Source organism: Pelmatolapia mariae, linkage group LG1 (genome assembly GCF_036321145.2).
Source record: "Pelmatolapia mariae isolate MD_Pm_ZW linkage group LG1, Pm_UMD_F_2, whole genome shotgun sequence".
In the NCBI taxonomy this organism is placed as follows: Eukaryota; Metazoa; Chordata; class Actinopteri; order Cichliformes; family Cichlidae; genus Pelmatolapia; species Pelmatolapia mariae.
The window spans coordinates 22,004,755-22,293,112 of NC_086227.1; the positions used below are offsets into that span (position 1 = coordinate 22,004,755).

Below are 288,358 nucleotides of genomic sequence, written 5' to 3' on the forward strand. Positions count from 1 at the left end.
GTAAAGCATGCTCTGTCAACACTGCGATGCCTGACACCAGTCTTGTGGCTACGCCCTGTCTAGTTGGTGCTGTTTTGCGCTCCAGAGTAAAGCTACATCAATAGACAGCCAGCTTTAATGATTTATTGACTGGTAAATATAGCATGTAATGAATCTGAACAAAAGAACAACAATTTATAGCTACAGTGACATAATAACAGTCACATTCTGCTACACCTACACAGTTTTGAAAAACACTTATGACACTGATAATTCCTATGCAGGATTTTGTTATCTGCAAAACATATTTATCATTCAAGTGTTAAATTAAGTTACAAAAAAAGAAAGAAAATGACTGCTGCTCTTTTGATAATGAAATGGAAAATTGTCACAAATGCTCCAACTGTGAAAGGTATTTGCTTTGCAAAGCATCTCTAAAGGGGTGGACAAGCATACTGACAATTGGTAAAACTTAAACAACACGGCAAACTTGTTGGTTTGATTCTGCCTTAATGACAGGCTTAATCTAACACATTAAGCATTGCACATGGATAGTTTCTGGCAGTATTCACTCTGAAATGTCAGCCTTACATAAAGTGAAAGAAACCTCACAATACAAAGCTAAACTCCCCCTTAATATACAGATGAGGATAAAATTATTAGCTTTCCTATAAGATGTAAGTTTTTGTTTAAGTGCTTTTTTAATAGAGCAAGTAACAGAGCATTTCTAAACATACCAGTTTTCTTAAGAAAACATAAGTTATTTCAATTTGCACAAAATAACAATTCCCTTAAAAAATATATATAAGACCAGCGTCAATATTATTAGCTCCCTAAAAAAACAACCTTTTTTGAAGCCACAGCACAAATCACTGCTGTGCAAGGATGTGCTTTAACTTTGTAATGATCAAAGCTTGTAAAATAAAGTTAAAATTTAGGGTTATCTTCCAATTTGCACACAGTGTTAAAACCTCAGGAAGGTTTTGAGCTATCACTTAAGAAAACATCAGGCCAAAAAAACAGATATCAGTTTATACTTTTTTGGATGCTCACAAAGCAGGAGATGGGCATACAAAGTTAGCACAGCATTCCCAAGTGTCCAGAACTGGAGAGAGAAACATCATCAGGAAATTCAAAGAGAGCCACACAGTATAGAACAAGCCTGGTAGAGGTAGGAAGAGAAAGATCTCAACGACTCTGGACAAGAGAAATCTGGTGAGAGATGTGTCTAAAGCCCCCAAAATGACTGCCAATACACTAGTGAATGACTAAGTTAGGGACTGTACTCTCAACAAAAACATTCACTAGTACCCTTTACAGGAATGGACTGCAAAAACTTCACTTCTTCAGAAAAGACACCTTGTCAAACAGAAGTATGCTATTAACAACCTGGAGAAAGGTTATGCATACTGGAAGCACGTCCTCTGGTCAGATGAGATGAAACTAGAGCTCTTTGGCAATAAAGACGCTGATTATGTTTGGAGAAAGAAGGGAGAGTTGGATAACCCAAAACACACCGTCCACACTGTAAAACATGGTGCTGGGAATATTATGCTGTGGGGATGCTTCAGTGTATCTGTGAAAGGGGAATCTCGTCAATGTGGAAGCAATTATGAAGAAGAAGGATATGTGAAGATTTTCAAAGAAATCCTCAAGCAGCCAGCAGCAAAACTGGGTCGACCCAAAATATATTCCGTTCCTGATGAAGAACTACCTCCAGAAGACCACAGTGAAAGTTACTGACTGGCCTGCACAAAGTCATGAGTTGAATTCCATCAAAAATATGTGTGGTGAACTGACCAAGACCAAGGTCCATGCCAGAATATCCTAAAATCTGGAGAAGCTTGAGAGATTCACCAAAGAAGAATGAGCTAGGACTGCTCAGGAGACGTTTGTGAGACTTGTTGAAAACTACAACAAATGACTTCAGGCTGTTATCCAGCATGAAGGATACACAATTGACTATTAGCATCACAGTGGCTAATAATTTTGATCCCTAGTAGTTTTTGGTTTTGTGAAATAATTTTGTTTCTGTGCACAAAGTGAAATAATGTTAACATCCAAAATAAATGAAATAACATAAAAATGCATTACTTAATTAAAATATATTTCCTAAATGCTGTTAAACTATTTTTTTCATAAGGGGGCTAATAACTCTGTCCTGATCTAAAGTGGCTATCTTTGTGTCTGCAATGTAGGTTAGTACATATTAGGCTCTCAAGCAGAGACACAATGACCACTTCTATTTTTAAGTAGTCTTGCCATCAATTGAGCTAGTAAGTGGCAGTGAGGACAAAGAGAGAGTGACACATGCAGAAGCATGTTAGCTTTTTAAATATTCTAAAAACCTCCAATCCAGCTGTAAACAACTTGACCAGGCAAATCTTCAATCCAAGCCAAAAATACTAAAAAACAATCATATAGTCCTCATATAATCCTATAATCTAATGCCTATTACTAGCCAGTCAACTAGATCCACAACAGTGGGTTTCTACACCGACACACAGTTCCATCAATTCTACATTGATGATGAATTTTTATTCTTGCTCTTTTCTCAATGCATCCATTTCAGATGAGATGAAAAAGTAATATTCCAGCAATAAAGCTTGATTTACATCCCCTTCACTGTTCTCCCTCTTCCTTTTTTATTTGATCATTTAGCCAGGATCATATAACTGTATATCAGACACAAATGAAATCAGGTCTCATGCACATTAAGGCCATGTCTTTCTGCAGCTAACATCCCCTCCAACCCAACTCCCCAGCTCCACAGCAAGGCAGGGGCAGAGTTCCATTCATTTTCAGGCCCATTTCCTCCTATGATTAGGCGATCAATCAATCTCAGCATTCAATCTCATCAGGCAGACGGGATTATCTGCCCATCTTCCCCTCTGCCTCTTTCAACTTACTCCATCCCACACACACAGCAGCACATTAACATCAGATCAAGTATCAAACAACACAAGCAGTCTACCACATCCTCTGACCACAAACAGACAGCTTCTCATCTTAGCCGTCTCTGGCTGTCCTCAAAACATGTGCCAAAAAATGAATTTAAAAAACAGAACAACAAACATAATGTTGAGCAAAGCTTTCGTTTTGGGATCAAATGTAATTACAGATTAAATTGCTTAATTTGATGATTACTTAAGTCTACCAATTTATGACATTATTTGTTTGTAAACAATCACAAGCGATCAGACTATCTTTACTCTCTCTCCCTCTGTACATTTATATATGAAGAAGTAATAATGAATAAAATGAAAACATAAATTTAAATTATTTTTTTTGCCATCACTAATATTTCACGTTTCTATTTTCCCCCCCCCGATAAGCACTTGGTAAAATGGACGTTTTCCTCACAGCTGAAAATATTTAATGAATTTTCCCTAATGGCAAAAAGCTTTTTGATGTAGCAATGCTTATTCGTAAAACAACACTGATGAAACTGTCATGCTTTCAAGAGACACTACCTTTTAGTAACCACGTGCTAGATTAATATATTTGAAAGGCAGCACTTTCTTCCATGCTCGTGCCCCTGTTTCTGGAGGCAGAATAACCCTCAAACCCAATTCAAAGCTACCATAGTAATACTGGCCAAAAAATAAATAAAAGTCTGCAACAACCACAGTGTCACACTGACTTTGAGCAGCACTGTGGACAAGCACAGCATCCCAAACAAAACAGAAAGTACACATAGCTCCGTTGCAGCCTCAATTTCGTCACCTCAGCTTTATCTATGCACTGCATTATTTAGCAGAAATCGCAGTGAATGGCAGCATCTTCCTCTGCCTTTACTTGTTTATTTTGACAAAAGAACATTACGCAATTGTATTTTGCCCACTTTTTATGAAATCTACCATCATTATTTCATTAATCTTGCAAAAAAATGTCAACTTTCATTGTTATGTTTTTTGTTAAAGCGCTACCATTTTACATTCTTATGCCAATCTTTGTTGCACAGGGCTTTTTTAAGTTTTTTTTTCTTCTTCTTTTGCTGTTAGCACACACAACAACAAACCCAGCTGAGCCATTAAGGTTTCATCACCGTTGTAATAGGAATTTGTGTTAAAGCACGGAGCACTGAAAGTCTGGGTTTATGCTTTTCCAAATGAAAGCTGAGCTCAAATCTATATTGCTCTCAATCAATCATGTGTAAAGTCTTTCTGTATTCCTGTGTGAGATTAACTGTGAAGTATCTACGTGGTTATTATGGTCAACATGCCAAAAACCATCCTCCACAAGATGTTGCTTTTTTTGATGGGGGGCTACTAAAATAGTGTTAGGATATCAGTGATGTTTACTGAATTAAAAAGAAATGTTTCCATTAACATCTCACACATGTGAGCATTAATATTTTAAAATGCGAAACATATTTTTGTCAATAGCAGTCCTTACAGAGGCGTGAAAATGCTTAGGAATCTTTCTCTGGGACTCTCAACTGTCCCAAGAAGCTGAATCTGTTGCAATAAATGGCCTTAATAACACACTTTCGCCTCAGCCATTATTCTACATGCCATTGTTTTTAATTACATGCCGAGACCTTCTATGAGCCACCCACACTCAAACTCACTTGGCATCCTCTTTACTGGCAACAATTAATCTAAGGTGTGGCACAGCTTTCCTGAAAACATCATAAACCAAACCACCAAACCTACAGTCTGAAAATCTGACAATTTATTCAGGTCTGCTTACATTCTTTTAAAAGTGTCCATGTAACATCCACATTTCTACTAGCTTCTGGTTTAGACAAAGAAATCATTGTCATGAGCACATCTTAAATCAGGAAATGTGAAAGAAATGCAAAAGAAATGAATACACTAAAATCACATCCAAGTTATCCATGTAGAGCTTCCCAGTTTCTTATTGGTAGGTTTTAAAAGTTCAGTAGTGACATTGGTTAAAGTTCAAATTATCTGAATGTTTAGTATTGTGGTGACATAAGGGACATCTGAGTAGTGTTCAAGTGAAAGAATCACTGAATTAAAAAGCAAAGGCTCATCACCCACTATCATTATAAAGCTGCAGATGGAGATGCAGACAGCACAGTCTGATGTTGTTATTGTCTTCGGTGTGGGTGAGTGATAATAACCCAGGCTGGGGGTAAAGAAGAGGCTATATGGGGAAAAAATCAGTTTGACTGCATCATATCCTCTTGCAGAGTAGCCTTGACCTACTGCCTGATTCTGATAGAGCTGCTGTCTATTTAATTCATATGGATACACTAACTTCCCCCAGAATGCCTTATCTCAGTGAGGACCAAGTAATATATTTGGGATTGGATTAGAGTGATCCCACTGAGGGAGGGTGAGAGAGGAAGGTACTCACAGGTGACAAGGTGTGCAGACCAACAGAATTGATGCAAACAACAACACATCAGCACCTAACCTTGGAAAATTTCGGATGATTATAAGGAAGCATTAACTTTAGAAAACTAACTTTGCAATTCTATAAACTAACATGCCTGAAGTTACAAACTTCAATCAAAGACTGCATCTTTACAAATATGCCTACATCTGGAAACTGCCCTTTGAAATAGTAACAGGAAGAGCACAGGCTTCCAGGGACACTTACTTATAAGTATTTGGTAGCTTTATAGTGAAGAGATGTTAATGTATTAGAGGTAAAATTTAATCAGGTATGGAGTTTACATTTGCAGACTTCAGACAAACTAGTTTCAGGTGGCCCCATCACCTAACAAAATGTCTCAAGTAAAGTTTAATCCATTAAAAATCGCTTGATAAAAAAAAAAAAAAAATCAAAACACATGGCAATAATAAAGTTTCTCATAAAACCTTTGATTAACCTGCAAAATACCTTCTTTGTATTACAAGGTCAGTTGAAGAACAACTGCAAGCAGCCTAATAATATTGTTCACACACACCACATGCTATCTCTGAGATAGACTTTTTTAAGCATGTTTTTTTTACTCCCATACTTAACATGTTTTGTCACTTTACAAATTTCAGATGATTTCCTTGGCGACTGACTGGACCACCCTTCTGATTTCAACTACTCCCTCCATTTCAATCTTTATCTACGTTTATCACCTTTGCTCCTGGCAGCTTTACTGTTGCCTCCATTTCATTCACACATGCATTGTCTTTCTTCTACTTACTGTCATTCCTCTTCTCTCCACAGCATTCCTCCACTTCTCCAGGATATCTTCCACTAGCTTCCCACTCTCAATACAGATCAGTATATCGTTTGAAAACATCATAGTCCATGGAGACTCCTGTCTGGCCTCATTGGTCAACCTGTCCATCCTTAAAAGGGGTTTTCATTTGGATTGAAGTAGCAGGGTAAATACCAACAACTGCATTCAAAAAAAATATTTTGTGCAGTTATTAGTTCATACACATTTGGATTACTTTTCCGCTGATCTCAATCATGTGCAAGATTAAATGTAGCTAGGTGTCTTTAGCTAGCTCATTCGTTACCAATAGCTAATAAAGGTTTGCTAGCCCTACACTAGAGACAGAAAAAGCTACAGGCTACCACTTCCCCGTTTTCTTAAATCTAAAAGCCCGCTCTGTCCACTCCCGCAGTGTTGTTTAGCTATATTTACAAATAAATTTGAGCACTGGGAGAAACAATTTGGCTAAAGAGAGAAAGACAAAAAAACATACAAAACTTAGCTCAACTTACCCTGCACATGTTAGCCACACAATTGCAATTGCCTTTGATTTAAATTAAAACTGTGATTGGGAGATGATGGGTGAATAAGCAAATATAAAAATAGATGCAATATTTTTACCTGCTATTTGGTTAATGCTTGTATGAGCCAACAGCGGAGAAAGTCGCTTTAGAGACAAGTTATCGCTAGCTTACAGATACCCTTAAGTGATTGGTTGACACTTGTGGAGGTGGGCAGATGGATCCGAATATCGATAGTATCCATAACAACACTGGTATCAGTATCGGATCCATACTAATGCAATTGGCTCAATACTTTATTTATGTCAATATACAAGAAAAGTTGAAAGATTTTTATTTTTATTTATTTATTTTTACTGTGTTAGCTAGTTATTGTAGATAGTGAAAGAGTCAACACTGTCTGGTTGGTGTTCATTAAAATGTATCGTACAGCACTATCCCTTAGTGATTCCCTAACCCTCCAATGGCTCCAGCAGCAGAAATAATCTTTCATATATACAATACATGAAATTGTCATTACTTTGATTTACTTTTTTCTGACGATTTTGCCACACGAAATTTGATTTTAAAAAATTATAAATTTAAAGATATTGTGTAGGTATAAAGAAGTTGGGTTAAAATGCTAATAATTACTGTCTGCCATGGATTCAATTTGGAAAAAACTCAAACAGCACTCCTTTTGTTGGGGAAAAATGACAGGCCTTGTTAAGGAGTCCCTGAAGTTCTTCGTATTCTAATATTAAAGAAGTTTTGGGCAACTTTCATCAGTAAAATTTGTTCTCTATTTTAATTGAAAAGTTAGAATAATATATTTTATGTATTCAAGAATAGGTCAGCCACACAATGGTGCATTTTCAAGAAATACCATGTTAATCATCAATACAGTTTAAAATTGCCAGAAAAGTGGATTTTGCTGATGCTATTCCTTATATTTACACAGAATGACACAGTGTTTTATTTTATACAAAATCAGCTTTTAATGGAAAGTATTTATTTAAAACATTATGACAGTCTGTGAAAACTATTTTAATAAGTCACTGGAATGCACCAGACATCACTTATTTTATTATGTTTCATTTAGATCATGTGAAACATTTCTTGAGTTGTTCAAGGCTGAGTGATTATGTAGCATTTATTTAAAAATATGAATCTTTATTAACAAGAGATGGAATGTGGAATGCGGACTATTTTTGTGGGGTTTTGTGGCAAAAGATTGAGAGAGTGACTGTAATCATCACTCAGAGGACAATTTTCTGGAACAGATGGCTCTTTATTTGTGTTGGTTTCGCAGCAGTCCTTCTTTTCTTGGCCTTTTCTTTGCCCTGGCACCATGCAATTTTCAATAGTGCAAATTATGTCCAAAGGGCGGTTGCTAATCTCATCTTTTAGAAATGTGCAGCAGATCTGGTTTGTTGACAGGGTAATGGTTTAATACACATAAATACATCTACGCAAACGTTGGCAATGTTAACATCACAGTCTACATCTGTGAGGATCCATAATTAAATCAAAGATCACATCTTTGGCAGTTATCATCAGATGTAAGTTAGCCAGTCCACTGGCACACAGAGACTAAAATTTAAGAATCCAACATTTTTTTGAGTATCTCTCATGATTTAAAGAATTATTTCATAAATGTAATACTATATCTTGTATAAAATCTACATTGTATCAGTGCAAGAACTATCTAAACATAGTATTTGTCTGAGTTTTAGTTTGAGTATGAAGCTTCTGAAGTTCTAAAACATTTGTTTGTAGAAGTAAGGAGACAAACTAGAGTAGGATATAATGATGTTAAGAACAGTTTTATTTGTTGATGTTAATTAATACTGATGAGTGAACTAAAATCATCAGTTTAGTCATACATCTTGTAGAAAAGACTGAACTCCTCGGGGCTGGTGTGAATTATCTGTCCAGAGAAAGTGGCTAAGCAATTCTCATAATACGAATGTGACTTGGTAACATCTTTGTTACAAAATAAGATTATTAAAAATATGTCCCTTGGCAACTCATTATACCATCAACTCAGGCCATTTTCTCCTTAAGCCTTTAATTAAATTTGAATTATTACAAAAGTACAGAACAGTCAACAGCTACATGACTTTGAGCTAGAACTGTGTTGTGCCAGCAGGCAGATGACTTATTGTCGGTTCTATATTTTTTTTCTAAGCTCTCCTTGGCATGCTTCCTGGACTTTATAATGTTGACATTTACTTCTGTGTGTATTCAAGTTATTCTTTATGTGCCTCAGTTTCTCTATGCCTTTCAGATGCATTTATAAGTCAGATTCTCCAAAAAGTGTTTTGTGAAATTTATGAAGACGGAAGTCTTTTAAAAGATATAACATAGATATTTGTAGATTCATAACTCTGGACTATTTTTTACAATGCAACAGAACTAGGCCTGCTCATTGCATGCAGTTATGTTGATTTATTAACATGTAAAAGTTAACTGTAAGTCCAATTAGGAAAGAAGTCAGTGTGTCAGCTGCACTGCCATAATAAGGAAAAGAATGTCACAAAAGACAAGGTTGGAGGTTGTTCTTCCCACTGAATTCCTGTTAATAGTTCCTGCAGTGAAAACAATAACAACAACAAAAACCCTCTAATTATAGTATTAGTTAATTAGGTAGGGATTTTAACACTTTTTGTTAATGAGAGCTGGGAATTAAAGGAAAAGGGTGCAAACATCAGTGCATGTGTCGTTCAGTCTCATAATGCCTATTTTATATGAACAATGAGTCACACAGGAACACATTCAGGCTTCATAAGATTATCCACAATAACAAAGTTCTGGAGGTTATTTTTATTTAGAAAAATCAGAACACCTAGATTGATCATATTTATGAAACAAAAAGAACCAGAACTGATTATTTTCCAGTCTTGTTCATTACATTTTTAAACTTTTTATTTTATATTTTTGCTTGTTCAACTACAACTGTGCAGTGGCATAATGCAAAGAGGTAGATATTTTTCTTCTTCTTCTACTGGGATCATTGGAACAGTGTGTATAAGACAATGGTCATCTGCTCCATCTAATATGCAAAAATAGTGAACATACCTCACTGGTCTTTGGGTAGTAAACAGGATTTACTCTTTAAACAAATCTGAAGCAGTGGATGAGTTTCTCAGCAATTACAATCCTGTACTATAAATTTAGATTAAGGTCCTCTTTCCTCTGTATTGCACATCTTGTAACTGTATTGCAAACTGCATAACATATGTCATTTATATCTCGCAAATATAGTTTAATCATATAGTTTATTTTCATTTCACTGACATATTGTGTATGTGGACCCTGAGCTTTGTAATGTCATCTCTCTATATGCTTGTATGTGCCTAAGATGATAAAAACCTCTTAAATTCCTCATTCTGCCCATAAATGAATAGAACATAGGGTTCTACAGACCTCTGTACAATAAAGAAAGACATTTGTTCCCTCGGGCCATTGCAATCATGGACAGTTAAGAGAATTAACAGTTGATACTGTTTTAAGTGGGCTATTATTCCTGTGAAATTACCACATTAAGGAGTATCTGTACTCAGATCAAGCAAAATCTTACATTTGTGTCATTAATGAGGAGGTAAACTGTTTTGCTCTGTCGATGGTCAAAAAGTGCGATACAAGTAGAAAGCAGGTGACTTTGGGTCATGCTCAATTATGAGATGCACTCAGCTGTAGTTTTGTGCCCACCTTGTTCACACAGCTTCCTACGCCACAGTCAGTATCTGCCCTCTGTTGGTACCCTCTGTTGAAGCACTGTTTTTCCACCACTACCTTTTGTTTACATGGTGATTTATTGGTTTGAAAATTGGTTTGAACAATTCTCTTCAGTCCACACTACTTTTAAAATACAGTTGTCTCCCAGCTTCCTCCCTGATTTCTGCGGAGGGAGGTAATGTAAAGTGAAAAAAGAGAAGGTACATATACACACAGGCATGTAGCAGCATTGTTGAGGTTCAAGTTTGTGATAGAGTGGAGTGCCACAAAACGATTATAGCAATCCCTGACAGGGCCCAGAAATTAGCTTGGGAATTTAAATATATGGGAAAAAGGATGAGGCTGTGTAACAGAGTACGCATTTTGGAAGGAGTGCCCTGCTATAGTGACACCACCTATAATGCTGTTGTAATGTTTAAAAAATTACGTGGTCATGACTACATGCTCAATAACTGTAGTCGTTTAAATGAGCCATATTTTGGAAGCAGGGATAGATCATAAGTTGAGATATACTACAGCTGAGAGAGAGAGAAACCCTGCAAATCCTCTAAACAGACTCCAAAATAAATCTTTGTCTAAATCGTTCCATTAGTAAGATGGAAAACAAATTTAAACGCCATCACTGCAAGATTTCTTCATGTTCTTGATAAGGAGAAAAGTTTTTAGGTTGCTCTCCTAGACTTCAATATAGTCACTGTTTTGAGAGTAAGCATCCGGCTGCCAATGGGGAAACGGCATCTGTGGGCACTTTGGCAGCCCTCAGCTGTGGTGGTTGCTGCTTGTCAGCTATAACAAACAAACCTCTGGCTGCTTATAAGAGAGATCGGGCTGTGGTGAGCAGAGAGGAGCATGACATGAGTCACAGCTGAAGGGTGCAACATAAGCAGCAGCTGTGTTAGATGTGGCTTCAGTTGTCACAGTTGGGAATGTGGTTGCAGCTGCCATTATCAAGAATCTGACATTTCATGATTGGAAAGTCCAATTTGTAGGAAGTTTGGTTTTGTCTCTTTATTTTGTTTTTTGGCCTTTTTCCTTCAGAATGTTTGATTTTAAGTGAAATAATAAAGTCCTCGCTTCAGTGAGAGAAAGAAAAAGCTGTGAGAGAGCAAGTAGACTGTAACTCAAGTCAAATTAAATTCAGATGACTGACTTGGTCATTCAAGAAGATGTCTTCTATTCAGCTCTTAAAACCTCTGGTCATGTGTTGTCCACCTTAGTCATAAAAGGTTGTGTAAAAGATTTCGATGGATTGGGCTGAGTCTGAGAGTTTATCTCTGCATTCATCATATCACCTTGGACAAATATTAGAACATTAATGTGCCACTTCTTTTTGCGTGCAGGGCTTCCCACAGCGAGTCTTCTGAGATTCTCATCACGAAGTTCATGAAGTTTATATATGTACACCTTTATCCTGAAAGGTTTTCCTAACTTGCTGCTGTGGGAGGAAAAAGATGCTACCCATGTCAAGACACAAAACTTCATACATTGCACAGAGGGTTCTTCCAAAAGTCAGCACACAAATATTTGATTAACAATAAAATTGGTGATGAGGGGGACATTAGAGGGGCATTATGGAATATCACAACCCCATTATGCTTTGTAAATTAGGAGATTAGATGAAGTGGCTGATGTTGAGAAATCCTACCAGTGGCTAAAGGCCAGAGATTCTGATGATAGAAGTGGAGTAACAAGTCTTAAGCGAAGATCCAGAGGAAAAGGGATCTAACCCAGGGAGAAAGTAATCAAGGTGCCTGCTATGCAAAGTTTCTCAGGGCCAGCACATAGATGGTATGGCTAGAAGTCACCACCAAAACTATCTCTAAAATCCTGTGGGACTTTAAGTTTCAGAACGCCAAGTCTTGACTTACAAACTCAATAAAGCATTGGCTGGACTGACAGTTGTGATAGCTGTAGCAGTCTTAGCAAAGAGTAACAGAAAAAGAAGCAAGAGAAGATCAAGGAGCTGAAGGAACATCCGGAACAGATGTGGAGAGTAAAGCCCGAAGCAGTCCCAGTGGTGATGTTAGTATACAGGCTGTGTTCCTCAAACTGGAAGAGTGACCTCAGATTGCACCAGAGGTCTCTGTTCAGAGGAGAGAGGTCCCAGAAACAGTGAGGATGCTGCAGGTATCCTTCTGTTTCGTGTTCGTCTGATAGAGGACATGAGTTTGACCAAGACACATCACCAGTAACACACACATGCACACACATTTGGGAGTTATAGGGAAAATGTCCTACTTGGTGAACCCTGAGTGCTACTCATCCTGTGTTCACACGTATACGTTAATTAGATGCTACATCGGATTAGGGCAAGGCAAACATTTTTTTTTCAAAGTTGTATTGACTGTCCTTTCAGCCTGCTTATGCTTAGAGCAAATTTACATATTGTAGGATGATATGTTCGTGTGTGTGCGTGCCTGTGTGTGTGATAGAGAGGTAGATTATCAATCTGCTTTATATTTGAAAGTAATTAGAATTCTTCATTTTTGAAGCCCTGCAGAAAGACACAGGGTGGTGGTGGTGGGGGTGACAGGTTAATTGAGGAATAATACCCTTCAGAATGATGGATTTTGGTGACTTGAGATGTCAGAATCCATTATAGGAAATTTAAATTTGCAATTAAAGTGGGAGGCTGGGTGCAGAATTCTTTCATTTTAATTCCCTCTTGCCTTCTCCCCTGTTATTATTAATGTTCTGCATTGAATGTCCAGGCTCTCTCCTTCGGCACTCACCCACTATCTAACACAGTTTGCCAAAATGAGGCTTAATTAATGAACTCAAACATACAGTAAATCAAATAGGGTTTTTTTGTCTTTGTAGAAATGCTGGACGAGCTGGATATTTCATGCAGGACTAGATGGCTATTTCATGCGATCGCTGAAACGTCTCATTGTGTTGAGAAAAAAATATTAAAAAGCATTCTGGCTTGAATATAACTGGCCTCAGATGTGTGATCGTTGATGAATTTACTTTTTATTATTTCTTGTCTTGAAACTTGTTTTTTAAAGAAGGCTGAATTGAGTGGTGAAGGGCAGTCACTGTAAGTTAATGCCAATAAGCGAGTTGCAGCTGGAAATATTGTTTATTTACTTCACCTGTTTGAATAGCTCATGTCCAAGAAATATGAAACTTTAGATGGCATATGTCGACACTTGTGTCAATAAAGTGAAACCTCCCCCCCCGCTATAGATTAAATAGTTTGCAGGTGTAATATTGCACATTACATTCTTGCTTATACAATGGTTTATTTTAGATGCAACTGAGAAATAAAGCAAGATTTGCTAAATTAAATGTTTCAGTATTTCAGATAAAGCTGTTTTCTTTGTGTCCATCTAAATGGTGACACGCCTCCGATTACATTAATTCAAAGAAAGAAAGCAACAAAGAAAGAGAAATGACTTCATGACTGCATTAAACCTGTGCTTTGAAATGTTCGATAATATGATGATAGCATAAACTTGCGAAAATTATTTTATATATTTTTTCCTCCAACATATACCACAGGATTGAAAAAAAAAAGAACAATATTTGGCATCCACTGACAAAAAACGAGGTGATGGGTAAATAAATTCAGAATCTCTTTTCCCCTGTGAGGACTATCTGCTGCAGCAGCACATTAATGCCACTATCAGCTACTATATCACCAGTCAAAGTGACAAATGGTAGACAAGTGCCTCTCAAATATTCAGCCAGGGTGGAGTAGTGCAGGGGTGGTAATGGGATATAGTGTTTTCCTCCATTTGGGGAAAGGACATGGTGTAAAATGTGTTTAGAGAAATGGTTGGAGTAAAAGTTGGAGAAAAAAAGAAGAAGCAGTGTTCAGAATCTGTATGTTTGCATGTCTACATAACCGTGTTTTAGCCCACAGAACGAAGGATTGTCTTATTGTCCTTTATCTGCAGCCCCCCCGCCCCCCAACCACACACCTCCTCATCTCCCACATCATTCGGACAGCTGGAAACAGAATTCATCCGATTCGTTCTGCTGCTTTTCTCTCTCCCAACTGCCCCATTCCCCCCCACCATTCCCCCGTCCCCCTCGCTGTCGTAATAGGATCTGCAGGAATCATTCAAAGGCTAGATATAATTTACTGCTTGCCGTGCACAATGCCCCCTCCCACTCTCACCCCCTTTCTCAATCGCACAAGGTGCCCTGCGGATGAACTAATCATACTTGAAATATTATTTCTGCTTCTTATTCCACCATTTTATGAACAGCTCCTTTTTATGGTGCAATGGATTTAACCCCTGCCTGGTCACACTCACGCCAGCCTGTGCATGCAGAAGGAGGGTGGGTGAGAGGTGTGGGTGGAAAGAGAGACAGAAAAGCTTTTGTTTTTGTGTTTGTTGTTTGTATTCGTACATTTGTGTTTTACCCTAACTTGATTTCCCAGTCTTCCAAAAACTAAAATAAAGAGGGATTACTAAGGGAAAATGTGTGCAACGTAGCAATGAACCTCACCAAGAAAATCATAAAAATGAGATCAAACAAAACATACAAACATATCAAAATGCATTCCATATTTCTCTTTTACCATATCCATTTCCATGCCCATTTCATTCATATACACCACAGTAAATGTCTCTGTGCTGATACAGCAGATGTGCTGTGGTCTGCTTTAAAAACTAGATGATGAAAATACTAAAAAAGCAAATAAAAACTGTTGCCAGGAATTCTATTCGTTTGACCACCTTTATTCTTCAAAACAGACTTAACTCTTTTAGACAAGCGTCTTCTTTACGTAGCCTTCAGTAATATTTCTCCAGGAGCTTTGAAGAGCTTTGAATTCTCCATTCAAAGCTCTTCTCTGAATTTTGGTTGTCTGTAAAGATGATCCCACACTGCTTTGATTACACTGAGGTCCAGCCTCTGGGATTCCAGTCTATGACTGATAAAGTCCTGTTTTGTGTTTTTCTATCCAATTCTACTTTTACTGCATTGGCAGTGTGTTTGGGATCACTGTCCTACTGAAAAATGAAGCTGTTGCCAATCAGATGTTTCCAGATGATCTAAATCTGACAGTATTTTTCTGCATTCATTATTCCATCAATTCCACTGACTGAAACTGAGCTCCAAACCATGACAGAGCCTCCACCATGTTTTACAGATGGCTTCCGACACTCAATGTTGTGCATCTTGTTTAAGTATGTAACGTTGATAGCAGCTCTTCCACAAACCATTTCAGATGAGGCTTCAGTGAACAGTAGATGGATCAAGTGAAGAGTCTTATGACAGTTCTCTGCTGTTCTTTAATCTATATGTGTTTCTCAAGAACATGACTTTCACACACTGTTTAACTGTTGTAGATATATTTATTTAGGCCTGCCACTTCTTCTTTTCTTCTTCTGTAATAAACGAAATTAAACTAGAACTTAGTTCCGTTTAAACTAAAACTTGTTTCATTCATTTTCTTTTAGGCCACACTTCACACGTCAAGATATGATAGGTTATATTAATAGAGTGCCTAATGATACAATTTATTTTTGTATCCCATGAATAGACAACAATGGTTCATCCCAAAGAAAAAAGGTCAGGTACAAGGACCGGACTGAAAATGAATGAAAAATCCAACAAAACATTGAAGATCCAAAAGGGTGTGACATTTTCTGATCATGACCACTTTGAAAAATGATGAGAGAGTCTAACTCCTTCAAAGCAAAAAATAAAAATCTGAAGGGTGACTCCAAACATTTGGACAGTCCTGCATATCTTTTCTGTTTTGTGTAAAACATTATGATGTACTATAGAGCAAGTCCTGCCCTCTCTTTGAAAAACAAAGGCTAGTCTATGTTTCTGATTTTAATAGTCTGTATATGAGACACTTGGTGATATGAAATTTGGTTTTATTGCAAGACACAGAGACAAATTACAGCTTGGTGAACGTCAAACTTTAAAAAGAAAAAAAAAACTAAAGAAATTTTATTAGTTTTGGCATGTATTATTTACTTGGTGTTTACTTAATGGCTCAAGAGACAGAGACACGGGGCATTAGATAATGAATAAAAGAAAAAAAGAAGGTAAAAAGTTACAAAGAAGGATGAGAGAGATAGAAAGGCAAAGGAAGAGAGGAAGACAGAAAGCAGCTCTGAGCTGTTCACTTGTACTTAGGGAGCACATTTACTTTCCATTGATTTCCAATGCTTTGGTCAATTTCCCGTCACTTTTTATTGCAACTTCATGTGATCTCAGTTTAGCTGCTTGCAGGAAGAAGGAGAAAGTTCCAGAGTCTATAAGACAACTCCTGCAGACCCTTTTGGGTTTTTTTCATGTGCTTTGTTTTTTGCGTATAAAGAAAAAAAAGGCATCAGGCACTAGTTATTATTCAGTACACATCAACTATAAAAAAAACCCAACCAGTTTAAAGATTTTATTGTGCGCCTAACAAAATCGTCAGTGTAGGAAAGCAAATACAGTAAAAGAAGCTATTCAAATAAACTGAAGATTAGACCAGATGAAACTCATATATCTATACATTAAATACACAACAGACACCGAATCTTATAAGGCTTTAAGAAAGAAAGAAAAAAAAACAAGAAAAAAAAAGTTTTGCTGCTTCTCTTTAACTTAGTTGCAATTCGTGGCTTCTTTTCTCTGTACACAGCACGCAGGTTTGATTCGTATTCCATTTGTTTTTTTCAGTCTCCCACATCTTTCATTGCTTTTCTTTAATGCAAATATCTCATTCACCTAGTTTTTATTTTGGTCTTTTTTTATGTCGTCTTCCATTAGAGAGCATTGCCTGCTGAATATTTGGTTTTGAAATAGCGCAACTCGAAACAAAGGGCAGTTTTTTCTCCCAGCACATCTGCTTGCAAAGGAGACAGAGCCTTAACACCTGGAAGTAATAAAAGACCAACACTGTGAGAGAAAATAAGGTAGGATTATTGTTCTGTGTGAGGAAGAGATTATGTTCAGAGAAAAGACAGGGAGGCATGCGGCTACACTTTCACCTCAAACAACGGGACTAGAAAGTAGTCACTGATTAAAACTGAAATGAGGGGAGAAAGAACATCTGAAAATGAAGCACGCTTTCATGCCGAGACAACACGCAAAAAGCTTTATCTTAAATGGAAATAAAATAGACTGGAATATTCCAAAGCTGCTGCAGTACTATTACTCAGTTACAATGTCATTATCTTACCACAGCTTAAAATGATACTAGCAGAGAGAAAGCTGTGTTCCATTGTCCCAAATATGATGAGACTCATTTGTTTCATTTTCCTCCCCCCCCCCTCTTCTGTATTGAAGATGTTGTGAATTTGTCTTCTTTCTTTTCTCCCAACCCAATCAGCCTGTAATTTTATCATAGAAAATGGGAATCCCCAGGACGTTATCTTACTTTTCATCAATACTGTCCTAATTGACTTCCGTTGAGAAGGATATTTATTATAAATATCTTACAAAAATGAACATTTCTCACTGTGCCTTCTAAAGCACAGTCGAATGAATCCAGACTGAAATGAATTTCTAATTATTTGCAAGCCAAGACGAAGGAAAAGACAAAGCAAGCAGGAGGCATTCCTTTGCTGGTTAATTATGCCGTAGCATCTACACACCTATTTCCACTTGCAGGCCAAGCTCAAACTGCAGGGATGTGATAATCACACAGGGGTAACAATAAATGTGCCTTTTCCCAGATGTATGACCTAATAGTGATCCTGCAGAGGGTGAACTGGCCCGGCAACATCCCACATACTCCAAGCGGTCCACAAAACAAAACAAAACAGTTCAAACTGGGGGGAAAGAGAGTAAAGGATCGGCACAATCTCTCCATTTCTCATGGCTCTGCCTTATGTTGACTGGAATGACATTAGATGCCAGTGCTTGTTTGTGCTTTAATGACAAGTAAAAGGGGACTGCTGTCTCCATGGCAACAGCCAAGGCTCAATACATCATACCTTATTACAATAGTCAAGCGGGGACGTTTGTATATCAAGGGAAGGGGAGAGGGGAAGAGTGCATTGTGGGAAGATTGCCCAGCATTTATTATATGAGTTTGATAAGTGTAGCATTTAAATGCTGCTCTTATTAATTTCAAGCTGCGGCAGCAGGCAACAGTCCGAAATGGCTTTTCAGTGACCTTGGCTTGGTACGTTGAGAGTGTCGTGTCTCTAGGAGGAAGACGGAGAGCTGGATAAAGAGACCAAAAGATGGGCTTTATTTGCTTTAGTGAGCGTTGGGGGTAGCGATGGGCTTCAGGCAGTATGCTGCAGATTAATTGGGTAATGATTCACAATTGTAAGAATTCTAGCACAGCGTACATTCAAATGTAAAAGTCAAGCTACAAGGACTTCGGTGTGTGGCTCATGTTATTATGTAAGTTGTGTTTTTATAAACTAATGAAATGTCAGCCACCTAAGTGACAGAACAAAGTAAAGCTGTCTATGTTCATACTGCCCTAACATGAAGTATGCACACTCTTTCAATGTCTTTTGAACCTTTTAAATATTTGTGAGCATTACAACTCTAACATGTTATTATAACAGCTGATGAATTTACACAAAACCAAAATATTTAACTCAGAAGATAACCCGTCTGGAGTGATTGCCATTCAAATGCCTTTCTGTAGAATAACGCTCATGCTTGTTCTTATGGCTGTCGTTGCCCCTTAGTCCTGTGGGAACAATGAGCTTTTCAGTCATTTAAAAAAGAGGCATCTGTAATTATGGAATATTAATCATGGGATAATCACAGGACAAAAATATATGGCGAAGAGAACAGTGTCATTCCTATTTGTACGTAATCAATGTTTAATATTTAACACTCAACAAGCCCTCATGCTGAAGGCTTTAATGAGGACTTGTCTTCACGTAAGTCCCTCTTCAACATTTTCAGCTCTTTCTCCAATTGACATTTACTGACCTCCCGCAGAGGACAGACGTGGGGCAGACTGTTCCTCCCACTGGATCTGCTAGAATCTCTGAAATGTGTTCATGGCAGGGGGTTTCTTGAAAAAGGGTTAAATTGTTAATGGCACATGACTTGTTGGATTTTGCTAGACGCCTGCTGATTAAATTTTAATTTAATTAGCATGCATCTTATTAAATTGCGAGCCTGCGAAACACCAGTTTGCCTGACCTTTCTTTTAAAACTTCTTTATCACAAGAATTGACACGAGTAATGAATGCGCAAGAAAAGCTGTTCTGAATGTTCAAATTATCATGCTCATGAGTACCACTGAGACACGGGCCAGCGTATAATTCATGCAAAAATACTGACTTTCAGCCAACATTCTTGCTTTATGAATACAAACCGCAATGTATTTTTTATGAGCTGGAAGAAAGACAGAAAAGCAAGTTCATTGCTTGGTAGGTGTCCAGCTCCACTAACGTATGCCTATCTACTGGAGTAATTACTACACTTTTGTTTTGCATATGTATTATTCAGTAGATACAGTATGTATATGTGAGATGTGGTGTGAAGAAGATGTGGCCCGGGCCATTTTCAGTGGTGGTAGTGTGCCCTCCCTCTCACTGAGAGGAGCTCTCATACTGACTGAGGGCTGTCTCAGGCATCTACAGCACACCTGGTCTCCATTATCTCTCCATTTCACAGGCTCGCACCCCCTAACAGGGCAGCCTGGGAATGGGCCTGGCTCTTTCATCTTCCCATCATTATAGCAGCCAGCTCAGGGTCAGGGCCCAGTCTGACAGGCATTCCAGCGGCAATACAGTACAACTGACTTTGGTTAACAACAAAAAAAATACCAAATCAAAGCCAAAGAAATATTAATGACAAATCTCAAAGCAATTATTACATTAGGAATTCTCCTCAGAGTTGACACTTTCTTCCCAGTGATTCGTTAAAATGTGACGCTGCATCTCAAAGCGCTGCCTTTCCTTCACCCGTGCCTTAAACACAAGCTTCCTTTGTGGTCAGTGCACTCTGTCTCACTGGAGCACGCACACATACAGAGTTGTTCTACTATTTGCTGACAAACACAACGGAAAGACTACAGGATCCTGTTATTTCCCTTTCCTTTTCACTAGCAAACCTTTCAATATAAAAGCAGTGTTTACAAGTGTGTGGTGACATCATGCTGAGTGTTAGGTTTACTCTATTGCTTTAACACTCTTAAATCTTGTCCGCAGAGGGACATTTGAAGACAGATCAAGGAGAAGCCAAATTCTTTTCCTTCAGCTATTTAACTGTTAAAAGGATTTAACAGACCCCCTCAGACAATCTGTGAAACACATTTATGGAGAAAGAATACACCACCTGATGGTTCAGGTCTGACATGGTCCACCCATTATCATTTTGCATATGAGAACAAAATGAGGTGTGATAATTGATCTCTCATGTACTCCGGCTCACTCTCTCACGATACTATCGCAGCAGCTTTGTTTCGAGATGAAAACACTTTCAGGCAGAGCTCACCCGAAGCCTTCTTAATGCATCATCACTTTGAGGTTACAGAAATGACACTACAAGAAGCACTTTGAAGTAAAGTAAAATTATCCCTTATTTCTGCCCCAACTAATGATTTATTAACATGTAAGGGAAAAAGGGTGGGGGGGGGACAAGGGAAGGCAAAGGGCAGACGAAGGATAGAGCAGGACGAACGCATTCCCAGCACATATTCTCTTCATTACCAGTTGGGGGGTGGGAGCCGATCATTCAATTACTGACTGCCGTCACAGGCTAATATTCCTGCCTGTCAGGGCCCATTCGGGCTCAGTTTTGGTCAAAGTCCTTCTGATGGACCTCATTTCCCATTAAACAGAACCAGAAGGTGCTGTGAAAATGGCGACACCTGATCCTGTGTTCAGGAATGGGAAATGATTCAGAAATGCCTAGAGCCTGCCAAGACACCCTCCACACCTACCCCATCATGAATCCTAAGGGGTTTGAATGCCAGCAAGTTTGTGGGCCACTGACTAAACCATGACAGGTGGGGGTCAACACTGATGTGTATGCTGTGTAGTAGACACAGTCTTTTTTCCTGGGGTGTACAGTGTGATATAAACACATAACAACCTATTTTTAATATAGAATTTCCCCCTTTTTCAAAGAAAATTAGAAAATTAGCTACTTTGAAATTTTGTATTACATTTCATTTCGCTTTGATATTCACTCATTTTATCTGGCAAGTCAGGCTGAATGAGTCTGACCTGTCCTCAAAGCTGTAGTTTAATTTGTCTTTGACACTGATATCTAAGAAGACAACGTCACAAGGCAGAGGTACACATCGGAGGTGGAAAACCAGAAAGGGCTGTAGGTGTGTGAGGATTATGTGGCTGGCTTTCAGGGTTTAAATTCTAAAATTCTTGTTCGCCACCGTTAACTCTTACTTCACCTGACTGCCTGTCAGGGGTTAACCCTTGACAGTGTCAGTGCAAACTGCTCATGTGTAAAACAGCTCAGCTTTGGTAGGTCTTTCATAGGCTTAGCTGTAAATGTCCACGGCCTGCTGTTGACACACTTAAATTTGCTACTTTAATGCAGTTTACGCTTGATTTCATGTTGAAAAACTTCCTACAGCCTTTGGCATTTCTTGTCAAATTTTTCCTCACATCCTATAATGCCAGTATAAAGTTTAATGTAATTTTAGGATCTTTGTGAACACTGTAAAAGGACATATTGTCCTGTTTTAGTGAAACGAGAGGGTGGAATGTGGGATGCTCCTCACTTGGTGAGCTTTTTTTTTCTTTTCTAATTTAAAACAATGCATGAGTTGACGCAGCATAACCACAGCTTTTAAAGTCATTTCTGACATGAATCACCCAACATTTGTTCCATCTACTGCCTGGAAAGGTTGAAAGGTGATACTGAAGAGCTTTGGAAACCCCAGCAAGCTATTATTCCAACAAAGCAAGAACTTGGACCTCAGCATGGTAACACCACCCAGCTTGGGTCAGAGTATACAATTTGAGCCTGTGATATTCTATCCAGTGGAGCAGTGATTGTCTTCTGTGCTACAAAAGAGAACATTTCTGTGGTATGTCAGGGGCTATTTGGGATGTTGCATGTAAAAGGCTGAATCGTCTAAAGAGACAAATGACTCTAGGAAGCTGTCAGCTGCACCTCGGACTGAAATGACTGAGTTAGTGAGGTGCATTGAGAATGATAATTAAATATGGGGCCAAAGATTGGCAAGGTGGCCCCTGTACCTTAGGGCCAGGCGAGAGTGGGTTTCCGAGCTCACATTGCCCAGGGCCTATGTTAGAATCAGGCGCTAACCCAATTTCACACTGTGTGACTGGGCCTGGCCTGTTTCAATGCAGCAACTGAGTGTGAGTGCCATCTGGTCCAGGCCTGTGAAGGAAATGGCCTTGCTTTTCACACTGATCGGATTAGGGTGTTTTTAATTCATTCGAGATGTGCCCTTGCGTGTTAATTGGCTCAACATGGCCAATGAATCGCGCCTGTTGCTGCTACAGGATGTCCCCGTCTTTTAACTTACTTTAGAGGTTTGATTCTCCTTAGAATTTATTTTCCCCCCAAAGAAGAGGCAGGTTTTCAACAGTGTTTTTGAGAATATGTTTAATTTATAAAATATTATGCAATTTAGTTATTCTGTCTGAGCAACATAACAGTTCAGAGGTAAATGTGAAATATTATTTGTTAATTATGGAAACATGTTACAAAAAGTACTTGACCTTCTACAGTGTTGCCTAAAATTACATTTAACACAGTTTGCATTGAACTAAAGTAGCTGCATTTTACAGTTTCAAGGTCAGAATCCCAAGAATGAACTCCTGACAGTCTTAAATAAGCTGCTTTGAGATCCTCTTCAGAAGAACCTGCACTAACCATCCACACAGCCTAACCATTGCAATTTGGTTCTAGTGTAAATATATTATACTAGAACTACAGAATCACTAAGCTGGACAGCTTAAAACAGATCAGTTCACAGATGTAATTTAGCTCAGTAGAATTTCTTGCTATTATCTATCACTGGCAGGTATTTCCTGGCTGGATGCTTCAACTCAGTGTGCTGCCTTAAATTCAATGCCAAGGTGGCAAAATTTGCATAAAAATATGAGACTGTTTCCAATCCACTGTTCACTACTGACTAAAAAAAAAAGGGTCTTTCAGTGAATGAATGGATTTTTTATTATTTATTTTTTTTTGGTGTTCATGAAAAACACTTTATGCACATTTGTCAGAGCCATTGTCATGAAGACACTATTTCAGGAATACACATGCAAATTCTGATGCATAATTAATTGATAGATATAATTTAAAAACTCTCTTGCATTCATTCTCATTACTTACAGAGCATCTCAGAAACATTTCTAGGCTTGATTGGCTGATCACATTAGCAGCACAGAGCCACCTCTAATTAGGAAGAAGTTCACAGTTGTAACTTAACACGCACTAATTAGGTTGGAGCACTAACAATCCCGACAGCAAGTCTTAATGTAATGCGTGGGCACACTGATTTTCAGTGGCTAAAGTAATCTGACAAGATCACTCAAAATATAAATTAATTAAAAACTGGAAAGATATAAGAATTATAACTCAGATAATTTTAGAGCTACGGTCAGAAATGCCTTACTGACTGCTACATGTTGACCTAACACATGCGTGGCGGCTCACAAGTGTTGCTTATCATTGTAGCGCCTTTGTTTCTGTTGGCTGAGAATTTAGCTTTCCTGAAACAGTAGAGCTTGTCTCTGTCTTCTTTGGGAATGTCCCAATTTCCCAGGCTTCCTGAAGTATCCCCGCCCAGCGAACAAGTTTCAGTACGGTGCCTTTAAAAAAAAAAAAAAAAAAAAAATCATATGTTGCAGAAATTGAAAAGGGAAGAGAAATTTAGTTTTTATTTGTTGGGTAGGTAAATAAGCTGCAGTGCTGTGAATATTAACCGCCGAATCTAAATTTGGTTGTTTGTGTGATATAACAAATGTCAGCTCTTGTATCCACGGCTCATATGCTGATACAGAATATCCACAAGTATTCTTAGTGGGCCTAGTCTTGCACAATGTGTTTGCTCTCAAGACTCATAAAAGCACAGGACTCAGTTGTACCACCTGGAAACAAGTTAAAAGTTCAAACAGTTGAACTTTTGTTGAAAGTAGTCCACGCTAACACGGGGAAAGGGAAAAGGCTGAAAATTAAATGGTTCAAAAGGTGCAAGAGATTAAAAGGGAGGATGGGAAACTGTATAAAGCTACAACTTTAACAGGATAAAAGACAATATAGTACAGATACTGGGTCAGAAAATATACTGTGTACTATGTGGCAAAATTAGGAAAAAACATGCAGCTTAAAAAAAAGAGAGCAGAAAACATGACGAAATGCAGAAATGAGCATAAAAAAGTTGTAGAGGTTATTTTTTGATAAGTTAATCTATCATAGAGAACTATAATAATTAATTCATGAATAATGCTTACAACACTTAGAAAGGCAACCTCCTCTCTTTCTTTTCTCATCTTTTCTAAGCCCCTCCCACCAGATAATCACCCACAGACACTGCTGACTTTTATCTTTACACACATGGATTCATACTTGACTCTGAAGGCACATATGTTACTTTATGTGTAGACTGTTTTTTTTTTCTTTTTACTACTCACCTGATCTGGTCAAACAAGATGTGTTATTGGCCAAAGTCTCAGATCCAGGAGTGTAGTTCCCCTCCAGACCAATTACCATTCAAAACAAGAACGCACTATATAGAACACTATCATTTAAAACACTGCTGTGCTGGCTCACTACTCTACGAGACACTCGCTGAAAAACAAACTGCTGCATAGTTGACGTCGACAGGTTCGCATCCATTTTGCTCACATGAAAACGTTTCAGAGAAGGCGCCTGTTTTATTCAGTGGGGAGTAAAATGACTCAATATTTGCAGAACTAAAATTAAATTCATAAGGAAAATGTATGTTGTATTAAAAAATATGCTTTATTTCACAACATAGAACTGAGTGTTAAACCTATAGTGAAACTCTTTTAATGTGTCCACTTGACTATGATGTTGTGTATATGAGCATCAGCATAATGGCAAAGCCTCAGATGTTGCACCTTTGTATCTTTGCCTACTGCCTTGTAAAACTATGCATAATAAAACTGCAGTGATATGTAGAAACATCTGATTAATGTCATAGGCCTGTTAACAGTATTTCAGTCACTTCATTCATCAGCATCAGTGACGAATCATTCACTGATGCCTTTCACTGTAGTTTGTGCTAAATGCAGTGTGTTTGTACATGTAATCAATGAATACAGACATGGTCTTGAATAATCATGCCCCATGTTATCTTAATGACCTTCTAGTACCGTATTACCCCATTAGAGCACTTCGCTCTCAGACTGCTGGCTTACTTGTGGTTCCTAGAGTATTTAAAAGTAGAATGAGAGGCAGAGCCTTCAGCTTTCAGGCCCCTCTTCTGTGGAACCAGCTTCCAGTTGGGATTCGGCAGACAGACAGCATCTCTACTTTTAAGATTAGGCTTAAAACTTAACTATATGCTTTGTCAAAAAGGAAAGGCTGGATCAGGTGACCCTGAATCCTCCCTTGGTTACACTGCAATAGGTCTAGGCTGCTGGGGGATTCCCATGATGCATTGAATGTTTCTTTATAAGCCACCCCGCCCCTCCCTGAGCCTGGTTCTGCTGGAGGTTTCTTCCTGTTAAAAGGGAGTTTTCCCTTCCTACTGTCACTAAAGTGCTTGCTCATAGGGGTCATCTGATCGTTGGAGTTTTCTCTGAATACATACATTTTGTATTGCGTTTATTATTGTACTATTATTATGAGTTATTGTGATTTGGCACTATATAAATTGTGAATGAGTGGCTGAACAGAAATATTAATCGTTAATCGTTTTTTTTGTGGATTTATCCTTTAGGGTCAGATGGCACTTTTAGATTAGTAACATCCACCCACACGCACACACAGTTATTGAAATAACTGAAACTTTGGTCATTTGGTGTAAAAGGGATCAAAAGGAGATGATTATGTTTTAATGAAATTCATGCAAATATCTAATCCATATGGTCTCTTAAACAACAAAAAGTCTGTATTTTAAGGGATGCATAAATCTTTTCAGTACACAAGAGAAAATGAAAATTGTTTGCAACCTTGTGCCGAGGTCTGCCGAACAGCAGTCCGCTGAAAGAAAAGCAATCAAATCCCACAACAATCAGAAAGGAGACCAAACGAGTGCGTTTTTATGCTCATACTTTTTTAATGTATCACAATGAGCAAGAAACATACTTGATGAAATATTTTCAAAGGAGTATATTCAATTACCATCTACAATCAACTTAACTAGGACAACAAGTTTTTGTGACAAAAGTTTCTTTAAAAGTCTGAAGTTCCATGTGGTTGTATGTATGTTAGTTTCCATGTAATTTGGTACAGTTTGGAAATCTTCATATAATTACAGTAACAAAAAAGCTAACAAGACTACAGTATAGAAAAGACATCAAGAACAACATTTTTGGTTTAACTTGCTCTTTTTTGTACATTGCAAGGCTGTTTTTTTCTACCCTCAGATGGGCTGCCTGGAGCCACAGAGCCATGCTTATGAGGCTCGAAGGAGGAGTAATTCAAGGAAACAAAAAGAAAAAAAAAACAAAAAAGAAAAAAAAATAAAAGGATAAAAAAACATTGTGGCACCAGAAGTCACAAAAGGAACAGAGAGCTCCAAGTAACAGTTCATCTTTGAAGTTGGAGCAAATGGTTGTTTGGTTGTTAGTTTGGTTGTTAATTTTGGTTAATATGCTTTTTTTTTTTTTTCTTTTTCTTAGTGTAACTGCCTCTTTAAGAATGACAGCTTTGAGAACCCATCCCCTCTCTGTGTTGTTAATTTCTCTGTTTAGATAATGTAACCAACAGAGAGAGGGGTGAGCCGCCATTTGACTGGAGAGCTTTACTTGTCAACCGGAGACAAGCACGAGGAAATGAAACGGGTAGCAACATGAACTGGAAGATATGAAGCAAGCATCTCTGTCCATCCTGTCCTGAAATTTGGAAAATGTCCATCAAAGAGCAGAAGCGGAGGCAGAGCTGGAGAAATAAAGGACAGACAGAAAGGAGAAAGAGGCAGCTGGAGCCACTTAAGTTCAGTTTCCTCTAAAGACTTTCCTCTGTGTATGACACACGTCCATTGGTTCCAGAGTCCATTCGCATTACAGAGTTGTCAGTAATCAAATAAGGAGGTGGTTTTTAAAGCTGTTTTGAGCCTGGCTTTGGCTCCCATGCCCAGTTTTGTGTGCCCAGAGCCTCTCTTGTCCTCCTAACAAGATCTCCAAAGCTTCCCAGAGTCCTTTATCATTTCTTTTTATTCCTTCTTCATCTCAAAAAACAAACAAACAAATAAAAGAAAACAAACAGTTGATGTCTTGGTTTTAAATATATCTATATCTGTATACAGGTACACTTTCGTTTTCACAGTGGGCAAAAGATGACCTCTACAGCAAGACCTTGTCTTTATCCCTCTCTTGTAATTGTCCATTAAAATCAAGTATCCCAAATGTAAGGAGGTGGATCCCTGTATCCACAATAGCATTGTGTGCCGCAATAAAATATACACTTATCCGGGGCACGTTTTTTTTTCCTTTGTGTTTCAACTGCATAAAGCTTTGGCCACATTCATATATTCAATCAAAGTAAAAACTGCTCAGTGCTTCGGTATCATCGTTCTCATTTCCAATCGTTATCTTTTAAATTTGATTTTCTGAATTTCAGTTATTCACAATCCAGCTTCGTGGTTCAGCTTGTTTTGGTGAGTAACATATAACCAAAAAATAATAATAATTAAAGGCAAAGAAGAAGAAAAAAAATTGAATTGATGCTGGCTCTTATGACACGCACGCACATACACGCGCACAAACGTACAACGCACACTTACACAAACCCATACAGAGTACATGCTGGCTGAATCTAATGTGAAGACCTCAACTGTCTTCCACAAAAGAGCCCAAAAGATTACACTTTGGAAAAAAAGAGCAAAAAGTATCATTGAGACAATGAATATAAAGTGGCCAGGTCAAAATTTTCGCTTTTGTCTCTCAATTTCAGCAATTCAATTTAAAGCTAGTGTTAATTTATGATAAAAAGTAATACACGGAAAATAAAATAAAATAAAATACTTCTAAGAAAATAATACATGTCTGACATTATCTGAAAAATAAAATAAAGCAAACATATTTTGAGGAAAAACTGTACAACTTAAGGAGTGGGTTTTTTTCCAACACAAGAAAGCACATGTGAACAGTATTTCAGGGAACTGGACTTGAGAAGTAGCAAGTTTGCAGACCAGATCTACTGACTTTCAACAGCATGCTGTAGTATTAACACCAAATACCATTTCTCTACAAGATGTAGCATTTTTAAACACCTTTGAGATTGTGCCTTTTTAGTCATTAGGGCAAAATATATTGACTATACAATAGTGGCCAAAAAAGTAGTTCTCCACAAATTTAAATATGTCTTGGTTCTGGTTTAAAAAAAAAAGAAAAATTAAAATGATGATATCATAAGGGAGAAGGGCGTGGTACCTACGCACATCCATTTCCATTGCAACAAAACGAAGTAAGTGACTTCTTTGGACATGAAAGCATCCTAACAATTTGAAAACAAGAGACATCTTCAAAAATAACCTCCTACTTTTTCCAGACATAATGCTTTGGAATGAAGATGTCTCTACCTGTAATCTATGTGTGGAAGTGGCACCCTGCAGACACATGCAACAAGTGACTGAGCGACAGCACCTCAGCAAAACGGCCGTTATTCCCCTCTGAGACTAGTTGTAGGTCGACTGGTATAAATGTTACTAAACCTATGAGACGCATCAGTACCAGATGTATTATATACATTTTTTGGTAACCACTATTACTTGCTTAACAAGTGAGCAACAACCTTGACTGGATGGAGGGATTTTCAGCAACGTTCCATGCCAGCACAAAATGACATATGGGGGTCGCTTTCTTCAGCAACCAATGATGCAAAAAATGTACACAACAGTTTACAGTCACTTCAAAAATGAGGAAAAAAATAGATTGTGACAATTAAAAGCAATCAAATGAAACAGGATCAGTCCTTGCTTAAGAAAAATCCATTGTGATATTTGGAATGCACTGTTCTTTACAAACGTTATAGATCATTGGCTTTAAACATTGGTCTATTCAAAAAAAAAGAAAATCGGCAAAATGTCCTTTGGAACATATATTCACAGTCTTCAAAGTTCCGTTTTTGCAACAAGAAAAAAAAAAGGTGTTGCAGAGGCAAGAAATTGGTTTATTGTTTGTTTTAAAGCTTAGCCAAAAGCAAAATGAGCATGCATCTAGGTACTCTTTTTTTCCTCAAAATTCTACATTAGCAGCAAAACGTATGTCCTTGAAGACCAGACCTTATACATTTTCTTAAAAAAATTGACATTTGAATGTGACAAAAGTCAAACAAAGATTAATAACCTCTATCTTACAAACTGCAATGGCTCTGTAACGGTGCTACTCCACAATGCAAGGACAAGGGCCCTTTTTGGTTTTTGGTATTTACGTAAAAAAGCCACCTGTTTGCTTGCAAAGAAGCAGAATCGGCAACTCTGATGCGTACTCCTTTATCTTTTAAAACTTTGTTTCTTTCCTCTAAAAACAGCAACAAATTCTCAAGTATAAAGAACCCTCTTTTCTCATCTTTATGCACCAATGGTGAAAGTGTTTAGTCTTTGGATTTTCTTTTTGTCTTAAAGCGTGAGAATTATTATTAGTATTCTTTTTTCATTTTCACTTATGACAACAAAAATGTCAAAAAAAAAAGAAAAAAAAAAAAGACCGTAGCCAAACTACATGAAGAACAAAAGACCTGCTTTGTATACATATCTACAAACACAGGAGAGCGAGAGAGAAAAATAAGTGCCGAGAGAGGAAAACGAAGAGTGAAAAATAGGAGTCAGACAGTGATAAGTGCACAAAGGTAACACAAAAATTAAATTAAATAAAACTTTCAATATTTCACCCATTATCTTTTTCATTTTGGTTAGAGCAATACCAACCAAATCATAAAATTTAAATAATGCTAAAAGAGGATCCTGCCTTGTCAGGAGGGGCATTTGGGTTCATGTTTCCCAAGAAGTTAAGAATAAGACAGAAATAAAGTTTCGATAAATTACCTGTCCATAATCTAGACTATCGGAATGACCAAGACAACATCAAATGAAGTGTCATAAAATTGGACAATACAAAAGCTAAATGTACATAAAGGTTTTTTTTTCCTCCAACCTACCATACTGTTTAAATTCGTTTCCAATGCAACATTCTACTTAACACCAAAAATGCTTGTATCTATCATAAATACAGAAGGCTGATTCTTTTTTTTCTTTTTTCTTTTTTAATTAAAACTATTCATCGCCCGTTATCACGTCTGCAATGCTTTCTTTGTATGGGATAATCGGGACTGTAACTTCCCCACTTTGAAAGGATTTCTGATATTGAAATCAGCAAATCGTTTGACCCTATTTGAATGCCCAGAAACAATGCCTTATCAAAATTTAATTCAACTTAAACTTTCTATTAGTAAATCAAGTTCAGAAAGAAAACAATAATAATGCTCATCTCCTGTTGGAAACACAAGGTGAAAACATGAATTTCTGTAACAGAAAAACATCTGTGAGCTGTTGACCTGAGAATAAAATAGACATTACATTATTCTTTCACTTTTGCAAGCCATTGGTATCTGAATGCTTAAATAGCAAGAAAACTGATAGACTATTCTCCCATACAGTACATACTGGCTTTTTGTGGCTGTGCTATTAAGTAGAAATTATTACAAAACAAAGGGACAGCTCGTTGACTTGCATTTCTTCAAAAGGGTTCTTGGGCCATCTGTCAACTTTGAGGCAGTCCATTGCCATACAGTACAGCATTCCTCCACCATTACCCAAAACGTAACTGCAGCGATCTTTTTCGGTTCTCACATATTAGTATGCCTGTACACAGATTAGCCACGACATTAAAAACACTGACAGCTGATTAAAAAAAAGATATTGTTCACCTCGTTACAGTGTGATGCTGGGAAACCTTGGCATTCATGCGGATGGTATTTTGACCAACCGCACAGCAGGATTAAGGAACACGACAAAGAACCTAAGGCGTTAACCTGGCCTTCAACCTCCCCGGACCTCAACGCAATCCCAGTCTGCAGCCGACATCCCAGTACCAGAAACCACGGGACACACCGAAGGGTCAAGTGTCCGTGCCCTGATGGGTCATAAACTATTTCGCTGGTACAATGGGGCATACACAATTTAATGCAGGTGGTTTTAATGTTGTGGCTGATCGGTGCGTTTCGGTTGAGTTAAAACAAAAACAAAAGAAAAACAAAGAAATACAAAAATGAAAACCAGCATGTTGATATGGGAAAACAATCCACTAACATTTAAATTTTTGGTTACAAGCTTTGGAATTGCAGTTAGTCTTTACACATCTTTTTCTGAAATTGGTTTGTATACTTTTAATGTATTTTTAACATTGCTGCTTTTTATGGTTTTTTTTAATTTTTGGATTTTTTTTTTTTTGTCTTTTAGGGAGTTTTTTTTAAATATCGTCCATCACTGAAAGCTCTTTTACAATCTGATGGAGTCTGTTCCTACACTAGCAAGATTACTACTACAACTATTACTGTCTTTGACAAAGCCAGGCTGCTGCGGCTCCTCCGCCGTCCTGCCCAGCCTGTTTGCTGACTTCTGACTGCTGTCAGAGTCAGACTCGTCGGTAAAGACGTCTGTTGGTATCGAGGTCTGAACTCCTGAGGTGCTCAATGAACTTGAGGTAACCGTTGAAGGTGAGGACACTGGAGGAAAAGAGGAGGAAGAAGAGGAGGGACTAGCATTGGGCTTCCCAGCTAAAGCTCTGGGGAAAGGGGCCTGGGGCCAGGGTTTTCCGGCAGCTGTGGTGTTGAGTTGGGTAGTAGAGGAGGAGCACAAAGATGAGGAGACAGCAGAGGATGGCATGGTGGCTGATGTTGTTGGCGGGGGAGGAGGGCTGCTGATGGGATGAGTGGCAGACTGCGAGGTAGATGCGGTGTTAGGATTGGGGAAGCAGGCTGAAGAGTGAGGTAATAAACTAGTAGCGTGCTCTTTGGCATTTCTGACCGATCTCTTGATTGTTCTGTGTTTGTGCAATGCCGATTCCAGGTGTTGACTGAGTGCTTTCTCCCCATCCAACGTAGTGTCACAAGCCAGGCAGTCATAGAGACTTCCAGCCCCTACACCTACGCCACCGGGGACACGCAGCAACATCTCTTGCAGGTTTGCCACAGACTGACCGAAAAAGCAGTTCGATTTAAGGTGGGTAATAGCCGCTTCTTCCTTGGTGAAAACAGCTTGACACTTGCGGCATGCCAGTTTATACTGCACCTTGGGGACGATATACTGGTCTAGATGGGTGTCCACAGCTTTGCCATCCATCTCATTTTGCTCGGAGGGTACTGTAGTATGAGAAGAGGAGGAGGAGGACGAGGAGGAAGAGGACGAGGAGGACGTGGGAGGTTCACTTTGTGGATTGCCCTTTTGCTCCTCTGATTTCGCTGGATCTTTGGCAGAATCTTTGCGATCCCCCAAGGTTTGAGGGGGAACTGAAGTTTGGCTCGCCTTGGGTTGCTGGATCTGCTGAAGCTGCCGCTGCTGCTGCTGTAGTGCCTCCTGCAAGCTCTGCTGATATTGCTGGTAATGCTGCAGTAGGGACCCTGGAGACAGGCCCATCAGTGCTTGTGACAATGCTGGGTTGTAAGGGAAGAGACTTTCCATACCATACATTGGTTGCAGGTAGCCCCCTTGTAGAGCCCCAGGAATCTGAGGGGTATAATATGGAGAAAAGCCAGGCATGAAGTAGGGTAGAAACTGGTTTGTGAGGAGAGCTGTGGGATCTGATGCCAAAGCAGCCTGGAGGGCCTGAAGCTGGGCAGGATCTACCACATACTCCATTCCAGGTGTGGGCATAGAAGTGGCAGGAACAGCTGTGTCGGGTTTCTCCTTTTTGGCGCTGGCAGCAGAAGTGGAAGGGGCGGGGGTGCTTCCAGTTGATGATGGAGTTGAGGGCTTCTCTGTCTTTTCCTTGGCCTTCTCCTTCTCTTTTACTCTCTCAGCATCTCGTTCTTTGGGGGGTTCAGGTCGCGACTGACTGGTTGAGGACGTGGAATTGGAGGTGGGGTTTGAGTGGGAAGTAGACGTGTTGGTCTGGGCTGGGCTGGATGCAGTGAGAGACGATGAGGAGGGAGGCTTGTTGGGCAATCCAGACGTGGGGAGGCTAGGTGAGGGAACACTGGCACCAGGCATGTTCAGGAGGTTTGAAGGTTTTGGAGGAGTTAAAGCTGCAAATTTGTCAAATACAGACAAGAAAATAAGACTTAATAGGTTTTTATTTCATGGTAGTGCAGTGCCTTTTTAAAAGATTATTCAGCTGTAACAAAACTAATTAATTAAACAATACTGAAAGGTGATACAAAAGAGGCAAACGATTATATTTATGTGAATCATAAAAAGCTTTGTGAAATGACTACAAATATCACAAAATCAAAGCCTTGTACTTTGTGGTATTTTCTGGCCTAAAGCTTAAGTGTTAGCATTTGAGACAGGTTGGATACATAATAGCACAACAATAGCAACAATGGCAAAGATCATTAAATTATGTCAGATATATTTGCATCAGTGTTAATGAATATATGTGGCAGACTGATTCATAGTTAGATCTGATGCCTGGAAATACACAGTACTTCCTGCAGCAATGGATGATCATTTATTAAATTAGTTTAGTTGAGAAAACCCATCTGCAACTCTAAACCTGAAATGTTAGTAGTGAAAAAATGCCAAATAGTGACGTACCTGAATTAGATGAGTTAAAGCTGGGAAGAGAGGGGCTGCCAACCCCTGGTAAAAGGACAGGTGGGATGCCTTGCAGATTTGGATAGGCCGACTGGAGATTTAAAGCCTGCATTGCAGGGTTATCAAACATCCCCTGCTGCTGCATGGCCTGTTGCTGCGCCAATCCTAAAACTTCATTGGCCTTCTTAATGCGGTCCATTTCTTGCTGGGCCATAAGTTGGCGGACAGTAGCTGGGTCAAAGTACTCTTTCTCTTTATCAATCTGGCTGCCAATGGTATCCTTCACCTTAGAGATGTGTTGCTGGGAGAAAATGTGATCACGAACAGAGAGGCGAGCGCTATATTTAACACCACACAAAGTGCACTCAGTCTTCGGCCCCTCGTAAGACGTCTGATTTATTCCGAAGTGCTTGGCCATATTGAGCTTTGCCTTTTTCTCCTTTGCGCGAGCATTTTGAAACCACACCTGAACCACTCTCTTTGGAAGTCCAATGTCATTGCCAAGTACCTCGCATTCCAGCATGGTAGGTGTCCTGTAGTCGTTAAAACAGGATTTTAACACTTTCAGCTGGAGGTTAGTCATCTGGGTTCGGAAGCGCTTTTGGCCAGGTCTATCTCCACCTTCAAGGCTCCTGCTACCAGAGGCTCCAGGACTTGGTGAGCAGGGGTCAGCCAGACTGGACGTCTCACTGTGGTCAATCATATTTTCATTATCATAGTCCTTAGCATAAAAGCTTGTTGCAGGGCTTACTAGTCCCGAGGACATCTGGTCATCATTTTCAAGGATGGGAGCTGTGCCCCCAGACTTAGACAGGTAATCGCCACTATTTTGGCTGTGCTTTGCATCAGCACTGTCATTATCAGCATTAGCCTCATCACCTGTGGTTGTGTCTGTAATGGCTGTATTCACAGAAGAGCAGTCATCATTATCGAGTTTGCTCTGATCAAAGTTCAGGTTCATAGAGGACATGGTGGCACTCTCAAAGTCTTCCATTCCTTCAACTTTGATGGACGAAGGGCTCAGTAGACCCCTTGGAGACAAGTCCAAGCCTTTGTTCATGGGTGACATGGAGGAGCTTTGTCCATCACTGTTTGTAGTAGAGGGTAGCTGGGAGTAACCTGATGTATCAAGAGCATCCATTTTTATTTGCATGTTCTCCTGCTCAGGTAACATACCGCTGAGAGTTAAATTATATCCAGCACGTTTGGCTTCATGCCAGTGACGAGAGCGAATGTGTGCTTCAAGGGCAGTCTTTGCTTTAAAAAGAGCTCGACAAAAAGGACACCTACGATGAGCTTGAGCTGGCCCAACAGCTCTAAACTGGCCTTTTCTCTCTCTGGCTCTGGTATTCTGGAACCACACTTGCACGACTCTCTTTTTCAAACCCACCTCAACAGCAATGTGGTCAAGCATTTTACGCGTAGGATTAGAATCTAATAAATACTTCTGATATAAGATCTCTAGCTGTTCAGGTGTGATGGTGGTTCTAAGCCTCTTGTCTCGCTGTGGCTCTTCTCCACTATTTGTGCTATCGTTTTCTCCTGGACTAGTGCTAGCTTTCTCCTCTAACTTTCTTTTCAGGGAGTTCATAGTGGAGGTTGGGGTGGACGGAGAGGTGGCAGAGCTGCTTGGAATTTGTGGCATCCCAGAGATTAGCTGGGTTGCCAGGAGAGGATTGCTAGGATCAAAAAGCATGAAAGACATGTCAATTGGACGGTCGAGGAACTGCGGGTGGATGAATTGATTTTGCACAGAAAGGAAGTGTAATTGCTGGTGTTCCTGCCAGTGCTCAAAGGAAGGGAAGCCAATTTTGCACTGCTCACACTGGTATGGGATCATCTGCTGTGCCAGTTGTTGTGTGGCAGAGGTCAAGTGTGGATTGAGGCCCATGTGAGAGCTTTGTGATGAAGGCTGGCTTGTCTGTGAGGCTGACAGACCACTCTGCTGTTGCTGCTGAGAAAAGGAAGGAGTTGAATGCTTGGAGGGCTTAGAAACATTTTGGATCTTCTCTTCTCTCTGTGGTCTCTGGTGTTGTACCTCAGATTGAGGTTGGTGCACAATTTCCTGCTTAATGGAGGTTTGGTTTTCTCGCGGATCAGCGGTTATTTCTGGTAACTGCTTGGGCTTCTCATCATAGAGGTTTGAGGTGGTTGCTGGTGATGCCTCCTCTTTCTCGGTGGAAGGGAGGTGTGAGAATGCTGAAGTTGTGGGTGGAAGTGGGCAGAGACTCGAAGAGGAGGGCATTGGGGTGTGACAGGAAGACCCAGAGGGAGTGTAACATTCATGGGAAAAATCCATTGAATCCTCATTTTGGCTGTCATACTGTCCATCCTCATCTTCATCTTTGTAACACAGCTTCTTTTGGTGTTTTATTAGATCAAATATACGCTGGAAAACGAGACTACATTTCTTGCACTGGTAGTTCAGGTTAGATGTACGAATGTATCGGTCGTTTGACAGTTCTCTTCTTTCACCATCTTTCCCTCCATCACCTTGATTTTCATAATTCTTCCTTGCTTTCTGACGCGCATTTTGGAACCACACAACAATAACACGGGTGGGGAGGCTCAAAAGGTTTGAGAGCTGTTCAAATTCATCATCTTTAGGATAAGCATTGGCATCAAAGAAATCTTGCAGAACTCTTAGCTGGTAGTCAGTAAACCTAGTCCTGGATGATCTCTTGCTTCCATAGTATTCGTGTTTCTGAGGTTCAGGAGAAGGAGGTTTGGAATCAATTTTAGTGTCTTCCAGAGTTGTTGTTGGTGGATTGTTGAAATTGTAAGGCGAGTCTTTATTGCGCTGCCTTTCTTTGAAAAGGGTGTTTCTGAACCAGTGCTTTATCACTTTTTGTGGAAGCCCTGACTTGTCTGCCATCTCTTTGATCTGGTCCTCATTTGGTGAATTGTTGATATCAAAGTACTGTCGTAGGACCCTAAGCTGGTCGTCGGTGATGCGTGTCCGTGGTCTCTTGTTCTGCTGCAGCATGGCTGGTGTCAGTTGCTGTTGGTAGAGTTGGGCCAGGTCTGAGGCCAGGCTTGGCTCAACAGACGGCAACTGGGGAGGCAACTGAGTAGGCAGGGACTGAAGAGACATGGGCTGCATCATAAGTGGGGAGAAGAGCGGCAAATCCATTGGCATGGGTATTTGTGTCATTGGAACTGGTGCCTGTGGAGGTGGCACGGTTGGAGGTGTGAGTGAGGCATTAGACACAGGTATATTTGGTGTGGGAGCTCTTTGGGGTGGAGGAGGAGGTGGGGGTGGAGGAGGGGGAGGTGGTGGAGCTGGAGCAGCCTCTGGTGTAGGCGGTCTCAGTGGGTAGAGCTTATCATAATGTTCTCTGTATTCCTTGGCAAACCTCTCAAGGGATCGGAATGGAAAGAAAGCCTGGTGGATATGCTCCTGGTGACTCTTCAGAATCAGTATGTTTGAAAACAGCTTGCCACAGGCTTCACATTCCAGCTTCTCCAATCCCCCAATGGGATCTATGACTCTTGTTATTCCACCTGGACCACTTGATCCAGAAGGTCCAGCTGTCTTTTTCTGAGCTTTCTGTTTATTTTCATTGTACTGAATTACTAACTCAAACCCAAAATTTTCCAGCAGGGCTTTAGTTGCATTTCCTCGAGCATCTGAAGCAATCCTTGGTGGAGGCAAGCCAGTATCATGGTTTATGTTTATTGAAATATGCTGACTATCCCTTTCTTTTGGCCTGCTGTCTGCAGAATCCTTATTTACATAGTCCTCATTTTTTTCGCTTGCATCCCTCTCCCTTTGTATTTCTCTGTCCTTGTCATTCTGAGAGGAGGGAGGTTTCTGCTTTAATTCAGCCTGTTGGAGGAGTGATGCACTCTGTTGCAGCAACGCCATTTGGCTCTGAACCTGCAAGTGTGATTGTTGTTGCTGCTGCTGTTGCTGCTGCTGCTGTTGTTGTTGCTGTTGCTGCTGCTGTTGCTGCTGAAGGTGGTGGTGCATCAATTGCTGCTGCAAGCAACTCTGTTGGGCTGAGTTTTTAAGATCTTCAAGCAAAGAAGAGCTGGGGGATCCAGCTAAGCCAAGTGCTGAGCTGCTGATGCTGATCTCAGGATTTAGCTGAAATTCTGCTCCAGGGATGTAGAAAGGAAACAGCAACTGCTGCTGCTGCAGAGGCAGAAGTGCATCAGTTGTCATTGGGAAGTGCTGCAGAAGTGCTGGGTTGAACAGCTGCGACTGTAGAAGAGCAGCTTGCTGCTGGAGCTCTTGTTGAAGCTGTGCTTGAGCTTGGGCTTGAGCCTGAGCCAATTGCTGTTGCTGCTGAAGCTGTTGCTGTTGCCCCCTTGCAGAGAGAATGTCTGAAAATTTGGACTTTTTCACTTCGTGGTTCTCAGATGGTGAGGAGTGGCAGCTCATCGAGGAATTTCCCTGGTTTTCAGTGTTGTGAGTCTGGCTTGTGTGGTTTCCTCCTAGAATATTCTGGGCTGCCTGACTCCCAGAAGAGCTGTGGTTGGTGGAGCTAGTGTTTGAGTTGCTGGCTGGGCTTGGACTTGATGTTGATGTGCTCATGCCGGATCCTCCACTGCTTAAACCAGTTGCACTTGCAGAGCTAGTGATCCCCCCTGCTGCCTCAAGTTTGGCTGCCCTAGCTTTGGTCTGGTGTAGAACAGAGCGCATGTGGATTTCCAAAGTTGAACTCTGGCTATATGCCACATTACAAGTGCTGCACTTGAATGGCTTGTTGTCAGGGCTGCTGGTAGGCTCAGGTTGACCAGTAGTAGACTCCTGAAGAGCCCTCTTCACCTTGTGTAGGTGGGAGACAGAGTTGTAATGAACCAGAAGGATGTTCTTCTGTGTAAAAGACTCTTTGCATACAGTGCACTTAAAAGGACGAGATGGATCCAGGAATTTCTCCATCGTAAAGTTAGGGCCCTTTCTGAATGGCAATGCACGTTTAGGTTCAGATCCAGAATCTTCCTGCAGTGAGCCAGAGTCACTGCCTGTCGGGCTTTGTTTTTCCTCTGGATCACTTTCATCTCCATCTTTGTCATCCTCTCCCAGACTTCCATGTTCTTCACCAAGGCTTGGATCACCCATTGCCATAATGTCACCATTCATCAATAATCCCCCATACAGCTGCTGGATGTCAGCTTCACTCAGTTCCAGGTGGCTGGTTTCTAAATGCTTCTTCAGCGCCTGTAGTGTTCTGAAGCTTCGCTGGCAAAGACAGCACATGGTGGCTGCCCTGATCACATGATATTGTGAATGGAGTTGTAATTTCTCCACAGTCTTGAAGGCCAGACTACACTGGTTGCAGCGGTACTTGTAGACATGCCGATCTGAAACAGGCAATTGGTGCCTTTTGTTGTGAACCTCATTGAAGTGCATTTGTAGGGAGTTAGAGGTCTTGAACACTTGATTACAGCCTTTCTTCCAGCACAGGAATCCCGTGGCATCCTCCCGTTCTGATTGTTGATCTTCCAGAGGTGACTTGCGAGCTTCAGCTATTTCAGTAGGGAGTGACACCCCTTTTTCTGGATCAGCATCTGATGCATCTGTGAATAAATAAGTCAAGAGAAGATAGCCATTCATCAGATTCTACATTTGCTGAGTGGAATTTTTCCAGTAATATCAATAAAGGACATTCAGTGTGTTAGTGGCATGGAAAGGTGCCAAAAAAACAAACAAGCCAAGAACTGACTAATTACAAAACCTGCAAACACCAACAATCTTTCATAATGTGTTGGTGTGAATGCAGGCCAAAATTGTGAAATGCTTCAGTAATAACAATTTTTTCCAGCCTATGCAATAAATACTGACTTTTCCAAAGTGTAAATACACAGGTATAAGGTTGTAGAATGTAGCTGAATCTCATTAATATACACCAATTGCATTAATATGCTCACTACAGAACACATAGCTTTTAACAAACAGATACTAACCAGCTTGCTTCTTTGTATCTTCAGCGTTAGAGTTGGATGTAGCATGAGGGGTGCTCTGCGGCTCTCTGTCTGGACTCGGCACAGGTATGAACATGCTTGCTGGTAGTGCTTCAGTTGTCGTCACCTGGAAAAACAATTGTAAAGGAATGAGCAAACAGGTGAGGTAATGTCATCTCTTAGTTTAAACGACTACATGAAAGAATACTGACACAAACAAGAGGATACACAAAGACGTTACTTAGCTACTTACATATATACATACACACATATACATTCTCCAGTCCCCCACATATATCCATGACAGAAGAAAGGCTACTTTTGCGTGATCCCTCAAGAAATGAGATAGATTTCTTGAGCACTAGTGTTTTTGTTTGCTAATTACTTAACAAAACACAGTACATACTAATAAAGTAGAAAGATGAACCTAGGTTCCCCCTGGTCTCAGAGGGTTATAGTCAATCATGAGTAACTGATTGCACAACATCTGTTTATTCTTGCTGCTCTCCCCTAACTTAGCTCATATTTCGCCCTCTGATTGCCCCTCTTCACCCCCAAACCTGACACTTCATTAAACATTCTCATTAAACAGGTCACCACTGAGCAATATTCCATAGAGTTTAATTTAGTAATAAGACTCTACCTTTGTTAGCCTTTTTTCAATTAACTTTACAAACAGAGTAATAATCTTCAGTCTACGAGTTGCATTTCAGTTTACATCACCTCTCCCATTTTTCCTTCTGCGTTGCCTCTATATTAAGACTTTTTATTGGTAGTTCTTTCAAGTAATACCAATTAAAGGTGCCTTGCATAAGGGACACGAAAGAGAAAAGGGATCTTGCATATTGCTGAGCCCCAAGTATAAATGTTGGTCTATACACAGAACATATTCTGTATGCTTTCTAATTACTCCTCTAATAACAGTGAGAACACAACTGAAAGTACCGTAGCATGTCATATAACCTCTGGGTGAGATCGAAATAGAGCAGAATCTGCCCTGAAGCAACAGGATTTTTGAGGTCTGGTGTAATCCTTTATATCCCAAAGTCAAACACTATATGACAACTGTGGTCACACATTTACCAGAAGACATCCACACATTCCCGTCTTTGTTTGTGTTACCTCTTTATTTCTTAAAAATGAAACATAGAAAATTAGTGCAACCAGCATAGAAACGCTTAAAAAAATTTACATTACAAAGTGGACTGTTTCTAGACAACTGCTTCATTAGGCGATTAGAGGCAAGAGCAGAGTATCCCAAGGTCACTTTTAATTTGGACAGCCTAATTGCCAAACATAGTTCAAAATGGCTATCATCCAGTCAGACTCCGAATTAATGAAGCACAATTATTTTCATTACCCCTATCTTCCACAGACAGAAAATGAGACATAAAATCAGAGAGGGAGGATTGGAGGAGTATGTATATATTATACATATAGTTTTCTATCTATCATCTCTTTACATCTATCCATCCATCCATCCATCCATCCATCCATCCATCCATTCATCCATCCATCCACTGAATGTCAGGGAAAAGCATTACAGACGTGCAAAAGAAAGGAAATTAACTGAAAGGAAAGGAAAGACGATAAGTGGACGAAGGGATGAAGGTTGTTAGAGTGAATGCATCATTATGCATGCTTGGCAAGAAATAAAAGTCACCTATTTCAAAATTAATCAGGCTCCTCTCAGTAGACATGTGAAAAAGATAAAGTACCTTTCTATCTGCATTCGCTAGTTATAAAAAGGTGCTGGCTTTAATGTGTGTTATATTACCTCTGTTCTATCTCTTCTTGTAGTGGTTCAGTACATTACTACCTCTATAAAAGAAATAAATACTGCCGTCTACCATACTAATGTGCTTGCCATTTACTTTCTGGATGGGAGATGAAGATGGTTAGGCAGCAGACAGAGCAATGTTTTATTCGCTGATTGTCCAGCAAGCTATTTAGCTTCACAAGATAGAAGAGAAAAAAGGTTTGCTCAGTGATTTACATAAAAACGGGGATAATAAAATTTTATTTCTCCTTGATGAGCATTAAAAGATGCGACGAAATTTTTTGCATAGGTACAAAAGTAAGTACCAGTGCACTGCGGCAGGTAAAGATTTCAGGGCTCATGGTACAAACCAGCCAAATCTTTTCCCTGATAATACTGAGAGTGCACACTTGCGTTTAAAAAAACAAAACAAAACAAAAACAACAACAAAAAAAGAACTCCATAAGCTGTAACTTAGTCAGATTAGTGGTGAATAACAACATTTCAGTTGGTTTTATTAAAATTTCATGAAGTGGTTTGACTGTTCATTATATTTTGATTAAGCAGTGTCACATTTGTTTCACCACAAATTGTAAAAGGCCTTGTTTTGACTGGCACACAGGTGATCATAGACATGGCAATAATGTCAGTGAACTAATAAATGAACTGGGAGCTAAGAGACCCGCTCATCTTGAAATGATTAAAAAACACAAAAACCGATTACAAGCTCCCCTCCCCAGATGACTTTGATTAGAAGAGAGCTGGAAAAGCCTTTCTGATGATGGGTACATTAAGACAATGAAGAGAGAAGAAAAAAAAAAACAGAAGAAAAGTATGCATCTTAAAAGGTTTGATGATTTGCAGCAAGCCAATGGGATTGCCTGTAGCCATTACACAATTAACAGCATTCTTTGTGTTGACTGAGTGCTCGCAATTTAGAGCAGTGAGGGCAAGAATGACACAGATACAGAGGCATTTCAGTGGAAGGGGATTCATTAGCAGTGAGTTGCTATTCTTTTCGACAATAATGAATCCTTACCACAGTCCTTCACCTGACACACTGCTTGTCCCCTGACTGGCCATAATATAAGTAGGTAGCAATACTCTCGACCTAGAGCTTTGATTAGCGGTTGCTTTCTTGCCTTCACCACTAAGTATAAAAGAATGTGGAGATAATAACACTCCGAGAGATTGGTCTGTGTGGATAGAAAACTGGAATAAAACTAGGTGCTATACATGCAATAAAGCTTGCGAAAGTTGGAAGGACATTTTTTTTTTCATCCACTTATTTTCCTCAGCTGCTGTAGTAAACTTGTATGCTAATGCTATGGCAGAGCTAAATGCTAAATGACCAAAGTAATAAATAAATACTCCTATAGTCAAGCTAATGAATGCCACCCTAACAAAAGAGAAGCCAATTTCAATATACCTGGAAAAATAAAGATTATTGAAATAAGGAGAGACATGGTAATAAACCCCTGCTGTGTCCAACCACATGCAAAATGCACCGAATACAGAACTCACTGTGGCAATGAGCTTATCAACGCAGTCGGGTGCCACGCTGTGGAGATGTGTGAGGTGAAACTGCAGGTGGATCTTGTTGTTGAGCATGTCCTGGCACAACGGGCAACGTAACATGGGTTGGACAGAGTGCTGTGTCATCACGTGCATTCTGAGGCGATTCAGATCCGTGTTGGTAAACTTGCAGTACGGGCACTGGTACATCTGGGTGAAAGTAAAGACAGAACAGAGGAAGAGAGACAGGGAGGCGAGAGGAGAGGAAACACAGATCCACAAAGAGTTAATGGGGTGAAATGGGTGCACTGATCATGGTGGGCCTGCTTGAAGAGAAGCGGTGGATCAGGGATAGAGTGGGGGCCTCTTCCCTGAAGCAGGCAGATCCCTCTGATCACAGACAAGTGTGTAATACCAAGCACCACTGAGTCCTGGCACCCACTTCAAAGTGCTCTCATCTGTCAAATACTATATTGATTTTCCACCTTATACACAATTAGCAGCGCAACTGCAGCAGGAAGCCTAATATAATTTTGAGTATATTTGAAAAGAAGATTTCTGCATAATATAAAAAAGGTCGGTGAGATAACCAACTGAAAATTATTAGTATATTTTTGTACTTTTTTTTTAAATGATGTGCAAGTTTTAGACTTTTAATGAGGGCTTGGTAATTAAGGATGATATAACCTTTAGCAAGAAACCTCTAATTCAAAGTCTGGAAAATAGTTTTATGAACATCTGAGGGCATCAATATTCACAAAATACTGTGGTGTGGAACTCTCACCTGCTCCGCAGCACCCTTCTCAGCTGTCCTGGGTCGTTTCGAGGAGAGTGGGCTATCTGAGGCCTCTGACCGTGAAGAGGGCCTTTTGGAAGGAATTGGGGAACCTGACTGGTGCCGTTCCAAGTGGCCGGACAAAGCTGAAGAGAGACACATTCACAAAGACACACGCAAACAAGGAGGAGAGTTTTTAATTATAATATAAGTGCATTTAATGGTAAATGAGCAGAGGGGTTGTTGTTACAACAAACATTATTCACATTTTGTCTTCCAAATCTGCTGCTGCTGCTGTGCTGCTGAGCGATTAATGTCTCCTTCAGTGTTGGCTTGTAAGAATATTATACAACACTGGAAAGTGCTAATAAAAATATTAGCTTTCTGCAGGTTGCAGATTTAGGTTTCATACCCCCACAATTTCAGTCCATATGAGGTTCAAAACCTGAGACAAGACATACAAAGTCTTTCTTCCACAGAGAGAAGGCTGATGATCCAAATCAGTATTAAACTACTCTAAACACTGACTCTTTCCGTGATTACCCTTCAGTCCATGAGAACTCGTGTGCAACATACATGTGACTGTCAAATTTGACGCAATGCAAAATATATATTACAGTATGATTTTTGTTATATGGCATTAATATTGCAATATTTGGATGGTGAAAAAACAAGTGCAACAAGAAAATAACACGTTTATCTTTTTTTTGGCTTAAACCATACTTTTTGTGCTTTCATAGACAAACTGCATAAAGAGAGCTGAGGGGGGAGTTTTAATTCAGGTACCTATCCATTAAGTCACAGTTTTGCCTCAAAAGAAAATGTATTTAAGGAGTGATCACACCGTTTTATGGAAGATTTCAATCAAGCAAAGCCGGGAAATCTTATCAGCTGTTTTGTTCCAATAAGATTTTTTGTATTTCTGCTACCAAATGTCTTCAGCGCATTGTAGGTTGCGCGATTAGTCTGTGACAAAGAGGAAAATGGAGCAGCAACATGGGAAAACCTTTTCTTAAAGCATTGACAAAATGCTGACACTACGCCCAAAGTTTGGATGCATAAGATAACAAGCTCTCATTTAACAAAAAAGCTTTCAAAGATAAAAAAACAAACAAACAAAAAACCCGCCGCTAGATACAATGACGGCATGAGACTGATGATTAGTCATACCTAAGTATGTTTACAAGATAAAACTACACTTTGGTGCTCACAAAATGTGCTACAGCCATTCTGAATTGGTTGGCAATTCTTCTTACTGCATTCTTTGGATTTACTTTGAATGTTGGTTCAAAGTTGGCTTGTTGGTTGTTTTGGAAATGCCTCCGAGCCAAACACAAAGACAGTAACAACAGACAGTAAATTGTTGCGAACTGCATTACCAAGTCTGCAATGCATTTATCGGGACCGTGTTAAGAGCAAAGCAAACACTACTGCGAGTGGCGACAGGCATCCGCTTTCCTCCTCTTTTAAAGTGCTGCCATCTCCACGGTGCTATTGCCCTTTCTTTCCCCTCAACAAAAATAGGTCCAAACAGTCTGGCCAAAACATCCCTAAGGCGCAATGGAAATGTCTGTCTGTATTGTATGTTTTTATGTATTGCATGTTTTTGGATTGTTCCGTGTTGGTGTATGGAAATGTCATGTGATTTCCACTGCAATCCTATCTATCCATATATAAACTTTGAATGCAAACAACGCTAACATCACCAAAATACAATTTCTGTACAGCAAGGCCTCACACAACATCGCCTGCAAACCACTTTAGACTACTCCACTTCATGAAGGAAAGGAGAAACTAGAGGTGGTGCACAGAGAGTCACGACTGTAGTTGAGCGGTTTAGCGTGGGTTCAGAGAGGAGCTAAATCCACATAGAGCCTGTATAGGGGGAGCTGCAGTCGCACCCCACTTTGTCACCAGTGGAAAGAATTCATGGTGAAAGTATCGGAGTTGTCTCACTGAACCCCTAACAAGCCCATAAAGAGTTAAATTTGCTCTGATTTGTACAGTCCTGGAAGGGCAAATTGAGAACAGAGGGCATTGGTAGGGGAGGGTCGGTTTGGCAGGGGGTCAGGTTAAGCAGGGCTGACCACGCTCCTGCTCCAGACATTAAAATGTCAGCTCCAATCAGGATGAGGGCAGTTGAGCTGATTACCCAGTGGGGGACCTGGTTTTGGCCAGAGCAGGCTGCAAGATCTCCCAGAGACACCGGGATCAGCAAAGGAGACCCTATTAGGGTCCAGTCACAGTCAATCCTATTAAACACATCCGCCAATAAACAAAGGGAATGTTAAACAAAAGGAACCTCCCATTCCCTGACATTAACCTCTCAGTCATGGCACTGTCCTCACCAATTCATCCTCAACTCCACTTCAGTCCACTCCTACTTCCCCTGAACTCATCTCTCAAGGAGAAAAAAAAAGAAGAAAAAAAGAGGGGGTGATCATCTCCGGTCACCTTCACATTTCAATTATCTATATTTTTGATAATTGAAAATTATCAAAAATATGTCTTTTGTACTATTTTCAATTAAAATAAACCTTTTTACACAGCACCCCAACATTTTAGGATATGGCTTCATAATTGTATTTAATAGTAACACTTTTTCCTTAAGGACACACAGCTATCTATATTTCCTACAGCACTGCATGTCATATTTTATAAACACCATTTCTGCACCAAGGCCTAATACAATAGGCAGCTCCTTGGCATTCCACCATAATTTTCATACGTCAAGATAACTTTTCTCAAGGACAGATAACGAAACATATAAAAACAACTCTTACAATTTAGATAATAATGTAATTGAAATTCCCTGAGAATTACCCAACTTCTTTAACTGAGGGAGAGTTATAAAGTGTGAAAAAAAAAACCTCAAGCGAGCATTAAGAACAGTTAACTTAGCAGCAAAGCACATACATACAGTACAGCAAGTAAGCAGGGACAAAGTATCACGCATCCATCCCCCTCTTATCATTAAGAGGACAAACATAACTAAGTCAATTCCACTTTCACATTGCTTTCATTAATTGCTCAATTAGCACCAAACAAGTGGCAGTTTATGTTGAAAGCACAGCCGCTTTCTAGTTCAGGTGCTTTATGTTCATGAGTGTGTAAAAGTGAGAGCAGGACAGATGGAGGGCAGGGGAGGCTTACTGTGATGCAGTCTCTCGTCACGGCCAGTTAGGAGTCCATAAATCAATAGCATTCTCTTAAGACTAGTACACCCCAACACCTTCACCGGCACCGTGACTAACATCCAACTACTGTATCAGATTTTTTTCTCTTCAAGGGTGATGAAAAAAAAAATGACCGAAACATTGACAAACTAGTATGAAATAGAGATAAAACTTTTTGTTTTTTGGTCATGTACAGTCTGACATGTTAGATTGGACACTGTTGTCCGAAGCTCACACATGTGACACACATATCTGCAGTGTGAACAGGTGATCCGAACTAATGACCGAAACATTGCCTCCCGATGGAGCATTTACAGTCCATGGTGAGATATGTTACTGATGTCAGAAGGAGCTGGCAGTTGAAGGTAAAGTCTAGTGTTACTTTGTGGTATTAAAATAGTAGGTATAAGAGCACAGGAAAAAAAACCCCAACTAAATTTCCATCTAGGATAATACTGCAGTCATTACAAAAAGTCAGTCGTGGAGTTACATCTTCATTACTGGGCCCTCTATGTCTTGTGGTGGAACTTCTAAAAGCTTTAAAAAGCTTTAAAAGCTCCTAAAACTACAGTGCGTTTATGCAACCTCAGTGTTCATTCAGATCATCAGTGTCCATCCTGTTCACACAGAGAAAACTAGAGTGTCCACGTCTGCCAGTGACCCTTTAACTGCCGAGAGTCTGCCTGCCAACCTGACCTCTTCTGCCCAGTCTCTAGGCACGGTGCCCCCATCCGCAGCAAACGTCTTCTGACAGATACATAGAGTGAGCTTTTGTCTGAAAGCACAAAAGCCAGAGCAAGAGTGGAGAAAAAAAAACTAAGAGTCAATTAGGTGATTATTAATTCATGCCCCTTTTCCGTAAACCAGAGGCTTTTGTGCTGTCGAGTCCCGTAAGTGAATTGGACTTTGGCACCTTGTCTTTCCCCCATAGCTGGACTGTATTATTCAAGCAGCAAAGGGGCTGTCAGCACACTACACCAGTCTCAGGAGCAATCACAGCCTTGTTGTGCTTTCAAGGGGGGGAAAAAAAAAAGATGGCTGCCGGACAGAGTGACTGACACAGCACAGACTAAATTAACCACAACAGGTCATCTGCCATTGAATTCTTGCAGGAGTGCAATCACAGCTGCCATTAATCTTTGTCCTTGTGAAAGGTTATCCATATTCGAAAATGTGAGTTACAGTAAACAGTATGTAAGGATGTCGGAGACAGGAAAAATGTTTCTTGTGTTTAGGAGAGGAACTCTCCCCCCACCAGAATGAGACGAGCTCCTCATCATGTCTAGAGCCTCTCCCATTACCATAGCTTCTCTCTCACCATCAGTTTTAGGCAGCAGTTATAAAAAAACATAGCCTATTATCCATTCTGCCCATGCCAACAAGGTCATATAACTTTACTGTCACTTTGCCCGGAACAGCCAGAGTCTGCCAATCATTTTAAACTTAAGCTCAGTCGACAATTTCCTCAGTATAGTGAAACTCAATGATTCTTGCCGAACACCGTTTCTTCTGATCCCCAGCACCCAGAAACCTTTCACCTTCACAGTGCCGGGACCTTCATGCACCCGCAGCTCTCTGCCTCTTGCACCGCAGAAAATCCTCACCTCTATTCCCTCAGCAAGTTGGCCATTAATATGGAGATGATTCAACTCCCCATGCTACAAGTCATTTTCTTTCACCGCTATGCAAACAATACCTGAATATTGTCTTTTCTCTTTCCCCATTTCTATCCTGGTTTTTTAATCTACGGCCCCCGTCAGAGCACAGAGCAATAAAGGGCAGTGTTCCATCTCACCTTATATTTCCGAGATAATTATTCTGCATTAATAATAAAAAAAAAAAAAAAGAGAGGGAGAGAGAGAGAGACAGGGACCTTCAAAAAAACCTGACATTGGGGCTACACCTGGATTTATATATAAAACCATTCTTCATTTACAAAACAAAACAAAGTCCCTCTTATAACAAACTGTATAAGAAGGAGTGAGAATAGCATGCGTTGTGCAGTCTAAATTGAGATGCTAATTAGCGGCGGCTCTTTTCATCTATAGACCACTGCACAACTGGATGACGAGTTGTTCACCTTTAAATGACACAGTACTGCTTGGCTATTAGACAGCCTGTGGTAAAACTCATAAACACTGAGCTTTCAGGGAGGTGGCTCACAAACAAGGACAATTTATGGCCTATTATCTTCAAAGACAAAAGGAATTATAATTTCAGGGATGACAAACACTGAAAGGATGTGCTATGAATATGTAAACATTTCCGCTGCTCTGTCTCCTGATTTCTCATGCTACTCAAGGTTTAAAAGCAATAACAAATCACCACCGCACTGAACGTCTCACAGTTTGGAGTAACAATAACATAAACGTGAGTAATTTGGTTGCAACTAACCATAAGGCTGCAATTTCAACTTTCAACCGCAGCCAGCATTAAGTCTATGTGTTTCCAGTGTTATTTGGGAAACAATTCATAACGTTTAGCATGTCTGTTTGTGAGGCAGCAACAGCACAAGACTAACAGCATTATATGGAGCTCAATAAAAAAAAAGAAGAAAAAAAAAGAAAAAAAGAGCAGACTGCAATGCCACAGTGCTGCGTCTAGGGGATGCTAATCATCTAGTTCATTATACAGATCAAATGCAGCAGCCTCGGTGCAGAACACAACATCTGCTTCTCTTATGCACAGCAGAGCTGAGTGCACACGCACATGCTGCACATTTACATAAAAACAGGTGGATGCGGAGCCCAAAACGCACACAGATTCACGCACTTACAAATGCATATTACAGGAAACTCTAGCGGCTTAGTCTTTGTTTTGATAGATTTCACAGGTTTAATGTCAATGTTTAACTGAGAATGCTTGAGCAATTTTTTTTAACACATATTTGAGAAAACTGGCTGGAGAAGCATTAGGATAAAGAAAAACTGACACAGGATTGGCACATGCTACAGAGAAAGCCACAAACTAATGTCTGAGTTGTTTTCTAGTCGAGTAAATAGGTTTTTGGGCATCATGAAGTGGTAAAAATACCGTGACTATTTGTACAAATGTAGTGTAAAAACAGTGTGCGAAAGTTCAAATCGGTAGGAACCTGTATGCCACCTTTAATTAATCCTCCAATAAACTGTGTCAAAATCACTCACTGGGCTCTTTGTTAAGAGAAATAAAGAATTTAGAAGAATGTCTGCAAATACTTACAGATTCAAGATTTCATTCATCACTTGTTAAAAATGATGAAAAAGCATGAAAGTTTGAGGAAAACAATATATATATTATATATTCACAAATGTCATTAAATTATCTGAATTAACCAGAATTCTTCAAACGATATAATGCTGTAAGTGCAGTATATCACCATGTTAGACATGCTCAACATTTTCTTCATAGGCGTGTCTGCTCTCTGTGTCACAGGTATTTGCATGTGGATGATCCAGCTGAAATAAATAGTTTTTTTACCCCTTGCCTTCATCACCTTGCTCTGGCTCCTATAAACTTTTTTAAGCGCAGATATGAAGAATAAAATATTATCAAGCAGATTTTTTTTTTCGAAGACTGTCCCAGAATTGACAGAATTATATATTTTTCTGCCCCTCTCACCTTCCCTCAAACACACACACACACACACACACACACACACACACACACACACACACACACACACACACACACACACACACACACACACTTTGGCACAGCCCTTCCCATATATTTATGTTAAATTTGTCAAACCACATTGTGCCTAAGTCTGCCGGTGTATTAACACCCCCCAATCCCCACCCTGCACCCACCTTCATGCTCTCTTCATCTTTCTGTCTCCCCTATACTTGCCACCCTCCCGCCCTGCTGCATTCCTATACATTCAGCTGCTGCATAAATACACCACCTGCTTTAATGAAGGTAAGGATTCCATTCCTATGCAGAAGCTCTTTCCTTTAGCTCGTGCTGTCTCAGCTAGGTGAAGAAAGTGTGGAGAGACAGAGAGGAAAGAGGCTCATGGCTATCCATTTATACATATTTCATACCTGGCGTTAAAAATGACCCTCTGAATTACTAATCATGCCAGATGATTCAGTTGCAGCTGGCACCAATGTGAACATCATGTTGAAATATATATCTATATATTATATATATCTATCTATAATATATATCTATATATTATATATATCTATATATATTATATATCTATATATCTATATATCTATATATATATATATATATATATATATATATATATATATATATATATATATATATATATATATATATATATATATATATATATATATATATATATATATATATATATGTATATATACATATTAAATGTATTAATTGGATTTACTTGTAAATGTGCATTATTTCTGTGCACGATCAACAGTCAGCTGTTTAATCATTAAAAGTTGCCCCATGTATGCAGAGTTTGCGAGCATATGGCATTTACATATGTCTGAGTGCCTTCACGTGCACATATATGAATTATCTCTGCAATAAATAAATAAATAAAACGCCAGAATAATGAAGGCATCTTTCAAGAGATGACATGCCGAATACATATGCATTTTACAAAGGCTTCTGATGTACCTCTAAATGATTTTAATGAATACTGAGGAGCTGTGGAACAAGAAAGAAAAAATAAGATTGACAGAGGCTTTAAAAAGGAGGAAGCCTTTTTTCTGTGCTCGCTAATGCCGTCTGTCTGACAGTGACTGTCATTTGTAAGGGAACAATGTTGTGCTCTGTTCCAACAGCTACATGACAACGATGAGAAGAAATACTTCAGTAGTTCTAATGATGGACTTTAGAAACAGCTCAGCTTCAGAGAGTGAAAGACTGAGCACCTTTCATATAAATAACAGGTTGGCCAAGATGCTCATACGCCGTATTTTAACATATACACCCCTTGCGTACGCGCTGCACAACATTTTCAGGCAATCACCAGCCCAAACAAGAGCTCCCGTGTTTACCAAATGGATTCTGAGGTCTTCCTCACGCCCCCCCACCCCAACAAGATAGGTTTTCTGCACACGCTTTGAATGGGCATTGTATTCATCAATCACAAAAAGTTTGAAGCACAAAAAGAGACCCTTCCATTAAACTACAGCTGTCTACCTTTTGCTGACAACACAGCCTTGAACCCAGCATCCCAATCTACCCACCCACCTTTTCACTGACATCAAACAGAACCTCAGACCTGGTTCCCTAATGCAATGCTATTTTTAACTAAGCGTTTCTAATAAGCTGCTGGGAAGCTGTAAATTTTTCATATGCAAGCACATATTTCCTTTGTGAAAACACAGAAACACACTTATTTGGTGATTAGCGACTGACAGAGGGGAGGAAAGGAACTGAATATGCTTGTATCAAATTGCATGCCTTTCAAAAAGGAGGAATCCTAATGCGAGGAGTCGTCTTCCTGTGCACCACAGGTATGAGTGAATTATTAATCGGCCAGCTCATTTTAATGCTTTTTAAAGTGCTTTATTTTGATGTGCTAAAACATACTTTTAGCCATATTCAGTCAGGCATGCATATCATTATTTCTTCCATCAAAGAAGAGTGTCGCCCTTTCAAAGAGCACAAACAACTCAGCCTCATTTAAAATAGAAGTTCGAATATCAAAGACATTTTACAAAGCCTGGGCTTCAAACACTGTGATGAGTTTTTTTTCTTTTTTTCTTTTTTTTGCTGCACCTTATAAAAACTTAGGTATGCAAAAGGTCTGAATTGTTTTCCAGCTTTTAACCTGACTAGTGTAAATCAAAACATCCTGCAGTAACACAAGAAGTTAGACAAGTGAAAAGCATCTATCCAAGCCCGTTACTGCTCAGTGTCACGATTATAAGAAATCTCTCTACTCAATAGGAAATGTCTTGACTGCCAGCCTTGTTTTCCGAACACAGACAAGTAAAGTGAAATAAACTGGGCATAAAAAAGAAAACTCAGGCCATTTTTTTCCCTTCTCAGAAACCAGAGCAGAATCAGTAAACAGAGCTTTTCATATATAATTAGATCCAGTGATGCACATACAGAACGCGCTATGGGGGGTGTAGTTTTACATTAAGCTTGTTCGTCATTAAACTTGTGTTTGAGACAGTGTTTCGTTCATTTTCTTATTTCAACCAATCTAATTCCACACACGCTCCAAGTGTCATTAATTCAGCACCTATAGCAGTGCATTCAGTACAACTACAGTAACTTTCAGCAGTAAACTATTTCTTCCAGTTGCAGCGCAAAAAAAAAAAAAAATCACAACCGCTACAAGAACATAAACTTCTTCTGTTATGAGTGCTATCATCTGTTATGGTCAATAATCTGTCAAAATAATATAGTGTTTCCCAGAAATCCCTCCAACTATACCACAAGTTCTACATGATGGAAAGTTTAGGGTTCAATGCTGTTTTCAGTATACGGCATGATCACTGGTGGTCCAACTAAATAAATAAGTAAGTAGGAAAGTAAATAAAAGCACATGCATTATCGTGAACTGTATTCACACTAGTAATGCCCTCTGATGTGAAAACATTTGTTATAGTAGAACATCCAATGCATCTTGAAAAGTTTACAGCAGATAAATGCAACCTGCCCTGATCAGAGAGTGCTGAGGCCCAAAGCTCCTCCCCTCACACTAAACCCAACCCCCTGCTTAGGAGCCAGCACCTATCAATAAAGAGGACCAGAGATAAAACCATCCTGATCTGATAAGGGAAAACACAGGTAAGTGGTGTCAATGTTCTTCTGTGTATACAGCAAATTTGAGAAGGGGGCAGTGCTATTCAAGTGTATGTGTGTGCGTGTGTGCACATGGCACACTGGGAATTACACATGCAGGCCCTGCTCTTCACATCACCCACTGATCAAAGACAAAACATGGGTCACATGTTACCTGAACTTATTACTTAAATTGACAGCTTATTCTAACTGTAGCTGATGAGATGCCTGGGAACATGCAGCATGAAAGAGCAGCCTTTGAAAACTAGATTAGGGAGTTTTGAGAGTATGTTCAATGCTTAGAAAGGCTTTGAAACCTTTGTTAAAATATGTTTAATTTGATTTGGCAAAAGGCATGTTGCTTAGCAATGTTCAGCTGCATGGCCACGTGAATCATGTGAGTAGTAGTCCCTAAATGTGTGTAAATATGAGCCTTACCTGTCCCTTTGGTGAGCTCCTTCTCCCCCCCACTTTCTCTGTCTTTGGTTTGGTCCTCCTGGTCTGTGGTGGTCTCACTAGCAGCCTCCACATCCTCGCTCAGCTCTCCTGAAGGGGGAGGGAGAACGGGATATGTAAATCACCACGCCATCAGAATTGGTGGAAGCACTTAAAGGGGCGGTAGCGTTTTTTTTCTATAGGAGCTTGCAACAATTACATTTGCTGACACACAGTTGCAAGGCTAGCAGACAAAGAGGGCAGAATCTGCTTTCTGTCCTGTGCTGTCTGATTATCTCTGTTAAAAAATAATTCCAACTTGAATGAAAAAAAAATCTGAGCTGAATTATAAGGGGGGAGGAAAGTCGAATACCCACTCTTTCTTTTTATTGCTATTGTTGTGTGTATGTATTCAAAACAAAAGACACAAGGAAAATTCTCTGTGTTTAATGTGTAGATAAAACTAAAAGCAAGCACATGGGTGCAAATGGCCAGATGGAAAAATAATTGAGTAGTATAGTTCAAGAAAAAGAACCCCATTTGCTTCCTCTCATAACGCACACACACGCACGCGCGCGCACACACACACACACGCGCGCGCCCTGCAATCTGTTAGGTTACTTACCAATACAAACCTCATTTCACTTCTGCTATCCCACTATAGCAAAAAAAATAAATCATAAATATTTAAAACTTTCAGAGCCACAATTCATTTTATTTTTATGCCAAGTCAAAGGCAGAAATCCCCTGTAACCACCTTAAAAGCCTCAGCTCGATATATCAGGCCATTTAGAGCATCGAAGTCCAAACAATGGATATCCAATAACGCCATTTGTAAGTAACACACAGAGGAAAAGATAGCAAAAACAGATAATAAAAAGGGCATCAATCTTGTTTATTTCCCTCCAGTGCCCCCTGAACATCCCCTTTGCCTGTTAAGTTTGTTTAAAAGTAGTGTGACTTGCATGGAATAGCATTGATTTGACAACAGTAAACTAGGCCGCAGTCAATAGGCCCTATCAGTTATTATACAAGTCAGCTAATTCTCAGCAAATGTACTTAAATGCTCTTTTGAAAATGCTTTCATGCATAGGTCTCTACTCTATGAGCTATTGATATATTGACAAAGCTACAACAGCTACTGAAATATCCTGTTCAAGTATTCAGCCCTGCAGTCATCACACATCTAATCTAAGCTCACCACATGAGTACCCACAGCCAAAACCATTTTTATGACAGTACATTTTCCCCAACACTCACTTTTTAGCCTGTTAGTTATGAAACAGAGCCTATGTTGTATATACAACAGGTACATTTCTCAAACTCAAACTATGCATCATTATTACTGACACACTTAATAACCATACATCTCTGAACCACGTGGCTGTTCCTTTACTGATGACAATGACACATAAATAAAATAGTCAGAAAGATCTTAATTTATTCTGCTGAATGGGTTTTGAAATTCCTTATGCAAATCAGTCATATTTATAACTGGAAAATACATTAGAAAAAAATTATCGTTTTGTTATATGACATTTTTCCTCTTTTCTTGGGTAGTTGCTTAAGGAGCTTTTCCACTTTTCTTCATCGCGTTTTTATATTTATCGCCATTTTTTTACGGTTCTCTTAAGTATACACTATAGCTACAAAACCATAAGGGGGTGCTTATATCAACTGTGATATTTTATTATTCTAAGCACAAATGCACAGTTAAGAATAAGCTTTTATTTAATCAAAATCAGCTGCAAAACCCCCCCAAAAAACAAAAAAAAGTTGCATTACTGTGTTTCTATTATGTTTCCAAGGGACTCTATGAATTCCATCCCGTACTGGTGAGCTGGATCTTAAACATTCCCAAAAAACCCAGAGATCTGCTGCAGAGTCCCAAAATCCTATAACTCCTACCTGCATAAATCTCTACAACAGTCTGAGAATTAGGATACTGTACAGCTGCATAGGTGCTCAGATTACAAAATAATCCCCAGGTAAATTTTTTTCACCTTTAAAAACGGGGCAAGGTGTCATTTCTTAGCTATGTGACACTTGTAGTGAGACTAATTCCCCACCTACACATTAATACACACTTTGTGCTTAAACATTTCTCTGATAGGCAGCCAGCATTCTAATGCTAAGCTTCTCTGTAACCGCCCCACCTACTCCCAACTTCCTGCACACATGCTATACATGCGCACGCTGGTACTGATTTTTTTTTTTATTTTCCCCACTCATGTTTTTCACACTTTCTTTTTAGATGTTTAATGATCATATCACTTTTGGCACACAGAACACATTTATAATTTATGCAGAAATGCAGACATTTAATTCCAGGAGTACCGTTACATCTTTAAGTGGCAAATGGCTTTGCCCATTTCTCATCTCATCTACAACAAGTATTACAGAATGATTAAAGCTAGGGCCAGCTATAATTAATGAAAGGTCACGAGTGGCCTAAGAGTAGGATGCAAATGGAAGAGACACTAAAACTGTAGCCATAGATTAACTCAGAAAATAGATTAGGAGAAACACTCAAAGCTATGGCAGCAGGCCATTTCTAACCCAAATCTGAGAGATGTAAAGGACAATAGCCTGAAGGTTGTCTTCTAATTAATTGTCTTCATTAACCATCCTAATACAATGATATGAAACAGTTCCATTAATCTAATCATGCAAGCTGAATAAACCCATTGCCGACACAGAGATTACACTCATCTGTTCTGAGCATGAAAAATATCAGCTTTGCTCTCCCAGTCACTCAGTGGGGACAGTTCATGGGCTCCATCACAGACAGACAGACGCATGCACACACTCCTACATTGTGTAGGTGCTTAGCGGTCTTCCTCTCTTGTGTTTTGCCAGTGAGTGCAGAGGCTTAATCAGACCCATAGGTGTCACTCTATACAAGCTGGGCGAGAGCAACTTGCTCACACACACATTAATGAGGTGAGGGGAGGGTGGTGGTGGGGGGATAGGGGCCGAGCAGCAACAGACAGAAACACATGGGGAAGGGGAAAGGGAAGAAATATGTGGAGATGACAAAAGCAGATGCTATGCAAAAGCTGTCTGGTGAAGATGAGACACTGAAAATGGCAAGATTACCTTCAGATGAGAGAGAGCAGCCTTCCTTTTCCCCTGAAGAGCAGTGATTACACTAATGCTAATCAGACTGACAAGCACAAACGGCCTAATAAATAATTGATGGTAACCACTGCACTTTCCAGTATTTCTTCCCAGACTGTGGAGAAGAGCAGCAGCAAGTAATAATAGTCACTCTAGATATCTTTCACTAGGTCAGGCTCCTCCTCCATCCTCGGCCTCAGCAGAATATAATGCTGTGATGATAACTGCCTTTCTTAAAGTACAGAATTCCAGTCCTACCTGAGAACGGCTTCAGTGTTCCTCAAACAGCAGTGACAGTCTGCTCATTTTTAGTTGCATATATAGCATCTCAGTCACTCCACTGTCTTATTTATCTCGCTTGGGTTTCGTAAGTCATGGAGCACCAGCGCGGGGGCAGAGCTCAGCTTCTCCCTCTCCCCGGCTCTCGAGTACTGGGAGCGAGGGCTGAGCTGCGCTTCTCTCTGGGCTCTTGTGTGGAGCCGTGCGTCTAAGCTCTCATTACTCTCATTATGATTATTGAGGCTGTTGTTATCATTTTAACCAGGTGTCACAGGACTGCACTGTAAATCAGAGAGGTGTGCTTCCCCCGCTTTATCCAGAGCCGGACAGCTTCCTTTTCTTTAGCGCTGCACTGTCGGATAAAAAGCAATCTTATTTCACACTTCAGAGACTCTATCTTTCTCCCCTACTCCTTCTTTTAAAAATCCCCCTCATGCTCCCCCAGCATCCCTTGCACCCCTTCCTCATATCAAAGTTAGCCTGACTCTGGACTAGAGGGCGCAAAATGAAAGTGACAGGAGGGTACCATGGGACAATGAGACACAGGACTCATGCTGAGGGCTTTCATGCATTGTCCGCTCCTCATATCAGCACCTCTGTGCCCCATACGCAAGACACCCCCCCCCCCCCACCCCCCAAAAAGCACAACACACAGGAAAACACTCCCACCCCTCGTAACTGCCCTCTCAACACATACTCACAGAAGACTCTCTGAAGCTACACCTCATAAAACCACAACTGAGCAAAACATGCCCACAACACTGTCAGACACAAGCGGGGCTTTTGCTCATGAACGACCAATAAACCACAACACGGTACTATCAGTAACCATAATAGCCTCTGCACTACAATACATAGGGCTTAATTAAAATGTGGACACATGCAATACTGGAAAAAAAACAACTGCTTTTTAAGTGAGTTGCAAGATATTCTTACTGATTTCTGTGTAATATTTCAGTTGTAATGAGTCATATAGACCTCAGTTATGAAATGCATTTAAAATTTAGCCATGCATTCAAAAATAGATCAGTGTACCAAAATATACATTAATCCACGAAAGAATCAATGTAGTAAAATCCAGAAACTACACCAAGCACTGCGCACAAAATGAAAGCTCATCTGTCCCTGTACTCTTCTCACTCATGCTCTCACTCCTCCTCTCCCACACACTTTCCTTTTCACATGGAAGCAAGAGTAAGCTAGCTCGGCGCTGCTGGTCAGAGTTACATGTTAGATTCCTGACCTGTCTATGGGGGGGGGGGACTCGCTGGCCTCTCTCCCTGCTGGCCCTGCTGTGACCTCGGGATCTAAATGTGAATGAATACTTTGTGTCTCCAAAGGGCTGAGGGCAGGAGGAAGAAGGGCTGTGGTGGGGGGTAGCAGAAAGGAGGAGCAATGGAGGAGGGGTACATCGGTAGCTAACAACTAAAGAAACTTTAAACAGCAAGTTAATCACAAACAGGAGTGACAGTTCATACTGCCTTCCGGCTATATCACAGAAACCCCTCCTACATCCTTCCAGAACTTCCCTAGTACATGCTCATCAAAACAGCCCATAGGTCCTCCACGGAGCATTTTATCTGACCCACCCCCAAACCCCTGCGCTTCAAACTCCCGGGCCATTTTCAGGTAATCAGGTCATGGTTTTTCGAAAGTGTTTTCTAACAGAAAAAAAGAACAGAAAAATGCATGAAAAGGCTTAAAATTTGCTTTTTGTGCTTTCGGTATGAAAGTAAATTAGGAAATGTTATTGAGACCACGTAATGTATTAAATATTTTCCCTACAGTGTTATCTCACGGGAAATCATACTAATTAGAAGTTCTTCTCATGATAATGGCATGTTTAGATACATTACAAATAAAGTGGCTAAAGTGAGTGCTGCTCTACTTCTTTTCTCTTTGTGTTTTTCTTGAGTGATGAAGGAGAATAGGATCTGGGTTAATGTGGGTACACAGGGACTGAGCATTCAGGGACTGCTCACTCTTCTGCCCCATCTGACACATGCACACACACACACACCCCCACACACCCCCACACACCACTGGGTTCCTTGAATGCCCAAAATGATGGTTACTAACCAACACATATTATGTCCACAATGGAAGATGCAGGCTGTACTTTTCCCCGCTAGGACAGAGGGCTAAAAGCCTGGATAGGGGGCAAAAGCATCACTGGGCTGTGCTCTTCCATCTACTCTGCCTCAGGGACAATGTCCTGCACAAAGAGTTACTCTGCCTAGCTGCGACTGCCACCCCCCACCATGCATTTATGCTTATCGTCTTCCACCGCTGCCTCCTCTTAAATCAGCCTCCTTTTTATTAATGCATCTTTTTTTCTTTTTCCTCCAGCTCACACCACAATGCCTTCACCTATTTGCAGCTATTCAAAAGGACCAAACAGAACTGGGGTGGGTTGATGCGGAGTGTGGGGGTGGCTGAAGGGGTGCCTTAAATAAAGAAAGGGGGGGAAGAAAGCATCACCGCTGTCATGAAGGGCAATCACATCAACTCTGAAATATTCACCAGTGGCTTGGAAAATGCGATGGTACAGTTATGACAGGCGAACAGGCGACTCCCCCACTCAAGCCCGCAGTCCCCCGCCCCTTTCTCCATCAGGGCGGAAGCATGGTGGACACTCTGAATATGTATAACCCGGAAAATGTATTGATTTTTCATTTGGCAAAAAGGGACACAAAAATCACATAACCTGAAACTGTCACAGCTCTTTTGTTCATAGCTCATCTCTCCTGATGTTTGGCTTTTGCCACAAACTCTCTTTAATTACCAGGTACAGTGAGCTTCAGAGCCATTCTCCACAGAGACACAGCCACATACAGCCTGCTGGGCTTAACAAGACAGCCCACATCTATTATATATGACATACACCCAGCAGCTTTTGTTTCATATCTGACTAATAAGCGTGCTGAATATGACTATACCCACAGTTTGTTTTGTTATTATACACAAGATACAGTGCAAAAACCTTGGAAATTAAAAAATATTGTGTGCCACATTAAAAATAGCACTTTCATATTAAAAGCTAGCAACGGTTAGTCCCAGCATTTATTTGATGTGCTTTTCTGAAGCACCTCTGCTTAACACGAAATTCTATTATCGATCTAAGTTTTCCCAGGTAACGGGCAGGTGCTTGTATGTTTGTCTGAGTGCACACACTTGTGTTTGTGTGTCCATTAACAGGTACTTATCTGTTTATCTCTCCTTTTAGGCACTGCAGACCGGTACAGTGGACTGTCTGAAAAAGATCTCTGTCTGTCGATTTATCGAATGCACCATTTGCATATCTTTGTAGTGCTTCCATCTGCCTGTGGACCGTTCTGTGGAGGTATTAGCTCAGAAAATCAATGTTGCCATGGTTGGATGTATGTAGCCCCTACCACGGCGCGTGTTAGGAGTCCGGCTCACAGCTCCCACATGGGTCCTATTTACATGAGTCCTGCCGACAGAGGCTTTCCTGCTAGTTCTTCAATCTTTGGAAACTTAAAGTACACAAACACAGCATGCCCCTCTAGAGTGGGCTGGTTCGCCATTCCTCCTCTGTGGTCATTCAGCCTCCCTGTCTCCAACCACCGCCCTGGGCTTGACCGTCTGTTTGTTTATGAAAGCGTGTGCAGAGATAAAACAGAATCTGACAAGGTTATGAATACCAATTTTGCTAATCAATTTTATTTAAAATATAAAATATAGGCCATCATTGATGTGTGTTTGCTCTCAAAGGCTTTAACGGCCTGCTAAGTTCAGATCTTTCATGATAGTTGATAAGGGGAGGGTGTGCTGGAGTTTTATCCTACTATTTATTACACTTACTTTTATTTATTACATCATGCAGCTGTACAGATATACATGGGACACCGTGTGGGGGCTTAGCATTGATCTATATTTCTCTACTAGAGATTACAGTGAATACACAGGGTAACTTGTTCTCTCGAAAACCACCCAGCTGGTTGCTCAAAGCTAATTGCTAAAGAAAACCAATGATTACGCTGCACAGGCACTTTAAAACATCCACAAGAGTGCGATCACTTATTGAAAAAAGCTTTCCCTACCTCTATCCATTCAGTTTCTAATACAAATCAAACATAGGGAGCTTTCTTTCACCATTTGTCTTTCTTTCTATTCCTCTTTGCATAGCCCATCCATTACTTTCACATGAAATATGAAAAGGCAATATCCTCTCTGTGTTTGTACTGAAGCGTAATGCAATTGTGTTGTCATTTATAGGAAATAATCACAAACCTCTCTTTCATTTTCCAGTTCAAATAACCATGAAAAATTAGCCTTCAATGTCAGGGAGGACAACAAAGGGATGCACACAGACTATTGCTTCACCACCGCGCTTGACATTTCTCCTTAATAGGAAAACGGGTGGTTGTTCCTATCTTTTTTCCCCAATCTTTTTCTGCCTTTTTTTTTTAACCTAATTAAAAAGTTCTGCACTCACATCTTTGTAAATCATTCCTACGTCTTTATTCAGCGTGCAGCGAGTCTTTATGTTAGAGTTTGAGGGTAAGAAAACTCCAGTCCTTGCATGCTGCACCCTGCTCATTAGCACCCAAAACCCTGTCTGTTAATGGCTACTGTTGAAGGGAGATGTCGCCAGACAACCACTACGGGGCCTAGGTCGCCGTGACTACCGTCCAGCAGCCTGAGAGATAAATAATTCAAGAGCTATCAGACTCCCTGGCAGCAGAGCAGTCCCAAAAACACACACTCAGGACACAGTGTGTAAAGGCCTTCCTAACTGATCAGCATTTAGCCCTTACAAATGATGTACAACTAGATGCCTGCACAAGACCCCACACAATTAGCCTTAGCTGTAGTCTAAGGATCCTTTTAATTTAGAGAAATCTTTATTTTCAGTGTGAGCAGCAAAGTAACGGTAATTGCTTTCTATATTACTGCCATTAAATGCTTAATAGGCAGGTTGTTTTCCACTGCAATTATGTGCAAAATTATCTACCAACTTTGCAGTACAATGATGGGAGATGCATTTCTTTCCTTTGCTTGTAGCACTAGGTAATACGAGACCGCATGTTAATCTTGGAAGCTGTATTGCACATACACAAAATGTTGCAAGTAATAAACCCTCTGTCGATATTGTATATGCGATTAGCAATTATCGCACAGAAAATTTTCATATGGTTATTTCTCAGTACAAAGTGAAACTGCTCAGTCCTATTACACAGGTAATGCACCTTCCTACGAGTTATGCGACTTTTCTCTTAAAATACTCGATGCCACTGTGTTCTGCTCCTGTGAGACGAGGATAAATGAAGGCTCTATAAACTGTACTATAGACTAGACAACAAAATCATAGCGTTGTGTCTATTCAAATGCTTTGTTATGACTCATATGATTTTCCCAACATAAGGTATTATCCTTATTTGCATACTTTAAAAACAGGATTTCATCTGGCTTGTGAAGCATATAATGAAATTTCCCCTCAAAAGCATAATGAGAAAGACTCATCTTGTGCAATTAGTTGCTTCTTTATGCACCTCCTGTAATGTATTAATTTATTAATCACATAATGCAGGCAACATTCTTTATTTATTTGAATATGAACACACCTTACAGCCTTAATTACAAAACACAACTGTGGCCAGCTGATGAGATGCAATGCACCAACTCAACCATCATTTAAGCTACTCGTCCTTCTAATCTTACTGTATGTTTAGCTCACATTAATCTGTTTCTGTTTAGTAAGCCAAACAGCTTTAGGCTTTCAATTTTATCCGAAATTCAAAAACGCTTCGGAATGACACTTGACAGAACAGGCCTACACAGTTTACCTTGGATGGAGGCTTCTTTACTGTAAAGTTTATTCAAATGACTGCTGCTGCTACTGGTTCAGTTTGAATGTATCCTTTCTGAGAGGGTCAGATGGTCTGTGTTCCTAACTGCATTACTACACTATATATTCATCTGAACAGAAACACAATTTGCATGGGTGTGTTTGCGTGCGCTTATGCATTACATATGCAAAGTTGGAATGGCTGATTCTTCATGAACATGCAATAGCACTGAGAAAGTGGGCTGAGAGCTCCTAGAAGGGTGGATCTGTGCTGCCCGCTGTGCTGCTCTCCAGAGAAGGAGACTTGGAGTGATTACAGTCAAACACTGCTGCTCAGTTATCTTTGGCTCAGCCACAGGAGAGTGAGAAGACGAGACAGGAAAGAGGGGAAAAAAAATTAAACTGATGATGTGGCTAAAACATGGGCCAGCTGTTCTAAAATGACCAGAGTGACTAGTAGTGTCTGATGCTTTTCTTGTAACATGCTAAAAAAGAAAAGCCGCAACACCCCAGCAGCAAACTGAGGCCAAATGATGTTTAGGATGTGCGCTGTCAGACTGACCATAGCCTACAACACAGTTCTTTACCAAATACTGTCACAAAACAGTCATTTTAAATGTCCTTGGATTCTGAATTGGAGGAGAGTTAAATGGCTTTCCATAGTATCCATTTTCTGCCAGGAGAACAGGTATGATTTTTTCTTTCTGGGAGAAGGGGGGGCAGGAAGATGTTTTGACCTGCTATCAGCCAACTTCGCCAATATTCAAGTTTGACGAATACTTCGATGACACAATATAAAGTCAGGATCTAAATGGGAATCCACACGGGAAGCAATTCACTCATCACGCACCGCTTTTCATCTGACAGCTGGTCGCTAGTGGACATTGCAGACTCTGTTTGCTTAGATAACCCGCTAATGTATTTACCACACTGTCATATGTCACTCAACAGTATCTGGTGCTCTCATTGACAGTCACTCTCCTCGAAGTTGTCGAAAAGTTTAACTCTGGACTCGCCCACCAGGCAGCGAGCCTGTCCTCACTTGAAGTCGCTGAATGACATTGACTTTCTATGATTTCTGGTTGGCAGATCACTTCTGCTCACTTCCTGTGTGGGTGCCCCTTAAAGATCACAGAGCGGCATTTGTAAAACATCGGGTTTCCCTACCTGCCTCCTCCGCAGCGTAACGCTGACTCTGCATATAACTATGGAAATGAGAAGGTCTGAGTTGTGGGTCTGTGTGAGTCTCTAGCCTCTTAAGGCATAGTCAGGGATTAATAACCTCTTCACTATAGAGACCTGGCCTGCTGCTAAATTGATACTGTGCTATACCACATCTTGCATTTCTATTGTATGCATGTGTGGTTGTTAGTGTTGCACTTGTTTTTATAATGGGTGCTGTTATTGTCCTCGCTGCAGAAGACTCTTCTCACTCATTAGCTGGAGGTTGGAGAGTTAGGGGTTATAGCCCAATAAGGTACAAAATTAATTATTCATCTCAGTTGTTGGCGTTTGGGTGCAGCTATGGAGCCTAAAGCTGGGACTCTAACTAGCAGAGGTCTGCCTCTGGAGGACTGCTGGAATAAACAAGTGAAAGAATTTTATGCCGTGGGTGTCAGTTACTGGGAGAAAGCAAACACTAATCACCAAACTAATCATTAAAACAAGCTCCCTACAATAATATGGTTCTCTGCGGATTTGTGGTTCCTCTCCTGTGTACTGATCCAGCTCCTAAAGCTCCATCATGTCCGCAGTCTACATCCTGCTTCAGGCTTTTGAATGGGCCTAGATAAAGCCCCTTCCTTTTTATTCAGCCATGGCTTCTGCTGGCCCCTGCCAGGAGTCAGGACCAGTGGCCTCCTGAGAAGGCTGTGATAAGAATTCATTTCTTCCTATTATGTGCCCTTGTCCACTGCCTCAGTTCATCAGTTCAGTGCAACCAAGTCAATGAAAGGGCCTGTAATGAAGCAATCAGATGCAGCCTGGTTCTCTGGGCCCGGCACTCCATTCTCAGCTCCCAGACTCTAGCTCCCAGTGCAGGGTGTGGGTTGGGGGCGATCACGAGGAGAGAATGGACATAAACTGCATGGAAGCATTAATTCAAGACCTTGTCTTTCATAGACTGGAGAATAAGCTGCTCTCACATGTGCTTCACACCAGGTCTGCAGTCTCCCGTGGGTTTAGGGAATCATCCGGTTTTAGAGAGCTCCATTAGTTTAACCAAGCTTCAATATCGCCACAAAACCAGCCAGTCAGGTTTCTGTGGGATCGTATGCTTAATTTACCCGTGAAGGTGGTTTGACGGAAATCTCTTTCTTCATCTTCCTCCATTTGCATCAAACCCTTTTTATTCCATTGTCTCCACTCCCTTCCCTTCTCTCCTGCCTCCACCTCTTAACATCTCCTCAACATGTGGAAACTATTATGGGGAGTTTGGGAGAGGAATGCATGTGTTGAATCTTAATCGGTGCCTTAAAGTAGGAGATTCTGGGTCTCCTTTGTCTTGTAATGTTGTGAAAGTTTCATTTCAAATTAAAAGGGGCCTTTTTGATCTACCTAATATTGTTTTCTCTCCCTTTAGGGGCAGGAAATGGTTTGTGTTATCTTTGATCAGCCTGCCTTCCCAATTCTCTCTCCCTCTCTCTCTCTCTCTCACACACACACACTCACACACATATACAGTACAAACACACACATATTTTATAGGCTGTTTTATGGAGCGGTCAGGGTTCAACAATAGGTTGCCAAATCTCCAAAAATACATCTAACAGAGTACACAAACAGACTGTAAACTTTAGTGGCAACAATGGTACTTAAAAGTTGCTAACGCATTTAAAGTCAGACTTTTTTTGATGTTTGTATTGGATTTTATATTGCCTAAAACATAAGGGGGGATGCCTAAATACCTCACTTTCGCCCCTTCATGTATACCTCCTCTTCCTCCCTCTACAGTTCACCTGCTGCCAGCTTTGGCAGAAAAACCCTGCCGCTGGATTCTACCTGACAAGAGCTTCTTAACAAGCAGCAGTCATTAACCTCAGGAGCAGGCAGCTGCCATGTGATGTAGTGCACTCGGCCTGCTGCAGAAGGGCCCTATTGATCCCAGACATACTTGGTGCCTTCCTGGATGTTTATAATCAATATGCAAATGGCCTGCGGCATTGATTCAATATTAATTTTCAATTAGGGAATTCTCGGGGGGTCCTCAGGGGTCAATACAGAACCATTCAGAGGAAAGGCTTGAGCAAGTTGCAGGCATTGACGTTCCTCTACCCAAGACAACTTACTTACTGTTTATTTACCCTGCCCTGCTGTAAGTCCCGATTAAGGCTTCAGATAATAGGCAGAGAGACAGATGGGCCTTTCCGCACTTCTGCAACACCCATTACATAAACAGGATTTTAGTCTAAAGGCCTTGTCCCAACTAATAAGTCATCATTTCACACTTAGTTCTCCTTCTTGTTTTGTTAAATCACTTTAGGTAGTTTCAATTTATGTGTTCATAAAAGTAAACAAGTGCTGTGAATGCAGACATTACACATGCAGTATACAATTCTCACACTTTGATTTTACTTATTTAATATATAACAAATCACAAGCTAAAGTGACTGTTTAGTCCTAGGCACAACTAGCATTTTTTTGGATACCCCCCCATAATTAATTGATGCCAGATGTAGCAGCCATGTAATGCTTAGTGAGTGAAAATCATTTACTGTAAATGAGTAATAGAAGGTATTTCAGCATGAATGACCTGTTCAACACTGATGTTTTTAAAGTCAGACTTTTCCAACTACTATACTTTTTCTTTTTATTCCTGAACAATAAACACGCAGTAAAATGTACAAAAGCGTGTTTTATTTATGCCAAATAAATATGAGATTAATTCAATGATGAGCAAAGAATGAGGTATGGCATTCCAGGTAGGAAAAATCTTACTTTATAACTCAGAAAATATTGATTTGTAAGACTGCTGCTTATATTTATGTACAGAGTCTGCGTATTTCAGAGAGAGCTGCATTTTGTTATTTCACTCTTTGTCTTGCTCTTTGTAACCATGAAGAAAATCAGGCTTTTGTGGCCATTTACATGCAATATAGACAAATTCTATATTGTGTGTATGTGCATTACTCTCAGTGACACACACACACACACAGTTAGACAGTTAATAGTTGCACGGTTTTGTAGTTGCTGGCCAATGGATGAGTCATAAAACATCAGTATCGGCTAATTCTTTGAATGTCTGAAGAGGCATCTGAAATGTTACTCTGAACACCTTTGTTTACAGTACAGACTACAGAAAACCTAGAGATTTACAGTTGCGCATTCAAGACATGAAAAGTACAACAGGCTGTGTGTTTTTAGTTCTGTTAGACTGTGTTTGTCTATAACTTTGCTTTAGATGAAGAAATGCCCAAGTTGTAAGAAACATCCTGTTAATTCCAAAGGTTATGAAACTTTTTTTCTTTCAAAAAGGCTCAAAGATTCAGCTGTTGAATGTCCATATAAAGAAACAAGACGTGATGGATAAGGTAAGAACATTATCTTAGCTGATGCCATAACGTCAAAGAAAAGACGACAAAAAAGGTGAAGTAAATTTTCTGTACTAAACATAATGTTTTAAATATTTTAGATTTGTTTGATAGCCTCTTGAAAGACCACACAATTATTATTTTTTTCTATGGCCTGTGAAAATTCTGGGACAGCCTTACAGCCACAGAACAGTTAATACTGCATGAGAATATTGCCAAGAGTATGACAGAGATAACCTGGTTGGACAATTTGGTGTTCTTTCCTGTAGATGCACTGCCTGAGGTAATTGGTTTAGGGATAACATTAATTACCACATTGCTCATTAATGGATGAAGCCTTTATTGGTTCCATTGATCAGCCGGACCTGTTAGCCATCATCCTAAGCAATGGTGGATGTAACAAGCTTACATATTGGCATATCAATTAATGCAATCAATTCCTGTCTAGCAGTTGCCATTCCCCCGTCTACCCCACCCCCTTACAATTGGCCCTTCTTTTTTCCTCTATCAAGTATCTGGATGGCTGAGACAAAAGACCCATGCCAAACAAAAGTTCATTAAAAGATTTCCTAATTGTTCCTACGGTTGAGGTCATTTAACAGCAGATTGACAGAACTAATGTTAGGGTGTTTTGACAAATGAGAGGTGCAAAATACAAGCTACACAATACTGGGAAAAAGACATTTTAACTGATCTGACATAAGTGATGTAGCAGCAGTGACTTGATATTCTTGCTGAGCTTCAATTGAAAAGTCCAGCAGGTTAAGTGTGGATTAAACTTTTAAAGAAAATTAGCATTAGTGTACTTCTGAAGACATTATGACTAAGAATAAATGGATTTGAGCACATTAAGACTTAGATTTAGTTCTGTTGTGTTCCAAGCCCCCTTTTTAAACAAATATGAGAGTGATGGCAGATTTGTAGTAGGTCTGCCCATTTTACTTTATTCTACTCAGGGGGAAAAGCCTACTTCCCTTTTCTTATTTAAGATCAATGTGCCTTTTAAGGAGCCATTGATTACAACTTGGAATCCTCTCTGTGCCTTGTATGCTCCAAAGGGACGACTGACTTCAAATACGAGACTGCTGTGCCCTGGCATAACATGGTGAAATGGGTAGAACATAAGGAATGAATGAGAGAGTAGGGTGTGATAACTGAGAGCACACCATGACAAAGTGGAGGGATTTACCGTTGGGCCCACAGCACTTCATTTGCTTAATAACAGATCATTCTATAAGAAAGTGGCGCTCGGAGGGGGATATCACCCAACGAGGATGTCTCACTTGCAGAAATCCTATTTGAAGACAACACCTTTTGAGCGCTCATCCTCCTCCACGCCTAAGACGATCAACGCGCATGACAGGCCCCATTAATATGACGCCCTGTGTAACCTTGCTCTTTCTCCCTCTCTTCCAACAGGAACAAAACTGATAGCCAAGGAGGAGGGGCATTATGTACCAACTGAGCATGTAACAGGAGGGGTGGTGTTCAGTTTGAGAAGATATCTTGCATATCCTCTTTCTGAGCTAAGTGGAGCCACCTTTTTAAAGGTGGGAGAAATTTAGCGAACAGGAAAAAAGAGCGAAGCGCATTTGGTTTGTGTCTAATCAAAAAAAATGCCTGTTTTTTTTGTTGTTTTTTTTCCCAGGGCTTCCTCATTTCTGAACTGCAACTCACACTACCATGTACAGCTGTGTTACCAGCCTGAATCACATATTACATGGACAATAACAACCACATATCGGTTGACACACAAAGACAATAGTGACCTGGAGCCACTGGCAAAATGATAACAGACTAAACAAGATTTTTTTAAAATATATATACACTTGTATCTAAATACAAAGCACACAATTTCTCTGTATTGTGTGTGTGTGTTCTTTTTTTTTTTAAAGTGTTTTACAAAAGCTATTAAACGCCATACAATACTTAAGAGTAAATGCAACACAGTGTTTAAAAGAGCATAGCAGGAGAAAAGGCAATAGAAAAATTAAGCTTGTGCAATAAATACACAAAAACAGACTTTATTATCCAAACAGATAAACCTTTAGCTGGGTTCTAAAAGGATCCACAGATTCTCAAACTCTTTATGTAAGAATATAGAGACGGGCAGGATGATGACACAGAATCATCGGTTCACATATTAGAGGCTAAATATGTCCTGGTCTACTGCAACAAGCACAAATTCTATTCTAGCTATAATCATTTTTTAAATACACTATGCAGACTGGGCCTCTGATGATTGCCACTGCACCTCTGTGAACCCTGCAGTGACTAAAAAAAGACAACACGCTTGTTGGACAGTGTTTTGCGTCAAGCGGGAGACCACATGCGCAGGCAGTTGGTCGGACAGCCCCTGCTCGCTCGATGCGGACCTCCTGAAGGCCCCTGTCCCCTGAGCGGCACACAAGTGGGCTGAGCAATTAACAATTTCATGCTGATTGCCTGAAGCATGTTTTGCTATGCCATAAAGATAATAGCATGAAGGGTGCAGCGGCAGCAGCCCCCCCACCCCGCCTCCTCCGGTGTTCCTCTATTGCTTCCATCTCTCAATTCTCTCCTGTGCAATTCACATGTTGGAATGGCGCTCTGCCGTCTTGCTTTATTAAAGGCACTCTCCGTGCTTAGAGGGCGCGTTTAAGAAAAAAATATATAAAGATGACTCCCTGAAGAGTAAACAGGGATGATTATTAAAGGGAAGGAGAAAACTACAGTCTTGGTCTCCCACTGGCTTCTTGATTTGAAAGTCTAATTTGGCAACTGCACACAACAGGCGTGCAGGTAGACAAAACAAACAGATTCCATTCCCCTAGACAGACTGAGCATGCTCAGAGCGGCTACTGGTGACAGCCCTCATCTCCTTCATTCTCTTCCCTGCCACAGCATGACAGCAATCCACTCTGACCATGGAGCTCACCGCTGTGCAACAGGAAAATCTGTGTACCATTAAGCCTCCTATTTGTGCAGATAAAATATATAACATGTAAAGAGTGCAAAGCATGAGACAGTAGTTGTGTAAAGCTAAAATGCTGGTTATCTCAGGGAACGTAAAGATGAAAATGATATGAACTGTAATATCTATTTGGGTATAAGTAAAGGGTTTTATACTTATTCTGTAAAAGAGTTCACCGTGCATGAAGGGAAACAGGCTGACCCACACAAAGCAAGAATGCCAGCCACCATTACCGCTGGTGGACAACAGTGGTTATAGTACACAGCCTGGTGAATTCACATTATTAACTGCATAGGACAAAGAAGTAATAGCATGGCTAACCTCTTTTTTCTTTTTCTGATAATTTCAGACTAACTGTATGAACAGCAAAGAAAGATTCACATGCCCTTGAACTATACACACTTAACATTTTGGATGGTTCACAGACATGTAGAAGCTTTCTTTTGTGCACCATTACTTCAGTTCCCAATGTGTGCCTTTCCTTTTCTGAATATGTAGGTGAGACGTTAAAAAGAAATATTTCTGATTAAAATCCACAACTAAATGATTAACTGAATTAAGTCTGGTGCTCTCAGTATTCAGAAGGCCACATTATTAACAGTGTAGCCCAAGGCGTTCTGTTTTTTCTATGTGAAAAGAAGCCACACAGACATAAGGAGAGGCAGTGGACAAAGGGTTGTGGCACCAGCACTCTGCCCCGTTAGCCCGCTGTATGTGACACCCCCAAAGCACCACACACCTCACTGGGTTTTGGCTGCCCCCCCACTCCCCTCCTCCAGCTGAGTGTGAAAGTCCAGCTGGTGGACTGACAGCCTCGACACCTCAGCTGAAGATAGCTGCATTACAGGCCCCATATTGTTTATGACATGGAGTCTGTCATTAATTTGCATTCTGAAGGAGCCAACGCACACATACACACTTACCATTCGATAAGGAGAAACATGTTTTTGCGTTAATTTATACGATACAATGACACCCTCCCACCCCCACCCCAGACACACAACAACACACACATACACTTATAAATTGCAGTCACATCCCCCTGCTAGAAGGGGATGATAATTGCGGACGGCCAATAAATTACTGCTGCCTCCACATCAATTATAAGCATCACGTCTGGCAATGAGGAAAATGAGATCTTGTGACAAATTTCATGAGGCTTGGCTGCCCAGCAGCCTTTCTTAACATGCTACAGATAGCAATCCCTTATCTAGCCTCTGTAATGGGGAGCTACGGATAGAGAGATGGAGCTGCAGCCATTTAATTAAAAAGCTGGGGGTAGGGGGTGGAGAGGTGTAATTCATTGAAAAGGCACAGGAAGGAGACAAAGCCTTTGTCTCCAATACATATTTTCCACAACATTGTCACTCATCAGAGGCTAAGTTTGTATCTCCTCTGACAACAACTCTGAAGATTTTTCCCACAGTAATTTTGCTCGTCTCTCCGCCGTTCTCTTCTCCATTTTTTCCCTTCTCTCCTCATTTTTTTAAATTTCCCAAGAGTCCGCTGTTTTCTCCTCTGGGACAGATAGAGCATTTTTTTTTACGAATGACTGTGGTGGACGGACAGTGGCAGTGAATGAAATGGCCCCTGCACCTAATTGTATTCCCACCTGGGGAAGGCAGGCAAGGGCGGAGGCTTCAAGAGCACAGCAATGAGGATTTATGGCAGATGGGAAGACGGCAAAATAAAACACCAAAAGGGATGGCTCTTAAATCTCATTCCCAGTGCAATATTCATTGTAGTTGCAATTGGGTGTGCTGATGGAGCACTGAAAAAAAAAAAAGGGGGGGGGGGGGGGGGGGGGGGGACCGCTGTGTTCAAATTATGGCTGTACTCTCTACTAATATTTAACATCATTAGAAAATCATTAGAAAACCATCATAAAACCTGGGATTATGACCAGAGCATTAAACACAATGATTATTCAGTGTATTCCTTCTCCGCTCTGCCTTGGAAATGAGATTTGCAATGCTGCGGCTATGTAGAGGAAAGTATGAATATTTTTCATAATTACTGTAACATTTGAAAAACATTGGCTTGCATGAATTACTATAACATTATGAAGTTGTGTTTGTCTGCCCAAAAGCAAAGTTTTCATTGAAGCTTGTATGGGATATCATTAATGCACTTCCATGGGGGCATCAGCGGGAACAATGCTGGTTATTTTATTAAATTGTAACCTTACAAGGTTTTACCAGTTGAATGGGTGGCAGAGGCACACATCATCGTAACCGTCATCACGTTGTAGTTTCAAAGGCGGTGGCACGTGAGAGAGAAAGCAAGTTCTATGCATGCTGAAGTTTCAGAGCATTTAATAAACTTTAGTATGGGATATCAGCTTTCTAAGGAAAACAGTATAAAAAAAGAACAAAGAAAGAAAGAAATCTAGCAAATCAGGTTATGTGACTGCAAATGAGAGCACATATATCTACTACTGTAAGCTGATGTACTCTGCTTGAAGAAAAGGAGGGCCGATAGTGTCAGAGTTGAGTCTTTACTTTTTGGGATTTCTCGGCAGCCCCATTATCAAGAGCAGCCATCAGCACAAAGATAAAAGATCCTAATGGAGCTGGCCCTAGTGGAGATGAAAGGTGCAGAGATGGCACACTGTTATGAATCTCTAATGCAGCCCATGTTTCTAAGGTAATGACTGACTCTCAGGCCCCTTTCATAGGCTTACTTGCTTAAGGCCTGGGCGATAAAGGTCTCTTATTCCTTGTCACTAAGCAGTAAGGAAGAAACCCCAGGCACGGCCCTTGCTCTCATTTATACTCTCTCCTAAGAAGGTATACAGGGTTTTAGTGAGGGGGAAAAAGCAGATCTGCATCAACTCTGATTCAGTGAACGGATTGACATAATCAGTACAAACTAGTGGCAAGGTTGAAAATAGTCTTACTCATCATCTGAATGTGACTTGTGGTCTGTTGCTGCTCCGCAACTAAATGGTAATCACTGTGATAACAATGAGAAGTGGCAGATACCATAATTTCGGAGAAGCGACTGGATGTTGAAAATAAACATTTCGCTTTCTTTGAATTACACAGAAGACAGTGAATCTTTTTTTTAAATGTTGAAGTATGCTGTTTTACGATAGGTGAAGAACAGAAGCAACATATTCCTTTTGGGTCAGGATGAGCAGAAGGCTAATGTAAGAGCAATTCCTTGTCAAGCTTTTCAGAGTAATTGAACTGACACTTATGAGAACCAATGTTCTTTTAAATGCATTACTTGGCAGATATTCAGGCTTTTGTCCCTTAAACTTTGCCAGCAAAAAATCATGCCCTTTGAACAACAGGGAGAGGTGAAAATACATAGTGAGAGAAGTCTTTTCTCCAGTCCTTTTCACACAACCTAATGGATTGTGAGCACTTAATGCATTAATCAATCAATATCTCTCACTGTACATCAACAGTGCGACCAAGTTATGAATGACCTCTGCAACAAAAAAGGACACTTAAATGCACACAAGATTGCTCCTAGGTTAGTAACTTGGCCCAGGTTTTTACCACCATGATTACACCTTTGCAAGGCACAGGGCCATTAACAGTGCACTAAATATACTGAGGTTAGTTGTTATACAATTTACACATGAATTTGCTGGAGTTAGTAAAATACTATAAGCCAAAGTTCTTGCCTTATTAATTCAATCTCTTACCTGGATATCCTTCAGGATGTATGACATAAGAAATACTTCACATAGAGCTGCATCCACTTTCTGCATTACACCAAGGCCACGCACGCTTATACCTATCACATTATAATCCGCTATAAGTAGCAGGTTTGGTCACCAAGCAACATGAGAACTGCTCTGGCTTGCTCTTAGGCATCATGAAAGGTAAGTGCACTTTGTCGTAATGTGGCTCAAACACTAATTTAAAGATGGTCCCCATCTTTAGGAATATTAATATGAAAAAAGCACTCTGGGTTGAGAGGAAACGTTATAAGTAGTCGGGTATACTCCACTGATTGGCTACTGAATGGAATTTTCAATACTACACTACTTTTAAGATTTACCGATTAATCAGTCAGACAAATTTGCAGCAGAATAAGAAAAACAACTTAAATACTAACCATCTCTTAATATCTGATGATGTCAGAAAAGAAATGTATTTTCATGACTACAAAACATTCCTTGCATGTTGCAATGACCTTGCGGCAGGACTGTTAACTGGTTTAGCCATTGATTTCGATAATTCTCAAACTGATCAAATTCTGGGCAGTGCACACTTGTCTACTTTTTCTTTTTAAATGTCTGGATAGGAAAGATAGATGAGAAGAGCTGAGGAAGTTGATGGTAGATGATGGTAGGGGGATTGTGAAGGGTGTTGATAGGGGGCATGGCTTTTTGGGCCCCTTCCTGAGTATTGCTGGAGCACAGAAGTGAACATGGAGACATAGTGGAACGGACAGGCGCTCAGGGCAAAGAGTCAGAGAAAAGAAGAGCTCAGAACAAGCGCACAAACTAATGCTATTGTGGGCAAGTCACAATGGTCTTGAAAAGTGACCGCAGAGGGCCCTTAAACAAAGAAGGCATTGCCATTCACTCTCCCCCACCCAATTAGATTCTTTTGCCCAGTTTAACATGACAAAAAGCAGTCAATTTTTCCTAATTCCTGTTGCTACACCGGCCCCTGTTCTACCTTAACTTCGTTCTACCTCAGAATGTGGCCCCATCTGTTAGACTGACAGCAACTTGTGACATGGATTCAAACACATCCACTGTGTTCTCCGTTCTACATCTCACACACAAATACGCGCCCCATCTTGGGTTTCCCAGGTAGGTGAAATATTCAACATATACATGAGAGGGACTGATTTCCAGAAAAACCTCACTCACCAAGCACTGCTAAGCTTATACATTTTAATTTTTTAACTGAAAAATAACAGTATTTTTTTTCTTCTCTAGATCTTAGATTAGATGCAACTAAAGATTGATGTGTTTCCTCCATTCTCCACAGATTGGAATATAAAGGTACTCTTGAGGTAGTCGCTGCTCAGCATTTCTGCTAAAAAGATGATAAACTGGGGTAAAAAACACAAATGAACTGATGAAGCGTAGCCCTGAAATTCAGCTAAAAACAGTACAATATTCCGCTGCAAATAGTACTATAATTCTATTTCATACAAACATCTGTATCACTAAACAGATCCATCAACTATGGGTTTTTTGTTTCATTCTTTACAGGCACCGTTAGAGGCTAAACATATAGAGCCCTTAGAACAGCATACTTAATTATCATTTCTGACAAGTGTTAAACCACACAAGGCTAAACCTAATAGATGAGGTCATTTCTAATTACAAGAAACAACAGACACCACACCGCTATTGATCTTTCTGTTGGTAAATCCATAAAGTATCCCACCACCATTGCTTAAAACTCACAGATGTCCTGAAATTGTCAAGGTTCAGCCAAATGTAATTAGCAAACACATTTATTTTACATATAAAATTAATCGATTGGTCCTGTAAAAACACACACCTATATATGTATAATGATTTGAGTCGCTAATGATAACTTCAGCTATTTATGAACAATGTATTTTCATAAGGGGGGGAAAGATCACCATCAGAGAATACTATGTTCACTTGAAATCGATGGTGATATACTTAATAATTTTAGAATATACACAGTTTGTATTTGTGGAGAAATTGCAACACATTGCCCAAACTGACTAATATGCGTGTATATTAAAGTACTACTGCAATCTAGAACACTGCGTATAATATTAGGGAAAAAAGCTGCCTCTCTCTATAGCAGAACTTGGTTTAACATGACAGATTAATCCAAAATCATAGTCTCAAAGTTTTTAAAGAACAGATTATCAACAGTACTGCGTAAAATGACGTGTAAATGAAGGCTATGTGTAAATGAAATGAGAAAAATAGACCAATAATTTGCTTAGAAAAAGCGTGCCGGACTTTTTCCTAGCACTGTGCCATTTTTACTGTTGGTAAAATAAAAAGTGTGAAATATGACAGCAATAGACACAAGTGTGCAAACTTGTTTATTATTCATGTCTGTGTCACAGGGTGAACACTGACAGTTCCACCAGAAGTAAGTAATTAAGCACAAATTACAGTATATAGAAATTTGTTGTTGTTAGGCATTGATTAACTGGTAATTAGCAGAAATCTTGTTGTTGCAGTAACTCCTTCTCCATCTCAAGGGTCATGGTGGAACCTTTTCTCACCAGTTTGTATTTATTTGTGTATATGTCAGGATTTTCATTTACAATCTCTTACTTATCATCCATTACTCTGCTCTTCCATCCTTTGCTCCAGACAGTGGGAAGAAAATCTACAGCCAACTCACAAAACAACAGTGGCAGAGCAGCATTTCCAGGCAGATAAAGAGAAACTGAGAGGGACTGGCTATCTATTGGAGGAAGAGGAACACCATAAATATGACTGAGGCAAACAAAAAGCATTCTGTTCCAGATTGGTACTCGGCAGGTGTTCACATCTAGTTAAGCAGAGTTGGGATGTGAGAAATCTATAGAAGCTTTCTTTAACAAATGTAGCCCTCACAGAATAATTATTGTTTAGCTAGTAGACACCACCCACTAACATACACTCTTCTGTATGTGTTCTGCTAATCAATCGCATTGTTCTTCAAAACATGATCTTATTTCATGCATCGGGCCTGTTGGGAAAAATACCTGAAAGTAAGCAGCCACAGGCTCTGGACCTAAACGTGCTTTGTAATCAATGGGAACTTACCACAGCATCACTGGTGGTATCACACTCAAAGTGGTGTGAGAATTTCTGTTTGCTGCCGATAGCCAGCTACAGAGGGGAAGGGGTGAGGGGGATATTTGTGCACACTAGACAAATCCAGCACAATTCCCAATATCCGTATGTAGAAGGTTCCCTCTAATGTCACACACACACACACACACACACACACACACACACACACACACACACACACACACACACACACACACACACACACACACACACACACACACACACATACATACAGTAGAGCCTCCCTCCCACACATAATATCCTTTTGTGTTTTTCATCAAACTCATCCATTTCTCTTCATCCACCCTCCCTCCCTTCTCCCCCCTCCTCCCCCCCTCCTCAGGTGGTGTGTAGTGTACTGTCAAGCACAGCGTGAATCAATGACTGGTGCTCACGCCCACAGGTAAAGGTTAGAAAGGTTCACTATTGAATTATTTCTGCACTTCTCTCATTGCTGCCATCTGCCTGGCTGCTTTTAGTTGATGCGGTTAAGGCACTGGAGGGGACCCTTTTTACTAATGCACTCAAAACATGAATGCATGTGTGCGTTTTTGTGTGTATCCCGTATGAGTTTACATGTTGGTTTATTTGTAAGGATGCTTTCTTCACATGTAACTAACATAACATGAGTTTTGCACACATGAACGTGCACACACACACACACACACACAATTATGCACACTCTGTTCGCCACTCATGCCTATCTATCAGACAGTAGATAATGAATCACAACATCTGTGCTTTCAGCTAGTCTTTGTTTCATGTGCCTTTATTCTAATGGAGCCTTCAGAGTGTGAGGGCAACATGCTGTTGGATAGGGCATCCTTCACTCTCTGGTTTTGTTTTGCTGTCAGCGAGGCTGATCGTCTCTGCTGGACCCAGGGTGAGCTCATCCATAGCACAGATCATGCCCTTTGATCCACCAGCTCCCTCTGGGGGGCACAAACAGCCTTATTAAAAATGGCTAAATAAAACTTTCCTAGCCTCAACTCGATAGTTCCCAAACTTTACCCCAGCTTCCTCTCTGATGCTGCCTATGGTCAAATTGAGCAGCCTAATTCTGACAGCAAGCCGCACTGTTCACCCGATACCAAAACACAGAAACAAATGAAGCCATATAAGTTTTTAACAATTTATTGCTTCTAGTTGCTAAACTACCTGGCATTACACTAGCACTGCAATCAATACCACAGACAAAAGAATGTTGGGTATAAGACAATAATGCGAGCCTTAGGGGAAAGTTTAAGTGAGGAGTGTGAACGGAAACTTAGGAAGAAGCTTAAATATTAGAACTATTATATACAAAGAGGTAAAAAAAATTAAAGGAGTAGTAGTAGATGTAGTAAATTATTGGGCCAACATGTGCCTATCAAGCAATCATCTGTACCCATTGACTCTACAAGTTTATTCATTACTAGAAGGATGGAGCTCAACACATCAATCCAAAATCTCCAACATGTGTTCAGCTACGTCTGGTCACCCTAAAGGCCCTGGCACCATTTTTCTATCCTCATCAAACCACTACTTTTGAATCATCCTGGAAGAGACCACTCCCATTAGGATAGAAATGTTTTATCACAGGATAAAGGTGTGATCACTCAGAACAACTTTCTATTGATTTGCAGTGACCCTTTCCTGCAAAGGGATAACTGGACCCAAACCATGGCAGCAAAATGCCGCCTACAGCAGAGCAGAGCTATCAGATCACCTCCCTGAATGGGTCAAGCATTCAGGCCTATACCGTTCTCTCCACATATGCACTTACAGACTTATTGAGAACATGCTAAAGGATGACTCATCTCATCACTTTTTGTTCCCAGATCTCTAGAGAGAATGGTTTGCACCACTAAACACTCAAATGTATATTCATCTTCATAATGACAGGCTTATACACTGCAGTCCTATTCTAATATTCCTCTCTCTATTATTGTCGAAGGACTGTTCTTGCTCAAACACTCTGATAATGTTCTGCATCGACATACTCAATCCCCTAAGAAAGAGCTGCTCATGAGAGTTGCTCTCGTGTTTCTTTTTAACTAAAGCAAAAGCATCTTGGCCTACGAATGTGCACAATTCTTTTAACTTATGTCTTTCACGTAGATTTAAATGCAGATGTCAATTTATGCGCTGTCCCTACAGTGAACAGTCTGTGTGACTGAAACTCCTGAAGCTCCAGCCATTTCTGCTACAGCAATGATCAATGAACATTTTAAAGTCATTTTAATCTTTTTGTGTTGGTATCTCGATACAAAACCTGAATCAGCAGGGTTTGTTTTGCATTTTTGTTATTTTTGTTATACACACCACAAAGCATAATTGGATGCTAATTGCTTAATTGTTCTATGTTCTGCAGCTGCATGGAAGCGTCTGCATTTGTTGTGTTTCTCCACTCATTTTATTTGTTTTTTCCCCTTTAATTTCACACCTGCTTGTATTGTATTGCTTTTAGTGTATTAACATTGCCCAATAATTTCAAAAAGTTATTTTACTAACTATATATGCATCTCTTGATGCTATTTACCATCAAAAGGTTTAACTATGAAAGAAAGCTTGTGATCACATTTAAAACAGTTAAATCATGCTATTTATCCATATAGGTTTCTTTTAAATTGTCTAATTAGAAAAGTCATCCACCTACGCTATCTCACATTTACCTCTGGCTGAACTAAAAATAATTTCTGCATAAAAGCCAGACAGACTTAATCAAATAGATTTCATATAATTCGGTCATTAAAGGGTGTAAACCTGTTTTTCCTTCATCTCATGTACCTATGGCAGCGACATGACTGGTGCTATAATTAAACCCATCACAACCATTATGTCTTTGGCACCTAATCTATTCCCTCCTCCTTCGTGTGTGTCTGTCTGTAACCACAGACTTCTCGCCCTCAGCTCTGATTGACAGACCCTGTGGAGGCTGTGGTCACTCCATGTGACTGACACGAGGGGCAGCGAGGCTACTGCATTACCTCCTTCCCCTGCCTTTGAGTGCCTTCTGATCCTGCAATCCAGCACCTCACACCACCGATCGTCACCTCTGCTCCAATATCCAGCAGCAAAGGCTCTAGGCCTGAAAATAGAACTCATTAACACGTTTAGTAAGTACAAATGAGATGACTCTCTCCTGATGGACTGTCTATCTTTTGGATCAGCTTTCAAGGAGAGTGTGTGGTAATGACAAGAGAGAAGGAAACCAATATTATAATGTGCTGCCAGCCTGCTCTGAAAATGGGCTTGATGACAGGGAGAGCCTCTTGCACCCACACGGCCTGACTTTCAGTGTGGACACCTATGTGTGTGCTCGTTTATGGTTATGCAAGTTTGCACAATAAAATCTGGCGCATAGTTACACTCACGTAACATAACTAACATGCAGGGTGCAAAACATACAAAGCACAGACAAGGTGGACTAAAGTGAACTAATGTGTGAAAGTCTCACAGTACGACTGCTTCATTAAAAGGTTTGTATTGCGCTTTTGAGGGCCACTTGCTTTTGGTGTCTTAACATGACTCAGCCTGTCCTAATAGGATTCATCACTTTTCTGATAATCTCATTTTTATGTAAACGCTCATCTTTGAACTTTATGCTGCCACAAAGCCAGATGTATTGGACCGAGTGGCACACCAGGAGTCAGACTTTACCCAACTTCCAGCCTGAGGGGAAAGCTAACTAGTATTTACACGAACGATGGTTCAGTCACCAGACATTTTTATTCACAGCCTATCCCAGAATAGAGTTGCGGCTTTCTGGTCAATTTGCTATTACAGGATGAGCCAGGAGAGGAATTCATACCAAGCCTGTAAAGCAGGGGGCACAGGGAAAGAAAGGACTTGCTTGTGTTAGTTTGAGCAGCAGGGTCATGAATTCTAAAATACAACTGGAAAATCTATAAAGCCATCATTTTGGCTTTTTAATAAATGTCTAGTCTTTTGTAATATTTTCAAAATGAAAAGTAATGCATTTATGAATTTCCTGGCACGTTTTGCAGACAGCAAACAATTTCCTTTGCTGCCTAGATGCCCTTCGGACAGGGATTAGAAGGCAGGCGACTGACAGAGGCCTGACTGAGCTGTGGGCCCTCTGGGGCCCTGCTCATCCAGGCCTGCACAGTCCTCATCCTCATATCCACTCTGCATCACCAGGCAATAACAGCCTTTATTAAAAGCGCATTGCAGCAGTGTCTGTCTATACAACTTACTTTTAGATTGGCCATAATGTGGCATGTAGAAAGGGTCTGGTGGTTAGGGGCTATAATATCCTGTTTCTGGAAAGGTTTACTTTGCATTTTAACAAGCATGAATAAAGAAGGACATTCCAGAAATGGCTACCGTCTGTTTTGCTCTTGCCTGTGGGGAGCAAAAGCTCTGACCATAGCCATTGCATGCCATCAGAGCGTGGCCGGGCTCACCTCTGATTTTACGTAGCTTTAATAGCAGTAAGTTCGCCGCTGGATGTGAAGATGGTTATAGTTTGATAGCAGTAGATGGTAAAATCCTATTAAAATATATATACATATATATATATAAAGATTAGTAATATGCACTCTGAACACTGACAGACAGGATGTCAACACACTATCTCCCATCATTAAATCTCAAGGTGAGCTCCACAGTGTTTGGCAAACCCTAAAATATGAGCAACTTTGCTCTATCAGAGCATTTTCCACACCATTGTGTATTTTCCAGCGTTTTCTGACTGTCTCAAGAATTATGCATGAGGTAGAAAGGGAGGCATGTGGGGAGGGAAGAGAAATGCCTCTGTTGTCAGGATGGGCCTTGCTATTAGGTGTGTGACCCTGAAAGTGCACCCCTTTTAGCGAAACAAGCAATGGATCTCATACTGGATACCACTATTATGCAGTAATTTGTATGCATCCTCTTGTCTCATTTCCATTTATTAAAGCACACAGCTCCCTGCCCAGTTTCTCAAACTGGTCATTGAAAGTAAGGCTGATCCAAACCGGAGGTTTATGTACCATTTTCAAGCAGTTATGAAGTGGCAGAGAAAACAACCGCAGAGTTAAAGTGAGATAACCCCTCCCCAAACCAGTCTTCGCCCTCAAATACCCAGGTCTCTGTGTCCAAACAGACGGGAGACAATGACTGGTGGCTGCCCAGGTGGCCCCAGCCCCAACCCCAGCCCCAGCCTTCTCCTTCTCAGCCTCCTAGGCTCACAGACAGGGATTTCCTCCTGCGATGAGAGCCAAGCCGTCACAGCCCAGCGATCAAGGGCCCGCCATCTGTGACTGAAGCAGATTTACAGCAGGAGCTAATCCACACTGTCAGCTACGTTTGTTTTCCATCTCTGCCTCCACCATGCACATACATAAACTCACTGCAAACTCTCTACAAGTGAGAAATACTCACTTTTTACCCTTATAAAACACTCTCTTCTGAATCTCTTCCATCCATGCACAGACCTAAAGCAAACACTAACCCCTTGCACAGAAGGACATTTACCCATCAGGGCAATTTAATTTTGCCCCTATTAAAAGGCATGATCTCATTTTGCTCTATGCTTAAAAATAATTTTAGTTGTTAAAAATGAGAAACCCAAATGTGTCACTGAGTTACATGCCCCGGTGAACATCATTCATAAGAAATAGGGTCATCATATCTCTCCAACACAAGCTCCCCAAATTCCTCTGCATCCGTTTGGGAGTTTCCTCTGTGTATTAGCTTCTCCTGGACACTTGTACAACCTGATTCTTTACACTGACAGCTGTCAACAATCACTCTAAACACCTACAAGCCACTCTTGGTTTCACCTTTTCTCTGTAGTATCATAAGATATATTTGCTGTTATGAGTCTCGTCATAACTGAACACTTGATGGGAATTTTAAACATCTTCAGTTTTCAGTTTCATCCCTATATCTTTTCTATTTTATCTTTATGTAAATATGCCAGCTGCTATTCTTAAAAAAAAGAAAGTAGTGCACTGGTTCAAGTCAGTGCTGAGCTTTGTTCTCTGCACACAGGGCAGCTGTGTGGGGTTGGGGTCCCTCTGAGACCTTCTTTGTTTCGCCATACATAAAGGGTTAAAGAAGACAAATGGAGGTGGGGCCACAGAGCAAAATGCCTAAGCAGCACATTTATAGTATGGGCAAGAATTAAAACAATGCAGGCTTTTTATCCCCGTGTTAGTCTAATTAAAAAGAAACCTAATTTTTTGCTGCCCTTGCTCTCCTTGGACATTCAGCCCGGAGGAGATTTGTGGCAATAAATCCCAGCAGTCAGTGTTTGCTGCATCCTCATAAAGAACATGGATATGCAAAGTTGTAAAACACTCCAGATCACATGTGAGGGCAGCCTAAATTTACTGCACTGCTGTCATAGCAACTTAACAGGCAACTTCAACATAATTAGCCAAAAGAAATTGTTATGTAAGAGTTGTGCCAGACTACCATTGCATCCCACCTTTGTGTAACGCTGACATGTCTTTGATCACAGAACTGAGGGTTTTTTTTGCTTTGTTTGAAAGGGGGGAGGTGGGACAAATTTCATATGTTCTGGCAACAAACCCAGAAATGCAACAAGCCCAGCACCTAACCCAGCAGAGAAAGCCCTCGCAGGATCACAGAACAGCAGCAGGCGAGGGAATTACTGTCTAGGTGACCCAGAAATCCAGGGGCAACTTTGTTTTAACAAACCAGGGAATGTTCCACCACTTTAGCAAGTATGCCTCAACCACAAAAAGAGCCCTGTGCCACAGAAGAGCTAAAGAAGAGGAAATTAAATATTACACTGGGAATGGCTCAATCCTAGCTGAGAGGTGGGGCTGGCGGTCCAGCACAGCTGATGCTTTTGCGGTGTGAAACGGCAGAAGTGAGGGGTGTGGAGTCAGCAATTTTAGAGTTAACGATTATAGACAAAGAGCTCTGATCATTAAAGTAGTAATGTGATCAAGATGCTCAGTTTTTACACACTGCCTTCCACCTAAAAGATCTCGTTTGTACATGGTTAGCTGTCAAGGAATAGAACGAGTAACATCCCACAAGCTAAACAACAATACTATACAACGTTACAGCCTAAATAATAACAAGAAATTGCATTAAGGTCCATCCCGATAATCAAGCTTCATCATCACAAAAAACACACTCTACAACTTTTTAAAAAACTTGTTCATGTTTTTAAATTCTTGAATCTGTTAAATACCAGTGGTCATTTTGAGTAAGTGAGAGTTGCTGTAATTTGATGAAGCTCTGCAAGGCAGCAACCACTGCTGACGTGTGTGTACATGTAATGATACCGTGCACACGCAGCCCCGCTGCAGGGACACTTTGCCTAACCTAAGATCCTTCATCCTGGCACAAACACGGGCATCGGAAACATGAAAGCTTAAAAGAGGCGAAGAAAAAAAATATGAATCATAAACACTGCATCTACTGAAAAACAGAAAACACATTTATTTGCAAAGAGCAAAACAACTCCTCCTGTCTGGAAAAAAAAAGAAGAAAAAAGATCCCAACCCCCCACCCCTTTTAACCTAAATGGCCCTTCCTCTTGCCTTGCATGTTCGCTTGTCCACTGTACTGTAGTCATTAACATATTTGGAGTGCAGCGAGCAGAAAGCTTAATTGTCCCTAATTGCTCGGCTAAATATGTTCTCTAATGATTTGCTTCAGATCTGTGACTGCCTTTTGCGCAATTTCCCGGCTGCTGGCTTCATTATCCCTGCCTCCTTGGAACAAAGCGTCTTCACAGGCTGGCCTTTTTTTTTCCTCCTACATAACACAGACAGCGAGTATGTGTGCGAGGGAAGTAATGGTTCCCTCTTGGAAGGACACACAATAGAGCCCCTTTGTCAGGGCACAGGAGTTAAAGTGATTAGAAAACCAAATCTCTACTAAGAAAGAGTGTTAATTGACCACAGCTCACTCTTCCTAATCAGTCCATAATAAATGGGCAATTGAGGCACTTTGTTTCAGCCGTGCAACTGTTGTTGTGGCGGAGTCTGTGTTTTTTTTGGGGGGTGTTCTTCTTGTTGTTGCATCTGCTCCTGTTGTTCAGCTCCTCCTTCCTTCGCCCTAATGCTTTGCCTCAATGTGTCTTTAATGGCTTCTGTTCTCGCTGCACAACGTTGGCTTAGTAGGAACATTTTACGTAAAGCATAGTAAATCACAACTACAACGGAAGACTAAAGTTATACTGGCATCTATTGTTGAGTATTGTGTCACACAGTTCTGTGCACGTAAAAAAGTCTAAATGTACAAACAAGTGTAGTGCCCATGCATATAAGTTATGGCTGAGCGTCTTCATCATTTCAGAGTAAACTAAGAGCAAATAAAACAAGAAGGCAAACAAAAAAAACTTCATTTAATTTGGAAACATATCTATTAATGGTCACATTTAGTCTATGAGGAATTTTGCGTGAAAGTGGGAAGCCTTTGAACAAGTGTGAATGCAAATTTTTAATGACTTAGGTAAATAAAGCTTCTCAATTGAGCATGTGAATGCGTAATTGTGTGCAAGAGACACAGATGCGTAGGCAAAGACATCAAGAAAGTTAAAAAAAAAAAAAAGCCATATGTACCATAAAGAGACACTAAAAGCAAGCCCCAGGGGCATGTTCTGACCTGTATCTGAAGAAGGGCATTTGCGGATGGTAAAGATGGAGCTGAGGTCCTCCTCCTCCTCTGGCAGGCCCTTCTGCAAGCGCTGAAGCTTCCTGAGGCTCTCACTGCGTTGGTGCTTCATAGAGCGCACATGCTGGATCAGGTTGAGCTTGGCCTTGGTCGAGTAGTTGCACAGCACACAATGGTAGTAGCAGGCATCACCCTCCACCGCGTTTTCGTGCTGCTGCAGGTGCTGTGGGAGGCGAACGAGCGAGAGAGAGGGGAAAGATAGAGATGGAAAGGAACACAAGGAAAGAGAGAGATCGAGAGGAAAAGAGAGAGAGAAAGAAGTTATTGTAGATGGCAGATAGCTGGCTAGGCACCACCGACTCACTTTCACTCACACAGTTGGCAAATGAACAAATCAATTCCCAATCACAGCCCTGTTGTTTAACATCCAGACCTCTTCCACTTCAGGACAACTGTTTGGACTGCACACTTGTCTGCGTGAGTGTCTGTATCAGTGGGCTAACAGGACAGGAGAGGCCTGGGAGGCACGCAAATCTCAGGGGCCCAAGGGCGGGCAGGAATCGCATCAGCCACCCTTCAGAAGCCGCGGGTCTACAGCCTCACAGACGGAAGGAAGCATTGATCCCCTTCACTCAACAGAAGCTTCCCGTCTCTGAAAAGGAAACTCCAAACATCTGCCTGTTTCACGCATGGGATACTAAATATTGATCATGGTGAGTTAAATCCTCACTCTCTCATAGAAAAAGAGAGGCAAAGCCAGCCGGTGGTGAGGCAGGAGGGGGACTGAGGGAAAATGGAACATTCCACAACAGGAGGACAACCATCAGAGGACAGGAAATCAGCATCAGTATTGACCTGTCAACCCCAGCACTTCCTCCAAGGCTCCACAGCACGCCTGGTCCAGCTTTCACCCACTCTCCACAGAGTCACAACATGCACAACACCCTATAGTGACACCATGCCACAACAACCTCTTGTCACACCACCAGGCTCCAGTCTAATTACCTCCTGCATGGCTCAATCAATGATGCAATGCCAACACAATATGTCTGAACCTGGTGCGAGCAACAGAGTTATTGACCATTATCCTAAAGCATCACACTGATTGTTGCTGGATGTTTACAATAAAAGCCCCAGACCGGGCATGGCTACTTGTGTCATGCCTGTCACGTGCTGTTTCTTATATCAAACTCTGCAGTCTCGCTGTGGATTTCTGTGGCTGCAATCGATGTCAATCACCAAAAGTTTTCCTCTTTTTCCTCTGATCTTATTGGCCCCTGTGTCTCCCGTGAGGCATGCTGAGAGAGTACAACTAAATAAGTGTAAAATGCAGAGTGTCTTATGCAGAGAGAGTGTGGATGAATATATACCTTTTTGTAGATACAGTACAAGTGAAACAGCTGTTCAACGAAGGCCAAAATAAGGATGAAACACTACTGGATACACTGAAAGGTATTTCTGCTCATTTTTAAAGCTATAATATGTGGCAATTGTCATTTACTTTGTAAACACAACACTCCCTTGAACAAGCTTGGAACTGGATAAGAGGGGAAGAAGTATTAGTAAAAACGAATCACTGAGCCAGATAGATAGAAATAATTGTTTTACAACTATTGCTTAACATTTATACTTCTTTTACTGGCTTTAGTTGCATCTCTTCTTGCAAGAATACACCACCACCACACAAGTGAGATTATTTATATATATTTTTTAAAGAAAATCCTGTATGTTGTTCCTTTAACCAGGCAAAATGCACTGAAGAAAATTAACCTTAACCTTAACGTTCACCTATACAATTTTTATACATTCAAACAGTATTATCCTCTATGTGTCAGTTTCTCTTTATAAACCATTCATCAAGAAGACACTGAACTATCCTCTCCTGCACTAGACGGCCTGTTTGGCTGGCTGGAAGACATAAAAGCAATGGAAACATTACACATTTAACCACATTACTTCTAAATCAGGTGTTGACAGGCTGGCGAAAAAAAAGTCATAACAATATTATGCCTCCCTAAAAAGCTCTTGTCCCTTTCTCCTAATGTTTAATTTTCTGGCAATATTCTAATATTGCTATGGGGTTTTCTGAGCTATTGTGTTTCATTCTCTTTGGCTTCATATTTCTCACTTCTACACCTAAAATGTGCATTAAGACACTGCTTCCAGGAAAAGGAATAGGAGTTTTTTTTTCCTCTTTGTGAGCCCCACGGCTCAGTGTAATAGAGTTATTAGGTGATTGTAAAAAGCTCTGTGTGCTCTCCTTTCTCGCCTCATTTTAAGCCATCCATGATGTCATGAATAGGTGTTGCTGGATATTGGGGGAGCCCTCCTCCTTTTCCTCCTTTTCCTCTGTGCACAAATATCAGGACTAAGGCAGAGAGAAATCTGAGAGACAGATTTGGTTATAGATGACATCAAATCAATCAAATTTCTTTTAGTCATAGCAGATGTCTTGAAGTTTAAAAAGGAGCTCTTGCTGCAAATGACTCAAGGCTCCAAAAATCTGCAAGAAAACCAGTTTTTTAAAAAAGTGACAGCACCTGACCAAGACTTCAAAGCTAGTCTCATGAGGCAGAAAAAAAAAGTCCTGGGAGTTTTACAGCTTCCCATAAAAAGCACAGGGTTTATATAGGAGTGAACCTGAGACTGCCTGCCCCAGAATCAGCCATAATTCACTATAAACCTCGACTGGCCAGGAAGATGTCCTCAACAGGGCCAGATCTGGCTAGCCCCGTTGTTTGTAGCTCTGTCTACAATGTCAAATGGTTACACCTGTAAACCAACACTTTCACCATCTCTTATATTGGCCATGACCCAAAGCAGTCTGGAGCCCTTTACAGAGCTTGTGAATGAGAGAGAAGAGTGAGGTGGTCGCCGCTCATTCAGTATTACGGAGAGGACGATGGTGTAAAAAAAAAAACACTTTTGACCAATGAACAACAATGCGCATTTGATCATATCACACTTTCTCTAATATTGATTACGTGATAGACTATGATCTATCTAACTGTACAAACTGCTTGGACAAAGTGCGCTTGCGGGCCAGCTTCTTTTCCGATTGTGTGCACACATGCATATACACTTTGAATGTGAAACATAATAATGTATGAGACAGGGCCTATGTCTGTTTCCTATGAACCTGCAATGAAGCCCCCAGTTGATAAATCACCTCCAACTGGAGTGCAGGAATTTGGCAGCTTAATGAAAAAGTCATGTTGGGTTGGGAGGAGTTGGTCTGCCTGGCTCTTAGGTTTCTAACTGCCCTATCAAGGCCCCAACTACAGGGGAGCTGTGGAGCATAATGGGGGGAATCTGGCTGGGTCAGTGGCATGGATTCAATACCACTGAACTGTCTAGGAATTTACAGCAGTTATATAGGAGATTCAGCTGGGCGAGTGTTTGTGGCTGCCTATATAATAACATATTAAAAAATATTGCAGCAGTGACTGGGAGATTTTTAAACACGATTAAAGGCGATGAAAGTGCTACAAAACTGCGACTAATAAAAAAGCTAAATAAGCGAGCTTTCTGAAGCTGCACATTGTACAGTAGCAGCTGTTACAGTAAAAAATGAAATGCAGTCATAGTTTTTTTAAGCCTCTCTCTTCAATGGAGCACCTTACCTCTTGCTGTGGAGGCTGAAGCAGTGCTCGGTGCTTTTTCAGGTAAAGAGGGACAGGGGCGGTGTGAGCACCACCCCATCCTCTCTCTCACAACTCTACAGTGCACCTTGCCCTCTGAGTGGGCAACGCATGCCTGTATCAGTTTCACCACCCACCCAGAGCACTGCATACATCTGCATTTCCATCCACTTAAATGCAAAGTAAAAGTGGACCTTTAACACAAAACAGTGTGGTTGCAGAGAGAGTCCAGCTAGCACAAGATGGAGGTGGGCATTACTGGAAGGGTGGAAGGGAGACAGAAAGCCGGTAATTCCAAAGAATGGCTCCCAAAGGAGCCGTATAATACAACGTGTGCACGTAACAACACATACAAAAGTATAGACAAAAAGAGAATCAAAAATGTATGCATACAAACACGCACAAATACGCACACACAAACACACACACACAGCCGTATACCATTATGATCATACCCTAATTTCCAACATTAAATTTGGCAGTGCTGTTAATACAAAATTAATGCATTAAAACAGATGACTATCTGTGAGCTAAATAGCTATCAATTCTAAGAGAGCTGCCAAATTCCCTCTGTGAGAGAGCTGGTGAGTATCTGCTTGGATATTGCTTTGTAATTGTCTCCCTGATTCTCTGTACTAAAAGCTCTTGTCTGTGTGTGTGTGTTTGTGTGTATGCATGATTGTGTGCGTGCGTGCTTCATGGTTTAAACTGCAATTCACACCTGAAGCAATGCAATGCACAGCACTCCAACAGAGCAGATCTATGATAAGATTACGTCCTTTAAATCACAGAAGTAGAGGTTCGGTTTTGTCTTCCTCACTTTAGAAGTGTTACAATAAGCTGAGGCAGCACCTTTGTTGTTATTGGGGTATTTTAGATTTTGGGGGGCTTTTTTGTTATTCAAATATAGCAAAAACAATGCAAAAATTCCAATCAGTGAAGTAATTGTATTACACTCTGAATGGAGACAATGATGTGCCGGTTGGGTTGAAAAAGCAACTAAAGGCAAGGGGATGATAAAATCACCTTGTGCTATCGCTTCTTCATCGAGGCAACTTGATAACCTGTGCCTAATCTTCAACTAGTTTCACGTGTTTTGACAACCAAAGAATCTGCTCTTAGTGAGAAAAAGTGTTGCACAGCAGCACAAACACTTTGCAGGACTCAAAACTGGTCTGGGGCTGGAGGTAGGATTTTTGTGTCCAAACAGACCAAAGCTTTGTGATTACCGTAAAATTTATTTATTTTTATTTTTTTAAAGTATAACATCTGGCATGCCTAATGCAGACAAGAAAAAGAAGACCAAGAAGAAAAATAAACATAAAGTTTCAATGTGGATAAGCCGATTAGGTCAATACTCACGTCGCTTTCTCTGCCATTCAATGTTTTAGCATTGCTGGTGCAATCTGTTTTAAAAATGGTGTTTAAGACAATGTACATAAACTCTAGCTGGCAATATTAAAACGTCAAACAATGTTTATAAATGTCACCTTGAACTGCAACTCTTGGAAATGCTTAAATGTCAGAAAAATGGAGATTGTTACCTGCATTTTTATGAATGCAGGCTGACAATATTAAATCATTGAACACCTGGGCTTCATAATATCAGAGTCTGGGAATGACAAAATCCCGCTTCATGTCAGAATGTGTAAATACAAAGCAGTTTTTTGTAGCTGTACAATACTTAAGGCTGAGTGTTTTCAAGATATTTCCAGGACATCTCAATGTGTAAATATATGAAGTGATTAGTTAAAAAAGCAGTTGGCCAAAACTGACACATGAATCTTAAAGTTTAATTTAAATTTAAAACAGATTATGTAAATGATTGGGATTAAGTTTATTTTTTTCAAAATAGATGACCCTTTTCCCCCCAAGCCAAAGTATACTTGTACATGTGCAGATTTGTTGGGAACTTCATGAATCTGCATTCTGGGATTCCCCTAGAATAGAAGCAGGTTATTCAGCAAAGAAAAGGAGAACGACTGTGACTGGAGTCAGTGAGTGCTCGTAGTTTGGCCTGTGATTCCCCGACTGCCAGCAGCACGAACAACAGCTCCAACCACAGGCCCCACTGGGTGCCAAGTGTGGTGGCTGCTTTGAATTAGCCACTGCAAGTTGCAACATGCCTAAGAGTTAGGTTGTGGCTTAAGGGGACTGTATATTCCAGGCCAAACTGCATACCTACTGCTTCCTGAACCTCATCTCCACCCTCGTCCTTTCTTTTCCTTTACTCTTTAATACCTGCCAACCCTCGTCTGCATCCTGTCCCTCTGTCTCAAAGCCCATAATGTGCTAAGTTGCTTCCTCTACTGTCTTGCTGTAGAAATGATCCATCACTACCGGTGAATAAAACCAGGCTGCATATTTGTCTCTGGGAGGGAAGGGAGAAACAAAACGGACCTCTGTGTCGTAAGTGGGGGCAGCAAAGTAAAGATGGATCACTGTAGGTGTCCTTGGAGAGGATGACTTAACATGGGCCTATAAAACAAAGTAGCTTGGGAGGGGTCATGGAGACACTTAAAGACAATGCAGCTACTGGTGTTCCACACCCACCACTCTTACTTACTTTAACATTAAATAAAGCAATAATTATTGAATTCCATTTGAATGAGTAAGATGCTAGAAAGTAAACAATGGGAACATAATTGCAGAGGGAAGGCAATCAATGCAGGCAGTCATTTGGGCCATGTTGATTATGTAGGCTGCTGTATGTGCTCTGTGTGTAAGAGTGTGTGCACTTTTGTGCAGCCATTGCAAATCTAAGGTGAGCCAAGGGGAGTATGTGCTGTGACAAGGAGCTGAGTAATACACTCTCCCACATGCACACACAAAACAAGAGTCGGGTAATCCCTCCTTCAATAATGACCCAGGGCTCTAAACAATAGCTCTCAATCAGCTGATCAATGTGTCCACATAATTCATGTGCGACTCACTGTCTTTGAAAAAGGAGGAGGAGGAGGAGGAGGATAAGTAAGCAGGCAGGCAGTAGAGAGATCAATGCCCTGTGCGGTGATAACGAGCCTGGGCCTATGCCCACAGGAGCCCCACTCTGGCGTCCAGGGTCTCTCTCATTAAGAACATTTGGATAAGCATGGCTATACATACATAATATGCACTTCTAATCATAGGCAGATAAACACATTTCTCCCCCTCTTAATGAGCTGGGTCCTGCTTTTGTGACACACAGCAATGACTCCAAAACAGGCAGGAAATGATGTCAATCCCCAAATAAGAAGAAAAAAAAAAAAGAGTAAAGCAAATTAACAGCAAGCTGTTGGCCTCCTCTTTCAGTAGCTAATTAACAGCTTAACCTCCTGGTGCTTTTATGAAAGCCATGCTGGGAGGAGCTTGCCAAAATTGCAGTACAATAAGTCAGCCTGCAGGAGGCGAGAGCAGGGTGGAGCTACGGGGGTACCCAAACAACTGTTACAGCCACTTGATGACATGTGTACTGGCAAGGTACCATCTGGAAGCTGAATGGGGCAAATCAGGACCTGCCCTGGCCCTTCTCTCCATTACCCAGAGTACTGTGTCAACATAACAACCCTCCATTTTGGACAGCGGTGAGAATAATTACTTGTACAGGGCTGCGGAAGAACATGTTTTTGATTTTCATTTAAGCAAAACAGGAGGCACACAGCAGGCTGCAATATTCAGATTTTGTGTTTCACTGCATAAAGTGTTACTCTCTTACAATAAAGACTCAGGACATTCGGGTGGAAGAGAAATAGTTTTGTGTTGATCTCAGTCTTTTGACTGTGACAGGTGCCGGTGAGACAAAAGATGAGACAAAACCTGAACATGTTCATCTCTAAAGCAACCCGAAAAGGCTGCGATGTGATTTTCATACGAGAGACAGAAAACAGGCAGGTATTTTGAATAAAAAGAAACACACCTGCTTTCGGCACCCAAAGCAACAACTTACTTCTTAATGCCCCACCCCAGTCTTTGAATTTTCTTCGCAAGCAGTAATAACGGCGTCTTGAGGCCACTAATATTAAACTATAAACCACTCCCTATCTTCTGGCTAAGAAAATGGGCCAACATGAAAGACTTCTATCTGAATTGTATCTAGCTTTACACAAGTGTTGGACCCCCGTGCGTATACAGCTTTTTCAAGTGCTTCCTGTGAATGTTTGCAATGCAAACCACAGGAGTACCTGATGAAGCTTGGCTACAGACAAGCAAAGCCATCAATCAAACAGAATCCCCTTGTACTCCTATAGAACGAGTTCCGTGTGATTTAGAGGGATATCTCAGGAATTTATGAAAGGTGCTGCTCAGGTTGTCTGAGAAGAGCTTTACAGGCCTATTAATGGAAGCGAGTGTGAATACTAGATGAGAACAAGATGACTGACTACAGTAGATCTGGACTCTGCTGTACTGTGGGTCACTGGTGTGTGAGTACGTAGAGGCAGAGGCAGGGCTGCACCCGTCCAGCTGACAAAAGTCTCCAACACCTCCCTGCTACTCATTTGTCACTTGACAGCCAGACAATGGCAGCGTGGCCTTGAGGAGCAGCTCTGAACACAAGAGGCAGAAAGCTTGTTAGATGGAGATGAAGGATGAAAGAGTTTGGAGAATGAACCCTACATGAGTACATGAAGGAAACGGCAAGAAGCAGGATGGGATTGTACCAAATACAATTAGTCTTCGAGAACAAACATCACACTCTGCAGCGTATGCAGATCTGGCGAGGGAGTATCCAGCAGAAATAAAGACCTCCGGTGGTGAAATTAAACACGGCCATCATCTCGTGTCAGTGTTAGTGATGTATCCTTTTTCCCACTTGTCGGCCATTGTGACTCAGAAAAAGAGCCTTAAACATCCTCACAGCATTACAGGTGACCGAGGGCCATGCTTGCTAAATTGCAGGTGTGCCGACATTCTTCTTGCCGAGTCTATTGTCATTAGCTGATCTCCTTTAGCACCTCTGCACTGACGTAATGGGAGAGACGAGACACAGAATCAAGTCTCCTCAGGCTTGTATTATCTAGCTTTCACCCCTGGCGTTCTCAGTTTGGTAGTGTAAATATTTCATTAACACATAATTGGTTACAGCTTCAGGCTACGCAATAAGGCTGTGATAGCTGTAACACTGTATATATCTGGCTTCTCTGTATCCTTTTTAATGTAAAATTCATAGAAAATGTGTTTTGGGGAGAGGGTGTTTGAGATCTCGTAAGGGGAAATGTTTGGTTGTTCATGCACTGCCCTCACACAAGCTCAGCAGAGACACCAGCTAATTAAGAACAGTGATGATGTGCTCAGCCCGTGTCAATATTTAACCCAGTATTATGCAGCTATCTTTATTAGTAGCACTGCACTAACAAAAGGAGCAATGTGGCTTTTGAGAGGTCCTCGTCTTAAAATGAAAATTAATGAGTGGGGTTGAGTGGAGGTGAATATACAGAATAGCTCTATATGTGGGCCTATTTGCATGGAACATGAAGTACCTTGTTGCGGTGAAACTGCTGTTGAGTGTTCTTCAAGCAATTCATACACCAAACACCCACCAGTTTCACCTGCCAACTAAAAGCTGAAACTTTAATGAGAGAAAGCCTGACATTTCACTTTTTTTGCATGTAGATACTCGAAAGCTTAACACTAAACGGCAATACCATCACTTCCATAATATGGGATATTTATTTTCTCAGTTGCACTTATAAAACACGTTTAACAGAGTCGCCACATACATCCTTTTAACTTTCCTCTTCATTGTTCAGTAATCAGTGCTTAAACTGTTACCTTTTTAAAGTAGAAAAATATTTAACAAAGTGGCGCTTAATACAGTGGCCCCACTCCCCAACCTCAAGGACACAGCCGGTGCCATCTGTACTTCCTGTGGCCTTGCTAAGACGGACTTCTTAACAGGGTCACTGTTATTGCCGCTCATTAGCCAAAGGGGAGAGGGGGAGAAAAATAACTCCATTTTCCATGAAAAAGAAACAAAAGTGCTCATCGATCAAGGGGATCAATTGAAGATCAATAACCTAAACTTTCATCATTTTCAGCACAGCATAATTACAGCAGAGATATAGTTGTCATCACTGAAAATCAAACAAAGACCAGACTAATTGGGAGAGCCCTATTGCTTTGGTCATGCTGGCAAGAAAGCTTTATAAGCCCCAGAAAGACTTGATGATGAACGGTCTTTGGAGCTTCCCAAAATAACTTCGTGTGCCATTAGCAAGTGTCATCATGGAGGTCACTGAGCTGGCTGCCCATTCACAGACATCTAATACTGGGCATTGCCAGATACCACACAAGATCTCCTTTCTCATGTGTGCACATAGGGTATAAAATGAAAATCGTTCATACGTTTATGAGATGACTTGATTTTGATATATTGTTCTGGAAGCGCATTCTTATTATACCAGCACAATTTGCTGCTGACCTCCTGTGCCATAAAAAGTTGTTTCCCACTGCAGTAGCTGAGCACTGTAAAGACACTTGCAGAGTGGGTAAAGCAAAGAGGCATGGCTGATATAACTGATATTTCACAGCCTGGCATCGCCGCCAAGCCGTCCTTACTTTCCACACCATATACACTGCTCAATCGTGCAAAAAATCTCAAACTATACTTCAAAGCCTACCACTTTTCCCCTTCCTGTTTATTGATTAGACAGAGCTCTTGTTCAGTAATTGTGCAGTAAATCAAGCATGGTGCGCACTAATCTCAACCCCGGGAGGAAAGTGTTAAAGGTAAAACCTGCTGAAAAGTGCATAATTATGGTGCTGTGTGCAGCCAGGAGAGAGGATATTCTCCTCCCTCTCACATTTCTCACTCACTCTCTGCCTGCCTGTGCAACCAGAGGCAGCAGGGAGAGGGGTTGGCAGAAGAGCAACGGGAAGTGTGTACAGTTTCTAACCACCTCTCGCTCTCCCTCCTTTACTCTTTCAGTCCCTCTCCCTCTCAGTGCATTCCCAACCAAAGCGCCGGGGGCGCCATGCTTGTAAGGAAAACCACAGCCTTTTGAGTGCCTCTTGTATTTACAAACGGAGGCATGTTGGAATCAAAGGCATTACCACATGACATAACACATTAAACAGTTGGCAGAATGAGAATTTATATGCTGAATAGATATTGAGTGGGGTAAACAGGAATAGTGTCCTTATTGGATCAGTTTAGCTAACAATACTTGGTATGAGAGTGAAACTTACCTAGACCAGAGCACACTTTCAACTGCAGAAGCTCCCTCCTTTCTCTTGCTTTTCCTTCTCTCTTACCACACAGCTCAGGCTAGAGCCCAGGTGGAGACAGCTATCACTTTCCCATCAACTTCCTGTTCCTCTTGTCTCTCCGCCCCTCTTTCTCTCTGCTCTCTCGCTCACTGCACAACTTTTTTTCTGTGCCGTTTTTGAAGTAATACAAAGCCACGTCTCGTACCCATTTTCAAAAATAATCAACGCTGCAGTTCAGATTTTTTTCCCCTCCTCTTACTTCTCTCATCCTCTTCCCAACAGTTTCCCCATGTTGCTGTTCTGCCTAATCTCACCCCAGTTTTTATTTCACCCTCATCAGCAGGGATCTAAAAATAAATGATAAATGGAATATGATATTTTAAAGCCTTATCTCTTATCTGTTCTTACAGGGGAATAATAAGGTAGTTAATCCTGCAGATCCTACTCAAATTGATTAATCAGCACATGCGGACAATCAAATAAATGATTAATATTCCCCAGTCCTGTGGTCGGACAGTTACCCCTGAAACCATCAGTAATAATTCAGTAACCCTTCCCAGACCACAGGCTGTAGCTAGTCAGCCTCACTCAGCATCAGCCTTCTGATCTGATGTTCAGCAGGACTTTGAACTCCCCACACAGAAACTCAGACACACCAGGGGTAAAGCATTCTGCACTATACTCTCTCTATAGGCCTCCTCCAGTGCTTACCTGATCAGAAGCGTGTATATACAGAATTTAGGTAGATGAACAGGAAAAAGTGCTCTTTATCTAGCTGCTGTTAAAGATAGCAGCACTGGGTGGGAAAAGATCACCATCATATAGTTTCCAGGTGACTTCACAGAAGTGCTATAGAACAGAGAAAAAAAGCTTCCACAAAACAGCGTTACATAATACACACACCAAGAATAAAAATGTTCAAGGAGTCTTTAAAAAAGAGAACACATCCATGCTTGAAACTGTTTTATGCAAGTACTGGGTAAAGTACTGCTGTGTTGCCAAAGACACAGAAGCCTGATGACTTCAGGCACTCACATGTGGACATACTGTCAGAGAGACGGGCTATATGACAACAACTATCCACAAGATTCGCCACATTGAGCACATCTTTCCCTGTTGGTGAACAAATGGGGGGGGGGGGGGGGGGGGGGGGGGGGGGGGGCTGTCTATTCTATCCTATTACCCATAGTATTCTCCCTCCCACAGAGGTCACAGAGCAGCCATCTACATGGTGCTCCTCTGCATCTGCCAGCTAGAAGAGTTATTAATCAGGGAGAAAGCTTGTGGCAGAAGAGAGCACCTCTTGCCCTTCACATTTGCACTAGGCCAAGAATGAATGGTGGGGGTGGGTACTATGGTAGGGCGGGAGATATACGATTGCACGATGGGGGTAGGGGGGTATAGGGGGAGTTATCCGTCTCTGCTAGCTTTTGAATACAAGAAGTTATGCAAAGTCTGTAGTCTAACCCAGCAAACAGATACACACTGTATATACCAAATGTATACATGTGGGCCCCAGCCCCACCCCAATCCGTCCTCTCTGCCTAACAGGAGACTTGGCTTTTGTGTTGCTTCTAACCAGCTGGTTGCCTGAATCAGCACATGTAGCCAATGAAGGCTATTTATGATTACCAAGACACCGTGAGTCTTCAGAATTGCTAGGATTTTTTTATGGCTTCCCAGCATTACTGCAGCCATTTAAACTCCCTCTAAGAGGTCACTAACTTCAAGAGCGTTTATACAGTTTGGGATCAGGTTGAAATTTAGCTACAACACACACTGAAGTCCATTCACTGGTGTTTTGCAGGGTGACGCTATAAGAACTAGAGTCTGAACTAGAAGAAGCTTGAGCCCTAGAGTGTGACTGGCCATTCAGTACTCTTGCCAATATACTTTGTGATATATGGCTTTGTCTTTAATAGGTATGAGCATGGTGTGTAGAACAGTGTCATGAAAAAAAGCCTCTGGTTTTATATATAAGCGTTACAGTTCACTTTGATCTCTTCTCTTGCTCCACTGTTTATAAATCAGCCACACAAATATTTATGAGCGGAAAGAGGAAAATGGCTGGTCTGGTTTGTATCTCTGCCCTCCTTCCCTCCCTGCTGCGTTCTCTCCCTCCCCCTGTGGCTGATGTGTAGATGAGGCCACCGCAGACGCAGAGCGAGCATATAGGCCCCAGGCCACATCCATCATATCTGTTCTGTCTCTGGCTATTGTGTGGCCCCAGAGAAGGTTGAACCAACCAGACTGGGTAAAAGAAAAGATGGCAAATTTACTATGAATAAGAGACTAATGCAGCATGTAGCACATATCTCACTTATCACAGGCTTGTTTGTAACTGCTATGTTTGAATGAGTCGTATGAGCCAAACCATGAACAAAACAATGAATGTCAGCGTGTGTGGATTTTGTGCTGTGTGGATAAAGTTGCGCCCCCAACTTACGCATCGCTAGTTCATCAGTAACAAATCTCAATAAATTAATACAACCATGTTCAATATGTGCTGCCTTTGGCTTCCTTTTAGCTAACCTGTCTGTTTGTGTGTTTTAGACTCACACAACATGCCCTAAGCTTCTGGATCTTTATGCTTTAATTGCTCCCCCCAGCCCTGACCCCTGATCCAGATTACTCTGATATACAGTATCTCCATTAAATTGGGAAGTAGGTAAATATTTTTCTAATGACCCTTAGTTCTAGCGACACCATTAAAAATGGAAGGAGGGGGGGAAAAGAAAAATCAATCTTCTTTCCTTTTTGCCCTTCACTGACTCTATTAGTTCCCTTTTTTATCGGTTGTCTCCAAAAAATGTGGAGGTAGATCGAGCAGAATGGAGTGTCCACTCTCACTTTGACAGGGCAATGGACTTTACTGAGATGCATTTCAGTAATGAGGAGATTACTGACCTACGGTCAGAAAGAAATATCTTTTGAACAGCATCTCCTCTGTCCTTCTCGTAACACATTGGATTTACCGATCTGATACAAAAAAAGGAAATAGTCAGACTGCCTTTATCTAAACTGAACATGTTGATCCTGCAATCTAGACTTGAGATCATTAGAAAGATAATCTGGTCTAAAGCAGAGAAGAGACAAACTGGACCAAATGTTCCCATCATGTAGTGCATGAAAAGTTCAAGGTTTGAGCAAAACTATGCCCGTGCGTGTGTCCACTTTACAGTAAAAAGCTGATGAACCATATGCGTGTGTGTCTGTGGGTAGGGGCAGGCAGGGGTGGGGGTGAGGGGGTGGGGGGGGGCAGTGGTGGACTGGCTTGTCGATCGATGCAGTGATTGGCAGTTAATGGCTTTTCCTGTTCTGCCTTGGTAACCCTGGCCTGATGGCTGTTGCTTCTGATCAGAGATGGCAGATGGTGTTTGATTTTCGTATATAAACCTCTGACTTTGTGGAGATGGCTTCATCATGTTTAATGATTTAAAAGTTAAGTTGAATACTGGGAATACTCCAATGCTGGCTCTCTCATTTAAAAAGCCCTAACCTCCCTTCCAGATGTAAAGACTGATCTCTCTTAACAACATGCACCACAAATGGTTAGTATTCTGCTATAAGCCACTCATTCCTTCAATGATAAATTATTTGAACTGAATTCACAACACACATGCTTTTTCCATTTCATATCATGCAGACATTTTAGTCTCTGGTCTCATTTTACAAAATAGATCCTCACAGGCTCCTCACTCACACACTTTTAATCTAATGTGATGACTCAAAGAAATTCAAAAATCCCCTAAGATCAAAGATAATCCTAAATATCATAAAGTCTATTACCAAATTATTCTGTCCTTTCACCCAACTAGATGGTAATGATGGCACAGACTAGAAATCGAGCCCACGAATAAGGAGAAAAGGTTGCAAATGGAGGAAAATTGAATGATAAGCTATATTTGATGTGTAAGAGAAGACCGTAAGAAAGTACAAACGACAGGTTTGGAAATCTCTCTCTTTTCTTTTTTAGCATAATCTCATGTTCTGATGGGTTTGTCATTATTTAGCTCCTCACTCAACAAGGTTGAACTGCTTAAAGTGTAATTCTATGGTTTAAGTCCATTTAACACAACTCCAGATGCTTTGACATTTTATCTCCCATTAAAAAAAGAGAGAGAGGTGTGCCCAAAAAAAGCAGTTCTCAAAAATGATCCAAAAGTGAGTCAATTCCCAAAAATTCCCATGTTAAAACTGACCAGAAAGAGCCACGCACACACTCTCAATAGCTAATTTTTAACTTCATTTCAATTGTATTGAGGCATTTGGTTTTTAAACCCTTGCATTTGATTAGGGCTGAAAGTTTGGGGTGAGGCCACTTATGCTCATAGTTGCCATTCATCTTCTCAGTCTCAGTGATGGAAATTCCACTATGCTAGTGCTGTCGGTGACATCTGGAGCATTTTTAATTCGATTATCTGACCAATAATATGGCTTGCTGTGTGCTTTATTGCACAAACAGTGAAACTCTAGTTAATGATTAGTAACCACAGGTTGCTGGGGAAAAATGTGTCATTCTCAACTGGTTGGCAAGCGGTTGCTGGAGGTTGCTTGCAGTCGCTACGTAAAACTGGGTTGCAAAGGGCATATATGGTGCTGCACGAAAAATATCCTTGCAAATGATTTGGTTGCTAAGAAATTACTGCACTTGCTCGTACATGGATGCATGGATGATGCCAACCTACCTGCAAACACTTGCCAAGCAAGTCTGCATCTTCCATGCAAACTACTGATGACAGCAGCAATTTGCTAGCAACCAAAGCAGTCACAAGGGAGTTTTTTTGGTGCAGCACTGTGTGTTGCACCACACAGATTTCACCTAGCTCACCATGCACATTTTCCCCTAGCATCTAGTAGTTGTCATATGTGCACAAACCAGTCTGCAGCTCTGCGAGACTGAGGTCATATAGCATTAATTTGTAGGTTTAGCATTGTCTAATAATGTAGCACTTCACCCTCTTGTACCAATGTGTTCACTTCTGGCTCCAAAAGACCCCCAGCATGGCAGCAGTCAAAATAACACAGAGGCTTCACAAACCAACTGGTGACATCATGTTGGCTAGGTCTTTTATATGCAGTCTATTTGATGGGTCTATGAAGAATAGGGAGGCTTTCTGATATATAGAGTAGGGAGTAAATTTGTCAGAAAAGAGTGTGTGATTATTATGATAATGACAACAGTGTGTGTATGTGCTTGTGTGCACGTGAATGAGCGAGAGTTAGAGAAAGTGAGAGCGAAAGAGAGAGATTTAGGTCACACTGGGACTTACAACTGCAAAATTAATATGCCCTCACTCCTGAAACATCAACAAATAATAAAATACTTTGCTTTACATAACTTATTAAGATGCTCTCTCTCTCCCTCATGCTTTCAGCATGCAAATTAATACACTGATCATTTGAATAATCATTTGCATTCCAGATCTCACAATTTCATGTCCAAACTTTAACGGCTCCCGGAGTTCTCGTTTTAACAGTAGCTACACAGACAGTCCTTATGGTTCAAATTATTTTAACATGACTATTCCAACCTAACAAGCATAAATTAAGTAAATTCCTATCTTGTGACAGAGATAGGCCATCTGAAGGAAGAATCAGAGTTTGAATTATTCAGCAGGCCTTAATTTTATGGGTACTGTTGACTGTGGTGAAATTATTTAAAAAAAGTTGTGGGGCTGGCAGTGAAGGATGATAGTATATTATCTGTGAGTTTAAGAGTTCAGTGGCTATGAGGACTTCCTCTGCTGTCTCAGAGATCTCAGAGGAAAGAATGCTCTGTAAATCCATGTGAAGACTGAAAAGAAAATTATAAAACACAAACGTGTGAAAGTACTTATGCTGAACAAAAGCCTGCACTTGAATCCCTTGCTTTCATTAGCTTTGCCAAGTAGCAGAAAAGTGTGAGGGTGACCCAGAGGTTTGCCACATAAACGAAGCAGGGTGAGGTGAAGGTGAATAGGCAAGAGAGACGATATGCTGGGGGTGGGGTTTAAAAGGCATGGTAGTTAAACTTTTTTCTGTCTCTCACCCTCTCTCTCTGTCTATTCTGGGCATCAGTGTGTCATGAAGGAATGTGAGGGCCATAAAATATCAGTGCCCTTGAGAAGCTGAAGAGCATTCTTGTCCCCAACTCTTAAAGCTGTCTTTCACTTACTATCACTTTTCCCGACTCACCCTTTGCTCTTATTTCAGAAGTAAGTTTAAAGTAGAACACAGGTGTAGAAGATGGCACCCATGGGAGAGATAACGTTTGGGAAAATTCCTGGGATTAAAAATAATAATAATAATATAAACTTTCTTTCTGGCATCTTTCATCTGACGCACTAAGTTGAGTTTCAAAACTATGCCTTTGTCTTCTTTTGTGTCTGCACCCCCACACACCCATAGAGCTACCCCTTACATCACTACCTTGTAATTTCCATATAATAATTTAAACAGGGGATTCTATTCTCTGCTGCTTCTTTCGTTTTCATCCCATCATTTTATCCATCTTTTGTATTCAAGAATAAAAGCCATAATGAGAAAACAAGGTGCAAAATGATCTTTTCCAGAACCACTAATAAAAACCGCATTACACCCTGGGCTGCACCGCTTAATTACAAAAGGATGAAATCTTTTCTTCTACATCTGGAGAAAACATTGGCTGCATAAGACTGAGGGATTTACAGCTCCCAGTTCTAACCTTGGACTCCAGCACACAGCAATTAGGCAAAACATGGATGGACAACCAGAGCCATGAACTTCAGGAAGAGATGGCTATTCTCTCTTGACACAAGGGAAAAAAAACCCTGAGGTCCCACAGTTTCAAATAAAAATTGTAGTCCCGGGAAACTGGTGGATGATTTTTTTTTTAAATGAATCCTCAGTGGTAGCCACAGATGGGTAAATCGGACTTTCCAATGCGCTGAGGACACCACATTACATTTTGTGTTACACAATCCATACAAAATAGGATGCCTTGAGGAAAGCGTCTATCAGCATTATCCCTATGACCTGTCAGAAATCCAGGTAACACACTGCTGAAAAATCCAACAGTAATCAATGCATTGCAAAATGGAAAAACCTTAGGGTATGATTTGTTAAGACAAATAAAAACTGGGAAACAACTTAGGAGCAATTGCTCTACAGGAAGAAAAGCAAGGGTCTCACAAGGCTGTCAAATAACTGCATGTTATGAAGTGCATATAAATCAATATCAAGTATATAAAAAAATACTTACTTAGTAATAACAATGCATTTGGTACTCAAACATCCTTTTTTAGTCAAAACGGGAAGGTTACAAGGCAAGGGAAATGTTACAACACTTAGGGGCATGTATCCATCCCTCTGTAGAGTGTTGCTGTCCCATGACTCTGCCCTGCTGGCCAAACCCAAACAGAATACCGGTCCCTGTGTGCTCATCTTGGCACCTAAATCCTCTCCCTCCTCTCATCTCTCTTTACCCCACTTTAATGTACAGCTGCACTAAACACAGACCTCAAAACTGAGTAGTTTTGTGGCCCAGACCACACGGAGGCCATTAATCTGGTGGCTAAGCCACTGATGTATTGATGGCACAGAGTCAGTAAGCTTGCCTGCTTCTGTCTCTCCATCCCCTTAGCTTAGGAGCTACGCTGCAGAGATTCACAGGAGCCCTGGTGTGGCGCCCCAGAGTACCATTTACCTGTAAACTGACACTGTTGGTCTTTCAGGTGTGGTGGCTATACACCACCTGATCTGTTGACCAACTGGGGATAAAGAACTTGAAGTCTGAAACTCAACTGAGTCGAGCTAAGAGCCACATCGCAGTTTTGCATGCACTCACAATACATCATAAGCATATGATCAGGAAATTCTGGTTTCTGAATCACACACAGCAACATTTAAGAAAAAGAAATTCTGTTAAACTGCTGTCTAGGCTAGTCATATTTCCAAAATAGAAGAGAATTAATGTCAGCACTACTATTAATGTCTTGTGGAAATCAGATGGAAACCATAAATACTTTCAGAATATTGCAGAATACTGATTGTGAGAATAACGCGAAAAGTCTTTACTTCAAGCCGGGGATTTACAGCAATTTACTTATTTTCAGATGACAGTCAGTCCACACGGCAACTCATTTTACTGCAGTTTGACTATCAAATTTATAGATTTGAAGACACTGCAGAAGCTGTTGATTACATGGACTGATATAAGGGTCTTTTTGAAGAAAAAATATGACTATCAAATATATATGTTCAAAGACACTGTAAAAACTGCTGATTATAGAGACTGATAAGGGGGTCATTTTAAAAACAAAAAGGTATATCATTGCCAGGCACCTTTGAAGTAAGGTTTTGTGGAATTAGTAAAGAAAGACAGAAACATAACTCGCTTGAAATATCATCTTTACAGAACTTTAGCAGGTGAGAAGTTTGTCCAAGATGTAAATGCTCGCTCAATAATCTCTCCATCTCCTACGATCAAATTAAGAACTTCATTTTACTGTTTTACTGTCACAATTGCAAAATTTTAAAATAAATTGAAGCTGGGAAGGCTTTATGGGCTTGGGAGCCTGACCTTTTGATTTAGTGAGAGAATCAGTGTGTTGGTAATAATGTTAACAGCTCTGCAGTGAGGTTCAAGAATTTCTAATAGGCAGGAAGAGGACTTAGCTGGGAATCCCCCCTAAAAAATAAAATTGAAATTAAATAAAAGCACATATAAAACTTTATGCAAATACACATCTCCACAGTTTCACTCTCCATGTTTTGGGTTATTTTTGGAAAAAAGATTTCCACTGTAGAATTGCAAAAAAAAGCAAAAAAGAAAAAGAAAGAAAGAAAAGTGAATGTAACAATATTTTTTTTAAAACAAGCATTTAATTGAAAAAAAAAAAAACCTACAAATTTGTTGGGAGATGCACAGCGGTTTTGTCACTTTAGGCAAGTGCTTTGTGGTGTAAATCTACAGTGAGGCAAAGTGGAGCTTATCTCTGTCTGAAACCAATGAACCTAGTCACAAAAACCGGTGCCTCATATCTGTTTACTTTAACAAACCCATAATCTACACTTTATGCACTTCTCTCTTGCCCAAAAACACACACATAAAAAAAGTCATATAACAACAAATAAAAAAAATAACATAATGGCAGACAATCAAAACACAAAGAGCTTTAGGAACAGGAAATTACCAAAGAACACAGAAAATGTGTCACTATATCTAAAACAAACCCCGGACTGAGCACCTGGTTTATAATCCACCAGATTTTTAACTCTAGCAACTGCGGAAAAAAAAGCTGAGAGCTGGGAAAAGTCTATCCTCCCCTGTCAAAGGAGCTTTCTCCTTCCTCCCTTTTTGCTTTCATTCACTGTCACTGAGTAAGCCCCACCAACACCCACAGTAGGGCCTGTGCACATACAATCAACACCACCAGCAGCAACAGCTGTGCCACGGGTCAAAGCCTGACCCTTTCTCTGGCCTTCTCAAGGGGTGGGAGCTAGAAGAGTTGTGAAATTTTTGCACACAGCCAAACACTAACCCCTGCTAGCCCCCCTTTACATGCCTAACAGCCGCTCTCTTAAATCCACCCTGGTTCTCGGTGCTGTAATGCTCCTTCCTTGTTTCACCCACCACTGAGTAAGTGAGATTTGTTTGAAGTAAGATGCAAGAGTTTAAGACCCTGCAGGTGACTACTGAAACAAAGAGTGTAACCAGGGTTCTGGATCATAACAATGTTAACTGGGGAGTAAACAGAGGCAGGGGCCGACACAGAACTTCTCTATGAACTACTGAAAAGATACCTTTCATGTGCCCTATGGCATTTTAGATGACACGGCTGTTCTGTGTGTGCGCCTGCCTGTTCGTCTGTCTGTTTGTGTGTGCATTCACACACTTGTGCATGTGAAAGGAGAGAATGGGCTGTCTCCCAGGATGTGCAGTGAGCGCTTTATTAGAGTGGTAGTACCAGTAAATCAGAGCTCAGCTCTTCCTGGAACTGCTGCAACCTTTCCCACTGAGCACTATTACTGAACAATCATAGGCTAGCCATGATAATTAGCAGTGTATCTATGCTTCCAATCCTCTAGCACCCCCCCACCCCCCATCCCACCCCCATCCACCACCCTCACTCCTGTCTGTCTCTCCATCCACCACCTACCAGTCCCCCTCATAGAGAAATGTGTCATTCATGAGAGAGTAAAGCGAGGCACCCACTCGCCCAAGTTTTGGACACCTCAGATTACCTGTTATAATTTTTGTCTTAATGGCAATGAGAGTAAGAATTTGGGCAGATTCGTGAGAAAAGTTTAAGACACTGGGAGAAAGATATGATCACGACAAGCCCAGTCGGCAAGTAAAGCGAGAACTTAACAACAATTTAAAAAAAACCCCCACCTTACCTACTGTAGGATGCCATAAGTTGCCTTACTCTCCGCTAGAGAGAGTAAGCTCTTGGCCCAAGACCAAATCAACCAGACTGCTGTACACATCCAAAATACACATCAGCATTATTTGACTGCAAAACTACAACATTTTTCCAGAGTTGGAATCAAATCCATAACCTATTTGTGGTTGTTCTCCAACTGCATTCCAATGCATAGTCCAAGAAGACTCGAGTCAATCCCAGTAGTAGTTCTGATCATTAACAGGGAGCGGTCATCATGGCTTGGATTCCCGCATCTGAGAAGCCAGTGCTTCTGCTGAGTAGCATCATCAGTGAAACACCTTAATGCCTTTTCATGTAACCACTAATCCCTTCATTTACATTACGGCCTCTTTTCCTCTATTATGTTTCATCGTGATTATTTGCTCTCTGCAGAGTGTGGACATTTTCTTTCCTCAGCGTTCACTGATTCTTTTGGATTGCACTGAGGGGTAAAATAAGAGCAGTAACTCTACACAAGTTACAGATGTTTTCTGTCCGTTAATGGGCAGAACATATGATCAAAAGCCCTGTTCTTAACGGTAAGGCATGGGACAGTCCCTGCGACCGGCTGTGTAAGGCAGAAAAGAGGGAGTTGAATTTTTTAACACTCCTCTGTGCTCAGTAGGGAAGGAGCAGAACAGAGGAAGGGATTTCAGGACTTACTTGGTTAAAGATTCCCCATCTGATAGTGACGGCACTTTCCCCCCCGTCTTTCCATGGCCAAGCGGCATCTGGAGTGGATTTTGTGCTAGCAGACACCGAGGAACATGATTACATTCGGCTAACTGCGCTCTAAACTGATTATGCATGTGCCAAGCTAATGGACTACATTTGCAAGAGGAAAAATAACATCCAATCAATCTCAATTACCGCCGATTGCACCGGCCCCCGAGACAAGGAAGGTAGCCAGCTAACCCCCCATGCTCCTCCCCTTTCCCCCAACCCTTGACTGGAAGCTGAGGCCTGTGGCTTGGCCTGGTTAGTCCCCACCCTTTCTGTCTGGCCAAAGCAGTCGGGCCTGGAGCTAGATGAGTCTCTCACCTCCACACTAAAACACAGTGAAGCCCCAAGGCCTGAGTGGAGAGCTGTATGTATATCACATTAGCCAGTGGAGGGTTCTCTAGGAGTGACCATCCTGTGAGCAGATGGGCGATCATCATGCTGTCATCAGAGCGACCAAAATCCCCATGATCCATGGGAAAAAGAGAAGGTATAAGTTAGTTTCAGTGCACAGGGGACTGAAGCAGAACTCACAGACTTCAGAATTGGTATCTCTGAACTGAGAGCACAGTACACAGGGGAAAAGAGCATCACCCCCCACTGTGTGGTGGTCTAGTGGTCAGGATGACTTGCTGGATCGTTCTGTGGTCTTTTGGAACATTCCAATACATGGGGTGGTGGGGGTGATATTTTTAGAAAGCCCTAATATGGGCCGCATACCACAGACTCTCAAATTATCCCATCCAGCTTAGCCCTCAGTTTAAACCTTCCTTTTTAATTCCAGTAATTACAGGCTCCAATTTATATGGAGCTGTGCACACAAAGGGCCTGTTTAATGCAAACCAGTTTGATTTGGGTGAAGTGTCCCAAGCATCTCCCACATCTTACAGCCTGTTTATGCTGACTTGATGATTTATTTTCTCCCCAAAAAGGTTAAAAATGGTGCTATTTGCATCAGATTTCTTTGGGGAAGCATAAATGAATGGTGATTTTTTCTTTTTTTGCCCATGCATAATATACCAAGTTGGTTTTACAGGCTTTTAGGGCACTGTGGTTTTCTGTCTGTCAGTATCTCTACCAGGACAGTAAATTCAAAATGGTAAGAAAACTGACATTGTCAAGTGGGGAGCCAGTACAGTGAAAAAACCTTAAAACCATGTGCTTGTCCGTTAAACATCGATGAGTCGTAAAACACTGTATTAATTCTTGTTGACTCATGAACATTTAGGTTTTGGAGTAAGGTCTGGGATGAGAAGAGCTTAAAAAGACCACTATGTTCTCTGGTTGAGAGAGCAGGTAATTTCTGGACAAATGCACATACTCTCAGTCAGAAGATCAATTGGTTTTAAGAAATATGGAGCCATCTTAAGAGGCTTAAGTCATAAAAAATGATCATGCCTGGATGTGTTGTACATATTTAATCCCCCACAGCCCAAAGAGCAGTGTGACATATGTCTCTTCTCTCCTAAAACTTGCACAGACAAAGAAATAGGGGAGATTTTTTGGGGTTTGCACTACAGTTGAAGCACAAAGATAATGTAGAAGAAGTTATACTCTATGCGGCAAAGCAAAACATGGATCTTTCTCAAAAAGGTGTAAGCATGAGAGAAAGTAAGCCAGAGCTGGTCCATTTTGTTCTAACGGGAGACTGTTATTGGAATTTGGCCCAGTAAGTCCAGAAGCTAAGGTTAAGAGAGGAGGACCAAAGACTGGGAAACACATGCACTGACCTGACAAATTCACAGACTATGTGTTTACACTAAAATGTTAATATCAGAGTGTTTGTGTATGATAGCATTAAGAGTTCCTTAAAGTAGCCAGCTCTGGCTATGAGCACAGCAGCACTGCCTTCCTGCAGTTTAAACCTTGAGTTTGCAAGGGGCAGCCAATCAGAAGAAAAGTGGCTTAAAATAAGGAGGGTCTTTAAGGTAGAGGAGGCTGCACCCAAACCCCCTTAAGATAAATAAGGATTATACTGAAGGGAATTAAAATAATTCTTAATATAGTGCAAGAATATAAATATGAAGCTTGAAATGACGCTATAATGCTATAACGCTAATCTAAAAATGTCCCTGTGATCTCTCTTGTCATGGGGCAAACCACAGAATGACAAGCTAAACACCTCCTGACCTCTTTAAAAGTAGCAACAGAAGCCCCGCTTCACACCTTCCCCTTTACGAAAAAATGAAAATCGATTTTTTATTTTATTATTTTGCTGTTATTTCAATACAAAGAAGCTGTGAGGAGGAAACATGGCTGTCATTTCAGCCGGCCTGACAAACATTCATAATGCTGAATGATTTTCAAATGGACAAGATTTTGAAGAGGTTCAAAATGACCACTTCACCTTAGTTTTTAATGCGGTTAAAACACCATGCTTGAAGTAGCACATTTTTCACATACCTTTTAATACCTCCATTGCACTGTCAACTGAGTTCTTTAAATACTCAAACAAGGATGCTGAAGCTAGATTACAAATAAGGATGAGATCTATTAGGCAGCATTCAGTGCTTTGTGTTGGATCCTGTTGTGTGTGTAGTGTATGCTTATAGCAAGTATGTTTGGTCAGTGTTGGTATGTGTTTTGTTATCTGTGCGTGTGTGCGCAACTATGCCAGTTTGGGTTAAGCACAGAGTGGCCGAAGCCGCAGACACACAGGATAGGTACCTAAGTGGAATCAGGCCTGTTAGATTTATGGCCATTTGTTCGGAGAGTGTTCATCCACTGGCTATTATGGAATGATTAGAGGAGAAGGTGAAGCTCCAAGTCCAGCAAAAATCAATACGGCTGTCGAGAACAATTCAGCCTTTCCCGCTCCGAGGAGTATTAGCACCAAACCTCTGTCTCCTAACACTTCTTCATTCGTCTCCAAGTGATTCAGGCCCAAGCTTCCAAAACAGCTACGCCTGTTCTGTCCTGCATGTTCTTCTCATTGCAGCAGTGGGGCCCTGCTTCTATATGACAACTGGGAAGGCAACAGCTACACGACAAAGCTTCCATTCATGCCTCTGGAGTGCACCGAGTAACGGTGCAAAGCTAAAACATGTACTGTGTGTTGCAGAGAAGCATTGCTTTAACGGAGATTTGTTTTTAAGATTTGTTTTGCATTTTAGTAAAGCAAAGTTCTGAAGTTCAAAGGCTAAAAATAATGCCAAATGTGACACTGAGTCTGTATTAAAACACTTCAAATGATGCATTAATGACAGAATTGTAAATCGGCAGTTGTGTTGCATGAACAGGACAAGGCTGAATAATGGGTTTGATAAAAAAATAAAAATAAAAAACAAACTTGTGGATCACTGACCTTGTACAGTTTAAGGCTAGCCTCATGGCGGGAATTGACAGTGTGCATCCTCAGCTTCTCCAGGCTATTAGTGTAGTAGTCGCAGGCGTTGCACTTTAGGTGCACCGGATTGCCTATGGCCACACATTTCAGGCGCCATTCGTTGCCTTTGCCCCCTTCTTTGATGTGGGCCACAAGCTGGTACTTTTGCACATGCTTGTCTGTTTTGCAGTGCAGCTGGAAGTTGGCCTTGAGCTGAGTAGTGTAGTGGCACAACTTGCACTGATGCGAGTCTCCAACAACGGCACGCCACTCCTCCTCCGGCAGGCTCCGTTCAGCTCCCATATGCATGCCAAGCACATCCAGGTTATCAGTGGTGAAGCGGTTGCACACAGCGCACTGAAAGAGCTTGAGAGAGGGATCTATAGTCTGCGATAAACTTTCTCCCAGGGTCATCAGTTCTTCGGACACCAACTGCCCACCACCTAGCCGCACATCCATAGGGATTTCCCCACCTACTATAACAAAGCAAACACACGAAGAGAAAACAAAACAAAGAGAAGAGAACAGTATCATCAGCTGAGACCTATTCAAAGCATACAGTCTAGATCGCTATTTCAAGTAAATACATGCTTAAAAGAATGTGTCTGGTAGGTATGATATTATGTGAAGGATAATGCTCATTTTTGTTTGTCTCTAGCCAACAAATAGCTCTGAGCTAGGAAACAAGAGCGCCTGGACATTTCTACAAAAGCCTTCCAATGCCAGAAAATGAACATGCACATTTTCACTGTTTGGGCTGATGCTCTTTCATCTCCTGCCTGTAAATCAACTCTAAAGGCTGTGAGGTCAACAGAAAAAAGCAACATGTTTTCTAATTACAGTAAAGAGTTTCCAAGCTCAAAATACCGTGAATCAACCCCACTCCCCTTGTTCACATAATGATGCTTTTTATTCTTTTTAAGTTACACTACTTTCCTTGGATTATTTTCCACCTTTCTCTTCAGATTACCTCTAACACCTAACAGATTAAGTCTGCTTGGTACTGAGTCGAACCATAGAGCAGAGGGGGAAAAAACACAAAAAAACAGCAAGCACATATCTTATGACACCAACCACATAATTGATGTCTGTAGAGTCTGGGAAAAAATGAATGCTAAAAAAACGAGGTAAGAGCCGGTGTTTTTGCCTTTGCTTGCTGATCTTTAATCTTTCACTGGCCAGACTGAGCATGCAGGCTTGACCCTGGCTGGCTTTACACTAAATTAATTCCAGCAGCTCCTTTTTATTTATTGCTGCAGTATGCAGCCTGTTCTTGGACTTTTCTCCATTACCTGAGTTTTTATAGCCAGGAGAGGGAGACCTTTGAGAAGCCCTGTGAAATCACTCACAGACCCAGCTCCCCAGTCATGGCTCTTTATGCTCAATCATACAAAACCACAGATGCACACATATGTCATTATACTGTACCTACCTGCTTTTTTCCCCTTGCACCTTGCACTTCCCTTTTCTCTCATTGTCTGTTACTATCAAGATTTCATTATTTACCATAGACCTCTTGTCCACAACTAAATTTTGATTGCATGTCATCAGACCAAGCTTTTGTTTAATATAGGCTGCTTTATATTCAAACTATTTTAATGTGAATCTCTGTATATTAGGCCATCCTTTTTTTTGTGCTAGGGGATTCTTGAAAAGAAAAACAGGTAAAAGACTGAATCTTTCCATTTGATCAGACTGTTTTCAAGACAAATGTTTTAGGTATATAACCATCTGACTTGACAGTTGTATTGCTCCACGGTGTGCTGTAACCATATTTCAGGACAGAGAAGTAAAAGTTGCACCTCTCTTTAACTCCTGTTCTTGATCTCGTATTGTCTTTATCAGGGCTGTAGTCCTGAGTTTTGGGAGCGAGGATAAGAAAGAAGCTGATATAACCTGAGGTCAGCACTTGCCATAAATTGTACCTCTTTAGAAATACACCCTACAGTAAAAAAAAGAAAAAGAAATCCAGAATGAGAGCATAAAAAGTGCACCTCTGTGTCTGTTTGGTTAGGGATCTCGTACTGAGCCTTATGTATTATATGGTGGTACCGTTAATATCAGAGTGTTTGTGTATGATAGCGTTAAGAGTTCCTTAAAGTGTGACCATGGATAACACTACTGCAGTTTATGGGCCCAGACTGTGTAATTATTGCCTCTCTTGCAATATGCTTATTACTACTCACCTCACAGGAAAATGAACCAGATGGCAGAAGAGGGAAAAAAAATTAGTCACAGCAATAAATTCTTGTTTGTGTCTTCAAACTGGTGACAGTTGAAACAAGTCTGTACAAACTGTGTGGTTGTAACTGGTCCTACAAACACTTTGCTATGCTGCTGAATTACCCTTGCTGAGGCCTCTAACCTCCCTTCTTTGACCAAGATTAAATTTATAGCTGAAATTACTGACTTGGAAGAAACGGAGAACTCCAGTGGTGAAGTTCAGCAGCAGTTTGAAAGTAAAAAGCTAAGGCTGGTTGACTGTGTGGAAAGGACGGGGGAAAAGCATAGATTATACATGTTTGGCCTTCTAAATCACCTTGTATGGATATCACACAGTGAGCTTCAAAATTCTGCTAAATCATATCAACACACTGTCATTTGAGTGCCCTGTAAAAGATTGCATGAGTAGGTAAATAAATAATCTTTTGCTTTCTGTATGCTGCCTGGCACATTTATTATAAGAAAAAAATTGTTATGCTGGCCTTGTGCACTAGAACATTCTACCATTGCTGGTAAACACATATCTTATGGCATGAGAACAAGGCAGCTGCCTAAGTACAAATCTGTGATATGCCGGAGTATAGCATATTGTATTGCAGCTTATCGCTTTGGTTTGTTTTTCATTTGATAAAATTTTGCATTATTGTCTTATGTTCGTGTAAATGAATAAATTAGGAATCAACATAGAGTTCAGCTAAAAGGTCTATTCATTGTTTTTTCTTTTTTGTGGGGAAATGCTTTTGAGAACCAAATGGGACATACCAAGTGCAGGAGCCAAGGCAGCCATGTTCGGATCAAGGTGAAAGCTCCCCATCAGGAACTGGGCCTCAGCTCCAGCTGGGTCTATCTTGAGACTTGGTGGAAGGCTCATGTTCTGCGTCAGGTAATACTGGTAGAGCTCAGCCTCAGAGGGCGAAGGCATAGCACCCAAGCCAAGTCGCCCGTGCTGCATCTGAGTCACATTCTGCTGGAGCAGCATCATGTTGTGCATGTGCTTTTCACTAGTCATGTGAATACGAAGGTTCCGTGCCACATTGGTCTCGTAGTCACACACCTCACACCTCCAAGAAGGTTTGCTCTTCGGCTTGGTTGGGGAGGGGACCCCACAAGGTCCGGACATGTGAGTGGAGGATTGTGAAGGATGGTGGTGGGGAGGGTGATGGCTACTGGCCTGGGTGACTGACGGGACAGCCACCACTCCTCCTGGTGTATGTCCAAACACCTGGTCCTGTGCAGAACCAATGGAGCCTCCATTCTGCAGTGTCTGCATATTGTTCAGGTGCTTGTCTGACTGCATGTGGATGCTTAAGTTCCCCTTTGTGGTGGTGGAGTAGTTACACACCTACGAAATACAAGATAAGTTTTTCTTAAACTGTGATAAAATGATACAGACACAAATTTAATATCCTTAGCTGCTATATAACATGCACCTAAATCAACAAAAAGTTATCTACATACCTCACACCGGAAGGGCTTGTATCCACAGGTATAGCTTTCTCCACGAGCCAGACGAGGGTGGCTCTGACCACTGCTGCAGTATGCGCAAGAGCCTCCAGAGTCTGGGTGCTTCTCTTTCATGTGGGCCTCCAGAGTCTGCTGGTACTTGTAATGCCAGTTGCATTTGGGACACTTGAGTGTCTTGCATGAATTGCGTGAATGCATCATGGTCATGTGACCACCCAAAGAACGTGAGGAACCCAGAACAGTGTCACATTTAGGGCATTCGACCCCACTACCTCCACTGCCACTGGGCCCATGGTTCTGTGAACACTCACCCATTCCTGTTATGTCACAGGAACCCCCTGGGAGGGGGTGCGAGTGGCCATGAGATGAAGGGTGGAGGTGATGATGATGGTGGTGCACGTGGTGATGATGCAGAAGGGCTCCATTTTCCTCCTCTCCCTCTGCAGGGCAATCATTTGGTTCTGGAGCTGTGGCACTATCTCGATTGGCACTTTCATCAGCAGCAGCATTGGTGGACAGAGGCGAGGAGGAAGTGCCAGAAGTTTCATCCTCGCTCCTTCTGACGGCAGCTGTCACCAGTGCCATGGGAACAGTAGGTCCCTGGCAGTTAAAGCTCAGAGGGAGCTCTGAGGTCCTCCCTCCACCATCTGCAGTTGAACCCTCTTCCTTGACAGAGGAGGAAATGGAAGCAAGGGCTTTGCTGTTAAGTGTGGAACTGACTGCAGAGGTGCAGGGAGAAGGCTGGAGAGTGCTACTAGGCATTAATAAAGGAGATTTGGAAATGCTTTGGTTTGAGACAGCTGGTTCCCCCGCTTCACCCCCACCGCTGCTACTGTTACCACCACAGGCCATTGCAGTGCTTTCTGCCTCATCTTCCTCTGCCCCTAATAACAGTTCCTCGTCCTCCTCAGAGCCCCCGGTCTGGCTGGATAAGTGTGCCTTGCTTTCATGTCCCTTAGTGTTCCCATCTTCTCCCTTGCAAGCCAACTCTTTCCCAGCAGGCTCCTCTGTTCTCCCTCCCTGTTTGGGCAGGGCACTGGAGTCTTTGGCAGAGCCTGGGGATGAGGTAAGAGTGGACGCTTTGGGAATGCTCAGCCCTCCAAGAGAAAGCACTGAGCCTAATGGGGTTTGTTGCTGCTGCTGTTGCTGGAGGCCAGAGTCAGAGTCTTTGTTCAGGAGGGTCTCACTGCCCCCACTGCTGCTTCCAGGCTCTAGATGGACACCACTAAATGTGCCATAGAAGCTCTGTCCAGAGTTAAGAGGGAGCAGCGTAGATGGCAGAGGAGTGCTCTTATTTTTTGGTTCCAGGAAACTTATGAGGGGCTCTTTGTCCTTCCCAATGCCCTGGATAATGGCAGATGCATGCTTATCTCCTAACAGCCGCCGCTCATCTTCACACAGTGTCATGCGGTGATCGTGGACAGCATGAGTGGCAAAGGAACGGGCATAGCCGAAGGACAGCTTGCAGAGAAAACACATGAGAATGGGCTTACCCTTGCCATATAGGGCTAGCCCATCAAATTTGGAGAAATCCACATTGTTGGGAACATCTTTGGATACACAGGACTTCTTGGCAGACCCATCGCTGTTCAGGTAATCCTTGTTGCTTTTGTGCCGCACATCGAAGACACGGAAACTGTGCAGGACAGGGCTAAGGCCTGCCATTGTTGAGGTATTGGGGAAACCTTGGTCTGAATTACCAAACCACTTTCCAAAGGACGAGGCTATGTGGAACGTGTTGATGATCTGTGGGTAAACTGAGGACGAAGTCCCAGCAGGTTCCCCTGGTTTCCCCCCACTCGAGAGAGAGTTTGTAGGAAGCAGGCCGGGTACCATGCCTCCACTACTTTGGATCAACTGACTGAGGCTCTCCACAATGTAGGCTGAGCCATCTGGTTGGTAGACTATCTCTCCAGCCAGGTTCTCCACATCACTGCTCTCCTCTTCCTCTTCCTCCTCCCCTTCCTCACTCCCACTTTCAGGTGGTCCCTGCTGTTGTGTGGGCTGATGTCGCAGAAGAGTGGGCATACCTCCTCCCCCTGAAGCTATTGGCATCCCAGGAAAAGGTTGAAGACTAGGGAAACAGTTGTCAATCTCCATTTCATCTAAGTCCTCAGATTCTTCCTCTTCTCCACAGCTCACTCCCTCTTGGTCTTCTTCGTCAAGACCCTCTCCTCTGGGATGCAGCTGGCCTGTGGCAGAGCTATCACGGTGGGTCTGGGGTGATGTCTGTTTTGGCTGCTGCTGCTGCTGAGACTGTAGTTCTCTTACCCTGTCATGAGGTGCAATAGAGTTTTGGGACTGAGAGGGGTAGGGACCAGAGAGAGACAGCGGGTCCAGGGAAGGTGCCTGGTTGGTGCAGGTGACCTGTGAGCTATTGTGATCGTTCCAGGGCTGAGGTGGTTGCTGCTGCTGGGAGGAGCCGAGCCCATCGTCTGTCCCAGAAACCACGGGAGACTCACAGCTGTCCATGCTGATGCCTACATGAGGCATTCATCGCATCCAGGCCTGCAGAGACACAAAATGATTGCGATAAGAGGTTAAAGTTGTATTTGGGACAGTAAGCACACATACAGCACATAATTTATTTGCTATGCATATTAGGGAAAGATCAGACTTATAAATATGAAAGGAAGACAATGGAAAAAAAAGTGTGAAAGAAAAAACAAGCAAATGTATGGCGATGTATCGTAAGAGACAAAAGTCTGAGATATAATTGGAAAAATGACACCATGCTCATTACGCTAGATTAGGCACTTAAACACAATACCTGAGACAAGCACTAATAAGACTTCCATGATTCATCTTCCTGCCATATCACAAAGGTACCATCTTTTATCTTCACCTTCCAAACAACACCCCTAATCTTATATTCTGCAAATCCTACATCCGTTTTTAATTAACTTGCAGTCAGAAAAAACGCAGCAACAGTCTAACTTAATGGATCAAATAGATTCCTTGTGAGATAATTAGACATTGAGAAGCCACCCATCAGCATGTCGTACATTTACATAACTAGAAGAAAAAAAAAAGGGAAAACTGTATCTAAAAAAAGAAAGACATTCTTAACAGTAATACTGTTACCACTCCATCTCCAGTGGTGTACATAGAAGAAGAATGTAATTCATGTGCATTATTGAGACAGATTTGTCTGGACGCTAACATGAGCAATAAAAGTCAGTATTTTCTATGAACCCAAAACACATAAGCTGGTTTGGGACTTCACTGCAGCTGTGTTTAGATCTTGCATCCAATAACCTCCACGCTTAGCCTGGTTTCAAACACTCCAGCCATCCTCTGCCTCTGAAATAATAAATGGGAGCTGAGCTTTCGGGAGCTGGCCATGCCCCGAGCATCTGAGAGACTCAACGCAGGCTGCAATTTAGAGCGCAGAAGAGATAAAATGATAGCGCAAGATACTGCTGAGCTAATAATTTTATTAAAGGGATGCAGCCAACATTGATTAAAGGGGGCAATCGCGCTGAAACCAATAACTCTGGGCTGCCCTTTAACCCAACAGTACTGAATATTACATGAGCAAAGTTTCCCGGCACCGAGCTCACTGCCATGTCCTGGTTGATTAGCACATTCACTGCTTGCACTTGATTTATTTACTTATTTACTTAGGGATGCAAATTTCAGCTGCGATCAGAATGGAGTCTACCCCACACCCTAACATATAAAGCACTGAAGGAGAGGAGAGATTGATAATGTCTGTCTGCCTCTTCATGAATGTCTGATGAGGCTTGCTTCCCACGCAACATACCTGAGACCTCCCCAGCCTATGTGCACTCAAACTGCAAAAAACAAAACAAAACAAAAAAGTCATGATAAAGGACCCTCATTTTGTATTTGGTCTGCTAAATGAAGAGTCAATTGTGGGCAGTAAGTAAAATTAAATACAGAACCATAAATACACACAAATTTCTGCTAGCATGGTCTGTCTGATTATTTTGTTTACGTTCAACAAAAGCTAACCTCAGTGACCCTTAAGTTACTTTGCATATAAAATGAAAGATATTAGACTGGCTGGCTTATTAACATGATTGCTTTATACAGCCAGACATGATTTAGCGATGGCTGCCATATTGAGTGAGGGGATACTAGCCTTACTGGTCTGTATTTATTATCTGCTCCATTAATAAGAGGCTATGAGCTCAACAGCCATTTCACACAAATGGACTGAGGGCAGTGAGAGTAATGCAAGAAAAAACGCGCCACATGTCAAACAGACAGTGATTCTTCAGACTAAAAGCAAGTGGATAAACTGTACGAAATGAAATGGGGGTTGGGGGAAAAAAAGTGACTCGTCTAAATGGACTGTCTCATAGGAAAACATCTCCATGTGTCCTGTCAGAACATGGAGTTTTTCACACTTTGTTCCTGTAATCTATTAGGCCCCTCCTTCAGATTCCACTGCCTGTTTCAACCAGGCCTGGGAACACTAGGACCACATGCACAACTAGTTTTTAAGAGCCCGGCTCAAATCCCCCCCACCTGGCTCTACCCTTCATGTGTTTCATGTTTTGTGGAGGTCCCTCTAAATGGTCTTCCATGCTTCATTTGGTAAACTAGATGACCAGTAAACCTCGATCCCCCAAAGAAGGGAGAAACCCTAGCCAAGCAACAGTGTGTAAAACAGAGGGTTAGACTTGAGGGAGAAGAGACTGGGATAAGGCCAACAATGACCTCTAAAGTTCTCTAGTCTCCTCTTTTCCTCGGGTTTAAAAAAGGTGAGTACAGTACCCATCAATTCACATTACCGCTCAAGATTCCTCAAGCAATTAGCAACAGACAGGATAAAACAATGACTCTTGATCAGTGCTGGAGCTCTGAGATAGTTTGGTGTGTCCAGTGCTTACAGAAAACAGGATTGCCCTTTAAAATCAAGATGGTGTAATTCAATAACCTGCAGTGGTTAGTGATGAGCAATGGGATTGTCTGGAGTCGGAAAGTCGCAGATGGGCCAACTGATATAATGCCGTTTGTCTCTAGGAGGTCTGCTTGGCTCAGCGACACCTGTTTAAAGTAGGAAAAGCTTTAATCTCTAGGAGGCACTAAAGGAGTCCAGGAGACAAAGAGACGCGGTCAAAGTAGAGGGGAAGTGGAGGAGGCTGGTGTCTTTGTGTGCTGATTGTGTTAATAACCACAAATAAAAATGATGGAGTAGACCACTAGAGGTGACTAGTACTGTTATTATGTACAAGTTACCTTTATGTACTGTTATACATTGCAATATTTAGAAACAAAAAAAAATTGCCTTTTGAATACTGGCATTACAAAAAGTGATTCTGTCATGGCGTCTGCCCTTGTTTTGCCTTGTAATTCTGAATGTGGGTCCACTGAGTTGACAATAAGCAGGCTGTGCGCAGCCAAAACAAGCCTTAGTTGACAATAAGAGATAATCACAGGGAAGAAAAGGCTGGATTCCTGAGCTGATCTCAGGGAAAGCATGATGATGCACAGATCCTAACTGCAGCATTCACCCCCTACTGCCACCTGCCATCAAAGACTTTATGCCAGAGTCTCCTCGCTCTTCTATTTTCTCTGTGGCAAAAAAAAGGTTATGCTCGATCCCCTCCCAACCACAAAGCAGATAAGACTGAACCTTGTGAAAAGGCCTTGGTTTTAATGAACAATGTCAGAGAGTGGGTCTGGATGTCATTTTGTAGGGATGCAAAATGAGATAAGTTTTAAGATATTGGTCCTTTCATTAGGTGGGATTTACTGGCCAACTGAGGCAGGAATTAAAGGCTAAAGAAGCATCTGATTATAAGCATGCCTGATCACCTGCCCAAAGGCCTGGTCTTGCCTTTAGAAGACCCTGGTCTCTAGGGTTTCCTGGGGGAATTAGCTCAGACTCTGTCCAAACTGTAAATACTGCTACTTAGGGGTGCCCTCACTCTTACTGCACATACGCATACTCACAAGTTGTGAGGGCACACAAGTTTGTTAACCTGCCAAGAAAGACCCCACACAATACACCAGTTCTGATTTTCAAACATGCATCAGTGATGTTCCTTGTCTGTGTCTTGTCTCTGCGCCATCACAGAGCCTGGCTAGCCACCGCAGGGTAAGGGGCGGTTATTGGAAAATCAATGGCATGAACGCTAAGCAAGTTACAGGAAGATGTGGGAAGGAAAGGTTCTTATTGATAAAGCAAGGGAAGGCTTTTGATGTTGCACTAGGGACATGCTCATTGATGGGGAAACCATTGTAGTCCTCAGGCAGAGCGGCGTATGGGTTTATCTTGTAAGCTTGTTTCAATTAATCACCAATAAAGGCATGCATGCATTGCACTTTTTAACATATGTCTACTTTAATGCCTGGTATGGCTTAGAAAAGTCTGGTTTTAAGGCCCTTATCTTTTAGTGACTGAATTGATATTTTTAAAACTTCACAAGTGTTTTTTCTTTTTCTCTTCCCCCTTTTTCCTATTTTGTTTTGTTTTTTTAACTGCAGGTTTGCTTCCATATAAAGACCTTATACTCCACTAAGGCAAGATGTGAGTTTATGACTGATATGGTGTCACAGGAAGCTTAAATGCATGGTACCAAGAATAAATAAATACATGGCATTATCAGTAGAGCAGCATTGTGGTGCATATCTCCACCACAAAAATAGGATGGCACTTATTTTTTTTTAAATTTCAGAACTCTCGTTTCAATGTCTTGTCATAGCAAGAAGATCCAATCATCATTAAATATAAACAAGATTACTTTCATACTGTCACTGTGAACATCAACAGTCAATACACGTTGTTAACTCTGTGGAGGTGAAGTCTTGGTTTCCTTGATCCCCATCACTTTAACTCAATTAGCAACAATTAACAACGAAACACAGTAATTTATTATGTGCTGTAAATATTCAGTCTACTCCTGTGCTAATGCAGACATAAAGGTGCTCCAGTACTGCTCCAACTGCAGGAGGCAAAAAGTCACCTCAGGTCGATGGCACTCGGCCTGTAAACAGGGCTTCCCGTAAAATCAATGATCTTCAGTAGGAGCTATCAGTCTGTCTAACAGAAATAGCCATGGCTGTGCTGAGTCTGAGGCAGGGAAGAACAGTGCTGTGTGTTTACATCAGTGTGTGAGAGTAAGGGAGGCTGATCACTGGCCTGTCTGGGTGGTATTTCTCAAAGGCAGCAGAACTGAGACATGTAGATATGTCACGCATGCAGCTAGACAAGGCTTACAACTCACAGATTTTATTACTGTAGTTCTTTTTGTGTACTTTATGCGTTAATCTAGTGCTGGAACAAACGTATAAGTTACAGCCAAAATAATCCTTGCTGATTACAATATGAGCAAACTCAAATACCCAGGAGGTGATATGCTGATTGTTTTAGTTTCACAGTACTCAATTTTAGTAATCATTTTGCACTAGCAAAACTGGCCAGTGAAGGCAAAATTGATTTGTTTGTAGTATCAATTGCCTCCTTTGTTAATAGACCTGAAATAGAACCTTGAAAATGATTTTACCCTTTATGCAACACCATCACATCGTGCTAATCCATTCCATGTTGCAGAGCGGAAGAAAAGTTATTTAAGACAAATCAGCGGTGAAATCACAGCGCAGAACGGTATGTTGATCATACACAGGGCAGTCTGATTAAATGATCAGACTTGAGCTCAGCTAAATTCCAAAACCCCTCAGTAGGGATTTACACATGGCACTAGAGTGTTTCCTCAGTTTTGGAGGGTGTGATAGAAACAGCATGCTGGTGTAATTAGAAGTAGTTAATTAGCTGTGGGTTAATTACTGGGTTCTGCAGAGCGATAGTGAAAGACCTGGTGGGGTGGCAAAGCAAAGAAGCAGCGAACACACAGCAGGAAGCTCCCAGTCTCCCACCAATTAGCAACCAGCATGGGGAGGGGAGCTTCTCTGGTGCACTCGGAGTACAAACGTGTAAGAATCATTTCATTCAAACCTCTGTGCAAGGGAAGAGAAAGCGACGGTAGATAAAATTTGCATGGCGTTAGAAACATTTTAGTATTTTTCTTTTTTGGGGGGATAGAAAAAGTGGCAAGGTACATTGGAATTTTAGACGACAAGGTGATGCAAATAATACAACAGCCATTAAGTCCACAGAGTGAATGGGAAATATTATAATTACTGCAAAAGCAACTACTTCCTACAGCAACAAAATCATTCTTCATTTTGAAAGGCTGCACTGCATTATTTTCCTGTTATGTCCCACGCGGTTTGTTAAGAAAGCTTTGTAATTTATAAGCGCATAAATTATCCTTGGAATTAAGATATTGATGTATAATAAGAGAAGGGCTATTGGGCACAAACTAATGTTCACCCCCAGGCAACCCAGTGCTCAGAGCAATAGGGTGTCTTTAAAATTGCAAGAAAGACTGTGAGAATGAGAATGATACAGAGTGAAACTCTGCAGCTGTATCTTCCAAACACTTATCTGATAAGTTTGATATACATTATCCATTTCTGCTCAATTTTAGACTAACAGACATGGATATTGAATGATTTGTAACAGTCTGAAATGCAAGCTCACATACTTTGGCACGCCGATCTGACTTTCCCATAGTGTGGAATGCAGAAAAGCTGAAAGGACAGATAACACTTTGTGCATTGGTCTTTCAGGGTTTAATCAATCAGAGAAGTACACGCTGATCAGATTGGGGAAGATGCAAGTTAAAAAAAAAGAAAAAGAATTCCCCAGATAGATATTTGCAGATGTACAACTGTGTTTCCTGCAGTTTAGCACAACAGAGAGAAAGAGAGAGGGAGAAAGTGAGAGAGCTAAAGACACGTGTCCACTGAAAGGTCAGGGACAAGGGGGAAATGTGCTGATCAAAGTCTTTGAGCCCCCGGACCTTCATTTCTACTAATTATCAAATCTGCCCCTATTTATATCTGCGGGAAGCAGACGGTCTCTAAAGAGAGGATGGAAGTGAAATCTGCAAACTACAGTGCTTTCAAAGCTTCTGTGTGCACTCACTCCATTTCATTTGTTCTACGGTACCAGGATTAGGGTAGTAGAAGCTAAGAGAACCACTGAGCACAACTAAATGTTGTGAGTAGACCACTGCCTTATAGTAGACTGCAAGGCTGAGCAAACTGTAAAATACTTTATCAATGCTATTCTTCAGCAGTGGAAATGTTATCTGTCATTGCATGGTGCTATAAAGATATGTGGTCCACATACAGTATGCACAAATGTGTGAAGACACACCTTCTTGCAGCTTTCAACTAAGGAAACCACAAACAGACTTGTTAAAGTGATCAATACCATTGAAATATTAAACCTTAAGAAGCCACATTATTGATTGGGACCCAGTGATAAAATGGTTTATTATCACAATTGTGGGGCTTTATGTAAATGTTCATCCACCATGTGCTGTGGCTTAATATGAACCTTCCACCACACACACACGCACACATAAATGTATACATAGGCACATGTGCACGCATACACACACCTTCCAACCCACTCAGCTCTGCTCTTTTACCCTGCCATCTAAAACCTGAGGGATTGGAGGGATTGGGGCGGACAGGGAGTTGTCATTACCACTACTTCTGCATCCATTAAGGAGAGCTGACACTGATCAGCATACTGAGCCTCTGTTGACTGAGAGAGGAGAAAAGGGATCTAGCCCCCTAGAACAACCTGGCAGCTCTGGGATCTAGTCTAAGGGACATCAGGCTGGTGTTACTTTGAAGGCAAAGCATGCAGGTGAGCACAGGACTCAGACTCTATGCGAGGATCACGCCCTGACAGACAGATCGGGGACAGGTATGACATGTCTATAATGCTGGGCCTTTCTGTCTAATCTGGAAAACAAATACCTTAGTAATGACCCAGTCCTGCACCTGGTAAAACACAGGCTTCACCAGCACCTGGAATTAGACAAATATCTGTTCGCTAAGCATTCTTAAAGCAACACGCTCAAAAATACTTAAGGTAATTTAGAAGGTATGAATATATGATGTAAAGATGCTTTTTTAAAAGAAATAAAATGTAGAGGAGAAACAGCAAATGTGTAATGTCCCGCTAAAATACTGGTAAGTATCAAGGCTAAGGTAGGACATTAAACAGTGAGCAAGACTATGAGCAGTTGAGTTAAATGACACAAAGGCCCAGAAGTAAAACACAGAGCCAGTGCCACAAGCCTGCGAGTTAGAGGCCAGTGTTCGGTTAAGTATCTAAACCTGAGCAGGGTGATAAGATCCCTTTTAGAAGGCATGTGAAGGCCAAATGACCAGGAAACCCGAGTAATGTGGGTGAAAGCTGTCTGGGGTGAGAGCAGAGACGTGGAAAGTCATGCAGCGTTATGTGTGGAAAATGGAAACTTACTATCTCTTTTACACACCTCATACTGAGAAGAACTGCAGTCCCATTCGCATAAGCTTGTATGTGCATATACCATATCATGTGTAAGCACACACATGCACGAGCACACACACACACAAAGCAGGGATTAAAGAGTGTCCCAGTGAAACCATTCTGTGGAAATTATTTCTTTGCAGAAAAAAAGGCATGAAAGCCAATGGCGACCTGGCCTCTAATTCTAGAGTAGGATATCCTGGATAAATAATTAGAGGGTTGCTTTGAAGACCTTGCACAGCTGAACCATTCACTCCCCACTTCACATTTGCTAAAGTCATTAATGACAAAGATTTAGAAAGGAAAAGCGAAAATCTTTCTGGTACACAAATACTTTTTTTTTCTTTTCTTTTTTTTTTTTATGAGGCCTGGCCCAAATTCCTCTCCGCTTAGCTGAAGCCCTTATCCTGGGAAAGAACTGCACGCGTTTTAAACAATAAACCTCAAGGGAAAACTGAATTCTATTGCCCCATTCCCTACTGAATTATGAGGGTTGATTAAGTTAAAAGAATAATGCGCCCTGTGTTTTAAAAGGGGAAGTGGACAAGAAATGTTTCAATGCAGCAGACAATATTATCAAAGCAACAAAGACTTTTATATTTCAGAGCGTAATAAAAGAGCGTAATAACAAGCCCGCTATGAATGCAAGATTAGAACGTACCATGCTCTAATGAACAAACTGACTGATCCACCGTTAGTCCTCATGCTTAGTCACCGCATGTGTCACGTCTTCAGTGGGCTGTGTGGCTAACCTGGATCAATCAAAGCGGAGGAGAATCTGACAAGTAGAATTCCCAACAAAAGAAAATCCACTCACCAGTGTGCATTTTAAATTCCACTGCATACAGCAGCAAAATCTTTCAGCATTTAAAAAAAAACAAATAAAAGGAAGATGAACCCACTGAGCAGGGTTTCCATGCCGATGAGATGTCTAATCTTTACACTGCCAGTTTATAAACAAAACACTCATTAATCAGATCTAGATGTAGTCATAATGTTAAAAGAAGAGCAGAGCTTGCCCTACAGTTTACAAGGACAGCTTCCAAGGTAAACCTTGCAAGGTGATGTGCATTTCTTCTGAGTAAAGCTGTGATGAGGAACTGTCAACAGAGGAAAAGGGAAGAAAAAAAACAAAAGAAAAACAACTTGTTAAGTGTATAACAAGGTGGCCTGGAGGGCAATGCCGAAAGACACCTCAGCACTTGACTCTGTAGTGTGCAGGGAACATCAAACAGCATTTCTGTAACAACGCTGAGCACTGACAGAGCCGACCACAGTGTTCAGAGGGCCCTTGTGTGAAGAGAAACACTTCAGTTTGTCAGGAAATAAACAGGCAAAATGTGACTAAAAGACAACAGTTCCTTCTGCAATAGTAATAAGTGCTCATATGCACTAAATCTGAACCCAGTGTATGTTGGGAGACCTATCTGACATGAGGGAAAGCTACTGCCATTGGAATAGCAAGAAGGTGTATGTGTGTGACACCCAAAGACACAAGGATTGGGTGGTAAAAGTAACCCTCTGTTTGAAGCTGCGAAGAAGATGAAGAAGGAGTAAAGACAAAGCTTACTGAAATAACATTAACAAATGATCTGAACTGTGATAGAACAGTGCTTGAACCAAAACCTGGCATGCTGCTATCTACTGTACAAGTGTCCATTCACTTGGTGCTGAGGTTGCAGATGCTCAGTGGTAACAGGACATTAAAATATCCTATGCCTGTGGGGACAGGGAAGAGACAGAGGAAACAGACAAATGAGAGGGAGAGGGAGAAGCAAAAACTGGAGTGATATTTTAAGAAATGTGGAGTGTGTTAATAAGTTCCTCTTCTTCCTGTCCTCGCCTGGCCTGGTCTGAGTGTTGTGACAGCTACAGTGCTGTGGAGCTATATTTGAGAAAGACCAGCCCCTTGCCCCTCATCCCCGCATATACACTGCAGCCCTTGTTCATCTTTCCTAATGAAATGGCCACATGCCTCCTCTCATCTCAGAGTTGCTTGCACACTGTAGCACCTGGTAGATATAAATCAGGCTCACTGAGCTGTATTTGGGAAGTGAGGCATTAAGCATGACATGGGCTGTCAAAGTTCAGATCGCACCGACCGCAACATCTAGTTGAACTGCTGTAGAACAGACCCGAGACCAAGAAGCAGGCCTACCATCGGCCTCTTATCTTCTGCCTCACAGCTCTGCATGACATGGCTGCCACATCTGGGCCCCAGCTGGGCAGCCTGCTGAGCACAGTGTAGCCCAACTAAGTAATGCTAATGTCAAGAAACCCTGTAGCACCCATATTACATATATTCATGTATTCATGGTTAAGAATCCTTTTTTTCTTTTTAAAGGCATCAATAGTTTTTTAAAAAAGTGACAATTTAAATGGACATTGATTGCTGTCATTTATCTTTTGGCTTTCTTATCTGTGGGCTTGTGGGTATTATTACAGGTTTTAAGTGGTTAGGATCTATTTCTGAGCAAGGAGATAAAAAGTAGCTGAGCGCCTGCAAGCATACTGTATGTACCCTTATGTGTGCGTGTGTGTGTTTGAGTGGTATTTTTGTCACGTGATCGCAGAGGCTGAAGGTCAAAGACTGTAAGAGAACCCACACATTCCTCAGAGGACAGGCACACATCTTCAGTGCATGAAGATTTGTAGGTCTGCATCAACTGCGATGCATGCATGCATAAGCATATTGAAGAAGCCAAAGCTCCAGTTTTCCGCCACTCCACCCGTATACCCTGGAGATTTATACTTGAATATTAAATATTCTCCACCAAGCTTTAGATGTATGGGATAACTCCAAACACACACACACACACCACATGGAGACAGGGCGCTTAAAAAGAAATGAAAATGAGTGCAAAGTGACAAAGGGGCTAATGAGTGTGGGGGGAAAAAAATCTGTTAGAGATTTGGTTGTGGGCTTTTATAGATGATACATCCTGCTCTTATTTTCCATAAGTCACAATGAAGTGTTGAGGTGGTGCAAAAAGATGACTACAAAAAAAAAAGGAAAAACAAATGGACAGAGAAAAGAATGAGGGGACTACATAACTACCCAGTTTAACAAGTATTTCCATTAACAATTAATTATCTTCACGATTGAGGGGCTCAAGCTAAAGAAAGATGCCTGACGTAAGAAAAAAAAAAAAAACAGGTGGGTGAACAGCAGCAATAACACTGGTTTATGACACATAACATTTATTAATTCAGCATGTTGGAGGGAGTGTATGCAAAGGGGACAAAGACTGTTGAGTATATATGGGGTAGAAAAAAATGGGTCTTACAAGTGGCTTCTGATTGGTGTTGCTATTTGAAGTGAAATTTGAAGTGGAAACTTAATTTGGTTACATTGTTTACAGTGCCCTGGTGCACCCATGCACCCATGCGAACATGCATACAAATACAAATAAGAGGCACATTACATCAAAATGTAAGAGTTTAGGGAACGAGTGAAAAAGGACCAGAGCTGTCTCACAAATAAGGCTAATAAGGCTAAACATATATGTAGGAAGGAATAAAGGAATAAAACCCCCTAAGATTATTTGTTTTTTCATAGGAAAGTAAACCTCAGTCAGTGGCGGCAGATTCCACACTGCCTTGAGAATGGGACATTTAATACACATTTAATTAATGATGTCATTGTTTTGACATTGAAAGTGCATGCCAGCAAACAAGATAAACAAGGTCTAGCGTTGGGAAGAGTGCTATCAGAATACTAAGGGAAACAGAAAGCTGAGAGATCACATTCAAAGCACTTTGAATCTTAACGCTGGGTGCTTAGCTGACTCCATTCAATCCTCCATATGATGAGAGAATATTTTACTCACAAGCACTCATGTGTAAAGGTCAAATGCATGTATGTTAGACTAAATAGCAGGCAGATACGCTGCAATATTGTGAATGGATTCTCTCAGTAGCGAAGCGAGTTTCACCACAGCGTTACACCAGCGTGGTGGACATAGCTGAGTGTGCTTACACATGCCAGTGACAATTAGAACAAGACAAACAGACAGTTATACACTACACACATATATAAGCGTATATTTTACACATACACATTATTAATATATGGAGGGAGAGAAAGAGAAAGAAGTCATAAAAGTATAAGGCAAAAAGATAACAACATTACACCTAAGACATAAGGCGACAACAAAAGATCAACTCATTCATGGGTGCATGAGCCAACTTGCTTACCCACACTTGTGCTTCCCTCCTTTCACACAGACACAGAAAGAAAAACACGTTAGCATGGAGGAAAGAATTAGAGCAGGGCCAACTGGCTCACCCTGAAAGTTCAAGTTGAGTGCCACTACAAATTACAAGTTGACAGCTTTAACTGTCCCTGGTATGTGTTTCTTACAACGTACATGCATGTTGGAGTTTGCTGTTGAAAGTGCCTCTAGACATCTGCTCTGGATAAGATATTTACATGTCTCCGTTATCTCTTCATTAAAAAAAAAGGAACACAAAAAAGTATGTAAACAAGCTATATTCAGATTGGTTTAGTGTAATGATGGCGAGCACCTTTGTCTCTAAAGCTTGGATGAAAAAAAAAAAAAATATATATATATATAAATTTGTTTTCTATTATTTGTAGTTTATGTTACTACTCTCATTCTGTGTGTTCTTTTCCTTTTCCAAAACGGCATAGAATATCCCTTCAAACCTACTAAAAAACAAATGTCCCAACAATGTTCCTTATGGTAGGATCATCTGCCCCATGTCTAGCAGATGCCCCCATATTTGGGGAAGGAGAGTGATAGAGGCTGTGTAAAACGAGAGGGCACCTAATTGGTTCATAACCTGTAATTGTGGAGAAGTAATTGGAGTGGACTCACAGATGCCAGGTGCACACTATGGAGGTGGGGCAGTGGTTTGCCCTTTGACTGTGAGAGTGTGTTTGCGTGTGTGTGTGTTTGTGTACGTGTTCATGCATGTCACAGGGTAAGCAAAGATCGGAGTTAGGGGATGGGGGGAGGGGGAGACACTTCTGCAGCATAGGTCCCCAAAGAATATGCGTTAGGTGTGGCGTGTGCCTATTAGGTCCTTAAAACCACATGAAAGTCCATGAGCTGAAACTTGAAACAACACAACCACACCCATGGCAAACAGGCACACATATAAAAGTACACACAGCCAAACAATGTATACATGCATAGTATATCACAGCTTCATGTCCACTGGCAATGTTTTTTAGCCCGCTGTTGACTGTAAGAAATCTGCAGCTCAACATTTTCTCATGGCTCACATGGTGGGTCAATGGGATCAATGCGCTCATGGTCCACCTAGCCAATAATACACCTCTAGCAATCAATGTAATGGGGGCTGAGTGTTAATTGGGACAAAGTAAGAGGAGGGTGGGTGATGGAGCACATGGTGCTTTTTGCAGAAGCATCAAAAATGCTGAACAGGGTCATGCAGAAAGCTGCTTAATGTTGTCAGCATGCTTGTTTAATTGATTGCTTAAGAAGTATTTTCGTATAACAAATAGAAACGGTTAGCGTGCGTTCAAGTGCTGCGCAGTAAAGAAAAGGAAGTAGTTGAGGGAACATCTGTTTGTCTTGCCTATCACCTTGTGATTATCAGTAATTAGCCAACCACTGTAGTTGTGTAGGTGAGGTCATACATTCCCGTTATTGGGTAGAAACAGCTCCCATTCAACTTGCCACCTTGTTTCTACACTTTGCTGTTTATAGTCTCTTCTTTAACATTTACATTCTAGAAGAGCACCTCGCCAAAGAATCACTTTCTCTACTTCAAGGTTGCATTTTAAACTGCAGTTACTTTGAATAGATAAAACGGAGGCAAACCCAAAACAGGCCTGAACTTGGGATGGGAATAAAATTAGTAAAAGTTGAGTATAGTTTGCATTATCCACTTTCGTGAATGTTCAGATAAAAACAGCAAATAATCCAACATATGGATTTGAGCTCAGTTGCGAGATGACACTTGCTTCAAAGAAAAGTGCCCTTCACATCCTGCTCTAAAAAAGAACTACAGTATCCTGTTCAAGCAGAAAGCAGATCAGCTTCTCTTCACTCAACAGCCATGCCGCAAACTTACTGGGGTGAAAACCGAGAGGGTGAAGATGACAATGAAAACAAATCTGCATTGTAAAGTGGGAAGCTGTTTTTGCGGTTCATAGGTAGAGCAGCTTAGAAGTGGTACATCATACACTGTTAAAAATAAGACTGGCATATTCAAACATTTAAGCATGCTTTTGGCAGCAGGTGTCTTTTGATGGAAATCATGAGAAACTTCCAATTAAACAAAAGCAGCGAGATGGGGGAGGGGGGGGGGGGCATTACAGAGTCAAATGTTTACCCAGCTTGTTTAGTGTACGGTTGTTTATTTCTGATGAGAAGCTCACAACTAAAAAAAAGTATATGTAGAGCACAGGAAAAACCTGCCCGACAGATATTCTGTCTGTCAGCTAAATGGAAGTAGGAAGTGATGGTAAGGGAAACATCCTCCACCAGTACAAACTGTTTCCCCTGTGTTGCCTGTTGTCTCGAGGTTAGTCGATGTAGCATCCCAGAAAAGGGCTGCGCCACACAAACAGCTCAGAGGTTTCACTCACTACAGGAAAGTGTCTCATACCTACAATCAAAAATAGATTGCTTTCTTTTTACCTTCGTTGACATCAGTAAGAAACTGCTACCACGGTATAACTTCATGTATCAGTCGATCTTCTTCACCATGAACAACATGGTTGCCACTTATCTGAGCTATTTGCTAGAAGTGAGGACAACCAATAGAGATATATTGATTTTCCACCATTTTGGTGTAATTTGGTGAAGATTAATTAACATCTCGCCTTGCTCTGCTCAGCTTGCTGACACAATGAACAGGGACGGGTCACAGGAAGGTCTAAAGTCAGGACCCAATTGGTCCAAAAACAAGGTGGCCTCCACAAGACCCTCGCCCACCCCCAGCCTCTAAATTACCTAGGCTGACACTGGTGGGGAGGAGTCAGGAGCCCACTTTAGGTCTGTACTCAGGCCAGTGGTTGAACGGGTCAAGACCTCCCCATTAGGGAGCAGGTCAAAGCCACATAACTCTTTAGCTAAGGTGAGGGTCACTGCGATGGTCTGTCCGAGTCGGGGTCAACCAGAGGTCTCTGGCCACTGAGGTTCATGGCAATACAATAAAGGTAATCAATCTGGCCGCTAGACCCTGGTCAATAATATACTCCCAGGCTGTGGAGGGTCACCACCTGTTCCCTGGCCTCTCCTTGGACTGTCCTGGACCTCCTGAAGTGCCTAGATCTTGGATTTCACTGTCCTGAAGGAAAAGTGGAAGTCTGGTGCAGAGAATAATCAAAGTCCAGATATAGTTAAACACTATGGTATAAAACCATGACAAATGTACTCTCAGTAGACAGCAACTGGAATAGTTCAGTTGTAATTATCTTACTGCGTGTTCATGCAGTTAAGTCAGCTGTCAGTTAATATCCATTTGGTAACAAATCTGGATCTTCTATGTCTATAGGTGACACTTTACGTCACACCAACAAATACCTAGTCATTTCAGGATGCCTCTAGTAGAGAATAAAATGTGCTTTACCAGAGTCCAGCCTAAACAGAGACAGAGCTAGGCTATGAAATTGACACGGCTCACCGACATGAGCTGTATCCTTTTTAAAAAAAATGCAGACATGCCTTTTTATTTCGTACTCCTATTGCACTGACAAAAAAACCTCCTCATACACTGTATGGTGACTAGCCAGAATGCATTTTCCTTAATACTGCTAATCTTACTTTCTTTCAGTGTCTTGTGACAAACATTGCCAGCACTGCTCTCTCTCTGTTCTTCCCTCTTTGGCCTCTCACGCTTGCCATGAATGGAGACAGACAGCATCCTTGGCTCCTGCCAGGATGAGGCAGCAGTTAATTCTTGGCTGCCCTCCCTCTTTGCTTAAAGGCAGGTATAGAGTTTCCAACAGCTCCAGCTGGCTTGATACAATGGAGATCTCAGTGCAAAGGCAAAGTTCCAAGCAGGTGAACTAACCTCTCCTCCTTTGCCTTATAGGCCTTATCAGCCATATCAACAGTGGTGCCACTAACATCCCTACACCTCCACCAGAGCTGACCCATTCTTTCTCAAGTTCCAGTCACCCTAACCCTTAAGTCTCACACCACTGCCAGGCTGTGTGCCCTTTCTCATAAAGAAATATAAAACTACAGTAACATTTGAAACACAGCTTAACAAGAAGATGAAAAGGCGCTGGTGCACGGTCAAACACCACTATTCATCAAATGCGCTAGAATAAAAATGTAATAAAAGAATGTAAAAAGTTTGTGTCTAAACACATACATATTTTTAACATGAGATGGGTATTTGGACTCATTTCTTATCTCCATCTCATTCCTTCTTTCCTTTCCCCCCTCTGCTCTTTCCTGCCAACAACATGACATCTCATTAGGCAGTATAATCAGCATCCTATTTGCATACATCTGTTTTATTTTATTGATTGCCTCTCATTCGTTAAGATTCAGGGCATATAATTAATGACCAACCCCCTGGTGCCACACCCTGGGGACAGCTAATTCCACTGCATACCAAGGGGATTTCAGCAGAGGGCACAAGTGGGCTTGTCACAACGGGCACCGGGCCAGTCCTGGTCCCCTCCCTGCCTCCGGCTGTCCTTGGTCCCAGCCAGCTCCTCTAACAAGGAGAGCCCTTCCTGGGCCGCGTTAACTAAAAGGACAATTATCTTGAGAACAATGATGCTTTTCACAGGGGCTGTGTTGTCATTAATGCAGTGGATCTGGTTACAGCAGCCAGCTTAAGCTAATTAACGAATGCTATCTGTGGACTCTCATTGCTTCTTAATTAAGTAAGATTCATTTCAAAATGGGGACAGTCACTTTTTGAAAGGAGAGCTTTGCCTTTGACTTTTGTTTGAATTAATTTACTTGGTGAGGTTTGCTTCGCATGTCTAAACAACTGCCACTTAGCTGCGCCACACTTAACAAACACATGCTCAGCAGTGATCTAATACTTACGACTGACTTCAACGTAAATATGAACACAGGCTCAGATTGAGAAAGAAATATTCTTTTAAACAACAGCTTTGCATACGGGCAGTAATGCCAGAAGCAACCTTGCTCTTCCGGTTTATCTGTGGCCACAAAGCGATTTGTTCTGAAAAGCCCCAGTCACTACCAGCCTTGTGCTTCCTTTGACAAAAACACTCTCTAGACCCTGATGTTTTAACATCCGTCTCCACCATTAAAAACATATTCTGATTAGAAATTGCTGACTGACTGACACGCTGAATACTGTGGGAACAGTTGCTTTCCAAAAAGACAGCTGAGTCTGTTTTTTCTTTTTCTTTTTTTTCTTTTTTTCCAAGGAGCCTGCTGACCTTTTACACAGGAGAGGACTGTTAGTCACCAGTCACTCAGCACTGACTGACAACATGGGGAAAACTGAATGAGAGATATAAGTGTGTGTGTGTGTGTGTGGGGGGGGGGGAATGCACATGTTGGGAGAGAGAAAGAGAGAGGGCGCGAGAGAGGGAGAGAGAGAGAGAGACAGAGAGACAGAGAGAGAGAGAGAGAGAGAGATAAGGTCAGGAAGTTCAGGCTGTGTAAGATCTCGCAGAAATCTCCACATCCCGGGCTGCTGCTGTCTAAAGATGGACAAACACACGTGGAGGTTATGATGACACATAACCCAATTCATAGCCCTTCCATATCCTTCAAATGACACATATTTACTGCTGTCTCAGGACTCCACGAAAATAGCACTGACTCAGATGGCAGGCAGCTAGTAAACCAATCATATGCAAACTACTGCTCTAAAATGCCGGCTTCTAAGGTCATGTATTTTCTGTATCTAAAGGGTGTGTGCTGGTTCAGCAGGAGCGAATCAGATGTGTAAACATAGACACACATGAGTGCAGGGATCTGGTTTGGCAACTATATATGTCCTTACTTGCTGGGTATTGTGAAGGAGGTTACAGCTGTTGATTGTGATTAAAATGTAAACATAGGCCGAGTTCAGAGAAAGGGCGAGTATGTGAGTTTGAAGCTTGATCAACTCTCACAGTTCTCCACGCCCTCTGAAATTCTCTTATTCTTCACTTAGCCAGCATGGCTGGGCAGTGTCAGAAAGACATCAAGCACATAGTGTAAAATAAAGACAATGATCTTACTTCGGTTCGAAGTTCAGGAAATGAAGAAATGGAAGCCTAAGTTTACCTAACTAGGAAAAAAAATGTCTGAAAAAATTAAGGAGCTCATCTACAATGATCTCTTAAACTATCAACTAAAAGTGAGGAATTATCTCCATGTGGTGCCCATTTCTGGGGTCCCCCTGACCCCATTCTGAGTGCTCTTTCTTCCATTTACCCTGCTTTTAGCCTCTCAATGTGAAAAATGTACTGTTTTAAGTAATCCTTGTTTGTACTGACCATAATTGATTGGGTAATCCTGGTTTAACATGCACTAAAGCCAGTGCTTAAGAAACTATTAGGAGGGCTAGCAGCTTAAAGAGGCAGGATCTATCTATGGCTGACTGCTAGATATCTGTTTTTGTGCCTAGATGTTGGATGCATTTTATGATTCCTTTCCATGGTTACCCTATCTACTAGTCCTATCTTCCCCACATATATCTGTCTTCTTATTCTGTTTAGTGATACAGTAGTAAATTCACATGCCAACGTATTGGCAAGACAGTGCTTGGCTTATCCTCTGAACTTGACAAGAAAATCTCCTGGCATTCTTCCATCAACCTAGTGACACAGTTCCTGTGGTGTTTAGGCCAGCTTCACCTAGAGCCACAACCCATCTCCGCAGATGCGATGCCAAAAGTCCCTGTCAACTCGACATGACACACGCCACCCTGCACAGTCATCACTGTGACAACCCTGTCATAATCAACACAAATCTCTCAGCGTCAGCATGAGGAGTAAAGGTATTATGGAGGTGGAGAGAAGGGAGAGAGAGGAGGTAGAAGGAAAGGCGGTAACACTAAGTACAGGTCATGATACAGTCTCAGCGGCTCTGGGATCAAGCAGCAAGTGTAAATGTGGTTGTGCACCCAGGACAGTCAGACAAGGGGAAGGCTAATTCCTGCTCCTCCTTCTGCCCTGGCTGCTGTGGTTTGAACATGACGCATTAGGAGATGGGGAGGTCTTTCTCTCTCACACACACACATGCATACACACATATACACACAGAGAGGAAAGAAGAGAAGGAGAATAATCCCTACCAAGACCTCTGCCCTAATGGGGCCCACTACTGTAATTACAAGGCACAGATTTCAGATCAGGCACTTAAGTAGCCAGCTAAGAGTGCCCAGAAAACAAAAAGCTCTGTAATTATCGTCTGTCTCCTCTCTCCCCAGTGTAACTTCAGTTACCTGTCATGCTGCTGTTTTGTCAGGACTTCGTTGTTTCCTGGATTCTCCCTAATCCATGGCTGGAAGCAGCCCTGGCAGTGCGCCTGTCTGTGCAAGATGCACATTTCAGCTCGCGGGGGCGAGTGACGACATGGCACACAAAGATAGCAGAAACCTGAGTCCTCGCAGCCCCACAAGCACATGAATGCATTTTTTTTTTACAAGAGAAGGGAGGAAAAGAAGGAGGGGGAGTGTTCAGTTTGCTCTAGACAAAAGATCCATTGTGCAGTGAAACTTTATATACATATTAGAAACTTGAAACCCAAAGCCTCTGCAAGCAGGATTCTTGTAACTGTGAACAAGATAACATTACCTACCATTCTTTCCTTCTGTCCACAGAAAAAGAGAAAAGCTTTCAATTCTACTTTTTTTTTTTTCCAGGATCTTTTTCTTTATCTCGGATTTTTTAGGGTCATCTAATATCAGTGATAAGAGAGCTGCGGTCTCCCGGCTGTTTTGTGGCCCATTAAGTAACACATTCCCCAGTTGGAGCAGAGCAGGGGGCACAACTTGTCGACAGAGATTTGCACTCAACATTCTCTTAGCTTGCAGCAACCATCTGCTTACCCTTTCAGGTGTTTCAGCAGGAATGCTATGCCCATTCCTATACTTACTGCTATACTTCACCTGCTTCAGGCTGGAATGTATTATACATGCACTTCCTCTGCTTTACAAATACTACTCATCTGTCTTCCTAACAAGATTAACACATACGTTTTTATTATACTCCACAGGAAACACTGTCTTATATTACCTGTACCGTTCAAGGGAATATTTAAAAAAACATAATGCAACTGGAAACTGAGATAACTACATGCATAGTACTACTGCATTCACTATGAGCCATACATAACACATCATTAGATTGGGGTGGTCTATATGTGCAAGAAGTTTGTTTGTTTTGTTTTGTTTTGTTTTTTTTTTAAAAAAAGGAGAAATTTGCAATTATTAGAAACTAAAGCGAGTTCAGTTCGGTATAAGAAAGTCTGTGTCTAAAAGCCTAGGAAAAGTTCCCAACATAGTGACATCATCAACTTCAGACATGTAATTAACCTATTGCCGCCATGCAGTTAGGGGCAAGACTGGACAACCAGTTTAGTAATAACAACCCTTACAACTTATAATTATTTTTTCCCAAAAGGACAAACACTGAGATGCACACCAAAAGGACGACCTGCCAAAGAAAAAAAGAAAAAAACCTTATAAACACACACACACACACACCAGCATTAAAGAAAAGGTGAGGAGTAACTAATATGCAACACTGGTCACATACAATTATCACAACAACTAGTTTTAAATATTGTTTATGTTAAAGCAGAGTGAGTGTGGTTTACTGCACAGGAACACTGCTGCGTAATTAAAACAAGCATGCCACTTTTTTTGGTGTTTTGAACATGGGTTAATGTTTACTTCTGAATGTACTACATAGTCATTTTATTATTGACTTACACTTCAAGCTGTGTTTTAAGCAAATTAGAAGTGTAAATATGCCTTATGCAACTTTACTGAACTGCCCTTTGATATTCATTTGCTTATTTTTTTATGCTGTCTCTTCCCCAAGTAAGTAACAAGCTTTACTGGGATTTAGGAAGCATCTATTGAAACCACATTAACCCAGTAAAAGGTTAGTCATCCCCACAGGGTACCTTGGCACTCTGAAGAATGAACTAAATTTAAAAGTTACTTACTGTAGGATATCTTAGGGGATTATGTTAAGGTATGAAAACCATCTGTCCAGGTACATTTATACAAATCACAAAACCCTTTACTCTGTAACAAGAAACAAGAAACATGGGAGATGGGTGACTAATCCTGATGCTTTCCATTTTAGTTCTGGCTCAGTCTTTATTTCATAAAGACATTCTGGGAGTGTTTGGATAAACGACAGCTTCCATTTTTACAAGTTCTATTAATATGAGCCTGAGGTGGATGATTCATTGTGAACCAGACCTGGATTTTGTCAGCCTTACTTGTTCCATGAATACAAACCTTAACTTTTTCCATTAATATTTATCCAATTAACAACTATGACCAGTACATATTTATCTGTTCACAAACTTTACTGTGGCCTGGTGAACCTCTCTGTTCCCGACTCCTTTTGAGTTTACTAATTATAAGTGCCAGGAAAAAGAAATATAAAAGCACAGTATTGAACAAAGAGCTAAACACAAGCGTACCATTTGGGGGCCTCAACGGATTTGCATGAGGCCAGATTAGGTGATTTCCAGTCAAATGATGTAACTGGCACCTAAAGCAAGGAAGTGTGGGTGATCCTTTGTTACCGCTCTCCAACATGAAAACATCATATCAAAGAATTGATCCCATACAGGTACGGGGGAGTGCAAATAGGCTGGGATAGGGTGGGTTTTGTCTCAGCTGAGCTTAAGTAAGCATCAAGTCTAGTTTGCTGTGGCTAACTTACACACAGGGAGCCGTAAGAGTAAAGAGGGCTCTAAGTTAGTTTTAATAGGCACATTATTTCTACCCCTAACACCCGCACAGGCCCCACTTTGAGCCATTGGCTGTTTGAAGTTGGCAACAGCTGTAGTGTTCCAGCCTTTATTTAGAGGTCAGCACGCTGACTTCACTTAAAAGGAGAGTGGGACTAAAGGGGAGAGAGAGAGAGAGAGAGAGAGAGAGAGAGAGAGAGAGAGAGAGAGAAGAAAAGGCAGTGGGAGGAGAAATAAAGAACAGAGAGAGAGAGTAAGAGGTGAAAGAATGAGTTAAAAAAAGAAAGAGTTACTAGTGTGGCAAGGGATTAGCTGAGGGAGAGGTTAAAAGTTTGTGGAGTTGCATCTGGCCTCCTGCCTGCTCTGTTGTTTATTGCCGCCGGCGTGAAGATCTGGTGCCAACATTAACCGCACCTGAACCACTCCACAGCATACACACACACTGGGACAAAACAGGAAGAGGCATGCACACAGCCTGCACTTTACTCCAATACTTTGGCAAGACATTACAGTGTACCAGCTTATTCTCCTCTATATACCAAAGAGTCTGTGTGTGTGTGTGTGTGTGGGTCTGTGTGCGTGCATGTGTGTGTGCATGTATGCATGCGTGCATGTGTGTGTGAACTGCACTCACAGATGCCAAGTCATGACTTCTCATTTGTTAATCCCCTGTTGCTTCTATTACCCCTTGTCTATCCCTTTCCATCTTTGTGCTCTGTCACTCTGGATGACTGCCTGGCTGCAAAGCCCTAGCGTGCCTCAGCCAAATCTTTCTAACTTAGTTGTTTCGAAAGTCTGGTTTGACAACAGTTCCAGGTCCGCTCAAACCCCCACAAGATGCTCAGTGAACATAAGACAGATGGATGTTCTCATGCTCGTTGTAAGAGTATTATGTGCCATCAGTGAGTAACACAACACTGAACGGACCAGAGAAATACACAGGGCCACTGTGGGCAGAAATCACACACAAAGAAGAATGCAAGGATGCCACCCACCACAGACCAATAAGACAGACCCTTCTCTGTTCAACTTCTCTCTTTCACTGGAATTCCCCCTTAATATTGCGCCAGCTTATATGGTGTAGCACGTGCATGAATAAGTACGCACATGGAAATATACAAAATTATGGGGACCCATGTGGGCCGGAAAAGGGAACAAGTTTGGACAAAGATGGTTTGAAAACACTCCGGGGGTTAAGGGCAGGGTACTCCTTTTGCCCCAGGCCGTATAGACAAGCACAGCAGCCAATTAGTACAAGATACCAGCCCTACCACCCTTCGTCCCTCAATACCTCCCCCCTCTGCTCAGCTTTGCCCTGGTCTTCTGAACTTGGTATGGTCAAGGCTGGAATGCTGAAGCAGTCATATTCACATGCACATCAAACGCGATTAAGAACAAGCCCTCCGGATTTACATGAGTCCATAAACCTTCACATCTCGGGCTAACTTCTCAAAAGGACTTGGCTTCCTCCTGCCACAAAAGTATCCAAGTTCATTTTGGCCTGACACAGGCCCCTCCTTTGCTTGTGGAAGTAATACCAGATTACAGAGCAACTGTTGTTAAATGATGATATGATGTGTTTTTCTTGTTCTTTTTTTTCCCCTCTCTTTGTTTGTACAGCTGTTCTTCAACAGCGGGTCATCTCACTGGTTTGCTCTTGTATGGCTTACTTTGTGCAAAACTGACATCTCATTTCAGTTTGATATACATGAAATACATGTACAGATTTGGGTGTGACGGGGGACCTTCTGTGATATAAACAAGGGTACTTAATCAGTGTGTATCCCAGTAAAGGCTGACTTCATTCCTTCCTTTTCCTTCGTCTCCCAGCTAAGCCTCAGCTGTGCATGATTTGGCTAACTCTTCCGAAATAGTACTGTGAGGGTTAACTTTTCCGCCTGTGACTCAGGTACATGGGACGTGTCCTAACAGGCGACTCACAAATCGAGCACCTCGTACCGCATAGCCCACAAAAAAAGGTTATTTTCACCAGAGCAAGAAGGTCTAAGAAAACAAAATGAGAAGAGGAAAGATGAACACATGTATTTTACAACATTCTTTTCTTTGTCTAATCAAAGAACGCATGAATAAAAGATACACTCATCAAAACACCCATTCATAAAACTCACCACCTTTAGGTGCTTGTGGTGAAGAGACCAGGGAAGACATAAGTCCATGGGGAGTTCAATGGGCAGAGCCAATTAGAATATGCAGGGAAATATAGAGTATATATACATACCCTCTCTACATACTTCTTTCTTTCACCGTCTACACACACACACACACACACACACACACACACACGGCCCAGCAGGCTGGAAGCTCTCCCAGGGCCCAGATGCTCTCTGTCAACACCAAGATTCCAGAGAGGAAGCAGGGCTTTACAGCAGCAAGCTGTACACACAGCCAGGACCTGCAAAGACCAGGAGCCAGGAGAGGACAACCTGCTCCATATAAACACAGACCTCCCTGTCTTCTGTCTGAGCCACTGGTTTTGCTTCCTCGCTCGCAGAGCTCCTCTTGCTGGCTGGACCTCCTCTCTCTGCCTGCCACCATCAAGAGGTAAATAGCTATTGGCTGCTCAATAAGTGGCTTCAGTGCGTTGGAGTGAGGGGCCTTTTTTCCTCCACACTCTCCCAGCCTTGACAAGCATGTATTGACAGAGTAGTTACACACTAACCCATTGGGGGAAATCCTCCACATTGTGCCCCAGGCAGCTGATAAATGGAACTCATACAGTACCTGTAAGCATGATCTCCTACACATGGACACACAAAGTGCATCTATGCATACAAACAGTGCACTACTACCACACTTGCACTAATTAAGGAGAATAGGGGGCTTTATAGGGGCTTTATGACACACATTACGATGGACGAATAAATGTGTGTAAGGATAAAGAGAAGAAGAAAGGGGGGTTACAAATAATTATATAGCGTCTAAATCTTCATAAGCTGTGACACAAGAACTTAAGTTCATGAACCTTTGGTGCCTCAGAAGGTCGCAGACTACCAGATTATCTGAGTTCTACAATTTGGAAACTCTTAAATAAAAAATTATTTTAACTCGTAATCAAGGACATCGGAAGTACTTTTATGAACCAAAATACAGAAATAAGACACAATGTAAGTGAACAACACACCCAAAAGTCTCTATGACTTTCTCTCATGTTTCAGCACAGACGACAACTAACTTTTGCCTGAGCTTGTGCTTATCAGACAAACTAATTCTCAGTCTAACTACAACCATACTCACCTTCTCTCTTTGCCCTCCTAACCATATGGGCTAAATGTCATATGTGCCACGGCGAACCAGGAAAGGATTTAGTGACAGGGTAGAAAAGGAGGAGTCAGCACTTGTCCCCCCCGAACATTGGGGCAGAGCAGTCTCATGTCATCCTCTCTCTCTCCCCTCCACCCCCCTATGTCCGATCCGCCGCTGATAAATAGCTAGGGGTGCAGCAGTTGCTTTCACTTTGTGATATGATGTCAGTAACCTTCATTGATCTGCAGCCAGGCAGGCAGGCCTTATCACTGCTTCTCCCTTGTGATATACTGTGATCCAGGGCCCTGACTGCTTTTTAATACACTGCACTTTAGGTAACAGTGTCCCAGGCTAACCACCCTTGCTGCTAACACCTGAGGCAGTATTTTACAGCAGTGCTGTGATGGCCAGTGAGATTACTGAGAAACTAACTCTGGGAAAGTCTGCCAGCAAAATGATAATGCTGAAAAAAGTGGGCCGCTGGAATGACACGTTAGGAATTCTGTACGCTGATCAAATGTTGTGGCACGATTTCACCTCCGAGCAAGCGGCATGGAGACGAGAGGCAGTCTCGAGGAAGAAAATTCCAGGAACTTTGCATTATAAGAACTCTTGCCACTTTTCAGAACCCTTTCAATCCTGTGGCTTTGTTTGATGCTCTACCTGCGCTGTATTTTTAAGTCTAATCAAGCACCTGTGACAGAACATAGAGCCTCTGTTGACAGAGCACAATGCTCTTCTCAGGGGTGAATTTAGTGCTGACAGCCACTTCCTCTCTCCAGATTTATACAAGCACTCAAGCTTAGACAACACCTGAGGTGATTGCTGAAAGTTGTACCCTTATCATGAGAAGCCTTACACAAATAAAATTAAGAAATAAGGTACCCAATGCTCCAGTGTCACGCCTTGAAAACTGTAGTTAATTGCTAAAAGCATTTAACTAAAAGCATTTAGCATGAGTGGGCAAAGACTTTGGAGTACTACTTCCATTACTACTCCTGAATGTGGCAGTTAAGAGACTTTTTAAAAACATATATATTCACAAAGCAAAGTCATATTTAAGTATAACTATATAACCTATTATATACACAGAGGTTTACTCCAGCTAACCACCACCCCCATGTACATGGGTTGAAGAAGGCTGCAGATAAAGGAGACTGGACGACTAGCAGGAGAATTATCCCAACTATTGATTTTAGCTGTTGGGTATTACAGAAGGAAACAGTGGGTTTATCAGGCCAGGATCCCTCTGCACTTTCACTAACTAAACGAGTATTTTCCGGGCTTATCAGGCAAAAAGCCTATTACTGATGGTCTCAGCCTCCCCCACAACTAGACAAAGAGGAAGGGTGACCACCATTATGCACCTACTGGATGGGTTTAGTTACATGGCACTTTTGGAGACCTCTAACACTTATCCAGCACTTTGCAAACCCAAAATGATGTCCATATTACCACTGCATAATACTCCTTAGGGGTATTGGACATTTTATTATATTTATGTATATTTACGGTTATCTACTAATGGACTTATGACCTCCTCAACTATCTACTCTCCATCTTTCTCTTCCACTGTCTGCCTCTCTCTGGGTCAATGTCATTTCTGTGGGTTCTATATATGAAGACTATAACCAGAGATAATGGGAAGTGCTATAATCCCTGAGAGGAGCCTAATACCTGCCTTAATCACAAGGGGAAAAAAGTATATGTTTTAATTACGGACTAAAAGATCTAGAAAGATACCTGTGAGGTACCGATCCCAGGATCCTCAGCGAGCAGGTCTTATCTGTGAAACCTGAGGAAAACCTTGCATGTATGCACTTTGCTCTGTATTAGCCAGCATGAATTAGAAGTACTCGCTATTTTAAGATGAAATTATACTCAGAGACATTTTGACTGTATACCCATTTCCCATTGTTAATAATGAACAAGAGTAGAGACTGAGAAAATTTCCCTCAGCAATTATCGCAGAAATCCATAGACTGATCAATGTGCAATCCCAAGGATTGTCTTAATACATATAAAATATAGACAACACCACGTGTGCGTATGAATGTGCATGAATTTATTGTAGCGTAAAATGACCTCAACAAGATGAGAATATTATTGAAGAAATAAAAGCTGGGTGTAATGATTTACATATTTCATCACAGGCAGCAATGAAAGTGAGTGATTAAACATAGAGCATGAGAGAAAGGGAGGCGGTATTGAGAAGAGCGAACAAGATAAACTGCTAAACAGAACAAAATGATAAAGAAATAAAACTACTTCCCAAGTGCATAATGGCACAGTAGGACATGCTGGATAAATATGTCCACCGTACGCTTTAGAGTCTGTTAGCCCAAGCCAGTCTTAGTTCTAATTAAAGACTTCAAGAATAGCACTTATCCATTATGTCAACACAAAAGTGCACATGTTCTATTCTACAAGACAAGAGCGAGCCTAGAAGTGGAGGTGGGTGGCACTAGCAGTGAAAGACAACAGAGAATTGTGGCCAGACGTGGCACCCATGAAGGGGCAATGCTCATCTGCCCACCGGCCTGCCTTTATGTCTCCAAGTCAGCCCTGTAATTTGCTTGGAGCGGAGATAAATCTTATCTCGGAGACCTGATTAAGTTTTTAATTTACACTCCAATCAATAGCCCAGGTCTATTGGCAATGTGTCTAAAACTCTATTTACCAAAGGATTCCCTGCTATCAATTGATCAAGGACCCGGCAGCCATAAATTATGGGAACATGTGTGCGTGAGAGAGGGGGAGACAGAGCGTAAGGGTGCCAAAATAGCCTGTGAGTGAGAAATTTAAAGGGCTAGGTCATATTTGACCAATTGTAGGACAGGATAAAGATGGGAGCTATAACCTCACCTGAGAACCAATCAAACTCACTTAGAACTCAGCTTAATATGCTTTGACAACATTGGGCTTAATGTGCTGAGGAGTGGATTGTAAATGAGCAGCAAAGCTAAAGCGAAATGCCCAGCTCACCTACTCTCACACGACCTTCCAAAAAGCGGCACCCAGAGTGATCATATCAAAGGCCTGAAAAACTAAGACCTCCCACTTCCGACCCTTTCTGCATGAGTGCCGTTATCTGTTTACAGTGCCTCTTTTCCCAAAGGAACTTTAAAAAGGAATCTGCTGGAGACTGGGTTCCCCACACAGAATTCCTACATGCTTTTTCTATGCTAAGCATCCTGTCTGGGAAAACCGAGGGAAGAATTTTACAGGCACCCATTTACACTCCTATGACATCCAGAAACAACTGTTTTCTGTTCTTTATTTTTGGGTACTGGGATATTTGTTGAGGACTTTAAGGACGGAAAGATTTGTCATACTGAAGCGATGAATAATCAGAAGTGTAAACATCCAGTTAATCATAACTCTCCTCACTTGATTTTTGATGCACGTTTTGTAAGAAGGCAATGGTAGTACCATTCTGGCTCAGAGCTAAAGGGCACAGATACAGTTCAGACTCCTCTCTGCTGTTCCCATGCAGAGGAAGTGAAGGGGAGGGAAAGGAGGGCAGCGTTATCACCGTGGAGAAAGTGTCGTCATGGCGGTTCTGCTCTGACCCTGCTGACTTGCCGATTCCTTAACATGAGATCATTTTGGACAGCTGACCTCAATATCACTGTGCTCTGATGAAACAGATCCAGTGGAGCGCCTTATTCTGCTCACCCTGCCTACAAAACACAAGTGGGACACAGTTCATTTTCAGTTTTATTGCTGCGCCACAATTAACTGGAATTACCGGAATTAACATAAACAGAGCGAACGGGCCATTTTCCTCCCTCCTTATCATTTTCAGTGAGACATAAAATAAACACAAGTAGGCAAACTGGGCTTCCCACAATAAGACTTTCTTAAAAACTCTCTGGCTTCATTTTCTATCTGGCTCAGGTTTCACACTCTCACACTCCTGATATTTGACAAAGCAGAGTTATTGTTAAAAAAAAAAAAAATGAGCGCGAAACCATTCTCCAGGTTTGTCAACAGCTTGGCCAATGGGGCGCCGCATGTTTTTCGTGTTTTTAAAATGACAACATACAATAATAAGGCAGAAAAATATTGTTGTAACAAATGTTTGGGCGGATGTTCTGTACTACTTTGTCATTAGCGGAGAAGCTGTCTGGTAAAATCAGGCATAAACATGTGTCAGAATTACTTGTAATTATAGTTGAAAAACTTCCGCATGGGAGCATGAATCACCTCTGCAGCTGGCTTTCATGGAAGAAAAGAACACAGTACCCTGCTATCCTCACCTTCACAACTGCAGCGGGGGGAGGGGAGCAGAACACGGGAGACATGCAGACTAAAGAAGACAGACGGGCTCATACCAAGTCAGAGAGCCCGGTTTGCTGGTCCTCTGCTGGATTATCTAAAGAGCCACCGACGGATATGTGTAATCAGCCCCATCCCCATGTTTTTCTCTCTCACTCTCTGCCTCTCTGGCTAATGTCTCCGCCTGATTCGATTGAGGCAATTAGGCAGTAATCTATAGAGCTAGGGAGTGATGGAAACATTTCCCACTGTCCTCCTCATGTTTCTCCGAGCTGCTATAATTAGCTAACTTTGTTTCTCATTAAACATCAGAGCAGTATTTACATACCCAGATCCAATTTGGCTCTGTAGAGCCCATTCCTTTTAAACCGTCTTGAAACCCTGAAACATGCCCGTAAACAAAGGAATAAGGGAGCTGTAATCCTACAATTAGTTCAGTCAAACATTTATATATTCGATGGGTAGAATGCAATATAGATATAAAATGAACAGGTTACAAAAACAATTAAAAATAAAACATGTACGTTCAAAACAAAGTGGATGATAATTCAAAAGAAGGGTGTTGGTTCTGATAAAGGAAGGAAGGAAGGCCCAGTTGATCTGAAGTTCTGATATTATAAATGGATGACACACTTCCATCTTTGGTTTCAGTGAGCCATCACAACTGGAATAGCGGGCTCACATTTATTTCCTTGAGGCTTATAATCATTTTAAATATTTTTGCAGGAACCGAAACAGTGAAGAGCAAGACTGCAAACTTAATTTGACCCAAAGTTTAACATTCTGGAGCTCTGATTTGATCATCATAATTATGTCAGGTATTTGATAGAAAACAAAAAGTGAGTCCTCTCATTTGCACTTTGGTTGATTTACACACTCATGCTGATACATTTTTCCCCCTTATTTATGAAAGTGATGGCTGAAAATCTACACTGACATTCAATGCCAAAGGAAATGCAGGAAAACATCAAAACCATTCCTGCTGAATTGCTCAATAATGTGTTTAAGTGCACTACAAGCACCACATTGAGCTAAAGTACAGAGCTCACAGGAGGCGTGAAAGAATGCCAAAAGAGTGGACTCTCTTTTAAAACTATGCAGGCCTTCAGCAGCTTTAGACGCCACCCAGAGTTGTACAACAATCGCAAACTTTTCAGTTGATATGCAAAGCAGCATGGACAATTTCATGTCCCCATGGTAACAGTACCCCTGTTTTGCAAAAATGTAATGATTAATCATGCTTTTGATAACAAAGGACAAAATCATTGATGCAACTTGAACATGTGTCAACGTATGTGTGTTTTCAAGTGTTTTTTCGGTCTCTTTTGGATACCGCAGCTCAGTACAAAGCTTACACTATTTCTGTACTTCTTTTACTTGTTAAGTTGATTTTCTCTATTCAATTGGAAAAAATTTGTAGCTGCTTTTCAGTTTCAGACAGCAAACACACTGGACTAGCTGACAGACAATTAAAACCTCTCATTTGGTATAGACTTCTGCAAATGCAATATTTATTTACTACTACTGCTGTGGCTTTTTTTTTTTAACCTAAAATAAAAACAGCCACAACTAAAAGTCCACTATAGTCATACTCATCAATAAACTGACACTGAGAAACTTGAGCAGCACCTAAAATCAGTAAGTGTGCACTAAAGCTAACAAGCAGCTTAATGGCTAAAGTTTAATTCAAGTATAAAATATTTCTTTTGGCTTTTTTTTAGTATTACGGCCTTAACACTACAATGTGTGTGATGTACACATGCACTTTTTGACTAGACTCTAGCACAAACAAGTCACATCGACCGAATTCTGACAGGTCTGACGATCTGAAAGCTTTAACAGGTAAATGTTTGAATGTGAATGAAGCACACAGAAATCCAATCTACTGCTCTGCCTGTCTATTGTACGGCGTAGCTTGAATACATATGCAGGAGTACAGCCAGGGCTGAAGAAAAGGGTAATTCAATCAGCAACATTCCTGCATGACACAGATTCACTTTGTCAGTTGAGCTTTACCAGTAATTCATCTTTCTGAAAACAGACACTATCTCAACAATAATTTCTTTCAACTCTGATACCTGGCAAAGAGGTGCCTGAAAATTTAATAACAGGTTTTTATTGGCTAACACCACAATCCTTTCAGATCTCACCCTATCAAGAGTAAGTTTCCATTTCCTGATGTCTCCGAGAGAGCAAAATCGACCCATGGAGAATGTGTAGTGAGACGCAAATGGTAATTCCTGCCATTGTGGCTCAACTCACAAGTGACCATACTTTTAAACAAACCATATGAACACACAAATGTGCACTGACTAGTAGTGGAATGCGTAAGTAAACAGTGCGAGGGGTAGGGCTGTATGTAGAAGACCAGATGGGCTGACAGGGGGACTTGTCCTGGGAAAGGGCTTTCCCAAACCCATACACCCCCTCAGTTCCCCTCTGGCCCTGTGTGAGAGACTGTATGTAGCCTGGTCTGAGCAGCAGAGGGTTAACCGCACTGCCCAGTCACAGGCGTGAAGTGAAACAATGAAATAATGGCAGTGAGTGAACGCTCAAAGGCAGGGGGCACAGTGGGTGTGGGAGGGCAGGGGCTCGCCATTGGCTCCTGCAGATGTTGCCGGGCTTCGGCGGGTCACACAATCACACGTATTAGCATTCCTGATAGAGGGAGCCCGGATTAGGGAGCTGAATGCCTTTCTCAACTCAGTCAGAGTTTGAACACAGCAGAAAAGCAGAGCGGAGAGAGAGAAATCCCAGAAATGCGGTGATGAAAGGTGGAGACAAGAGCATAGGGGAAGAAAAGCACTCTCAGACAGTGTCGAGGAAGGCCCGGCTCACAGAAAGAGCAGGCACAATGTTGCTGGCAGGAGAGAATTGCAAAGAAAGGCAGTTGCAGGAAGAGGAAGATTGACAGACAAATTGTGCCAAATTGACTAAAACAGCTAATGAAACAGTTTAACAAACAGACAATAAAGAGAAATCAAGCATGTGATAATTTAATGGTTTTGTGAGGGTGGAAGAGGGAGTGTATATATGAAACGAAGATTTCTATTTGTGGCTGAATGAGTGAATGAGCATAGACAAACGGCTTTCTTTCTTCTTTGTATGTCTGAGAGAGCGAGTGAGAGTGAGAGAGAGAGCAGAAACAAAAGCTTTTCAGAGTGTATGTGTGCTGTCCTGTCCCTCTTTCCCAGGACAGAGGTCTGGAGAGGCCTCATATTTCTGGCTGCTGTCAGGTCAGGGTGAGAGGCAGAGACAGCAAGGGGCAGCTGTTTTCTATGAGGTAGTCCGGCTTCCTCACACATGGCCTTTGATCCACTTTGACTTCCTTCGCCAACCAAGCTGCCCCCCCCAAGTATTTATCATTATATATATGTGTGTGAGGGTAAGTGTATGTCAGCAAATGAAAGTGGGAGTTGCTATAAGTGTAGTAAGGGGTGCAGGTGGTGGCAAACTGTGGAACAAACAGTGAAACTTGGGTAGTAAAATGAAGTGAGACACAGCTCTAAACCAGGTCTTTTACTCTCTTCCTCTCTCTTCGTTTTAGTACAAAACATTTTCACAGGAATGCAGCAAGGCCAGTCTGATGTAGCTGCATGCTGTATGGAGAAAAGTGAATAAGATATTCTAATGCACACATTTTTATTTCAAAAGAAACAATAACTCATATCATGTTCTGAAGCAAATAAAAGTATCATGACTGCAGAAAATCCAGGTGTCTGGACCTACAAAGCAGGGGAAATAAAGCCTGTCTTTTCAAAACTCTTAAATCACATGAGCACATGATGATCCCGTGAAGTCACAAACACCAAGCGGTCCTAAAGTGTGTCCTCACACACACACAACACTTTCATGAATTGGCGAGAATTACCTCAAGTCTAGCAGTTTTTTCTTTAATTGTGAATTACACAGCATTTACCTTTAAATTCAAGGACTTGTTGTACTCTCATTACTACAAATAGCAACAAATGACTCAGAAGTCTGTTTTATTCATGTTTGAAACTTGAGTTGTATACAGTAATACAAATAGGACTACCCTTGATTATTCTTTGGAGCATTGTGATTTTATTAGCAAGCACATCTTTGCACAGGTGTCTAGGAGGAGACTCTGCATTTGGAAAATCTGTAGTGCATCCTGCTGCTCTAAAGTCCCTGACAACAAAGAAAAAAAGAAGAGAAAAAAAAGCAGCAGTGACAGTGAAACCACACAAAAAACCTACATATTTGGCAGTTAAGGGAGGTGTACCTTTGTCCCCAACCAATGACTATCAGTGGCTCTACAAGTTAATATTTGCTTCTGCCTGCTCATAAATTTGCATTGCATTAAAACCTGACCTAAATGCATTTTTATCACGCAACGTAATTAGCTGAGCATTAGTTGTAGGAGAGCGAGAGTGTTATGTGGTTGAATCCTTTCTGAATGGGTGGTGGCTAAACAAAAGCTATGGGAGGGATGGCTACAGAGTAAAGAAGAGCTGGGCCACCAGATGAAAGAGGAAATAAACAGGGCCAGAGTGCTGCCTCTTTAATCTGCTACATTAACTCCAGCACCACAAGGGGAGGAGCCAGCAAGCAGGCAAACGGCACAGCCACACAAAAGGGGAGTGTCAATGAGGGGGTAATAAGGAAAGACAATGAGTAAACAAGCAGGGGAAGTCCAGGCTTGGCGTGCTAGAAACTCCCTGCTTCTCACTGCCAGGCACACACAAAGGCCCTGCTGTAATTAGCTACCCCAATAGGTTGTTTAGCATTTGCATATAAATGCCCTCACAGGCAAACGCTAAACACGCTGACACAAGCCATGCCCAAAACAGACGTTCACCACACCTCTACCCTCCAGGAGGTCTCAGGGGTCCACTTATGTTGGGGTACCCCTCCCTCCACCCCGTGCTTGTACCCACTACAGGCAAGCTGGCATCCATTACAAAAAAGGCGGACGGCTCACCATAGTGCGGGTACTCAGTTCTTGTTTCTGGCGAGATTGTGAAACACTGAAGCCAGGCTTCCTGTTGAAGGCCCCGCATACCCATCTGTCATGTGAAAGTACATTTTACTCTGACCACAGGGCTCAACGAGACACAGAGTGCAGGTGTCAGTCTGCTGTTTTGTTATAACAAGGCAGGAAAGAACTCATATATATTCCATGTACAATTAAACAGCCATGAACATCTGCACATATGATTGCGCAGTTGTTAAAAAAAACCAAAACCCATAGGAAACAAGTGTTTGGTCTTGATCAGGGTCAAAACTTACAGCCTTATTTAATGTTCCTGGTCTGGTAGAGAAAAAAAGTAGATGTAGCGGGAGAGATCAAGCTGACTGATCAAAGACAGAGCCTGAAAACATTAAAAAAAACCTTTTCACGCATTTATGTTCCATGATTATGTTTCATGCAAAATGTTTTAACAGGACATGTGCTTCAGTTATACACTTCCTCTTCTGTCTGCTGTTGTTCTGACAATGGCAACTTATGAAAAATGTAAAAAAAAAAAAAATATATGAAAAACTACAGAAAGGAAGGAAGTGATGAGACTGGTGTCTGCCCTCCCCCTGCCCTGACCACCGCCTCTCTCTTTTCTCTCCTTCCTCCAAACCCATATTCTCTCCAGTGTAAACAAAAGCTGTGTCATCTACACACTTGTCCTGCTCCTGGTGCTGCTGGGAGGGAAAGAGTTCATCCACACAGCTCCTGCACCATACAAGGGCTACTTCCTGTGTTAATCCTCAGCACAGAGAGCGGTTTTACCAGTCTACTCTGCTTGTTTGCAAGAGTTTTTCTGCGCATTGCTTGTGGCACAGGAAGACCACAGAAAGAAAAGCTATCCGCTAGCATTAAACACTTGGTTCTCACCTACCATGTGGCCTGTTGTTCCCCATCAGGGCATGATCCGACATGAGGAAACACCTGGCTCTAACAAAAGCAGGCAGTAAGAGGAGCCTTTTTTACAGCCTTCCTCGTCCTCGTACAGATACCTCGTCTGATTTGCAGGGACAGCGCTGGATTTACATAAGACATACAGCCCAAATTACACAAATGAAGCCTTTTTAAAATCTCTGTCAAATTTACATGATATAGAGTGGTTATAGGGGAAAAGACATTTTAAGGCTCCACAGAGGAAGGAGAAAACAGTAGCATGAAAGGGGGAAAGCAGAATCTTTTATTGTCAAAGAATTGGCACTAGCATGTAAAGAGGAGAAAAACTGTTGTAACAGTCAGTATCCGTTTTGAGTCTAGCTGTTACCTCAGCCTGACTTCCTATATGTGGTCAGGGTGTGTTTTGTTTTACTCTTTTGTACAACAATGCTTGCAACGTGTTGCCACCTGAGTAAAACTGAAAAGTCACAAGTTCAATAAAAGAGGAAAAGAAAACTTTAATTAAAACGAAACCAAAGTCTAACAGATGTGAAGAGGTTATAAAAGGGATGTTTTAACCTAAAGTCATTATTATAAATTGCCATAATGCTGTCTTATTCTTACATTGGTCTCCATATTCAGCAGAAAAACTAAGAGCTCCATAAACTAGCCGGGGCCCCCATCTTCATTCATTAAACAGTAGGGAAAATGAATTCCATGGTGACCAGACGAGGCGAATGACGTCACAAAGCCGAGGTCACCGGTCTGTTACGGCCCTATAGCCTTGTCTCAGCCCCATGGGACTTACCCCACCCCCTCCAGCTTAGGCCAGATCTCAGGTCTGTGACACCAAACATCAGAATGAAAGCCAAACAGTCTACCAGATTTACGCATCAAATACATAAACGCCACGGCACTGTCATAACGAGACATCAGCTACTGGGTGCAAAACAGCGCTGAGAACATATGTGGAAGTATAAGGTATATACGAGACAACAAATGCCATGAAACTGGATAAATATACATTTATAGTTGCTTAGGGAGGAAACGAGAGTATGCCTTCTCCTCTGCTGGCCACACACACACACACACACACACACACACACACACACACACACACACACACACACACACACACACACACACACACACACAGTTACACTGTACATCTTCAGTTTTCGGTGTTGCTGTGTGGGAGTCTGCACTCTCTAATCAATTTATTATGAGGCACTGAAGTCCTTGTGTTTGTTCATTTAACACAGGGAAAATGAGAAACAGCATTTGTTTTTGGTACAGTGAGACCCAGAGTGAAACCCACACGTGTCTTCGGAGGAGGAAAGCAAAGAGAGGAGACGGGAGAGGCAAAGGCACACAAGACAGAGACACCATTCAGAATAACGTAGAGGCTTGCAGTAATATCGTGGTTTTAAAGCACTGCTAGTTTAATTGCAGGTTGGTGTCACATATAACGTTGCCTGTGTGTGTGACACCTGCCATAAATGGTTTTAACTCGGGACAGTGGCAATTATAATTGAGCCAATCAGAAATCTTTCATAAATCCATGGACATGCTCACTGCAAGAGGTAGATGCTTATTTGACGAGGTGAGACGGCGACAGACGCACATGCAGTATATCTTCTTTTTAATTACAGCGTCTGCCAAGGTGGGACTTTGCTATAAACAATCATCTGTGCATTCGAACACAATAACACCACATTATAATAATACATTCTCAAATGAAATATGTATATCATGACCTGCATTTGTTTCATGTAGTTTTAGAACTGAAAATATAAAATAATAAAATACCGTGTAAAGCTTAAACACTGAGGGATCCAAGTCTGCTGCCATTTATTCAGCTGGTGCTTTAATTTATTCATTTCATTTGATAATGACTTAGGTGGTGATCAGATTGTATGTATTTTTAAAAAAAAGCACAATTCCATAAAAATTCATCATACAATAAAGCTCCATGCTGCTCTATAGTCACTGAAAGCTAATAAAGAAAACATATATATTGATATTGTTTTCAGGACAGGACCATCACAGCTATTTTCTTTTATATAATCCAACCAATCAAAGCACCAACTAAAAAAATTAAAGAATTTAGTTTCTGATTTACGTGTACCTTCCAACAAAAAAAACACACAAAGAGATAAAGTTCTTCTCACTATGCAGTTAAAAAATATATATAGTCATGTAGGAGTAATAAAATGCGTCAGCATGTTATGTTAAATGTATTACTAAAAATATAATACACAGAAGGTATGCATACACCGTACAGTGAACACCGAGGAAAAAAGGAAACTATAAGCAGAAGCTGAAAGAAAGCTGACATCTGAAGACTATGGAGGCTACAGCACTTAGAGGCCATTTTATTGCTTTGCTGTGGTCAAGTGAGGTGCACTGAGCTCAATTCCACCACAACAATGGCAAAGAGGGCCGCAGAGACAAAAGAGGGCTATCCCTGCTTCTTAACCCCTTCACTGCTGGCAGATCAGTCGCCTAGGGCACCAAGCAAGCAACACCAGGCCACCTCAGGAGAAACCAGGGGAATGACAAATGGCAAGTTTTGACTCGCATGCTTTCTGTACGACATCTCGTAATGCACACATGTCCACATTTAGTTATTTACACAGACAAAACAACAGATGATGTGCGCAAACTCCTAAATAATCTATCGGCGAACAGATGAAGCCGGCTGCTTTTTATTAACAGGAAGCAGCAGGCTGTAGCTTCATCTCAGCCTTGTCTAATGCTGAAATACACTACAGTCTTTCCATCTCCGCCCCTCCCTCGCCTTCTCTCTCTCTCCCTCCCCTCAACGTGCAACATGGTCGGGATACTACACATTTGCAAGTGAATTACACTTTTTGTTGGGATTTGTATGAGAGTGTGTATGTGTGTGTGCGTGTGAGTAAAAATAGGAAAGCGGGTGTGAGAGGGAAAGGGTGCTCCTGCCATCACTCTTTTCTTTTCTTCTCTCTGTAATCCTGAGGAGGATAAGCTGTGAGGTACACAGAGAGGAAGTGCCATAGACCTGCTGGGGTCCAGCACATCCCAGCGGTACATTCCTACCGCCCAGCTATCAGACACTCATAACGCATAGACAGATGCAGACTAATACCTCCTTAGGCAGACATAACTACTGTTTGTCACAGTCTCAGAGCGGAGTAGATGCTATGCAAAAACACAGAAAGGGAATTAAAATCAGTATGACCTAAATCTGAAATCAAAACTAAAGCTACAACCAAGAAGTGAAAAAGGAAAATAGAATATCACTGCATTAAGAAAAAACACTCGAATTGCAATTCTACCTCACTGTATCAGTGAATCAGTCAGTAAGTAAATACAAAAAAAAGTCAAATACAGTTTGTTTATGCACGTGCAGCAGTGTTAACACAGGGCACAGTAGCAGAGGAGAATGACTTGCATGGAGGAACAAATATTAGCATCACTTTCACATAGTATTTGATCCGTTATTTTAAAACACACACACTTTAATTGGTATTAATATAAGCCATGATTTTAGGTCATTAGATGACCCTGGTATAAATTAGCAACAAGAAAAAATGGCGTGCTGATGGCTTCTTTTATATGAAATATTTATTTTATTACTAAATGCTGGCATCTATTCAATAGGTAAATTATATGAATAACATAATAATAATAATATTATAATAATAAAATATATATATGTATATTTATTAGACATATATAGACACGCACACACGCACTGAAAGCAGGAGCTATGCAGCTGATGCACTGTCACTTTTCTGAACCTGTCACTCCCTCTCCCTCATGCACCCACACACACCCCCACACACACGCACGCACGCACGCACGCTTACATTTCGGTTACACAAAGTAGATTTCACAGACACAGATAAACAATGCGAGGGCAGTTATCACTCCACAGAGCACAGTAACACAGAGGAAGAGGAAGAGGATGACAAAGAAATAGGGGAGGACAAAAAAGACGGCGTGTGTGTCGTCAGAGTCACAGGCCAGAGGGGCCCACGTATTGTTCCAGGGCTCAGTGTAGAGAGAGAAAGGCAACCTGGGCTGCCTCTGTCTAAGCGTCCTCCATGTTTTATGCATTCTGCCCTTTGTGATGATAAGCACTAGCGTGGAGGGTGGAATGCTGGCCTCCAGGGTCCAAGAGAAGGGTGGGCTCATGGGGGGCTGGGGTGCCGCTCAGTTCAATTTTGCAGCCCTTTGAGTCCTCCCTGTCATCCCTACCCTGCCCGCGTGTAGGCATATGTAGCCTTATGCCGACGCAAAACCGATGTTCCTCCCATCCCTAAATGCAAGAGCTAGCTGCTGCTGCCTCAGATAGGATGCACAGTCAGTCATAGCTACCACACACATGCACAACACACACTTACACACACCTTTTACAATACTGCCAGTATACTGCCGGGACAGGCATGCATCACACAGCTTTTCCACTCACAGTCGATACAGCAACCCAAAAATAAAACAGTCTTTATCACTGTTACAACACTGCTATCTATCAAGCAGTCTTATTTGCTGCAAAACTGATATTGTACATTTATTACAGAAGCAATACTGAGATTCTAGTCAAGGACGGAGGTGCACAAACACATTATAATCCCCTTTTCATGACTTCCACGGCACTAATTTATTGTTAGAATTGAATGAAAATTTGTATAAATTTGTGTCACACATTATTGTACTCTGTTCCATGGCAGACAGTGAATACCCTTCACTAAAGGGGAGAAAGTCAAATTAGACGTCACACTTTGCTCCTAAACATGGGGGGGGGAGTTTTTTTCTCCTTCTCCCCGTCTTTCTAATGTCTGTATGATAAGAGAGCGATGTTGCGTTCTCACAACACAGGTCTGCTCTGATTTGAACGCTGGCTTAGATTTTTGGAAACTGTTTAAAATTAATAAAAGCATTGACTACAAAAACAAAAGGGTATCATATAAAGACCTTGATGGGGAACACTCAAAAGATATTAGATTTTCAGAACGGCAGTATGCCCACAAATCTGAACGCTGCTGCGCGCACACATACACACACACACACACACAGACACGTGCGCATCTTTCTCAGTCATAAATCTTGTCTACCACAATGATTTAACCAAGATTGTTAACACGATAACATATTGTGAAAGAGTAAACCACAAAAAAAAAAAAAAAAAACACAACCAATTTCACTTAAAGATAAAAGGATGACACTGAAGATGAAGAAAAGCTCAGAAGAAAAAAAGGACAGGGAGAGAATTTTAAAGAAAAAAGGAATGGCTTTCTGAGGATAAAGAGGAACTCTTTTTGGACACTGGGGGCCACTGGGATTAGGGATCAGGTAGAGAATTCATGCACACTACACTGTAGGCATGCTTACGCACACACACACACACACACACACACACTAGAGTATGACATCCCTTCTATTCTCCCATCCCACTTTCTCACTATCTGTGTTTAACTAAGACACCCTCCTCCCCCTGCCCGCTTCTTTATGATAGCATGACACAAATACTGCAAATACTGGCCTCGGCTGCAGGACAGCTGCAAAAACTTGTCTTTGTTGCACGACCATGCATCAGAATCATACATCAAATTCAAAAGCCATCGTCTGTGATCACTGCTATCCCCCAGTCACATATATCGTACTATCTGACTTACATGCAGACAATACACAGAAAGGAGGAAATAACTGTCTGGTGACTGTTTAATAGCCGTCCAATGATAATAATAATAATAATAATAACAATAATAATAATAATAATAATATGGAGAATTTTTTTTTTTTGCATAAATCAGTATGGATTTTTGTTTTCTATATGTACATACACACACTTTATCTGGCACACCAGTGAAACTGTGCTGAATGTCTCCTACATGGCCCAAGCCTACTGTTTCACCCAAAGAGGGCTCTCTCCGACAGAGGACATGGCAGCGAGCTCTCCCACGGCACCGGTGCCCAAGCACGGAAAGGTGGGAGTTAAGGAGAGCGAAACGCAAAAACACAGAGAACAGGATGGTAAGTGAAAGAGGGAGGAGAGAGAGAGAGTGAGAGAGAGAGGGGAGATGGAGAGGAAGAGAAGGGGTTACGACAGCCAGAGGCGCTGTCTCCCCTTTCTCTGTGCCACCCCCCAAACCACGGAACAAGCCCATCTGTGATGACTGCAACTCCCCTTTATCTCGTTTACAAAACTGGACCTGCTGTTCCCACTCATTCGGTCAAGTGACACCTGAATTCTCTGAATATACCTGTCATCAAATATTGTAATGGAAGATGAGGGGGTGGCTAAGTGCAAACAGTGGACAACCGATTTGTTGCCGTGCAAGATCAATGGCAACTGCACATCTCCACAGCAAATACTGACATCATATCAGAGCTTTACAACACCAAATATTGCCTTCATGTTATGAATAACAATCGCAACACAAAGAACACAGAAATAACCAGGTGTGAGTACACGATAAATCACAACCAGAATCACGCTTCACAACGAAATGCACCACAGTACTATTGGGGTGGAGAAGAAAATCAAATCCAGTTGATTTCAAAAAAAGAAAAAGAATTTAGATACTTGTCCATCACGTTCACATAACAATACCACCGTGTGATGTCAAAAAGATCAAATTATAACACTAATAAAATTCTGATAAAAAATAATTACAATTAAATTTGGGAAATAAATCCATAAGCTATTTTTTTCTTTTATTGTCAACATAGGGAATATACTACATTCATATTTTGCTTAGGTGATTTGCCATACCTATTTGTGTTTAAATGTTTTGGATTTGTGGAAATATTAAAAATGAGCTTTTGGCAAAAAACACTCTTATAAACAAAAATGATAACCTAGTCTTGAGAAAGATATTAACGGAGAGGGAGAAATAACTCTGATCACAAGAAATCAAATCAAAATAAATACGATGGCCTCAAATATTTCTACACAAGCTGTCTGTGGTAAATACATCACTCTGGTAGCACTTTAAACCTGAGCGGAATACTTCCACTATCACAGTCAGAGATGAGCTTGAGATACTACAGTTAGCGACACCAAACACAGCTCCTGACAATTTGTGAAATAGATTACACAGAAATACAGCCAGTGACATTCCTATACCTTTTCCTAGAACTGTTATAATTAAACATAAATATGACAATGAGGCAAGACAGGAAAATCAGACAGGTGAGATGACAGTAAACATTTCTGCTGTCTTTGTTTTGTAAGGTAAGAGGGAGAGAGAGGGAGGAGGAGGATGTGGAGCGTTAACTGTCAGGCAGGGGAGGAAGGGAGATCACTCATGTTTTGGCACAGCAGCCTACCTGTCCTATATTAACACCCTTAAAATTCGAAGCACATAAAAGTTACTGTTGCAGTCGCAGAAAGACACTGGAATACAAAGTACAGAAGAAGAAAAAAATGACTTAAATGTGAATCAGATTACCGATAAAAATGCAAAGAAAAATAAGAATGCTGGTCTCTCCTCTCTCCGGCAGTGCTAATCTCTTTCTGTCTGCTCCTCTACAGCCTGAAAGGTAGGGATCTGTTTACCTGACCTCTTCCTCTGATTGCTCCTCTATGGCCCATGGCTATCTGACCCCTCTGCACTCCTACCCTCAGCAGCACCCCCCACCCCTTTTTTGGAGGGGGGGTGGAGGGGGGGCTTTCTCTTGCAACCTCTTGACTACATGAACGTTTAATTTTATTAAACCCGTTACCGATCTATTTTCGTTTCTCCCATCCTAAAATAAGTCTTAATCCTGCAGATGCTGACAACCATACAGGCTTTGTGTGGCTCCCAAAACATGCCAACAACTAGCCTACCATCACCCTGTTCTCCCAGCCAGACCCACTCTCTCCCCATTATCCCTCGGCTGTTTGCGAGGGGGTTTCCTCTCTGTCTTTTTTATCTCTGCACTCACTCCATGACCCCTGTTCCCCCCGTTTCTTGCTGTCTGACCTACCCCCCACCCTCACAGACAGACACACACAGCCTCTCACCCCCCTTTCTGCTTCCCCAAACGGTACACATATCCTATCAATGCCTCTGCTCGCTCGGAAAAACCTTTTTCTCTCTTTCTATTCCCGACTCTGTGTCGCGAAATATATCGCAGATTACCTAATTATTCTCGTTCTTTTTAAATAGCCGTATATAGACCAAGTCCTCCTGAAAAGTAGTCGTTATGTTTGAGGATATTTACAGAAATTTTCATCTTTCAATTACACTCAAGGCAACAGAATTTCCGATTTCTTTATTTTTTCCGATCAGATTCATGTTTTTTGGGAGGGGGAGATTAGTTGGCCTATCAAAGCTATAATCAACTGTATTGGGAAAAAAAGGCCTCTTCAGCTGAGACCATCTCTTTCAAAAGCCGTGTGTTTTCCACTCAACAGTGCAGTCTGTTCTATTCGGGGTATTTTGAAGATATCCAGTTTGACTTTCTTTTCTCTCTCTCTCACTCTTTTTTTTAATTCCTACAAGCGATCACTAAATGCATTCAGTGACCTGCAGGTTTAGCCTGGACCACGCTTAAAGTTTCCGGCAGTAACTTTGGAATGATAGTGTCTGCTTAAGGTCAGTCAAATAAGGCAATGTGTTGTTGTCTTTCTGGTCAACGTTTCTCGGGGAAAAGTCTTTTCTTGAAAGTCAAGATACGGTAGCCAAGTAGTTCGAGGCAGAAGACGCAGGCTGTCTCCGTCTTCCCTAAAATGCATGTCTGCTCTGTGCAGCGCTGCTCAGACTCTCAGGCTGTCCGTGTACAAGGTCCTGCTGATCCGCTCCTGTCACGAAGGAGACCCTGGGCTCCGTTTTCCCTCAACAAACCACATTCACATTGCACACACCGCGCTCGCAAACACAAACCCGCTCATGCACGCACGCACACACACACACACACGTCGATCGATTTGCATGTGACTCCGTCAGTGAATGAGCGAGAATCGACTTAAAAACAACGCTTGAAAGAGGCAAACCGCTATGAAAAATATAAAAGAAAAGATGGACAAAGTGGGGTAAAGGGGGGAAAGTGTAGCTAGAGGAACTAAGGCAGGGCGGAGGGATTGCCCATTTCAGACAGAGACGTGTCGGAGAAGAACAAAAATGTCTTTATCCAGAAGAGGATTTTATAAGCACACGACGTTGGTGAAACCCCGTGGATGTGGCAAGTGTGAAATCTGTCAAAATTTAGAAAGCGAGAGATGTTCCCATCTGCCGGACACACACGGACCCCACTAGCTGGACTTGGAGCTCCTTTTCTGGGCAGCGCTCATGTGGAGCTGCCGCTGCCCTTCGTCCGCCGCTCAGCACAGCCCTCTCTCATTGCATTTGTGCCTCAAAACACGTTTCTCGACAACCACAAACCCTCTACACCTTTCCCCGATCCCACCGAAAAGCACACATTTGTTTTAAAACCGTGCTTTTTTTTATCCCCCCCCTCTCTCCACGATCAACTGCTTGGAGTGGATCGCTGTCTTGCCTATTTCTTATCTTCCATTCATGAGGAGGAGAGGACGGACGCTGATGTAAACACAGGTAACGATACGAATAAAAATCGAGAATAAACCAAACTACTTGCATGAAATGAACTTGTGATCGCCAGCCTTTTCTCACAACGTGAGAATAGCCAGGTCCGCTACACGAAAAAACTACGAACAGATAGGAGAGGAGAGATTCAGATAAGTCAGACAGCGAAAAGAATAGGATCGCTGAAACAGAGAGGAAAAGAGACAAACGCAAAGTTGAAACTTACAATTTCTCGCTGCCGGTTTGTGATCCTCGCTTTTTAATCCAGTATTGAGATGATTTAGCTAAAGATCCCATCAAGGCAGTCCCCTTTTGGTCAGTTTGCGCTTAGGGTGGCAAAAGAAAGATCATTGTTGTTGCGGAGTGTAAAAAACGAAGTAGGTACTATTAGTTGTTAAAGGCAATATAAAAATAATTTGGATGCAAAGCAGGCGATGAGTCTTGTGTTAGAGGGAGCGAGGAAGAGGTGAAAGTGAGATCTGATGATTGAAAAGAAAAAACTCTTTGGATCTTTATTCCTGCTAATTAGTTTCCTGCAAAAAATGGCTGTGATTAATTCAGTGCGCATGTGCTTCATTACACAGGCACGAAGGGAAGGGCTAATTAGCCGCCTTCTGGATCAATAAGATTCAGCAAAGGAGAGAGCTCGGGAGAGAGAGGGAGGGAGGGAGGGAGAAAGAGGAGGGAGGGAGGGATGGATGGATAGATACAAGTAGAAAAAAAGAGGAAAGTAATGATCAGGAATTGAAAATATGGAATTAAGAACAGCGGAAAGTAAGAGTTTGATTAGAGGAAAGGCAGCGAAAGTTAATAGTGGAGCAGGCAGCCGTAGCAGGCAAAGCCCGGTGCCACGGACGCAGCTTTTCTTCCGCTCTTTTTTTTCCTCCACTTTTTGGAAACGTTTTCTTGTCGCGGTTTTTGCTTTTTAAAATGAAAGATATGCACATGTTTCGGTCACTTAAAGCGCATAAGCAGCCCGGCTTTATTTTATTCCGTCTCTTTTGAGTCCATGTGAGCCAATTTGGTCTCGTCAAAGCTGCACAATGTTTCTTCTTCTTTTTTTTCCCCTTTTTTTTTTTTTTTTTAAGTGAGTTTAGGTTGTACGTTTAAAGAAGTTATTGAAAACCAAAACAGACTCTCGGCAGCTGAAATGACCAGAAAAGTTCGCCTGCTAGTCATCGGCACAGTGTACCTGTAGCCATTCAGCGAGCTGTCGTGTTTGTAAAGAACTACAATAAACATTTGCGGGGGGGGGGGAAATGATTTTTTTTTTTCAAAGCGATTTCCACATCTATGCAAAAGTGTACTGTAACAGCAGCATGCAGGATGCCAGGGTATAGCTTACTATTGTAACCCGCAAAAAACAAAGGGGAAAAGGAGCTTGCTTAGTTCCCTGGATATTAGAACTAACAGGTTATATGTACGTGCACATTTATAAATTTTGAAGCATTAAGAGGAAAGCCACTTGCCCAGAGACTGAAGTTGGCATTAAACAGCGGTGTTGCACGCCTTCAGAAATGTCAAACTTTGATCAACTTCGTGTAGATCGACCCTTGCAAAAACATGGAAGGGAATCCTTTTGAATTCTTGCCTTTATTTCTCAATTAAAAATCAAATCAAATTAAAACAACGGTGACTGGCTTAATGGTGAGACGTATATGAAAGTCTACTGCAACTTTAGAGCAATGAGGTGTTTCTCAACTCGCATAAAAATGTGTGTGCGTATATTTAAGTGAAATAAAGCAACAAAGCCATGACACCTGACGGAAATGTGAAATTGTCAAATTCGGTTTTATAGAATAAGACAGAGCAAAATGCAAGTTTGACGGAGAAGATATGAAAAGGACGTGTCGTCTTTACAGTTACAGCCAGTTCCAAATTTCAGTTCAAATAAAATTCAGCACAATATCTTATAGCAGTGTTGGAATATAAAAGAATTTGTTATTTAAGATATTAGGAGAACCCCATAAAAGGTTTAAATATTTTTTTCTTTTTTTTTCCTGTAAATCTGGCAAATTCGTGAGAGCTGCTTTTATTCGTACAGTATGCAAAGGAAATTCAGCTTCTTAAAAAACCCCAACCAAATAAAGAACTTGTTGAAGCCACAACTATCCTATACATGTGTATGATATCTAATTTAATTTTTAAGGCTATTTATAATATGCATAAGCCTGAAGCAGCTATTTAAAAAAATATACATATATTGTTTCTTACCCAGCACATCAGTGAAAGGCTTGCTGAAACACAGAGGAGTGATGGGGAAACAGGCTATCAAGACATCTATTACTAAACTGATTTTGTTTGTTGGCAGCATCATGTTCAATAAGTGCACCTTCTCTTAAATAATAATAATAACACTATAAATGTGTGACAAGGTGACAGAGTTGTGTCAGGCGTTTTTTTGTTTTTTTTTGTTTTTTTGGTCCACTCCGGCCTGTATGCATGGAATTTGCTATGCTGTGATAATTACACTGATATTATGACAGGAAGCCCAGGTGGTCAGTGTCTCATCTCATCCTGAGGTGTTTCGTGTTCAGGAAATTCTGAAAGCCTTTATGATCGATCCGAACATGAATTTGTTGAGGTTCTACGTTTGTTTGTCTTAATAATATTTCCGCAAAGCACGTCTCCTCTGTAACTGATGTCCCATCGTTTCCTCCGAATGAAAAGACCGCATTGCAAAAAATCAACCTTTGAGTCTCTCAGTGCTCTTTGTTATGATAATTTTATTGTTGATTCTCCGAGGAAATGGACAATCCCTCACTCTCAGTGTGCACACTTTCTGTGCAAACACTTCCATATAGAGTCCCTGGTCCACTGAATACAAGCAGTAGCTTTCCCTGATAACACAACGTGCCATGTTTATTGAAACAATACGGATTTGTTAGTCTGGGTCTATATGGTGAATTCAGATGCAGAGTTAACAGTTAAAAGGCAAACATAGCCCGGTCGAAACATTGCCCAATCATACAGATTCAAAGTACCCAGTATACAAAGCTGTGGTAAGAAACGACTTTTAACCGGGTTAATAAATCTACCGAACATGTATTTGTTTGTTTGCTTGTTTTCGCGTGTGTCGGATAGAAATGCATGGCACAGACAAATCTAATGTGTTTCATTTTTATTTATTTTTTTCGAGGATCTCACACAGCCGATGTGTTTAGCCTTTTGTGATGGTGCAGTGGGGAAGATGGTAGATGAAATAGCTAGACCATATTTTATATTTTCCAGGGGCCTTTGACTTAAAGGTTAGAAAGGTTATGAAATCCCCATGGGACCCGGCGTTTCTACAGATCCAATAGCATATATTCCTTTGAAGAGCCTATGAAAATCAAACTTCTTACATTGTATCCTATATGGCCAAGACCCAACTCCCCCCTTCCATCGCTCTCTTTCTCTCCCTCCCTCCCTCTCTGTCTGTCTCTCCCCCCTCTCTCTCTCTGCTGGTAAAATATATGGTGTGCTGTAACACGGCATTTCCTCAGCACTTGCCTTCCACAAGCCACGGCAGGCACTGATACCTGTTTTTAAGCAATGCGGCATCGCCTGTATAGCATGCCCCTCTTAGAAAAACAAGACAACTGCATCGCCCCTTCGAACAGCTCGCATTTTTGCAGTGTGAGAGGCAGTCTGCAGGAATCTCGAGGATTTGCGACGTGTCTGCTCTCTCGGGAAGAAGAGATTGTAAAAATGAATAGGTTGAAAACAGCGTGCGAGAGGAGTTAAAGGGGCTACGAGATAATAAAAGAGTGTGGTGTAATTTGAGGCTTGTAGGAGGCAGCTTTGAGCCAGTCAGTCGCCTAAAGCCTAACAATGCAAACTTCAGTTTACAAATTTATGCAAAGGCCTGATTGATATTACTCCATCAGCGACCATATTGAGTATAGTGTAGGCTAAATCAAAGGCAGAGCAGTCAGGCAGAGGCCTTGATGCTTTTAGGGCCTATGCATCACTGAAAAGAGAAAAAGGGGGAACTGACAAGGTCTGAAGCTTTTGTGTTACCACCATTCAATTGCGCCTCTCAGTGGGAAGGATAACTGTCCACGTGCCAGCCTCAATAGGCATACATCGATGAGTGGCATTGCAAATTCAACACAACCTGTGGCTATGACAGCCCGTGGATATGATAAAGAAAGGCAGAGGAGCTTAAAAATTCAAAATTCTCCGTAGATGCGGAGCACATGAAAGTGCTTGACCATATGAAGGACTGCAAGGAACAAAACTGTGCATTCAGAGGGCAGAGCCCCCCTCCTCCCCAATAATCGTCACTAACGTGCTTGGACCGGCACTCTGTGATGGTTGTCAGAGACCCACGTGTAGCACTTGTCAGCTTTTAGAAATATTTACTTTAATGTGTTCAAATTAAATTACATTTACTTTATTTAACAGATCGGCTACCGTGCTCGCGTGTTACGCGTGCCCGCGCGTGTACGCCATGCACTCGGAATCCCAGACAAAGCACAAAGGGAAACAGAGGAAATGAGCAGGGGTGAAAGTATTTAAAGATGAAAGCTGCTATCGAGAAAAGTCATATAACTTTATAAAGAGATAACGACCATTATATTCCGAAGGATTTAGGGATTTAAGATGTTCATAGGCTGCAATATTAACAAGAGGAGTGTCAGTCATGTGTTCAGGCTATGGTAAACAGATATGAAAAGGGCATCAGGAAATTCTTAAGGAAACCGTCTGAGCGAGCTTATGCTGTGAAAATATAAATAAAAATTGCGTGTGGACTCGAAGCTCAGGCTGAGACACAAAGGGAAACAACACAAATATTTTTTGTAACGACGAAAATTAAATTGATTTTGCTTTTTAGTGAAGATGTTAATGACACATTTAAAAGACGCCACACGCACGGCCCGCGGGTTCGATCCTCCGCTCAGTGACCCCAGCTGGGCTGATAATAGGCTAGAAAGACTGGAGCCCAGGTTACCCATCTTAACTGTAAATACAGACATTTAAAAACTTTTCAATATATTATTATTTTTCATAAAAAGGTACAACTTACTGATGCGGAATAATTTGAAATTTTGAGAAAATACAATTTTCTTAAAATCATGTTTATCGTTCTTTACCCCTTTTTCCTCTCTCAATAATCAATCGAATGTAACAGTTGAGCCTGCGCTGTTTACCGCTGCAGAACCCACGAGAGAGGCTGGTGTCCGGCTCTCCGTGTGTCTAGGGTGGATAGGGCAGCACAGCCAGGTGCAATGGGAGCGCCCTCTTATGTTCAGCCTGACCACTGGGATCAAGTAGCGCATCAGCTCTTTCACAGAAGCCAAGCGCCTGCGGACCCAGGTCTTTGCAAAAGCGCACCTTTGCCTTTGAGTCTGTGGTTGCATCTTAAAAACGGACTCGAATGTAAACGAGGCACGCAAACACGTTCAGGTTATCGCGTGGACAAAATAGGCGAGGGATTTCAACGTCGGAAATCACAGATATTTCAGTCAAACGTGTTTTTTGTTTTGTTTTTTGTTTTTTTAACCGACCATTAAGGACACGAGATGCACTCCGAAAATGATCCTAGTTTTGAAATAGCCTCTGACTGACCGGGAGCGAAAAAGAACAACATGCCCAGCTCGGATCAAACCGAAATTTTGGCCTAATTAGCGGGGCGTCCTGCAGAAATCTGCTGATACAGAACTTCAGAAAAGAAAAAATAAATAGTCAAAAGTGCAGCTATTCCACTTCTAAATTAACTTTTCACAATCGTTTTGAATTGGGGGGTATAAATGTAACATGCTTTGCACTCTACACATGATTTCCCACCATCATCATTGAAGGATGTGTGCCACGTGCCCTGTGGACAGGGGGAAAACATCTTTTTGCAAACCTTTACTTATAACTATTTTATTTCCTCGGCTTAATTCTCTAAACCAGCAATTTAAAAAAAGTAAACCTACACACGCCTGTGGCCTCTAGCTTTCTAGTCCCCCACCCTCCCTCCTTTCCCCCCCTCCATTTTTGGCACCCCCAGAATATTCCTGACTGGATGCAGCTGATCACTGTGGTGGATCTTTTGTTTATCAAAATCAAATGCAACGTTTGGACTCGTCTTTGCTGCTCTTTCACTTACACTCTTGCCTATCACATATCACATAGTGTGTTGGATCATTTTATTCATATTTCACATGCTTTCTAGATTTATTAGAGTGTTTTCATGGATCTATTTGTTTGCTTGTGTATTTTTTCTGTAATGTCTTATAAGGGAATATTCTACCTGCTGTTGTATTTGCTTGTTTATTTCATGTGATTTAATTTTTTATTTAATTTTATTTTTTTTTAATATTGCTCTTTTATTTTAGGTTGTTAATCCAGTGCTTCTGAAATAAAATATTGATATTAAAAAAATTCCCTTGGACAAATTTGCCCTGCACGTTTCTTTTTTCTTTTTTTTCTTTTTTACCTATTTTGAGATTGCATGCTCTATCTGAAATATGTCTGATGACAATGTAAAATTGTTTTTATTTTTTTAACCTACATGTGAACGATAGATACATGCAAACCAGCAACACGGGGGTAAAGCTTACATCATATTTCTGAATGCAACATGAAGTGTAAAAAAAAAGAGGACCTGCTTTCTGCTGCTGGTGTTGTGATTTTAGAGTTTGGGATAGAATAAATGACGAGAGACCGTCTGGTCAGTCTGCCTCATTTACATGAGAAAAAAGAAGGCATATCAATTCCTCTCTCTCATCCATTTACTCGCCCTGCCAGTACTGCCTTATTAATGATCAAATGCATTATTCAGAAACAGTTTTGACGTTTGGATTTTGGAAAGACGGTCGTGTTAACCCATAATTATTCTGTCAATATTCGAAAAATGTCGTAAAACATTCAAAAATCCCCGATGTTTTGCTGTCTTTGCTTGATTGTACAGATTATTTCCCCCTGACCACTGCGACTGAATCGCATCAAGAAACACACACACTTACACTTACACACACACACACACACACACACACACACACACACACACACACACACACACACACACACACACACACACACACACACACGTACGTTCCCCCAAAAATCAGCGAGCGTGACTCCTTGTCTCACTTTCCCTGTTTCTCTGCCTCCTTCCCTTCTGTGAATGGTTTACATGAGCGTGTGTATCTGCGTGTGTGTATGTGTGTGGTGGTAGTGGGGGCATCACTCTGTCGCATCATATTTTATAGGCAGAAAATTAAAAAAAAAAAAAAATAATAATAATAATAATAATACTAATAATAATAATAATAATTGTTGTTGTTATTCTTGTTGTAATCGCCATAGTGGCGAACTGCAAGTGTACAAATGTTTCACAAACCACTGTAAAAACAACAGCACAAAAGTGCGTGTGAGCAGTGATATTCTACAGCAGTCCAGCCTCATCACACCTCACCTCTTTCAAGTACACAAAATCATTTTCGGCCACTTTCTTTTAAACTAATGATTTATATTAGCGATTAACTCCATAAAACGACGTTATGTTTGCCTTCACACACACACACACACACACACACACACACACACACACACACACACACACACACACACACACACACATATATATATAGATATAGACATACATATACATATATGTTTTTCTCTTTTCGTATTTTTCTAAAGAAGATGTCAGGTTCTGCGCAGATCTAAACATCTTGCAAGTGAAGCCAGATAGAAATTCCAACTCAGAAATATATATTTGAAAAAATAAAAATAAAAACGTCGAGGAAGAACACGCGTTGAGCTAAAAACAAAACATAAGGCAAAGGCTTGTGTTAATATTACAATCTACATAGTTTTAAGGACAAATGTGATAAATTTCGTACTTAATGTCGAGCTCATTTTAAAGAAACGCACTGTTAACGGAGGAAGGAAATAAGCGCAGACTAGGCCTTCTGATAATGCATATTTCAGATCGGGGGATACAGTGAATAGTGGAGAAATCCTTAGAGCTGCTGTCACAGATACTGGGTGTGAGACAGGCGGGACTCGTGGGGTTTTACGCGCTTTAAAGAGGCTCACTGAAACAGAGGGATCCCAAATCAGAGCCATATGACCACTCCAGGCAACAGCTACTCTAGCTGATGGTAAACCGACCCAAACAGAAGACTCGCAGATCCTCACAGCGCAAAACTTATTTAAATGCCACTTGGTGCTCGCTGAATTTTCAATCGAACGTGAGAAACTTAGAGTTAATTTTCCTTGATGTAAAGAAGTACCCCCTAACAACACAACGAGATAAAATATGACAGGTGGAAGCGACATGGAGGGCAAACACACAGATCCAGGACTGTCGCCAGAGGTCAAATCCAAATCCTGCGTCACCCGCAGCCTCTGGGACGCTGCACCATATTTCTGCAGACAATGGCCTGGGTCACACGGGACAGACACAGTTTCAAGTTTGCCTACCGTTGATTCACGAGAATAAAAACAGTAATAATCATCTGGCAGGAACAGTTGAATGCATAAATTTAAAAAAAGCACCAAAGGAGGACTTAGTAGACAGAGTTTGAAATAACAGAGCATGCACCAGGTTATATTATAAGGCTTTAAATATGCCAAATTAACCACACAATTGGTGATTATTGGAGTGAGAATTAATCAATTCAAATCAATGACAGTGAATAACAACACTGATGGCAATTCAAGAAAAATGATCCATAGCGGATATAATGCACAGGTGTAGCTCAATCTAAAGTGAACACAAAGACAGCTTTTGATTTGTCTTTACATATTCAGCGGCTATTCAGGACCTATTTACTACACCCAGTCAGCAGGCTGCTACTCAGACAAAAAAGAGAAGTGAAGACAGACAAGGTTGGGATCGTAGGGAATTTTGCATGGAAATCAACTACCCATATCATACCTCTCCACACAACGCCCTACTGATGCAGAGACAGCATCTGTGCTGCATCTAGTTAAGAAACAAAGCCAACAGGCTCATCCAAAACCCCACACTATCAAACCTCCAGTACTGTGAAGAAGCCCTCTGGTTGTGTGAAAGCAATTTAAGCTGGTCAAAGCAACTGAGGCAGAATTATGGATGCTTAACCCCTATCAGCTCTCCTAAACCTCGTCTTGGTGGCAGGCAGCCCCACCTATATGCTGTGTGTGGTGAGTTGGAAGGGTTGTGGTCATGTTCTCTAAATACCTCAGCGGAGGTGAGTGTTCCTGAAGCCAATAAAAACCCGTGATTAATGGTGCTGTTCCTTTTTTTTTAGGTGTTAGCTTGTTAAGGGATTTAATAGCAAAGGTGTTTACTTTTTGCAGTGACAGAAAAATTACAGGAGCACAGGGCTAAGACCTTAAACCAGGAGGTCTGCACGAGCATTATTGTCACCGGTGTTGTGTTACTACTATACATATGCAAATATATATGTATAATAATGCAATGACCATAAAGATGGCTTATAAAAGCAATTCCTCAGAGGAAAATCAACTTCACAAGTTGAACTTTTCAACTTGGACTCGGAGCTGTCATGCAGACAGTCAGAATCCTTGCATATGGCACGGGGATGATGCTCAGTAATGACACCTGTATCCCTGCTACTAGGAGCACGCATCTCACATGCCCTGCCATCGTGCAAAGATCACTTCTGTATTATGTATTTTAGCGCGTGTGCAGCAATCAACTGACCTCGTTGCTGTGACAGAAATGCCCTTTACCTAATTCAAGCACTTTTATTTTTGTTGTGTGTCTACTGCATATGTGACACTGGAGGTTTGGGGGGGGGGGGGGGGGGGGCGATGGCAGGAAAAGGCTCTTTTACTTTTTACTGTGTTAAAAGACACACAGGCAGTAACACAAACAGTGACAAGAGAGTGACAGATGTGTTAGCAGCAAGTAGGAACAATGTAGTAACACTTCTAATTCTGTCAGATAAGTAGTTACTAAATCATTTGCAACGCTGTGCATCACTACAACTTTGTGGTGTTATCGGCTGAATCTGATCCACTTAAACAGTTGTTTTGCTGCTTATAAGGGCAAAAAGATATCAACATGAAAAACTGTCTTTGAATTCCAAAAGGTCATACCTTCCCTGTGGTCAAATGAGCGACAGTGATGTGATATTCTGTTTCATAGCTTAGAGGATAAAATGAGTGTGTTGAATCACAGACACATATTAATTCACTTCATGGCTGTTTGTAAATTAATCTTGGAATCACCAAGTTAGTCTCTGGCTCATATTAAGCTTGAACTTTTAATTATTATTATTTAATTACAATTAAAGGAAAGTTCAAGCTTATAATAAATCCTTTTACATTTCAATGACCAGTTTTAAACAACAGAAGTAAATCTTTGCATCTTTGAGTGTTCACTAAGTCCAGTCAACTGATTTCTGTACAATGGGGCTGTGAACTGTTTAAAAATTATTTTTAGATCCCAAAGTAAGCATGGATTGCTTTGCACAATGAAATGTTTAAATGTCACACAGTGTTACATCTCCCTTTCTTTTTGTATTTTAAGAGTTCATTTGAATACATTCACTAAAAAAAAACATAACCAGCATCTAAAACATGAATCTAAGCAATGTATAAACCCCTGCATTTTCTACATATGTACTGCATTTTTCTTTTACAGTTACAGATTAAAATGATTACTCTGTGTATATTTTATGTCTATATTTTTATCGACTGATTGCATTTTTTTTTTTAAATTGTCAACTAAACCATCACATCCTGACACGAGTTCCCTATTACTGCGAGGCTGATATTAACCCCTAACCCAAGCCAAAAAGAGCGAACGAGTAATGGCAGCTTCGGATTTACTACTGAGGATGTCACAATAGGCATCTATTGCAAAAGATGCCCCAATACGCTGTGTTTCTCTTAAAGCTACGAGACAATTCCCTGAGCCACACACCGACAAAGCGCACTCACATGCAATACAAAGCACGTAACAAGAATGGTAACCCGTGTCGCGTCTGTTTTCTGATCTTATATTTCTGATATGTTCAAATACATTTCCTCAGGAAGAAACGGGGAGAGAAAGTGGAAGGTGGTTTTCACATATGCTGTTTAGAATTGTAAATGTATTGCATAGGCCCCGCTGTCCAATTACATATATCTTTCATGTATGAAATCATGCATGTCTTTTTCTCTAAAAGGGGAGGGCTGGCACAAAGGGAGCAACCCCAACAGTAGCAGAACAGTGTGCTGCCCACTTGAAAAATAAGGTCTAGTGTCGGAGCCCTGGAGCTGTGGAGCCCTGGGCAATAGCACAGCTCCATCAGCACACAGACCAGGGAGGGGAGTTGCTTTCCCCCAGGCTGGAGCCCTTTCCACTCCTGACTCCTGCTGTATTATTGTTGCCCTATTTGTGAGGCAGCTGACCCTGTGGGTCCTAAATCAGACTTTATAGAAAATACATTTCAGATCACGTCCTTAATTAGGTCCAAGATGATAAATATTGTTTCATGAGCTTTCAAGTGTATTATTTTTGCCAGCACTAAAAATATCATTTAAAGATGCAGGAAAAGAAAAACATTTTCATGTATTTCTTTTTTTCCCTTTCCTCATTCTTTTTTTTAAACAACAACTTGCTGTTAAGTATTCAATTTCAGCGACCCAAATTTTACTAAATGACTTTGAACTTTTCAAACAAATCTTTTTAGATCTTTTAAGACATAACTCATGTCACTCAGTGTGTCCTGTTGCTTTTACGTTTGCTCCAGTACAGTCACTTGATTGCATAAACAAATTATATTCTCAATTTCGCTTGTTTTCAGAGTGCAAAATAATGCATTAGTTTTTGGTTGACAAACTAAGGTGAACATATTTGCCTTTTGCACGACAAAAAGGAAATTGTTCGCTACATATGTGCAAAACCTTAACCTCAATCTTTATTTTACATATGATGCTATTTGACTCATGCTATGCTGCTCAGCCACTGAGTGGTAAAATGAGAAGTTTGCACATATTCTTATCAAGCAGAATGACTTAATATAGTCCAGATAACCTGGGATCAGGTCTTAATCAATGTGTGAAGCTACGTTATCAGTGTTTTAAAACACAACTGGGAAACCGAGCCCTTATGAAACTGGGAGGAAAGCTTCTTTTAAAGTCAATCAAAAAGAGAAATGCTTATTTCTTTAGCCCAAAAAATGCATACATGCACTACAAATGTGCCCTGTATGTTTCTGATACAAGATTCAAAAGCATGTTGTATATCTTTTTTGCACACACCTAGTCTCATGCAGTAAAAGACAATATACAACCACCAATAAACACACACACACACACACACACACACACACACACACACACACACACACACACACACACACACAGCGGTGACATTTTATCAGCCTGAAAATCACTTTTGTCCCTTTAAACTTCAAAACACCCACATCTTGGAATATTTGCACATCCCATTACTGACAGGAATACTGATAACTGTAATCGAAAGCAAGAGAGGGTATACTGTAGGTGTGTCATAGTGTAAAAAATAAAGTATATTTCCTGTCCACAGGCCTGTACATTTCCATATGTTGGTCTGCAAGTTTATGTATCTGTACAGCATGCCTGTGTGACACATAACCACGCCACCAACGCTAAGCTCTGGCTGATCACTGGCCCAGTCAGCAAGGGGCCGGTGAAGAACCTAGGATAAGCATCTATCAACCAAACAACCACAATCTATTCCGATCCTCTAATCTGAGAGGAATAAACAGGTGAGCAGAGCATGAAAGCGGGGCATTTATCAGCCAGACTTTCCTTTACCCCAAATCTGAGGGAGAGCTAACCATGTGGGGGATACAGAGGGGACAAGTTAGCTTCAAAGCCCTGGAGAAGTTAAAGGGCTTTGGGCTTGGACAGCAGGAGCAAGGGGGACTTCACAGCCTTACCTGATGGGGTTTTTGGTCTGAGTTTCCAACACACAGAAGCCTCTCTGACTGTGTTTTCGTTTCAAGTGTCTGTTTGAAGTCAGCAGGCAGAAAGGTCACACCCTCTTGGTCACAGCAGGTTTGTCGAAGCAATGGTGGATGGCCAGACGCTATTGCTAATGTTCAGGCTTTCTTTCTTTGTATTCACAAAAATAATAAAGGAGAATGTAAAGCTATAGATCTGGTGCCTGGGCACCTGAAGAAGTTTTGGTGATTTACTCCTAGAATTCCAGGTATTTCCAGGGTTTTCCAAAGCTATACGTTTTTGGGATTTAGGGACTCCCGGGTCACAAGAAGAGCAATTCACGATGACGCCATCACCTGGAATGTGAAACAAAGAAGAAGAAGAAGAAAAAAGACAACATCAGAAGCATGTTTTGAACGCAATTAAAAATCACAACAACCATGAAAGAGTTCCAGTGCAGTGTTCTAAGAGCAGCGACAATATCTTTACCTCATCCCGGAAATATGAGCACACAATAAATGTCTTTCAAGAGAGAAAGACCAGAGCAATATGACTTCCATCAAGACTTCAAAATTAATCAGCTGTTTTTAGAGTCAACAAAATTAATCTATAATTATTTGGATGCTACTACTGCAGGACAGCCTCTTACGACTTCAAGATTACATTTAATAGCAAATGAACTGCTGTGAGTAATTTCTGTTCTCATACCACTGAAGACTTTTAAAATGAAAAATGAAAAAGATTTCCTGAGAAACTTAATTTCCCTGTAACCGGAACAAGACATATTCCTGTAATAGCATATATAATTGCCTGTTCTGCAGAGGATCTCCAGTATACGACAACAAAGTCTCATAGACAGTACATATTTATTCAACTGTCAATTCCAGCAATGAAAAAAAAGGAACATGTTAAAAAAAAACGCCTTTGAATTCCACATGGGCCTGGTTTGTGAAGCTGAGTAAATATGCTTGTCATATGTTCCAATAGTTCCACAGCGACAGAGATTTAGTTTGGGAATACAGGCGGGAGAGGCAGACAGCTTGTGATAACTGAATAGCTCTTTTGAAGCCGCTTCCATTTGGAAACATTGTGCGATTATTTTTACCTCTGTGGTTAGACTTGAGTTAAAGCCCATGTTTAATTGTTCCCAAGAGTTCTTAGTGTGGCGCTGATAAGGAGCTTGGGGAGCAACATTTAAAACTGCAACAAAAATAACTAGACTCTTGCTCATTGGCCACAGGTCTGATAGAGTGTCAACAGAGGATACACAAAGCAAAGAGAAAGAAATGAAGGTGTGAAGAGAAAGAAAGGGAGACGGGGGCAGACATCTTGTGCGGTTATGATGGGCTTGCATTTGAAATGTTTTATCGGGGGGTTTCTTTTGCTCCTGGTCTTGATTTTAATGTGCGGTCAGCCTTTCACGGCATCCAATCACTTCCATTTGAAATATCAAATCGAATAATAATCCTTTCGAGCCACCTTAAATCGAGAGTACACAGTGCACTCCTTGCTAGGGAATAAATAAATTATTTTCATGACAGGATTTTGTCAGCGGTTACAGCAGTCAGAAAGCAGCGCTGTTAATTTGTCATCTCCCTCTTCCCCGCTCTCTCACTTCGTCCAACGCCACGACTTCCCGGTTTGTCAGGGCGACCTGTGGGAGTGTATGTGTCGGATCAATAGCCCACCCACAGCAGAGCCGCGGGCCATCCCTGACCTGGGCTATTGATTAGGCTTGGCTCAGCTGCCAATAGCAATGTGCTGGATGTGACACCAGGATAAGATGCGAGCTGAGGAAGGGGGATTCTGAATTGCCAGTGGCAGCCCCATAGCACACTGCAGATAAAAGTCAATTCCACTTAACCAAATCACTGACAACTAAATAGTTAGCACACAGAAGAATGCTATGAGTCTGTGATGGCAGCTGCTGGATGGCTGGGGATTTCCTAGCCCCTGACCTGTGTCGAAGAGCACAAAAGGCCAGGGCTGAAACACTGTGACATATGTTTGTCTGTCTTTCATTGTGGTTTCTCTTCACTCGGCAAGCTACACCTGTGTCATTAATAAATCTGGAACATCTTTAATCAAGGGCTGATTACTGATAAAATACATTTAGATATTTAGGAAAAGTTACTATTTTCAGAAAATCTACAGTTAACTATAGCTTTGGGTCATTCTAGTAAACTATTTTAATTATAATGTTATTGTTTGTTGACAGTAAATTTAGTATTTACCGAAGTTAAGCTATTAATTTACAATTTATTTGCAGTGGTTGTTATATATATGACATTGTAAGTAATACTGGTTCCAATGAAGAAAACCTATAGTTTTTATACTGCTTAACAAAAAGTAATTAGATATTTAAAAGCAGGTAATAACCACAAGCTGTACAGATGTGCTTCATGAGCCTGCGTACATGGAAGCAATGCAACTGTACTGATATTGTCAGACTCCTTTTGATCCATCTTGCTCCCGGTCATTACCAGCCCATATTAGAGTAGTTTACATGTCACTTTACCGGTCCTCGTGAATGTAATTCTGTGGCTACTGCCTCCATGTGCATTCAGCACCTATCTATGGTGCCATATCTCTTCCTGTAATTGCTGAGTGACAGAAAAGCAATACTGACCACTTCATTATAGGACAGCCAGACTGACTGGACACTGGCCTCTTGGCTCTAGGTCACTCTGGTCAGACTGACCTTATCTGCCCAGGTCGTCAGGGGTCAGTCACCCAGAATCTATGAGGACGTTACAAGACTTGCTGTGGGTCCCGTACAGCAAGGTCGCCTGACCCAGGCAGACTGCTTATATCACAGGTATTGATTGCAGATTGTCTACTTCAACTGACGCTAGCCTAATCTCCCGATAGTAGGGTCTCAGGGGCTTTAGTGTAAAGTTAAGTACTAAAAGTAACAAGAGGGAAGCTACTGGATACTAGTGATGGTATGCAAAAAATATGGGGAAAAAGTTTTATTTTTGCATTGCTCTTTGGGGATGAAGCTCTGCGAATGCCAATTTTATGAATTAAGTAGGAAAATGTATTGTACAACTACAGTAGGGTAGTGTTGTAGCCTGTTCCTTCTTGCTGTCTGATAAACAAACAGACATGGACAGCATGCGGGAAAAAAAATCTGCTGTTTGATCTCAGTGTGCTTAATTTAAAATCTTTGTTCAAATCATTATTATTTCCAAAGAAAATGAACTAATCCACCTGCAAAAGTTAGCTGCAAGTCTTTCAGTTTGCCGTGTTTATCTACTACATATGGATGAAGATATATGAGATTGTTAGTCAGCACCTATATGTGTATTTGCATGCATGTCTTTGGCAGCTTGTCTGTGTGAGACCCTTTATGTACATACTAAAGCATCCCTGATGCTCGTTAGATCCCGTCTCTCGGCAGCTGCTTGGCACCGTTCATATTAAATCACAATAATGGCAGATGAGCTCTTGCACTAGAGAGACAAGCATCTATTTGAAACTGCATTTTATTACACTTTGTTCCATTTAATCAAAAAAAACTATGTGAAAAGATAACCCGGTTTTAAAAATCCCAGATAAACAGCAACGATTGCATCTTTAAATAATAAATGATCTTCTGCCTCTTACAGACGGGAATATAACTGAAAATAATTGAAGACAACAATGTCCTATAAGAGCACCACTCGAGCACTGCTGATTCAGAATCCCTCATAACTTCAAACATTCAGTCATAAAGTATAGATAATCCGTAAAAGAAAGGCATGCGTCTGTTTACAATTTCCTTCTAATTAAAGCTACAGGATAGGCTCTACCTTTGTTAAAGTTGATGTGTGTTTGTTAGACTTGCCAAAAAACTGTACCACTGGCAAATTAGGGGTGGAATACAAAACGAAACAAACAATAACACTCTAATATGATCTGCAGTCAAGGAATAAATATTTCACAATCTGTCTACATTTGACACACTTTCAGTTTGAGAACAAAGGATTCTGAAACAACAAATTGCCCAAACTTAGTCTTGAGACAATAACCTTTTTGACCTGAATTAATTCACACAATAGTGACTTCAGCTTGACTGGGTATGTAATTGGTCCTCAATTTGTTTGGAATTTAATGACATATTGTTACTTCTGTTGGTGATTAATCAAAAGGGAAAAAAATGAAACAGATCAATAAGTTAAACAAAATCCAGAGTCCAATCATGACTGTAAGGCATGTAAAAAAAAAAAGCATTAATTGGGCAAAAGATGACGGTATGCTACTTTATAACAGGGTGAACTGAAAGTAACGGAAAAATCAGGTAAGCAGGATGCTGATGAAGGTGATGCATTCCCATCTTCCCTCTATGAACCACGCCAGCAGTGTGCAAGTGTGTCTAAGGGGGATAAGGTAGTGCTTGATGATTAATCACTGGACATAATAAAGCTTCTCACCATGAGCACACAGTCCAGCTGATTCTATGATATGATTGGGGCCGATTAAAAAAAAAGAAATAATCATTCCTTACAGTGCATTCATAGTACACTCTAATGACATCTTCTGATTGGACCTTGTGGAGAAGATAATAAGGGCCGTCTTCAGAGCGGTCGCTAAGATTATTTCTTTAACTTCATGAAATGGGGCCACGGGCCTGGATGCTGCAGATTTGAGGATTAAGATAAGATGACCTTTCACATTATGTTGCCATGTATAAAAGATGAAGTTTACAGTGCCTCATTACATTAGGCCTTATCAATAGTTGGAGCCTCTGTGAAGTCCCTTTGAACATCACAATGGTTTTTTAGGCTGGTTTACAACAGGCCTCTACCCCCCAGTGTGGGATTGCCTGTGTCTGTGTTTGGGTTATGGTTTGGATAAGAACTGTTAATGTTCTAAAACAATACTAAAATACTATACGGTGTGTGTATATATATATATATATATATATATATATATATATATATATATATATATATATATATATATATATATATATATATACATATATGAATAAAATATAAAAAATTTATATAAACTGTTTGAATATACAGTTTATGTCAAACAGTTCAGACCCAGCCTGTGAATGTTCATGCTAAGCTTTCAGGCACAGACACTGAAAAAAAGAACAATGGAGAACATTTTATTTCCACAGTTCTCCGAAATAATGTTGTCATTAGTGTTCAATGTTAACATCTAAGTTTCCAAAAAAGAAAAAAAGGAAAAACTGGAAATGGAAGGCAAAATGTCACTTGTTTCAAATGCAAACCAGCATGTTTAAAACATCTTCTGGGATCAAGTGATATTATGTTGAAACTAGAACCTGCCGCTGAAGAAATGCTGTCACTTGTTTCCAGTCTCCAAAAAAGTGAAACTATATTTGAAACAAGTCAAGTGATGTCACCCTAATGGCAGATTTCTTTTCTCTTGTTGTTTTGAGGCTCGTGAGGACTCTGATGCTGAGCGACACTTCTGGATCCTTCATCTTCAGCAGAACCAGACTCTCCGCTGGTCGGGATGAAGAGCTATAGGCTTCAACAGGCAGCAGACTACTGGCCAACATCTCCAGGCTCCTTTGATGTGGGAGGCATTGCTTACCCCTATAACTTACAGCCCAGCTCTGCAGGGACTTATTTTTATAACCTCCATTATTTTCTATCATAAATATTCAAATCCAGATCTTAAATCCAGAGCTTAGTGAGGAGAATAGCCAAAAACAACATGCAGCTCTTCAGCTTCCCCTAGCTCTCGCTCTTCTATAGAAAATCATTATGAAGATTAATACAGAAATCAAACAGAATGCTGAGACGAGACTGCAGGACGCAGTAAAATAATGCACTCAAGATGGAATTTTTGGTCAAGGATCTCTGGCTTTTTTGTTCTTTGTTTGTTTGAGTATTTTGACACATTCTGCATTTCCTCCTTGTGGCTGTGAATTAATATTTGCAGCTTGAATATTAATCCTGATTCAGTAGTGGATTAGTTTGCCATTGTCCCCTCTGTGCTGAGCCCTAAATAAAGGCGCTGACATGGAGAGGAAATCTATACCTCTCTGCCCTGCAAACAAAGACCTCTGCACCCAGAGATAACACATGTCCCTGCAATGCAGACCCCCCCGCCTCCAACTACAACTCTACCCATGTGCTGGATCCTACCATCTCCCTCTCACTTTTCTTTCTCCTTCAACCCTCAATTCCACATTTCCCCTTCCTCTCACCACTCTCTTCCTCCCCGTCTCTTTCTCTCTCCCCCAGAAAAACTTTGCCATGGTAGATTTGCAAGGCAATTGTGCCCTTAAACCGCGCCTCTTCCTCAGCTTATACCATGCATTTTCCAGAGTTTATCAAAGAATACAATGGGGTTATGCTTTCACCATTATTCTCCAGGCAAGAACAGTAATTTAAATGCACCAGTACTACTGAAGCAGGGCGCAGCCCTGCTGTCTCACTATGGAACAGAGAGAGATGAAAATGCATTACAAAAAACGCACAGCATTACTTTGTTGACCTTTCCTGTTCTCATAGTTTACAAACAGCTGTGAAGCTCCTTCCTCTGGGCTCTTTGTACATCAGAGACTGGGACTGATGGAGGCACGCCATGCTTAAATGAAGGGCTTTTTCTAACTTGCCTCTGTTGTGGCTCACAAACACAATTTAACAAACACACATTTACTTTATTTCTGCCACCAAAGCAGTTGCCAAAGCGAAGGAGGAAATACATGCTGAAACAGATACTGCGTCCTTTCATGTATGTATACTGTGCATATCATAGCAGACAGTCTATTTAAAAACAAAAGGAAAAAAATCTAAACATACATAGATCTCAAAACACCCACCCACACATATTACGATTTATTTTCCCATCCATTGCAGTCGCATCAGTGGGCAATTTTTAAACAGCGTTCCATTTTTACGGTGAACACAGCTAAAGCTGTACTGTTATTTTTTGATGCCACTAAATCTGTGCGCCACAGTTCATCTCAGACTTTCAAATGAGCTCCAATACACTGTCCTCAATGACACTAATCAGCACGTAACTGCCAGTTCATAGGATGATATGTATTGTGCACAGACACGTGTGTTTTATCATGCTATCGTGAAAGCAAACGGGAGCGTCGAGTACCGTGTTTCGAACGGTGGTTCTACACATGTGCCCTGAGGCTGAATGCCAGGTGAATATTAACAGCGAGCTGCGTGAGGGGTAGAAGATGCATAGGACGCAGGATCACAAGGACACAAAGTTAGAGATGAAAAAAAAAGGAAGAAGGAAGAAAAACAACAGAAGGATTGAGGTGGATGAGAAGTGAGGGGAACATAAAGGGAGCAATAATAAAGGAAAGTGGGACTGAAAACAGTAAAATATAACAAGAGGAGAAAAACGTGGACGACTGCAACAGACAGCTGGACATGGACCGGGCCGGTCTGCAGACCTGGTCAGACTGATGAGAACAGGCAGCAATAGTGATGCCATTATGTCGTTAATCAATCCACTGGTGTCTGCTTGTCTGGGTGGGCAGATACTCACAGTCTAGAAGGGGTTAATGGGAAATCAATGAGAGGGATGTGCTTATGAGCAGGACAAGGGGAAAGAGGGACAGGGGGGAGAGGCAGAAGGGCGGGGAGAGGGAGATAGGAACATTGTTTCCTGTGATAGCAGCAGTCTTCCCAGATGTTATCTGTCATTCAAAGAAACACTCTGGTGACCAGATGTTTAGGCTCATCGTGGTGGAGTGGGTACACATCCTAGTGGGGGATCAATATAGGTCAAGTACATGGTAATATTTATCACTACGCTGCACACACACACACACACACACACACACACACACACACACACACACACACACAAGGCGCTGATGTCTCTACAACAGAGAGACTTGTGCTGTGAAGAAAACTATGCACTTGGAATAAAATAGAATAAAATAGAAAAGCACAGCCTTCTGATATGTTTGTTTCTTTCAAGAGGTTATTTACTGTATCTGGTGTTTTTTCATTAATATGGAGCTTAGGTTTGACCTGGATCAGCAAAATCTCCTTCCTACGTCCATTAAAAGAAACAAAGGGAGGCGTTGATTTGGACGGAAAGGTAAAATAAATACAGCAAAAATCAGCCAGGGTAGATCTCCAAAGGCCTGGAGGCATTTGGGGTGGTGGGTGGAGAGTTGGAAAGGGGGAACCCAGAGCAGGTCCCAGTGCAGTGAGGCTCTTTGTAGTTTGAGCAGTCTGAACTAGCCAGAGGCTTACTGCTCTAACCCATACCACTCAGAGAGACTGTTTGGGGGAATTACACCACAGAGTAATAATTAATCAAGTAAATGCTGAACTGCTTTGATTTGGATTACATTAACATATTATCAATAATGTATTAATCAAGTACAAATAAACACCTCTGCATAATAGCATACTTAAGTAACTACGCTTCCACGCTTAACTCAAAAAGTTTGCTGTTGTTTAAGCAATGAGGAAAACCACAGCAAACTACAGTGGAAGCAGCAGAGTCTCACGGCTTTGGAAGCAACACCTCTTGGCACTTAACTGTCTTTGTTCATCAGCTTCCTTTTTCATCAGCGCATCAGCCATTTTCAAGAACTTTTACCAAGAGGCAAAAGAAAAATTATGAATTCATTTATTTACTCTTAACAATGTCAGGAGGCATCATGGGGAATAAATAAACACTGATGAAGCACTGAAAACACAATACACGTAATTTGTGCAAAGCTACTCCAGGTTTGATTCCAAAAGTAGCTGAGTGGATTGAGGAGAGAAAAAAAGAAAAGAAAAAACTTAGTCACTTTTATCATTTGCAGAGGAGTCGAATCAGCTCTGCTTTTGTATTTTCACTTAAATACATGTTCTGTTTTTCCCAGATAAGTTGTGTTGTTTAAAAGCATCCGTTCTCGCCTAACGCTTTGTTCATTGGGGGAACTTCATGCCCAGGGATTTTCTAAACACAATTCATCAAAGTGGAACGGCAGTCTTTTTTTCTGCATTCCTAATCCTTTTTGCTGCAGATGAGAGATTTGCTGTTCAGACTCATTAAGATTAAAGCGTTTTGCCAGAGTTATTTAAGAATGCAAAGTTCCATGTGAGACCTCTCAGAGTTCAGAACAGAAGAAAATCCTATTGACACGCTCGGTGCACTGGGGGCTGATCTTAGCCTATATTTCTATATTTGGTGTCAGTGATTGAGTGATAGCATGTGAAACAGTTTCCCCCGCTGCATTTATGCTTTAGAGTTACAATCACTTTTCCATTCTTACAATTAAAAGGTAACGGGTGAGCTCCTTTTTCTTCACTTGTAAAATTCATTTGGCTGCTTATGCACCTATAAAAACATGTGACTATACCATCTGGTTTTAATACGAATGTGTAGTTTATTGGCTTTGATAACTAAATATAAACTGGCAGACAAATTAGTTGTTTTGTGGTTAAGGGAAACAATACATTATGGTCATAGGCTGTAAATGTGCAGTTAACTAGGCAGTATTTAGCTTTCTGGTGTTATTTTGGCAGCAGAGTTTGGCTGGGGTGAAATTATCAGTCATCTGGTTGGACAGACAACAGTTAACGTTTAGCTGGAGGTGATGGCAGTCTTTTAGCTGAAAAAGAAATTATCATTGGATCGGACTGAGTGTTAGTCTTCTGCCTAAGGATTTTTAATATTAGCCTTTTTGGCCAGAGTCTCAGTAGTCTCTTGGCTGTGCTCTGAAGCTCCTTTCCCAAACTTTCCAACTCCAAGTGTCGCAATCTGGTTCCATTTTACAGCTGGCCTTGAGATTGTAACAGAGCTCCTTTCTCTCCCTCCTCAACCGCATATTTAATCCCTGTGCTTATGTCAAACTTAATTACAGGACCTTGTACGAAAAAATAACAAGTGAGCCTTGTAGGGGTGAGAGAGAGAGAAAAGAAGAGTATTAAGAGAGGGATAGAAAAAGAGACACGGGGAGAATGTTAAGAGGTGTGAGGAGGAAAAAGGAACAACAGAGACATTTAATCTGTAGACTCAGCATGCTAAATGACCAAACAAAAAGCTTTGATCTCAAGTACCTCTTTTTAGTTGATGCTGGAACAGGCCCAATCTAAGTCAGCACAGGCATTTATTGATAACTGAATTCATGAGCTCTCAGTGGCCTAAAACACCCCCCCAAAAGATATGTGAACTAGCACAGCGCAAGCATAGTATCTGCTTTGCATCTACTATATACATCTATAATGGCTAACTGCTTTTCAAAGACGCACGGGCTGTAAGGATAAGAAAGTGACCCGCGAGCGCCCACATTCATATCCTTTCAGTGAAAATCCAGCAAATTCTCCAGAAACCCCCCCAAATCAAAAAAAAAGAAAGAAAAAAAAATCATTAGACTGAGACAGTCATTCAGCTCGTGCACGTGTGCGTTTGTGCACCTAAAACTATTTACTCTGTAGAAGTGGAACAGCTGGGGAGAGAGATGTTTAGTCTGTCAGTTTAAAACTATTACCTCAAACTCTGAAAATATGAGCTGAGCCTGTCGTGCATCGACACAGGGAGACAGCACTGTGAAGAACAAACCTTTGAAAAGTCTAAATCAATTTTTGGGGGAGTAACATAACAAACGCTTCAGCGCAGTGAAGAAAAGGGGATCTCTTTTTTTAACAGTTTGAAAAGCACATATTCATACAATCTTCATAAGGCAAAACAGCATAAATGCAGTATACATGAAGCCTTTTGAAAAGGAAGATGACAGTGCAGCAGAAAGGGAAGAGACACAGGGATACTCCTCAGAGATGCAGACAAAACAAACAGGAAGACCATCACTGCTACATACAGAGCTCCATACTGTTTCCCTACATCGTTCACACTCAACACACCTCACCACCCATCTACCCACCCGTCCACCCTTCGGGGCAGCCTACTGACTAAAGCCTTCCCAGACTGGACTTGAGTGGTCAAGCAATGGACTACAGGAGGGAGAGAGGTTCCCATGCCACTGGTGCTGGAACTGGCGCGCCACCCGGAGGTATTTATAGCAGGCCAGCACTAAAGGGCCGGGAGAGAGGGCATGCTTGTTTTCCTTTCCATTCCCCAGGCACTTTCACCAGGCCTCACATGTGGGTGTTAAATATATATCCAAATACTGGGAGCAGCATTGTGGGGGCAGAGAACAGAAGGTAGTGGGCTCCATTGGAATTAGAGGGAGTTGGGGGTGGAGGGGTGCAGTGAGAGATGGAGAGCTGAGAGAGAGGGATTGGGAAAACAAGTCTGATTTGTGGAGAAAGAAAGAAAGAAAGAAAGAAAGAAAGAAAGAAAGAAAGAAAGAAATTGGCTTTTAATGTAGTGAAATTGCAAAATGTGAACAGAAGAAAGGAAGACGAATGAGTTTGTGTGGGCTTCCAAACTCAAATGGGCCTTAGATACACAAGTAGGCTCATTGCCAGCTCCAGGATGCAGTCTACACCCAGACCAGGATCAGTGGTGGCTGAACTCAACACAGATTATATGTAGACTCCACAGCGGGGGGATAGTGCAGACAAAATAAAGGGACATTTGCAGGGAGGTGGAGTGGTCCTCCTGTTGTGGCTTCCTTAACATCAAACAATATCTGGCTGCATCCACTACATACTCTGATGTGTGTCTCTTTCTATCGTTCTCTCTCTCTTTCTCCCTCCTTCTGCATGGGAATTCCAGAGTGACATTATTACTATGATGAAAACAGACCCCATAAATACGGAGCACTATGATGAATATAACAGCGATTATGGGGGCAGCGATAATTAGATCAGGAAAGAAAAACTCACTGAAGTTTTCTCTGTTTTTGTGTTTGGGAATTCCTTTCAACCTTGTGTCTTAATGTATGAGGAATTACAGAGCCAACGGTAGTGTGGTAATCATGTGGGTCTCTATGAGGGCCTCTTGGGGCCTCTTCAGTGATCCTCTCTCCTGTTTTAGCTCTCTGCTCCCACTCACATCTCGGTAAAAGCCACCCTGCTGTCTGCTTTTTTAATGATGGTTTGGCCAACAAACAATTAATAGGCTGCCCCACAGATGCTGTTAAAAATGAAATAGCAGGAGTGCTCCCAAAAGAGGCCATCCAGCAACTCCTGCTATCTTTCCATCCAGGTTTACTCATCAGGTTTTAACCTCTTCAGCAGCTCTCTCTCACCTACACAGTCTCAGCTTAGATCTTTAAGCCCTAAGACTACCGCTTTAAAAACACCCTGACCTGAGCCTCTGTCCAAATCCCAAATGTACAGCAGCCATCCCACTAGCTGACTGCGTCAGAAAGATTCCACCATAGCCTCTGTTTTTTCATACTTGTGGGAAAATAGCAGTTCATGTTTCCTTGGATGCTTCACACATTCCTCACCCTGTCTTCACATTGCAGGGCCCCAGAGTAAGGGTATGGCCAGAGCCACTCGAGAGGAGGTGCTTGGCAAATAAGAGGTGTGGCTAAATAAAAATGGAAGGGAATTTTTTTGTGTTTATTTAGGAGGGAGTTGCTAGGCAATGGGAACTCAAATAGGCACTAATTACATTTCCCCGAGTTTGATGAGTATAACAGAACTTGGACAGGAACTTTGCAGCTCATTTAACTTCTCAGAACACAGCTGGGAATTATAGATAACAGAACATCTGGAAGTCACAAAAATACTTCTCTAGCGTCTAATCCAGACTAATTCAAAAGCTGCCACATCCTGCATTGAACGAAAACCCAAAGCCAACTCAGTGACAGTTCCAATATTACAACTTTTGTAGTAAAAAACATAGACATCTCTGAATGACGTTTGAGTAATTTGGGCAAAGGTTCATGCTTTCTAGACCATACAGCAGCCTCTCCTTAAAATTGAGTGTTACACTGAAAGGTCACGGAAAAGTACCTCAAAGCACCGACAGTTTACATGAACTCACACACAGACTGTTGCACTATGCAGTAACACTCTGTGCTGCAAGTTCACATATTCGGTGCAAGTATCAAAAACACGACTACTTAAGTCCCGTAATGAAGCTGCGAAAAGCACAGCCCAAACACACAAAGCCACTGAGAGATGCGCACAAAGAATACTCTACTTGGCCACATTGGTCTCATCCCAAATTCCTGACCTCAAAATTTCAAGACAAAGGTAGCTGGTCTTGATTTATGCATGCTTCAACACAGAATGAAGAGAACAGGACATAGTAGCGAAGAAATTAATTTTGATCCTGAAAACATTATTAATGGTAATGTTTAAAACATCAAAGCCCTGGCTGACAGAGACACAGCATCTTCACTCTGACAGCTGGAACAGATGAGCTCACTTGAGTCAGTCAAGGTGAGGCACGGGGGAAAATGTAATTTGTCTCTCAGTTGATTTTCATTGAGATTTTGTGGAGAGTATGTGGTTCAGAATAGGTTAAAATCGTGTAGCTTGAATATGTTATGTGGAAGGACTGACCGTGATATAAAGGACAGTACCTTCCTCTCTGCCATTAGCTTGTGTATTTGTCTTTGTGCTATTAGTTGGCAATGGATACTCAGGAGGAGCTGGTAGTTTCCTTTTAGACCAGCTGACTAAACCCACCCCATGCAGACCACCAGCTAGAACATATGAATCTTAAGTTCATAATGACTGACTGAGCTAGAGAAGAGACCATCCTCTTTCTGTGTGGACTTCTCACTTTAGCTTTGGGCAAAGGGATAAAGCTTCTCTTACTCCCACATGTTCATTTACCCCCCACCATCACACCAATTGAACCAGCGAGTCTGGGGGTAGTCACATTGATATTCAACGCGCATCTCCATCCCCCAGCCACAGCCATCCCCACTGGAAACATTATTTCATTACATGTATTATGCATTCAGCATAAGAGAGCTGGTGAATGTGCAGTGTGCAGATGCTTGTGTGTGGGTGCGGGCCGGCTCGGATGTTTCCCTCTATGTATACATGGTTGTGACATGCCTGTTGTAAAAAGAGTTTTAAAGAGGGTGTAAAAAGTTATAATGCCTCAGGGATGCAGCGTTAATGGTACTTGGTTTACTTTGTGAGCACCAAGACAAAATATTTATTCCATACTACTTGTGTCAACATTAGAAAAAGTGATTTTGCAAGTTTTACAGTGTAGCGGGACAAAGTTCCCTGCAGAGTCTGAATGAGTTTCCTCAGTTCATCTGAGTATGTGCACCCACATGTGAATGTATACTGTGCCTCATGCAGAGAAGGCGATAAAGAGATAGACAGAGAGAGCTGAGTGAAACAGGGGAAAGAGACCAGAAAGAGATGAAGATAGAGACAGACAGACAGATCTTTCATATGGCCCACTGCTCTTTGGGCCCTGATCCAGATGTCACCAGAACAGTTTTTATTTGTTAATGTCTTGTTTTAAAAGCCCCCTTAAAAGCGCCTGCCGCTTTTCCCTCAAGTCTTTAAGTGGCTCGACACAGTACACTCTTGTCTGATCCTAACTGGAATCAATTTGGAAAGAAACCATTTCACCTCTGATTAAGCACTGCTCTGTCTCTGCTGTGGCATGCTGACCTTTCCAGAGGTCTGTCTTATGCTGCTAGGAGGAGCCAACCAGATGATGTGCTAGGCTAATTAGACTGATTGACGTCAGCAGGCCTGGCATGAAAGTGGCTTGTATTTGAACCTTCGGCCATTTGTCAGGACTCACAGTCGCATCTCTGTCGCGGGCTCTCAGTGTCACAAGTCAAATTCAACAGCTAATTTCATTTGTATAGTGCACTACTGTACACCCAGTCACTCTTTCTAAATCTCCTGTCACGTTTTTCCCTTTAATTTTCATACATGAATAATCCTTTTTGTCTGACACGAGAGGCAGTCAAAAGAGCGACACCTGCCTGTTCTCTTGTGATACAGCGAGCCTAGTGTTCCTGCCCCCCGTGTATGTTAAGCAAAACTTAAACTATGTTCACTTTGGGGTCAAATATAGACTCACGCCAGGCCAGTAGGGCACCTATAAGCAACTGTGCCAAATTTCTTTTTGATTTCAGTGTCTTGGATGCGGCTGCCCTCGCACACCGCCTCTCTGTGTGACCCATGTAATCGTCAAGCATTTCTCATCAATTCATCCCTCTCGCTCTTTTCTAAACTCCTGCTATGAAGCTGCAGTCCTGGCAGTGTAGTGCAGGTTGAACATCTGTGCGTATCACGGCCTTGTGTAACACATAAAACATGGAAGTCCCAAGAGCTATAAAATCTTGCAAACCCACAACGCTTTGAGAAGAGAGTTCAGAGGCAAGAAGTCCACCAGAGACCGGCCCTCAGTCCAAATTCCAAGCACTTTGCCTCATACACCCTGAGAAACGTTGCCTAAAGAGAGGCCTGGTAGAGAGAAACCTCACCTCCAGTTCAAGCGGATTCCTCTGCCCTTTTATTTGCTCTCGTTTGGCTGCAGGGGGAACGTGCTCCACTCTGACCTGGGGGCACTCATCCAATCAGCTCGCTATCTGCTGCAAGGGCCTCCATAATAGTGACATTTTTCCACCTCGTCAATAAAGTGGTGAAAGCCACCCTCCACCCGCTACTTGACCATTTAACTTCTTCCTGAAAAGGCCCTTTCTTTCTGTCTGTCTCTGTGCCTGGCTGAAATCAATAAAAGCAGAGCAAGGAAAGAGGCCAATCCAGCAGCTGCATTAACTGGTGGTCTCAACGGCTGTACAAAGAGGATGGCTGGCAGAGAAAAGGAAACAGGAGAGCGGGCAGCTCAAGTCTTTCTCATTCATACAACACTGAGAGAAATCTGCTTATTACCAACACTCGGCGTTGTCATCATCTCAGATTCTGAGAATGATGAATGAAAAAAATTCACTGCTACGCCATCCCATACGCACACCCTAAAAGTCATAAAACTGAATAAAAACTGAAAACCTCCATTTATTCACACAGACTGAAAGGTGACAATCATATGCAACAAAATTGACATATATATTAACACATATATAAACTCTGTAGTCTCTAATGATCATTGCTTGCCATGACTCATTTAGCAGCTGCATTCACACATCACCACATGTCTGCAGTGATTGACATAATGGCATCAGAGTGAGAACAAAATGTCTTCCAATAAAGGAGCAGGAGGGAGAAAATGAGAGAGATGGGTTACATCTATGCCCGTGCTGAAATGAGTGCAGTGCTTTGTTTGGTTATGCTGTCTGAGCTGAAATTGATTTCTGTGAGAAGCATGCACCAAAGAGCCCCTGCATTCAGATGAAATAAATAACACACTCTCGTAGAGATGGGAGGGTATGTGGAAGAAGGAACAGAAGGTGAAAAATGGGATTGCGGAGGAGGGAAGAAACAAAGATGGATGAGGTCAAAATGAATTTACAGTAAAAGGGGGTAAAAGAAAGAAAGAAATAAAGAGCTGAGATAAAAATGAAGGGAATGTCTAAAGGTGGTGGACTGAATGCCATGTCTTAAGTCTAGCACAGCATTGAAAAAGACACAGCCTGGAAGACATCTGGAGTGGAGGATAACAGCCACACACCACTCTCCGACCACAGACAACATGATGAGGGATTAAACTTCATTACAACATGTTATGGTAATGAATGGGCTGTGGCTAGTTGTGGATGTGTTAAGAGTAATTACCCTTCTCCAGCATATGTGTGAGTGACACTTGATTGCGAACGCCATGTGTCTGTATGTGCATGTGTGCTCATCATAATCACGGGAATCCATGGTTAGTCAACTGGATATGGCCTAAAAATATCCAAGAGGTCTTTTCCACATTGAACCAAACAGAAGCGAGCTAATTAAAATGGAATGTGGCAAGAATAATCTCTCACAATTAGTTTTAACACCATTCCTCACCAGAAGATGAGCTTGGGCAGGCCCAGGCATTGTGGTCTGGGCCAGTGTTTGGGTATCTGGGTCCAGGGTTATTGCCAGAGAGGGAGGGGGACAGACAAAGCCGCACAACCCAGAGATGTGAGGTTGAATCTCGGTCACTTCGACTGCCTGGTCTTATGGCTGACAGATGTTAGTCTGATTCAACAAGATTTGCGACTCTGGAAAAAGTTACACCGCACTGTGCTCCCCACTGCAAATTTTATTCTCTGTGCAATGAAACATCTCATACATCATCATTTAACAAGACATGAGCAAAAGCCCCTCCCTGGATTACAAAGTCACTGATAAACTATGCCACTTGAATCTACGGTTGCAATGCGCTGAAGTATTTAAGTGTTTGAGCTGGCCGGTCTAACGGTATAGTGTTCCCTAGTTGAGTCACAGCGTGCTTTTAAATGCAAAAACACAGAAGCCTGCTATGGTTGACGTACCGCTGCTAATGTTGCTAAAGATTGACTAGGACTGGAAAACTCTTTTATTTATCAAAGTGTGAGAGTCTGGAGGGAATCAAAGGGGAAGTCCTGTCCCCAGGCTGGCTTACATCATCCTCTTCACAGTAGAAGAGGGACATGCTGTGAATAGGTGTTCCCCACATCGGCAACCTATTAGTTCCTCGTGTTTACTAATATTTGGATTTGTGGCGTTGTAAGTGTTTTGTTCTGCGTAAGGGAAACAGACACAAGGCTTCTGTGTTGGCATATTTCCCAGAGTGGGCATGTGGACATGCAGACAAGCAGGGTGGTATTAAATAGAAAGAGTTTTCCCCAGGGAGGATGGAAGAGTGAGATGACAGTGGATCATTAGACTGGTGTTGCCTGCAGCTTGCTAATTTATGCAAATTAATTTCTTTGCTGATGCCAATGCTTCCCAAGCAGTCGACATCAAAAGCCGAACGGGTTAAACAGCTCTACTCTCCTTTGGTGGTCTGGGAAGTTTAGCAGCATAAGCTAGGGAAGGCTGTGTTATACCAGGCAACAATCACACAAATCCACACTATGCCAGCCTTCTTCCTGGCAAGGCATCGGACAGACAGCCAATCAGGTCCACGCTGGTTCTCTTGTAGACGAATGGCATGGCACGCTGGCCCTCTTGTCGCCCCGCCTACCCTCCCCGCTGCACCGCAGCTGCCCAGAATGATTTTATAAACATTTTGCCAGTGGATCAATACCTGTATTGATCAACCATTGTGAGAGTGATCCGTCTAAAACCCAGAGCAGCCTAGAGCTCAGAGATGGGAGGAGCGAAAGAGAGAGGCTGCAGAGAGGATGGAGAAAGAGAGAGAGTCTGCAGCCACAGTGAAAGGGAGAAGAGGTGCAAGGGAAGAGAAGGGAATCTGAGAGAGAAGCAGATGCAGAGCTGAAGGCAGGTGGAAGGAAGATTTCGGAAAACGCTGCCAGGCCGCTGGGATTGGGGAGAAACCAATGGTAATTGCTTTCTCATTAAGGGAAGGGAGGGAGGGGATAAGGGCGACTAATGACTACTGCGGGTAAGTGACGGAAGGGTAGAAATAGTGTGAAGAAATGTGTACATGTATGGACGAAAGGGGGTGACTCCAACACCCGAGGTGGCTAATGTCTGCACTAGTTTGGCCTGCTGTAGTATGTAGCACTTTAAGGTTGTTGCATGTGTATAAGTGTGCATGACTGCATGAGGTTCAAAGAGACTGAGTTTGTGGAGAAGTGAGGAATCTTGCTGATAAGTTAATTAGATGTTCCACAAAGAGAAGCCGAGCTTAGTTTATTTATTACTAACTGTATTTTTCTTTTCTTTGTTTTTTTTCCAGGAACACCCTACCTTTTTTTCCTCTTTGAAAAGTAGTACTTGGAATGGTCTGCACTTTTCCTTGGTGACAAAGAAGGCCCAGCACACAGAGCTGTCATGAATTCAGGTGATACAGCAAAATCAAAACTGGATATTCCTGGGAAATCCTGGACCTCTTGGAAAGTAAAAGTCTGCAACTTGGACACACCCACATAGGAAGAAACAATGCAGTTCTAAAAATCAAAATGGCTGAATGAAGATAGTGTATGCTATGGAAAACAGTTTGCAGTATCGCAATTTTTAAGTGGTGCGGATATAGCTGTCTTTGGGATTTTAGTTTTTACATTTTTACAGATCATTGGATTTAATAGACCTTTTAAAAATATTTTAATTATGTGGAAATTTTACAGAAGAGAGGACTTAGTCGACAAAGCTCACCAGCGAAAATTAATGATCGATTTAAGGCCACAAACGGCACTGCAGGAGGAGGAGCCAAAAGCTTTTGGGATCATCCTCCAAGTCTAAAGGGAAATTAAGTTTCCATTGATTGGTTTTAAATGTGACTATCTTGCACATAACTGAGTATTTGAGAGGAGATAAATGCTCATTGATACTCATGAACTCACTATGCACTGGAGTCCTGATGTGAAAAAACAGAAAGAGGCCTCTACACGCTACAGGTTCACTCCTTGTGAAAAATCAGTTGGACTTGACAAATGAATGTGATGTACCAAGGGAAAAGGCACATGTAATTTTGTTAATAAACTGCAAAAAGGAATTTAAAAACATAGAAAACAATATAAGTCTCTCTATGTTTGTGGGACTATTTCCCCTTAGCTGTGGCAGCACTTCACACTAAAACAAATTTGTTTAACAGTATGCTGCTCTGGACAGGGTGTCAGGGTGGCTGCCAACAGAGTTCAATGAATCTATGCCATTTTCTAATGAGGGAAAAAATTAAATCACAAATGTATAAACGTATATTTTGTAAACTTTTATACTTTTCATGTATGAATGAATACATTTTTTCACTGTGCTGACTTTATATGACTTTTAACAGATTACACTTCTTGGTAAGCGCAATTAAGGGATTATATATTGTGGCAGAGTTTGGTTCTGAGTTACTACTTGTATCACACTTGAACTGGATTTCAAAAAGCAGATGGAGTATTGGTAACCAGGACATTCAGATGATGAGAGGAAAGTTAGCAACACCAGGATGAGAATACTTGTATCAGACTTTGTCAATATACGTAATGCACACATTACATGTCCAGCAGCAGCAAGCAATTTTAACCACTGCCATGCATAGTGCTTTGAGTAAAAATGTTTCGATCAGCTCAGGGGTGAAAAAAACAAAACAAAACAGCTGTCACAAGTCTCTGACACATGTGTTAATATAAACAAATGTCCCTACAGTGACTAATTATCATGACACGTAAATAAATCTGAAATATAAAGCTACAGTGCAAACTAGTATAATCTATTTATTCAAGATAAATGTCCATATTCTTAACATGAAGTTTGTGAGTGGCAAACAGCAAAGATTCAGGACCTGTGTTAGAACAATACTGGGGGTTGCACTGGTGGGGGCATGTTTAAGGTACTACTGCACTAATATAATTGTCAAAATACAGTACAGCAAATGCAGGTGGTGTACCATATCATGTGGCAAAACGCTGTACAGGAAAGACAGGCTTTACAGTACAGTTACAAGCTGCATGTTTTGAAGTACTCCAACAAGACTGTGTGCTAGCCTTTGTTTGACTGGCCAGTGCAATGCCTTGTTGGATGACTGTGTCGTCATTCAGCAAACAGCCCTGCTCTGTTATGTTGGCATCCTTCCTGAAACACTATCCTGGCACCATTCAAATGAATGAAAGTCTTGTTTGCCCATGCAAAGCTAAAGTTGATTAGCCAACAACCTTGGCTGGCTAAAAAAAAGTGGACGAAAGAAAGCAGTTGCAAAGGTTATAAATTGCACACTTACATTTGCATTACCTACTTGTCAAATAAATCAGTTTGTGCCATAAACCAACAAAGCCTAAGACCTAAGAGATTTAAGCCAGGAGTTGATCGATACAGCCTCAAAATTAGAGCTTTACCCATTAAACAATGTTTCATCATAATTACATAAACATCTATCCATCCATCCATCTTCTTTTATTGGTTAGAACAATTAACCAATAGCTTTTACTTTTATTGTTACTCTCCTTTTGTCCATATCTGCTTAGTTTCAGGAAGATAAACACTTAAGCCTTATCAACCCTCTCAAAGATATAATTCATGCGCTATCAAAGCAGAACTGGGGTGCTGCAGTCATTTCCTTGTTTCCTTTTATCCTTTTCGTTTGATTCCTACTGTCAAAAACAAATCCTTGGAAGAATGCCAAACAATAAATTAGGGTCTTCATTAGACACATCAAATCTAAATTACTATTCAATTAACAAGGCAGTCAACCTGAACTAATCAACCAATTAGGCTGTGTGTGTACACAGAAAAGCCAACAAAAGCGCATGAGTCCCCTGGGAAAGCTGTAAAACACTGCAGAAGAGTGACAGTACAAATGAGAAGAGACTTGTTTAGCAGGGAAAAGGAGGATGTGAAAGTGGCAGAAGGTAAATGTGGCACTAAGATCACTACGAACCCCATTCATCTCTGAGCAAAACAAATAAAATAATTAAAAATGGAATAAAGTGTCCATAAAAAAAGAGTACCAAAGGAAATTTTAAAAAATGTGGATACCTACGAACTTACAAGATCTGCAACCGACTGTGTGTTTTGATTGGTATATTTTCAGGTGTTTCTAAGCAATATTTTTATTTCAGAAATGTGTTAAAAAATAAGACATATTTATCTTCGGCACATACACTGCTCATAATATCCATGTTAAGCTATGTTTTGTTCGTTTTATAATTTTTCATTAAATAAAAGTATCAATCCTGGAAAAGTGCTTTATCAAACAACTCGATAGTGTACATATTTAACAGTATATAGTGGTGCTCATTGACTGCACTGGCTCAGTCTTTTTATGGGGGACAGTATTTTAACATTTACTGACTTTAAATGAAGACTACTTGAAAACACAGTCACACAACATTTGTCAGAAAGTGCAGAGAATCTGCTAAATTAACTGTGCTAATTGTGGCATTTATCTTTGCTGAGTGTTGTGACAAAGCTAAAAACTTTGTCATGTCTCATTCAGTATTTTAGGTCTGGCAGTATGTCTGTGTTGAACGTACCTTTGGGCCACACCAAATGTGTTCTTCACTCACAGAATGCAACCTACAGGGAAACACACACAGACACACAATTACTTGTTTAAATACATATATACATATGGCAAGAGAGCAAGAAAGAATAAGGCCAAACCAAAGCAGGATTTGAATTCAGGGTTTTGGCCAGTATCATTAGCTGACCATAAATATAAAAATATAAACACACAACACTGATAGAGATCTTTCTGATTAAAAAAAAAATACAGGCAGGGACATTTCTACCCTTTTAACCCCTCACATCTAAATGTCTGCGTCTGATGGTGCTTCACTACAGGCTAAAGGGGGTTGCAGAGAGGAGAACGCCATTATTGTACCAGTAAATGTCAGAACAACCCCATCTAATTGTGCCATTACTAATTCATGTTTATTAATGCAGTGATGTATGATGGCTCCACAGACAGACTGAGTTTGTCTGTGCCTGTCATGTATGCGTTATTCTTTGCTGATGAGGGCTGTAGGGAGTGTGTTAGTGTTAGACTCAGTGGTGGCTGTGGGGGCAGATGGCGCATGTAGTGACAGTGCCAAGTGGTGTGTGACTTTAACATGACGGCAGAGCGAGTGAGGCGCTCGACTGGTGTCTTCTACTGGCCCAGTGCCAGGGCCCCCGGTCCCCAGTGCCCCGGCCCCTCACTACCCCAGAGCCTCTGGGCAAGTACCACAGTTATTGTTTTCACTGCCAAGCAATTAGCAGCACTTAAGATTTATTTAGTCATGCTCTCATGTGTGGTAATTAGCTTGGGGCCCAAGCAAGCCTCGTCATCCAATCACCTATTTCGCTCACACCAGAGCAATGCATCCACAGGAGACAGTGAGGGAATGTGAGGGAAGATGCAGGAGCTATAGAGGGTGGGAATGTGAAGGGAGGTGGAGCAGAGCTAGAAGGATTACAAGAGCACCAACCCAGCTCTCTGGATCAGCACTTTTTAAGAGATCTTCAGGGGCCTGTTGGCTGAACGCATAGCAGGAGGAAAGGGCAAATACAGCCCAGTTACACTTTTATGGAATGCTTTGTGGAAAAACACCCCTGACACACACCTCGGCCTGGCAGCTCGGTTTGTCATATGGCCCAGGGGGCTCTGCTAGCCTATCACATGACCATTGTAATGACCTTAAAGGGCAGCTTCCTCAACAAGATCAGACCACTCCCACTGGCTGAATCGCTGTTTGGCAAATGCAGTTTGGGTCAGTGCATAATATGTGATGCATTTGGTCTTCAGGCTGGAATAAAAAAAATATGTAGACACCTCACCAAATAGATTATGCAAAAGCTGACAAGCAGGGAAAAACAAAACAAAAAAATGACAAACAAATGCAAGTTTTCTTACTGTTGCTGATCCATAACCCTTTTTGGGAATTAACATAATATCAAACAGTATATAAATGCATGAGTTATGTCCTAAATTAGGTGCATGTGACTGGACCAGCTACTCTAACAGCTTGAGGATTGAGGGGAATCAGTGCATAATACCTTATATTATCTACTTCAACAAGAAATAGTTTTCCCTTTTAAAACAGCCCAATGCAGAGTTTTATAACAGTAGCTCAGAGAATACATGTGAGCACATGAAGGTCAAAGGCAGGTTAAACTGCACATTCACATACATATGCACAAAGAAAACCCATCATTCCATGCTGGTTTTAGGTGGTGGGAGGTAATCTGAATCACTAAACTTTAAAATACAATTTGTGGGAAACTATAGGCTGTGTGTCACTGATCATGGAAAAGCAGCACAAATTGCTGACGCAAGACTTCACAATCAAATTTTTTTGTTTAGTCTTTTACTGGTGGATCATTACAGAACTGGTTCTACCCACCACCTCAAATGGTCTTTTGTAGGACAGTTCGATTAGTGAAATATCACTTTCCACTTTTTTTTTCCTCCGGGGGAACTGTGACACGCCAAACCAATCAGAACCTCGCAAGCCAACCCCTGACCTTTTTCATCTCAATATGACTACCATTACAGTGCAGAAAATTAGAAGCGTCCCGCTATTGTTCAGTAGCGACGGGGGTGATGGAGGTTATTTAAAGATAAATGCTTTAGTGTTCATGATCCATGCTGCAATCACATGGATCACCACTAACACAGAGCAAAGGAGAAACATGTCTGCTAAAGCCCGGTGGCTGCAGGAGTGCACATGCGCACATAAGAGGCTATGTGCTGATGGATTCATGTTGATTGTTTAGTGGTGATGTAGCCCTGCATTCGCCTGGTAAACCCGTCTGTCGGCGTTAGAAAGGTGGGTTTAAGGGGATGCTTTTGTATTATTATGTAAGTATTCTTATGAACAGCATTAAATGCACAATTTAGAGGACAAATTTTGAAAGGAAACACTGATAGCTATATAGCCTTGATTTCAGTGGTCTCCATAGGCAACAGGATCACTGCTGGCTGTCTTATAAACATGAGTAGTGAGAGGGATAATATTCTCCTGGTAACAAAGCGATTAGATGGCAAATGCGAATGGAACTGATGTAAGACTGAAAAGACATGATAACACGATGTGGGTGTGAAAGGTAGCTGAGCATGTGTTAGCCTTTTTTTTTTTTTTTGCACACTCTCCTGCAGGTAAACAATATTTACATTTATATCTTTCTTATGCTGTTATAAAGGAGTACTTCTGTGGACCAGCAGTATACGCAAAAACTAAAATCCAAGAAGACAGTCTTTCTTTAAACCATGAAACATGTGAAAGAATATGTACTAAGTATTAACTGTAGTAACTAACTACATGTAGTAGTACAAATTTTTTTCTCTCATTTAGCAAATTCTCTAAATGTATTCTATGAAAATAACTAGACTTAATATAACTATTTTTTTTACTGTTAACCCCACCCAATCAATTGCTATATTTAAAAATAAGTTTAAATATAATTAAAAAACATGTAAATGAATCAAAATACAGCCCTACAGATTAATGTGGCAGGCACTTGTTTCACATCCAACATTATGACTAGAGCTACAAAAGATGTTGCTCTTTTGAAAAGTAGCAAAATAACCAAAACCTCATATGACTGAAAGAAAAACACGTTTAATATTTAGCTTAAATTAAACTTAACTATATCCAACTATTGACAAGTGTGAACTGCAGACAAGGCTTGAAAAACAAAGGATTTTAAAACATGCATTAATTGGCTGACTTTATTTAGACTGTTTTGTTTTTTTCACATCATTCTTAAAATAAAATGTAAAAAATAAAGTAACAATTTGTTCTAGTTGTCTACATCTGAGCTTGTTTTAGGATTGTCTCCGAATTCATTAGGAGTCTTTCGTGATTTACACACAAAAAGCAATGTTATCAGTGTTCAAATAAGAGTCTGAAAGCAAATGACACCAGCGATTAAGGTTCTGTCCCATATTTCATAGTTTGGTCATCTTAAAATAATATTTTTTAAAAAGTATATAATTTAAATGTGCACTGTTTGTGGCAAGAGCAACACTGACCATGCAGGATTTCTGCTAAAGGACTTGGAAATGCTCTCCTGAATATCCTAAAACAGCAGGACCTCTGCTTGTCTATCCAACATATGTCAATAGAAGGATATTCTTTCAAAATAAATGAATATATTAATATTTTGTTCTTTTTTCACTTCCAACATTTGTTATTATCTATTATGATGCATGCATAATGCTAGAGAGGGTCACAGGATAGTCCTGCTTTAAATGTTATATTTCCATGATTGGTTTATTCTCTCCATTTCCTGTTCATTGTGTGCCAGCAAACTCCATTGTCTGTGGGTAGATTCTGCTCGGCCCTCAGAGGGGCCATCCCCAGGGAGCACTGCATCTTTTATTAATCAGGGGCGCTGCGCCACAGCCCCGCTTATCTAATTTAGCAGCCCGCCTCAGATACAACTATGTTCGGCTTGGTGTGGAAAGAAGGGACGGGGTTGTGGGGGTGCAGTTGGGTGTAGACAGAATGGGGGTTGGGGGTGCTTTCTTTTGGTTTTCTTTTTTTTTCCTTAGCATGGGTGATGCATGGAATGCTGTGAGGGAATGGGGGAGACAGAGGGGAGATAGAGACTTATCAGACACCTCGTCACCAAGTTTTAGGACTGAATCACAATACAGCAAATTACCTTCTGCTGACAAGAAAAAATGAGCATGGCCCCCATATGAAAAAATAGGATTGTCAGGAAGAGGTGACACATTGATTGCTTAGTATGCACATCCAGAAGGCTGGGGTTCAGAGGCGTCCTCCCTATATATATGTAGAAGAGGTGCAGCAGTGCACAGCACAGCCATGAGGGAGAATGAGAAATTGAAATGCCATGTTAGATTGCCGTCCCTTCCTCAAGCCAATAACTCTAGTCTAGCCTAGTCTAGCCCATATTAGTCCGCCATATCATAGTACAGCCATGTGTGTTGCGATCGACCTGCAATCAAAGATCACAAAGTCAGTCTGGTGTTCACTAACACTGAAATGTACTGGATTCTGATTAAGCGCACAGAGTATGCACTCATGTAAACACAGGACAGAAACTTTACTTTTTTTGTTTAATATTTTCTGGTTGTCCCTCATCTCTCCCCTCTCATCTGTGTCATAGCTCAGATGAATCAGTGTCACCGGTGTTGAGAGCACTTACTGTCAACCCTGGTGCCCCAGGCTACAGCACTGATGGACACAAACTATAAAATATCAGCCCCCTGGGGAGACATCACTCAAGCACTGCCCCACAGCCCCAAGGGGGTGTGATCTGGTCAGTCTGTATGTGTTTCTGTTAGTGTGTTGAGAGAGCAAGAGGGCAGTGCATTTGTCTGTGTATCTGATGTGATCCTGTATAGTCTATGTGTGTAATCATGTGGACAGTTTCCGCCTCATTTGCATGGTAAAGAGGTCAAAGTGAAGGTCATGATGATAAAGAATAAGAAGAACTGATGTTTACCTTCTTAATTTGTGAATCCTGAATAGTCTCTTGTGACAAAAAAAGAAAAGAAAAGAAATATACAAGATAGAATCTTAGGCTTTCTTAACTTTTTCATTTATGAACTACAGCAAACGCCAAAGCCCTTCGAGAAAATTTCATCACTCCATATAAGCCCAGTCCCATCATCTAAAGCTACAAGCAGTCAACTGTATGGGAAAATCACAAATTAATCAGTCAATACAATCAATGGCACTGTCTGAGGACATGTCCTATATCAGCTGATAAGTGGTATAGCCTCCCCCCTGCTTGTTTTAGTCATACACAGGGAAGGTAGCAAAAAGCACACGACTGGAAGTGGAAGAGGGAGAAGAGGAAAGTCACGAAGAGGGGTGGGGTGAGATTTAGCTTTCCAGGCATGTGAATGAAAACCCCCATCCTCCACAGGTCACTGGGCTGCAATCCCCTTATTTCGATTCTGCAAGGTCAAGGTTTCTGCCCGGCTTTGCTTGTGTGCAACAGCACGTATGTAAAGTATAAGGAACATGCTATTGCAGCATGCTCTTATTTTTCATGAGATGAAGCACCGTATATTAAAACACCAATTTGCACATATGAATTTGTCTGTTTACATGCTGCTACCAAACTCTAAATATTGACTATTCATCTACACTGAAGTCTGTGGCTGCCTGATTCACCTAACAGAAGTATATTAACAAGGCTCCTCAGGGATTCAAGGACAAAGGCATTAAGAGGAAAAGGAAGCAAGGGACTCAAGAGTGAACTGCAGGCTCACGTTAAATTGTACTATTATACATTACTCTGTTAGTGGTTTAAGACTTCAAGAGAGGCTTGGAGGAAGATATAAATGCAAATAGATAAAATCAAAGGCAAATCACTGTAAATTTTATTATTATTCCTCAGCTAAGTGCCAAAATGGAATAGCCCCAACATAAGGCCCAACATACGAATTGTATGATGAAAGCCAGTTACTCTTAGTGCCGAGCAAGCAAGGAAATGACAGAAGACAACAAAATATTCACTAATGTGGCTGATACAGGTATGCATCAGCCAATCAACTGTAACTGTCATGGATTTTGTTTATGGATATTCATTGAGCCTGGTCAATACCGCTAAAAAAACATCCATGTGTATTGATCATAGGTGCCCTTTTAATGATCAGACTTGGATAAAATAGCACTTCATCTTTAAGTCTCAGTATTAATACACTAAACCACTTGTGACTTTTGATCTGGCTAAGCCTCTGTGAAGCAATGCAGGAAGGAGCAGTTTGAAGAGGAAAAAAAATCAAAGAAAATATTCAGTAATGTGTGATATAATACACAAATTCCAGATGCTAGTACAGACAGTCTCAATAAATGTTACTTCCAAGAGCAAGGAGTGTTTCAAAGAGGAGGTGAAACACAGCCTGTAGATCCCATGTAACAGTCACTTAAGTTAAGCACTAGTCTGCCAGGACACCACACAGTAAAACTCATCTATAATTTGTGATGAGTGTAATGCCATCTCCACTTCATGATTATGTGATATTCTTCACCTCTGCCATAGCCAGTGAGGCCAAGAGCTGGCAGTCTTAATGAGGTGCCTCAAAGTTCAGCTTAGGGAGAGGAGAGGTGGGAAGATGGTATGATGGAAAGAAAAGGAATTTAGGCCATAACTGGATAATAATGTAGTTTTAAGAAATTTATATATATATATATATATGCAATGTTTTCTAAATTACTACCTGAATAAGTTACTTCGTTGTGTAAAGCGTTAAGCTCAACCAACTACATATCTTTGGTTATCCTAATGAACCATAGTCACTAATAAAAACAGTCAGAGAGAGTCATTATGGCCATGCCCCGTAATACAGACCCCCAAAAACACTTGTTAAGGGAAGCATGGCATCCTGATTTTGCTGAGGATTACGTCCACCAGGGAGATCTCATGAAAGAGCCCCTTAGACTCATTTACAGCAAAGTGAATTGCTGTGCTCTTATGACTGGTCTAGATGTTATGAATAAGTAAATAACAACATTTTTCCAGTCGTTTAATCTCTGAGCACTGCAATTAGTAAGTCTGTAGTTTGTGCTGCCTTTTTTCTGCCCTTATTATTGTTATTGAAATGTCACGCTCTTATTTAGCTCAAGGATGAATAATAAATAAGCTATAATTACTGTCTTGAATGAGCTGACGGCTTGGCTAGGTCAACGGTAAAGAGAGACACCCCCAAAAACACCCCCCCCCCTCATCTCTCCCTCTCTCTCTCCCTCTCTTTTTCTTCTCTTTCCCTTCTTCTCCCTCTCTCTCTTTAATTGGATCTTGTAATTAGTTTCTCTGATGGATCTGGGAGGTCTGAGGCATCCTCTACAGCGTTCATTAGTGTTCTTGGAGGAGGGTGCAGCTTTTTAAAAGCTCTGCCTGCTTCGTCCCTCACATGTCATAACACCAGATATGATTCTGCTCAAATACAATAAGAGCAGCATTTTCAGCCTGGTTCTGTTTTGCCTATGTAAACGCCATAACAAAGTAGCTCAGGACTGTGGACCTTGAGGTAAAAGTAAAGGTAGTTCCCATATAACATGCATGGAAACATACTCTTTTTTTTTTCATAATTAATCTTTTGACAGAAAAAGTCAGAAACTATACGTTGCAATCCTACATAATGATGGTGAGTACATGGAGAGGATTACGAAAGTCCTATCTAATTCTCACTTATTGTATATAAATAAATAAATACATAAAAAATAAAACAAAACACTGACAGACAGTAGAGACCTTCAGTGGTTTTAAATCTGAGGTAGGATGTCATTTGGTTTACTACAAGACAACTGACCAAGCAGAACATATTATTATTATTATTTTCTCGAGACGCACACGACACACACACACACACACACACACACACACACACACACACACACACACACACACACACACACACACACATATAGAAATACATACACACCCAAACACACACAGTGTTCAGACCTATAATATACAACCCCCCTCTAGCACCCCAACACCATTTTCCCCCTTTTCTTCCCCACCCTCCGCTGGCCTGGCTACACTAGACATCTCTCCCTAATCAGCAGCCTCGTCTCGCTCAGACTGGTTGCCATAGTAATATGCCAGCTGGTCGACATGGCAACCACTCTGAGGTCCACTATTAAATGAAGAAGAGTGGAGGGAGGGATACGGAGAATGGAGTTGGGATGAGAGAGAGAGACAGAGAGAGAGAGAAAGAGGAAGAACAGGAGAGACGGCAAGAGACAGGGAGAGATTGTCCAAGATGGGAGAAGGGGTATTAGAGGTGGGGTAGTAGGGGGAGGGGGCATAGAAAAATGAAAAGAGGGGAAAAACAAAAAAAAAAAACAGAAAAATGAGTACAAGGAGAGGGAGAAGGAAAAGGAGGGGCAGCAGGAAGAGATAGAGCTATTTGAGCTACCTATGCACTGCATGATATTAAAAGCTTCTGATATGTGTCGCAACTATGCCATTAACTTAATGCATGACGTAATTTACTTAATGCCTTACACTTATAAATTTATACACATGAAAAATGCATGTGCGGCCTGTCTCCGCTGAGATAAAGGATCATAAACTAATATCACGTTTTAAGAGCTGCTTACCATATTATTGTCAATCTACTTCAGATACACCTCAAAAATGACGTAAAGTAATATTTGCAACGTATAACAGCTTTATGGATCCGAGGCCCACAATAATGAGTGGTGAAAAGTTTATGTCAGAAGAAGAGAAGGAGGTCACATTTATTATCATTTTCTCTGGAACAAAGCCAGGTTGCAAGGTTTTTATCGTCTGCTTGATAATAAGTAAAGCATTTCCTTTAAAAATAATGTTTTTTTGTATGCCGTATACTGTAAATGACTTACCTCACACTGGCTTTAAAAACATTTGGCATCTTATATGTGAAATGTGTCAGTCTCTAGTTTCTAGAGCCATACTGTCATTGTGCCATCAGTGGTGCACTCATTCTGAAGTGAAAAGTCACCAGGGCACACATATCTCACTCTGTCTCTAGTGCAATCTCTGACAATCACTCTTTCCTCACCCCTCCTCCTGTCTCCTGTAATGCTTTCTTTCTCTTCTCATTTTTTATTTGCACCTCACCTATATCGTGGTGTCTCCAGCTACCACTGCACATTTTTTCCCTTTCATCAGATTTTTTTTTATCCTTCCTTTTCCCCTTTGAATGGATATCTCTGTCTTGCCTTCTCTGAAAGTCTGATTCTTTAATGAATGAAATGCCATTCCATCAAGATGCCACCACAGCAGTGACACAAAATAGCATTTGTTGCCTTCTGTGTGAAATTCCTTTATGAATTGGAGCCCTCTCTTTTTCCCTTGAGCATCTTATGAAAGATAGCTAATTGCATGTCCACATTGTACCGTCAGTCCCTGCTTCCCTAGTGCACCATTCAGAGGCAATTAAAGTGAGCTTAAACAGAGTAAGAAAGTGCGTCATCCTCTTAATGCAATTAAGGAAGTGTGCACACAAACATACAGTAACAGACTGAAACACAAAAACAGGAACACACAGAACAGAGAAAAAAGCAAGTGGAAAACATTAAATTATCAGGCAATGCAAGCTCTTAGCTTAGTTGTTTTATATATGCCACTCCATTTCATACTCTAGCTTTTGGTGCCATTATTTTATGTTAAGATTTTAAAATATAAACATAAAAGGCTGAAATCCTTTTTCTCACTACAGATTGTAACCTTGCATCTTAATGTAAATACAGCAAAATGTACATATACGTACATTTTCTGTGTGTAAAGCATACTTAGGAAGCAGAGTTCCCAATCTTTAGTTATTAGGCTTAGCCTGGAAAAACGAACATGCAAACCACTTTTGAGTGTTTACCTTTGAATAGAGCACAGCAGGAAGAATAAAACTATTACAGGCATGTGCCATAGTTAGAAGTAGAAACACCATTCCCAAATAAGCCTGAAATTTTCTTTTCATGTGGGGAGAAATAGTTTGATGTAATAACCAACACACACCTTGAAGTATAAATGAAAACAGACACACGCTGCCTCTGATTCACAAGTTAAAATGACAGGCCTTTGGACACACTGGGATATTTTCGGTGTAACAGTCACGCTCCAACACTTAACCCCAAGCCTCTGGCATATAGTATGTAATTGCAAGCACTGTATGATCATCTAAAATCAAGAAAGACTTCATTACAACACTGCAAACTTAAACCGTGCTCAGAAGTGAATAGCCTATGTTTGTACAGTCATTTTGCATGTGCAGCTGCCTTGTTATTTGTGGGTAAATTCCACCTATTTCTTTTTATTTCGAAAGCAGAGACTTTTAATTTGAGTTAAGGCAGCAAAGATTATTTTACAATCCCTACTGAGATGGGCTAGAGAACATATTAGGATAACTTTCCACTGCTTTCTAGATCTTACGCTTTGTGTGGTAGGCTAATATTCACAATACCTTCATTAATATTTTGTGGGATGGCAAACCAAAGCCAACCCAAACCAGAACAGACTAAAAGCTGCCCAGTCAGTCAGCTAATACAATCTAATACAGGAACAATTTAAAATAATAATAATAGTAATAAACAAAAACACTGAAACTGACAAATATGTAGTATTAGGATTTATGTGCTCAAAATGAAAAAGAATGCAATCGCATTTACATTGGTTATATAGCTCACAGGTAAACATATGGTACGCACACATTGTAACACTCAGCAACTGAATGCTTATTGCCTTACAAAAACATAAGAACAACAAATTCGTCCCATTTCACCTAATCTGTCCGTCTGTCACCATTGGACATAGATTACACAGTACACAAAGGACAGCGTAAGCTTTCACAGCCAAATTCCAGTATTGATAAGAACATTGTACCTGATAGTTATCTTCATGTTGACAGTCCCTAATCATTTTTTCATTCTTTATTTTCATTTTGCCTTTTGTTACCAAAAGCATATAGTTATTACCCAGATGCACATTAATGAGTAATTCAGGATGAGGAGCACAGTAAGGAAATTTGTTAAATGACATACTATACACGGTAAACTGTAAATATTTTTGTTAAATGTAGCCAATCTCTAAGTAAACTATGTAGTACAAAATCTACATTTAGTGACTGCAGAATTACATTTTTCAAACATGGTTAAGGAAAATTAAGTTATTTTAGGGAAGGTTGGGAAACTTTTGCTAGTACACTGCAAATACTTGATAGACTTTTACTTGTATAGTGCTTCAATTTTGATAGACTAGTATTGTCTTAAATTAAACACACCAAGAAGTTACTGGAAATAACAATCAGCAACATTTGACAGTGATTTTTAAATGCTGTATTTTATGACTACTTTAAGCTTGTTCAGGCTCTGGCCTTACATTTGATGTATTCTTTTGAAGAGAAGAAGACAATCAGAATCATCAAATAAAGTAGGAAACATAAAGTGCCCGAGAGCTGTTGCTGCTGCTGGCTAGCTTTGGCACTGCCATCAGTTCTGACAACCTCTCATGGGTGTGTCCCTCTTGCTGAAAATTAGAGATCACTCCCTTTCAGCCACAAAGCCAAGATGGAGACCACTGAGGGTCCATAAACTGTAAAGGTACAGTACACAAACACAGATATCATCTAATTAGTGCTACAAACAGGCTACCTCAGTACTTGAAATAATCTTGGATTATCTGAGCCGCACAACAAGCCATAATGATAGTCAGAAAATTCCATTAAAAGGCTTTATCTGGGGAAGTATGTGTTTTGAGATACAGCAATAATCTGGTTCAGTACGGAAAAAGTCGACAGTGAACTGAGGCACTACAAATGCATTTGCATGACATTTTTTTCTAATTCAAGGCAAAGTGCTTTTGCTGTCTAAACCTAACCGGCAGATGGGACTGATATTCTGGTGGGAGAGTCATCCATCTTGTACGCCCACAATCAGGGCAAGCAAGGCAAGCAGTGCTTGTTCAGTGAAATATAAAAATAGAATGAAAACATACCAAAATAAATCTGAAACAGTGTTCTCTCATGCCTGTTTATATCCATCTTTTACATTACTCCCATCTTGGGGTTGCAGCTGACTATTGTCTCTGGAAACAGAATTAACACTGCTTGATTACTGAGCCCCTATAAACATTATGGAGTATGCGTTCTAGTTGGTGTGTCCTCCTAACTATGGCTGGAGCTTGTCAAGCTGAGTGACCAAAAGACTTTTCGCACTTTGTGCATGTGGATAAACTGCTATTCTGACAGGACATTAGCATACTGGACAAGCTTTGAAATCAGTTTCCATTTGTGCTTCGTCTGGAAAGCGCTAATATTAGCAAGCAAACGGGCGCTCTCTTCTACCATTGTAAAAGATGAGCTTTCTCTTGCTAACTACCTAATGTGTGATATACAAAACTTATAATATATTAAATAATTTGTTTATCACATTAGAAATGAAGCCTAGGATGATGGAGAGGGGATGTCAGCTCCTGTTTAATAAAACAAGCTAGCTGAAAAGGTGAAGCCACTACCAACATGTACAAAATTACTTAACTGACTAAATGTACTAAATTTAACAAGCTGTTTTACCAATACATCACCTTCATTTTTCATTGTTTTTTAATCCTTCTGTATTATATTAACATATAAAATAAACACGCTACACACCGCTCAAGCCTTGTAATTCAACGGTGATTGTTTAAACATCTTCAACAGTAATAGTAATCTATTTAAGACTGATGGGCAACAGTTTTCTGTAGAATAATTATTTTAACTTTTGATACTTTATTTATAATTTGCCAATAATACAGTTTTATGTAGTTAGGGGTTTATAGTATTTTATTGGTAATTTTGATAAAGGAATCATTCTTAAAAAAAAACTCCTTTGCTACAGAAATAACTTGAGAAGTAATAAAATTTCACAATTCTTCAACCACAAGTGCTCACCATCCACCCCAAGCACCTCTTGCCTTATTGGAAGAAAGGAAAAAAAATCATAAAAGCAGGCATTCATTTGTTTAAATAAATAAATAAAATATTTTAAAAATGTTTTACCTTTGAAAATACTCCAGGCAGTTATTATGGTCTATGTGGTCCAGATAAAATAAACAACCACAAAAAAATGCAGTCTTAGGAGACTGTTTTGAAAGTTCACATATATTTAGTGGTCTTTTGATAATTTGCTTTATTTTTATCTTTGTGCAACACTATTTCATTAGCTTTGTAACATAACAAATATTTCCAGATGGCACATTCACTTATAATAAACTGCTAATATGCAGGGTGAATGCACCATTTCTACTTATTTGCCTTTAAGTGATCAAAGTATAACACTGTTTTGTAACTTTATAATTCTCAGAAATACCTTGAAGAATAAACATCGTAAAACAAATGAACAGCAGTATTGCTTTTTAAATGAGAAGACATGCACATTCAAGGCCACGCACTGTAAAAAGTATGCTAGTTTCGTTTGGACAAGAGATATTTGTTTGTACTGTGAGAGAGCAAGCCTAAGGTTTGGACTCTGTGTCCTGAAGGGGAGTGGCTCCCTGTAGCAGAGATATCATGCTGTTTTTTGTCAGTGGAGTGCATGAAGAGACCCACAGGAAGAACTGTAAACCTGAGGGTGTTTATGGCTGTCTTAAATTAGTATCCAGCAGCTTGCCCAAGCATACACTTCTCCTAATGTAATTACAAAACTGATCAGTACATTAGACCCTTTGAGTTTTTACCAGTCCCAGATGTAGTGTTTCTTTACCTCCCAAAACCCCAAGACCTCTAACTTCTTGTTTGTACTACTGGCCTAGATTTACCTAATATTTGCACTAAAATATTGTATCAATTACCCACGTGCATATAAATGACCCAACAGGAGAGTAACTTTGTGGTTGATAGTCTACAGCTGTGTCTACAGCAAAGAAAAAAAGAAATAAAACATATTTGTCAGTTTTTAGATAAACTGCATAAACTCTACACTTGACACATGTTCTTAGAGATTAATTAATGCTTTGAGACATTTCTACATGCCTTCATTCAGTGTTATCGTAATTTAGAAAGAAAAATATTTGAAATGCCATATTTTACACTAAAAAATAGAGACTTTTAATGTTTATTCCAGTTGACAAAGAACATTTTAGTCCATTAATTTTTAAATGAAAAAGACAAACAAAAACAAACTTGAATGATAAATATTCTATATGGTACAGCTAATAACACAGCAAGAATATTTATCCAAGCCCTTGTGAAAATGTGTGTGAAACTCTATTTTTAAAATATGGTGGACGGAGAAGGTGAATTCCAAAAATATTCCACACTCCCGATGACAAATGGACAGTAACAGAGCAGATATACATGCAGACTATTCATAGTCGCCTCACAATGAACCACTTGACTGCGGTGGGGGCTTTGGCACCTCTGTTATTCATCTGGCACAGTCACCATCACAACCTATTCTGACACCAAATGTAAAGTCCAACTGCCCTCCAAATCCCTCCCAATTATAAAAGGTCCTTGAGTTGCTGTTTTGCCCCCTCTCCAGCTCCTGTCTGATTACTGAGTGTGGGGTGAGCTGCGCAGGCAATCAGCCGCAAAGCGCAGAGGACCAAAAGGACTGGGGGAAAAAAAAAAAAAATCAAATCCAAAACACTGCAAAAAATAAACTAAAGGGAGACTACTGGACCGCAATTACAGGCCATCCAGTCAGGCCTCTGCTCCAGCACTCAAGAGCTGCCGTGATTTCCGACAGAAAAGGTTATTAGTTTTTATTGGAGGAAATAGATGCTGGGTGGCTTTAAATGGCACAGTAATGCGGTGGGGTGGGGGCATGGGGCGGGGTCTGGAGGGAGGCCTCATGACCCAGGTCTCCCAAGAGTCCCATTGCCCTGCCAGAGAGACACACAGAAGCCATCACACACCCGCTCCCCTGCCCTCAACCTTTATGCCCTACAGCTCCTGCTTTAACTCCAAAGCACTGGCCTGGTCTTCAGCCGTGACCTCAACCTGCACAACTCACTTCTTATTTTTCTCTTTAAAAAAACAAGCACCATTCCTGATTTGTCTAAACCATCACGTCTTTCTCTGTCCAAACCTCACAGGTGAAAGGAATTTTTTTTTAAAATTATCATTGTTTTTAACATTTTATCACACAAAAATATTAACCACAGAACAAACCAGTAAAAGCAAAATTAATTCATTTGAAATAAATGTAAAGGGACCAAATCTTTTCAGGCTGTCATTGTCTCTATGATAGCGGTGGCAGATGTGAAAACATTATCACTAAGCATGGCGGCTGTGTGTTTGGTTGGCCAGCTGTAATGATTGACTGCAGACTTTTTGTCATGAGCACGTGTGTCTGAAGGAGACGTATGCAAGCGTATTTGCCTTTGTGCTAGGCTGACAGTGTGTGTACTCTGCTGTGTGTGCCGTTATTTTAGAATGTGTAAGCTATGATGTGTCTGAACCAGATGAAGTGTACTCTACAGGAGCTGGTGTTTCAGTGTCCAGTATATAAATCATGCTTTTATCAGCCAAAGGAAAAAAAATACTGAAATGTTTTAATGCTTTTACTATTACTCCGTGGATATCCAAAAGCTCAGTCTTTAGGTGTGTGAAATGTAGTGACTTTGATTGTAAGTGTGTGTGTGTCAAAATATGCCACTGTATGTCAAAGTAGATAATACGCTAATGCAATCTTTTGTGTGAGCATGTGCGTGCATGTGTGTTTATCTTCATTGTGCTTGCTGTCCATACACCCTTACCCTAATCTGTATTCAGGGCAGGTAGGCTCCAGCACGGACCCACAGCTCAGTAACTAATGGAGGGGCTGATGGGAGCCTGATGACGACCACAGGGCCATTTGTGTACACACAGACACACACATACACACACAGTGCACATATACAAACACAAACACTGGCAATTTCCAGGCGCAGCTGTAACCATCATGTAGCTAGTAGCCTAGCAAGTTAATTACACTAACCATTTAAAATTGGTGTTTTTTTGTTTTGTTTTTTTATTTGGTGAGCAACCGGTACAATTTGATACATTTTTTATCATCTTTCTGAGCAACAATTATAGCATCATCCTTTTTCTTGCGTTGATTTTGCTGCTGCTGTTTGTTCCTGCTACTTTTTTCGGATTTCGGTCTTTAATTGCTTCCACTACAAACTTTTCTAGCGAACCACTGCCCCTCTAAGTTGATTGCCAGGAAGTGCAGGGAATTAGAAAATTAATGTCACACAGGGGTCACTGCATTAGAGTGGCATGCACATAAACTCTCAAAATGCGCTTGCTCTTTTCATATTGCTGGAAAACCTGCGACTAAAGCTTTACATAGGCGCTTGTAATGACTATATGTCTCACTAACACTGCAAGTGCACAACCCCGTTAGGCAAAGATTAAAACAGAAACCAAAAGCTTACCCGCTTACCCGAGACAACAAAAAAAAAAATGTTGTGTGTTGACCCTATCTATATTTACACACATACACAATGATCTCTTTTGGTTTACTCTCATTTTTTTCTTGTCTTTTCCTCTTCTCTCCTCCTCCTCCTCCTCCTCTGCTGAGCTTGGGCCAAAGAGCTGACAGGCAGTGACCTAGGAGCCTTTAAGGTTCCAAGGGAGAAAGGTAATGGGCCCAACCCGGAACGCACTCTCACTCTCTACACACATGGGGCTGCCGGCTGCTTTGATCCAGTAGCCCCTGCTTGGGTCTCCTGACGCCTGGTGAGGAAATTCATAGGAACAACTGGAAGAGGCCTGTGTTTATTCAGCTCCTTTAATGAGCAGGGAGACGGATTATCGGGGGCCTAAATCTCCCCAAAAAAATACAGGGAAAGAAAACTGCTGCTCCTTCCAGATGTTGCTCTAAAACCAGTCACTCTGAAAGAATCCGAGGGAGAGAGAGAGAGAGAGAGAGAGAGAGAGAGAGAGAGAGAGGGATGGTTTGATTATGCAAGATGGTGGGACTAGTGGTCAGCAGGAGAATTTCCTTTTGTTTTCTCTGTTCTTGTGTCTGTGCAGATGTGGGAGCTGGCCAATCCTTTCTGGGTGAACCCAGAAGACAGCAACCGCCCAGGCACAGTGGGGAAATCCAGGGGCTCTGAGGGGGAGTTTGCAGGCATGTGTTATTTTGTTGAAAGGGGGGGGGGGAATTATTTGATGGTGTAGGTAACCAAAGCTCTCAGGCATAAAGCTTTACTTTAAACAGTTTGTGCTGTCTCAAAGGGAAAAAAAAGAAACTATTTCCTGAGCTTGTCATATGACCCCCAAATGTGTTATTTTTTCTGTTTTTACACATAGCCTCTTTGTTATCCTAATTAAGGTAGTAAAGCAAGTGACGTAGGATCCGACGTACTGTGCGAAGCCTGTCTGTCCTGGGAACTGAAAGAGAAGACTGATCCACACATGACCCAGCACATGTCTACAGTCTGTAGAAAAAGAAAAGGAGCGCCTCTCTGCCTACAAGAAGAGTTAGACTGTCTGTCAGGCTCTTGACCCTCTTGCCTGAAGACTCGCCAGATCAATACACCTCTCTATTGTCAAATCATTTAGGAGAGGATTACGGGTCAGCCACTGGTCACAGATCCTCACACACATAGGACAAAGGTCAGTCTGTGCTGCTCATTTACATCTTATTCACACACATCGGCTCTTGCTAACCTGTGGTACAGACTTGTAGGGGAGTTCGATCTGGCTCCAGTCATTTCCTCAACCTTTTTCATGATGTCACACTTGTAAATTAGCCCCTTCCCTGTTCTATACAATCAGACCATCCTTCAGACCAATGATGTGCTACAGTAAACCTTCTAGGTTCAAGTTCAGGGCAGTGATAGAACTCAGAGTTCAAGAGAGGTGTACTGTGTGTGTTTGTGTGTGTGCTATTAATAGGTCAAGTTTATTAAAGAACTGCATGCAAACTTGAAGATGCTGATCAAATAACTCTGTAATGGTTGTTCATTCACATGTATAAAGAACCAATCTATATGATGCATGTGCAACAAAACAAATGATCATGTTAATACAGTAAGTCTTCTTCCCAGCTATAAAATTACACTTGAGCACATTATTGAATTACACTAAGTACAATTTTACTGGTGTTGAATTAGAAGCAACTGTTTAAATCACCACTTACATTACAACCCTATAATATAATCTCATAGCAACAAGTTGTTTTAATATAATTATCAGCTTGCCTTAACATCAGTCCAGCTCTGAAATGAGTTATTTAAAGTTATAAGTATGTATCAAGGATTTGTGAGGACAATGGCTTTTTTTAGACTTAGATAGCTGCACATCATACTGGCTATACATTACCTATATTTTCTGTTACATTCATTGCTTCTTTGTCTCTTTTCAAAACTTGGAAAAATATAGACAGACACACTCACCGATCACTTCATTAGTAACACCGTAATAGTACCCTTTTTCCTTCAGAGTTCTCTTTGATTCAACAAGGTAATGGAAACATGCTTCAGAGATTTTGGTCCATATTGACATGACAGCATCACACAGTTGCTGCACATTTGTCAGCTGCACATCAATGATGTGATTCTCCTTTCCACTGCAACCCAAAGGTGTTCTAATGGAGCAAGTATTGTCATCTCATTGACATGTTCATGAAACCCGAGAGATGATTTGAGTTTTCCTGCTAGAAGCAGCCATCAGAAGATGGGTAGACGGTGGTCATAAAGGGATGGACACTCAGGTAGACAGTGGTGTTTAAACGATGCCCAAATTGTGCCAAGAAAATATCACAGCATTACACCACTACCACCAGCCAGAACCGCTTATACGAGACATTATGGATCCAAGCTTTCGTGCCATTTGTGCAAAATTATGACCCTATCATCTGACTACTCCAACAGAAATCGAGACTCGTCAGACCGATTTTGGTGAGGACGTGTGAAATGTAGCCTCACTTTTCTGTTCTTAGTTCTTTTCTTTCTACTGCAGTAGCTCATGGTGTAAGGTTTGATGTGTTGTGTGTTCAGAGATGCATCTTCTGCCTACCTTGGTTGTAACGAGTTGATATTTGGGCTACTATTGCTTACCTATCCCCTCAAAGCAGTCTGGCTATTCGCCCCAAACCTCTGGCATCAACCTCTTGCATTTTTTCCCAGAGAACTGCCACTCACTGCATATTTTCTCTTTTTCAGACCATTTCCTCTAAATCCTACATATGGTTTTGTGGGAAAATCCCAGTGTATCAACAGTTTCTAACATAGAGTCAACAGTCAACAGTTTCTCAGATCAATCCGACTAGCACCAACAAGTGTGCCATGTCTAGAGTAACTTGGATCATCTTTTTTCCTTTCTGACACTTGGTTAAACTTCTGCCAGTCATCTTGACCATGTATGCATCCATGTATACATACATATGTTTCTCCCATTTGACTGACTGATAAGATATTTGCATCAACAACCAACTGAACTGGTGTACCTAATGAAGAAGCTGGTGAATGTATATAGTTTACCTGTTGGTAATTTTATGCAAAACTTTAGTCAAACTGTAGATTTCTTGACTTTTGGAGTGAAAAAAAGGACATGGAAAGCCTGCAGTATTCAAACAATTTTTTTGAGCCAAGTTAGGAACCTTCCAATTCTAAAATTAGAAATTTTCAACACTCTTCCTTGCAGTTCAGTTCAACCTCTGACATATTTTTTAGACTGTCTGGCACACACAGCATGTTCAAGTTCTATCCACAGATTTTTAATGATACTCATGTCATGGTACTGTCAGGGCCAGTCCAAAAGGCTCTGCTTATAATTTTTAAGTAGTTCATGGTGAATTTTGAGGTACACTTTAGATCACCGAGTTAGTTTCAGTTTCTTGACTAACTGCATGATATTTTTATCCAAAAGCTCCATGTTTTTGTATTTAGCTTAGTATTAAGCTTAGTATTTCCTTTCTTCAAACACACCTTTGGTAATTGTCATTAAAAAGCTAAGTTTTAAGGCCTTTTGTCCAGCACTTATTTCTAAAATGACTCTGGCTAATTCACATGATGCTTTTCATATTTCAAATTATACCTTTTTTGAACAGGTTGCTGCTAAGATTTAGTAGATCCTATTTGTGTATCATTGCTTCATAGCGCAATTGCATATCACTACTCCCGAGTCAGGAGCTACACCTTTTAGCAGTTCCTCTGCAATCATACAAAGTTTTTGCTTTCCCTTTCTGCCCAGCAGGAACGCAGTTTTATCTGAAAGTTTTCTCGGTCTTAAAGATCTTCTTACTTCCACAGTTCCGGCAATTTCTTAATGACATTTCGGACAGTGGAAATTGCAAGGTGGAAGTGCTTTGATATCTTTTTATAGCCTTCCTCTGCTTTGTAGACATCAAATAGCTTCATTTTCAGATCCTCAGTCAGTTGCTTAGAGGAGCTCATAGTTGTTGACTGTTACCACAAGGTCTAAAGAGTCAGAGAATTGATCAAGCTCTGTACTGTCATCAGCTGACAATTCCTAAGGACAGCTCTTCACCTGCCCTACAAGTCCTAATGAGTCAAATAAGGCCTGACAAGTTTATGAAGTCTGAGTTTGCAGTCTGAACTTTCTAAATGTGCCACATATTTGTTCAGTTGTTCTTTTCTTTCTCTCCTTTTTTATCAGTTGTATGTCTTTTTATTGGATTGGTTGCAAAATGTGTAGTTTCATCAATCTTTTGCATACAATATTATTTATTATGAGCACAGTAGAGTTTACGCAAGTAACATCATTTACAATAACAAAAGAACCCATTACATGTTGGAATTTATTAAAGATGTAGCTATAATGGGTGTGTCAATAAGACTGTCTGCATACCTTCTCTTATTGTTTAAACACATAAAGCTTTATCTGATACTTTTTTCACTCAAGTTTTAAAGGGGTTAGTCAGAGATTTCATATAACAAAAATTCAAACTTTTCTCAAAGAAAGTACTCCCTCTAAAGTCTCATACATGCTCTGAAACTACAATGAAAGAAAAACAATTTAGCAAGGAAGCACTTACCAACTGTGAAGCAGAGAGAAGCTTCCTTCACAGTCCTGCAAAACAGAAGAGAGGTGCATCATTGTTCACAGTCTTCAGTTGTGTACCAATCAAACAGATATCTGTAAAGGATCAAACGTTAACCACACTGTTCACTGTTCTCATTAGTTTATTACAATTACTATCAATAAGCATTTGCCAGCATCCTTCTTAGTGACCAATATTATCTGCCCAAGGCTGTACTAAGCTTGCAACTTATATGCGAGTGGAAAAAAACAGAATAATCTGGGAAATCACAGACAGCCATTATCATTACATTGTCATGTTGCACTCATTTTTGTCTGCAGGCTCTGTACTGTTTGTTAAGAAATTATATTACAACCTGAGGGATAAGAAAAGGACACTATGCAAACATGTGTTGCATAAAATACAGAAAAAGCCATCTAAAAGACTTTCTCTTTCTCAGAAAAGAGGAAGTCTCAGAGAAGAGAAAACAAAAAACTACTCTTCTTTTTATACACCCATTGCCTTCTTTTAACATCCAAACCGCAAACACACTCCAGCTCATTGTTCCTTGCTCATCCAAAATGTAGGTCTCCTATTCAGACCATTCGTAATTAGCAATTCTGAGCAGAGAAAATAATTTCATCTCTGCATGCTATAGTGTATACTGTACTCGATTGGACCCACAAAACACTGCGCAATCAAATGCAAGCAGTTTCGAATAAAGCCTTTTCTCCACTGGTATCAGAGAAATTGCATCTTCATTATGCTTTTATATGTCTTTCCCTTTGTGTTTGTGTTGTGTAATTGTGAGAATGACACGTGCCCTTCGTCCTAAGCACTGTGCCAAAAGCAAACCCTACTGGTTGTGTCTGTGTGGCCATGAAATTCAAGCTTGAGGTTGAAAAGACAGTTTTCAAGCAGGGAAATCTCAACCTTGGAAGCGCAACCTTGAACACAATTTTCTTTCTCCTTTCATTTATTATGAAATAATTACTGACAGCACAGCAGATTCCTCAGTGAACAGTACACCATAGTTTAATTTTGGTGAACAAGCCAGAGCTTAGAAAGCATAATTGCTCTACACTCTCTGGCAGCAGAAAAGTTTTTGCCTTAAGATACCATGAATAAAAACAGATTAATTTATAAATAAACTTAATATTAAAAGTTACACACGACACGCTGCGTTTACAACGGTCATAAACTAATCTAAACAATTCCCTGCGGTCGAGGCATTGAAAGTTTACTTGAAATGTTTAAATGTTATTAGACATTATCAACAGTGAACTAACACTTGCCCTCTTCTATGTATAGCACAGTGTGATGATGCCAATCAGCCTTTAACCCTTGCCCTTAGACAAGGTAAAGGCATCCATTCCCCTGACTCCAGGTCAGTAAGTAAGCTTGTATTTTTGGATGCCGGCTGCTGATTGTGTATGTACTTTAATAAGCAGGCTGCAGGTCAGTCAGATTTATGGGCCCATGGTGGGGTGGAGGGACCAGACTCCCTTGGCCTCCAGCTTCCCTCTGCGCCATTACGCCAGAGTGAGATATAGTGGGATATTGATCCCAATGCCACTTCATTTCGCAATAACTATTACACGATATTCTCCCGGGCTGCACGTGTCTTCTGATTTATGCTGCCTTGCTATTTACATTAGCAGTAAGTGTTTTTCTATACCAACTGAGGAGGGTCTTACAGCCCCACAAATGGACATGTGAACATTCACATTCCATACCATACATGTTTTTGCTGCCTTTGATGCCTTTTTTCACGGTAGCGGGGGTGCTTAACACAGCACTGCCTGCTAGGTGAGACATAAACATACTGAAGAATACATCCCAGCCTTCATTACAGTTGCACGATTGACCTTGAGGCAATGTTATTTTCTGCACTATATCTTATTTAAAATACCTGCTTCATTATATCCACACTTTGGAACGCTATTATATTCAGGAACACAGTTTGAATTATTTCACAGTATTCGTTCTCACACGCTTGTCAGGGTAGCGTATAGTCAGCATAAAGAGAGCAATCACAATAGACATGATTGCTGCGTCTACGTAGAGAAACAAAATCATTATTTGTGTTAAATTGTGTAGATATTTGCATTTAAATCTTATTTTTGCGTCCAATTGATTAGTAGTACGCTACCCGACATGCTGCAAGTAGCTCAAAAAACCAAAACATGCAAAAAATTCAAATAGAAACGTTCCCATTTACAATGTGCTTCTGTGTGCTTTTTTTTTCTAGTGGAGAAAAAAAACATGAAAAAAAATGAATTCTGCAAATTTATTTTGATTATGTCATATGAAAGAAATTGTCATCATGATCAGAACAATTAGGATAAGCAGCCTGTGCCCCCCAGAGTTTCCACCATTGGCAGCTGCGTACTCCAGAGCTGGATCTTTGCCAAAGTGGCTTTCCTCGCAGCACCAGGCTGGTGCAGATGTTTGTTTACACACACAGGAACGCTGTGCTGGTGGCAGAAAAGCAGACATGAACGGGGAGGAACGATGGAAGACAGACCTTGTATAGCGCTGGCATTCCCACAGGCAACCTCCACAGGGGGGCCTTCGCCTCAGATGCCGTCAGAGCTACATGGACCACAACAAAAAAAAACAAAAAAACAATAGGACTAATGACCCTTAATTGCTCTGGAGCTGTTTAAAATCAGATGAGTGTCACATAAGCTGGAGTATGTAAATCAAATCCCCCACCTCTCCCCACTCTGCCCCCTAAGCTCTCTCCCCTGGCACAATAAAGTCTTTTTCTCATAAGGGGGCGGGCAGCTTAGCAGGCTCGCTGCCAAGTGAGGGGAGCTGGCAAGCGTGGTAATGTGGAGACACTTGTTGCTATAACGCTCGCCTGTTACGCCAGCACATGGCAGAACTGGGGCGGCCGAGGGGCGTGTGAGAGGAGCAGATGGGCATACTATAGCCTCCACGTGCTTCCAGATTAAACACGGAAGCAGAAAGAAAGCGTGTTCTGCTCTCAGCTTTCAAAGCTGGCAGACACTGTGTGCATGTCCCATTCATTAATAGGGCCTTTCATATGCAACACAAAGTTTGATTGTACACAAATGCCCCATTAGGGAGGAAGGGGGCAGTTGCCTGCGAGTGTTTGCATACGTGTTTGCATATCTTTGAAAGTGACACCATTCACTTTGCGTATGCTTAAAAGGATTGTGTTAGGTTGAGTTGAGTTTGGAGATTGAACACTTAAATTGGGTTGGGATAAAAGAAAATTTAATGGAAGATTTTTTTAAGAGTTTTACAGAGATTACGCTGCTGTTTGTTAGCATGCTCATACTGTGCATTCTGAGCTTATTTGGCATACAGCACTTTTAAACCAAGTAAATCTGATTAATTTTTGGAGAGTTTGGAGATGAAAACACATCTTTATCAAAGCAGACTGTAAATGACAGCGTTACTGGATAAACTGAGTTCAGTCATTGTCGATACTGTCTTTGCTGACTGAGCTACCAACCACGCAGATGGCTGGTAGCTCATTGAGAAGAGAGCAATGTCCTCTTGTGCCCCTGGTGTCCCACTGCTCCCACCAAACCCATTAACATCAAGCCATGATGCCTTTCTTATACCTGCGTGCTCGTCTGTTATATGGAGTTTCTGGTGATTTAAACACAGCAACAAACCTGTCCAATTTTCAGAGTGACATTATTGATAGCCTGTCTCTTCAGATTGTAGGTAACTGCTAATGGTTGTTTTATGGTGCATGTGTCCAATATGATGTGCACATTCTTTCTCGTCCTCTCTCCCACTGTGTCTTTTCCTGTTTTATTTGAGTGCAATTATTACCTCAAGATCACTTTTATACATTTATTTAAAGAAAAAAAAAACCCTTCTTCCTATCCAGTAACACTCACAAAAAAAAACCTTTCAGGAAAATGACCTGTGAAGTACAGCTGCAAAACCATCTTTTTTGTCCCTGAATATATTACTGATCGCAGATTTTTTAAAAATATACATATTATGACTCATTTGTTTGTAATATTCAAGTTAGCAGTGGCATAATATTTATTTCACTCTGCGACATAAAACTAATGGATGATTCTTCTTGTCCCAGATTGAGCTGTGTAAAAAACTGAATAACAAAGTGCAAAAATAAATAATAATAATAATAATAATAAATAAATTCTACCGCAGCGAATTCGGGGCAATCGAACATCGATAAAGTGTGTTTCTGTGTCCGTGGTGGTGTTTTGAAAGGCCGGCTCCCCAAACAGAGCACCACCTCCTCTTCACCGCTCCACTCTTTATCCACTCCAGTGTTTTCTCCCTGCGAACCTGTATCCCCTCTTGTCATGGATTAGCCTCCATACTTGCATGAACAAAGACTCAGTCAGCATGTGTTTATGTGTTGGTCCATGTGTTGTGTGAAGAGGAAATGTGTCTCCCACTTATGTCCAGATCTTAGAGGACCCCAATTTGTTAGGCATTAATCAGAACACCTGCTCAGAGAGCTGCCTGTGTCAGTGGCTCACTTTGTGTCCCAGTGGTTCCCTGACTGCCAGGCTTTTTGTTTCCCCACTTCAGCCATCAGTGTCATTTGAAATCAATTTAATGATTGTGCCTGAGACTGATTTGAGAATGCAAATGACGCACGGGGAAAAAAAGAGAAAGCAATATGCAATGAAAGAAGATAAGAGTGGGGCAAAAAGGCCAAGGAAAGAGGACTGTGCATTATTCCGGCACTAAAAAGCACGAATTCATCAAGTATTGTTCCAGCACGTGGGTGTAAACAAAAGAAAGAACAACAACAAAAAAAAAAAAACGAGAGCGAGAGAGAGGAAGAAAAAAGCTGAATTTAGCTCTACACCACAACAATGTCACTATCCTGCTGAAGGACAAAGCATAAAGAACAACGTTTGAGAAAAAAACTGAGTAAAACACTATGACAGGGCGAGGAAGACTAGGTCAAAGAGAGGCCAGGAAAGAAAGGGAGTACAAGAACGAGGTAGCAGAGGAAACAAATGAATAAATTCATGGGGCACAAAATGAAAAGAAAGATGGAGGGGAGTGGAGCAAAAAGAAGGGGCTTGAAGTCATCAGTGCAAGATTTTTATTGTCCGGACACTGGAGGAGCACACAAAAGCACTGAGAAGATTCAATTAAGTATCATATGCAGTGACCTTATTGCCATGGTTACGGAACAGTGGAAAATATTAATCAAGCCTGCTACAAGCAAAAAGATGGTGGAAAGTAGAGATAGAAGGAAGACGGCAATGAGAGATGCAGGGTGGGAAAAGACGGAGAGGGGACAACTGCACAGTCTCCATGCTGTATGTGCTTGCGTGTTTGCTTGGTTTCATGTATTTTAATGAGTACAGCCGCAAAGGTTCATGACTGTCCCAACCAGGCTTTGAATATCAATATGCATTATTGAGTATGACATTTTTGGTTTTTTAAAAAAAAGTATTTATTTATTTATTTTTTCTTTAACAGTGCCACCATCAAACCTCAAAGGTTCACATTTGCACAAAAAGGAGTCACAAATGTGAAATGAACTCAATTCAGAACTCATTTCATACGGGGTTAAACTCACTTCACAGCTCACAAAGATTTGTTTTAGCTTCCTCTCTGTATCCCAGGTTGAATTTTATGTGGCCCAGTGTCTGCTGAAGCTTTTTTAGTGAGGAAATAAAACAATCCATCTACATATCTACAATCAATCACACAAGCCCGTATCCATTAATAACACAACTTGCAAATGTTTGCCACATGAAAATGAAATGTTTTCATCCATCAGTGTGCTTCGTGTTTGCGTGTGTGTGTGCGTGTAAGGGTACACTTACACACGGTTCTAAATAAATCCTCTAAAAACCAGTGCTAGCATATTGTTACAGACTCAGACAGCAAAATTATGACGATCATTTTCAATCATATTCCATTATGATGTTCCTCTCAGTCACATTTCCCTGCACACTGCAGAAGGGGAAAGTTGAAGATTGTTCTGTTTGATGAAGCTGTAGAGTGTTTGCTCGCTGTCTGCAGGGACTGTCTTGAAAACAATCTATCTGAAACTCCCCCGCTGAGCAAAATGTTAAATAAACAAAGACGGGGATAAACAAAATCCCTCCATTTCAATGTCACTGAGAAGAAAGCCAACATTTTTATGCTGCGATTGTGAACAGGAGGTGGCAGCCATAACTAGATCATCATTTAAACTCTGGACACATGGTGAAATGATTATTTTGCTCAAAAATAGTTAATTATAAATATTGTAGCAACCGAGATATAATTGCTGCACTTGCGTCAGCCACGAGGCGGTATAGTAATTCTCCCAACTCATGGGTTCCCTATTATGGCCTTGCTTGTGGAAGAACTATTTTAGATATCTCCTGATCCTGTTATTGATATTATTTTATTCTAAATATACTGTCCTACTTTGTACTAGCTCAGATTTTTGGAACTCTCAGGGGTAGAAATAGAAGTGTTAAAAAAAGCTCCATAAAATTAAACGTGTTATCAGTCTATCTATCTATCTAGACAGACATACAGAGAGGTATGGACAGATAGAGCTACTTATGACAGCAACACAGCCATTCATAGATTATATGCTTTACTTTGATTAACTACATATTTATCTGCAGTTATATGCAGTTAACATAGAAAGCTGCAGTCTGAATCAGAGCAGAAGCTCCAATATCCAGATGCTAAGGATGGCTGAGCTTTCTCCATAATGGCTCCTTTCCCGCTTAACAAAATTAAGCAAGGCACTTGAGTTGAATATTTTAAGTCTCAATTAAAAATGTGACTTGCTTTTATTTGAAGTGCGTGAATTTATACTTCCCATGTTTCAATTAATTGTTAGAAATACTGCACTCACTCATCCATGTTGATTGCGCTATTATTTTTTTTTTCTGCTCTGGCATGGCGTATGTGGTTAATTAAGGACTTAAATGAATAATCACAAAATGTTCATTTGATTTTGTGTCTCTACTCACCAATAATCGAATAATCATTTCAGTCCTAAATTACAGCTGCATGTGATAGCTAGACTGCTAGCACACGCACATGTTGTTTATCCTCTTCTAGGCGCTGCACTGAACTTCTTTGTACCGAATCAAGATCAACAAGTTACGCCACAACTTGCAAAGTGGTCGCAATCTCCCGAGGTATGTAATTGTTATTCCCATAATGAAACATTTTTTTAAAAAATTCAATTAAATTTTGCTTTCATTGACGCAATCATTTTTTTTTTGAACTTTCAACACTTTGATAAAAGAATTGTATTTATAAAAGCTTGTGCAAGCTAACCATTTTATGCGTGATTTGCAGAGTGGCAAGCAATGGCCATGCAGGAAATTGGCCAATTAAGTCATAACTGAGTGATTTGAGTTCAACAGTAGTTCAGTTCTCTGCCTGCTCTAATCCGGAGTCCTACTCTCTACCCATCCATGTAGCAGAGGCTACAAGAACCTACGGGTGAGGCGCAAGTGTAGGTGTAACAGGAGAAGGCCCGAGCAGGGAGGCAGTTAAAGTGCCTGATGTGACCATGACCACTTCCAGAAACAATTTAATTCCACAGCTTCAGCCATCTCCAGCTGATCTACTCCTCCAAGGTCATTAACTGTGCCACAGAAGGTCACATGATTAATGAGTGACAAACCCTCTGGTGCAATAACGTGTATGAACGTGGCCCATTAATTAGACAGAGGGGCCAAAGAGAATGAATGGCCAGGGACAGCTTGGCCCCCTCACAACCCTGTCCCTTCCAGACACCATTTTTCATTTTCATCTGCACAAACAGACACAACCGCGAGAAAGAGCACTCATAGTATTCCAAAAATACCACACATCCCTCCATGCGCCATGAAAAAGAAATCACCTTAACATAAATTCCTTGCAATAGTGTGATTGTTGTTTTTTTTATATACACACATTAACTAAAGAATGTACAGTACAATTATTAAGACATCAATCAAACAGAATTAAAAGCCAAAAGGCTTGCTGTGTTTAAATGTTTGTGGTTCAGTGAAACTAAAAGGGTCCAAATGGCCCTCAGAAGAGCTGTGTGCACTGGATTCAGGTTGATCTGGGTATCAAGCATCTGAATGTTATGTTGTTGCAGTCCTTTTTCAGGACTATGATAAGCACTCTGCATTACTGAGGGCAATCTCCAAGAGGAAATGAAACATTCTGCTGCCACAGACTGGCTTTATTGGAAGACAACAAGTCCGGCCTCTCAGGATATACAGATCAGGAGATTTAATTGATGCTGACCAACTGTCAATGTACTCCTATTGCTGGAAAAAAACAAGAGTGTTTAACACTCTTCCATTGTAAACAGTTTTCATTTCTCAGTCTAATCAACTTAATGCAATTCCAATAAGTCCATTTCTTAGAGTGGCCTTGTTGATTTCAAACCTCATAGCCTTTCGTTTTATTTTCACCAGCGCCAACAAATGTAATAGCCGCTAAGTATATTGGGCAATAATATACAAATGCTCTACATTCAGTGCATGCATTTCAATTTTACCTTGAGGTCATAGCATTATGGATATACCCCAGTGGGGTCATTAATCATAAATACAAACACTGTATGTAATAACAACCAGTGGGGAGAAGCAGACTTCGGGGAAGGTTTCAGAAGAGGACTTGTACAAGACCAGGGGACACAGTGGTTATCTGTGTAAACAAATCTCATCAGTTCACCCACTCCACCTGGGTCAATGTTTCCCCGAGCTGGCACACAGTCAGGCAACATGTATACAGAAATACACATTTACGATTGTCATTGGCCCAGAAACATAATAAGGAGTGACAGGGTGAGCCCAAATCACTCAGAGTACAACCAGGAAAACAACATCTTTTTGGAAACAGGGTAAATATGCACTGGGATATGTGTGTTTGTGTAATGATGTTGTATCGTTATATGAATTCTGGGTCATAGAATATTTATCTGAAGTTATGAATATGGAAGGAAAATAATTTAAGAGACATGCTGGTAATAAACATAAATTTGAAAGGTACTGCTGACATTTTTTTACACTATTTTTTTTTTATAAATGAAAAATAATAAGAAAAAAACCCTTCTTGCGTCTTATCAAGCATTCAGAGAACCCCTTGACCCTTCTGAATAAAAGCATCTCTCTGGAGATTTGACACACATCTCTCAGCACAGATCTGAAGACAGTCATGAATGTTGTTTGCCCTCTGATATATTTTTAATATTCAGATCATATCAAATATGTCCTCTTTCAATAATTGATCTATCTATCTACTAGCAACATAACACATGCTGGGATTTGGCATGTGATTTCTATGCCTCAGTCAGTATATCTTCTTCCCTCTATTCAGTATGATAAGGAGGGCACCGGCTGCTCTCTAGATGTGATTTACTTGGCCAAGGGATATACCCTCAGCGCGTGCCAACAAACCCTGTGACCACAAACTGTGGGTCAGTAACACTTTACAGCTGCCTTTTCTTGTCTCTGGGTTCAGAATCAAATGGCGCCGCATGTAAGACAATGACTCTACTATGTTACAGCATATGATTCGATATGTTTTAGTTTTGTTGTATTTCGGCTCAATATCTGTTCAAGATATCAAATAATTCAAATACAAGCCAGTGCTTCTTGACAAAGACGCATTCGCTTACAAAGGTCATGCGTGCACTTAGGCGTTTTGTGAAACGAAAGCCCGTAAAACAAATAACGTGTAAGATATGTGCAAAAAAAACATTTTTCTTTCTAAAGGAACATGGTGCAACGCAAACATATCAGAGCCTAATGGAGTGAGTGTTTTTCATCCTGTCTTTGACCACCAGCATCTCCTGTGGTGGCTCATTTCCTTAGTGCAAGAGGTTCCCACCCTCCATCGCAGACGGGCTTCAGGGGGCATGGTGGAGAGAATACGAGATGGAGGGAAGGAGCAAAGTAGAAGAGGGAAGCCATGCTGGGAGAAAGGAAATCTTCCATGTGCAGAAGCAGAGTGGCTAGAGGACATTTCACGCTAATGGCGGCCGGGCCAATTGAAATGACTGCAGCACTGCATGATTTGAAGGTCAGGAGACAGAGGATTATATTCCAGTGGTGGCGGAGGAGGATTGGAGGAGTAAAATGGTACCTCCCGCCCCTCCTCCTCCTCCTCTCCTGAATTATTGCAGAACAGCCAAGATGGAATCAACATAGCACCAAACCCCAGCATCATTACTCTTACACCCAGCACAACATCAAGCACATAGCATTGCTCTGGTCTTCTCTGTGCAGTCACATCATCGCGAGAATCTCCATTTGTGATTTGAAACAACACAACAAAACCATCGTGCCCACTCTGCCACACGCCGTGTTGTTTTTATCATGTACTGTAACCAAAACAAACTAATAGAAAATTATATTCATATGCCATGTCAGTTAAATATAAAAAATAAAAACAAAATATTGTACCTAAACTAACAATTTTGCATGTGAAGACTAATGCATGATAATTTGTTTTGTTTTGTTTTTTGGAGTAAGATGCCAGTGCTCTTATTGTTATCCATGAGAAGACATGATGATAAAAGAAAGATTTAAATCTCCTCTTGAAGACATGGATGACACAGTAGATAAAACACTGAGGCTGGAAAAAGCACCGTCTTTGGTCCGGCTTATAGATGAGTGTGCAAAAGTTACTCACACGCGAGAAAAGCATAAAGTGATTACGCACATGACTGCAGTAATAAGCTGTAATAAGATGTAAAATGACCATACACATTTACTCCAGACATTGTGCAAAGCTAGCCAATGTGACTACATCCCGCTTCTTATATGCAAGCAAACATGGAAACAACAACAAATGAGGCAACAAGGATGTCAAGCAGAATTTCATAAATCAGGGACATTAATGTAATTAAACTAATTCCCTGTAGGCATCAGCTTCTCTATCTGCTTGATGTGATTTCAGAACTTCTTGAGGCTGTGCAATTTTTCACAGTCCCCATTAGACACTGCGCACTGTCTGAGGAATTCTGACCATCAAAGCAAATCAGACTTACGGATGCACCTGTTTCAGTCAGACAGAAGAAAACCGCCGTCTAAAGCAGCAGTGACGTTTCTTTAGATGCAGCCATTTCCTGTGTCAGTAAACACTTTATATTTGTAAGCAGCATCCAATCCCAGGTGCTCTACAGCACCACAGCAGAGAGGTGGATAGCTTATAGGAAGGGGACAGATGTCACTCTTTGTACAAAGCCAATAGAGTTTGTAACATCGAAGGACTGAATCAAAGACACTAGCTGCCATGCCAGCATTCATATGCTAACAAAAGCCTCAGAACTAAATGAGTGAATTTAAACAGTGCATCTCAAATATCTTGCATTGCTCTATTGTGGTGTGCTATAAAGCACTGTTCACACAAAAGGATAGGAAAAACAATGGACCTTAAGCTAATATTGCTGAACCTTCTGCAGCCAGCATGTGAAAAAACAACAACAAATGTGTCTATTTAGTATATAAAGAGAAGGAAGGAAATTAGAACTTAAAGTGTATGAATATTTAGTTCATAACAAACTATATCAAGTATTATAGGGTTAATGTTGACTTAAAAAAAAAAATCATCTTAACATTTTAAAATTTTTGCATTCTGACAATGACAAATTAATTTGATGAAAAATAGCTCCACTTTCCACAACTTGTAATTTATTCTTTCAAATAAAAATAATGATAAAAAATAGGTAAGATTTTTATGCATTTAAATCAAAATGATATTAATGAAAGAAAGATAAGTATGTTTTTGTTCTGGATTACATTAAATTAAAGTCACATTATGAAGTGTAGGCAGTAACTTTATTAGAAAAAATATTAATTAGAATAAATGTTTTTTTTCATAAGCATACCACATCAGTGGTGTACAGGGTGGAGAAACACAGGCTGTGATTTTGCTACATTTCTCCCCCGCTGACTACTGTGCTTGTAAAACTCCAGAGGAGATAACAGGCAACTAGGGTAGCCCAGTCAATCCAGTGCATGTTTGAATGGCTGACCATGTTAAGCTCTTAAAGCAGGCATTAATCCAGGATTTTAGGAGCAGAGCTAAGTTTGGCACGTTATCATGGCAAGGCCCAGACCTTAGACGGAGTTCAATCACTATGCAGAACCACTCACAGCCTCAGTCACACAGGCCTCAGACATGAATAGCACTGCAACTGGACTGGAATGAAATAGTAGGTGTGCTAGAGACACAAAAAGTTTTAAAATTCTTGAAATGATCAGTGAGTCTATGACTTTCCCCTTAAATATTTTTAGTTTATCTTAAACTGAAGTGCAGATATAAAAAAAATATATGTATTACAATTAACGCCCAGGGTAAGGGTAAGCGTTTTATCCAACTAGGCACTTCATCTATAGTATGAACACAGATGAAACGTCTTTATTCTGTGACGTATTGTTGCGAGGCATACCCAAAGTAGTGGCTCCCACAGAGCCCGAGTGACCTCTCTGGCCAGCCTCAGTCTCTGCGTTAGCGTCACACCTCCAGATGTACACAGTCCAGAACAGAGCTAAGCACGCAACCCAGCACTCCCTGCTCTGCTCAACTCGAGATACACACATACCAGCTCAGATCAACATCAAAGATAGTTGTGCAGACAAACATATTAAGAGCTGACAGCCTTGACCATGCATCTGCAAAAGTAGCATCATCATGATTTAGCAGTGGACAAATACCCATCGGGCAACATGACAGCAGCGAGCACACAGTCACGTGGCTGCACGCACATACATACACATGCACGCACCAGTGTTAGGGTGCAGAGAGCCTGGGCCAAGGCTTAGGACAAGAACATGGGCTTAGGAAACTGGGTGTTTGTTGGCAGATGGGGGATATTAGGGGCTGTGTGTTGACTTATAAATCTTCCTGCACAGTGTAGGACCTGACTTATCATCTGACATATGAAAAAATACCAGAGAAGCAGTAGACAAAAAGAGAGGAAATTAAATGAGAGCGGTATAAAGAATGGGAGGAAACCAGTATTGTAGCAGGCATCTGTTTTCCTCCTCATCCTCACCCATAAACACAATCTGTATGTGGAAACATACACACCACATGTCAGATCTGATTCATGTTTCTACATTTATTCTTCTTGTGTCTTGTGCACAACAGTAGCTAACCGCCCGGCTAATACACATGTCAAAAATAGTCTCGAACACTTGTAAGAATACCAGCTACTTCCTGTGTGGATGTCTGGAGCTTAGAATCTGGATCATCACTATCCGAAACCCTTAATTTATGCATGAGTCTCTGCCGTATTACTGACAAGAAGAAGATTTCTATTGAAATTTATCAAAACTTTCAAAGTAGTGGTCTCCTCAACACAAAGGCAAAAATATATGGAACTGAGCGCTCTTTTATTTTGAAGTGTTTTGAAGTGCAGTTTTTGTTTTTTTGTTTTTTAAGTAATGTGGTCAAGTGTCTTGAATTTATATGATATGACAACAAGAATATTTAAATATAGCATGCTCACTAACTAAATGTATGTGCACTCGCAAATGTATATCAGTTTATTAAGTACACTGACCTAAATATTTTGGAGTCTGAAATGTCATCTGTGAGATGGATCTTTCGTTTAGGAAGTTAAAAAAAATGTTTTTCTTTAGATGGTTTTTAGGAAGCTCTAGATTTAACTTCAGAGTCATTTTGAGGCTGGTGATGTTGGTGCTTTTGAATCATATTGCATTATACTAAGAGGTGTTTAATGTTTTTTTTTCCTGCCCCTCATTCCATTTATATGACTGAGAGTAAACTAAATTTGTATTTGTTATGAATATGGCCCCATAAAACTAAAAAAATAAAAAAACGCCAAATTGATGCTTTAAATGGCTGTCAGTAAACACTGTGATTCTTTTGATTATTTGTATGCACACTCTATCACCAAACTATCAGGGTTAATATTACTCTGAAAGTAGAAAAATAAAAATTGTTAAAGCCCACACTCACCAGAGTAAAACATATTTGATATTTTGAACACCTGCCCCTGAGCCATGTCAGCTCTGTAAGTGGACAGATAATTCTCCAATCAACACTTGTCAACTCGAAATAATTGCAACTGGAAAAAAAAATCAACAGTTATTAACAACGGGAGAGTTGCTGTGCATGGTATTTGGGTTTATATGTGGTTTTTAGTGTGAGGAGTAAGTGAGGGATGGAGAGAGAGAGAGAGACAGAGAGAGAGAGAAAGTCCAAATGGATTTTAGCCCTAGAATAAATCACTGTCGCCACAGAAACAGGCCGACAGCTGTGATGGATGGCTGAAATTTTTGTGTTGATGTCTTTAGTATTGCTGACAATTTGGTAGTCCAGGCTTTTTCACTTTTCCTGTGCTTGTGTGTGGCTAAACACATCTAAATTCTGGCACATGCTCATACCTACACATCAGTGTTTCACACCAACTCAAAATCTGCTTTTGGATGAATAATATCCTTTGCCAGATTTTTTGTTCTTTTTGTGGGGGGCTCAATTCAACAAGAATTTCAAATAAAAATTTTGCAAACTTCCAGGCGTTTATTCCAAAACCTTTAAAAAATTATTCAACGCCTCATTATCTGTAATATTCAATTTACATTAAATGTTAAATTTACAAAAAGCATGTTGCATTGCTAAACTCAACTTTCTCTACTGAGACTGTGGAGACCATCTTGTGTGTGTGTGTGTGCATGGTAGTCACATGGTCTTTTTGCACCTGTATACACTGACCCTCTCATTGGGTAACATGCTGCCACATGACACAGTGACGGTGGTGTGTTTGGACCATATACTGACTCTCTGTCTGTCAATGGCGTCTAATGTTAACGGCATCAACGCAAACTGAGGATAAAGGAAGGAATTTTTTTTTTTTTGTTCATCACGACCGTCCTGTTATCTAGTCCACTATAGCCCTTCTGGGTGTACTCACCACACACACACACACACACACACACACACACACACACGCACACACACACACACACACACACACACACACACACACACAGTCACAGACACACACACACAAACGCGACTTGAACATTACTTTAAATTCATAAATCTAAAAAAAATACAAAATGAACATAATACACTGCACAGTACATTTAGTCACTTATGCATAAAGTTATGTAAATACAAGAATTCTATACCATTACATACACACATGCTAAACACACACACACACACCTGACACACACATGCACACACGCATGCACACGCATGCACGCACAATAAAGAATTGGGCCATTCTAAGCCAGCCCCCCCACATCTAGTGTTTCCATCTGCTCTCACCTGGCAGGATCAAAAAGAGCACACTTCCCACAAACTTAGAAAGATCAATACTTTCTCCAGCAAAACACAGCAGTCACAGCCTCAGTCCCAGCTCCACACTACTTGTACTCAAACTACTATACACTCAAAGAAAGATTCCACAAAGCAGAAATTAAAAAAAAATGTACTGACCTTACTGTCTTATTTTCCTCCCTTTTCTCTCTGACGTCCAGTCCCCTCTTTTTCTTCTGCTGGTTCTTGTCCTCTAAACCTCTGGTCTAAGTAAGTCATGCAGGAGCTGCTTCCTGCTCCTGCTCAGCCCTACGCCACTGTATTAGTCTGATTTCACACTCTGCAGCCTAGCCTCCCGTCCTGAAGGGGACGGTGAATGTGCTGCTTATTTAGAAGCCGGCACGCACTACCTGGGCTTGTAGGCAGCTGTTTAAAGCACGAGGCAACATCCAGGGTGCATAATACCCCACACACACACACACCTTCTCTCTCCCTCTCGCTCAAACACACAGGCAAACACTCACTAGCTGGCTGGCCCACAAGATAGGGAAGAGCACATGCATACACGCACACACACACATGCACTCACACACACAAGTAAAGTGAAATACACACACATGCAAGAAGTCTGTCAGAGGTCTCTCTACCTTGGCTGGGATAGCAGGCAGTGTGAGAGTACACACACAGGCACACTGAGATGGGCTGGCCGCTCCGTTCTGTCTCCTTCTCTCTAAGTATTTAGAAGACAATTTCAACAAGGGATTGCTCCCAATCTACTAGTGTGATCCACATGGATGAGTTATAATATGCTTGCCACTCTCTCCCTCTCTCTTACCCCCCCTTCTTCCTCTGTTCCCTCTCTCTCATTCTCTGTCTCACTCTTTCGCTCTCATGCTCGTTGTTTTAGCCTATTATCGAGCCGTCACCGATTTCAGTTCAGGAGGAAAGCCTTCCCTTCTTGGATGCTATATTTCTCTTCACTCTAGATGTGCATGAGAAGGGGCCAAAGACTGACTCCACCTGAATGCGTATTAGTAAAATGCATTATTTATTACAAAGCTGCATTCATTTTTTTTTCCTGATATGCCGGTGGACATGCGGGGGAAGGGAGCAGTTGTGGCGACTGCATCAGCAGCGAAGGGGTGTATTTGTTATATGTGTGTTTGGTGGAGGCTGGGGTGGTGGCAGGGGGGGCAGGGATGAGGGGTCAGGATTTGTGATAGCAGGGGTCTGAAGGGAGGTGAAAAGAATACATAAGATATGATTTTAATTTATTTATTTATTCAATGGCTGGGATTGCCTTATCATCCAAGGTGCTGCCTAATGACATCACTGCTGGCTCCAAGCTGTCCCAAATCACACTGCCACTCATTTTTTCATCAAAATGATTTATACCTTTGTGTGTGTGTGTGTGTGTGTGTGTGTGTGTGTGTGTGTGTGTGTGTGTGTGTGTGTGTGTGTGTGTGTGTGTGTCAGTGAAAGAGAAAAAGTAAGAGGTGGACAGACAAATAAGCCTTCTGTATCAAGAACACATCTTGCTTTTAAGTGAAATTATTATAATAAAAATGTAAAATATTTACTATTAATAATATCCAAAAATCACATTTACACAAAATTCATTCAACACAAGCAATTTCAAAACAGAGTATCAAACTTTTATAAAATAGGTGAAATGGTTGCAAATTCATAGTCAGACTGAATCATATTTTTGAGTTTTAGCAATTTAAAAAGCATTAAACTTTTGATTTGAGCATATCCCTTTAAAGATGATCATATCTCATTAAGTTTGGTACTAAATATTCCAAAATTACTGCATCGCTCTATGGCATGTAAAGCAATTACAATATTCGCAGTAAATCATTTTTAATCTACAGTTCAATATCACATTTATACATTTATATTGAAATGGATTTGATTAATTAGCATATGAATAATCATTTGATTTAACAAAGTTTTAACCAATTAATTAACTAATTAATAAGATGATCAATTTAAAATTATATACACACACACAAAAAAAAATAACCCTTTGTCTTTTTGCTCTAATATCGAAGGGTTTTGTCTTTGTGTTTTAAGCAAAGAATTTTAAGAAAATATTTGTGATTGTAACAAAGCCCTGACAAAGCTTGAAGATATTAATATAAACTACACTAAACTACACTAAAACTAGTGTAAACTTAAAGTAAACTTAGTGTAGACATTGCAAACATCTGTAACACTTGGTTTCAGGGCCTGAAACACCAAACCCAAAACTCACTTCCTCCTGTTATTGTATGTTGAAAAAAATGAAATTTTGTGATGTAACTTAAAAAAGAAGATACGGGGTTTTTGTGTGTACTCTTTGTGTTAACTATAGTTTTAGTTTAGCTAATTTCAAACTGTTGTAATCTAAAACACTACAAATAATTAATTATGAAAGAATGAGTTCAAATTTCTGTGTAGTATGAATGGCCAAACATTGAGTAATTAAGTTTAGGGCCTGCACTTACACATAAAGAAGACGGTGGGAGGGGGTGGAAATGGCTGTGTAAGCTGGAGTTGCCACACTGGTCAACAGGCTGCTGCAATATGCACCCATGAGGGCAAACAGCCAGGCAGGAGTCATGACTGCAGAGTTGACCCCCAAGACTATGTCAGCACTATCAGCGTCCTCTCTCTCTCTCCCTCCAAGCAGGAGAATCACTCCAATACAACAGAAACACAAGAATCCCGTCAAATCACTCAATATGTAGGCTGTGAGCCTCTGCTGAATACCTAACGGTCATTTTCACCACATCGCAGCCTAAACTTGAACAGATTTAATATCCCTCATAAAAGATTTAAACAAAGATGCATTTAACAGCTAACACACACAGAGATACACACACGCACTTACTCAGCTTAAAATCCACAAAAGATATTGAAAGTTAATTGTTTACACAATTCATGACTATCCATGTGACCCTCACTGTGCTGCACTTTATTATACAGTCTAATTCAGTCTCCAGCTGCCTGTCCCCAGTAGAGCCTGTTAACTGCTTGGTCCTCAGCCACAGGATGCCCATCTTCTGTACCTGGAAAAGGAAATGATGTGGCCAAAGGCCCAGCTGGGCCATTCTATCACTGCTATTAGGGCTTAAGTAGAACTGGAAAATTACTCCATTGGCATTAACAGTCCATCTCAATCATTTTAATACTATCATAATCATGAGAATTTCTAATATTATTTTTAAAAGCCCTGGTATAAAAAAATGGAATTTCATTTCCTTTGCTTAACTATCTTAAATTGAGAGAGACTAAGTGAATGGGGAAGAAAGTGATATCTTATGAGACAGGGGGAAAAAAGTGATCTAGAGTCACCTCTAATCCCCCTGCTGCTGTGTCCAGCACTGACCGGCACACTGCCACACACTTCGATCTGTCTGCTTACTTAGCCTCACCATGGTACAAGTTACAAGGTGTAATTACTATACAAACAAGACAATTAATAGTTTAACCCACTCACTCTTAAAGTCCTCCTCTTTCACACAACTGTCATCTGCTCTCCAACCTCACGCTCCCATCTGACCAGTGACATAAAAACCTCCCGTGTGCCTGATATCCACTCGGTGCACATCATTTTCTAGACGGGTAACCATAAAGCATCGCTAAACACTTTAAGAGTTAATGTTTCTTCCTTCCTTCTCCTCTGTTTTTCCAACTTTCAATTTTCCTGAATAGCATTATTATGTTTTATTAATATCTTTGAATTATTACTCATTTTCCTCTTAAAATTGAGTGCTTTAATTCACATTTGAAGTACTCATCAGGACCGTGCAGCGAAATGAATGTGGAAGGATACATTATATTTGCAAAAATGCAAAGGGTGAATTAAAAATATATAACAATACTAAAATATTAACTATTAATTTCAAGAAGATAATTTGCCAAGGAAAAAAGCCTTTTCATTACTTCTATGGCTCCTTTTCCTTTTTATAAGTGCACCTTCTGATTGTGGCTCTGTGAATGATATGTAATTAGAATATTCACCTGTGTTTCAAATAGAATATTTGATGATATTAAGACTATGAGACAGCCACGTAAGTGTTTACTTTCATGAAAACAGGGCACAAAATGGATGTGGGTGCTGCATGATGGAGGTGATTCAGTGTATTTTCATGTCCAATACAATATCAGATAGGGGGGTTCAGTCAAAAATAGAAAATAGCACCAAAAAAAAAGATAGTTTCGACTATTGCTCCTTCGTGTTCACTCTTTATCATTTTTTTCTTTTTCTTTTTTTTTTTACAATAGTGAAGTCTAATTCCCATGATCACCCTTGAAAGCGTGACCTTGTGCTGTGTGACAGGAGATAGCCGCAGCATGAAGACAGGACGCCACTTATCATCAAGGGACGAGGTGGCTGTTTAATTTCACACCACCAGTGGCTAAAACCCCTGTTAGTGGGGAGCGCCACAATGGCAGCTACGCTAGGGGAGCAGATGTCCTAGTGAAGGGGTGTAAAGAGGGAGGAGGTTAGGTTGGGAGAAGGGCAGGAGGGAGAAGGACTGATGGTAGTGGTGGTGATGGTAGCTGGGTGTGTGTCTCTGTGTGTGCCGTGCTATCGTCAAATATTGTGCTCAGAGCACAGTCTGACCCCGTGCGCATGCCCAGAAAAAATAGCACCTCTGTCTCTCATACACACACACACACACACAGAAAACGAACCATGCAAATAAACACACAAATGGTCACTGTGGCATTTGGCCATCCTAACGGGCTGTAATTAAAGGTAGCTGGATGAGCGTGGCTGGACTGGGAGAAGACATGAAGGAGCAAAAGGTGGAGATGGCGGCGATGCACGAGAGGAGAGTTTTGCAGGACGGCCCACGCCACAGACGCCAAAATCACTAAGAGCCCAATTGCTTTCTGAAGAGCTTTCCATTGTCTGTCTGTCTGTCTTTGATGAACTTGAGCTCTGGCCTCCAACTCAGTGGTCTTTCTGTCTAATCCTTAGTGCCCCTGGCTACCCGTCACAGCCCCTCCCTTAAACCTTCCACACACAGACACAGACATAATATACACCCTTCAACTGAAGCCTGACATGACTGCAGGGTTGAACAGTGACCAGCGAATCTCAACACAGCTGAATATAAAACACAACAATAATGAGCGGGACAAGAAAATGGCTTCCCTCTCAAACATGGCTGCTTACTGATGGCCAGACGCAAGCCGGGAGAAAAAGGTCACCTCTCTCATCTTTTAATACACCCCTCCCTCCCCCAGCACACCTTCTATTGCAGTGTTGTGGGTTTTTTCCACATATATATATTCTTTTTCTCTCCCCCACTTTTTCATTTCTTGCCTCCCTCACTAACACCTTCTATTTTCCCTCCCTGGTCATTCTCCTTACCCCATTTCGTATGCGGACGTAGGCTTATTATTCAAGAGACAAAGGAAGGGGATCTTGGGAAGAGACAGGTGGCCGCATCAGAGTGATGAGAAAATTACGAAATTGAAATCCAGCTTCTAAAAACTCTCTTTCTTGGAAGGTAATAAAAAAAGGGGGAAATAAAAAGTAACTGTGCCCCTTTTCCTCTTTGGTACAACTCAGCAAGAAAAGGAGCAACCCCACACTCCCGTCCTCCCCCAGTACAATTTCAAATCCCCTCTGAACACCGCAGTCCAGTCAGATATATTCATTTTTCCTCACTTACTCCCCCAGTGTCATTTTTCTCTATTTTCTCCATCGGTTGGTTATGCAGAGAATGTTCCAAATACATTTCGACTGCTTGATTTCTATTTTCATAATATCAGAACATCAAGTTAAAGAATATAAATGTTTATTCAGCAGAGTGGGGAAAGCTGGTATATGGGTGCAGTGGCTCTTGGGGGAGAGAGTCCATGCTAAATCAGTAAATCACTCCATCTGGAAGATGAACGGCATGTTTTGGAGTTCATTGCCTTTCGTCTCGGGCGAGTGGTCGGTGCAGCAGCAGGCCCAGCAGGCTGGAGCGGAGGTGTCTGCTGATGTGGATGGTTACAGCGGGATAATGAAGCGGCGACCGGGGGCTTGGCCGTGTTCTGTTCACCCCGTCCACCCTGCTGTGAAAGGGCCCACTGCCGAATGTGGCTATTAGCCCGTCCTCGTTTTGAGCCGTCATAAGTTCCTAGCCTGCTGTACGCCCCGTGGAAAGTGCTTAGCTGTGAAAATGTCCAACTCTTGTTGCAACTTTAATCTTTTCATTCATCAGTTAGTATCATGTTGGACTGAGCAAGTGCTCACTATAAATAAACTGTGAAGAAAACCTTCCAAGAATCCTCAAGTTTATTATTTCACCCCCCTCTTCATGACAGACAGCTTGCCAATCTAAGTTTATCTGTTGGAGAGGACTTATTAATAACTAAAACAACCTGTCCAACGCCTTCAGCAACACACAAACCAGTTTGTTGAAAGCAGATAGCAGCATTTAAACTTTAACCAACCAACGATGGGCTTCCACACCTGCTTCAGTCCTACTGTGAGCATTTTCTTATAAATACTAGGTCAAAATAATCACGCACCATCCCCCCCCAAAATAAAAATATGTACATGTTGTCCTATATGATTCTTCAGTGGCTGGTGTATTTTTGTTTCAGTGACTAAAGTGAATACCCTCGATCATACTTCCAAAATGGACAGATAAATAGAGTACTACTGCAAATGCAACTTTAAACTACTGAAAATAGGAGTAGTACCATCATGATCAAAAATATATTAAAACATAAAAACTTTAGCTCACTTGATTAGCCGACAAAAGGCTACAGCATCTCAGGTTTGATTCTGCCCTGGACCCTTGTCTGCAGTCCTTCCCCCTTGATCGCTACAGTTCTGTCAAATTAAGACTATTAAAAAATTATAACTGAAAAATTAAACTTTGACTATAATCTTCTTTTAATCTCAAGTCTTTTTTCCACTGCAACACCAAAAGAGTGCACAACGCCCCTTCCTAGATGACAGTTTGTATTTCATGATTTTAAAGATGTGTTTGTGGTGTGTTTCCACAATCTTTCCCCATTCATTTTCATATACAGTAGATTTTGCACTATACTGTGATTCTGTCGAACACAACTGTGTGTAAACCAAGAGCATGTCATGAAACAGACTGAAGCAGCCACCCTCTCTTCTCACCTGCACCTCAAACTGGGATGTGAGGCGCAACACATTTAAATAACTTGATGGAGTTTATCAAAATGACAGGCAATTAGACTGGCTCTGACCATGGGTTTGCGTGCTAAATGAGAGTCATTTGAGTAGTTGGATCCATATATGTTATATAAAAAGGAGTGAGAGTTTTGGAGCTCCACATCAGCTTCTGGACAGCCCTAAATTAAATATCCCCAAAGTCCATTAGGCTAAACAGCCTGAGGAAAGACTTTGTCTCACCACAGAAAAATGACAGTAAACTCAGGCAATCATGCCGCCAATCAATTATGCATGAATTATATTTTTCTTAGACTGTGTAAAATGTCTTATGTTAATTCCCCTAAGTATACAACGCGCATTACTCTCAAGGCATGTATCCATATGCATACCATCTAAATGAGTGTTTTCCTAAAGATTTATCAGGCCTATGGTGCCAGCTGAAATGAAAACACTGAGGATGAGTTGCGATTCCTCCATATCAACTGTTAACTGCAAGCCACAGGCAAAGCTTGGAGGCACTCAGTGATGATAACCTACATGGCTGTAAATCTAGTGATAGAAAACATCCCCGGAAACTAAGAAAATATCAAGGTGTGCCAGTAAAGTCTTTCATGGAAGCTGCGGCATGTGGTAAAGGGAAAAAACCCAGGATGAGGCAGAAACACAGAGAGAGAGAAGAGGAAGAAGTCAGAGAGAGGCTGAGGTTGGAGGGCGGGCGCTAGCCTTGACCTGACCTGCCTTGGCTATAGGCCTGTTGAGCCGGTGAATAGTGGAGTCCCTGAGGTCCCCCATTGTGGCCCAGATCTCTGATAATGACCTTTGTCTGGCCATGATAGCAGGAGACAGGTATTGGCAGGCTCGCTGACCAGTGTCAGTGATGTGCCAATAATTGGTAAGTGTGTTAATAACAACTGACCTAGTGGCCTCTGTAAACGGACCAACTTCTATGATGGAGGAGAAGATTATCACCTAGAATGCAGCTAAGTATGCTAAACTTCCTTTAATAAAAAAACAGGTGATAATATAAGATTTTATAGCATATAAATACTTTACTTGTGAAACAGAGTGTTGCATTTTAAAATGTACACAAACATATTATAGGTTTATGTATATTAACCTCCCACACACACGCACACAAACACGCACACACCACACACAATTTGAATAATTTATTACATCTATTAATTATCATCAGCCAGAAGCAATTTAGATATTTACACATACACAAGCACAAACACGGGCTCTTCTTTTCTCCTTTCCAACTTCACTGACAGCTCCTGATGATCCCCACTGGTCCCCTCTTATATTACATGCAACACAATCCACCCTTACACACTAATTTGTTTTCTTTGGCTCTTTTTCTGTTTCAGTGTGTAACTGAGCCCTTGAATATATACAGATTTAATAGAGCTAATAGAATCATTATCAAATTCAGATCAATATAAATTTAGCCCCAGTACCCATAAAAGGCAGCAATATTGAAATACAACACTGTCTGTGCTCTTTCATTCTTCCGCCTACAACTGACGCTTGCTGCCATCAGACATGAATTACCAGACAGGCACATTACAGCTAATAAGAGTCTCACAAAACACCCTTTATTAATGCATGAGAGAGTCTTTGATCCTGGAGAAACTTTCATAGGGAAAGCAATAATCAACGTACCTCAGACAACACAATAAGATGCTTCCCATTACCTTGAAAAAGTCAACAATGTGGCTGAGGTCAAATAAACCTGAGTCTGTGCAGCATGTCTCAGAAGGGAGGGACAATAAAAAGCCACCAAAGCTCAGCCCCATGAAGCTGCTTTTCTCTACAGACCAATCCTATTTTCATCATTTTGTCAATCAAAACTTGTAAAGCATGAATCAGCCGGCATTTAGTTTTTAGCAAGCAGAACTGAGTCATACGAGATTTTAGTCAGGATGTAAAATAGATTATTAAATTTAATTGATCAGAATAACAGAGCGGTGCAAGGCGTTTCTTTTTCAGAACAGTGATTATGACTATGAGGCTTGCATTCATATCAAAATTCCATTTTTTCGTTGTGAAATTAAAGCTTTACAATGAGTAATTTCACTGCATCACTGATAATTTTAAAGGGATATTAGTTTTTGCTCTTTCTTCTTAATAAAGACTTTGTACTATCCAATGTGGCAAAATTGCTATTTTCCACATGGGATAACAGAGACCTAAAAAAAACCCATCTAAAATATACATTTTTTTTAAAAAGAGGGTAATCATTTGTAAGCATCAAACTCAACACTGATACCTACAAACATCCTGTCAAACACACTGAACCGTTAGTGCCCTGCATACCTGTTCACACTGCATTTAGTTTGATAAACTCAAGAAAAGTTAACTTTCCTTGTTTAACAAGAATCAATATTCTGAAAGTCTTCCCATTTCCCTTTTCCCTTTCAGCACACCTTTCAGTAACAGCATTTGCCCCACCCACAAATGATCCATTGGAGGAAAATTTTGCTTTAACTTCTATTCCAATAATCTAGATTTTGACAGAGCCTGTCACATTATAAAGTCTGAACATAGTTACAAGAATTGTGAATGATACCCATGATTGAATTTTATTGAAGTGGTCAGCAAGTCAGCTCATTCCCCACAGAAAGCCCGGGGGCCTTAAGGTGGTCAGTGGGGAGCAGCTTCACAACATCTCAGCGCTGCATGATACATAGTGAGCGGAAGGAAAAGCAGAAGAGAGGACCCCTATTTGAGAGATAGAGGTGCCATGCCAGGTGAATTCATGACCTAACTATTTAAGACAAGTGGAATATATTCCCAGTTCAGCTGGGATGCATTGCTTGAGCTCCATCTTCGCACATATGAGTTCTCAGAAACCTTGCATACAGTGAAAGTGGTACACACAAACACAGCATCATGGGAAAAAAAAGGAAAAAGAAAAACTGTACCGCTTAAACTTGAAGCTGAACTTTTGTTAGCCTAAGACTGTTTGTAGCTTAAGTGTCATTTTTTAAATATAACTGTACAGCATAAAGACCCACTACTATATCCATGTTATAAAAATTCTCATTTAATGTAGTTTATTGTATCTGTGCAGAAAAGCAAGAAACAAGGGATAAAGAAAGAAAAGATACAAAAATACAATCATACACAAAATTCAGAGGTATTGTGCCTAAAAGAAAATATTCCAAAAGCAAAGGCCTTTAAATAGTAATGAAGAAAAATACAAATAAGACACTGTGCTAAGCTTTTTCCAGATTTCGTTTAGATAACCAAAATAGCACTAAACAAATTTCTTGTGTAAAAAAAATCACATATAACAGCTTATCAGTTTAATGCATTGAACTGAAAAAAGATCCTTCGCTGAAAACAGATTTTCCTCCCATCTTAAATGCAAAGCTGCTGTGATTACGAGAGATTTGTTTTTCAACCCCTACTGCGGGAGCATGCTAATCAACCTAAAGGGTCGGAGGTCATGTCTGGACAGAGAAAGCATCCCAAACTGGTCACAACAAATGCAGAGGAACATCTGCTCTCTGTGCGTCACACAAAGCTGTCCCTTTGGAGTCCCTTGCAGCCCTTAGGAGCCTGGGAACGGCTCAAAGTCAAGGGCAGCCTCCACAGACCAAACGCTGACTGGACACAGTAACAGTCTCTCAGTGAATTAGGGTAATTACCAAATGGTGACTAAAATATTTAAATTTTCAACAGGAACAAATTACAGTTTAATGATGAATGATGAATTTCACTGTGATTATCCAAAAGTTACAATTATTTTTTAACACATTTACTTAATTAGACCAGCTGATACATACACACTCACACACACAAACTGACAGGCATGAGAAGCATTAGCGAGCTGGAGCCATTCTTTGATTTAAAAACTTGAAAAAAAGGAAGGCTAAGCTGCACGGGCCAGGATGAGGGATTACTTTTTTCTAAACAACAGTAGCTTGAATATGCATGTAGTACATTACACACATGCGGCCCTGATGACAGAGAGATCACCCCCTAGACACTCTCACTCCCTTTCCTTGGCAGCCTAACAATATGCTTGAAAGAAACCATCAAATGATGTCAATAGTTGGGTCAATATCTCAGGATGTCTCAGTTTTCCCTCCAGCAAATGAAGAGCATTATACAGATCCTCCTGGGCGAAGCTCTTACCACACAACCAGTGGCTACAGTACATGCATTGCCTCTACCGAGGGACGGCTGATATATGTTTTCTTCTCTCAGACACCAACACATGCGTGCCACATTTCTCCTGTCTGCGTAATGTACTGCTGATCTACACCTGCTGGGCCCAGGGTTGCCTAGGTATACTCTATTTGCTGACAACATCAATCACTCAGCAGGACTCATTATTGCCATTTAAAATACATTTAAAGCGATTCACTGAAGCTACTGTCCAACTCGGCATGGACGCAGTGACACTGATGTGTTGCTGTGAAAAATGTTTCACGGTAGTATCTTGGATGGGACCAGATGGAAACCCTTGTGCTAAGACGTTTGTTTCGAAAGCGAAAACCTTTCAATCAAAGCAAAGTGTCATCATCGATCATCATCAAACAGGTAAATTGCCTCTATTTTGTTTTCTGTCCCTGCAGACACGGTGACGTTCTCTAAAGATACCGGGTCATTTCAACAGCATCTCAATGTCAGCAAGCCCGACAGGCCTACTGCGGAGGAGTCTATAAGAGGACACTGAGCTTCCCGAGCTCTCAGTTGAGCTTAGTAATAGACACAGCCACTCTAATTCCCCTTCAATTCTCACCTAAAATCGAAAGCTGCCAAACGCAGCCTTAATTACATATTACCCAATCAGAGCTTTGGTGTAACCCAGTGCTTGCTCCCTCTATCCACCTTACGAAGAACGAAAGCAATGTATCCCATCTGGGATGTACACATATTTCACCCAGGGAATAAACAGGTCTAGAGGATATGAGATGGATATATTATGTATATAGGAAGCAAGTGTGAGATTTAAGGAGCAACCTGCTTGCTCAGCACAGAGTGTGCTGGAAATGCAGGGAACAAGCAGGATTATGGATCTCCCCTTATATGTAACTGGGCAAGGTCTATTGACCCAAATTTAATTATTTTAGCCCCCCTCCACTTATTCCCTTTCCCCTTCCTGTCCCCTTTACAATGACATGCATCTATTTTTGTTGATGCTGTTGTTTTTGATATCCATATAAATGTTGTAGTGCTTAAGGGCATGCATGCAGAAACAAATATATTCAAAATATAAGTTGTTGTTTTTTGGTCATATCATAAAATACGCGTAATCTAACCCTCTGTTTGCTGCCCTGCGTTTAACCGATGCTTGCCTACTGTGTACTAAAGGCATCTCCTACAGGCGAGCGAACAAACCAGGGAAGTCTGAAGGCAACCACAGTAGACATGCAGCCTTTTTCCATCCTCTCTAATCATGTGATCGGGGTGTCGGCACCACATCCTCAGCGCAGGGAGGGGCAAAGCAGCACTGAGCTCACCACCATTTTGTGTGGGTACCTGGCTCCTTCTGTGTGAGTACCTGGCTCATATGTTCACCTGCATATGTGTTATTAATTTGCGATTGGCCAAAGTATCATTTGTGGCATGCCTCATTTAATGTGTTTTTGCAAGGGTGCATGCATGACAGGCGCGTTTCTAAAGGAGCATTAAGTGGATGCTGCAGACGAAACATCACGGGGTATCAATGCACCCGACTGCTGCCCGTTCTGGATTTCATGTCATGAATTTTCTTCCTCTCTTCTTTCTCCTGGCTGTGCTGCCGACAGACCCCTCTCCTCCCTGCCATGTGTGAGGCGCATATGGTGAAGTGAAATTGCTGTCTGCGAGAGCATGCCTCTGCCTGTCCAGACTTCATCAGAGGGATTAAAGAATGGGATGAAAAAAATCAAAATAAAATGATGATAGCGGGGCCATGGCTTCTCTCTTTTTCTTTTTTCTTTTTCCCTGCACCCCACACTCTAACCCCCCAGCTCTGTTTTAAGTAGAGTGGAACATCAGATGACAGAGAAGGCTCTCTTGCTGGGTTGCAATGGTTTGTAAGAAAGGTTGCCCGGTCGGTGAGCTGCACTACGTTTATTTGGCTCTGACAAGGGCTCACTACAAAGTAAAACGAAATTACAGACAGTACCGTTCCTCCCTTTACCCAGCCTGTGAAGTTCACTGAAAAGCTGTATCCAATTAAAAGAAAAGTGACTCAGCGGTGCAGCAGCAGCTTTCTTTTATGATTACTTAGCCATTTCTTTCTGATGTGTTCACTTTTTTTTAATATCATAAACAAACAAAAGACAAAATCAGTCACAGCATTAAGGACAGAGAGGGAATGTTTGTGCTGAGGTGGGGTGTTATATTTGCAGTGATGGGAATTTTGGGGGAAAGGAGTGAGGAGAGTGGAAATATTACAGGATATTAAGGAGTAATGGATGTCACACCAGGCCCCTATAGCAAATTCCCATATGCTTTCATCATGACTCGATGAGACTGATCAAGGGAACACTTGGTTTCCCAGTACTGTTATTACCAAGGAACAGTAAATAGTTATTGCAATGTTTATCATCCTGAAAGATAGCTATTATATAGCGAGCCAGCACCTTTTTTTTCCCACCACACTCAATCGTCTTATAAATTATATTGCATATCATAAGTGGAAACATAAAAAATATAGTTATTCTAATGTCATCCAGAATTACTCGGAGCCTAAAATTGCAGTCAAATCTAATAAAGTTTGAGCAAACATTCTGATAGCTGAGAAAAAAACAAATGTTGATTGAATGCTGTTTTTACTGTGAATTAACACATATTTCAACAAGCAAGGGAAGCGGTTAAAAAGAAACTTAAAGAAATCCCAGAAGAAGGCAACTTGTGAAAATTCATTACACAGATAAGGACTAAATCAAACTATAAATGCAGATGTGGTTTTACAGCAATCCTACTAAATTCTAGTAAACAGGGGTATATTCTGAGGTTTATTCTGGGATTTGCTAGACACTAGATCTGGCCCTGTATTTGAGACAACAAAAAGGCAATCTTGACATCTTGCCCAACCAGCAGATAATATTTGCTGTTCAGAGACTGGCTTCCTTTTGTTCCAGGTTCTTATAAACCCAAGGCACTTGAAATTTAAGCCCAGTTCAAGAAATATTATTTGCCACAGGGTGAGGTAAATCTCTTGGCGGGGCTTTTCAAAGGGTTGCCCCAGGTTTGTTTACAATTGATCTTATTTAAAAGTGGATTTTTTGTTTTACCTTTCAAAGACATACTTTCTGCCATGATCTTATAGGTCAAAAGAATGATGAATGTTGTTTTTCCAATTGAAGCAAAAAAAAAAAAGGTGAAATAATCAGAAAGTAATATTATAGAAAGCCCTGTCATGCCACTGGTTCCTCCCAGATCTCTAGCCTGCACTTGTAAAATAGAAAACACATGCAAAACAATATCTCCCACTACAAAAAAAACAAGACACAGACCCCTGGTGAGGAATCAGATTAAAATATTTCATTCATGTGATTTAGCGACATGTAAACTGAAAAATAAGAGAAAAATTCAGTCATATTCGAAGTGTGTGTAAGCCTGTGTTTGCATCTCTTTGTTGCCAGTGAAAAGAAAATGGCCTAATAGCTTCGTAAAACAGCTGCTTCTCTCATTGTTTAGGGAAGCAGCATGCAGTTTTTATTCAGCATTTTCCTCTGAGAGAACAGCTGACCTGACAACTGACCAATCCACAGAGGGAAGAAAACCCCACTCCTTTTGCTTCATCTTTCAGACAATTACCAAAATCAGTGGTGTAAGTAGAGCCACTAAGTTATTATTTAGCTACATTCTCTACATGAACATGAACTTCAGCAGGGGCTCCTGTGAACAAGGAGGGCAAACGCGAAAGAAAGATGGGGACTGCAGTTACAGCCAGGGACTATCCTCCAGGGCGGGGAGAGTCCCTTTACTGCTCAGACAGGCCATGCTGGAGGAGGAGGTCACAAGCCGAGGAGGTTTAAAGCGTGCTGCTCCCGGGGAGCAAGGTAGACAAGCAGAGGGCACAGCAGCAGGGACACCCCGGTAAAGACCCCTTCATCTGGACTGCACCTGAGGGAGCCCACGGGCCACCCAGCTCAACAGCACACGCAGCTACTCACAGACACACAAAGAGCTGTGTGTATCCACACAAACATGTGAAGAGATTATTGGACACTTGTCATATGGTGAATTTAAAAATGAAAAAAATACAGCAGGAGCAGATCATGAGAAAAAAATGGTGAGCAATGGACAAGCAAACTATACAGATGGGAAATCATCTGATTAAAGTGGTTATTATGGATAAACATTTATGATAATGCTCATTGAAATATTTACATCTTAAAAGAAAAACTTGAAACTTTGGGTCTCACTGTGGCAGACCTGCTAAAAATTAGGATTCCACAGTTGACAGGGTAAATATTTCTTTGTTTGAGTGTGTTATTTTGTCTTCAATAGTTTCCGCAAGTCCTTGTACAATACTAATCTTAATTCACCTACCTCCTTATGTATATATATACATATATATATATATACATATATATTACACATATATACATATATATATATGTGTGTGTGTGTGTGTGTGTGTGTGTGTGTGTGTGTGTGTGTGTGTGTGTGTGTGTGTGTAGTGGAAGGGCCCAGGCATACATTTTAAATTACATCTATCTATTGAGTCTTACTTGAGCTTATGAGTGGGTCCCTAGGGCACCTCCATTTTCCCAGAAACTCCCTCCAAGGCTGTTCGGGTTAACATGCCCAGTTTGACTATTATATCAATAGTTATAAATGACTTCATTGCACCAATAGGCAACTTTCTTAATATACTGGCCCCACATTTGGGAAGTTTTACAAGCTCGTCCTGTGGGTGTAGGTCTGGTCAGTGTAGTTAAGGTGCAAAGTTTTTCTAAAAATGTGTCACAGTCTAAGGAAACATAAATGATTAGACAAGATGTAAAACATTGCTTGCAGTGTTTCTTTATAAGATTTCAACAACTCCAAATGTTTCAAGTTACGTTGCAAAGAGGCAGTGATGTGCTCAGATACAGTAGCTGCGGTGAGAGGTGAAAAATCCCCATTGATATCACATGGCCTTTCTGTACCTCTTTTGTTCTTATGGGATAAGAGGTGATGTCAGTTCACTCCCAAGCCTCCCTAAAATGCCCCCAAAGCCTGGCTTCTGAGTGGGAGTGTGTAATCGGTCCTGGCAGAGTGCTGGTTAATGGGGGGCACAGGGCCATGGGTTGGAGATGTATTCATGTGCATGGCGTGGCGCCTGGACCCAGGGTGACACTTCTTCATTCCTGCTGCCTCAGGCCAGGATTAGGATTGCGCCCAGCCTCACAAAGCCAACCATAATGCAAAATCATTTTCATATTAACCTCGTCTCTCCTCTCTGGGCCTGACAGTGGACAGGCCTGCTCTCTTTGGTGCTCAAATTATCCTCAATTACTGGGGAAAGGCCAGGCGAGGGGACGTCACCTAACCTTCACCATCTGTTAGGTTCAAAGCTTTAGTAGTCGGCCAGCCCGCCTGTCTCCTGCCTCTCCTGACCTTTCCGCCTCGGCCAGCTCCTGCTCTGTACGCCTTTCACCCCCAACCCCAATCACCCCCCACCCCCACCTCTCCATGATAGCCCTGCCCTCTCTGGACACAGATGGGAAGTGCATGTGCGCACATCTCATTAGGTGGAAAAAGGTTATGTCACGCTTTTACAACAAAGATATGAATATTCAAAACTAAACACAGAATGACACAAAAGCTGTGTCAAGCCATAGGTTAAGTCGGCCTCCTAAGCCTACATGTTTGAATATGGTCCGGCTTTTATTGGCTGTAGAATTCGAATAAAATTTAAAAAGGGATTTGAAACAAAATCCTCTTCTGTTGGATTTTCTTGTTTGCTGCTGTAGTATTTAAATATTCCCAGAAAATAAGGTGCATTTGCAGTTTACTTAACAAATGAAAACAATTTACATTTAAAATATTGTAATGATTACAACCCTATTTTTGTGAATTTCTGTGGTTCAAATGTCTGTTAGTTTCCGCTTCATTTCATCAAAACCTCAAAATTTTAAAACAGGGCTTGCTTAAGTCTTTATTTGTTTTGCTCTGTTTTTTGAAACAAATTTAAGAATTTAAAAATGATTTTTCTCACATAATTCAGAAGATATTTAATAAAGTTTTGTGCATTGCTGAAACTGGGTTTTTGTGCTTTTCATGCTTCACGCCATCTACTTTTTTCCATCTTACTGCAAAACTTGGCTTTAATTAAACATTCTTCTATACTTGAGATTGTGCTTGTGAAATATTGAAAAGCTCTTATTTTGCCTATAGTGGATGCACCTCTTAATAATGCAGGCTCTGTTTTCTGTTTGTTTTCGGTCTATGTGTTTTAGCAGTTCCACTGTGTCCATTTGGATTATCCAGTCTGCCTGGCCACTCAGGAGGGCCTCTTTCTCAGGTCATCTGGCAGGACCTGATGGCTCTGAAATAACTTTTAATAAGTCTCCTAAATAATAGATGGAGTGTTGGCTAAAATCAACCCGGGAGGAGCAGGGCTGAGGACAGCAGGCTGCAGAGACATACAACAACCAGGTCCTAGGCACTTCCCTTGCCATCATCAGCAGCAGCAGCTATGTTCAGTCTCTTGCCTCACCTCCTCTCCAGACCCAGACTCTCTGGGGTTAAAGGTCGTGGACTTGACCTTGCAGCCCCCAGGAGAATGTTCACTTTAGGTTTGGGGTATAATTTAGGATTTATTCAGCAGGAGGCCCCGTCTCAGGCAGCATTATGCCTCATTATCCTTGGGTGCTCTCTGTTAACAGGGAACAGCCCAGACGAGGCACATCAACACTCAATTTTACTTACATATTTGCAATCCCACAATCAATACCTAAAAGTGACAAAATTTTTTCATTTAAATACAACTCAAGTGACCTAAGCTGAAGTCAACACTTATTCGGCACCATGCACAAAAATTATTTCTGATTTTTTGTAGCGATTCCCAGACAACCATTAAGATATTATAAATTAATATGCATATGCATATAAATATAATAAACAGAGGATAATGGAAATACCTTTGCAATTAATATGAGAAATTACCAGTGAATTCCAGATTAATTATGATGATAGCAGTAAAAGTACAATCTAATTTCAAATGTAAGTACTTTCATTTAGTGACTTAGCATGATTCCAATTTTACAATAATCATTTTCATTTTGATCTCAGAATATTCTCAGCCCCAGAGCCTAAATATTTATAAAAAATATGAAATTTTAATTGAATTAATTTATCTTAATGGCGATTATTATTAAAAAAAAATGTTTAATGGGAGATGATCAAACTTAAAACTGTACATTTAACAAAAATAATGTGTCTGAATGAACTAAAAACATATACATATGCAAATGGTAAATAAACTAAGAGTTTAGCATTCCTGTCACAAACTGCATAAAACGGAGTGATATCTTTCAGATGCAGGCTAAAAAAGAGTGATCATTTCTATTATGTGGGCTTCACTCTTTAAGTGGGTCCCTGTGGAGGACAATTTTGGAGAGATCTTTCCTGATAAGAAACAAGCCCTGCATGCATTAATATTACATTAGACCCAGTATATCACAGAGCCGTCTGCTCAGTCAGGTAGAGAGCTTTTCATTGACATCTCCTTATCATGTTAATATTACACTCATCAAAGAAGACTATACCATGGAGAAGGAGGGAGGATACGACAAAACGTGCAATATTACGGATTGTTCTTATGAGAAGCCTAAAAGGAGGAACAGACAATAAAATGGTTATTTAGGTCACATATTCACTGTAATGCGCAAGAAAGAGACAAATGCCGCAGGAAAGGCGTCGTTTGGATGTGCGAGTGCGTGTGTCTCGGTCGAAAAATATGACATGCATGGCTGGTCACACACACGCACACTCAGACACACACGACTGTTCAATGCCGGCAGCAGGAGGGGTGCAAATCTCCAGCGAGAGGGAGACAGGTGCAAGGCTCTGCTCTCTATACTGTAGCTTAAACGCATTTGAAGTCCATTCTTAACACACACACACACACACACACACTCCCCCTTTTTATTTCAACGAAGATTATTCTTCTACTGTGCTTTTGTTGGCTGCTGTGTGCGCGCTTGGCTGTGTGCGCATGTCTCTGGGAGCTTTACATTTTAATGTAAGGTGAAAGCAGAGGCCAAAAAAGAGAGATCATTTTAATTTTTTTTTTTATTGTTTCTTTTCTTTTCTTTCTTTCTTCTTTTTTTAATGTATGTGGTCGGGTTTCTTTTCCGGGGTGTCGGGCACGGTGCCATCCTCCTACGGAATTAACCATATCACGCTCCTCTAAGCACGTGTCAGGTTAACAAAAGGCGGAGCGCTTTAAAAAAAAAGGCTGAGGCCGGGAGGCGGACGTGTGCTTGTTTCTGTGCCAAAGTTTGTCACTCTCATTTGAATGTGAATGGTATTTACCACTGAGAGCTGCTTAAGGAGCTCGTGCCTACAATACACAACCTCCCTTTTCTGAAGGATTTTTCAATTAGCGCCCCCACCCTCCCCTTCTGCACTAATCGGGGCTAATTAGGCCTTATCGCGGGGTAATAGCTTGTATTAATTGCCTCGCGGGCCAACTGTTGAGGAATTTGGCGAGTGATCCAATTGAATCTGACAAGTTTATTCCGTCTATTTAATATTCATTATATTCTAATAGGACACTTGTTAGCATGAGTACACCAATTAGGGACAATCTTGTACTCAACATGTTGTTTTTTAAGCCTTTTCGTAAATATATATATATATATTTATTTAAAGTTTTCTTTAATTTGTTCTTGTTTTGTTGTTGTTGCTATTGTGAGTAGAAAAAAAAATTTTAATTGTGATTTTAATTGTGAAAAGAGCGACATAAATAATCCCAATTTTTTTCTTAAGACTAAATTATTTATAATATAAACCTGACTTCAGTGTAATTTAAGTCAGAGTAGGGCCTGCTGTTTAATCTTTGCCAAATCGTTTTATGAGCCTCCGGATAAAAAATAACCCAAACTTTGTTGTTGTTTTTTTTTTTTCATTATTTATCAAAGTTTAGCGGTAGAAAATATGGATAATAAACCTTCACTTTTTTTCCGAGCAGGCAAACGAGTAGTATTGGGACCTGCCACAATCAAGCGTTTCATCTACCTGAGTTTGTTTTCAAGATTCAAATCTAAACATCATTTATTTATCTTCAACCTCGGTGTCAGCCCCCTCTCTTTCCCCACAACAGCGAAATAATAGTGTTTATTTAGCCTCCGTTATTAAGAGTTACTTTCAGTCATTCAAAGACCAAAGGGATTTCAAACATGACATCATATACTGCAAGAACTGACATATCGTGTAGAGGATAGGGCCTGTAGTCTTACATAGCCCAAACTGATGTGCAATAAAAATAGAAACCTGAAACATCAATGCAGGATGTAAACGGATCTACTGGCGAGAATGTTTGATCATTAATCAATTAACATTTATGAAACAAAATAGCCCGTTTTCTGGGTAAAAAGAAAGAAAGAAAAAGAAAAAAGAAAGAAACAAAGAAAAAACAAAAGAGGATGATGAATGTAGCAGGACCATCACCAAGACATTTAGAGTCGAGTAGGCCTTACAATTATTTGCTTGCCTTCTATTTATGTTGGTTTCCAGTAAGCCACAACCCCACCCTCTGTTTCCAAAGATGGGCCGAAATTTAAAGCAGCTCTGGACAGCAGAAAGAGCGTGGGTGAGGGTAACGGGTGGCTGCAGTGTGAGGGGGCTAAACCCACCCTAAGTTGACCCCCTCCCTTTTTTTGTTTTGAACTCTACACATCACTTACCTTTCTCTTGGCTGAATATTTTATAGGCCCATCTGCATGCTGCTATTCAAAGGTTCAACATTCATGAGGCCTTTATCGCGGAAATTTAAGAAATATATACCTTCCTGAATATAAAATTTTAATCAATTTCAGGTTTCATTTCTTGATCAAAATTAATGCTGTAAGCCCGCAGAGCAGTGACACGCAGGCCAGTGTGGAGCACGGGAAATTCATAATGGCGAGATTTGTTTCAAAAACTGAACAAACGCAGATACGCAAATATGAAGGATTACATATATTTTAGAGAAATATTCAGGCGTCAGAGAAACAGTGGGTATTTGTCCTCCCTGTAAGAGTCGGTGAGCAGTACTCACCCCTGCGCTGGGTGTAACAGCAGTCACTTGAAGGCATATGGCTCTCAGCTGCCCCCCCGCATTTGAACCCCCAAGCAGCTCCGGTGAAGTTCAAGGTCTCTGAAGCCAGTGACCATTACGGGAGCAGCGCGGACGCAGACAGAAGCGCCTGCTGTCTACATGCCTGCCTGTCTGCCCGAATGTTCCAGCGCCAAATAAATAAACAACATGTCGTTTTTGTTTATTATTATTATTTGTATTATTATTGTTGTTGTTATTATTCAAATGCATAAAGAATTGTAGACGATACATTTTAAATGGATCTCCACGAAATGTAAGACTTGAGAAATATCGAATTTAAGGTGGGTCGCTTACTTCATAAATATATTATTTTCCAATTAAATCGTTTAGACCACGACGGAAACTGAGAATCAGTCACCTTTAATTTTTAAAGTTTGTGACGAGGCCACCCAATTAGATTTTTTTCCCTCGTCATGTAAAACTAAACAAAAAAGCTTAAGCCACACACTTTTTTTATGCTGTATCGTGTGATTTGGGGCAAAATAGCAAATAATAATAATAAAAATAATAATAGTGCAAGCTATACCATTACAGTGGTTGTAATACTTCTAATTTGGAAGCAGCTTGACTTTATTAAACCTTCAGGTGCCCATGTTTAGCAAAAGGCCGACAGTTATCTAAAAAGCATTACCTGGCAAGTTTTTTAATCGTGCTTATTTCTTTATTTATTACTAATTACGTAATTTTAATTTCACCTTTGGAGTTGTTAAATTAAAAAAAAAAACTGTCATTAACACTTTCTGTATCTCAACTTAAGAACAAACAAAATAATTTTATTTTAACTGTAAGGAGAAGCTCAGGTGTTCAGATTCAAGTAGTGATTTGTATGTGTGAAGCCAGGTTTGTGGTTTCTCCAGAGTCAAATCCTTTTGAAAAAAAAAAAAAAAAGATGGAGTGAGGAAAAATTAAGTTTTTCTGATTTCCAGTCAATTTAAATAAAATTGGTTATTTATTCTTTGGGTGAAAATGCTTTATTAATAAAGGCACATTTAGCTCAAGGATTATATAAGCAGCAATTTAATTTGAGCAGCAAAATGTTTTAGGTATTATGAGAAATTAAACGATGTTATCTCGTCAGAAAAGATTTTGTTATGTGTTTTTTGCCAAGTGGCAGTCACAAGGAAATGTGTGACTAAACATTTTAGACTATGTTTTGAAAATGAGCACATTTATTTAAAACGAGAGATGGAGAGGCAGAATGAAAGGAAGGAAGAGGACAAGAGTAAAAGATGCAGAGGATACAAAGATGAAGTGGAGGAGAAGAGAAAAAAAAGCAGAGTGGAAGGTTATGAAGCAACAAAATCAGATGAATAGATGCAGCCAGTGGATGATAGGTGGTCCCAGGTGTCTCTAATGACATCAGCATGTGAGATATCCTGCATCTACATAGTGGAGGAGATCCTGTTTCCTCAGAAAGTCTCTCCATGAGAGACAGGTCACAGCCAATAGCCTCTGCCTGACATATAATTGGTGATATTGATTATAGGTTATCATATGCTGCAGGCCATTTGTAAGATAATGCTGCAGGGGTTAATTTGTCAGCCATTAACCTTTTGGACTGGTGGATGTACGTGTAAATTAAGTTTAAAACAACTTCTAAATGGGTTACCTAGTGTCATCTAATAAATGGAATGCTAACATATTTAAGACATATTACAATACAACACCAAACAGCTTTTGATGGCAGATTTTTGGGGGGTTTTGTTGTTGTTTTTTTGTTTTTGGCAAAAAAAAAAAAGACTGCTGAAAGCCTTGGCACATACTCTCCAAATTAACCCCCTCTGAAAAGTCCCAGAGCAGTGCCTACCATAAATTCTTGTGCTGACCCTTTAGAAAAATCTCTCTTCATCCAAAAATGAGAGTGACATTTACAGGAAACACCTTTTCCTCTTTCCTCACATCTGTGAAGTAGCTGTTTGCCTACATGCCTACAGGACTTCGAAAGTTGATCTAACCTGTCAATCTGACTAATGGGACCAGGGGAAACTCAAAACAAGAAAAGAAACTTTGCAGTGGCTAAAGTTTTTAATTATCCTTTTACCAGGTCATGTGAATTTAATGCATATTGTTTAGTTTGGTAGTAAATAGAAAGAGAATAAAAAATCATTTGGAAAACTAACAAATGTACTACTCATATTGCAACTTCAAGTTTAACAACCATTACTACCTTCAAGACAATTTAAATTAATATCATCTTTCATTCTTTTTATTGTTTATTGTTCTTATAATAATTTGTAGGAGCCCCACATTTGGGTATAAAGAAGGAACAATGTTGCCAAGCAGTCAAACAGACTTATATGCTTGAGAATTATCACAGTTTGCCACATATTGTGCTTTTTTTTTTTTTAACTCAGCAAGGAGTAACACATCAAATACACAAAATCACAGAAAAGAGAGAAGCTGTAACCTTTGTGAAAGTCGATCAGAGGCGATCAGAGGTGTAGAAGCACCTAGTACAGCCCAGAGCAGTAAAGACAACCCACTTCAACTTCAAAAACATGACATTTGCCACCTCAGAGCAGAAAATGTGTCTCTCTAACTCTACACCTGTAAACCTGCAAACCCACACATTGTGGAGCAAAAACCGAGCCATTCTAATTCGAGCAAGCACTATTAAAAGTTACTCAGTAATGTGACTGCATGCTCTCGAGTATTGCCTTGCGTACAGTATGTGCGAGCGGTGTGTGTTTGTGTGTGTGAGAGAAAGAGAGAGAGAGAGTGAAAGAGTGAGGAGAGAGAGAGAGAGGGCGGGAGAGAGAGAGTGTGAAAAAGAGGAAGCATGAGTGAGTGCTAGTCAGCAAATCAGTCAGTCAGCAAAGATCAGGTGACAAAGTGAGGCAGAGCAGGGCAGCTCCACAGAGGAGGAAGGCACAGGTACCTGTTTGGAGTAGTCTGCTGGCGGGATCAGTCGTCCAACTTGGCATGCATTAATTATCCTCTTGGATAGATGGGTGCTCTATAGGCTTGCTTCTGACCCAGCATTCCTACTGTCCCACAGTCAAAGAAAAGGATGGATAGGAGCAAGAGAGAAAGAGGAAGAGAAATGGGACAGGGGGAGAGATGAGAGGGAGAGGGAGACAGAGAGAGAGAGAGAGAGAGAGAGAGATAGAGGGGTGAGTGAGAGTCAGATCCACTGCTGCCCTGACACCACGACTGGTCCACGTGAGATTGATCACACACTTGCACTCACACACACTGAGGCCTCTGCGGTGACAGGGGGGAACTGCCAAGGAGTAGCATGCTTTGTCTAGCCTGGGGGACACACATACACACATGCACGGACAGCCAGAATGCTCATGCACACGCTTGCATGTAAGTGACGTACACAGACACGTGCACGCGATGACACAGACAAACACAAACGCACACGTGGCCCGAGACTCACGCGGTAAGATCTGGGTTACAGCTATAATTAAAGCCTTTTTTTAAAAAAAAGTTGAAGCCATCATTTCACTAAAATTGGACTTAATGTGCGTTTTACTACTTTTCCTCATTTTGCCATCCATTCTTAGAATTTGGTGATTCAGGAACCTTCATTAGCATTCACTGACTGCCCCCCATCCCTGCACATCTGTTCAGCAGTCTAATGCCTGTTATGTTGCGGAGCAGCTGAAAATGGACAACAAAATAAAAGGGGTCAAAAGTCTGGCACTGAGAAGCGAGGAGACTGTGATTACACACAATAGACAATAAAAGAGATGCATATGAGCAGCGGCAGTGTGCCTGGCCTTTGCACCTTTAGGGAGGACAAGGTTCACACTAATCTCATGAATGGCTTATGTATATATACATACACAAATATATGACATCTAGATCCACCATAGAGGAAGGAAGTTTAAAATTGACATGTAGATGTTAAAATGTGTTTTTTTTTAATGAAATTGCCCCTCACTTTTTTTTAACTGTCTTCTTATGATTCAAAGTTAAATTTTTAAAGTCTTTTTTAACATTTTTTATTTTAGTGTCATTTTTTAAATAAATTATATACGGGCCGCGTCCTTCCATTACATAGATAATGTAAGTCAAATAAACTTGAACCAGTGAGATATGAGCAGTGATGGTGATGTTGAAAATCAATTTGCATTGCATTACCAAATATAAAGGCTAGCACTTCGGTTCTCTATTACTTAGAAAAATCACATTTCCCAAATCAACCGTCTCCTTCAGCCATCTTCTTCTGTCACCAACCAGGAGGGGCTGTCTCAGTCAGCTGGCCTTTGTATGCAGATTTATCCAGATGGACATGGCGTCCAGACCTCCGGTCCCCCATAGACCCTCTGGCTGAACTTGACTCTCATGACCACAGAGGGAAAGGATGGGCCCCTCACCTTTGGTGAACCCTAGCCCCATCACCCTCACCCAGAGTATGGCGGCCTACAGGCGGGCCCACCTATCCAGTATCCAGCATTAGCAATCATTCTAGATTAAATTCAGGTCACTTTCCCAACAGCTATCATCACAGATAGCTGATCAATACTGGGACATTATCACAGAATGCTTCCTCAAACACAGTGTCAACATACGAGTTTTGGCCGGGGAGTGTGTGTGATCACTGAGGTGGAAAGGAGCCATGGCCTGGTGGTTACACAGAGGAGCCTCAGAGAGGAGAACCCTTTGAGCAGAGCTTGAACCCTGGGGGGCTGCAGGTTTGACTGACTATGTTGCTGAGCATGCTGGGCCACAACTTAAAAGGAGATCAGAGCGTTGTACCTCAGAGCAGCAAAGCCCTCTTCCTTCCTCCTCGTCTTTGCCGTTCTCTTTTTCTACACACTCGCAGCCTAACAATTTTTTCATACTTGCCTACCACTGAAAATTTCTTTGTGAATTCTGGACTAAACATGCACAAAACGTGCAGGAAATGAACAAAAAATTATCATAGCTTTACTGTGGACATCAGAGCTGTTTCAAGGACATATTGTGACATGAAAGTTTTTCGTTTTACAAATTAATGAACGTCACATTCTTGCTAATTACAATAAACAGATGCTTTAAAAAAAATGCCAGGTCTCATAAACAAATCCCTTTTTTTTTGTCTGTGGATTTAAAAAATGATTCTTATATAAACAAACAAGGGTCTGTGGAGCCTTAAGTACCCATGTCCCACTCTTTTAATAACCCTGTGACCCATAGGTGCCAAAGTCAGCATGCATTCAAGAGTTGTTGTCTTGCTTGGTTTCCCTTAGGGCCTTTTCTGCCATTCTAACCTTGTTTCTGATCCAGTCCTGCTCTGTGCTTTTCCCTCATGTCCTGTCTGGGTAACGCCATTTTCCCACTCCCCCTCGGTAAGTGTCTCATATATTGGCCTTATCGGAGGTCTATCTACACCACACAACATTTACTTTGCAGGAGCCCAGCAGAGAGAAAGCTTGTATCTTCATCAAACACCAGTCAGCAGAGAGAAAAGGGGGATTGAAGGACTGCTTTATGAATTATTAAGATTAAAATCTTTCTCATATTACCTATCCTTTCCTCCTTCCATTCCATTTTCCTGCCTTTCTTTTTCTTTTTTGGTTAAATTTTAAAACATTTATATCCCTCTGTTCCTGAGTAAACGAGCTCAGGGCCGATTTTCCATTAAAAATAAAAGTTGCAGAGAGGGGGGAAGAGAAGAAGGACGTAGCTTGGTCGGTTTTAGGTTTTAGTCATCTTTAATCAGCCCGGTGTTTCTGTGCTGGGGAAGAAAAGAGTCAGATGAAACAACCGGGTAATGATTTTTTTTCTCTTACTAGTTTTTTTCAGTCTTGGATGTTGAAAACTTAAAAGGAATGTAACAGAAAGGCTTTCTTACCTTTTATTATTACTGTCAGTGAGTCCTTGCTCATTTTGACTTTGTTCAGTGGTCTAAGCAATTTTGGAACTTATTAAAAAAATGATGCATTAACAATGTACTTGCCATTATCCTGGGTCAGGTGTTTCTGAATGGTGGATTCATGGCTCAGAGCCTGAGCATTTCTTTAATGATAGTCTGACTGTATCAAAGAGACTAGCCTTAACCTCTGATATGATCTTTTTCTCTTTTTTCTCATTTTTCCACAAAATGCCTTACCAGCTAGTTTAAATTGCATTAATTCATTTGTAGAAAATACATGAGCAGAAGCACATGGTCTTTTTCAAAGGCAGCGATTTCCCTCGCATAAAATAAGCTGCATTTCTGCGAAGTGTTTTGTTTGACACGAGGAAAAAGATTGGTAGGTGGTGTTAAAAACAAAGCAACAAGAGCTGTGGTTCATTTCAATTTAACAGCACAGCATCTGACTTCACTAATTAATTCAGCCTGGTATACATGCCTGTTTGACTGACATAAAAGTTATTTGTTCATACTCTAACATGAATTGCCTTGATTGAGGACTGACTGAAAGAAGCCTAGAGAGTGTTTTTATAGTTCTGCCTTTGTTAAAAATTTTGCACATAAAACAAGCAGAGGCCCGAAAACCATTATTCAAGGAGACGACTTATGTCTGACTTGTGAGTATGTTCGCTTCTCTGATGGGTCATCATAAGCGGAGCGTAAAGATCAAAGGTCATAAGGCCCCACAGGAGTCATCGGGATCCAGGAAATAATCCGAGCACTCCGTAGAGGGCACTCAGTGTCGGCTGTGGACAAGTCATACAAGAAGTGAGAGTTAGCCGCATCACAGCGAGCAGCTAAAACAATGTGTGCATCTCACATAGTCTGTACTCCCAAGCCTGCTATTTATGATGCAGATGCAATAAGGGGAGCTTACCAATGTGGTCATACATCCTGAGTAGTGTGTGTCTAAATGTGCTCTTAATAAAATATTTCTGGGGCTGTGCAGAGTCGTGGTCCCTGCGCTCATTAGAGGTCTCTGACCAGCTTGATAAGTGCGGCTCTGCTCCATAATGATTTATTAAGGTGGGGGTGGGGAAGGCTGGTGGGTCCAAACTGCCTCAGGACACTCCAACCACAGAGACATTTAAGGGTAAAGGCTCGGAATAGAGGGTGCCTCTGAACAGATTTACATCATCCAAGATGCATTTCAAAATGAATTATGTAAGACGAAATGAAATACATAGGAGTTTCACAATTTTGCCTCCTTTTTCCCTCGCTCTTTTTTTTCTACTCTTCCGTCTTTGAGAAGCTCTCATCGAGCATCGCCTTGAGGTAAATTCATGGCCAGGTGCTTTATACAGCAAAGCACTAATGGACAGACAGGGGGATATATAAGAAATAGTCTTTAAAAATGAATGGAAGTGAGATGGTCAGATGTGAGCAAATACACACGTCTCACTAATTTACAGGTCTAGACTGAGCCACGCTGGCATGACCTAGGACAGACCCGAGACTGATGAGTTACACTAACTCTTCTTCATGTGGGCTCAATGGGGTGTCAGAGAATTTGTAAGGCTGGTGTTTGGTCTGTCACACCTCTGCAAGGGTAAATTTAATTTAAAAATTAATACCAAACCTGTGCTTTTAGTAAATATGGTCTTTATATAAATGTAAGGCTTTTGGTTTTGTAAAAACAAAAGCTTTGCATGAGATCAAAGTCTGCAAGGTGCAAGAAAACAACATTTATACAATGTAGCGTGTAAATAAACACATCCAAAATGTCACCAGTATTTTTAGGCGAGCTGTGGGGACTAGTTATGAAACAATAAGGAAAAATCAAAGATTGCAAAAGACTTTATCTCAAAATGTTATCAATGCAACATGGACCTTTTTTGCTGCTACTGTAATTGCAGCTGTAATGTTCAGTAGTTATAAACTAATAATGGTCAATAAAAACACATTTTTGATAATTCAGTGTCTGACACCAACAAAATTATTAGTACAATAGTAAAGATAAGATAATTGCTATGAGATGAAGTTGGGTTAAATGATTCGATCTGTAAAGCAGGGTTTGAACAGGTGTGAGCTTGAGCTGGTCAGCAAACATTATGAGACAGGAGAGCTTGAGAGGCTAGTGAGTCATGGAGGCATCTCTACAGAGAAAAGCTTGGTATCCTCCAACAGAGGAAACAGGCTTAGTGGTTGGAGGATAGATCTTTTTTTTCCCTTGCCACAGTTAATTTTCAAATCTCCAACATCCTATGGCTGTCTGTTTTTCTTCTTCTTCTTTCTGTTTTTTCTGCTTTCGTTCTTTTCTTTTAAAATGAAACTGGAGCTGGGGCGGTGATAGTGATAGATGGCTCAGCGCTCTAACACTTTATCCAATCCGGCGCAGATTTCATCCAATAAAGAATCACTTGTGCACTCTCAAACTAAATGGAAGTCAGGCAGCGGAGAGAAAGGGTCTGCCGTGTGTTTCTGAGCTGCGAAAATCAAATTTTCTTAAAGCTGCCGCAGCACTGGCTGGCGGAAAAGGCAGCAACAGCCATGACTGGCCAGGGCCACAACGTCTGCACACACAATTTAATCCATCACAGAGCGCCTGACACCATATCAATCAACCTTTCATCAGTATGCCCCCCCCTCCAACCACCCCACCCCAGGAAAAAAAAAACAATATTTCTATTCAATCACCTCTGACTGAACCAGGCCTGCAACCCAATGACCAATCGGGAGGACCAGAAAAGTCCATCTGGTTCAGAAATCCTTCCGCATCAACATAAGCATAAAGTGGAGCACTGGACAGACACTGTTAATATGATTACAGAGCTTTTATTTGGGATACACCATCAAGTTGTCTGTCCTTTAACTTTTACTGTATGATGCTATCCCACCACCTAACCCCCTCCCATTGTTGTGCTTTGTTCCAGGAATATAGTCACTCTTACCCCCTTATGTTTCCCACAGGCTGTGGCTCCAGTGGCCTATGATTTATAATTCATAGGGGCCGCTTTTATATGGGACCTCAGTCTACCTGATACTCTGCCACTGGGCCTGTCCCAGGACAGTGGGAGTAGGGGGGGCTCTTCATTACCCCTGGCACCGAAGTACTAACATGACACCCACCTCTTTGAACCACCAAAAATATATGTAAATTGAACGTAATAATCTATTTTTCCTAGTCAGTGTGCAGAGTCATATTTCCAAAACAAATGCTTCCTATTGGCTTTTCTGTCAGCCATTTTGTTTTTAGTCAATGGTCCGCTCTGTTGATCTGATTCTTTCCGGGATTAATGCAGTACTTGGTTTAAAAATTTAACTGAACTTCCATTTTCCCCATCTAAGCATAGTCCTTTTCATGGGCATGAGCGACGGTGCTCTTCCTTCCTTCAGGACCTGTAAAGCTCAGGTCTCAGGGTATGCACATTACTTCCTGTCTGTTTTGCTCTCTGCTCTGACCTCCCTGCATACCAGAAAGGTCTCCAACCCAGGCTGTGCTCTGTACTTGGTTCTCTTGGCCTAGGGCTCTGCTTGGCCTCCATGCTCCACTGGCTTCCTAAACCCTGGTGAAGCTCCAAAAGGCCAAACACTGTAGTGTATGCCCAACCACCCACCAGTGTCTCTGGTTTGGCAATTGGGGGTGGGGGGGTGGGGGGAATTGAAAGATTGCCAGGAGCAGCTCAAATGACAAAGAGAGAGCAGCTCAGCCTAGATCAGACATGTGTATTATTGTTGTTGTTACTAAGTGCTCCTGACTAATTATTCCTCCCTCATTTGCAAACAGAGCTGCTGCTAATTTACATATCAATGGGGCGAGCGAAGGGTATGATGTCAAGGAGTGCGGGTTAAGCGTGTGGCTAAGCTTGGGGAGCAGAGGCCATCAACCCTACAACAAACAGGACTCCCCCCACCCCCGGGTCCCATACCACCTCCCATCACTCCAGAATCCACAACACGAGCATCACACCCCCTGCTGTGTTAGCCTAATAAACAGACGAAACAGAATGGAAGATAGGCTGTTGTTTGGGCGAGGGGGGGGTGGGCGTGGGGTGGGGGAGTGGGGGACTGACTGACATAGCGAAGAGCTCTCTGCCAAATCAGCGGGTTGCCCCTGGATTAGTTCAGTTGTAACACAACCCCACGCTCCATGGAGATCATTTAGGCAATTATCAAGAACAAGGCCTGCTGCAGTGTTGAACAGCTCACTTCAAAGGCCTACACCAGATGAACAGTTACAGCACACTGGTCAATTTCCATACAAGCCACCCCTTCCCTCCCCACTCTCCTTCACTCACTCCTCTTCTACTTATGCCTCTAGGCATTTTGACTGTGCTAATGAACATAACACCCCCTTACCCACCCCAAACACACACTCCTAGCTACTGTATGATGAGAAGTTCATGATGCGCTCTCTGTTGTCCCTATGAAACACAAAGAGAAACAGGCTGCAGCGAAGGACAAAAGTGCCTGCCAGATGCATCCCTTGCATCTGCCCCCGTTAACTGCGAGAAGCTGAAAGGTTTGCGATTTTGAACATGCAGAATATTTCTCTGCAATTTGTAAAACAGATGGGGTGCTGAAATGGAAAAAAAAAGGCATCACTTTTAAAGTTAGTTTTCTTACCCTTTTAGATATTGATGGTAAAAGATTGAGGCTTCAGACTGTGCCTGACTTATAAAAATAACCACAAATTGTTAGTTCAGATGCACATTTCAAATAAAGATAATGGCTTAAAGTTTTCATTTTCCCTGTCAGTGGGATTTCTTTTACTTTTCACTGGTGGCACCCCGGTCAGTAAGTGTGCTACTGCTACATAAACCTCTAGTAAGCTGCTGAAATAAACTGCTTGACATAAACTAAACAAAAAGTCAGCTGAACTACATGAGAGTATAAAATATATGAGAAATACATATTCAGCAGTAACCTTTCTGCGATCTAAAAAAATATTACTAACTGTGCTACTTACTTGTCACACAATGATAAATAGCTTTATGAAGTTATAATGTTGCTACTTTTAAAGAAATAATAATCAATATGACTGCCAGTGATTCATTAAATCACACAGAACATCTCCTCCATACAGTTTGGCAATTTCCTTTAACTTTAATTAAGGGTGTGATGTCTCAGCAACATTGCTACATTGCCAGTTTCCTCTCTTTGCGTTTCTTTCTGCAAGAACACAAAGGAAACGTATAAAGAAAATTATAGATTCTTATTAAGAGTTTTTCCTTACTAAATCTGGACATCCCAATCCAGTGGAGAACAAAGCTAAACCCTATATCCATTTCATTTCTCTATCTCCTCTCTGGTTCTCATACACACACATACACAGTGACCAACTGTGTGGCACTGGACTTTCTAATCAGACTGGGTCATGTTTTATTGTAAAGATCCTAGACAAACATACAAGCAACCAGATCCTCCACTCAGGATAGAGTTTCTAATCATGCACTATAAATTATTCAGCCTAGAAAAATCTGCCCTCCCCAAATGTTTATTGATGCAGGACAGACAGTGTCAGACTGGTGACATAGATACGGAACCTGCCATCAAAGTTCGGAAGGAGCCACAGGGTGAGGAAAGGGGTTGGCCCGGGTCAGAAAACCAAGGATGGATACCCAATGCGTCAGATGAGGAGTAGCAACCTCACCCATGGAGGTAATCGATTGACTCCGAGGATGCACGAAAGCAGTGACATAAGAGCCGCCGATGGAATGAGACACAGAAATTAAAAGTAGCAAATGCCCAAGATGAAACAGCTTTACAAGAAGTTTATCGACAAAGTTACAGGAAAGAATAACTGGTGGCAGGAGGAATACTGAGGTTACCCATTCATTCAGCGTAGTTAAAATTAGACAGACTGCACCTTTATATTATATTAAGAAAAATAGGTTATGTTTGTCTCCTCAGTAGTAAAGAGAGGTAAAGTAACTGCTGAATTCCCACATATTCCGATGAGCCTTTTTAAACCAAATATAACAGCACCCACTTGGAACCGATAACGTAATGTTTTCTTTAAACATATTAAATTCACATGTGGAAATATAATATATAACATAACCACCTCACTTTCTCCTTCCATCTCCATCTCTCTCCTCTTTTCTTAATATTTCCCCATTAGATCAGAGTGTGTGTCAGAGAAAATGGCTAATTTATATTTGTTGGAGACATAAACTTGTTTCAATTTTTAATATAACGAGGATGAAATATCAGACATCAGCTGCAGAGCATGAAGGACAATGTTTTTTTATCACATAAATTCAAAGCTTGGGAGATGGCATGTGAAAATCTGTGTGTGTGTGTGTGTGTGTGTGTGTGTGCCATCTAATGGGAAAATTATGATTCAGCGGTGGTAATGCATTGGCAGAACGTTGGCAGTCTGTGGGCAGCTACAGACACAACTTCTACCTGCAGAGAGCATCTCTTGTCAGATGGGGGCAGTGTCAAAAATAAGTGGTACAACTGCTCTGTGGGCTACTCTTGCTTGTGTTGTCAGTCCATCAGCCAGCGGTGGAGAATCAAAGTTATAACATACAAAGAGCTGAAGACAAACCAAGTGTGGAAAACAATGAAAAGTGTCCACTGAAGCCACTGTCTGTACTTTTCATGCTGTATTTTTGATCTTTGATGTTTTTTTCACCATTCCTGTTCTTGCTCTCTACCCTGTTCCGACCAAATCAGCTTTTGACCAACGCACATCAAGTGGTTGGCATTTTGGGAGCGCGCACGGGAACACGTTTGCCTTGATTGGAAACTCCTCTCTGTAGGCTCTCTGTAGATAAATATATACTCAAATGGACACAATTGCAGAGTCATACGTTAAGCATAAATTTGCAAATTATTTCATTGTGATTTTTCTTCTTCAATTTTAATTATTTAACTCCTCTGTCTGAATCTTCAGCGTTGGCATCAGAGACTGCATTAAGCCACAACCCCCCTGGCAACAATTTCTCAAACATTTCACAAATGTGTTTCATATATCTTAACGGGTTATTGGCTTCACTTCTAAATAATGTCATATTTTGATCGCGCTGCTGTTGCACAATGGCAGATCACTTAGCAGGAAGGGAACAAAAACGGCCAGCTCATCTCATGAATGAGATTGTTCTTTTTGTTTAAAGTTATTATTCAAGTATCATCACTGCGCATCTGTGGGTGGATGACTGATTTGATAAGATGGAATTTCTCTCCTCTGTGGGAGCTTATTGGAACAGTTTCAACTATGTGCTTATCAGCTTGTTATAAGCTTCCATCGTCATGTGTGGATCATCTGTGGACTGAAAGGTAGACAAGGTAGGTCAGGATTATAAAAAAAATATCAAATAAGTTCTCACTACTCAGATTAATCATCATTACAAATATTTATGTACTTTTAGAATACTGAAGTACTTCTTACTCTGTATCTGCTTTTCATTGTGCAACTGAGAGACGGGCAGCTAGAGACGCAGGTGACCCATTGGGTTTGCAGCTTTACGATCTATCTGTCTTGGCTGAATCCATGTCAGTAATTCTGTGTGTATTTCAGCCTGATAATATGTGTAGGAGGAGGACTGGGAGAACTTCGGCTCTGTTCAGCTCTCCTCTCTCTCTGCTTCTGCTGGGCTGAACAGAGCAATCATAGGACCGACGCTACAGCATGACACCCCTAAGAAAAGACAGGTCTGTTGCCAAGAAATACTTAGTGAAGACCATCTCAGTGTGTTGGAGGAGGTCGCAGTTTAGCAGCCATAGGAAGAGGGTCTTCTCCAGGAACAGCTGCACATGCTAAATGAACTTATAAAAAATAGAATAACACAAAGTCCCTCATTGAAGTTTTAAAATATGATTTTTTCAAATATTGTAAAAATGTTTGGCAAGATTTGATTCACAGTTATATTATTTTTGCAGTCCTCGTGACCAGGACTAAAGCCTTTACATAAAAACCATTGTTCACCTAATATATATGCTAACTGGGCAGCTGTGGCTTGAGTGGGTTTTCTACTATCTGGAAGGTTGGTGGTTCAATCCCTGGCTCCTCTAGTAAGATACCAAACCCTGAGATGCCCCGATGGCTTCATTGAAGTGTAAACGTGTGGATAGCACACATTCATAGAGCACGTTTTGTTAATACAAAAAGTGCTCTATGAATGTGTGCTTTGTACTATTTTTACTACAGCTTTTTTAGTAAAAAGCAAGTTGAGTGTTCAATTAAAATAGAAAAGCGCTGAAAGTCCATTTACAATACAGGTATTTTCTTCCATTTAAAGCTATGGACACATCTAAAAGAAATCTATACAACATACTTGTCAGACTTCAGAGAACTTCTTTGCCCTTTCTCTTCAGCATTATCACACATTTGTGTTGCAGTTAACCAACTATTCATATGCTATTTTTCTCTTTTTCAATGCTTTAAGCAGGTTTTCACACACTATGACAGTATGGAATGAAATCTTTAAACTTGTAAAATACCAGTACCACATCGTATTTGGTTACAAATACAAATGTAATTTAAAGTAGTTTTACTTTTTACCAGTTGGCTATGAGTTCCACTATCAAAATCCCAGTTAACCCTTATCTCAGACCGCTGCATTAATGCATGCATCCTTTAGCTTCTCGTGTGTAATATGCAGTCGTGTTATTGCTTTATCCACCAAAAGCGCAACTTCGGCAGATGGAGGAGTTCCAGCATGACATTCCTGCGTGCCGTCTTGTCCTTTAAAGAGATCAGAGCTGGCACCTCTCCACAGATGAGGCACAGGTCAATCATGCAGTCAGCGCAACAGAGCCTGTCTCCATCCCCACAGGAGCACTCTGACCCTCTCATCTAAATATTGCATGAATTACATGTGCTGAGTTTCCTGTACTGAGTTAACCACCCCTGATAAAGACAGATGTTCATCTTCTGTACAAGGACCTGTTAAATTTAGCCCCCAGATGGTGATACTCTGTACCCAATCTATTTCTAAGGCCCCGTTTTAGTTCAGATTTATATAGTCTGAAGAGACATGCAATACATGGTAGTATATTACAGCAGGATGTGATCTTAGCATTCTATAGCTCGGCGGACTTTGGTCTATAAGGTCTGCTGTGACATTATGAGCTGATGTCAAATACTAACCACACTATTTCTTTCATCTGTTCTGTCACTTCACTCTAAATATACAGCTCAATAAACTCCTAAAAACCGTACTCCAATAAAGACCATGGCATCAACTCAACCTGAAATCAGCTCCCACCATGAAAGAAGATTAATTTACTCACTTGTACAGTATCTGCCAGAGTTAAGGTGGGTTGAGAGCCAATAATTATTGGCTACTTCAAGTCTTGTGGAAATAGTGGCAGAGTGTTTTATAAATACTGACATGAAGATATCAACAAAGTCCATATGATCAAAACGCATTAGATTTATTGCCTGGAAGCAAGCTCAACATTATGAAGTTTAATCCCCCCTGATCTATATCAGTAATTGCAGTGCATTACTTCTAATTATGGCAGCGGCATTGATAATCCTGTTAATACAAATCAGATAGGGCGAGGAACCAGAGTTGAAGAGGGCAAGGAGGAGAAGGAAAAGCAGTAGGAGAGAAGCAAGAGCACAATCCAATTTAAACAGCAAAACAAATTTACTCAGAGAAATCAGGGAAAATAACGTAAAAAGAAAATCCACCAAATCACACAAATGCTATATTTACTTGCGGCTTAGTGTGTAACAACTGGCTGTCATCCACTGTCCTCACTGTATTTTTTATTTACTGATTTACTCGTGTAGGCGATGTCAGTTTGTCACTACGTCAAGTTGGTTGAACTGCTATCAAATATTGCACAGACATTCATGGTCCCTGAAGGATAAAGCCTCTGAATATTCCTGTAGGTTGACATTTGTGGTTGTTAGTTATAACTTCTTTACAGCTTTTTGATTGATTGCCATTAAATCTAGTCCAGACTGACACTACTCCCAAACAAGGAATTCAAATGACATGAATGAAGCTTGACTTTTCCCTTAGTGCTACTATGAAGTTGGCATTTCTGTTTAAGATGGAGATGTCTTTATTACTGTTGTTTGGGGTTTTTTTTTGTTGTTTTTTTAATTGAAATTTGGTACAGATATCCACGAGGCTGCCTATATGAATTTTAATAACTCTGATAACACGCTGAGATTAAAATTGCAGTTTCTTTTCATTATTTTGTATTCAATTTTATTTCTATAGCACCAACAACTGTCACCTCAAAGTGCTTTAATATTGTAGGCTACAGACCATACACTATTAAACAAACAAAAACACACAAGAAAAACACCACAATGAGCAAGCACGTGGCGACAGTGGGAAAGAAAAACACCCATTTAACAGGAAGATGCCTCAAGCAGAACTAGGCACGGGAAGGAGCAGCCATCTGCTGGTGGAGAGGGGAAGAAGAATAAAAAAAGAAACTAATGACATGAGCCTCAGCTTTAGTTTTTGTTTATATCCATCATTGTGAGCATGATGATTTTAGCATGAACCTTCAAAAAGCAACTTTAATGAGGAATTAGCTCATTAGCAGCTTAGTCTCAATTGAACTCTGCTGGCATGAGATATTTTTGCAGGGATGTGTGTGGACTGAACCAATCTTAATCATTTTCACTATTTTTTAGAATGATGAGCTTTGTTTAGATACTAAATCTTGCTTACAAGGTTAGCGTTAAACAACAGTCAATGGCTCTACATATTCCAAGTCCTCCGCATGTGCTGACTAGCGTTTACACACATCCAATCTATTAACTGCTCACCGCCCATCTCAAGCTGCCCCGCGTGGAGATGCTTAAAAAAATGACTTATTTTAGAAATGAGTCTGCAGGGGATCTGATTGAAAGGTGGCGATAAAACAGGCAAAATGGAAAATGTATGAATGGCGTAGAAAACAGATGCAGTTATGCAGTGAAGGCACATCCCTCCTGTGTCCATCTACATGAATCCAACGGGGGACCATGCAAAATGATTTTTCTCGCCCATTTACAATTCAAGTAACCCTGTTGCACAGCGTGTTATTAAAAGTCTTAAATTTTAGAAATATCTTGCATTATGTCAATAAAGCGTCATTAGTGTCCCTTAAAGAAGCAGTGGAAGATGGGACTATCATGAGAGGAATAAGTGAATGAAGAGAGGAAGTGTCTAAAAGAAAAAGTTAACTTTCTCTTATTTTCCCTTTGTTTGCCTCAGGAAGGATGTTAGTGGAAGAGAGTGGAAAACTTAGGCAATGCTTGAGCTCCTTCATCCTGCTTATTACAGTGCCGCCCCGGCTCTCTGTCCTCAAGCCTTTCTGCGCCTCACTATTTTAACTACACCTGTCATTTGCGGTCCAGTCATTTTACCTCTATGCTTGGCTTTCTTACCCCGCTTACAGGGACTGTTAACTGGGCCTGTCTGTCATGCTGGCTGGGGCTGGATCTCGGGCTGAGGCTGGGGGCAGATTTAGGCTTGGGTGAACGGTGGGAGTGGGGCAGACAAGGGTGGGAGTGATTTTGGAGGGGAGGGTTATAATGAGCTTGCGGCAATGCGGGGCTATAGGAACACTGCATGGTTTTTCCCTCCGCTGTGAGGCATCCATCTTAACAGCTGCAGAGACGGAGCAAGAAGAGAGAAGGGAATGAGAGGAAGAGATGCAGCGACACAAAACAGATGTGGTGCATTCGATATTTCTTGCTACCTCATTGGTTTTAAAATTGCTCTGCCTTTTTCTCTCTCATTCACTTTCTTCTTCTTTCATATATTTTCTAGCTTCTTTGTGAATTTAGTTTGCATTAATATATTATCTGGCTGTCTGATAGTGTATGATCTCAATCAGGATGCTGCAGAAAAAATGTCAGAGACATAGAGATCAAATATACTTGAATTTCTTGAATTACACTGGGCTACACGTTCAAGTAAATGTAATCACTTAAAAAACTGTAAGACTAAACAAAACAACCCACACTAAAAGGATCATATAAAAAAATACTATAATTTATACACAATAACAGCCAGTCAGCATTCATTTATGTGGGACTAATACTGTTCTTAAGTGAGCTTTTGCTTTTTGCATTTTTTTTATGCTTGAGAGTCAGCTATATTGTGGGTATTTTGAGAGTTTTTAATTATATACACTTTAAGGGTCCCCACAGAGAGCTTTTAATTAATCAACAGAGAATTACCGGGCACAACAACAAACATAAACCCTTAGCAAAATGTAGCAGGATAAATATAAAATAATAAAGTCCTCAGCACAAATCCAAGAAACACAGTCAGAATCACTGACTGTGTTTTTTTACATTCACAGGTTTGTAAACAGCCAGCATTTAAGATTAACAAAACACACATACAGATATATACAATAAACTCAAAAATAAAACTATAAAAACATTATACTGACAGAAAGACATGGCAGCTCACTATATTCACTTGAACTCAACAACAAGAGAAATGGAAAATGAGAGAGAAAACCACTCGTTAGCTTTGAACCTTCCTCCAACGCAGAAGAGTGGATAAACAGAAAGCCAAGTGGCAGTGCTTCTGTTTCTCCGCTGCCAGCTACCTTGTTGGTGTTGCTTTATTATTTCATTAAGTGTAAATCCTGTCAGTGCCATTCCACCCCCAGTCTGGTCCAGTCCTGCCACTCCACCCTCAGCAGGTTAAATTATAATTTAATTACCAAGCCTTAGCTGCATAAGCTGCTTGGGAGCACTGGCCCCCCAGAATAATTTGAAAAGATGGTGTCTCCCCTCATCTTTGTACTCCTGATCTACCAGACCTGGGCCCCCTGGAGGCCCACTTCAATATCCCACCTAATTATCTACCTCAAATCAGGCACCTATTACAGAGAAATATCTGTAATTAAGTTGGAAGGGAGAGAAAAAAAACCTTATTGTTTGAGAGTTCTTTATAGGACTTTTTTTTCCTCCCGAAGAGGTGGCTGAAAGCTGTAGGTGTGCCCTGAGGAGATGTTTCTCCAAGCTATTTCTATCACAGACTTCACTGTATCTGCAGCAGTGTCACTTTATCAGCACTCTAACCACAATGTAACATCCTTTTAAACTGCAGTTCATTACCAGTCAGCTGCGACCCCCATGTGATAACACAGGAAGTGATAATCAATGAAACTACAGACATTTGGGGGTCAAAAGGGATTTATTTAAGGGTTATTTGTATTTAGTATTATCATCACAACAGCCCAATTTCTGTTTTTTAAGACAGAATTATTAACAAGGCTTTCATTTCAAAATGAACCTGCCACATTTGTAGTTTCTTTATTGCATAAGAGTGGGAGTAGCTTTAATTAATTATCTAAAATTTTAATAACAAACCAGGGATGTAATTTTTTTCAGCTGTACAAATAACCTTTTAATAATTCGCTGTCGTCACAAAATAGGTGAGCTCCGTAATTAGCAGCTCTGTAATAAATTGACTTAAAACAGTGCAAAATACACTGTTTTGTCACATTTTTTTAATCAAAGAGAAATGTGTACTGTAAAAGTAATAGCTGTAAAAATCTTCACTAGTGATGTTGTGTCAAGGTATAAGACGCAACGAGAAACAAACCTGTAAATCAGCTTTGACAGTCATTGAGAGGGGCAATGACAACTATGTTTATTGTGTTGAGAACAGAAGAAATATCTTTTCATATGAACTTCCTTTGTCTGCATTTATTTGAATGTAAATATGGCTCAGCTAGTACTGGTTTATTATTCCTTGTCAGATGATCTCTCGCCAAAAATGAATCATTTATGAGGGGATTTAGTTTCAAAGAGAAATAAAATCATAAACTACTATGGCACAGGTTGTAAAAAAAACACTATAATTTTTTTCTGTCCCAGAATAATGGTGTAATTTTCTTTGCACTAATTTAACACCACAAAACTGAGAATTTCATCCAAAAGAAGGCATTATACGAGACTGCAGGGAAATGTAATTTGCAGAAATCAGGGATCTAATACAGTTTATAACACCACTGAAAAGCAGAAACTACTAATTTGCTATTCATACTGCTTTCATAACATATCTACAGTTTAGTTTAACTCAACCATGTCAGAGCATAAAGCCCTGTTAAAAACCCTCTTCACATAAAAGGGGCCCCTTTTTAACAGTTTTTTTTTTACTTGTGAGACAAAGATAAGTAAATACAGAGGAGATAATGAATAGACTGGAAAATGAGCGTTACCACTCTGCACTGTTCAATCTTGGGGACAATTGCAGCATTTTGGGTAAAATTGCTTGCAACCCCACCACCACCACCATCACACCCCATGCCCATCACACACAGATATACACACCTCTAACACACACACACACATACATACTCTCTCATCTCACCCCCTCTCATCCTATAATCCTCTGGCAAAGCCCTCTCTGTCCATGCGGACCCCCCACCCAGAGGGACCCTGCCAAGGCAAATTAGGGAGGGGGTGGGGGGTGGGGGGGTGCTTTTGTTTCGCAGGACTCTGTGAAAAGAAAAAAATCCAAATTATTTCTTGAGCTGGAGCAATTTGACATGCTGTGATAACTGCTCTGTCAGAAACTTCTTTGACATCTCTGAAAGAGAAGATTTTCTACCACAAAACCAGCGCTCCATTTAAAAACAGTCTTCAAAGGAGCCACAAACTCATTAGGCTGTTTAATTACGGCCTGTTCGCGTCTCTCTCCACCTATCCATCATCTCTGTCAAAATAGAGGCAAAAAACAAACTGTCCCCATCAGAAGTGGTCCGGGCTCTCGTCACAGCTTTTTAGTTTTCTCTTTTTGTCACACATCATCCTCTTGGCACAATCTCCCTTTTACTTTGTCCCTTCCCTTTTGTACCTGGTCTTATTTTGTGTCTCAGAGAACAATCTCTCCTCTTCCTCCCTTCTGCTCAATCTATCATTCTCCCCTTTGTATTTTCCTCCAAACCAATAAGTTGGGTTGTTGTCTTGCTGTTATCGCCGGCCCTTTGTATAGATGACCCACTTGTGTTCTTAGGGAAGTGATGTTGTTTGACCACAACTCACATGCTACCTTTCCCCAGCAGTTACATTTGGAGCCAGAGCCGACAAGTATTGGATGTACAATCACAGAGCAACAGCCCATAAGCAATCAGATTCAGTGGCAGAAAGAAAATGCCCTGTTTGCCTGTTCAAGTGTCTTGGTAGATGGAGAAAACCGACTATACCTGCAAATAAGAACTATATGTGTGACAATGTTTTTTTAAAGCACACATACATGAAAATATATTTAGAAAAGTTTACTAGTACAAAGTCATCATGTGTCAGTTGCCTAAGTTAAGTGGAGTGTAGAGTAGGTTTTTAATGAACCACAGGCACACTATAAACCTACTCAATAAACATCCTCTAATTATTATGTCTCCTGGTGTCACCTTTGTTGACCCTTGGAAATATTTTATATAGCCACAAGTGGGAAAAAAAAACATTACTGTATTCCAAGCATCCATAGTTCACTTTAGCTAGAACTTCTGCTCTAGTCACCATAACATGTTAAATCCTCTTAACATTGATCATTACAGCACATGTCGCGAAACAGAACATCCACCTTAATAATGATTTAAAAAAACAAAGCAAAATACACATAAAACTATCCTCTGAACAGATGCATTTGAAAAACGACTGTGTTTCACGTATTATGCACTTATTATTCAGCTGTCAGTCACATTTTGGCAATCTAAACTGGCACTTGATCATCAAAACTTTGAGAACTACTAGTCTACAGTCTCTATAGTCTACTATTTCCTGTTTTCACGACTTGAGAGTTAATGCATCACATGGGGTTGCTGAGTACAGAGATACAGACATGAAAAAAGGAGACACTGGCATAAGCTGTAATTAACAGAATTTAAAAAGCCTTCAAGAGTTAAAAACAATGTAGATCTTTAAAATGCTAAAATGATCAGAAACACAGCAACTGAGGTGAGAAATAATAATCATTTATGGCAGCATTTCATTGGTTTACATTATCTCAATAGGAGAAACTATAAAGTCGATCCCATGTGACTGTATACTGTACACCTGTAAAATCAAATGTAATCCAGGACAGTTGTTTCATAAGAAGGGTTTTCAGATTACAGAAAGGTGATCACAATATTCTGCTCATCTCATGTTTGTAAATGGTAGTGACAAAAAATTAGAACGAATATAATGCAGCTCAGTGAAACACCACTATCTGTTACAATCACTGCAGTTTGATTAAATCAGAAAGCTACAACACCTTCCAAGTGTAGTCGGCTTTTTTTGTACTGGCAGAGTACTCAGTAAAGTGAGTGCTAACTGGAGATATCTTTTACTCTTGTGCAGTGTTGAGGAAAATATGTATTTTCATGGGGTCTGCCATTGCTTTCATGAAAGAACACAGTCCTTGTGGTCAGACATAAAAACAGTACTCTGTGTGATCGTTTCAAGACTTGGGCACTAAACAGGAAATTTGACTTTTACCGATCCAATTACAGCAGCTCTGCCTCACCTTTCGATGTTGTACCGTGCAGCAAGCCATGCAAACAGAGCACTACATCTCACTCTGCCCCGTTCAAACAGGGATGTCAGCGATTATTCTTATCTGAAGGCGAACAACTCCTTAAAAAAAAAGAGGAGGGAAAAACTCAAAGATATTCATTCTACGGTTTTCTCAATAACCCCTTCAACATCACTTGTGTTTCTGAAAACACTCAATAGCTAAATCAAACTGTGTCACTCAATACACTTTCCCACCCTTTGAGATCAATGTATTTTACATTCTTCATCCCTGTCTGTCAATATCAATGATGGAAGAATATCAATAATGACAGCTACATTTGTATCTGTACCATTTCAGCAGTAGGATCTATTCCTCTCTTGCCCTCTTCTCCCTCTTCACCCGCCAGCAGTTACACAGCTCATGTTCAGCCAGGCGCACACAGGATATTAGCTTCTCTACCAGCAAATTTGCTTTTCACATCTATTTCTTTCTTCTTCTAACCAGTTCTTGGATGGCTTGTTATTGAGCTTAGTGTCCACAAATGCCATTGATCCAAGCCACAACTGAGATCCATACTCGGGCACTTTAACACTCTCTCAGCGTGTTAGTAATACTAATCCTGCTCCACCGGCAGGCCTATTGATTTTATAGATTTCCCCGAAAGTTGTGATAATGATATATCATTGTTAAATTTGGTAGAACAAACTGCTTTGCCAATCTATCAATGCAGTGCAGGGGCTCTGATTTTAAGATGGCCTATTGGTCTACTGTCATAGATTTCACTGTCAAACTTTAGAAACTGGAATACATAAAAACAGAAGCACACTATGGATTTGATACAGTTTTACTGGATCCAAATCCAGTGTCAAATCCACTTATCAAATGCCAATCCTTTCCATCAAATATTAATAAGTTTAGCTTTCATCATTTGCATCAAGTACTCAGTTCTTTGCCATCTGTAAGGAAAGAAAAAATACAAACTTTTTAAGCTATATCAATACAAATCAAACAACATATAAGACATTTCTCAATCCCTGCACAGCCCCGCCCCCACAATCCTCCTCCAACTGGAAGCAAACTTGGCCCCGCTCACTCTCTAGTTGTCCTCTTTCTTGCTAACTCTATGTATAGACTTTGGAGACCCCTTTAGCTATTAAAAAAAAAAACAGCAATAAGCCTAACAACTTTTTAGACAAATCTTTCCACACAAGAGTCGCCAGTACTGCCCCAAGAGCACAAGGTCTGTAAAAGCAACCATCTCTGTTCACAAGTGACAGCAACATTCAGCTTATTGCAGGGCAGCTGACACAAATGTAAATGAACTCTACATCTCTCTAGTGATCGTTTTATATGTAAAATATCGTCAAAATCACATCTAAATGATATCTATCCTTATTTTATTATCAGTTGTAACAGTTACAAAAATACAGATTTTAGATGAAGCAAACGGTTGGGAAACAACATCTGGTTAACAGTGCAGTCTTAAATGGATGTGTTAAAATGACATTGTCTAATAACAGAAACAGAAAACAAAGATAACTGAGAACACTTATTGGGGATTTTACTGTATTAAATTACAGGATATCCGAGGCGAGAGTAGGAGAAATTATTGATGGCACTTAATGTTAGCAACACATACAATGTGGAGACTGACAGCACATTTTTTTCAGTACATTTTTAAAAAGGGAAAGAAACCATCTGACCGGTTACAAAAAAAACCCCTTCCCCCATTCAGAACACTGACGATGGGTCTTGGATTGGTCTTGCACCTTGTAACATACCACCAAGCCAACAAAGAAGTGGCTAAGGAAAGAGCACATTAAGGCCATGGAGTGGCCTAGCTAGTCTTCGACCTCAGTCCAACAAAAATCTGTGGAGGAAGCTGAAGCTTTGATTTGCCAAGCAGCAGCTAAAAAACCTAAAGGGTTTAGAGAATTTCTGTAAAGAGGAGTGGGTCAAAATTCCTGCTGATATGTGTTCAAACCTGGTGACCAACTACAAGAAACATCTTACTGCTGTGCTTGCCAACAAAGGTTTCTCCACCAAATACTAAGACATGCTTCCCTCGAGGATCAAATACTTACTTTAGTCAGTTGCATGTAAATCAATTTATGGCTTTTGTGTAATGTGTTTGTTTGTTTGTTTGTTTGTTTGTTTGTTTGTTTGTTTTATTTTTGGTTGATATTCTGTCTCTCTCCAGGAAAATGAAACTGCCAGAACAATAAGCGACTGCTCACTTCTTTGTAAGTGAGCAAAGTTACAAATTCAGCAGGGGATCAAATAATCATTGCCTGCACTGCATAATGGGTATTTCTTAATCTGCCAAACAAAAGCTATGGTTATGATCCAAATCACCAAGCCCAAGCAAAGACATAATTAAAATCAATTACACCGACCAAAAAAGTTTCCCCAACTTTTAGCTTCAAATAAAATATATGAAATGATAATTAATTAACTGTATTGTATACACTGATATGACAGTTGTCTTTTACATTAGATTTCTCATAAACTACTTGCTGAATTCTAATAAACTCAAAATATTGAATTGATGCCTAAACTACTTTTATCACTGATGCTCCAGTTCACTGGTAATCATAGTTATGTTACAGACTGGCATGTCTTTTCATTCATCTATCTATATTCTACTATATTATATAATGTAATAGTTATTAATTATTTATTTAATACTAATAATATAATGTTCTATTCTGTCTGTCAGAGTTCAGTCAGCTTAGAGTGAGCACATTAAAAAACAGATTTCAGTGTAACTGGTAAAACATTAACATTAATTAGTTCCAGCTGGTTTAATCTAGCTGCCAGTGACATTAGTCATTTTAAAAAGTAAAAGGGTCAATTAGTGTCATCTCTAAATGAGAAGCCTTCTAATGTTACAGTACCTGCATGTTTTAACACTGATCTTTGCTTGGTAAGTGATTTGTTAGCGCCATACCTCAACAACGTTGGGGTATTTTGATGACCAAGAACTGGACCCAACCCAACCCAACAGTGAATGAATAAAAAACATCATACATGCAAATGTCACGTCAATTAAATGAAGGCTAAAATCGTAGAGCCCACACACTGGTTTGATCAATGAGAGCTCTTACGTGAGGGAGGGCTTGTGGTGGCACATGGCCTTAAGTACCTCCGAAATACATATAGCCTAGACACGAACAGACCCACGGAAGTGAACTGCAAAGAAAAATGAGAAGAAAAATGTTTACTGTGAAAGCATGCTCATATTATAGCTGATGAAACATTGGGGAGTGGAGAGCAGGGAGCAAAGGAGGCAGAGGTGAAAGATAAGGCTGGGAAGGCTGTGGGGGTGGGGGTGAGGTGGCAGAGGAATGAGCACAGGGAATAGTGAGGTCTGGAGAGAGAACTAATGGGCAACACGGCAACACTTCAAACTGGAGGCGCAGCAAGGCAGCAGTGGCCTGACACAGCTGAAGGCCTCAGAGGAGTGCCAGGCCTATTAGAGCAAGATAAGGGCCTGTTTGGAGAAAGCATCCTCTCAATGGTGCAATGGGCAACAACACAGGCATGGGCATCAATTAAAGAGAAAAAATATGACATAGAAGTAGGAGCACATTAAATAAAAACAACAAACTGCCAGTGCTACTGCCCTCCCCTCTGAAGGACTGGGAATGGGCAGGGAGCATCAGTGCTGAAATATGGTCGATTTATTCTCCACAGCATTGTCAGTGTGGGGGGAGTTTATGATGAGGTGCAATGTAAAGGGGAGAAAAGAAATGAGTCTAGATGCCTTCTGGACACAGAGCTCCGCACAGAGATGAAAGATGAGAGACATGGAGGCTCACCTAAAAAAACTCGACCACACTCTTTACAAGAAAAAAAAATCTTGCCAGTGCTATGATAACTAATTTAGCTTTAATTCACCTTCCATTCCTTCCCTTTATGCCTGAAGGCAGGATGTAATATGCCAGACTGCAATGCCCTAGTTTCGTTATGGTCATGGAAACTGCCATCAGATTGTTTGACCTGTTTGAAAAACTGCACTGAATTAGAGAAATGAACCATTAATTAGCAGAAAATCAAGCAAATTACACTCTCCCTTTGACAAAATTTGTTTTGCTGCCTAAAGAGGTCGGGCCATGGCATCACCTACAGGGTGTTTTATATCTTCAGCCCAGCAGTGTCCTTGCAAGGTGCCTGTCGACTGCCCTCTGGAAGGAGGTGTGGGTGGCAGACGGCCTTCATGAAACACCAGTAAACAACAATGAGCTGAACTGACACATGCTGCTGATGAAGGGGGAAAAATAGCGAGACTCTCCTGTTTTGTTTAGAATATAGTGCAAGAGAATGCAGGCTTTCCTTTTGGTTCGAGTTGGGTTAATGTGATTTCTGTTCCGCCTGTCGGTTCCAGAGACCCAGCTTTGTGAGCCGTGGTCAGGTGAAGCCTGGACTCAGACCCCTATGGCCATTAGGGTGGAAAGAAGACAACCCAATAAACAGAGAAAAGCTTGATGTGCACAGGTCACTGCACAACCAGCAGTCAAAAAGCATCTTACCCTGGAGACTATAAAAGCGATAACATGCAGTGGGAATCTGAGCGCCTTAATTACTGGTCACTCCGTGACTAAGGAGATGCTACACATATTCTGGGTAAAACTGTGCTGGCAGCCCAGTTTTAAGCATGCACAGACTAGAAGTTGGGCATGTGAGCATATCCTAGCTCTCTCCATACTGTAGACTGTAAATAAAGGGGGATAGAGAGATGGATTGACATGCTGAGGTTAAATATGATCCATTAACTATTATATAGTGCATCTTTTCCTGTTTACCAACCTCACCCTAGGCTTCCTCACCATTTCCTATGCAAGCTATTTGGCCCTTTTAAAAGCACCGAGAGTGGAGCCAGGAGTAAATCTTTAAGGATTTGACTTGCAAAAAGCACCTCATATATTGTTTATGAAAAAAACAGCAAAGGTTCCCCTCCCTTCACCTGCCTCCGAGCATGTTAGTTTTATTTACTTATTTTTAGACTTGCACTAGTTAGGCACAGGCATACTTGTCTGACTACATCTTTACAAATAAAGATAGACTGTGTCCTCATCTGTCATGTTTCATAAGGAGAGTCAAAACTATTCTATTCACGTTAAAGATTCTTGGGTGACATTTTCAATTGAGTCAAAGAAGCAGTATTTTGTACTTTACCCCTAAAGAAAGGACACAAAATGGGGGTAGGATTTAATAAAATGCGGAAAGTTCCATCATAACATTGAAATATTATTGGGGAAAAAAGACTTGTCACCATGTGTCAACTTGATCCACCCTGCAGAAACCTCCTTTTGTTACGAACATATGGAAGAAAAGGGGAGAGTGGGAAAATTACCCTCCATAATTGGCATCCTGATCAAGGACAGCCATGGCAGCTGAACAATACAACCTTTAATTTATCAGAACTCATTATGAGCTACTGCTATAATGCCAGAGGATATTAGAATAAATAGTGACAGAGAGCAGGGGAATCAAACACTCTGCCGTTGAATGCTTTTGTTGACTGCGTGAACAACTCAGAGGAGTGACAGAAGGAGAGTGTAAGGGTGTGTGCGCGAGTATTTGTGCGTGCACGAGAGCGTACTTGATCACAGTTCATCCTAATCATGACCTTAACGGATAAACATGACATTGAGCAGAGGAGGATATTAATAGGCAGAGATGCCCTCTGCCTTTGTGTTGCTTTGATTGTAACAGTAAGGGGCAGAGGAAGAGGTGAGTTGACATAAGGGCCCGGGGACGCCATTTCGTGCTTAAACACATGCGTCCTCTACAGGAAGAGCCTGTTCTTCAACAGATGATGGACGCCTTACAGCTGAGTTGTCAACTTTGACGTCTGGAGTTGATGCCGTGGAACGACACGAGAAAGCCACTTTGGCTGTATTATTTATCTGTGCAGAGGTGCTTTTTCAGAGTCAGCACCATGCAACAAACAAGAGGAACAAGAAGGGCACCCATCAATACATAATCAGTGTGTGTTTGTGTACAGACGAGATGTGTGGAATGGAGATTTTACACAAGTTAAGTCACTATAACAGCATAAACATCCATCCATCAATCCATTCTCCACTGCATATCCAATAAGGGTCGCAGGGGGCTGGAGCCCATCCCAGCTGTCATAGCGTGACACTGGACAGGTCACCAGTCTATTGCAGGGATAACACATGGGGACAGACAACCATTCATGTTCACACTACTTAACCTCCTATGCATGTCTCTGGACAGGAGAAAGCCGGAGTGCAAGGCAACTTAAAACTTTTGTAAACAGGGACATTTAAGATTTTTCTATATCTCTGCTAATACAACCTAAGCTACCAGAACCAAAATGTGTCTCTTTGTTTAAAATCTTAGTTTAGACAGCAAGAAATATTTTAGCATCTCTTTTACAGAAATGTAGTAGTTGTACCAATACAAGTAGATTTACATGATTCTTGATATCTAATTTCATACCACTGTAAAAGAAAACCATCTTTGTTCTGTTTAGCCTATGGAAGAAGGTTTCATGACAAAAATAAAAGCAGTCTAAGAAGAAATGCAATGTGCATTTTGGGATAACAATGCAAAGTAGTTCCACAGCTGACTCTTACTGCCTTTTCTTATCAACAAGGTGTGGCGGAGCAGCGGCAGCTGCACCAGTCGCCATCTTCATCTGTAGTAGCTTTTCCTGTGCTTGTGGGCGTCCCTTCTTCTGTATGATACCACTCAGTTATAAGCAAAAGAACAGAGTATAAATAAAGCCTCCATACCATTGGTAGTGCTACCTTAGTAGTAGTTATGGTATTAAAAAAATTAAAAATTACTGTTGTATTTTTCATTTCTGTTATCAAAAGATATTGAAAAGCATTAAATGTATCGATTCTGGTGGCATCTGTTATCACATTGCTTTATGTCCAAAAATAAAAAACAAACAACAGAAAATAAAAGAAATAAAATTATGCTTAATCTGAACATATATACAGTATATCTGATGTAATCCTGAAATCGCTGTCTCTGGTTTAAAAAACATATTCAGTCTAGCTTTCATCTGCCTACTATTCCCTGTCGATTATTTCCCTCAAACCTCTGAGTAAACTGTTGCTTGATACACTTACTAGGAAACTAAACAGGCCCAAACCTAACATTTTAGTTGGTTTCAGAGGAGTGGAATAAAGCCATCCTTAAACTGATAAGTAGAAGAATTTAAGCCTACTTTCTCTTTACATTTTTTTCTGTTCACTCTTTGCATCATGACACAAATATGGGACAACACACCCAGTTTTTTTTTTGTTTTTTTAAGTGAATAAAAGAATTAAGAGCAATACAATAACACGATCTACTGCACTAAACAGATGATTGGCATTTATCTTCAGGCAGCTGATCAAGCATGTGTCAAAGAGAGAAAACTGCCTTTGACGAAGACAAATGCGTGACATAATCATCATTTTTACGCATGTTGCATTGTTCTCAATCAGTGCATAAACACCGGACTATATTACAATCACATACCATGTAAACCACCGACCCAAAAATCTTCAATCAGTAAAAAAAAACAACAAAACACACAAATGTGTGCATTTAACTGTAGCCACTGGCAAATGGATGGGCACCACTTTTAAAAAAGCTATACAAATTATATATGCATCTATCAAAAACTGCTCTCAGCAAACTGGATGAGCAGTAGTTTGGGTTTATTACGTGACACTACAAACACATTAACTCGCTCCATGTTTAGTGTTCAGAATGACCCTTGCTCTTGAGCTTTTTCACCCTATAACGGAAGGGTTCATCGACAAATTCACACAAACAGTGTTACTGTTACGTGTATGCGCACAGCACCTTTGTTTAATCTGCCTGTCCCTGACTTGCCTCAGTTCAGTCTCATTTCTTCCCTGCACACACTGAAAAAGCTCCTCCACAGCCAGGCAAAGACTCTTTTCTCCTAATCTCCTGAAACACCAGTACAACACAAAAATGTTCTTCTGAGCTTCTGTGAAATATCTGTGAAATTAGTGAGAAGTGCTCAAGTCTCTGCGCAGAGCCTCTTCTCACCTGGAAAATGAGCCTGTGCATTTACCATCTACCTTGATACAGGTAAAATGGACGGCACATGGACACGGCAGCTGAAGTGGTAATATACTTCTTGTAAGGGATCAAATTGTCCTCAACACCCCTCCCCTCTTTATTACCCAGGCTACTTCACTAGTAGCGGTGAGTGGCTTCATTGTGCAGCCGGTAGTCCATCTCTCATTAGTTGCTAGTGTGTGCGGCAGAATTGGGCCAAGACAGGTTTTTGTGGCTAATCTGATATATGGTGTCGAAGACAGTGCAGTCTGGCCCCAGACCAGGATACAGACAGAGGTCATCGGGGTCCAGGTCAGAAAAACGATACACTTGCTCTCGCACACATAAACATGCACACACATTACACTGCGGTGACTGCGATAATCTGTATAACTGCAAATATCATGTTTGCACAGTATAGATAAAAATGTCATATTTTTAATATCTGCGACATCCATTTGATGTAATATAACAATTTAGCGTCAAAAATGCTTTTACCAGCTCATAATACATAAGTAGAGGCTATTTAGAGGTGCAGAGATCACTAATCATCCACTGAGGCCTAATGCTGTCATTTGCACCTCCACACATGGCCCCTCCAATTATGCCACCAAAATTCAAACCTCTATACACCCACACACCCTCACACATTACAAGGACAGGACACAGTGGCGACTGACACTCAGCGCAGGAGCTCATTATCACCTTCCACTGGCTGTGAATGGCTTCCTGTCCTGGGCACCGTGGAGGACTTTGGTTGCAGCCCTTCTCGTAGCAAGGGAGGGGCGCATCCTCTAGTTTATCTGGCTCTTGGCCCTGGGCCTCAGCACTAGCCTCCTCAACACTACAGGAGCTGCTCTCTAGCATGAAGACATGATCCGAGAAGAGGGCAAGTCTACCAGTCAAAGCTGGCAGGTATAATTGCACTGAAAATCACTCTAAATATGCTCCTTAAGGATCCCAGGGCATGGGAGATGTCAGCCTCAGTCCCATGCAGTGAAATATGTTAAGAGTGGAGTCGAGCTCTCTTTCGGTCTGCCATGCACAAATACACACTTCTCATACTCGCCCACATTCGACTGCACACTAACGGGGAGCATTTTGTGTATGTGCGTTCATACAGTAGATACACATATACACAGAGACCCATACACACACAGACACACACACACATTTAACAGAAAGAGGACAGATGAAGCTGTAGGGCTGATTCTGCAGGTTTTCCTGCTGGCATCAAGTCCACTCAACTGCGAAGACATTTCCTCATTAGCCAACCTCAGCTTTAGACAGCTGTGGGGCTCAGAGAGTGTTCATAACTGTATATATGAAGGTGTGCACAGCAGGCATGTGTGTGTGAGAGAGAGCAAGGATCATAGCATAGTGTAAAAGTAAGTGTTAGTGTGTGTGTGTAAAAAAAAAGTGAAGGCAAGGAAAGACGAAAGAGGCAGACGGATTCTCAAAAGTAGAAGAAAACAAAAACAATCAGATCAGAGTACAGTAGATTTGCAGCGGGTGCAATTCAGTGGTGGTAAGAGGTCTGCCAGCTTGACCTGCATCTCTGACCCATGATTTTTTGTGTTGCTAACCCTAACTGCCAGAGGTTTTGGGCTCTGTGTCCTATGCTTCCCAGCCCAGGCTAAGCTATGTTCCAGAGCCAGTCAGAGTCAAGGCCAAGATCAGAGCTCCGAGTGAGGTGCTACGTTTTAGCCTGCCCTGGCCCCACTGCAGAGCAAGAGAGATGAAGGGATATGTGTGAGATAAATCACTAAGTGCCTCACCTTGGGTCACCGATCACACCAAAGGCCACCAGCAATCTCTATTTGAGGCACTGCATTTGCTGCTTCAGGGCTTTGCTCTCTGGCCTTGCTATAAATCAGCATACAACATCTTAACCCCATCTCTCCCTGTTCTTTATACCCCCATCCAAACCCACCCCACCCCATTACTAAAGATTACATTAAAACCGTAAAACTGCGTCAGTTTATGAGACGCTTCCAAATAAAATAACGAAATAGCAAAAACTATGGGTTTCTAAACCTAATTTTATTACATGAATTAAGCTGGTATTAGGTAAATATGCTCTTTAATTAAACAGAATACATTTAATCTAGCATCTGGAAAAGCAAACAGAGTGCCAGACGCATTACAGCTCGCAGCTTCCTTCACTAATAAAGCTTAAGCTATGGCATAATAAATAGACTCTATACATGTAATGCTGTGTCAAGATGAACAAAAACATTAAGAGCAAAATACTGCGGTGAAGTGACTGCTATAAAAATATTATAAAACTGATAATCACAATGAGAGTTGAGTCTTAAATTGTTGTTTAATTTCCTCTAAAACACTAATAGTGAAGTTCATGGAAATCACTACAATACTGATAAAATATAATTGGTGTCCACCTTGTTCCACCTTGAAAAGATAAAGTCCATAACTCTCTGCATACCTTACTAAGCCATATGGTAGATGAAGAGCACAGATGCAGATTTTAATAAATGGTAAATAATGTTTTTCTTTTCTTTTCATTACAGACAAACCAAGGTTTATGTTTAAGAGCAGGCATAATGCCAGGAGTCCTGTCAAGATTCTTTCTGCCCTTTGTCCTGCTTTAAATTGTCCTCTCTTAATATGACACAGACCCTTCTCTAGTGAAAAGGCTTTAAAGAAGCAAGAAAGAGAGATCGTAGCCTGGGAATAATAATTTTCAGTGTACCCCAATGTGTTTCAGGTACTGGACATTGTGGATACGCTTACGTATCTTCACTGTAAATTTACAATATCTAAAATGTTAAAATATATACTATGAAATTAAACTATTACATCATACCAGCCCTTGGATCATTAATATCAGCCAAACGTTTCACCCCATTTCACATATTTATTATTCATCATATCCAAGACACGGATGTTTATAAATCATTTTTGACCACAAGTAATGTCAAAAAACACGCCTAACCCATTTACACGCTCCAAAGTCATAAATGAACATGGTTTGGTTAATTTTACATGACGCTAGCTTGAGGAAACAAAAAAATAACAAAAAACACAAATAAATAAATAAACAAATAAATGAAATGAAAACTGTTTTAGCCAGTTTTTGCTTATAAATGGCAAATGTTCCAATAAAACTTATATTTCTGGGAAGAATCTGAATGCTTCTGAAAGCTTCATTGGATTTTTTTTTTTAAAACATATATGAAAAAAAGTCAAAGTCAAATTTAAGCACACCAAAAGCTTCCACGTGCATGTGACTAGCTTTCCCGACACATCTTTTTTGACTTTTCCCACCTATGTTTGACTTAAGTCAGCAAACTTAGAGACACCAATCTTTTTGAGAAAAGGTGTGCTATAAAAACGGGGAAATCATACTTATGGAGCTACCTGCCTGGAAACTCTTTGT

The 288,358-nt window shown here is 40.9% G+C and overlaps 1 protein-coding gene across 3 annotated transcripts; it reads right to left on the reverse strand.

Annotated features, from left to right (window-relative positions):
* Positions 1 to 26,488: 26,488 nt before the first annotated feature.
* zfhx3b (zinc finger homeobox 3b) lies at positions 26,489 to 197,201 on the reverse strand. 3 transcript variants are annotated; one of them, XM_063475620.1, is made up of 12 exons: positions 197,153 to 197,201; positions 175,362 to 175,721; positions 115,381 to 117,894; positions 114,685 to 115,264; positions 111,679 to 112,172; positions 86,432 to 86,663; positions 54,411 to 54,518; positions 44,095 to 44,231; positions 43,320 to 43,520; positions 40,040 to 40,163; positions 34,127 to 39,652; positions 26,489 to 33,615 (listed from the first exon to the last, which is right to left on the reverse strand). In XM_063475620.1, exons 3-12 carry the CDS (start codon positions 117,877 to 117,879, stop codon positions 31,871 to 31,873), a joined length of 11,646 nt encoding a protein of 3,881 aa, XP_063331690.1. In that variant the 5' UTR covers positions 117,880 to 117,894; positions 175,362 to 175,721; positions 197,153 to 197,201; the 3' UTR covers positions 26,489 to 31,870. The 3 variants fall into 3 exon arrangements, with proteins under 3 accessions (XP_063331690.1, XP_063331674.1, XP_063331682.1); XM_063475604.1 differs by having other exon boundaries at positions 111,679 to 112,175; XM_063475612.1 differs by lacking the exons at positions 175,362 to 175,721; positions 197,153 to 197,201 and adding an exon at positions 162,746 to 163,164 and having other exon boundaries at positions 111,679 to 112,175.
* Positions 197,202 to 288,358: the final 91,157 nt, after the last annotated feature.

Excerpts from the sequence above, each read along its gene's own strand:
- zfhx3b (XM_063475604.1), bottom strand. The coding sequence starts at position 117,879 with ATGCCTCATGTAGGCATCAGCATGGACAGCTGTGAGTCTCCCGTGGTT. Across the intron at positions 86,664-111,678 it reads CTAGCCTTAAACTGTACAAG|CACCTGCAGCAGCACGAAAA; the intron begins GTCAGTGATCCA and ends CGCCTCCCACAG. Across the intron at positions 33,616-34,126 it reads CTTTAACTCATCTAATTCAG|CTTTAACTCCTCCAAAACCT; the intron begins GTACGTCACTAT and ends ACAAATTTGCAG.